At 38.7% G+C, this 288,358-nt stretch overlaps 12 protein-coding genes and 1 long non-coding RNA gene across 20 annotated transcripts; 8 read left to right on the forward strand and 5 right to left on the reverse strand.

The window, feature by feature from the left end:
- Positions 1-7,109: 7,109 nt before the first annotated feature.
- On the forward strand, positions 7,110-17,710 carry LOC134749566 (RNA polymerase II-associated protein 3). Of its 5 annotated transcripts, none has more exons than XM_063684561.1 (10): positions 7,110-7,226; positions 7,649-7,765; positions 8,812-8,931; positions 9,245-9,372; positions 10,249-10,459; positions 12,554-12,760; positions 13,380-13,568; positions 15,314-15,475; positions 16,164-16,359; positions 16,827-17,710. In XM_063684561.1, exons 3-10 carry the CDS (start codon positions 8,836-8,838, stop codon positions 16,913-16,915), a joined length of 1,278 nt encoding a protein of 425 aa, XP_063540631.1. In that variant the 5' UTR covers positions 7,110-7,226; positions 7,649-7,765; positions 8,812-8,835; the 3' UTR covers positions 16,916-17,710. The 5 variants fall into 5 exon arrangements, with proteins under 5 accessions (XP_063540631.1, XP_063540632.1, XP_063540628.1 ...); XM_063684562.1 differs by having other exon boundaries at positions 7,190-7,226; positions 7,644-7,765; XM_063684558.1 differs by lacking the exon at positions 7,110-7,226 and adding an exon at positions 7,233-7,409 and having other exon boundaries at positions 7,644-7,765; positions 16,827-17,709.
- Positions 17,711-25,775: 8,065 nt separating this feature from the next.
- LOC134749579 (focadhesin) lies at positions 25,776-51,292 on the reverse strand. Its single transcript, XM_063684578.1, has 20 exons — positions 50,912-51,292; positions 50,158-50,361; positions 49,276-49,435; positions 48,329-48,471; positions 46,151-46,302; positions 45,279-45,838; positions 43,448-43,552; positions 42,560-42,678; positions 41,667-41,870; positions 41,175-41,367; positions 37,936-38,029; positions 36,396-36,514; positions 35,856-35,942; positions 34,998-35,101; positions 32,572-32,704; positions 31,813-32,091; positions 30,887-31,086; positions 29,763-29,879; positions 28,913-29,102; positions 25,776-26,032 (listed from the first exon to the last, which is right to left on the reverse strand). Exons 1-20 carry the CDS (start codon positions 51,190-51,192, stop codon positions 25,907-25,909), a joined length of 3,570 nt encoding a protein of 1,189 aa, XP_063540648.1. The 5' UTR covers positions 51,193-51,292; the 3' UTR covers positions 25,776-25,906.
- A 218-nt stretch (positions 51,293-51,510) lies between these two features.
- Positions 51,511-52,980, forward strand: LOC134749316 (probable protein BRICK1-B). The gene is made up of 3 exons (XM_063684217.1): positions 51,511-51,740; positions 51,834-51,916; positions 52,516-52,980. The coding sequence occupies exons 1-3, from the start codon at positions 51,620-51,622 to the stop codon at positions 52,540-52,542; spliced, it is 231 nt and encodes a 76-aa protein (XP_063540287.1). The 5' UTR covers positions 51,511-51,619; the 3' UTR covers positions 52,543-52,980.
- Positions 52,667-57,800, reverse strand: LOC134749315 (3-ketoacyl-CoA thiolase, mitochondrial-like). Of its 2 annotated transcripts, XM_063684216.1 has the most exons (8): positions 57,580-57,800; positions 57,086-57,252; positions 56,731-56,862; positions 56,113-56,377; positions 55,522-55,694; positions 54,239-54,436; positions 53,762-53,913; positions 52,667-53,610 (listed from the first exon to the last, which is right to left on the reverse strand). In XM_063684216.1, the coding sequence occupies exons 1-8, from the start codon at positions 57,596-57,598 to the stop codon at positions 53,523-53,525; spliced, it is 1,194 nt and encodes a 397-aa protein (XP_063540286.1). In that variant the 5' UTR covers positions 57,599-57,800; the 3' UTR covers positions 52,667-53,522. The 2 variants fall into 2 exon arrangements, with proteins under 2 accessions (XP_063540286.1, XP_063540285.1); XM_063684215.1 differs by lacking the exon at positions 57,580-57,800 and having other exon boundaries at positions 57,086-57,413.
- A 1,111-nt stretch (positions 57,801-58,911) lies between these two features.
- LOC134749284 (3-ketoacyl-CoA thiolase, mitochondrial-like) lies at positions 58,912-64,341 on the reverse strand. The gene is made up of 8 exons (XM_063684179.1): positions 64,225-64,341; positions 62,993-63,159; positions 62,562-62,696; positions 62,075-62,339; positions 61,465-61,640; positions 60,998-61,198; positions 60,664-60,818; positions 58,912-59,166 (listed from the first exon to the last, which is right to left on the reverse strand). The coding sequence occupies exons 1-8, from the start codon at positions 64,244-64,246 to the stop codon at positions 59,085-59,087; spliced, it is 1,203 nt and encodes a 400-aa protein (XP_063540249.1). The 5' UTR covers positions 64,247-64,341; the 3' UTR covers positions 58,912-59,084.
- A 1,841-nt stretch (positions 64,342-66,182) lies between these two features.
- LOC134749583 (3-ketoacyl-CoA thiolase, mitochondrial) lies at positions 66,183-73,529 on the reverse strand. 2 transcript variants are annotated; one of them, XM_063684584.1, is made up of 8 exons: positions 73,378-73,529; positions 72,185-72,351; positions 70,820-70,951; positions 69,572-69,836; positions 68,631-68,806; positions 68,110-68,304; positions 67,604-67,758; positions 66,183-67,278 (listed from the first exon to the last, which is right to left on the reverse strand). In XM_063684584.1, the coding sequence occupies exons 1-8, from the start codon at positions 73,394-73,396 to the stop codon at positions 67,197-67,199; spliced, it is 1,191 nt and encodes a 396-aa protein (XP_063540654.1). In that variant the 5' UTR covers positions 73,397-73,529; the 3' UTR covers positions 66,183-67,196. The 2 variants fall into 2 exon arrangements, with proteins under 2 accessions (XP_063540654.1, XP_063540653.1); XM_063684583.1 differs by lacking the exon at positions 73,378-73,529 and having other exon boundaries at positions 72,185-72,373.
- A 411-nt stretch (positions 73,530-73,940) lies between these two features.
- LOC134749498 (acyl-CoA-binding domain-containing protein 6-like) lies at positions 73,941-75,835 on the forward strand. Its single transcript, XM_063684439.1, has 2 exons — positions 73,941-74,662; positions 74,997-75,835. Exons 1-2 carry the CDS (start codon positions 74,016-74,018, stop codon positions 75,754-75,756), a joined length of 1,407 nt encoding a protein of 468 aa, XP_063540509.1. The 5' UTR covers positions 73,941-74,015; the 3' UTR covers positions 75,757-75,835.
- An 88-nt stretch (positions 75,836-75,923) lies between these two features.
- Positions 75,924-95,116, reverse strand: LOC134749337 (CCR4-NOT transcription complex subunit 11). 2 transcript variants are annotated; one of them, XM_063684256.1, is made up of 10 exons: positions 94,946-95,116; positions 94,779-94,870; positions 93,364-93,587; positions 91,778-91,938; positions 90,673-90,814; positions 90,241-90,354; positions 89,651-89,839; positions 88,615-88,754; positions 87,670-87,835; positions 75,924-76,791 (listed from the first exon to the last, which is right to left on the reverse strand). In XM_063684256.1, the coding sequence occupies exons 1-10, from the start codon at positions 94,987-94,989 to the stop codon at positions 76,663-76,665; spliced, it is 1,401 nt and encodes a 466-aa protein (XP_063540326.1). In that variant the 5' UTR covers positions 94,990-95,116; the 3' UTR covers positions 75,924-76,662. The 2 variants fall into 2 exon arrangements, with proteins under 2 accessions (XP_063540326.1, XP_063540325.1); XM_063684255.1 differs by having other exon boundaries at positions 90,673-90,817; positions 94,946-95,114.
- Positions 95,117-96,688: 1,572 nt separating this feature from the next.
- Positions 96,689-107,318, forward strand: LOC134749598 (nose resistant to fluoxetine protein 6-like). The gene is made up of 12 exons (XM_063684611.1): positions 96,689-97,031; positions 97,204-97,343; positions 99,268-99,586; positions 100,108-100,210; positions 100,361-100,448; positions 100,847-101,013; positions 103,074-103,253; positions 103,422-103,601; positions 103,908-104,058; positions 104,422-104,602; positions 106,428-106,570; positions 107,024-107,318. Exons 1-12 carry the CDS (start codon positions 96,938-96,940, stop codon positions 107,186-107,188), a joined length of 1,911 nt encoding a protein of 636 aa, XP_063540681.1. The 5' UTR covers positions 96,689-96,937; the 3' UTR covers positions 107,189-107,318.
- A 487-nt stretch (positions 107,319-107,805) lies between these two features.
- Positions 107,806-153,474, forward strand: LOC134749608 (E3 ubiquitin-protein ligase Nedd-4). Its single transcript, XM_063684627.1, has 19 exons — positions 107,806-108,125; positions 114,560-114,639; positions 117,637-117,718; positions 118,927-119,135; positions 122,538-122,670; positions 125,968-126,089; positions 127,082-127,190; positions 129,696-130,415; positions 137,423-137,504; positions 140,232-140,330; positions 141,915-142,037; positions 143,791-143,915; positions 144,531-144,672; positions 145,674-145,883; positions 147,430-147,536; positions 149,211-149,344; positions 150,053-150,281; positions 150,650-150,819; positions 152,480-153,474. The coding sequence occupies exons 1-19, from the start codon at positions 107,973-107,975 to the stop codon at positions 152,580-152,582; spliced, it is 3,132 nt and encodes a 1,043-aa protein (XP_063540697.1). The 5' UTR covers positions 107,806-107,972; the 3' UTR covers positions 152,583-153,474.
- Positions 153,475-157,225: 3,751 nt separating this feature from the next.
- Positions 157,226-164,167, forward strand: LOC134749612 (uncharacterized). The gene is made up of 2 exons (XR_010128506.1): positions 157,226-161,768; positions 162,257-164,167. It is a non-coding gene; the product is annotated as an uncharacterized LOC134749612 (long non-coding RNA).
- An 8,315-nt stretch (positions 164,168-172,482) lies between these two features.
- Positions 172,483-217,581, forward strand: LOC134749609 (nose resistant to fluoxetine protein 6-like). Its single transcript, XM_063684628.1, has 12 exons — positions 172,483-172,563; positions 185,353-185,492; positions 193,062-193,395; positions 197,592-197,706; positions 198,162-198,249; positions 198,946-199,112; positions 200,916-201,101; positions 202,040-202,213; positions 202,897-203,047; positions 203,536-203,722; positions 204,547-204,689; positions 217,425-217,581. The coding sequence occupies exons 1-12, from the start codon at positions 172,500-172,502 to the stop codon at positions 217,545-217,547; spliced, it is 1,872 nt and encodes a 623-aa protein (XP_063540698.1). The 5' UTR covers positions 172,483-172,499; the 3' UTR covers positions 217,548-217,581.
- A 4,763-nt stretch (positions 217,582-222,344) lies between these two features.
- Positions 222,345-239,131, forward strand: LOC134749684 (nose resistant to fluoxetine protein 6-like). The gene is made up of 14 exons (XM_063684702.1): positions 222,345-222,436; positions 226,251-226,390; positions 228,820-229,001; positions 229,912-230,057; positions 230,732-230,846; positions 232,128-232,215; positions 232,824-232,990; positions 233,842-234,027; positions 234,526-234,702; positions 235,117-235,287; positions 235,319-235,670; positions 236,332-236,518; positions 237,753-237,895; positions 238,908-239,131. Exons 1-14 carry the CDS (start codon positions 222,373-222,375, stop codon positions 239,091-239,093), a joined length of 2,304 nt encoding a protein of 767 aa, XP_063540772.1. The 5' UTR covers positions 222,345-222,372; the 3' UTR covers positions 239,094-239,131.
- Positions 239,132-288,358: the final 49,227 nt, after the last annotated feature.

Genomic DNA, 288,358 nt, shown 5'->3' on the forward strand with positions numbered 1-288,358 from the left:
AAGTAAAGGTAAAGGTGCAAATATATACAATAAGTATATGTGTATATATAGTCCTCCTCGCCGTGTCCGACGACGGCGACTCCTCCAACCGTTTTTAATCGGGAACATGGAACGCTTGCGAAGCCAAACTTGGTTTTGACGATGCGATTGCATGGTACGCAATGGAGCTGGCCGGCTGAGCAAATATATACAATAAAGGATTTGCCACACTGGATGCGTTCTGCGGTCAGCGGTCAGGTCAAACCCGCATTATGTATGAACAACATTGACAGCAACCTTTGAAGTTGAAGTTTGACCTGGCCGCTGCCCGCAAAACGCATCCAGTGTGGCAAATCCGTACATAACATTTGATAAACAATTACGGTCCCGGTTACCTTCCCTTTGTCTGTGGCTAACAAAAGAGTGCATCATTCAATTAATCCAAAGTAAGACAAATGACAGCGAAATGTCATCTATATGGAACATCGGCCTTGGAGCCGTTTTTGCAACTAAGATCATAAAGTAATAGAAAATCACGTACAGGCTTAGACGACACCACAATTAGCCCATTTTGAGAAACAATAACCTACCTCAATGTAGTTGCATGCACTGATGTTCTGATGCCGTCAAAAAGTTTCCAAAATTGCGAAATTTTTCACATTGGCTAATCATAATGATACAAACATTGGTTGTTCATTCATTCATTCATTTAATCCATTGTTATCATGTTCATCAGTACATTGAGGTCTTACATTTTAGTCTTAGTAGGTACATGATACCCTGCTAAGGCATATATACAATATGGACATGTGTTACGAAAGCAAGCCTTCAGTGAAGTACATTAGATTCAAGACGTCACAGTTTTTAGTAAAATTCAATCCATTCATTAACAATCCAATACACTTTTTGACTAGGAAGCGAATGGTATGCAAAAAGGTAGGTATGATTTAATAAAGTTAGGCTAAACAAGTCTGCAACGATTTTGATAGGACAACCAGTGCATGTTTGACGTTTAAAATAACACTTGCACTGCGTTTCACACATCTTGGTCTACTTCTAACTGATTGGTCAATTTACTGATCTATCTCTAATATCCAAATTTTGAAAAATCTACATTTCAAACTGTAGGATTGATGCCCATGTTCCGATTATGTCTTGACTTTTAAATTATAAGTTTCATGTACCAACATTTACGTATAATTCACGCAAAAAATGCGCTGTATTCATAAATTACAATATAAAATTACCGCTTAAACTACAGTCATTACCTCAAATTATGTATAAACGGTTACGCATTACGATGGGTGTGTCGGTGTGAGTGAATAGTTTAAAATGCGATTTCAATTATCACTTAGGGTGGTAAGTATACTCTAATAAATTAACTTTTGCGCAATGTATTGCAATAATAGTGAGAATAGGCGTAGTGTAGACGAGTAAGTTAAGTACTTATGTAAATTGTCTTTATTGCAAAGTTACGAGCAGATTAAGTAGAATAGCTAGAATTAGCCACAAGCGGTTTTATCTGGTAGGTAGCTAAAGCTTTTTTTTTCACCTCACTAGCTCGAAAAAGTTAGTCTATTTTTTGCAGAGACAAAATTTCGTCATAGGAATGGTGACTCTAAAACCTCTGTAGAGTTACTTTGATCAGACTCTAATGTCCCTCCCAAGAGTCCGAACCCTCGTCGTCGTATTTTTTTGCAAAATGAAATTGTTTTTTTTTAAACTGTACTTTTCTTTCAACGGGCAACTAATACTCATCGAAACAATTCTAATAAACCCAAACACAATTAAGTTGCGCTGTTTTATCACAGAGTTCCTATAGCCTTTCCGGTCTCTATCGTCAGATCAGCTCGATGTCAAATTTCAGCTCAATCGAATAATCAGAAGTCTGGACAGCTACTGTAGCTTTCAAGATTTTATTTCAAACATACAGACAACGGGACAGATAAAATTAAATAAAAGCTTGTAAAAATGCTGTAAAGCGTGATGCTTCTTTACCAGTGGTAATGGGTTTGAACGTGGATTTATTTGGGATTTTTGGGAAGCTTCTTACGTTTTTGTATGGGTACCGATTAATTTTCAACATGACACCTAGATTTATTTCAGGTTATTTTCAGAAGATTCCGAGATTCACACCTCACCTATATTCTCAGCTGTAATATCGATGTGCCTAATGTTAATGTCACAGTAACATATTGTATGTACCTGGCCTAATGCGTGTAAGCGCGCGCCTACGCATCAACTGCAAGTGTAATATTGCCATAATTTACCTCAAGGGGTATCAGTAATAATCCTAGCACCAAACATGTCATAAGCGAGTCGAACGAATATATAGAGTTCTCTGCTCTTATTTCCTGTTCTCGATCGAGGCTGTTCATTTTATGTATGAATTATATATATGGAAGAAATGGGAGTAATTTATTTACTCATACGAAGTGGGCGCTCTTTTTGAAATGGGAAAATGGCACAGTAAAGACCGAATCGTTCGCGGAGCCAGGGAACAGCTGAAATGTTAAAATGTTCAACAACTTTGTTACTAGTGTTAAACTAATACACCAATCATCATCAAATAAAGGATTTAATACAATAGAAACAGACATAACTTGGGAAACTCCACTAGACGCCGCCATTGCGACGATGCTCATCTGTCAGTCCTTGCCGCGCTAAAGTGATGTGATGTGACCATTTCTAATACCGATTGTTGAGCTGCACTCGCGAAAGCCTCATTATCGGTTATCACTAGTGAATACGGATTTTTTTTAAATGCGCTCAGTAGAAGTCAACACGAAAAGGGCCTCTACAGTTCAATGATCAATGTAGGCACAGATCATATAGGCAGGTAAGGGATAGGTACATGGAGCCGATGATGTGCCTAATGAAATGATATCATTTCATTTCCGTCAGACGGTGACTCGCCCCCACAAGAACGGTCCCTACAGAAGCGACATCTAAGATGGCTCAAGGGTAACTTACAGCATAATTGTATTAAGGTTCTCGGGGTCACATTACACTGGTTTTCCAAAAACCCGCCTCCTTTGCAAGAAAAGCATAACGCCAGCCATATTGCTTTCCAAAGCTCGCGTGTTTTCAAATTCGGCCCATGTCAAGGTCGCTGACCTTCGAGATTCGGTTCACATGGCTCTTTTGGAAATAAATTGGCTCTAAAGAGCTACTGTGCCTAGTCAGTTAAAGGCTAGTAATTTAGGAAGTGCTTTGCTAATATTTCACGTGAACGTATAATAAAATAGATAGTACTTCGGTGATAAGTGGTGGATTCCACTCCCCCTGCGAGCTGCTATAAGGCTGTAATAAATATTAGTTAGATCGGTAATTTAATGCTTCCATAGTATTAAGTAAAAGGGTACTGCAACGTGATATCTCATAACTATAATTTTATTTTTAACCGACTTCAAAAAAGGAGTAGGTTATCAGATCGACCATATTTTTGTATGCTTTTGTTACCTCAGAACTCTGTCGTTAGGCAAAATAGTTTTGCATGCTTTAATTTGGTCCCATTTTTGTCGAAACCCTGTTCTGATGATGGGGAAAATTACACCATATTACCACAGATTATATAATACTATACTAATATTACACATAGAGACTCTCTCAAATCCTATACATTCCGATTAAGTATATGCAGTGGAAATGTTGATGAAGACCAGATCGGAACTCTGACTTCAACGACACATATTTCACGTTTGGCGATTTGTCCACTTCTTTATGTTTGTTGTTAAGTGTGTGTGAGTGGTGGTGAGTGAGTGAGTGAGTGTGTTGAGTGGTGTCTGATGATGAGTTCCATGAGGAATTGAGAGAACTCCTTACATCTTGAGGGCTTCAGATCCAAACCTTGGAACTAGAAATGTACCTATACCCGAAGCCCAAAACTGTTTAGTGATATGACTGTTAGGTGTTGTTAGGCCACTCATAACCAGGCATCGTAAACTGCGAGCGAAATCCATTGAAATGACGTACGCGTTGACTTGACAACAACCCTCTAGTCTAGTACTTCAATGGATTTCGCTCGCAGTTTACGATGCCTGCTCATAACAAAAACGTAAAATTGAAAATAAAGAAATACAATAAATCTTTTAAAAAAAAACCGACTATATAAAATATTATCCTTTATATATCCGCTAGCAACTGGTATACCTATTTGTAGTCGGTGAGATGCGCGTCCACCAGAACAGAACCAGGTGTGATGCCAATAACAGCTGGTTCTGGTGGACGCGCATCTCGGAAAGGCTGGTACTTTTTATTGCTGATCATTTCTAAAATGTTTCTAAAACAATATTGTCCATGCAACCAAATTAGTTTCAACTCCGACCTTGCCCGCGCCCCAGAATCCTCGTTCAATCAATCGCCGATGGGCACGATCACGGCGCGATGGCGAAATTAATTATAACGTAACGTTAGTTCACTAACGTCTTCGTAATTATTTCAATTAGGTGTCGCAGGGCAAGGTTGGGCCCAACGGAATTTTTACAAACCTATTAAACCTTGTTTTTATGTCCCAAATCCAAATACTACCTATAGTTTGACAAGCCGTTTCCGCCAGTAGAAAAAGGCTTTAAAAATGTAGGCGCGAAGGGTTGTCCTCCCATTAAAAATTTCTCTCATCTCTCATCTCATCTTCAGAACTGGATTTACCAAGTAAAGAATTTTGACAATAAAAGAATTTTCCAAATCGCTTCACACATAACTGAATCCCTGAGGTCACAATAACAAACAGGAAATAAAAACCGGCCAAGTGCGAGTCGGACTCGCGTTCCAAGGGTTCCGTACATTACACAATTTTAACAACGTATTTTTTATGTGAAATGTCTTTAAAAAACCAGTAGGGGTCTGATCAAAAATAAGTAATTAAGTCCGACTCACGCTTGACTGCACATTTCTAATAGGTTTTCCTGTAATCTATAGGTAAAGATCTATTTTGTGTATTTTTTCCAAAATTTTCGGAGATAAAGGGGGGGGAGGAATGGTCATTTTTGCCTATTTTCTTGAATAACTTCTAAACCGTTTATCTTAAAATTATAAAAAAATATATATTTAAGATTCTCACAATGAGCTCTTCCATTTGATATGTAACACGATATAGTTTGAAAAACTTTATTTTTTCGTTACATGTCCGTCTTTGGGTCATAGACTTACATATGTCTGCCAAATTTCAACTTAATTGGTCCAGTAGTTTCGGAGAAAATAAGCTGTGACAGACGGACAGACAGACGCACGAGTGATCCTATAAGGGTTCCGTTTTTTCCTTTTGAGGTACGGAACCCTAAAAACGGTTTAAATTAAAACCTCTTCCTTTTTTTAGGGTTCCGTACCTCAAAAGGAAAAAACGGAACCCTTATAGGATCACTCGTGCGTCTGTTTGTCTGTCTGTCTGTCCGTCCGTCTGTCTGTCTGTCTGTCCGTCTGTCACAGCCTATTTTCTCCGAAACTACTGCACCAATTAAGTTGAAATTTGGCAGACATATGTAAGTCTGTGACCCAAAGACGGACATGTAACGTAAACAAATGAATTTTAAACATGGGGGCCACTTTTGGGGGGTAAATGAGAGAATTAAAAATAAAGTTTTTCAAACTATATTGTGTCACATATCAAATGAAAGAGCTCATTGTGAGAATCTAAAATATATATTTTTTATAATTTTAAGATAAACAGTTTAGAAGTTATTTAAGAAAATAGGCAAAAAATTACCATTCCCTCCCTTTATCTCCGAAACTACTGGGTCAAAAATTTTGAAAAAAATACACAAAATAGATCTTTACCTATAGATTACAGGAAACCTATTAGAAATAAGCAGTCAAGCGTGAGTCGGACTTAATTACTTATTTTTGATCCGACCCCTACGGGTTTTTTAAAGACATTTCACATAAAAAATACGTTGTTTTAATTGTGTAATGTACGGAACCCTTGGAACGCAAGTCCGACTCGTAAAAACAGAGCTTAGGACTTAGGACAATACATCCATCGTATGATACGCTGCGCGCTGCAGCTGCAAAACGTTATCTGTAGATCTCTACATCTGGCATCTGCCAGCGTGTAGATTTCGGTACTTAGGGGAAAGTGGGGTAGAACCGGACGCTAAGGGAATAAAAAACATATTTGTAGAAAAATCTACGAACTTTACTAGTCCCTGTTTAATTTATTTAATTAACTACATATTTAATCAGTGAGGTCACTATAGTTGGTCAAACCAAATTGTCAGTAAATAAGAACAAAAAAAACTATACTCATCCTTTTCCTTTGGGTGCTAGTACTAGTGTAAGACAAAGATAGTATTATTCTCTCTGTCTGTGTTTGAAATGAGAGTCCTCTGACAAACTATATTTACATTATCACACGCGGAAAAAACAATCAACTTTTAAATCTCTATTTTGTCCGGTTTATCCCATGCCTTGTCCAATACCGGGTATACCAAATCCTATACCTGATTTTGCCCCTTACTAAAAATAGCAATGGAACTCGTCAAGTTCTTCATGTTCCCAGGTAGCCAGGTACGTCCATCATGGGCTCATAAACCGATCAAATGCGTTTTTTATTTCAAAGGTAGCTTATAAGTAATACACAAACACACCCACTTTGTCAGTAGAAAAAGACGCGAAATTCAAATTTTCTATGGGAAAGTAGGTGTGCCAGAGTATAGTTCCCGCGCTATTTATTAAGTGACGGACTTTAAATTTGTAGTTGCATTTAAAATTGCTATTTTTTCGATTAGGTACAGACTTGCATTTAAAAGTTGAAAACTTAGCGGCAAAAGTTTTCTCACAGCACAGCAAAGTTAAGTTAGTGCCTCTATCCAGTTTATTGTTTTCGGGAATTTTTTTTTCAGTGTTTAAGAACTTCAAGACTCGCACTTAGCAAATGACTGGCCGGTCTATATTTTTCCAAGTTATTAAGCCATTAACCAAAAAAAAAGTTAAAAAAAACTTTAATGGCGTTTACAAGTTTTTGAACAGATACGGCCAGTTTTTACACATATAATATAATATATCTCTTCGTAACATAATATTTGGAGATAGTAATATAAAATATCTTCAATTTGTTGGAAATTGATTAATAATATCGAAATTATATTGAAAAATATTTTGCACAGTTTTATAATTTACACTGTCAATAGTGAAAGAAAACACGTTTCCGAACGAAACCAGCGCCATGACAACGTGAAAAACTATTTTACAATTTTACATTGACAACCGATTGCTATTGATCTAACAACGCAATTTTTTTGTGATTGAAGGTAACAAAAACCCATTCCCACCCTTAGAAGTACAGAAAAAAATGGACAAAGCCTTTGAGATCCAGAAGGCCTGCCGGGATAACGTAAAAAATCTTCAAACATACCTCACAGACCTTAAGAACTGGGAGGTTGAAATGAAACGTAAAGAGGCCGCTTTAAACGGCGAATTTGAGCAGGTTCACAGTAATTTACGGTTATATTTCTCATGTAAATCACTAGCTGGTATAATTAGCTATGTATATTAGTGTCATCGTCACGGTTTTAGTACTGTAATAATAAGATATGTATTTGGTCTTATCTGCGTCGCTAGGTTTGAGAAATGGCGGTGTATTTTTCTTTATAATGTTGATTTTCTATATCTCTTCATTTCTAAGTGGTCCTCGACTGAAATTGTTAACCTATATAAACCTTTTTGAGGTCAGGACTTACCCCCAGTGAGGAGTAAGGCGAGGAAAGAAAAACCAATTGTTGAAACTAAAAAGAAGTTGGAAAAACGTATTCCCGCGTCTGACTACAAAGCTTGGGATAATTTTGATGTTGTAAGTACTTTTGTGGTTGTCTTGTATAATTTAAACATGTCTCAGATATATTCATAATGATCAGGCATTTTCTTCTTTGTTCTATGAACAAAGAGATGACATTTGTTGTTGTTGAAAGTTTTAAATTATTAAGACATAGTTATCAATAGGGGATATTACTGGAATGTTCTGCCACCATAGTGCAGCATTTGAGCATTAGCCTTTTTAGTAAACCATAGAGTAACTAATACATACTGTACCTTTAACAGGTTTTTGACAAGTTTTCAGAGATAATAAAATATGACATTGATGCATCAAGGCGGTTTGTTTACAGAGGACTTACTGGCAAACACGAGTCCGAAATTTCACTATCTGCCTCTGTATCACTTGTATATGCAAGTGACAGAGATGTTAGATAACGAAATTTCGATTTTCTTGTTTCCTGATAGACCCTCATCAGATTGTTGTAGCCACGCCCCCATGCAGAGTTTCTTGTAATATTCCCTATTGATTCTTAATAGTATTTTTCACAGTTAGCCATTTTAACTTGTATTTGACTATTTTATATGGGTGCTATAATAAAGTGTTCATCATTAATGGATGTCTCAATTAAGTCTATTCCATTCATACAAAAATAATAGTCTATGGCAGAACATGAGATTTTGTCACTAGAGAAAAGAAAGGCATTATAAAAATCAGACTAATGTTTGACCCTTTAACAGTCAAGATTTAAAAAAATACACAATTCAAGCCTCATCGCCAAAATTCTGCATAATAAATACAAAAACATGATGTTGCAAGTGGTAATTTTTGCCATACAATATCTAAAGTTGCCCTATAAAGAGTTAAGAAATGATTTACTTGTGTTGCTCATCTCTTCAATTCAAAGATGATAAGGGTGCGTTTCGACTAGAGATGCGGAGGATGCGTTGTGAGGGATGTGTGTTAAGAACCAACAGAATCACTTCAAGCGTGCAGTGATTATGGTTCTTAAAAACACATCCCTCGTAACGTATCCTCACACATCTATGGTCGAATCGCACCCTAAAGCTACATCATGCTATCAGGACAAGGCCTGCGAGGAAGTAGACATGGAGGATGTTGGCCCCACATCCCTGGACAGCAAAAAGAGCCAGCCTGCCAAGATGGACAAGCTGCGACAGGAGGCCCATCATGAGAAAGAGAGAGTGAGTATGATGGCTTTTGATGGTAACCCACCTACCTACCAGCCACGATAATCATCACGGCAATAACATATTTTTTTTTAAATAAAAAGCTTTAATATTGTCAGCAATGTCATTCTAAGTTTGTAATGTTATTATTATTATTGCGTATTAGACAGGCAGCTGATGCGCATCTAAATCATAGTTCACTTAACACGATTTCACAGTTTAGATAGTTTGTCTAGTCTATTTTTAAATTGATTCACACTTCTAGAGTTCACAACTTCAGAGGGGAGGGTTGTTTGTATATCATTTTTAATCATTTTAATTATTTCAGGGCAACAGTTTCGTAAAGATGGAGAAATGGGATGAGGCTATAGCTTGCTACAATCGCGCTATAGAACTTGTAAAGGATGATGCCATATACTACGCCAACAGAGGACTGTGCTATCTCAAAAAGGACAGGTAAATTTACCACCAATAAATACAATGTTGCAATTCATTTAAAATCAGGGTTCGCAAAAACTCTAGGGATCCCTAACCTCACAGTTTGTCACAACTTCGCCCCAGTAAAATATTAAAATAATAATTTTATCAAGAAACTGATATTTATTGATTCCCATTAAAAAGAGCTGAGCATAAACATTCTAAAATAAGCCATCTTTGCCACCTGTCCCCAACTTCCCCTTATCTTTTTCTTTATTCTTTATTTCTTTATTGAGAAACCTTTTGTTGAATAACCCTCTGTACTCTATAAGTGACTTCATGGAATTGAATTTGTAATGATATATGTAATTTTATTTATTATTCAAATGATTTATTTTATTTTAAAAATGACATTTACTTCTTTTGTGATATTTTATTTTGTTTGACATTTAATGATGATTCTAAATTGCTAAGATTGACATCAATTTTTGACATGTTTTTGTTTATACATGAATTATATGACGATCCTTATTGGGAGAGAAAATTATTTTAATTTATTTTGTATTTTTTAGTATGTAATGTTTGACGATCATGATAAGAAGATAAGCATAATTTTGACATTGATGCAAATTTATAGTGTAATTTTTATCCTGAAATAAATAAATCTAAATCTATACTAAAACTTCCATGTTCTAAATGTTTAATACGCCTATGAATCTCTTTTATATACTCGGGATCTACACTGCAACTATCTGTAACATCACGTTTATTGCGTGAGAAAGTTTGTTTACAAAAAGGGTTGATTTATCCAATTTCCTGAAATGAATAATTTTGCCTTAATTATTTTTAAGGTCCACGTTTGGACGTCTATTTGTGACATTTTAACTAAACTAGTCTAACCTCTCACCTTCACAGTCTCCACCAAGCCGAGACCGACTGCAGCACAGCAATCGGCCTCGACCCGACCTACGTGAAGGCCTACCAGCGCCGCGCCACCGCCAGAGAGCGCCTCGGATCCCTCCGGGCCGCCTCACAGGACCTTAATGAGGTCCTCAAATTGGAACCTCACAACTCGCAGGCAAAGAAGCAGAGAGATGACCTTAGGAACAGAATGGGGACTAAAGGGGTAAGTGACATTGTAATTTTTAGCCAGAAACTAGTTTAAAGTTATCAGAATGGCCAAGAGTAAGTTACATTAATGCCTGCTGCCTCAGAAGAGTGACTCAATTTTCCGAGCCGCCTTGCAGGACCTCAAAGAGGTGCTCTGGAAATTATGGGGTCACAACACAACCAGTTACGTTGCATAGATTATGGCATATGGCACTATGGTGCAGATAGATATGGTCACTTAGCAGACCCTGTCTGAAGTTGACACTCTCGCTGGAAGCTCACAAATTACTACGCAAGATATACCTTGAAAACCGCATAATCAAATCACCCAGGTAAGTGTTGTAACTATTACTACTAAACTGGAAAGACATGTACCATAATCAACTCTAAGCTAGAGCCCAGAACATAAGCGGGAGCACGCGGGAGGATGGAGCCTACAGAGGTAAGTTTCTCTGTCACCTGCCCTTTTTTTACACAGAGGAAATGCGTTACGCATACCACCCAGGCGCGGGGATGTATCCGGGATGGTTATGTGGGACTCACCACGTAAGTTCGGTATACTTACTAAAACCACCTATCTGTCGCCTCGGTGCTGTAAGGCGAGGCCATGGGAACGCCAGTGCACTCTACCATGTCACCTGCCCTAGGATATCCACGACCTACCTTAAATCACTTAGAAGTCAGTAAGATGCCTACAAAAGCAGTCTATCACTTTCATCATGTCAGCCGAAAGCAGTTTACTGAGGTGTTAGGTCTCCCTCAACACACAACAACCGTTCGCGTGCTCTTCATTTGTTCCCTGCTTTTGACGAGATCATAGGGTCACTTTATTGAGCGGTCAAGAAAGGTCAAGAACGAGATCTTTCTACCCCACTGGCCATCGGTTCTATGAGCTATGCGTCCCAAGCAACACCCATTTTTGGCCCCTACTATTTAAAACCAAATTTAGGGACTTGTAGAAATTCGTTGTGATATGAAATTCACCTTTTGTTGTTGCGGCCAGGAGGCAGCCGACGAACACGGGGCTGAGGTGAGTTTCCACTCTTAGTTTCAGGCCCACAGGCAGGCAGGCAGGCAGGTTAGTTTCAGGGGTTTCAGGATTATGAGAAACATCATCATATTAACAGACATCAACTGTTCGAAGTGAGTAAAGTGCGGGTGCCAGACTTTGACCATCATTTGTGACTTTTGTATTGCTTTAAGACAATGGGTCCCATACAGACATTTGATCCTCAAAACAAACCTGATCGACTGATACCATAAATAAAAATTTGTGGAATACCCTATTTAATTTCAGTATTATTTCGTACCTTGTCACAGTCATCAATATAAAAGTTCCTAAACCTCAAACTATTGTCACTGTGATTACGTACCAGGTACTGAAATTAATTTCCTTGGCCATACTGTAGATGACTGTACAGTTATAGCACAGAATAAATAAAAGTACTAAATAGGTACAGAAGATTCACTCTCTAACAAAACGCGTCTGTTACGACAGATATGACCGCTAGGTGGCGCAAGCGCGAGCAGGCGTCCGTTCCGTAGCGGTGCGCGGCAACTACTATTGCTAGACACCAAAATTGGTGTGGGCCGCATGTACTTGTAGCGACGCGACGAAATCGCGGAGTAAGCCGCGCCTGGTTATAGTGAATAATATTTTCCCATGGTATTTTCTCTGAAACGTTCGTATTTGTCATGTTCATGTACTGAGATTGACTGAAATAACATGAAAATACGATAGGAAACGTACATACATCTGTACAAAATATTGCAACAAATACGAGTATGACATTGAAGTAAAGCCTGACCAGGAATATATGATCACGCGCCATGTTGCGGCATTTCACTGGAACTAATTTTTTCATACTATAATGCACTGGCACCCTATACATTGAGAATAACAGCGCCCTCTTGACAATGAATATATATTTCTGGTCAGGCTTTAGATGGTGCTACACGCTAACGTTACCTCAAAACGAACGACATCTGCTGTGAAATTTGCACTACTTTACGTGCCTTGGTTGACACTACTTGATTTAATTATAATCAATACATAATAAACAAGACTCAATGCTATGAATTCACTTACCATCTGAACCTTTGATTTCAGCTTAAATCAAAGTCATCACCCAATTCCACTCCGATCAGTGAAACCAAACCCTTCCCGAAGACTGTACCGCCAAAGATCATTGAGCTTCAGGATGAGCCGGTAAAAGAAGTGAAACCACCCAGCGAGCTGGAGAGGTGGAGGGACGGAGTCGGAGAGGACATTACTGTCATCAAACCTTTCAAGAAACCGCCACATTTGAGGTCCAAGGTGAGATAATTTAACCTAGTAAGGCCCAATGTGCATTACAATATACACTTTGTTTCAATCTAATTTGAACCTTTCGAAAACTACATAACTCATTCATTTGTTTCATTGTTTTGTAAAACAAACGAAAGTCACCCTAATCTATTATACAACAAGGTTCAAATTATAAATAGGGAAACTGTGTATGGTGGGCCTTACGAGGTTAAAAGTATTTTTTGACCTTTTAGATGACCTCGGCGGGATTAATATAAGAGGTCACACTGAACAATGTTTGCTTTTGCTAAGGGACCAATCCCTACATCGCGAAGAAACGAGGTCCTATATAAAACATTGATCCCATAATAGTTTAAGACCTTCACTTGTATGTTTAAACGTTGAAAAAACCAGAGGTATGGTGCCATAGAACTTAAAACACTTCTAACCTTGAAGGGTTACAAACACATCGTCATATGTGGTAGTACGAAACCGTCTAATATAAACTTTCCTTGAAAGCGTAAAGGTTACATAGGCAGCGTACGCTGTAAGACTTAAGCGCTCTTGACGCTGTCGGGTCTACTTACGAAGATTTCTTACGAGCTTCCAAAAGGTTTAAATAGCTTGACTAACTTACTATTCCCTACAGAGAGCCCTAAAATCCATCCCAATCCACGAGATACCCCTCGGCAAGACTGAACCAGAGAGGCCTGCGACCAGACTTCAAATAGTAGAACTAGAAGACACCCTGTCCCATGGGGACTCCAACAATAACTCCGACAAGATTAAGGAGACACACGTAATAGACAACGCGGGGGATGTGAAGGCTGAAGTCAAGGTAACATATGTCTGTAGAACCAGAAGACACCCTGTCCCATGGAGACAACAACAACAACGACAACAAGACCAAGGAGACACACGTCATAGACAACGCGGGGGATGTGAAGGCTGAAGTTAAGGTAACATGTCTAGAACCAGAAGACACCCTGTCCCATGGAGACAGCAACAACAACAACAACAAGACCAAGGAGACGCACGTCATAGACAACGCGGGGGATGTGAAGGCTAAAATTAAGGTAACATATGTCTAGAACCAGAAGATACCCTGTTCCACGGAGACAGCAACAACAACGACAACAAGACCAAGGAGACGCACGTCATAGACAACGCGGGGGATGTGATGGCTGAAGTTAAGGTAACATGTCTGTAGAACCAGAAGACACCCTGTCCCATGGAGACGGCAACAAGCCCAAGGAGACGCACGTCATAGACAACAAGGAGGATGTGAAGGCTGAAGTTAAGGTAACATATGTCTGTAGAAGTAGAATACACCCTGTTCCATGGAGACAGCAGCAACAACGACAACGAGACCAAGGAGACACACGTCATATATACATTAAACAACACGAGGGATGTGAAGGCCGCTGAAGTCAAGGTGAGAAATATATCTCCAGTAACAACAACAACAGCCTGTTTCAAGATTTCCTCTTCTTTAGCGCCTTCCCTTCGAGCTCCCAAAGTTCGTTTAAAATTAATACTGAGCCAGCATATTCCTCCATTCCCAACCTCTACAATAAATAAGTAAATAACTGTTACTATACCCCGTTTTTATTTAAGATTAGAATTTTTCTAACCTCAAAAGTAGTTGTAATTAACTTTTTCTTCCGAAATGCTAAGGTTCTTATGATCTATAAGTTGTCATAGACATAGTATAGTAGTTATAGACATGAAACCGAGTGACCAGGGGTAAGAGAAAGACATATTAATGTATTGACAGGTTAATGTATGGCAGCATAATCCTTTTTCTCTTTCACTCTTAGACATTTCGGTATTTCGCCATCGCCTCCCGGTCAGTGATAAGGACTAAGCATGTCACATGGCACTATTTTCTCTTTCCTCTTATAAGAATCGCAATGAGACTACCTTTCTCTGTTAAGTGTCAGGCCCTTGATAAGTTGTATATACAGATGTCAATCACAATGAAAAAAATCAACGATGATCAAACTCTGGTCAACGTGGGACTCGAACCCACATCCTTGGATTGCCGGTCCAATTCGTTACCAATTGCGCCAGCTGACCATCCGTCAATCAACGCGAATTTAGTCATTGCAACTGTGACGAGGTTTTTATTGTGATTGACATCTGTATATACAATTTATATATTTATTTTCGTATTTCAATTCGTTTTTAAATTTGAGCTTGGCACACGATGTCACGATGATTTATAGATTGTAATAATGTGGTAACGTCCCACAATAAAATATATTAACATTTAGGTTCTTATATTGCGCTAAAATAATATATAAACGACACTATAATTCAGTGCATAGTTACTCAGATTTAAATTTGGAGGACAAAAGTTACCATTACTTTTGAGGTTATAAAATTTGTAATCTGAAAAAAAAACGGGGTGCTTAATAGTACCAAAGTACATTTTGTCTATTTTAAGTCCTTTCCTAGTAATCGTAAAGTGGGCCCCCATTTTGAATTTCTGCAATTTTGGGCCAATCGTTTTGATAACTTACAAACTCTGTAAGATAGAATGTCTTACCTTACAACAACAACACTTTGAACTTTTTACAGAACAAAGAAGTTATTAGTCCTGCATCAGAGAAGCTGCTCGTAGATCTGACGCAGAAGGAAGTCCTGAAAGAAAACATGGTGCCACCAACCAATAGTATGCAGTTCATGCAAGAGTGGAAGATGCTGAGGGGAAATGACCGCGCCAAGTCAGATTATTTGAGTGTGAGTATCTTTCTCTTAGTGTTTACTGGGTTTAAAACGTTTTTCAATAAAAGGACACGTCAAAATCGTGTAGTCTTTTTCTAATGTAAAAAAAACCGGCCAAGTGCGAGTCAGACTCGCGCACCGAGGGTTCCGTACTTATTAGTATTTGTTGTTATAGCGGCAACAGAAATTCAACTGTCGAGCTATCACGGTTCACGTGATACAGCCTGGTGACAGACAGACGGACAGAATAGGGTCCCGTTTTTACCCTTTGGGTACGGAACCCTGTTTGGTACCTTGTTTGGTAGTTATTTCTGCCAACAAAACTGTAGGTTCTGGGTTCTTCGAAAATTTATTTGTTTGTGAGGTTGCCACAAATTTTCTTTCCTGTGTTATGGCGTTTTCCATGTAAGTACAATGAACTCACAAGTAAAAACCTTATTCAGCTTTACTGTGGGACTAGGTCGGTTATCTGTATTAAAAAAAAACTTAAGGCCTTTGCCCAGCAGTGAGAAACAAGATAGGCTATTTAATCTGTATTTGTTATTTTAAAATTAAAATGTGCCATTTTCAATCAAAAGGGTACTTATTGTCGGTTGTCAATAAGGCGCTATTTCCATATAGCATTAATTTGAAATCAACCTTATCAACAAGCGATAATATGGTATCTTTTGGTTGAAAACGTCACAAATGTGTTCTCTTACAGATCATAGACCCGTCCAAGATCCCATCAATATTCGACAACGCCTTAGAGAGCCCCGTTCTCTCGGAGTTCCTTCAGCTCCTGCACGGTGACGTCACTAAGTACGCGCACCACACCGTGACGTCATACCTGCGCGGACTGAGCAGGGTCAAGAGGTTCTCGGCGCTTGCTATGTTCCTGTCCAACAAGGACAAACAAAGTGAGTAACAATAGTAGAACTTATCTCGTAACTTTAAGGTTCAAGATTGGTCAGCTAACTGTCGAAAATGCCACCGGTCTCAGACCCGTTCCGCATCTGTTAATAATTTTACGAAACCTTAAAACACTCGTGTGATTCTATTATGAAACTCGCTACCGCTCGTTTCATACAACCACACTTATGTTTTAAGGCCTCTCATTATGTATCAGTTGCATAAACTACTATTCCCATTCCGTTCCCAAAGTTTCGTTACGATTGGATAAGTTTTATAGGACGAAAATGCCGAGAACGAAACCTCGATTTCTAAGATTTTTACGCAGAATTTTTCGCTTAGCTGCTGCTGTCCTTATCGCACTAATTTTAGGAGCCGCTCCCGTCAGCGCGACGGAGATATTTACCTAAAATTCTCAAATTTGAGAAAGGGCTCAGCTGCTATTTCCTCGTAACAATATGTATTTTTGTTCTAGCGCTCAACAGTCTCCTTGAGCACTGTAAGACTGTAGAAAACTGCTCAGAAACCGACATCGCAGATCTAAAGAACAAATTCGAACTTTAAGTCAATAGACATAAGGCCTTAGGTACATTGTATCCAATTTTAGACCTCACAATAAATAACATCTTTGCTGCTAAGATGATTTTGATTACTCAAGCTATCAGATATATCGGAGCGGCCAAGGTGCTTACAAATATCTGAACACGACCCTATTTTCAAGGCGTTACAGTGCGTGTTCAGATATTTTTGAGCACCTCGGCCGCTCTGATATATCTGTTGGTGACTGTACAACGCTATACCTGTCTCTATACTCAACGCATCAAAATGCGTTGTCATTTTACTTCATAGTTTGCCATTAGATTTAATGTAAACATGAAAGTCAATTAAAATCTTGGTCAAACTGTGGAATGAACTGTCGCCCGCGGTATTTCCGGACCAATACGACTTTCAAACTTTAAAGAACGTACTCCCATCTTAAAGGCCGGCAATGCACTTCAACCCCTCTGGTGGTGCAGGTGTCCATAGGCGACGGTAATCGCTTACCATCAGACGATTCTAATGCTCGTTTGCTTCCTATATCATTAAAAAACCGCCATTTTTCATGTCCAAAAACGTCATTCACACGCCAACATCATTATTACTTACGCCAAAATGTCGAGTGTCGTTCAGAATTTAATATCTGTGGTCCTAGTCAAAGGCCTTTTAATGTGAAAAACTGATTGGGAATGTGTAATGTACACACCGGGGTTTTTTTGTGAGAAACCCTGGTGGTACAGTCTGGCAAAAAAGAGTAGAAATTAAAAAGTGGCAACACTGTAGTGCCGTCCCGTTTTTCTTACATTGAAATGAAAGGGACGACACTACAGTGTTGCCACTTTTTAATTTCTACTCTTTTTTGCCAGACTGTATGTATGTGAATAAGTCATAATTATTATTTTAATTGTACAGTCGCCATCAGATATATCGGAGCGGCCAAGGTGCTCAAAAATATCTGAACACTTGACAATAGAGGCGTGTTCAGATATTTTTGAGCACCTCGGCCGCTCCGATATATCTGATGGCGACTGTACAACACCTGAAACGATTCAATTTCTAACAGAATTTAAGCCCCATTTAGACGGTTCAAGAACTTGCATGCGATTTTCTTTACATTGCGGTGATTTTTCGATCGACTGAATTCATTGTACTCTGTAGATCTGTGTCTGTAGCTATGAATCTAGTATAACTGGATCGACCATGAGAGGTGGGGGGGAAATGACCGATCAGGATAGACTTATGTATCTTTCAGTAGGAGTAGCAGAGAAAGCGCTGTTATTGTTTGTCCTTGTGACAGTCTCACATTTCTTTTTATTCCCCACCGTAAATTTAGAATGGTTTATGGTGGGCTATAAATCTACTCGACCAATCATATTGTCGTATTGCGTATGTTCTGTCCCTCACGGGCGCACGCGTATAGCTCATCTATGCAATGCTAGGTCTATGATAGCTAGCAACGTTGGCAGCGTATCGAATATTGCATGCATGTTCTTGAACAACCTAAAATTAAATGGGGGCTTTGAGTTGCACAATGAACTTGCAATTTCTGAGTATTGATATTTTGTTTGTAATTGCCTATTCTTGTTTAAATTCTAAATCGTTTTTGATCAAATAAAGAACAAAATATTTAGCCTATGATTAATATAGGTTGTTTTGAAATTTTATATTAAAGGAAAAATTGGAAAAGTTACACTTCCGGCAGGATTTGAACCCGCAACCTCCGCAATCCGTGCGTTGCTCTTAACCAATTGAGCTACGGAAGCCTACCAAAACCTTGCAAATCTTTCCATTCCTTCCCTTATGTATACACGCCTTTGGGGCCGGAAGTGTAACTTTTTCCATTTTTTCCTTTAATATAAAATTTGGAGTATCGCTCGCAGACGTATCTGCATGTTAAAAAATTGTGTTTTGAAATTGTTGGTAGGTATCTAGATTGATTTTATTTTTTGAGGTCATAGGATATTGATAGTTCTGTCATTATCATTATTTCCCCTAGTTTTATTTCAATTGGTGCTTAAGTTTTTTTGTTTTTTGGTTGAATTAAACGGAATGATTCTTTAATAACTGTTTCATTTGAACTCCACGAAAGTGTTTTATAGTTTACAGATTACAGATTCTGAATATCAAAATAAACTGTGCCTAAGTCCGTCTGTGCAAACTCTGCAGCGACGAAGTATGTCAGTGCCACTATAAACATAATATCATAGAGTAACTTATACTAGAGCGGTACTGTCATAGTAAATTTTGTAACCCCAGTAAATTCACTGCCATCTGTCGACACACTTTAAAACTAAAAATGAAGATTTATAAAAATACGATAGAATGTATTTAAATATATGAATGTATTTTTTATTTGCATTAATTATTTTTATGATTTTGACCCATGTTCTTTCACTTATATGCGTTAAAATTGTTAAATAACAAACGAAACCGTCAACGCCATCTATTCGACTGTAGGCCAAAACTAGTAGCGCCCTCTGAACGAGAATCAAATTTTCTTGATTTTCGAGGCACGTTTTTTCCTTAGACTGTATCCATCTATTACGGAGTTATATTTATCTTTGATAATATTTTATTAGGCTTAACTTAGACTGGTAGGCTAATCTTATACCTTTAAAGGAGCAATTCTTGTATATATTTCAGGGACTCGGAATAGGCTCTAACGATTTCGATGAAATCTTCTATATGGCGGTTTTCGGGGGCGAAACATTGATCTAGCTAGGTCTTATCTCTGGGATAATGCGTATTTTTGAGTTTTATATGTTTTCCGAGCAAAGCTCGGTCTCCCATATATATATATAGCTATGTATTATGACTATTTGACAATCCAAATTGATCCTTATCATCGAGCACATAGGTACACAGTTGATCATATCAACATCCAGCGTATGAAACCTAGATAAAGCAGTCCGAAAGAGCATCAAACTTAATTCGTTGGCGATGGAGCAAAATACAAAATTAAAACAATATTATGACTGAAGAGCTATGGAGCGTAGCATACTAGGAGTAAAACAGATTGACCGAATCCGTAACTACGCTGCGCTCAGAAACGCGCATTACTGAAATTGTTGAAATGTTACTCAACTGGGCCTGCCATGTCTGCCGCATGCACCCACAGAGGTGGTATAACCACGCTGCATGCTGGTATGGTGATAACCACGGTATGGGTGCCGCAAGAGTCGAGGATCTGGTAGGTTCAGACGGAGATGGCGGGACGACCTGGACGCATTTCTCAACCACGGGCCGGAGATTGCTCAAAACCGGGACGAAGGCATAGGCTTCGTCTGTAATTTGCTGCACAAAAAAGTCTGCCAATTTTTGCGGGGGAGGGAACGTCAATATAGCCATGTCAGACAAACGTCAGTCCATACATTGTGTATGATCATTGGCCGACTATTTTCGACAGAGGGAAATGCCTGTTAATGACAACTCCGTTATATCCTTCTAGCTTATAATAATGAATGACCATTCTATAAGTAACCTACTGTGTAAAAACTGCAGATTCCATAGACAGTCTTTTTTACATGACAGTGACTTCTGTCATGTCCAGCTAATTAACGTAATAATTCTTAGATGTTCGATCAGTAAGTGTACCAAAATATAGGAATTGGCGATATTTCCCTAGATATTCAGGTAAACAAAGATGCAACAACACAAATACTTTATGAAGACATTCCTAGTGCTGGCATTATTCTCCATCAGCTACACCGTGACCAGCCTCTACGTTTTGTACTCTCAGAACAAGACCGTTCTACCCGCCTTCTTTTACGCAAAGGACTACATACCGGAGTACATTTCTTGTTCCCATCCACAAACTGGCAACTATCTAGACTTGTTTGACGCGTATCCAAAGCCTACAAACTCGATTTTCTTTCACGAAACCACTTGTGTAAACTATTTGAGATATCGTGAAGCATGCTCAATAGAATCCGCTGCTAAAGCTCACCCCGACAAACAAGTTCACGTACTATTCGTAAGTTCACTGAAAGAAAGTGACTTCAAAAGTGGCGTTGTAGCCGAACTCGCTACGTTACCGAATGTACATTTCTACAGAATGGACTTAAAAAACTATGCTCTTAACACGCCGCTTGATAATGTGTCTCTACTCCGTCTAATTTGGCTTGGCAAATGGAATAATATAAAAACAAGGGAGTTAATTAAGGTCCTGACGCTGTACAAGTTCGGTGGGATTGTTATAGACCTGAATGTGATGGTGGTGGGCAATTTGGACAAGTTGGGAGATGCGTGGGCGTCGACGGACGGCGACAGCTTTGGATCGGCGATTATTTCTATGGCTCGTGGTCTGTCAGGAATGTATTATTCGAGGCATTATTTTAGGTGAGTTTGTTTTTATAGTAGGTACATATTTCAAGGCTAGAAAGTGACCAATTAATTAGATGGACGAGTTAGCCCGATGCCAAAGGCGTTTTTAACGCTTAAAAACGCCTTCTGTTTTGTTGTTACTGAACGTTTCTTAATTTGTAAAAAGTTTTCTCGCATACAAATATCAGGGACACACCATTTTTGCATTTTTCTACTGCGTGATTATCTGATAAAATTGTTAATTATAATGTGTTAATTAAATACTTATATAATAATGTATCTAATAATGCCAGTGTAAACAAAAAAGTAAAAAAATCAACATGGTTTTTGAAAAATAATTTTTTCTTTGCTAGGGAGTCTAAAACACGAAATCAGTGTTCTAAATCGAAAAGATATGAATGGCTAATGCTCATTCGTGCCTGGTGAGGGTTTCGTAGAAACTTCTTGACGGCCATTTTGTTAACAAGGAATTAAACTGTGTGTGTGTGTGTGTTTTTCTCTTGTTTTATGTTTATTTTTGTACAATAAAGAGTTTTACTACTACTACTACTACTGTAGGACCCTAAAGCAACACATCGCGAAGGACCTCGGATTGAGTATGGAGTCACTGCTGAAGATGTCTCTACAGTCGCTATGCAACACCACTGACGTTACTGAGATGAAGCGGGAGCGGTGCAATGGTAATTATAGTACAGTCAGCTGCAGAGAAAAGAAAAGGCACCCCCCACCCCCCTTGCATACAAATTTCTGTAAATTTGTATCGACGTGGGGTACCTTTAAAAAATCGGCCTGTACATATTAAAAAACCGGACTCGCCGACTGACGGTTCCGTACAAATTTAACTTTTTTTACAAACTTATAGTTTTCAGATTTTTTCCTGTACTTGTAGTGTATGACGATATTACTTGCCAAATTTCATAGTTCTAGGTCAACGGGAAGTGACCTATAAATTTTGATTCCCTTGAGAGTATCGAAATATACGTTTTTAGCGGCATAATCGGCCGTAACTTTTTTTTACGTTAACTTATTAGAAATATGTTTTTTTTTACAGTTAAGGGGCTGTAGACCTGAGTATATGTGACATTTTCAACCAAAAGGTACCACATTGTCGCTTGCCAATAAGGTTGCTGTATGGAAATGGCGCCTTATTCACAACCGACAATAAGTACCCTTTTGATTGAAAATGGCACATATATTATGGTTTTAATTTCAACTCGATACCTCCACGCGTTCCTGAGACAAAGGGCTTGACAGACAGACGGACGGACGGACGGAAAACAAAATGATTCTATAAAGGGTTCCGTTTTTTTTTCCTTTTGCGGTACGGAACCCTAAAAACGTAACTATTAGTGACTGTGAGCTGTAGGAAACCAATGTAAAAATTAAAAATACTTCGCTATGTCATCAGTCACAGCGTACTCACAATGGTCTTAAGTTAAGTGCCATAGACCCTACAGGCGCTTAAGTCCTTTATGCCAATTTCCGCTATTTTAAATTTTTTCCAAAAAACAAAACGACAGAAAAATTGGTCACATTTGTCTATATTTTTTGCCGTTTCTATTGACCTCCACTTTACATGTATTACAATTAAATTCCAGGTTTCAACGTCTACAGTTCCGAATTCTTCAGCACCAAAACCCACAGCACCAACTTGAAACCCAACGCCACTGCAGATTACCTAGGCTACTACCTTTGGAACGAGCCCAATGATAACCACACTACCACCATTCCTAAAGACTCGTTATTTGCAAACCTGGCGAAGGAGAATTGTCCTAAGATTTACAGTAAATTCATGGATTCTGACGGGGAGGTCATTCATTTGGAGCTCACGGAAAGTTCGACATTGCTTACAAACTAGGTTTTTATTTGATAGTACATTTGTAGTAATGGCATTTAAACTAGGGCAAACTATACAGTGTGGAAAAATATTATGGGCCGTGGAGGGAAAGTACCTTAAAACCTTAAGTTAGCTCATTTTACTTAAAGGAAACATTCTTTTATTTTTTTAAAGGAACAATACTGCATTCAAAGATTTTTTTAAATTCGCTTGCCTCGTCCGGTAATCGAACCGACTAAAAATTCCAAAAAATAAACAGCCTCTGTTTTATTCTACTAGTTGATACAGTTAATCCATAAAATCGAATATTTAGACGACCGGTCTGGCCTAGTGGGTAGTGACCCTGCCTGTGAAGCCGATGGTCCTGGGTTCGAATCCCGGTAAGGGCATTTATTTGTGTGATGAGCACAGATGTTTGTTCCTGAGTCATGGGTGTTTTCTATGTATTTATGTATTTGTATATTATATATATCGTTGTCTAAGTACACCCACAACACAAGCCTTCTTGAGCTTACTGTGGGACTTAGTCAATCTGTGTAAGAATGTCCTATAATAATATTAAAAATATTAGTACTCAAGACGAACAAAATTGGAAAAAAATGAAAAATCTTTGAATGCAGTTTTGATAATTTTTCAAATTAAAAGAATGTTTCCTTTAAGTAAAATGAGCAAACTTAAGGTTTTATTTTAAGGCACTAACCCTCCAGGGCCCATAATTTTTTTCCACCCTGTATACTTTTTCAGTCTCCTGGTAGTCTTTTTAGTAATGGACCAGGGTGCCTAGCCAAGATGCCAATCGTTTGCGAATGAAACGCTAATGTCTCTCTGTTGTTGTTGTTGATGGAAGAGTGATAGAGAGAGATAACCGTTTCGTTTGCTACGGCGCAAACGTTGGCATCTTGGCTAGGCCCTCTGTACAATCAGCATCGAATAAATATTAACTGCCAAAGTGGCTGTAAATTTATTTTAGTGTATTTTTCTTTTTCGTGATAAAAAAGTGTTGAGTTGTCTTTTCTAAATATATAATGATATGAGTTGTTTATTTACGTGTTACTCAATAAATATCAAATATATATTAAGGTCAAATAGTTTTATTTACAAGAGTAGATATATTATGACAATCTTTTACAGGTATTTTTTAAATTGGACAGTAACATTTTATAAAAAAACGAATCAATAACAGTATTTGAAACGAATACAATATTATGTTCAATCGTCACTGCTTACATGTCGGCCGAAGTAGCTCTCTCTAGAACAATAAAAAACTCAATGTTACCACTAATCATTATATCATGTTGAAAATATAGAACTTATGCCACAGAATAAGTAATAGTATTATCATACAGAACGGCCACGCACCGCCCCGCCCCGATTCGAATTACCTCGCCCCGCGACAGCAGATTGAGGGCCTTTTGCCGACCGCTCAGTACAATTTTTAAGCAACTTACTCGCACAATGACGCATGCCGCGTGTACAGACGTGCCGTTCACACATAGAAACGAAAGTGATTTCTGATGTATAGCGTGTCCGCCCTGTACTTATGCCAAATATAGATATTTTTTTCAAACAATAGATACTAGAGCATGTCGCAAGCTCTTACTGGCCTTATACCAACAGATTAACGTTTATTTAGGTTAAATATCACTAGTAAAATTTTACTAACTCGGTGACATTACAAATAGTTTATTTTAGAAAAAAGAATTCTACTTCATTACTTATAAATCACATGTCCATAATATAACTATTTTTTTTTGGTTTTACATAACATTAAAATTTTCTAGGTGGAGGTTGAGCTTTGTATTTGAGATAAAGTTACAAAACTTGGCGTATTTTAACAACATCATAAGGGGGTGCCCCGGCGGAAAATAAAAAACCGGCCAAGTGCGAGTCGGACTCGCGCACCGAGGGTTCCGTACGTTTTAGTATTTGTTGTTATAGCGGCAACAGAAATACATCATCTGTGAAAATGTCAACTGTCTAGCTATCACGGTTCATGAGATACAGCCTGGTGACAGACAGACAGACGGACAGCGGAGTCTTTTAGTAATAGGGTCCCGTTTTTACCCTTTGGGTCCGGAACCCTAAAAAACGTTTTTTGAGCCAAAGAATGAGGATACTTATTAATATGCTCCGGACCCGCATTTCATATACGGCGCTCAGTTCTGTTACATTTGTACCAAATATGGTACATTAGGCACTCGCTGGCTAGGACCGCCCGCTGGCTCGCCTGCGCCAGGCCGGGGTCCGGGTTCGATCCCGGGTGTGACACATTTGTACCGAATATGGCACATTAGGCACTCACAGTCTGGTCCATATGCGGTGGAACTCTGGTGTGTGTCGTAGAGCTAGGAGCGCCCGCTGACTCGCCTGCGCTAGGCCGGGCTCCGGGTTCGATCCCGGGTGTGACACATTTGTACCGAATATGGAACATTGGGCACTCACAGTCTGGTCCATACGCGGTGGAACTCTGGTGTGCTTCGTAGAGCTAGGAGCGCCCGCTGGCTCGCCTGCGCTAGGCCGGGGTCCGGGTTCGATCCCGGGTGTGACACAATTGTACCGAATATGGCATATTGGGCACTCACAGTCTGGTCCATATGCGGTGGAACTCTGGTGTGCGTCGTAGAGCTAGGAGCGCTCGCTGGCTCGCCTGCGCTAGGCCGGGGTTCGGGTTCAATCCCGGGTGTGACACATATGTACCGAATATGGCACATTAGGCACTCATAGTCTGGTCCATATACGGTGGAACTCTGGTGTGTGTCGTAGAGCTAGGAGCGCCCGCATGCCCGCCTGCGCTAGGCCGGGGTCCGGGTTCGATCCCGGGTGTGACACATTTGTACCGAATATGGCACATTAGGCACTCACAGTCTGGTCCATATGCGGTGGAACTCTGGTGTGTGTCGTAGAGCTAGGAGCGCCCGCTGGCTCGCCTGCGCTAGGCCGGGGTCTGGGCTCGAGTCCCGGGTGTGACACAGCCATTCTAGCATCTGCAACAAAGTATTTATTAAAAAATCTCGATCTAAATCTTTTGGCATTCCTAGTAGTGTACGTTATGGTGATACTACTGTGAACTCAGGGGTTGACATTTGCAATGCGTTTTCTGATTACTTTAAAACAAGTTTTTTGGATCCTGAATCGCATAACTCTTCGAATAGTGGTACTCTCCATGTATGTGCTGATTCTATTGGTGATATAGCTAGTATTTCGGTTGATAATGATTTGGTTACTAAACTCTTACTGAGCCTCGATCCAAGTAAGTCAGCGGGTCCCGATCAAGTGCCAGCCTTGTATTATATTAACTGTGCTAAAACCCTAACCAAACCTGTTTCCTTATTGTTCCGCCGTTCGTTTGCCGAATGTACCGTTCCCGCGATCTGGAAATCGGCTTTTATTACTCCTGTTATAAAGAAAGGTCCTAAAACGGATGTGACTAATTATAGGCCCATTTCCAAATTGTGTATTATAGCTAAATTATTAGAAAAAATAGTCCACATACAGGTTTCATCTGTACTCAAAAATTCCATAGATAACTCTCAACACGGGTTTGTCCAACGTAGGTCAACTGTGTCTAATCTTGCTTTACTTAATGACTTTGTCTCAGAGGCAATGGACAATGGCCGTCAAGTGGATGTAATCTATACTGATTATAGTAAAGCTTTTGATCGAATTGATCATGATATTCTAATATCTAAGCTTTACTTAATTGGTATAAGGGGTGATCTTTAAAGATGGTTCATATCTTATATAAAAAATCGATGCCAGTCGGTGGTGATCAATAATTATATGTCAAGCTGGGTAGCTATACCAAGCGGAGTGCCCCAAGGCTCTTTATTAGGTCCACTTCTATTTAACATATTTATAAATGACATTAGTACCTGTTTCCAGTTTTCAAAATTACTTAGTTTTGCTGATGATATGAAAATTTTTGCTAAAATTGATACGCTTGCCGATACATATGCATTGCATTTCGATCTAAGCCGGCTAGATAGCTATTGTATAAGAAACAAGCTAGATTTAAACCCCTCCAAATGTTTCACTGTAACTTTTTCTCGTAAACGTGACATAATTCCTGCTTCATATTTGTTAAAAGGTGACATTCTACAGCAAGTAGAGAGCATGAGGGATTTAGGTGTTATTCATGACTCCAAGCTTATTTTCAATGACCATATTGACAGTATAGTGGGTAAAGCAGCTAAGTCACTTGGGTTTATAATGCGTAGTTCAGCTTGTTTTACTCGTCCTAAGACCCTTAAAATCCTGTATTGTGCTTATGTAAGGAGCAAGCTGGAATATGCATCTCAGATTTGGAATCCTCAATATCAAATTTATGTTGATAGGATTGAGCGACTACAAACTAAATTCATAAAATTCCTCTGCTTTAAAATGCATGTAAATTATAATTCTGCTAATTATTTTAGGCTGTGTAAAAAACATCACTTAATCCCACTTGTTAAACGCCGGGAAATTGCGGATATTTTGTATTTAATAAACATTATTAAAAGCCATGTTGATTGTCCTAGTTTACTTAGTAAAATCTCTTTCACTGTTCCATCGAGAAGGTTAAGGCACTTAAGTCCCATTAGTACTAACGAGGCTTCCACTAAATATAGAAAAAACAGTTTTTTGTGCAGGGCAGGCAAGACTTTAAATAAAGTTTTGCTTAATTTAGACTTCGATATATTCAATGATAGCATATCTGTAATAAGAAAGAAATTAATTGCATTTTATATGGGTGATACTTCTAGCGCAGGTTCGGGCTCGGCTTACTAAAGTTGTCCTTTATAGGTGTATTTGCTTTTTGTTTTTTTTTATTTATTTTTTGTTTAATCTTTAAAGTTTTGTGCAGTCAGCGGTTGAAGTGCATGGTTACTTTCTGAATGAATTCCATTCCTGTTGTGTCTATGCGGTTTTGCAGCTGGCAGTACACACTAACCTTGGCTTGTGCTGTCGGTACTTGTGTGTTGAACTGAATTTTAGTTATATTTGATTTTTGTATATTTAATTTTTATAAGTGAGAACCTGTAATTGGCTCTGTAATTCTATTGTAGCTTTAAAAATGTTTATAGCTGTTGGTTTTCCATGTATGAAATAAAAATAAAATAAAATAAATTAGTTTCACAGATAAGATATATGTATTTATTGTCAAAACTGAGTAGGTACAGTCGCCAGCAGATATATCGGAGCGGCCAAGGTGCTCAAAATTATCTGAACACGCACTCTAACGCCTTGACAATAGAGGCGTGTTCAGATATTTGTGAGCGCCTCGGCCTGATGGTGAACAACATCAAAACAATGAACTATCTACATACATAAATTATTCATTTAAATTACTAGGTATAGGCATAGAGTAACTTATACTAGAGCGGTACTGTCATAGTAAATTTTGTAACCCCAGTAAATTCACTGCCATCTGTCGACACACTTTAAAACTAAAAATAAATATTTATAAAAATACGATAAAATGTATTTAAATATGGATAAATGATTTTTTTATTTGCATTAATTATTTTTATATGATTTTGACCCATGTTCTTTCACTGGTATGCGTTAAAATTATAAATAACAAACGAAACAGTCAACGCCCTCTATACGAGTGTAGGCCAAAACTAGTGGCGCCATCTGATCGAGAATCAAATTTTCGTGATTTTCGAGGCACGTTTTTTCCTTAGACTGTATCCATCTATTACGGAGTTATATCTATCTTTGGTATAGGTATATTTAATAGTTTGGAAAATTTTGCATGTTCCAAATATGGAACATTGGGTCGTATTGACATTCATCTGTAACATGTTCCTTCTAAACAACGTAACCTAGGCAGCAAGTATATAGCTGATCAATGTTCCAAATTCGGAACATTCGGTATGTACCTGTTTAACATGGTCCCTCCAAGCAGGCCGCGCGCACAACGCGGCCACGGCAGGAGGCATTAGCTCTGTCCTGCTCGCGCGGCTCGAGGCATTGCCTGTCCCGCTCACACATGCCGCGTAACCGCTAAAGGCTGATACACTCAGGGCGAATACGTCGCAGAGATATAGTTTGGAGGATGGGTCTTCGGACCTGAAATATAAAATAAAAAAAAACCTCAACTAATCTGTATCAGGGACACAGCCGCGATGGTTTAAGTGAACCGTGTTGTGGACCGGTCTGGCCTAGTGGGTAGTGACCCTGCCCGTGAAGCCGATGGTCCTGGGTTCGAATCCCGGTAAGGGCATTTATTTGTGTGATGAACACAAATATTTAATTTTGTTCCTGAGTCATGGGTGTTTTCTATGTATATAAGTATGTATTTATCTATATAAGTATGTATATCGGGTCCTAGTATATACCCATAGTACAAACTTTGCTTAGTTTGGGGCTAGGTTGATCTGTGTAAGATGTCCCCTAATATTTTATTTTCTTTATTTATTTATTCATTTATTAAATGAGAAGACAGAAAGCCCCAAGCATCCGTAAAAGGCCTACACGCGAGGCCTAAGACCTAGCAGCGGGAGGTTGGTACTAAAATAGCTAGTATCAATATAAAGTGTTTGAAAGTATTTATACATGTATACTAGACTCTAAAATGGGCCGGGCACGTATGTCGCAGAGTTGAAAGAAGGTGGCGCAAGCGTGTCCTAGCGTGTAGGCCTCGTTCTAAACGACCAGCAGATCACAGACCTCCAACTAGATGAGAAGATGACATTAAAAATACTCTGAGGAAGAAGAGACTAGACTCACTGTGTGAAGGCGACCTGCGTCCGCGCCATGAGCTGCAGCAGCCAGTCGCGCGACTCGTCGTCCGATCGTGCCGCTTGTAGCGCCCCACACATGCAGCGCAGCGAATATTCTTGTTCACTGCAAGTTACATAAAATCATGTTCACATAGAATGGTAATGTATTATTGGAATGGTAATGGTAATGGTAATGGTAATGTATGAATTTTCTCAAATGATTTTTAGGCCTCAGACCCTAATCCGTTAAACAAAAGCTTTTGTTTCTTTTATGGAGAGGCGCCTTAGTCGCGTGCCTAGCGCGTGCCAAAGCAACCATGTCCTTAAAAAGAAACTATCGTCATATTAAGGTTCAAATTTATGTAACAGCTCATTCTGAGATAACGAGTTTGGGTAATGAAGGGTGATTGGTTGCCTGTGTGGCCTCAGAATGAGCTGTTACATAAATTTGAACCATATAAATAAGACAGTAAAATTTATTTTTAAACGAGTTTGTTTCCGTTCAGTCAGTAGCGGTAGCATTGGTAACCGCTGAACAAAAGAAACAAAGGCTTTTGTTTAACCGATTAGGGTGTGAGCCGTAAAAATCATTTGAGAAAATTCATACTATACGTTGACTTTATTGATCAGAAACTAGTTTTGGGCAATGAAAAGAGCACATATTAGGCTATCGTACATGTTTTAACACATTTATAAATGTTCATATAGCTTCTATAGCCAAGTGATATTTTTATTTCCTGAAAATAATATCGCTACCTATATGCAAAAAAAAACGATAAATGTTCACGCCAAAAAGGCTGCCGCCATTTATGTGACGTCATAGCAGTGCAGTAAAAAGACACGTTAAATGTGCAATGCACACTGTTCGCCGCTATTACTAACACTTGTTTCTGCTATAGTGACGTCACTCACGAGAAGAAATGGTGGTCGGCGTTTTCGATCACGTGACACACAGATAATAAAACTACGATTACAATTTTGAAATTGAAAATAAATCTCAAATATTTATAACAAAAAAATATTAATTCGTCTTATGGCAAAAACTAAAAACTATATAAATAACTAATATACTGTCGTAATTTAACTTTGAAAGATGAAACTCCCCTATTCTGATTCTAAGTAAAAACTCACGTGATTTCCCCTGCCTGTGCGTCAATGATCTCGTTAAGCCACACGAGCGAATTCGCGCCCTGCTCGGCGAGCCGGCCGCGAACGTTCGCCGCGCGGCGCAGCGCGCTCGCGCTCACCTCCCACCAGCTGGAGGGGGAGGTCATGCGCTCTAGATATTTGCTGGAGAGAGCGCAACATGCAGAGGCGAATGACGGCCATGCCTACGAAAAAAATAAAAAAATCGGGTAGGTTTTATTATCATGGAAATAAGCGACAATGGTTTGCGTGACAGCTGTTACAGGCCTAAAGCCGAGTTCCACGTAGGGCCTAAGGCCCGGAGCGTCAGGGAGAGGGACTTCAGAGGGCCTACCGCGAACACCAAAGTTCGCAAATTGTGGGTATCTTTCTCATTTATAAGAGTGACAGAGAAAGATGCCCGCAATTTGCGAACTTCGATGACCGGGGGAGGCCCTCTGCACGCGAGGCCGAAGGCCGAGCTGCGGTAAGTTAGTGCTTAAACACAGAATGGTTTTCAAAGACGTTTCACGTAAAAAAAGAGTGTGGAGAGAACGCTATAAAATTAGAATCTTTCAATTACTAAACGCAAAAAATACGGGCTACCGCCTTCCCCAACAACTAAACACGAAGCAAATGCGTGAAAAACTTTTTACACTTAAAATTATGCGTCTTTCCTATAGAAATCATAATAATTCTAAATTGACTAAAGCCAAATTTTCTTAATGTTTTTCCTTTTTTTTTAACTTGCTGAAAGTTTTAAAAAAATGTATCCGAATCTTACCTACATCTTTGTAATGTCCACAGAAAAGGCGCCGGTTTTACCGAACGTTTTTGACCAAACTATTAATTGATCATTTAACTTATTTCCACCATTAAATTCCTAGAAAAAATATCAAAACAAAATAATTCAAAACGTAACTTCCACTTACCACATTATCATCCTTAATAATACTATAATAATTCTCCACAAACTGCGACAACAGAGTCCTATTGGCATCATGTATCTTATCGCACTCCAAACAGGCTTTCATCCACTCCATCTGCTTAGCGAAAAGCGACTCTGTGTCGGTATTTTTAGAGTTCTTTTTGTGTAGAGAGTCCTGGTAGGCCTCGTGGAGGCAGCGCTCGAGGGGGGAACGGAGGGTGTTGGGGGGCGTGTTGCGGCATAGGATTGGGAGCAGCTCGAAAAGTTCTAGGACTTCGGATTCCTGAAAAATAGTGAGATTAGTTGGACACCTAGGTATATTCACATATAGTTTGTTAAAGGACTGTCTCATTTCAAACATAGACAGAGAGAATCACACTATTTTTGTCTTACACTAGTATTAGCACCCAAAAGAAAAGGATGAGTATAGTTTTTTTGTTCTTATTTACTGACAATTTGGTTTACCAACTATAAGCGCGAATAATTTCCTACATTGATCCTATTTTAATGGCTAATTTATTGTCTCAAGTATAGGGTGGGCCAATGATAAATGCATTTTAACGAAGAAGTCAATACGAAAAGAGAATTTATCACTGGCCCACCCTATATTAAGAAATTAGATAGATTAGATATTGAACAAGTTCAGAGTTAATGTCACATCACAAATATTGGAATATTTGGAATCAAACTCGAAAGTCACAATTTTTTTCTCAATTTTCTTTGGAACTACCCCGATTACGGAATAGTCCCCGTATAATCTTACCTCTATATGACCCTCTTCAACCTCTTTAAGATACACCTCTACAACTCTCCTACCAGAAGCCCCCACGCACCTCGCGGCAAGCCGGAGCGCCCCGGCCTTCCACGCGCGCCCTCTGGCGGACGCGCCGTGCAACCTAAACACCGTAAATAAAGTCTATCATTGACCGAGCGAAGCGAAATCCTCCGTTTCAATTTGGGCAAAATGTTTTCTTATCATAAGTCCTGATGTTCCCCTCTACAGGGGCCGATTGACTAACTTGTAATTGTAACTAATAATATCTCAGTTTCTTTCCAATGCCTTTGATTAGAAAGCGACTTTCGCTAATATTATTAGACACAAGTTGTTATGCTATCGGCCCCTGGCAGGCGTGTCTCACTGCGCGATTTCGTCGCGTCGCTACAAGTGCCTGCGGCCGCCTCAATTTTGAGGTTTTGCCATAGTAATTGCCGCACACCGCTATGGAACGCACGCCTGCACGCGCTTGCGCCTCCTTGCGCGTAGTAGTCGCGTCTTGTTAGGGAGTCAATCTTCTGTCTAATCTCTATAGTGTTAATTTTATGAATTGCAATTCATGAGCTTGTTTACTCAAAGAGTCTCAAGAATACAATACCATGGAGTGGAAAACCACAAATTAGGATAACTACCTCGTAGTAAAAGCAGATTATAACCGCCTTTAAATGTTAGTATAGATTAACGACTCTATTTTTAAAACAATAGACTACAAAATACACTAACTAAATAACTGATATTATCTTTTAAGACCATTCTAACCCCATTCAACAAGGAATAAGGTTTAAAATTCAATATACATGCAATGCACCTCACTTTTTTTAAGTTACTGGTTGGCGCCTACGAGAACAAAAGCAGATAATAGTATTGTAATAATACAATGCCATTGTTAGTACAGGTAAGTGAATGAGCCCAGTTAAAATGATTTAAACTATACTATTATATATTTTTTGCCTCTGGTCGCATTTTCAACCGATTCTCGTATAGTGACAAATTCGATAATTATATGTAGCTTTTGGAGCTGTTTTAATATACTAACGTTCACGGGAGTTCGCGAGATCTATAGCTAGTATAGCTCATAGAGCAAATAGTTTTGTTTGTAGCATTTTGTGTATGTAAAGCCAAAGTGAATATAATAGGATAGAGCGGTACTGTCATAGTAAATTTTGTAACCACAGTAAATTCACTGCCATCTATCGATACACTTTAAAACTAAAAATGAAGATTTATAAAAATACTATAAAATGTATTTAAATATGGATAAATGATTTTTTTTATTTGCATTAATTATTTTATATGATTTTGACCCATGTTCTTTAACTGATATGTGTTAAAGTTGTTAAATAACAAACGAAACCGTCAACGCCCTCTATACGAGAGTAGGCCAAAAGTAATGGCGCCCTCTAATCGAGAATCAAATTTTCGTGATTTTCGAGGCAAGTTTTTTCCTTAGACTGTATCCATCTATTACGGAGTTATATCTATCTTTGGTAAAGCGTAAACGTTTGGGTTTGGGTTCCGCAGCGCACTCTGTTGAAAGAATGATGTTGACGAAAAGTCTAAGCGGCTAACACAATGGATGAAACTGAGACCTGCTTCAAAATAACTCGATTTTCATTCAATAAATGGCGCCACGGAACACTAACCGTAAGTAAGTATAACCTCATACCGCCCAATGTACATTACGATGTACACTCTGTTTCAATAGAATTTCAACTCTCATAACATAACAAACAAAGTAGCATTTCTTTTGACTCATAAAATATTCCATCAAATGAAATTGAACCCAATTAAAAATGCAACTGAATTCAAACTTTCCTAGTCATTATTTTGTATTGTGAGCGGCACGAGGTTCTAAAATCTGCTGCGTTAGTGTCGCCATCTGGCAATGAGGGCTAACGCGTATGAATTCGCCGCTAGGGGCGCTAGTGTAGATGGTGGTCTTTTCCATAGTTCGAAATGTCAAATGTCACTTGTCACTTCAATGACTGACAGCTGTTCCTTAGTCTTATGGACCACCATCAACAGAGGCGCCAACTGGTGAGCAAAAAAACGATATAGCGTGAATATTGGAGGCACGTGAGTTTGTATAAATATTGTAGACATAGACATAGACATAATTTATTGGTAATAAGATATTACAGGTCACAATTTTTTAATTTATTTCTACACACCACCTATTTTTTTTTTTGTGAATCTCCTTATTTTATATGTGGTATTTTCTATGAAAAGGGACCTTATTGTCGATGGCGCTTACGCCATTATTAACGATGCTCCGATATAAATACAATGCCGCGCGACGCTGTGCGGAATAAGCGCCATCGACAATAAGGTCCCTTTTCATAGAAAATGCCCCATATTTAATTCGTCCGTACCATACCATGGACGCATTAAACTAAGACTATTACATTACTTACCAAGACAGTTCCAATGGAGGCAGAGGGCGCGGGTACTCCGATGATAGCACTGAGAGAATAGCCAAAAGAACTGGTTCAGGGAAATCGTATGAAGGATTTGTTGCCTGTGTGAAAAAAGAACCATGATTATCTATTATTATTTATATTTTTTGACGACTGGTCTGGCCTAGTGGGTAGTGACCTTGCCTGTGAAGCCGATAGTCCTGGGTTCGAATCCCGGTAAGGGCTATTTGTGTGATGAGCACAGATATTTGTTCCTGAGTCTTGGGTGTTTTCTATGTATTTATGTATTTGTATATTATATATATCGTTGTCTGAGTTGTTCTTGAGCTTACTGTGGGACTTAGTCAATCTGTGTAAAAACGTCCTATAATATTTATTTATTTATTTCCAAACTTAAAAATGCCATCTTGTAGAAGCCATTGGGTAAGGTAAGGTTAGATTAGTGACCCTACAAAAATTAAATTTTGAGAAAAAACGCGTTCGCTCAAATGAGAATTTCGGGATTTTAATAATCGGAATTAAAATTTTCGGAGATGAGATACGTAACCGTCGGTAGCCCATATATATTGTAAATAATAATATATAACAATAAATATAAGGGGACATCTTACACAGAACAACCTAGCCCTAAACTAAGCAAAGCTTGTACTATGGGTGCTAGGCGACGATATACACACTTATATATATAAATACATACTTATATACATAGAAAACACCCATGACTCAGGAACAAAATCTTTGTGTTATCTCACTAATAAATGTCCTTACCGGGATTTGAACCCAGGACCATCGGCTACACAGGCAGGGTCACTACCCACTAGGCCAGACCGGTCGTCAATTTTCCTTGGTGTGTACCTGTTTCCGGAAGCAGTCGAGTAGCCCACGAACGACGCTGTGCGGCGGCAGATACTCTGCGGTTGTCGGCTCAGCGCGGTTTGCCACCTGGTAATATTAAATTCAAAATTTGACAGATTATTATAAACAACTTTGGGAACAAATCAAATTATATTATTAAATATTTTGATTTGTGTTTTATAAGAAACACAAATCCGCCGCGCGTCAGCCGCGATAGCTAAAGACGCCGGTTCGTATCCGGCCTTCACCACTGGAGGGCTTCGTCACTTTTTCTTGAATATATGACATCTATTACAGTTTATAGATTATTATAAACTAAAATCCGGGCAAGTGCGAGACGGACTCGCGCTTTCGCTCTATTAAACTATCGTGAGACATATTAACTTAACTAACTTAGCGGTTTCACTCACGTATTTTTAGTCACTCGCGCGACATGTTTCGGAGAGCCTAGGTCTCCATCACTCACACACGCGTGAGTGACTAAAACTACGTGGGTATCATATCAATATAAATTTCAAAGTAATTTGAATACAAAATAACCTGATAAACGCCGCTCCGGTACCCGCGCACTTCCCGCTCGATCAGTTTGCTCGCCAACAGGACGACGCTCGGTAACGCTGCTTGATTCGTGTACTTGAACACCTCTGGCCAGATCTCACCTGCAAATTACACACGTTTTTTTATTATTATAAACTGTTCGGCGATTGGCCCTAGTCACACCTGATGGAAAGTGAAGACAGGGCCTAAGATGGAGCTCACCGCTTCAGTAACAGCCTATTCACATAAAGAGACCGAGATCATATTGATCAGGGAATACAGATGGCGGGAGCGCATTCCATTCCTTAGCCGTCCGTACCAAAAAGGAGGAGGCAAAACGTTTCGTCCGAACGAATGGAACGAGGACCACGAACGGGTGCATTCGCTGGAGTTTGCGAGAGAGGGGCTGCGATCCTCGCTCCAGGTCGTATTAGGTTCAGCAGGTATCCATTGCAGTTCAGCGGGGAAACACAGCGGGAATAATGGGGACCTTTGAGCCAGGTACGATCCAGGGCGGATTATTTTAGATTTAATTCTAATATTAATTATTGAAATTGTATATTATTTTTATGTTTTAGAATTAATTGCTATTTTTTATTTCTTAGTTTTTAGGTATTTATTATTAATGTTATTTGTACTTAAAAAACAGGAATCAAAAATATTTCATAAAATAATTTGATTAGTTCCATACATCCTCGCCGTCGAGTCGCTTGCCTATCGGTGTTCTATCGGATACATTTCGGGGAGTGCGCACAGGAACTGCACGACCTGATCCCACCTTCCCCTTTCCATCATCGGACATCCAGGCGCGGGGAGCGAATGCACCCGTTCGTGGTCCACATTCCATTCGTTCGGACGAAACGTTTTGCCTCCTCCTTTTTGGTACGGACGGCTAAGGAATGGAATGCGCTCCCGCCATCTGTATTCCCTGATCAATATGACCTCGGTCTCTTTAAAACAAGAGTGAATAGGCTGTTACTGAACCGGTGAGCTCCATCTTAGGCCCTGTCTTCACTTTCCATCAGGTGTGACTAGGGCCAATCGCCGATCAGTTTATAATATAAAAAAAAAAACAGTTGCCATGTTTAAGCATTTTAAGTCAAAAATGTCAGTTCCGAAGGAAGTAGCGCCTTCATTTTTTTTTTCTACAATTTCTTGTCGGACTATACAGGCTTTTATTAACTTGCTACCTATGTATGTATCTATGTACGGGTCAAATCTTGCAAGTTAAATTTGACCCACTCCCCGACTTCCAATGAAGCTAAAAATTTGCATACATATGTAAGTCGGGTGACAATGCAATATTATGGTACCATCGAGCTGATCTGATGATGGAGACAGGAGGTCGCCATTGGAATTGTGATAAAACAACAAAACCTAATTGTGTTTTGAGGTTTTTATTCTCTCTATGAGTATTAGTTGCCTGTGGAAAGAAAAGCAGTCAAGGATAAAAGCTTGTACCAAAAATGTTTTTTTTTTTCAAAAAAAATATTTTATGATGGATTACCTACTGTCTACTGTTGACTCATAAAAATGTGCTTACACGGTATGTAGTCCAGAACGTCTTCAGGATTTCTGGCCGCATCAGCCGGGGTCTTGCAGTAAGAGGCTGGCAGTTTCACCGTCCGTCTGTATATCTGCGAACAATATATAAACCCAGAATGAAAAACGTCACCAAAATATCTTGTAGAGACCTCGTGTACATACATGTATTCGCTTTTTGCATTACTTTGTGTATGTGGAGTGCTGGTGGTTATGAGACACATTAGTTAGGCAGGATACTTGAGAACGGCAATTTAAAAAAACCGGCCAAGTGCGAGTCGGACTCGCGCACCGAGAATTCCGTACTTTTTAGTATTTGTTGTTATAGCGGCAACAGAAATACATAATCTGTGAAAATTTCAACTCTCTAGCTATCACGGTTCATGAGATACAGCCTGGTGACAGTGTTGACAGATAGACGGACAGCGGAGTCTTAGTAATAGGGTCCCGTTTTTACCCTTTGGGTACGGAACCTTAAAAAAAACGAAGTGGAGGCCCTTATTGCACATGTAATTTTATTGGTCATAGAGATAAAGTTTTTCATAGAGATAAGGTCCATGGGGGGAAGAGCGTCCTCAAAGTAGAACCCAGTTGCGTTGGGACGACGACATCAAGAAGTCTGCGGGGAAACAGTGGCTCCAAGTCGCACAGAACCGCGACGAATGGCGCAAAAAGAAGGAGGCCTACACCCAAAGAGTAGAAAAAGGCTAAAGAGAGAGAGAGAGAGAGAGAGAGATAAACTTAATGATATGGGTAAATATTAATATAGTTGTAACGACTTTTTTACAAAAGGTGTAATATTGTAAGTACCTAAGCTAAGCTTGTAGTCCTCAAGGCGATAATGTGACGGGGCCAAACAGGCAGCACTTACAACAGTGGGTTTGTAACGTTGGACTAGAAGTCTCTATAGATATAAAGGTGTAATACTGTAAGTACAGGAATGTATTTAAGCTTGTAATCCTCAAGCCTACAGTTTGACAGGGCCATACAGGCGGCACCTACGACAGTAGGGTGGCTTTCGGCTACGAGTCGTAGTTCGCGTTATAAAGATGGTGTTTTATTGTAATGTACCTCAGGTATGCCTTTAAGCTTATATTCCTCAAGCTTGTATTGTACAGGGCCAAACAGGCAGCACTTATAACATTGGGTTGGTGGCTTTCATCTACGATTTTCCATAGTTCGCGCGTCGCCTCAGATATAAGGGCGTCGTAATGTTGTAAAAAGATGTATACATACTTCAGGTATGTCTTTAAGCTTGTAGTCCTCAAGCTTATAGTTTGACAGGGCCAGACAGGCAGCACCTACGACAGCAGGTTGGTGACTTTCGGCTACGAGTCTCCATAGTTCGCGCGCCGCCTCGGATATAAGGGTGTCGTAATGTTGTAAAAAGATGTGATACATACCTCAGGTATGTCTTTAAGCCTGTAATCCTCAAGCTTATAGTTTGACAGGGCCAGACAGGCAGCACCTACGACAGCAGGTTGGTGACTTTCGGCTACGAGTCTCCATAGTTCGCGCGCCGCCTCGGATATAAGGGTGTCGTAATGTTGTAAAAAGATGTGATACATACCTCAGGTATGTCTTTAAGCTTGTAATCCTCAAGCTTATAGTTTGACAGGGCCAGACAGGCAGCACCTACGACAGCAGGTTGGTGACTTTCGGCTACGAGTCTCCATATTTCGCGCGCCGCCTCGGATATAAGGGTGTCGTAATGTTGTAAAAAGATGTGATACATACCTCGGGTATGTCTTTAAGCTTGTAATCCTCAAGCTTATAGTTTGACAGGGCCAGACAGGCAGCACCTACGACAGCAGGTTGGTGACTTTCGGCTACGAGTCTCCATATTTCGCGTGCCGCCTCGGATATAAGGGTGTCGTAATGTTGTAAAAAGATGTGATACATACCTCGGGTATGTCTTTAAGCTTGTAATCCTCAAGCTTATAGTTTGACAGGGCCAGACAGGCAGCACCTACGACAGCAGGTTGGTGACTTTCGGCTACGAGTCTCCATATTTCGCGTGCCGCCTCGGATATAAGGGTGTCGTAATGTTGTAAAAAGATGTGATACATACCTCGGGTATGTCTTTAAGCTTGTAATCCTCAAGCTTATAGTTTGACAGGGCCAGACAGGCAGCACCTACGACAGCAGGTTGGTGACTTTCGGCTACGAGTCTCCATATTTCGCGTGCCGCCTCGGATATAAGGGTGTCGTAATGTTGTAAAAAGATGTGATACATACCTCGGGTATGTCTTTAAGCTTGTAATCCTCAAGCTTATAGTTTGACAGGGCCAGACAGGCAGCACCTACGACAGCAGGTTGGTGACTTTCGGCTACGAGTCTCCATATTTCGCGTGCCGCCTCGGATATAAGGGTGTCGTAATGTTGTAAAAAGATGTGATACATACCTCGGGTATGTCTTTAAGCTTGTAATCCTCAAGCTTATAGTTTGACAGGGCCAGATAGGCAGCACCTACGACAGCAGGTTGGTGACTTTCGGCTACGAGTCTCCATATTTCGCGCGCCGCCTCGGATATAAGGGTGTCGTAATGTTGTAAAAAGATGTGATACATACCTCAGGTATGTCTTTAAGCTTGTAATCCTCAAGCTTATAGTTTGACAGGGCCAGATAGGCAGCACCTACGACAGCAGGTTGGTGACTTTCGGCTACGAGTCTCCATATTTCGCGCGCCGCCTCGGATATAAGGGTGTCGTAATGTTGTAAAAAGATGTGATACATACCTCAGGTATGTCTTTAAGCTTGTAATCCTCAAGCTTATAGTTTGACAGGGCCAGACAGGCAGCACCTACGACAGCAGGTTGGTGACTTTCGGCTACGAGTCTCCATAGTTCGCGCGCCGCCTCGGATATGAGGGCGTCGTAATGTTGTAAAAAGATGTGATACATACCTCAGGTATGTCTTTAAGCTTGTAATCCTCAAGCTTATAGTTTGACAGGGCCAGACAGGCAGCACCTACGACAGTTGGTTGATGGCTTTCGGCTACGAGTCTCCATAGTTCGCGCGCCGCCTCGGATATAAGGGTGTCGTAATGTTGTAAAAAGATGTGATACATACCTCAGGTATGTCTTTAAGCTTGTAATCCTCAAGCTTATAGTTTGACAGGGCCAGACAGGCAGCACCTACAACAGCAGGTTGGTGACTTTCGGCTACGAGTCTCCATAGTTCGCGCGCCGCCTCGGATATAAGGGTGTCGTAATGTTGTAAAAAGATGTGATACATACCTCAGGTATGTCTTTAAGCTTGTAATCCTCAAGCTTATAGTTTGACAGGGCCAGACAGGCAGCACCTACAACAGCAGGTTGGTGACTTTCGGCTACGAGTCTCCATAGTTCGCGCGCCGCCTCGGATATGAGGGCGTCGTACTCTGGAGTGGATGCTCGGAGGCCGGGGATTTCGGATAGGAGTTCGCATAGTCTGAAATAAAATAAAATAAAATTTGGTAACCTGTCTGGGGGCATTCCACGAGAATGTCCTTTACGAAATGCATTTGCCTTGTATGGCAGCTTATTCAATAAAATCCGTGAAGCTCGAGAATATAAGTCATAAAATATTAACCGTAATATCATATTAGTCATGAATTATTAGGTATTATATTATTATAGTTTACAAATAAAAATTACAATTTAAAATAAAAATTCAATTACAACTCAATAAAATAAAAATTCAATGACAAATAAAAATTACAAAGTTTTACATATTGGCTAAGTACTCACGCGACCTGAACCTGTGTCCTTGTATCAGGTCTCAGTTTGTGTTTGAGCGCCTGCCACGCGCTAGGTGGCGCCACGGCCGCCCCTCGCCATAAAGCAGCCAGTGCTGCCAATGCTGCCGCTGCTGCTAAAGCGCTGCTTTTGTCGGTACAGCGGTTTAGAGTCGATGAGATCACGGAGACCAACTCTAAGCCGTGGGATGATGCCCTGGACAATAATATCATTTCATATAAAATGCATAAAAGTAAAAACCCCCGGAACTGGATTTAAAACCTTTCCGATATATTACTTAATGCGGTAGAGAATTTGTACTTTATTTTTTCTCCTCTCATGGCGACCCTGCCATTATTAAATGAACCTTTCCTAGCCAATCGTAAACCTTGTTGCAAAGTCACAAGGTCTATGTTGGTCCATAATCTCACATATCCGCTTGACCGCTATAGCCCTAGGACTGCTGGGAGTTTCCATTAGCAATCTTCAATAACTAATTACCCACCTGGGTGGGTAATTAGTTATTGAAGATTGGGTCTGGACCCAGAACCGAAGAGTGTGGCGAAGATTGACGAGAGCCAACCCCAAATGAAATGGGATGTGGCTAGGCAAAGAGAGAGAAACATCAATAACTAATTAAAGAGTCTAATAATTCATATTCATCCGGTAAAGATATTTATGAGAGCAAAAGTTTTTTATACCACATCTTAATTGTGAGTTCCGGTAATTGGCTCTGTATCTCTATTTAAGTTAATATATTGCCATTTCATTAGCTGTTAGATCTCCTTAAATAAATAAAACTCGATCTAGCCAAATTTTTTCTCTTCTCATGACGACCCTGACAAGACTAAACGAACCATTGTTGTTGAACCTTATTTAAAAAGACATAAGGTTTATGTTAGTACCTGATCTCGCAGATCCGCTTGACCGCTAGAGCCCTCGCTATTTCCACCTCCCACTTGAGATCGTCAGGTCTGCAGGTGGTTTCCACCAGCAGTTCCTTTAGGTACGGGAAACAGCGCGACTGAAATAGAAACAATGCTTTACATAAAATTCAAAACTAAATTGAGCTTATATCGGCTTTAAGTTTTGTTAATTAATGGAACTGCAACGCTTCGGGCAAGATACGAACTTGCAACAATCTAACCAACTAAGCTACCGAAACTTACTAAATCCGTGTGAATTTTTCCATTCATTTCTTTTTTGTTTACCTTGGGGAGGCGCATAGCTATATCTACCGTAAGAACACTCCATCCACGGCACTGGAGTCCCGAGTTATCTTACGGCCCGGCCACGACATCACGCGGCGGCGGCAGCGACAAGCGGCGGCCATATGTTGGAGCGAGACACAGCGATCGGACCTTTCGTTCCCACCTATGGTTGTCGCCGCCGCCGTCGCCGGTCGGGTAATGTCGTGGCCGGGCCGTTACCCGAAGCGTGGGATTTTCGTTTAATTAAAAAAAATGTAATGTCGCTCGCATACGTATTAGTTGGTATAAATTAGTTTTGCGATGAAAAATTTAAAATTTGTGTATTTCACTAGACTTAGTGTCGGTTGCACTAAACCGTCAGTCAGCGTTTTACCGTTCGCTAAATTTTATTGTATGGAAAGTTCTCTGCTGCTTGACGTTAATCAGTCTGTTAATTGTGGTTTGTGCAACTGGCCCTTATATTGACCGGGATATAGACCGTGATTACCTTTTGTATTATTTATGAGCTCCCGATGAAACCCCCGGTGAAACTAACCGTGAATCATTCAAAACTCTAATGTGTGTATTTGATGCTGAATTTACCTGTGTTTCAGCCAAGCTAGTGTAAAGCATGATGAGGAGCGACGTTGGCACTCCCTTGCTCGCCTTAAGCTTGTTTAGTATAGATACTATAGTTGGCACGTTTTCCTAAAAAAAAAAGTGATATTTTCTATAAAAAGGGACCTTATTGTCGATGGCGCTTACGCCATTATAAACAATGCTCCGAAATAAATACAATGCCGCGCGACGCTGTGCGGCGTAAGCGCCATCGACAATAAGGTCCGTTTCATGGAAAATGCCCTAAATGAGATCAAAGGCGCATAGGCTAGATGTAGATTTAGTGTGGGGACACCCGGCCGGAAATAGTATAGAATAGAAACACTTTATTGACAAACAAAGATGACATTTATACAAGAACATTGTTCCAACAGTTACCCGATATGGGCGTAAGCGGGCAGTCGATCGCTTGTTTCATTCATTCAGCCCAATAGGGGATATTATTGCAATGTTCTACCACCAGAGTGCAGCACTAGCCTTTTTAATAAACCATAGAGTAGCTTATACATACTGTACCTTTAACAGGTTTTTAACAAGTTTTCAGAGATAATAAAATATGACATTGATGCATCAAGCCGGTTTGTTTACAGAGGACCTACCGGGAAACGCGAATCCGAAATTTCGCTATCTGCCCCTTTATCGCTCGAATATGCAAGTGACAGAGATGTCAGATAACGAAATTTCGATTCACTTGTTTCGCGATAGACCCTTAGATTGTGGTAGTGGCGCCCCCTACGCAGAGTTTCGCGTAATATCCCTTATTCCCTAGATGGATGTACTCGTATATGTAGTATGGGAACATTGGGCCGAAAATAGGTGATGGGCTGTGCTGTCAATCGCTTGTTTCTGGCGGCATTCTATTCACCTTAAATCTTCTTGTTCTCCTGTAGAAGAGCAGGACATGGTCGGCAGGAGCTTAGCTCAGAGGATGCATTAACACCAGTTAATCACACTTACATCACAAAGGCTGTGACTTCAGGCAAACTATGCGTTCCTAGAATTAATAGCTACTACGGGGATAGAACCCTTAGGAAAAGAATACCATATTTGCTTAATAGTTTGCCCGAAGCCATGAGATGTGAAAATAGGAAGTCTAAATTTAAATCTATGTTAAAAATACACTACCTCAATATTTTGTAGTAATTGCAGTACTATAAAATTTAGCTAAGTACATATGTAACTAGAGACTGATGACCCCACAGTCAACCTCATTATTGAGTTTTGCGGGGCTATGATTATTGTATGAATACTCTGTATTTTTTATTAAATAAAAAAAATAAAAAAAATTAAAAAAAATAAAAAAACAGATAGCGCTAGATGGCGCTAAAGTGAAACTTATCTCAGTGACAGATAAATTAAGAGGAAAGGGAACAACCGCTTCTCCATACGAACATAGTCCTCATTTTCCTCTCTGGATATTAACATTTTAGAAAACATCTTTACATTTGATGTATATTAACCGATGTACGATTGTCATCTATGCTACGGCCTCAGATATGATTTATAAACCGGCCAAGCGCGAGTCGGACTCGCGCACGAAGGGTTCCGTACCATTACGAAAAATAAACAGCAAAAAAATCACGTTTGTTGTATGGCAGCCCCATTTAAATATTTTTATTATTCTGTTTTTAGTATTTGTTGTTATAGCGGCAACAGAAATACATCATCTGTGAAAATTTCAACTATCTAGCCATCACGGTTCATGAGATACAGCCTGGTGACAGACGGACAGCGGAGTCTTATTAATAGGGTCCCGTTTTTACACTTTGGGTACGGAACCCTAAAAAGGAAACCTTTTTGCCAAACTGTCTCTTACCTTCGTCTTCGCCATCAATGGCAAAGCCTTCAAACACTCCAACTTGACCCTCGGCGAAACATCATTCGCTATCTTATACAACAGCACCGGCAACAACTGCACCGAAACCTCCTTCCTACCATCCACCAACCCCACCACAATCTTCAACGCCTTTAAAACTATATCCTCATACCAATCTTGTCTATTCTCCAAAATTAATCCAAAGAAAAACGGCGATAATTCTATTTTCAAATCTTCGCCCACAGATCCGAAAGAATCAAGCCACGCGTTCATTTTTACCGCGTCATCTCTCAAGCGCTCCCAAGTCTCATGGATTTTAAAAATAATAAACAACTGGCGATCAGTATTAAGTAAATGTTGGAACGTCTGGTTCGCTCTTAAATTTGTAAGATATAGCCTAGAATCTTGTTTAGTGTTTTGGTGAGTTTCTAGAATTTTCGATGCGGTTTTTAAGGCTGAGGCGGTGAGGTGCGAAGGTAGGTGCAGCCATTGGAGGGATAATGACACGAATGTGCTTAGGGATAAGGTTGAAACTTCGTATTTGCTTATTATGTTGAGACCTGAAAAATATAATTAAATATTAAGAAATAAAATTTTATACATTCAGATATCTCTATGGTTAGAAATTCCTTCGTCACTAAACTTGTAAACTAAAAGACAAACGAGAGAGATAAATAGATAGAGAGGGAGAGCACAAGTTACAGAACTCCTAAACTCATAGAGAGAGAAAGAGAGATAAATAGATAGAGGAAGAGCACAAGTTGCAGTGCTCCTATACTCACAGAGAGAGAAAGAGAGATAAATAGATAGAGGGAGAGCACAAGTTACAGAACTCCTATACTCATAGAGAGAAAGAGAGAGACTATACTCACACAAGTTGCAGAGCGAGTGCAGGTGTAGCGCAGAACTGCGAGGCAAGTCGCGTGCTAGTAAAGTCACGGTGAGGCCGGCACATGCGCGTAGCCCCGGCGAGTCCGTTGCGAAGCTCCGCTCTATTACAGTGTAGCATGCTCGAGGGTCACGGCTAAAATAAAACTCGCGATTTTTACTCATTATTATTCACAACGACGGGACTTAATCGCGTAATAGTACATTTCGATGCTAATGCGGAAAGTATATTCGAGATATCTGCAAAAAGCTCTAGTTCGCGAAAACCAACTTTCCGCACGCTAAACAGCCACGAAAAGTAGCACTGTATTTAAATAGTTATTTACGATACAAGTGCGGAAAAGAGGAAATTTGAAACGAGTGGCGATAAATTAAAACACGACCGCAGGGAGTGTTTTAAATCGACACGAGTTGCGAATTACCTATTCGCACGTGTATCGTACAACGTTTTACAGTACATATGGCCCTTTAAACTTTCCACATATGCACGAAAAGTGCTCTTTACGCACTAGTGCGAGAAAGTAGCACCATATGTACTGTAAAATAAGTTTTAAATTTACCTCTTTACGTAACGTTAAAACTTATTTTACGCGATTAAGTCCCGTCGTTGTGAAAGTAATAAGGTAAGAAATTATTTTAAAAATACTAATAACGAGACGCAACTATTTTTTATTTATTAGGAATGCTTACTGCCTAATATGTGCCATTTTCAACCAAAAGGGTACTTATTGTCGCTTGTCAGTAAGGCGCTATTTCCATATAGCTTCAATTAGAAATCAACCTTATCAACAAGCGACAATGTGGTACCTTTTGGTTGAAAACGTCACATATACTTAAATAGGTTAATAGACTTATCTACTAAATGTAAATTACAAGCTTCCACATATATAATGCTAAATAAAATAAAAATTAAAGTCTTGAAATTGACTAAAATTTGAAAAAAAACGAAACGGTTATATGAAACGTTAAATTTGAGCGTTGTCCTTTGTATTAATAGTGTAAGTGAAGTAGTTAACAATATGTGACGTTTTCAAGTAAAACGTACCACATTGTCGCTCACCATAAGGACGTAATTTGCTAGTATCTTTATACGAATGACCTGTCAGAGCGTCCTTATGGCAAGCGACAAAGTGGTACCTTTTGCTTAAAAACGACACATATTGTCAAAATTGCTGATTTAACAGTAGTCGACAAATCTGTAAAGAACATACTTACACACATTCATATCGAGGTTCAACTACCCAATCATTGGCCCTTTAGAATACGGTCATTAGCCCCTATTTTTTATGGAAAAATGAATTAAAATAAGATTGTTGTAGCCACTCATTGTAGGAGGGTCTTTAGAATATATTATTTATTTATTGAAAAATTGGATCAGGCAACTAACAAATATATTACCCATTAGCAACCAGCTCGTTGGCGACTCTAGCTAGCAGATGCAGCAGCGCCGTCAAGTGATTATTCCGCTGCTGATAGATGGCGTTGTCAGCGACGACAGAGTACGCCGAAAACGCGCTCGCCACCAATTGTGGATTGTTGATACTTGTTCTAATTATTGACGTATGCTGTAAGTTACCCATTAGCAACCAGCTCGTTGGCGACTCTAGCTAGCAGATGCAGCAGCGCCGTCACGTGATTATTCCGCTGCTGATAGATGGCGTTGTCAGCGACAGCGGAGTACGCCGAAAACGCGCACTCTACCAATTGTGGATTGTTGATACTTGTTCTAATTATTGACGTATGCTGTAAGTTACCCATTAGCAACCAGCTCGTTGGCGACTCTAGCTAGCAGATGCAGCAGCGCCGTCACGTGATTATTCCGCTGCTGATAGATGGCGTTGTCAGCGACAGCGGAGTACGCCGAAAACGCGCACTCTACCAATTGTGGATTGTTGATACTTGTTCTAATTATTGACGTATGCTGTAAGTTACCTATTAGCAACCAGCTCGTTGGCGACTCTAGCTAGCAGGATACAGCAGCGCCATCAAGTGATTATTCCGCTGCTGATAGATGGCGTTGTCAGCGACGGCGGAGTACGCCGAAAACGCGCTCGCCACCAATTGTGGATTGTTGATACTTGTTCTAGTTATTGAGGTATGCTGTAAGACTTGTAATTTCTTTTTTTTTTTAATAAACAGTTTAAATTTTTTTTTTTACTTACCCATTAGCAACAAGCTCGTTGGCGACTCTAGCTAGTAGTGGCAGCAGCGCCATCACGTGATTATGCCGCTGCAGATAGATGGCGTTGTCAGCGACGGCGGAGTACGCTGAAAACGCGCTCTCCACCAATTTCGGATTGTTGATCTGTTGAGCATTGATAATTAATTGTAAATGAATAATGAATGGAATTAAAAAAATGACTAAGCAATAATACTTTGCATCTTCGAGTTCAACTGTAACATTGATTTCGGAAATTATTCATAAATTGTACCTGCTCCTGTTTTAACCTCGTAAGGCCCACCATACAAAGTTTCCCTATTTTTAATTTGAACTTTGTTGTATAGAAAATTAGGGTGACTTTCGTTTGTTTTAGAAAACATTGAAACAAAAGAAATGCTACTTAATTCAGTTAGTGTAAGGTTCAAAATAGATTGAAACAGAGTGTACATTGTAATGCACATTGGGCCTTACGAGGTTAAAAGCAAGGCAATTGTGTCACTAAAATAAAACTGCCTATTTGTCGACATCCCATACGAATTTTAAATTGCGCACCTTTTTCTAATGACAAAGTGGTTAGGAATTAACTTGAGGACCTACCGCGTAAAACTAAAATCTGTTTTTTTTAAGAACGCCATATGACTTTGACCCATGTTCTTTCACTGATGTGTTAAAATTAAATATCAAATGGTGTCGCCAACGACATCTACACGGGTATAGACCAAAGGTGTGGCGCCATATATTTGAGCATAACTTTTTCTTCATTTCCGAGGCACGTTTTTTCCTTAGACTACTTATCTGGCTGGCACGGCTGAGGAATGTTAGGAATGTCATGAGACAGTAGTGTCATTTTGGCGCGGCGCACACCCCCCCACTTCCTTGACCTCCGAATGCACGGAATTGGCGCGCGGACAGTAAGTACATATATCTTTGGCATAAGTAAGTACCTACCTGTTGACAACTGATACAGGCCAACAGCAAGTCATTCTGTGCCTGTGAGTTCTGCAGGCTCAGCAACAGCTGCCAGGGACGAAGTGAACACTGCCGCTGAGGATTGCAGGTCAGCCATAGGAAGACTGGCCGGAGCAGTTCCAGGCTGTTTGATGATACCCTGCAAAAGAGAATCTTATTAGACAGTTTTATTTTATTCATTGAAGTCCACATCACATGGCCCTCAGAGGACATCCACCGCTGATAATAATTTTGTTTTTCCAGTAAAAAAAAATCGAATTTAAACTGTTGTGAGACATTTAAATAATTTCACGGTTTAGACACTTGTTTTAGTCACTCGCGCGACATGCTGCCCCAACCGGCTCTCTCGGCGCGCGCGCAGCGGCAGTACGCAATACACGGTCGTCGTGAACGCTTCTCGCACTATTAGTGCTTAAGAAAGGAAACCTAGGCTCTCCGAAACATGTCGCGCGAGTGACTAAAACAAGTGTCTAAACCGTGAAATTATAAAAAAAAAATATTCCTACTTTTGAACTCTGACATACAAAACTGAACCTGCACCATCCTGCACTCAAGTGGATCAACAATCTTGTTTATTTCATCCTGTATATCCATGACCACTTATGAATCCTTGTTTTTTTTTAAACTATTCAAACACTTCGTTTCTTTTGTAGTAACTACTTCTCAGCATGCTTTATAATAGACTGCCATCTTGCTGCCGCCCTAGCCCCGGGCGTATTGGGCCATAGGGCAAACCGCCACTAGGCGGTCTTGTCGCAAAAAAGCGATCTCTTCCAGACAACCTATGGGTAGCAGGAAAGTTACAATTTTGAATGGGTAGTGCCAGAGGCTAAATGGTTAATTTTTACAAAAAAACCTTACACATAATCCGGATGTGTGCACAGCGCATGCATCTGAGTGAGCACATCATCTTCTGCATCCTTGTTCTTCTCCATAACACTGATGAATGGGTGCTGCGGGGAGCGCAGGCTGAACTGGCAGTGGTATGGCTGTCCGGGCACCAGCCGGGAGCGGAGGTCCAGGATTAGGAGGCCAGCCATTGTTGAGATTATGGCTGAGTAGTTACTGAAATGTTATGTTTGTAAGTGTCAGTGCGAGATGATAAATAAAAAAAAACCTTAAATAGTCAAACTTTTTCAGACCCTTCCAGACATCTCTTTCAAATTTCCACAATTAAAACAACTAACAAAATGAACACTAATAGACCTAATAGTAAAAAAAAACAAGTGCAGTGATATACATGCATCAGCTTTCAGCTGCTAGTGTATTAAACAATATAATAATAATTATTATAGGAATTATTATTGCCGTGTTTGCATCTATAGTTTGGCCAGGGACTGTCTCATTTGAAGCCTAGACAGAGAGAATCATACTGTCTTTGTCTTACTCTAGTACTAGCACTCAAAAGAAAGGGATGACTATAGTTTCTTTGTTCTTGTTTACTGACCAATTTGGTTTTCCAGACTACATTCTGCTATTGAGTTGGAATTTGGATGGCTGACCAGACTAATGTCTTACAAACACATTCGAAATAACATAAATAAAAAATATATAAATTGTAAATTAAAAAAATATGCATTGTAAATTTAAAAAATATGTTAAAAAAAGTGCTTACCGTGCGCTCGGAAGTAAGGTTACTACAGTGGACATCGTATGTGCAATTTCCAAAACACCGAGTTCCACAAGAGCCAACAGCCCCTGACACGCCGTCAGGCTGACCAGGCTCTGCTTTGATGAGCATTTCTCCCTCAAAAACTTTAGTTCCTCGTTCTCCAACACGAACTTTTGACGCTCCGCAGGTTTATACTTGGATTTTATCGTACTGATCAACTTGTCGATGGCGTTCACTATCAAAACACTGTTGTTAGTGTTCAGCTTGTATTCTATTTCATCCATAGTGAACAGGTAATTTGTTTAACGAGAAATTATACACGTCAAAAGTGCAAAATTTGCCGCAATTGGCCGCAATGATGAGTTTACCGGGGCCCAAAGAGCATATAATCACTACGCCGGGGCCAACAGCTGTTGATGACAATGATGACATTGACAGCTTGTTCCAGACACAAGAAATGTAATGAGAATGAAGCGGAATGATTGGTCGTTTAAACAAACGCTCAAACAGCTTAAAGAAACGTCAACTATACGTCAGCTTTATTATAACCCTACAAAACTGAGAAGAAATTATAATCTTGACTCTGTGAACCGAATTCAGATCAATATATTTATTATATTTTATTCGGTTAGTGATATTCATTTGGGTGTGTTGTATACTTTGTGATCGCGCAAATATTTTGATAAAAAAATCCTCTTTAAATAAGTTAAAATGGCTACGCCACCACGGGAAACTATTCAGAAGCAAATTCAGCAAGACTGGGCCAACAGAGAATACATTGAAGTCATTACGGGGAGCATAAAAAAGATAACAGACTTCCTCAATTCCTTCGGTAAGTGAAAGCGATATTTCTTGTTGATATAGCGAAATATGTTATTCATATGACGAGTTATTTGCTTAACAATATCTCTGTATTATTTTCCAGATATGTCTTGTAGATCACGCCTAGCTACGTTAAACGAGAAATTGACATCTTTGGAGAGGAAAATTGACTACTTGGAGGCCTGCGTAAGTTTTTATTTCATATTTTGAGTAATTCTTAAAAATGCAGTATTGTTCAATATAAAATAAACAGAAACATGATAGTGTGTTCAACCAATAGTGTTTACTAAAACAAACTCGATACAAATCTCCACAAATATGAATTGTGATGAATCACTAAAATCCCTAAAATCCAGGGCTCGGAGCCGGTTTTTTAGTAAAACCCGATATTTTTAATTATTTTTTTCTCTTTATGTAGGACTGAATCATGTATTTAGGTAACAACTTCGTATTATTAGATTGTCTCGTTAAATATTAAATAATAAATCAAAGATAATCGAAGATAGGGTGTCCATGGGCGGCGGTAATCGCTTACCATCAGGTGACCCGTCTGCTCGTTTGCCTCCTATTTCATAAAAAAAAAAAAAAAACGAAAAAGAACGTAATACCGGTACTTTTTGTTTGAAGAAAAAACCGGCTCCGAGCCTTGCTAAAAACTTTACTTACTTTTAACCTAACCTAAATCTAGTAATTCTCGTATGTCACATAAAAGTTTATGACAATTCAATTTTCCGGGCTGTATAATGAAATAAAGAAGTTTAAAAATGATTATCATTTATTTGCAGGTCACAAAAGGGGAAACATTAACATAATAGTACCTTAGGTATAATACTAATATAACCTAACTATAAACTAAATGTCACAGTGTAATTATTAGTTTAAGATATGTAGAAACTCCAAACTAAATGTTATTTTAGATAAAATGGTTTTTGTATATTTAAAAAAAAAGTGTGTAATTGGTGACAAAGTATTTGTTATACTGATCTGCCATGCTATGTGAAGCTGATTGATACATACATAGTTTGATATAGGTATGTGCATAATTTGCATAATTCAACCGTAAAAATCAAAAAAATCATGCATAACCATTAACATTTACTTGATTTTACTAAATCTTTAGTTATTATGACACTGTGACGTCTGTGACTAAATATTATAACATAAGAGCGTTTTAAAACTTGCATTTAAGTTTGCAATTATATAAATAATTTATAAATTATGTAATTAGTAATACATTTTTGTATAGCAACTGATTCTTTTATTTCAAAGATATGTATAGTTAATAATACATCGTATCTTATTCTTGATATATATTTACAATTCTGTTTTCAAAGAGATATATATGATTATATAAAAGCTTTTTTATATGCTCAGTCAAAGTATACATTATTTACTTATTTTGATAGTATTTTCACATTCCTCTTTACATTATACACATGCCATTATGTATTATGAGTATTATTTATTCTAGTCATTTACATTATTTTAGTAATCATGCATACAGTGGTATTCAGAATCAGATAAGAGTACCAGTGATTGGGAAATGTTTGCATTAAGACTCATTATATGACTGGTAACAGAACTAAAAGATTACTTACTCACATGTGTGGTAAAAAAAAACTTTCAAAAAAATTGCTCTTCTAGGAAATTCAACAAACATACAATGGTGTTATAAGTGTGCAAACCCCTTTTCACAGACATACTTTTTATAATTTTTACCATTCTAATTAGACATTAGACAATGTTAGCTAACTTTCTAATTTTGGATACCACTATATAAGTTAATACATAGTTAAGTTTTAATGTGTTCCAACATAATAGCAACTCCTTGGCCACCACCGCAACTGGAAGCCGCTATGCTCCTCTTGACTTTTTTCTGGCTGTAAAGCCAAAATAAACTATAAGGATAGGCTGTTTTTGAAAGCACTTGAAAGTGAAAGTCGCGTTGTGGGTTCAAAACTAGGGGTCATAGTATGGGTTATTATTTAATTCAGGCAAATGCCCATATAATTTGTTAGTAATACATCTTACCTTATTTGATGAGCCAAATGAACTGCCATACGAGCGCCAGTAGCTGCGGGGGCGTGGCCCACAGCTAAAGCACCCCCGTGCCGATTCAATTTGTCTTCTACGCGAAGCTCCCGCGCTGTGGCTAACGTAGCTGTGGCGAAGGTTTCGTTGATCTGTGAAAGACATAGACATATTAATTTAAAGCTTTTGTTGTTCCATGAATTCTGAACTAAGCGGAAGGTTCAAGATCTACTGTTAAAAAATCCACGGTGTTAAGTAGCTGCTCTAGGGTATCCAACCATAAGACGATAGTGGACGACCGCTATAAGGGCGCTAAGTTACCTCAAACAAGTCTACGTTGTCCACAGTCTACAGTCATCTCCATAACATTCAGTTTTCTAACGGCCGGTACTGCCCCTATCGCGTCCTTCGTGTTTGTCCCCACGCACGCCCAGCCAGCCTCCAGCTAACGGCTGGAGGTTTTGTGATCCAACCTACCTCGAACCAGTCCACATCGTCCACAGTCATCTTCATAATCTCCAGCAGTTTTCTAACGGCCGGCACTGCCCCTGTCGCGTCCCTGGGGTCTGTTCCAACACAGGCCCATCCAGCTACTCTAGCTAGCGGCAGGAGGTTTTGCTGTTTCACGGCTTCCGAGCTTGCTAGGAGTAAGGCAGCAGCACCGTCAGCTGGACTCTGAAATCAACAATTTTTTAACGTATTTGCTTATTTTTGTGCTAAAATAAAATGCATTAAGTGGGGTTATTAAGAGGCCGTAGTCGATTTTGGAGCAAAAATTTTAAATTGATAGATTTAGTCGTTGAAATTATACACGTTTTGTTACGTAATATCTAAATAACGAGTATTGGTTTCTATTAGCACGTTTTCTCATCTTGCCTTTTAATAATGAGGTCACGAGCGTGCGTCACCGGTAATATATGAAGAGAAGGGGCAGTTTTTAAAAATTCATCAAAAAACTATAGTGGTAAATTATACAAATTGATGTATAAGAATAGTTTCAGCAAATGTTGTAGATTGTTCAAGTATCCAAAATACGTTGAAATTAAGTCGATTTTCAGAGAAATTGTAACTTGTTTTGAAGTAATTTCTAGAGAAAATTGAATTCGTTTAACTTTCATTTCCTCGAACTCTAAGTCATATAACAAAAATGTAATCTGATAAAGGTCAAGTACAGAATATGTGTAATACAAATTTACCATTTTTAGCAGTCCAAACTTTACTTAATTTACAAATAAGAGCGACAAAATCAGTGCTTTACGCGCATTTACCTAAACGTCCTTCAGAAAAAAAATCATTACTAATTTAGTGAGTCTGTTTAAAAAAAATTGATCTGATAAAAGGCAAGATAAAAAGACGTGCTAATAGAAACTAATACTTGTTATTTCAATTTGGTAACAAAAGGTGTACAATTTCATCGACGAAATCTATCAATTTTACATTTGTGCGACTAAAATCGACACCGGCCTCTTAATTCTCGGCTTGGGTGATTGATACAGGAACATCCAAAAAGATTATCGGCATCATATCAGCCGATAGACACTCAAATTATCTGGATAATGGTAGGCCTCCTCTAAGGACCTCGGCGATAAACGGTCAGGAGATGCCCTTCAAACGGTTCCTTGTGGTTGGACACGGGGATCTTCAAGCCACTCAAACTACTGGCACTTGAGTATTCCAAGACCATTGAAAACAGCATTTGCGGCTTTTCTCCCTAAAGTTTGTATTAGACTAATATGAGCAAGCAATTGTTTTAAACTTACCGAGGAATTCCCTTCAGTGACAATCGAAAGTCCTGTTACAGGAGGCAGGCAACTAAGGTGCTCATCGGTGATGAAAGTCCGTGGGAGTTCATCTTTCGCCACCAATACTTCTTTTTTCTTCGTTTTGGCTTTAACACTTACTACTTCGTCGTCGAATACTTTGTTTTCATAACCTGTGGAAATATCGGATGTATTAAGGAGATTAACCATTTTGAATTCTGAATTTCCCTTTATTCTGACCGTTTTAAATCCTACGTCTATTAATACGAAAAATTTGTATTAACTCTGCTTCGTTGGTCTTGCGTTCAATTGATAAAAAAAAAACGGTTTTGCTGTTACTTGGGATACAGCCGCAGTGGGAAATTCAGTTCTGATTGAGTCCCATTGTGCACAATTTTAGTATGTTCTAACTAGGCAAGAAAATTCGTCCCTACACAAACCCTATCTAAAAGACGCCGCACATACTCGTAGGCAGCTCTATAATTCTTTTGCACTTTTTTCGTTACATTTTGATTTTGCTAGTGATCAACATCAAATCAGGAGATTCAGGAGTCCAGAATCGGGCATTATACTAAACTCACAAATAATCACCTGCCTTCCATTTCAAATGGCTCTGTAGAGCAAACTCGTCAGCCTCGTCCCTCGATACTCCACAGCTCTTAGCCACCTCTTCAGCCATCTGCTGCAGCGTCAACCCTACGTTGGAATCCAAGTACTGCTCCGTTATGTACTCTTCTAGTTTATATGATGCTCCTAAAGAAGTACCAAAGCGGATGTTCCGGACTAAGAGAGGGAGAGAGGACATGTTTTCCGTCCCTCCTGTAAGGGATAATTTTGCTGAACCTGTTAAAATATCCTGAAAAAATCCAATAATGTTACTTAATTTGAAAAATATACAGCACAAAGTATTACAACAAAATATGGTAGACCAAAAGTACATCCAGTAGATACTACAAAGATCTAGAAATAGGGAACTGCCGACCAAGTGTGATATAAACGGACGAGCGAAGCGATGTCGTTAACTAAGTCATGGCTGACAAATTTTCGTATTTCAACCGAGGTGATAGAGTTAGGCCAAGATAACTCTGCAACAATTTTGACAGCACAGACTGTGCAAGTGTTATTTATACGTCATAATTTCATAGAAGTTTGAACCTAGAATTCAATATATATCGATGCCCTCTATGTTTAGACAACAAGAGAAATTACCAAAGCACTCGTAACAATAGCTTGAAGACCAGTCCCACATGCTTTGCTGACTCCTAAAGCTGGCTTGTGTATTGGCACTCCTGAATACAGGCCACAGTACCTTGCGGTCTTTCCGCCGTCGCATTGGCTCAACTGAAAATTGGAGAAAAGAACATGAGCCAAAATAGAGTCTTTCAGGGGTGTATTTACTGGGGCCAAAAAGCGCCTATGGCCTGGGGCGGCCGAATCCATACCGTGCCATCAGTTTTGTGCGACTATGTTGCGCCAAGTCTTAAAATACGTCACTGCTTTAATGTTCTCTAATAGGCCAGAGTAGGAAAGGAATAGTATATGAAAATAAGAATATAAAACTTACAAAATTAACGTTTCCAACGACAATATTGTCGATGGCATTTGGATCGACATTGGCTGAAATAATGGCTGCCTTTGCCGCAGAAGCGAAAATGTGTGAAGCTGGCATCTCTCTAAAAGGCCCGCCATAACTACAAAATGGAGTTCTTTTCGCGCCAACTATGAATACACCTGTACGAATGAAAAGATTAATTAACATTTTACGAGTTTGATTTACATAATGTACGTAAATGTTATTGAATAGGATCACGTCTATTAATTCTATACAACATCCAAACAAGGACAACATTCCTCATACTGCCAAAAATTTACATCTATAGAAAAAGTTTATAACAAAACACAATTTTAGTAATTAACGCAGATACCTATAATGTTCATAAATATCTACGTATTCTCTTAATTCGTAATAAATAAATGTAGTTTAACTAAAGTTATGTCATCCTAATCAACCATAAAACAATAATAATTAAATCAATCTACTACGATAACAAAACATACCTTTACTTCTCAGCGCCATTTTGAATTTAGAACAAACTTATTTACGGTCGCCCGTAGCGCTGCCTTATCTTTGTCACACTAAGGTTGCTTATAATTATTGTAGTTTCAAGTTTCGCCACCCGCAAATAAAAGATTGTAGCTAGTTCGTAAACAATGTTATCTGACTGGAAAACAACGGACGATCCGGGTGGGTAGCTACGGCGAAATGATTTCTTTTATCAGTACTTACTGAGTTACTGGTTACTACGCGATAATGGCCTCATGAATATTAAATGTTTACACTTTTTATTTGCTTAGAATTTTTGGTCACACTTACGCCAAGTGAAGTAACACTTTAGGTAGGGTACCTACTTTAATACATACGTTAGTAATGTTTTTATATATTCAAGGTATCTATAATTATAATTCATCAATATGTTCGTCTTTCTTTCTATATACATCTTTAACGAGAAACTGACCTACACAGACTCACAGTTGGTTATCAATTAATTGTTAGAGCATGCTACAAGGTCATTTCTATTTATCTTGTAAAACTGTGACGTTATAACATTAGTCATATTACGAAACAAAATTAAAAAAAACTGCCAAGAGCATGACGGGGCCATGCTCAGTGTAGGGTTCCGTCCGTCAAAATAGACTTTTTGCAAAAACTCAAATTTTCTGGACCCATGGTTAAAAAGTTAGAGGGGGGGGGGGGGGGGGGGCACAATTTTTTTCTTTTATAGCGATTTTTTCCGTAAATATTACGTTTATCAAAATATGGTTTTTTAAGACCCATATTCGTTTCAAAATACCTATCCAACGACACCCCACACTATAGGATTGAAGCGAAAAAAAAATCATCCCCACTTTTAGTGTAGAGGAACCAACCCTAGAAAAAAAAACATTTACTAGTTTTTGTTTTGCAACTGTCGGCGTAACTGATTTATATATTTGTGCCAGATTTCAGCTTTCTAGCACTAACGATCACGGAGCAAAGCCGCGGACGGATAGACAGACAGACGGACATGGCGAAACTATACCTAAGGGTTCTTTTCCTAGTTGACGACGGAACCCTGAAAAGCAAAAAGGATAGAACAATCGCCGTCGGAGTGGGCATAACGATTCTTTTCAATTAGTATATTAATAAAATAAAATTAGACAACATTACAAAAATATTTTTATTAATTAACAAAATAATACATCCGAAATACTAAGTTTTTTTTTTGGTTTAGGTAGTTAAAATATGGTTCTGTTGAAAAGCCATGCATTAGCGTAATTATAAGTATGTACAGTGTTAGGAACTGATTCATTTTTTATTATATTTAATAATTGACGTACCTAATCATTTACTCTGGTGTTTTAAAAATTTGTGTGTGTATGAAAAATACTTATTATAATACGCATACGTCTACAGCTTAATTAACAATAATCAGGCGTCAAATCTGGGTTCATTATTATTATTCGTTATTGCCAATATGAAATCAATATTTACATATTAAAAAAATAATTTGATCAAAATTTTTTTAAACAGTTTCTAACAATAAAGCGATGCCCTGTCCGCCGCCGATGCAAGCCGATCCGATGCCTCTCTTAAGTCCACGGCGCCTAAAAAAAATAAAAAAATAGTTGAATAAATGTGCCTAAAAATACTCTTTTGTTATTTATCCAGTCTTACATGTTTACAGCTGTGGGAATTATTTATGTATTTAAACTTTATTGCACAAATTTACACAAAAAGGTTATTTTATCTACATATTACATTTATATTTGTGTCTATTAAAGCATTTAGTTTTAGTGTTCTTTACATATCCCGCACCAACTATGTTTCTCTGTTTGGCCTAAAGGTTGACTGGTAGAGAATGCCGTGTAGCATGAAGTCCGCCTTTTGTCACTGTATATTCTTACTGTGCAATAAAGTTTAAAATAAAATAAATAAAAAAAGAGTACAAATGGCGGACTGAACGCCTTGAGGCATTCTCTACCAGTCAACCATTGGGCTAAGCAGAGACAGTTAGTTTGGTGCAGGATTGTAAAGAGTAAATATGGAAAAGATCCAAGTCAGACTACTATGATACTATATTTACACAAATATCCATAAAAAAGTACTAATATACCTACATATATACAAATTTAATATATATATAAATAAACATACATATATTTAATAATTATGTACCTAGTGTGAGACATCACGTAGACATTTAGTCGCTAATTATGTTGCTCATAAGTTCTAGGTAGCCCTTTAATAGTTCCGAGTTCTAGTTTGTAACTTTGTAATCCATGTGTAACGTCAACTGGAGTGAATAGTGATGGCGTTGTGAATAGGGATGAAAACCGGGAATGACATTTACCGAATAATTCTTTAAAAACTACACACTTACACTAATTGTATCATGCGATTGAAAATAGTAGTAGATTTTGCATTGACGTCGCCAATTTCGCGACTACTGTGCCCGCTCTCGACTATAGGCCTTATTATTTGACGGTTGACATAATGCGTCATATAATATGAATATTTGTGACGTTTTCAACTAAAAGGTACCACATTGTCGCTTGTGGATAAGGTTGATTTCTAATTGACGCTATATGGAAATAACGCCTTACTGACAAGCGACAATAAGTACCCTTTTGGTTGAAAATGGCACATTTTAGCCTAACAATGCATAATTTTTTTATACTTTTTACGCCGTTCGTTGTCGTTTTTATTTGCCTCACCACGGCTTCGCAATCACATATTCAACGGAACGCGACCCGCGTTGTTTGTGATGCACCAAAATAGTGTTGATTAATGTTACTATTGGTATCTACGAGTAAATCAGTATGATTACTGCGCTGGATGTGCGGTGATTTTGGCACCCGTGGCACCGTCGTGGATGCTCAAGCCCCTTTTCGCCTATATTATATTTGTGTTCTGCATGAATAGGTATAGGTATATAGGTATATGTTTTTGCTTATCGACATCACAGCGTAATAATGACACTGTCTCTTTAAATCGCGCGGTGTTAAATATAGTTTGGCCGGACTGTCTCATTTCAAACATAGAATCATAATGTCTGGATAACACCGTTCATCCGCCAATGAGTTCTCTAATAAACAGATTACCTCAGTTCGTAAGCTAGATGCGCAGTGATCCTGGCGCCCGAGGCGCCGACCGGGTGCCCGAGCGCCACGGCGCCCCCGTTCACGTTCAGTTTGCTTTGGTCTATGCCCAGTTCCTTAACGCAGGCCAAGGTTTGTGCTGCGAACGCCTCGTTGATCTGTTGATGAAATAAATAATTGGTTTCTTCGTAAAAAAAGAATACCATTATTCTCCAACTTACCTCCAACATTTCAGGATATGGCAGTATCCCTGCTTTATTACTAAGAGTGCAGGTTAAATGTCTCTTGATGGGACTGTTAAAAGTTCATGTACACTGTTACTCTGATGGTAACTTACTTCAATGAGGTCAATATCCTTCAAGCTGAGTTTATTAACAGCCAGCAAGCTCTGGATAGCCGGCACAGGTCCGATGCCCATGACGCTGGGGTCCACACCAACAAAAGACCAGCCGAGCAGACGGGCTATTGGCTTTAGGCTGTGCTTCGAGACCGCTTCCTCGTTGGCTAGGATGATGGCACCAGCTCCGTCGTTCACACCCTAGTCGAAGAAATAGAGATATTTTAGGACTTTTTTATCAATTTGAATGTCAATAATTTATAGACCCTGAACGAAAAATTCACTGCTAATTGCCTATGATCAACAAAAACAGACATACCATGTGGAACAAGAAACATATGGACATGGAATACTTTTTGGGGTCGATGGATGACTCCAATCCAGTTTACCGAAGATCTTAAATGGTGATCTGTGGGCGAGGTTGCTTATTGTACTATCACAACACTTCACCATACTGAGCTTCTTACCGAGGAATTCCCAGCAGTGACCACACCCCCCTTGCGGAAGAGCACAGGTAATCTCGCCAGGTCTTCAACCGTGGTCTGCGGCCGAGGATGCTCATCAACAGACACGACCACGTCCTGTTTCTTGACCTTTACAGTCACAGGGGACATTTCTTCGTTGAACACGCCGTTGTCCAAGGCTGGAAATAAAAAAAAGTGATTGCTAAATCTGCCTAACAAAAAGTACATTTTTTAGATCTAAATCAGATATTTCTTTAATGTTGTTGGAATAAAATAGGACAAGCCTATATGAATTGAGGTCTACGAATTTCACAAGAGAAAAGAGTAACTTCCAAAGCTGCTGGGACTGTGACGCGCAAGAATTAAAATCCTTCTGTAAATAATGTACTTCTGCGAGACTTTTTACACAGTATAGATAACCACCTACTTTTGGTTTAAATTGTCTTTAAAAGCGCTATGGCCTTGGGCGGTGCAAAGTACAAATAAGTCAACCGGGAAATCCAGCCTTACTAGGCTTTTGTTTGCTATTTTTCCTCCCTCTCCTAGTCTTTAAGGCTTTTCCGGCAAACAAAACAAAAACGATCAAAATAAAGCATAAGAAAGAGATCCTCACCAGCCTTCCACCTCTGTTGCGACTGCAGCGCGAAGGCATCAACCTCACTTCGCTGAAGCTTGTACCGCTCAGCTAAATTCTCTGCCGTTTCAGGCATGGTGAAGTTACACTGCGTGTCCAACGAGCCCCTCTGTAGTGAGTCTTCGAAGTCTATGCTTTGGCCTAAGGCTGTGCCGAAGCGGACGTTGCGAACGACGAAGGGGACGGCAGACATGTTCTCTGTGCCGCCGGCAAGAGAGACCTGCGCTGCGCCTGTTATGATGTCCTGAAATTATCATGTGAAGTTAAAAACAAAAGTTGGGTGGTTTTTAAATGCAAAAAGCAATTTGCCGTGACGTGACGCGGCGTCCAGCCGCCGTCTTAAGTCCTACTCAACTGTCTTACTTTGCCGGCTTACAAAGGGAGATGAAACGCATTTGGTACTTCGACTTAATTTCATGGAGTGGATAGAGGTCCAGATGTTTCACAAGCGTCAGCGTCAGATTACCTGTGCACTGTTGATGATAGCCTGGAAGCCTGAGCCACAGAGCCTGTTAACACCGAGTGCTGGCTTCTCTTGTGGGACTCCGGACTTTAGAGCGGCGTGACGAGGCGCTAAACCGCCATCTGAAGACCCACTTAGCTGAAACAAGTTTCATTTAGTTCAATGTTAAGACCACCTTAGTTGGTCCATAAGAAGAATAATTCAATACTCTGTGATTACTCATCTCTTAGGTAAGGCTGCTCCATCCTATTAGACCGCATCGACAATTACCATTAGGTAAGAGGTGAGATATATTGTAGTCAAATGCTTTCTAATAAAAAAATATTAGACATATCAAAAATATGAATGTTTAAAACTACACTGGCTCTAACCTACACCACAGCCCCGTGAAGATTTTACTGACCACAATATTGACTGGTTATATTGCTACTTACCACATTAACTTGTCCGATGTTGACAGTGTCGACGATGGCTGGTGCGACGCCGCTCGCTTTGAAAGCGTCTTTGGCAGCAGTCGCTAGTAGATCTGATGGTTGGACATCTCGCAATTTACCGCCATAGCGGCCGAAGGGCGTGCGCTTCGCCCCTACGATGAAGATGCCTGGAAACGGTGGTGAAAATATGATGGAAATGGGAAAACCGCACTCAACGTTCGGGATGAATGCCGGATTAAGCCAGCGCAGGGCCTGTAGCAAATTCTATCACGGGGCCCATGGATTGTTTTAATTTTGTCGGACGAAGTCATACAGTACATATGTGAAACTTAATAACACCTCTCTTTTTGGTTCGGGAGTTAAAAAGAAGATTCATCATTACCAATTTATAATAATAAACACCGATTTACGAAAATATACTTAGGCACAGGTAGGTATACTTATCATCGTATTGACATTGACAACCATCTTATAGCCTATTGATGATAAAAAAGGTAGTGTACCTATATAATGCTAACTGACAATCTAAATTGGGTATTTAAACATTTAATATCTGGGAGACTTGTTCGGAAAACATAGCTAGATTCGCCCCCGAAAACCCCCATATAGCAAATTTACATTATACAATTGAAGTAGGTATGTGGTAACTCTGGATATCAAAAGTGGACACTTGACAATCCAGTTATAATGGCTATATGGCGGTTAAATAATTTAGGGCACGTTTTTTTTTCTATTTACCTACATGTACCAAAATCATTAACTCGGGATTTTAACTCAAAATTTTCAATCCTGTAATAAAAGTGATATCACATCGGACATTGACCGCGGTTGTAAATACAACATGCACGTAGTCAAGGTCAATTGACGACACCGACATCGCGGCAATGAAGTAACCACCTTAAGCCTTAGATAACAAAGTCCAAATTACAACGTCCAACTTCTTGAGATATCAAAACATTTCGTTTTCATATTTATAAGTTTTCTTGTCAACTTTTTAGCATTCTACGAAAGTACTTTTTCAAAGCGTTGGATGCCGTACCTATGTGCTACAATTATGTAGGTATCTGTCACGACTATTCATAAAAATAACAATAAAATCACTTAAAATCCCAAGTCGTGAGACTAACATAAGTATAGTATGAGTACTTAACCTCAAAAATCGTTAAAAATTGAAATAAACGAAGCAATACAGTTGTTTATTCACATTTTATTTAAAATAATTGTTAACGTACCTCTGTTGATTGCCACTGCCATTTCGTATACGTCTGTCTTCAAACCGGTCCGGGCGGACTCTGATAAATATTATAGGTCGGTAAGTATGTGGCACTGGTATTATCATTCGGTCGCAGGCAGCCATTGCGCCTGACTAGCTGACTTGTATAACAAAAACAAATACTAAAAAGTACGGAACCCTCGGTGGGTGAGTCCGACTTGCACTTGGTCGGTTTTTTAAGTATTTGTTGTTATAGCGGCAACAGAAATACATAATCTGTGAAAATTTCAACTGTCTAGCTATCACGGTTCATCAGATACAGCCTGGTGACAGACGGACAGAAAGACAGACAGCGGAGTCTTAGTAATAGGGTCCCGTTTCTACCCTTTAGTTACGGAACCCTAAAAAATTAGTTTTGTGTCTCATTTTCACATACATTTTGTATGGACTGTCACAAAACTGACCAAAATTTTTATGTAGAACAAGGGACTTTTTTTCTTTGTTTTAATTAATAGTCCTCGTGATTCTAAGTCGAAATAAACCAAGTTAAAAAAAAAAAATTAGCTGTAGGTAGCTCTACAGTAGTTAAATTAAGAAATTGTATTTTGTATAAATAAACCAGGCCATAAAAATATGTAATAAATGATATGAGCCTGACAACAGTAATGGTATAAGTTAAGCTAATCCTCCGCAGGTGACCTTTTTCTTACTCCAAAGGCGAGATAAGATAAGTATTGAAATAGTAACATGATAATTTGGTAACATTAGTCATAAAAATCATAAATAACGCTTAAGTGTTATTGATATGATGAAAACGTTTTGAGGGTTACTATCAATAGTTATTTGTGCAACAAGAGAGGAAAGTTGTTTTTTCTTGCGAGTGTTTATTTTGAGTCCCGAGAAAGCGAAAGATTCTATAATTGAATCACGAGCGAAGCGAGTGATTCTAAGGTAGAATCTTAAGCGTAGCGAGGGACTCAAAAACACGAGATGTAAAATAACTTTGCTCTCGTGTTGCACACATAATTTTTCACCTCAGTAGTGAGAACATATTAAAGGTTCAAATGTATTTCGAATTACACAGAATAAACAGAAAAAAAAAGTATTATAATATGTACCATACCATACGATACGACACGACACGACACGACACACGACACGACACGACACTATCTTCACTAAATTAAAAAGCTACATTGTTTCACTCCCTGGAGTGAGGAAAGTGCGACTTTCCTCACTCCAGGGAGTGACGAAAGTAGGCTTGTTCGAGCTGCTAAGGTGAAAATTAAATATCGCGTCTTTGGGACTACATAGACATGAATGCTAAATGTCTCTTTAGCATAACGTCTGGATCTTAGAATGTTTTCTTTCTTCTTTATCTTCAAATGTCCTTATTACTTAATAAACGCTAAATGGTCCGGTCATAATAAAGGGGATTGAAATACAACTACAATAGTATATATATTATTGTTAACCATGGGGTACTCATTTCTGGCGAGGTAGGCTGAAATGATGCCTTTCACCCGAGTTATACACTACTTTTCATTTCGAATACTAAGAAAGAAAAATGTCTAAAAAAAAATGTTATTTCTTGAGGGTACTTTCAATTAACAATTTAGGTGAAAGTATCGTTATTTATGGAATGGGGGATTGAAAATAAGAATGGAAATTGTATAACAAATCCATTTGAAACCAAATTTCAATTATCGTAAAATAATAAAAACAAAAACTCACCTGGAAAGTAAAATGCTCTAGTGCAGAAACGTATCACTTTCTGCACACTTTTTAGAACAACAATGACCCTCTTTCAGAACATGAGAAATGAAAAAGAATATTATGACTTTAAAGTAGCTGACGGATCTTTCCTAGGGGGTAACTGAACAAAAGATCCCTATGGGTCGAAGTGTATCCGCAAGGGCCCCCGAAAACCATAAGATAAGATAAGATGACCTAAAAGATGAAAGAAAACAAGGCATATAAAAATAGTTTGATTTATTAATGATGTATTAAACTTGTATATAAACTCAATAAAAATTTAATATAATATACAAATACTTCCAAATCTCGTGAAACAGCGTATTAAAAATATAGCTTAATTTACTTTATGAAAATACAAATTTTGTGATTTCAGCCAATATATATTGCATTTACTGCCGGGCTAGCACATGGTTGGCGCGAGAGTATCTCGCCGCGACATAGACTACACGTCCCCCTTTAATTTATAGAGTTAGTAGAAGACGGCTAGTCTATCTCGCGGCGAGATATTGTCGCTCCAATCATGTCCACGGCCTACAGGCATGAGGCAGTGTTAAACATAACTATTACCTACGTAATTCTTTAAAGTATAAGACAGTAAGACATAATTTCAGTATAAGTAACCAAATACAAGTAGGTAAAGGATGCACGCTTGACTGGGCCGGGGCCGGGCCGGAGCTTCGTTTTCTATGGAAAGCACCACGATATCACCGATCAGCCGTCATAGAAAATGACATGTTGGACGCCCCGGCCCGGGCACGGCCCGGTCTAGCGTGAGTCATCCTTAGTTCACGCACTCGTTGCTTTAAAGTGCACTAATTTATATCTTATCCTCGTGAGGCCCAATGCAATATAATTAGAACCTTTTATGAACCAAATAAAGAAGCATTTCTTTTGTTTCATTGGTTTATAAAACAAACTAAATTCTCCCAATTTACTATAGGTATACAATAAGGTACAAATTAAAAATATTTACACTACATATGGGGCTACTTTACGGCACTAGTGCGATAATTAGTACATTACGTAACTATGTCGAAAATAGGGGCCATATGTACTGTAAAACCTTGTACGATACACGTGCGAATACGTAATTCGCAACTCGTGTCGATTTAAAACGCTCCCTTAGGGCGTGTTTTAATTTATCGCCACTCGTTTCGAATTTCCTCTTTTCCGCACTTGTATCGTAAATAACTATTGTATGTTGGGATCAGTCTCAAGGAAACACAGTGCGGTTTAGACAGCCTCGACCAACAGCGCGATGCCCTGTCCGCCACCGATGCAGGCCGAGCCGATGCCACGCTTGAGGCCGCGGCGTCTGAAACAAAAGTTTCATAAACATTGGTGCCAAAACCCCCTTATTCATTAAAATAAATATTGAAATTATTTTAAATTAATTAATTAAATTATTTATAAAATTATAAAACTTACACATTGTACTATAACTTTACTAACACATTGTAGCTATAACGATGGTACTAACAATATTGTATGGAATTTTGAACATTCCGAAATAAATATATTTTATTCGTTCGTGTATGAATACCTAATTTCCCAATGAGGTGAAGTACTAGCACCACCCCGAAAACCTTGAAACCGATTACCACATAAACTTTAAAGAAAAAGTGACTTGTCTAACTTACTTGAGTTCATGTACTAAGTGCGCCGTGATGCGGGACCCGGAGGCTCCGAGAGGGTGTCCCAGCGCCGTGGCTCCGCCGTTCACGTTCAGCTTGGAGAGGTCCAGCTTGAGGGCCTTGGCGCAGGAGAGGGTCTGAGCGCAGAACGCCTCGTTGATCTGATAAAACGTAATTAAATATCAAAAATAAAATAAATTCTCAGTCAAAATACTACATTTTAATGCCACTGAATATTTAAAACATACATATTCAGAAACTAGCGAACCGCCCCGCCTTCGCACGGGGTATACAAAACCTTAACAAGTTATACTCTTAAACCTTCCTCAAGAATCACTCTATTGATAGGTGAAAATCGCATGGAAATCTGTTCAATAGTCTGAAGTTATAAACGGACAGACGTGGCGGGTGACTGTTTTATAAAGTGTAATGATTACTACGACGAACAGCCCAGTAATAGCTGTGCGAAGGGTTTCACAAGAATAACAAGCGTGGCGAAGGGTTCCACTTACCTCAACAAGGTCGATATCGTTAAGCGTGAGTCCCGTGACCTTGAGCAGGCTCTCAATAGCTGGTACAGGGCCGATGCCCATGATTGAGGGGTCTACGCCAACGTAGGACCAGCCCACGAGACGAGCGAGGGGCTTTAGGCCCTTTGCGGCCTCTTCACCAGCGAGCACAATGGCGCCGGCTCCGTCGCTGATACCCTAGGAAAATTAAATTTAAAACATTAGTAACAAACCGGCTAAGTTCGAGTCGGACTCGCGCACGAAGGGTTCCGAACCATTACGCAAAAACAACGGCAAAAAAATCACGTTTGTTGTTATTTGAGCCCTACTTAAATATTTCTTTTATTCCGTTTTTAGTATTTGTTGTTATAGCGGCAACAGAAATACATCTGTGAAAATTTCAGCTGTCTAGTTATCATGGTTCATGAGATACAGCCTGGTGACAGACGGACAGCAGCGAAGTCTTAGTAATAGAGTTCCGTTTTTACCCTTTGGGTACAGAACCCTAAAAAATGTCAACTTACAGAAGCAGTGCCAGCAGTAACAAGGCCCTCCTTCTTGAAGACGGGCGGCAACTTGTTCAGACCCTCGATGGTGGTCTGAGGGCGCGGGTGCTCGTCGGTGTCAATCTTGACCTCTTTACGCTTCACCGTCAGGGTCACGGGCTCGATCTCGGCCTTGAACACTCCTGCGTCGTGAGCTGATAGCAAAAAATACGGTTTACCCTTAAATGCATGTACGATGGAGCTTAGCTAGAACTGAGAAATTAAGGGGCGTCCATTAGTGGTCATCCATTAATTACATCACACGAATTTCTAGGTTTTTTGAACCCTCCCCCCCTCCTTGTCACACTTGGTCACACTTGGCAAACTCCTGTCCCCCTGGTGTGACGTCACATTTTTTCAACGAAATCGGCAAATCGAATAAAGTATTATTAATATTGTATCAAAATATTTTTGACAAAAGAAATATTAAAAATGTTATAACCCAAAACTGATTAGGAAAGAAAATTAAACGAATAAAAACGATTATCGTCCCAAAAACTTGTTATTTAACTGTACAGCGAATTAAAAAAAAAAATTTTTCGGTTACTGATGAAGTTAAAGTGACGTAACAAAGTTTGTGACTCCCCCCTCCCACGTGTCACAACATGTCACATATTCTTGACCCCCTCCGTGTGATGTAATTTATGGATTACCCCTTACGTCCTAAACTTAAAACTCACATTTCTTCCACCTCTGCTGTGACTCCAAGGCAAACTTGTCCACCTCATCCCTGGTAACCTAAAACTGCGCTCCAAGCTTTTCAGCAGTCATGCCCATGGGCAGCCCGCAGTACGAGTCCGTCAGACCAGCCCACAGTGTCTTCGAAGACGTGGGACCGGCTGAACATGATGCCGAAGTAGTTTAACCTAGACTCATCCAAAGAATCCAACATGGCACCCAACAAATTTTACTAAACTCACATTTCTTCCACCTCTGCTGTGACTCCAAGGCAAACTTGTCCACCTCATCCCTGGTCACTTTGAACTGCGCTCCAAGCTTCTCAGCAGTCATGCCCATGGGCAGTCCGCAGTACGAGTCCGTCAGACCAGCCCACAGAGTGTCTTCAAAGACGTGGGACTGGCCGAGCATGGTGCCGAAGCGGACGTTGCGGACCGCGAACGGGGCTTGTGACATGTTCTCTACGCCGCCGGCCAGAGAGATCTTGGCTGCTCCGGTCATGATGTCCTGGTAAATATATGGTATACTATATCATCATGAATACAACACAACAACAACACACAAGTTAGTATTGGTAAGATTGTGGGCCTTATCAGTCTATATTGGACTCTGCTATTGATTAAATGTAGTGACTCAGTTATATTTATAAGGTTAAAAATGATGTAATAAATTTTAACTTTTGTCATCTGTGGGTCTGACAGGAATTAGTTATAGGCCACTTTTATACTTTATCGTATCGTAACTAACTTAGCGGTTTCACTCACGTATTTTAAGTACCTTACTTAAGCAACTCAGCAAACTTCGTTGCTTAAACACGGTACTCGATTGAAAAGCTCTCTATTATATCGCGATTGTATAAAATACTATTAATCACTAAATAAAATATAGTGTTCTAGTGAGCGACAGCACTAGAACACTATATTTTGTCGGGGTTTGTAATTATTATTTGACTCTTTTCGAGTCCTATTCCAACAGGTACAAAGTTCCAAAAATATTTCATACATTATGTATTTGTATTTATTTATTGCGTATGTTTATTGTTCTTTAAATTCACGAGATTAGATTGTCTAGTAATAAACCAGTTCATATTAATCATGTTATAAATACCTCCTGATAACAGTTGGAAAGATATTATAATTATTAACGACTATATTTTTAAAAAATGACTGCAGAGTTTTGTAAATCAGTCCGTTAGTCAAACAGGGTTAGTTTGACTAACTTAGGATCGGTTGCAACAAACCGTCTGTCACCGTTAAAGCGTTCGCTAAATTATATTGTATGGGACTTTTCAGTTCTCTGCCGAGTGATGTTGATCAGTCTGTCAAGTGTGGTTGGTGCAACTGGCCCGTAGAGTCTGCACACCAAACTGTTTTGCATCGTTAAAGAGTTCGCAAAATTTTATTGTATGGAAAGTTTCATAGTAAACCGCCGCGGCGCGCCGGGTGACGTTGATCAGTCTGTCAAGTGCGGATGATGTAACTGGCACTTACCTGTGCGCTGTTCACGACGGACTGGAAGCCAGAGCCGCATAGTCTGTTGATGCCAAGTGCGGGTTTCTCCTGAGGAATACCGGCTTTAAGCGCCGCATGACGGGGAGTGTAGATGCCGTCAGTTTGAGATGCCTGGACATAATAGTTTGTGAGTTAGGTGCGGAGAATGATACAGTGCAAATGTTAGGTACTGTTTAAGTGATAGGTATATTATGAGACAACAGAGCAAAGTCAATGATGATATAAAACGCGTAGCCAATTTGAAGTGGGAATGGGCTGGTCATATAGCACGGAAGACCGATTCGTGGAGCAAAAGACTACTCGAGTGGCGACCATGGGAGGAAGAGCGTCCTCAAAGTAGACCCCAGATGCGTTGGGACGACGACATTAAGAAGACTGTGGGGAAACAGTGGCTCCAAGTCGCACAGAACCGCGACAAATAGCGCAAAATGAAGGAGGCCTACACCCAAAGAGTAGAAAAAGGCTAAAGAGAGAGAGAGAGAGATATTATGACGGCTATTAATTAATTTATTTATTTGTGCAATTTTCAACCAAAAGGGTTTCACTTATTGTCGCTTGTCAGTAAGGCGCTATTTCCATATAGCTTCAATTAGAAATCAACCTTATCGACAAGCAACAATGTGGTACCTTTTGGTTGAAATGTCACATTTATTCATAAATTTAAATCGGGCAACAAGGCCCATATGCCTCATATTACAAATACCTTTCAGACTAACATATATATCTGCATTTTATAGACTTAAAACTAAACACTATTTAGGCGACAAAACCTTAATACCAAAAATGTAATGCATAAATTTTAGGTATCTTCGTCAAACGGTCTCTGAGAAAAACGCATTTAACTGATTTGCAAGACCGAAGTGATCCCATAAGTGTTCCGTTTGTCAAAACAAAGTTTTGCACTGAACACTAAAAATTAAGGACTAGGGCACAGAATAAATAATAGTACTACCGTACAGAAAGGAAACTTCCTACAAAACCAAAGTTTGACAGCGGTGCAGGGTCGAATCATGCTATCCCTTTCTAATATATGGCACTATCCCTTTCGGCTATTTAGGGTTGTCAAAATCCAAGTCATTATCCTATCTGTGGTCGTGCACGCAAAGGGACGTCAAGTTGTGCCAACCCTAATAATTGCTCGGAGCAATGCTGTGCCGAATGGAGCCGAGTTTGCCCGAAGCGAAAAGATTCGCACTCCTGACTAGGGGGTCATCCATTATGACGAAAGTGGAGGACCCGCGCGAAATCGCCTTTTCATACAAACATAGTCCTCATTTACTTTAAATGTTCCATATTTTAAAATTCAGAAAAAAAAACAAACGTAGCTGTGGCTGACTCACTTACCGACATGACCTGTCCGACCACAACAGAGTCAACCTGCGTAGGGGCAACACCTGCCTCCTTTAATGCAGCATTGAATGCGTGTGTCTGCAGTTCAGTGGCTGACGTGTTCTTGAACACTCCTCCGAATGTGCCAAAGGCAGTGCGCTTAGCACCGACAATGAAGATACCTGTAGAGTAAGAATATTTCATCATTCTTCTAGCATATTCAATATATTAATAACGGGTCACTCACGTATTTTAAGTCGAAAAACGCTCGACATGTTTCACTTCATACCGAGGAGTGTCATAAGGAGCTCTGTCCGAGGAGCTGGTCCGTCACCGTCATTGCAAGCTCCTGATGACACTCCTCGGTATGGAGTTCGACTTAAAATACGTGAGTGACCCGTTATTAATATATTTAATATGTCTGTGTCTCATGGAAGTTTTGTTATTAAAATCATTCTTCTAGCATTGTTCATGTCCTTTGCCATGGCTCACTGCCCTGGAGTCTGCTTGGGAACCTAACATCAACACTACTTTTTATACAGAGAAAAACCTTGTTTTTCTCAGGATTAGATATGTCAGAAAGCAAAGAGTGAAGGAACATGTGTACAAATAAGCTTTGTAGGGATGCCTAGACAATTATTTCTCTTTCATTCATTTTTTCTGTAGATTGCTAAACATCTGTCTATCATTTACTTGAACTACATATATCCAAAAATAAATAATCTAAATAGAAAAAAACAATAATTACATCCCCTGCTCAGAATTTAAGTACTTCGTACGGCGATCAGACCTTGACTATCATATGAATTTAACAAGGTTTCAAACTTGGCAGCAACTAAGTATTTATTCCCATAACTGCAGCCAAGCGTGACACAGTTACGTCTACACTTATAATACAAATTAAAAACTACTTTATCCACTTATTAATAATTTAAATTGGTGTAATTAACTTTTTTCAGTACCTACTACCCAACTACGTACGTAGTATAGTCTAGCAATACTTAAAAATATTCAAAAACATGTTACCTAAACCATAGAAAAACTGAGATTAATTATATCGAACTAAAAAGTTTTAAACTTTACTTTTAATTACAAAACGAAGTAAATTAACAACTCCATGAAAGTTTGGAGTTTGACCCCGCACCGGCCAAGTAAACAAGTTAATCAATTTAAAGGTAATAGGATAAAAATACACAATAACTACTTACCTTTAGCTGCTACAGACATGGTGTTTTACACTTTTTTACGAAATTGTTCTAAAAATAAGATATTTCGATTTTAAAACAACTTTTTACAACGCAGCACTGTGCACCCCGCTGGACAACTCGGACAGGACAAGTGATTTTTTTTAGTGAGTGAATGAGTAGTGAAGTGAAGAGAGGTGAAGAGGAAGAGTATGTGAAGAAGGAATGAAATTGATAACGTCATGCTCGAATGTTCAGGATATCATTAATGACGCTGAATATTTTATAAGTTATGAAAAATGTAAATTAGAAGCTCAAATAGCTTTCTGTCGTTGTGTTGCCCTTATAAAAAAATATACATACGAACAGGTAAACTAAAATTTTTCCATGCTTGTATCTGCAAATGGTAGCATAATTTAATGGATTCCTTTTTGTACCTTTACAAATTTTTAATTTATTTATTTTATATGAACAGTGAAAAAAGTTGTTCGCTCACCTGGACATTTTTATTTTTATGTTGTTGCTGGAAAGCTCGAAAAATTATAGGTATATTAGGGAGTTTCATCTTACTTTATGTTGCAACACAAAATTTGACAGTAAAAATTTTTCGAGCCTTGCGTTATCGGAAAAAATCCTGTGTTTTCGTTGGAAATGCTTATGCAATGAGCGATGCCTGTCCTGTCAACGGCCAATTGAAGAAATTCGTATTTCGTGGCAAATCGAGCACTAACGGCGATACCCGAGGTGAATACTTGGAGATAGTAATACCGGAGCTCCTTTCCGCTGGCTACTCGTTCTACACGTGGCCATCTGCGCCGCTATTGGCTTGGTATTTGTGGACGCAGAGGCGGCATTTGCGCGGTCTAAGAGTGTTAGAGCTAGGCTGCGGAACTGGGTTGCCTGGGATATTAGCCGCCAAGTGCGGGGCCGAGGTTACGTTATCAGATAGTGTTGCACTGCCGCGATCTTTGCGGCATCTATCCGATTGTTGCGAAGCCAACGGGTTAGTTCCCGGGCGTGACGTACAGCTACTCGGGCTCGCTTGGGGCCTGTTTCTAGCCGACGTACACTCGCTCCGCCCTGTAGACCTGCTCCTAGCGTCCGATTGTTTCTACGAGCCGTCACAATTTGAAGAAGTCCTGTCCACTGTAGCTTATCTCTTGGACGGCACTGACGCTAGATTTTTGTGTGCTTACCAGGAACGCAGCACGGACTGGTCCATTGAAGCTCTGCTCAAGAAGTGGGGGCTGAAGGGTGCATTGCTCGACCTCGACTCGCTCAGTGAGAGCTCCGGCGTGGACTACAGGGCGCTGATCGGCGACAGGTCTTTGCATTTGCTCGAAGTGGTCTCTGCATAGGGTATGGCCAGCACAGCTCGCGCCGCGCGTCTCTATGTCGGCAACTTACCATGGACAATTGGCCATCGTCAGTTAAGGGAATATTTTGCTCAATTTGGGCCAGTTCAGACTGCCAGAGTCATCTTTGACCGCTCAACTGGTTTGAGCAAGGGCTACGGCTTCATTGAGTTTGCGAGCCCGTCCGGGGCCGCTGATGCCACTAACAAACAACACCACAGTTTAGAAGGCCTCACCTTAACTGTTCAAGTTCAGAATAGCCAGTAAACCTCCGTAGATAGTAATTAGAATGGCAGAAGCACTCGATTATCCTGATTCTGACTTCTCTGATGATGACCAGTCACCACTAGACATATCTTTCAATAAGGCAGCTGATCATGTCCGGAAATTAACCTCAAAGCTTGGTAACAATCAGCTTTTAGAGCTCTATGGTCTATACAAGCAGGGTATGGAAGGGGTTTGTAACACACCCAAGCCTGGTTGGCTAGACGGACGTGGCCGCAGGAAATGGGAGGCATGGAGGGCTCTTGGAGACATGCCTTCTACCGAGGCGAAGGAAAAGTACATTGGTTTAGTCCAGAAATTTGATCCGGAATGTTCAGACTTAATTGACACAAATACTAAAGAAGCTTGGGTTACAGTATCATCACTCCGATATTCTCCCGAACCTGAATTAAAAGAAAATGAACTGTCTCTGCTTGAAGCGGCTCGTGAGAACTTAGCAGAGCGTGTCACAGAGTTATTGTCACAAAACCCTGAGCTGAAGCACGAAAGAAGTGACGATGGCATGACGGCGTTACATTGGGCTGCCGACAGAGACGCCACGAAAGCTTTAGAGGCCGCTTTGAACGGAGGTTGTTTCATAGATGCTGTAGATGACGGTGGACAAACCGCCTTACATTACGCTGCATTCTGCGGGCATCTCAACTCTACTATCCTGTTGGTTGAGGCCGGAGCTACCATAGTGAAGGATAGTGAGGATTGTACTCCATTGGACTTGGCGACTGATGATGAAGTGAGGAAGGTTCTGCAAGGTGCTAAGTCTTAATGGCATTTATATTTAGTGTTGCCAGTTTTAGTTTATACAATGGGTAGTGTAATAATAATAAACTTATTATGATTATGAATTGTTCTTTTATTTCTTCACTAACCTTTCGTATGTGTGTACTGTAGTGGTCAAAATTCGTGGGTTCAAACTTTCAATGAAAAACCAGATTAATTTGTTAAGTTTTTATTCTATAAAACACTAGGTAAGAAAGCTAAGTAAATCCTCTCTGCAAAATAACTCATCAAAACCTCTGATTATCTCTCTCACTCTCACCCTCTCCGTGAGGACTCTGGTCTGTGGTCATGAAAATATGTTACAACATGTAACCATACCCTATTAGGGTATAAATACTAATAATAATTTCCGCACCCCTTCAAAATTATTAGTGGCATGACAACTTTAATAACAAATATTTTAGAAATAATTCATAAATTTCATAATCATGCCAATGTTTGGTATTTTCGGGTGCCTATTTTTGTAGGGTTCCGTACCCAAAGGGTTAAAACGGGACCCTCTTACCAAGACTCCACTGTCCGTCTGTCTGTCACCAGGGTGTATCTCATGAACCGTGATAGCTAGAGAGTTGAAATTTTCACAGATGTATTCCTGTTGCCGCTATAACAACAAATACTAAAAACAGAATAAAATAAATATTTAAGGGGGGCTCCCATACAACAAGTGATTTTTTTGCGTCTTGGTACGGAACCCTTCGTGCGCGAGTCCGACTCGCACTTGGCCGGTTTTTATGACGTATTAGAGATCGACAAGTGATGGATGGACATAAAACATTGGCATATTTTTTCGCTTTTAAGTCCCCGGCAAGCTCGGCCGAATTTCACCTTCCAGTTTAGTTCTCATTTTAACTATTCTTGAATTAAATTGTACCCTAACACCTTTGCATAAGGTCTAAGTCTCCTTGGCATCTTTATGCGCGCCGTCGCCCGAATCAAGTTGCTTTAGTAACCGGAACAGTGCTGCCGCCTCGCGGATGCGGCTGAACTCCACGCAGAATGCTTCCACTTCGATGAACAGCTCCTGACAAATGAAAGCATAATGGTAAACTCAAAAATCCATAAAATGGGTCATTTTCTATGAAAAGGGACCTTATTGTCGATGGCGCTTACGCCGTACAACGTCGCGCGGCATTGTATTTATATCGGAGCATCGTTTATAATGGCGTAAGCGCCATCGACAACAAGGTCCCTTTTTATAGGAAATACCACAAATACTAAACTAGTGGCTCTGACACTCTAAGAACAAATAGTACATTGTGCAACATGGGGCGTTAGTTAAATATTGCAAACGAGAGTATAGTTAAATCGCGACGGCTTGACGGAGCGATTTATAGACTCAAGTATGCAATATTATTACGCCCCGAGTTACACACAATGTTTTTCATCACACTTGCGATACAAAAATGAAGTATAAACACAAAAAACTGTTCATTATAATATTAGAAACTTCATAACTCCCTAGGGAAAACGCTTTTTCTATAGTTCCCGCTAAGCCTGCGTACATTTACTGAGCGAGTGTGATGAAAATTAAAACTCTTTCTATAAAAATATTTTAATTTGTGTTTTTCAATTTGATACACTACTCATCAGTGTTGGCCGTAATTGTTAATTTTAATTAACCATTGATCAATTTTATTAACCATTAGTTCCGCCATTAACCAATTGCATTAAAGTTAATTCGGATTAAAGTTAATTCGGATTAAATTTTTGAGACGTTAATGGCCATTGAAGTTAATTCGGATTAACTTTAATTCGGATTAACTTCAATGGCCATTAAAGTTTCAAAAAATTAATTAGAATTACTCTCAATTGCATTAACATCTAATAAAATTACATTCGTGATATTTTAAAATGAGACAGCAAAATGACCCTGACTGAACCCTGGCAGTAGTAGCAGTACCTACCTACTACCTAGTAGAATTCTGGTTTGGTGCAACACAGACATACGCGGTTTTGGTCATTTAAATCGTCTTGATGAGCACTTCGGAGAGCCGTACCCATGATAGAGCTGATGCTGAACCCTGGCAGTACCTAATGGATCTAAGGTTTGGTGCAACTGCAACATAGGCACACGCTGTTTTAGTCATCCGACTCGTCTTGATGAGCACTTCGGAGAGCCATACCCATGATAGAGCTGATGCTGAACCCTGGCAGTACCTAATGGATCTAAGGTTTGGTGCAACATAGGCACACGCTGTTTAAGTCATCCGACTCGTCTTGATGAGCACTTAGGAGAGCAGTACCCATGATAGAGCTGATGCTGAACCCTGGCAGTACCTAGCGGAACTAAGGTTTGGTGCAACATAGGCGCACGCTGTTTTAGTCATCCGACTCGTCTTGATGAGCACTTCGGAGAGCAGTACCCATGATAGAGCTGATGCTGAACCCTGGCAGTACCTAGTGGATCTAAGGTTTGGTGCAACATAGGCACACGCTGTTTTAGTCACCCGACTCGTCTTGATGAGCACTTAGGAGAGCAGTACCCATAATGGAGCTGATGCTGAACCCTGGCAGTACCTAGCGGAACTAAGGTTTGGTGCAACATAGGCACACGCTGTTTTAGTCATCCGACTCGTCTTGATGAGCACTTAGGAGAGCAGTACCCATGATAGAGCTGATGCTGAACCCTGGCACTACCTAGTGGATCTAAGGTTTGGTGCAACATAGGCACACGCTGTTTTAGTCACCCGACTTGTCTTGATGAGCACTTAGGAGAGCAGTACCCATAATGGAGCTGATGCTGAACCCTGGCAGTACCTAGTGGATCTAAGGTTTGGTGCAACATAGGCACACGCTGTTTTAGTCACCCGACTCGTCTTGATGAGCACTTAGGAGAGCAGTACCCATGATAGAGCTGATGATGAACCCTGGCAGTACCTAGTGGATCTAAGGTTTGGTGCAACATAGGCACACGCTGTTTTAGTCACCCGACTCGTCTTGATGAGCACTTAGGAGAGCGGTACCCATGATAGAGCTGATGCTGAACCCTGGCAGTACCTAGTGGATCTAAGGTTTGGTGCAACATAGGCACACGCTGTTTTAGTCACCCGACTCGTCTTGATGAGCACTTAGGAGAGCAGTACCCATGATAGAGCTGATGCTGAACCCTGGCACTACCTAGTGGATCTAAGGTTTGGTGCAACATAGGCACACGCTGTTTTAGTCACCCGACTCGTCTTGATGAGCACTTAGGAGAGCGGTACCCATGATAGAGCTGATGCTGAACCCTGGCAGTACCTAGTGGATCTAAGGTTTGGTGCAACATAGGCACACGCTGTTTTAGTCACCCGACTCGTCTTGATGAGCTCTTAGGAGAGCAGTACCCATAATGGAGCTGATGCTGAACCCTGGCAGTACCTAGCGGAACTAAGGTTTGGTGCAACATAGGCACACGCTGTTTTAGTCATCCGACTCGTCTTGATGAGCACTTAGGAGAGCAGTACCCATGATAGAGCTGATGCTGAACCCTGGCACTACCTAGTGGATCTAAGGTTTGGTGCAACATAGGCACACGCTGTTTAAGTCACCCGACTCGTCTTGATGAGCACTTAGGAGAGCGGTACCCATGATAGAGCTGATGCTGAACCCTGGCAGTACCTAGTGGATCTAAGGTTTGGTGCAACATAGGCACACGCTGTTTTAGTCACCCGACTCGTCTTGATGAGCACTTAGGAGAGCAGTACCCTTGATAGAGCTGATGCTGAACCCTGGCAGTACCTAGTGGATCTAAGGTTTGGTGCAACATAGGCACACGCTGTTTTAGTCATCCGACTCGTCTTGATGAGCACTTAGGAGAGCAGTACCCATAATGGAGCTGATGCTGAACCCTGGCAGTACCTAGCGGAACTAAGGTTTGGTGCAACATAGGCACACGCTGTTTTAGTCATCCGACTCGTCTTGATGAGCACTTAGGAGAGCAGTACCCATGATAGAGCTGATGCTGAACCCTGGCACTACCTAGTGGATCTAAGGTTTGGTGCAACATAGGCACACGCTGTTTTAGTCACCCGACTCGTCTTGATTAGCACTTAGGAGAGCAGTACCCATAATGGAGCTAACCCTGGCAGTACTTAGCGGAACTAAGGTTTGGTGCAACATAGGCACACGCTGTTTTAGTCACCCGACTCGTCTTGATAAGCACTTAGGAGAGCAGTACCCATAATGGAGCTGATGCTGAACCCTGGCAGTACCTAGCGGAACTAAGGTTTGGTGCAACATAGGCACACGCTGTTTTAGTCATCCGACTCGTCTTGATGAGTACTTAGGAGAGCAGTACCCATGATAGAGCTGATGCTGAACCCTGGCACTACCTAGTGGATCTAAGGTTTGGTGCGACATAGGCACACGCTGTTTTAGTCACCCGACTCGTCTTGGTGAGCACTTAGGAGAGCAATACCCATGATAGAGCTGATGCTGAACCCTGGCAGTACCTAGTTGATCTAAGGTTTGGTGCAACATAGGCACACGCTGTTTTAGTCACCCGACTCGTCTTGATGAGCACTTAGGAGAGCAGTACCCATAATGGAGCTGATGCTGAACCCTGGCAGTACCTAGCGGAACTAAGGATTGGTGCAACATAGGCACACGCTGTTTTAGTCACCCGACTCGTCTTGATTAGCACTTAGGAGAGCGGTACCCATGATAGAGCTGATGCTGAACCCTGGCAGTACCTAGTGGATCTAAGGTTTGGTGCAACATAGGCACACGCTGTTTTAGTCACCCGACTCGTCTTGATGAGCACTTAGGAGAGCAGTACCCATGATAGAGCTAATGCTGAACCCTGGCAGTACCTAGTGGATCTAAGGTTTAATGCAACATAGGCACACGCTGTTTTAGTCACCCGACTCGTCTTGATGAGCACTTAGGAGAGCAGTACCCATAATGGAGCTAACCCTGGCAGTACTTAGCGGAACTAAGGTTTGGTGCAACATAGGCACACGCTGTTTTAGTCATCCGACTCGTCTTGATGAGCACTTAGGAGAGCAGTACCCATGATAGAGCTGATGCTGAACCCTGGCACTACCTAGTGGATCTAAGGTTTGGTGCAACATAGGCACACGCTGTTTTAGTCACCCGACTCGTCTTGATGAGCACTTAGGAGAGCAGTACCCATAATGGAGCTGATGCTGAACCCTGGCAGTACCTAGCGGAACTAAGGTTTGGTGCAACATAGGCACACGCTGTTTTAGTCATCCGACTCGTCTTGATGAGCACTTAGGAGAGCAGTACCCATGATAGAGCTGATGCTGAACCCTGGCACTACCTAGTGGATCTAAGTTTTGGTGCAACATAGGCACACGCTGTTTTAGTCACCCGACTCGTCTTGATTAGCACTTAGGAGAGCAGTACCCATAATGGAGCTAACCCTGGCAGTACTTAGCGGAACTAAGGTTTGGTGCAACATAGGCACACGCTGTTTTAGTCATCCGACTCGTCTTGATGAGCACTTAGGAGAGCAGTACCCATGATAGAGCTGATGCTGAACCCTGGCACTACCTAGTGGGTCTAAGGTTTGGTGCAACATAGGCACACGCTGTTTTAGTCATCCGACTCGTCTTGATGAGCACTTAGGAGAGCAGTACCCATGATAGAGCTGATGCTGAACCCTGGCAGTACCTAGTGGATCTAAGGTTTGGTGCAACATAGGCACACGCTGTTTTAGTCACCCGACTCGTCTTGATGAGCACTTAGTAGAGCGGTACCCATGATAGAGCTGATGCTGAACCCTGGCAGTACCTAGTGGATCTAAGGTTTGGTGCAACATAGGCACGCGCTGTTTAGGTCGTCCGACTCGTCTTGATGAGCACTTAGGAGAGCAGTACCCATGATAGAGCTGATGCTGAACCCTGGCAGTACCTAGTGGATCTAAGGTTTGGTGCAACATAGGCACACGCTGTTTTAGTCACCCGACTCGTCTTGATGAGCACTTAGGAGAGCGGTACCCATGATAGAGCTGATGCTGAACCCTGGCAGTACCTAGTGGATCTAAGGTTTGGTGCAACATAGGCACACGCTGTTTTAGTCACCCGACTCGTCTTGATGAGCACTTAGGAGAGCAGTACCCATAATGGAGCTGATGCTGAACCCTGGCAGTACCTAGCGGAACTAAGGATTGGTGCAACATAGGCACACGCTGTTTTAGTCATCCGACTCGTCTTGATGAGCACTTAGGAGAGCAGTACCCATGATAGAGCTGATGCTGAACCCTGGCACTACCTAGTGGATCTAAGGTTTGGTGCAACATAGGCACACGCTGTTTTAGTCACCCGACTCGTCTTGATGAGCACTTAGAAGAGCAGTACCCATAATGGAGCTGATGCTGAACCCTGGCAGTACCTAGCGGAACTAAGGTTTGATGCAACATAGGCACACGCTGTTTTAGTCATCCGACTCGTCTTGATGAGCACTTAGGAGAGCGGTACCCATGATAGAGCTGATGCTGAACCCTGGCAATACCCAGTGGATCTAAGGTTTGGTGCAATATAGGCACGCGCTGTTTTGGGCATCCGACTCGTCTTGATGAGCACTTAGTAGAGCAGTACCCATGGTAGAGCTGATGCTGAACCCTGGCAGTACCTAGTGGATCTAAGGTTTGGTGCAACATTGGCACGCACTGTTTAGGTCGTCCGACACGTCTTGATGAGCACTTAGGAGAGCAGTACCCATGATAGAGCTGATGCTGAACCCTGGCAGTACCTAGTGGGTCTAAGGTTTGGTGCAACATAGGCACCCGCTGTTTTAGTCACCAGACTCGTCTTGATGAGCACTTAGGAGAGCGGTACCCACGATAGAGCTGATGCTGAACCCTGGCAGTACCTAGTGGATCTAAGGTTTGGTGCAACATAGGCACGCGCTGTTTTGGTCATCTGACTCGTCTTGATGAGCACTTAGGAGAGCAGTACCCATGATAGAGCTGATGCTGAACCCTGGCAGTACATAGTGGAACTAAGGTTTGGTACAACATAGGCACACGCTGTTATGGTCATCTCACTCGTTCTAATGAGCACTTGGGAGCGCAATATTTGAATATTATCTTGAGATACATAACTCATAAGATAGATAACATATACTTATGGCAGTAAGCAGTAGGTCTAGGTACTTACTAGGACTCAGGTATGGTCCAATCTATTCACGCGCTGTTTTGGTTCATCCTTTTTAATTAAGTTGATGGGAATAGTAACAAAAGTGCTGCCGAATCAATGTTTTGTAAATTTTTGTATTATTCAACACTCAGCGCCAAGCGCCCCATTTCAATAACAAAATGAACACGACTATCGGGTTCTTGGCACTGAAAGTGTTAACTGATCATGATTACCAATGTCATGGTCATGCAATATTATGTAAGATATGAAAGAATATGTTTGTATTTATGAACTGAATCGGAATCCTTACAGGGATAAATTAAAATAACATATTTATTTATCATTATTTATTTATTTAAGAAAATATATTACAAATTATATACCACTAATTATTTTATCAATTATAAAAATTAAGTCTTATTTTATACATAATGATACAGATGTAGTGCATAATTGTTTACCATCGTATTTTCGCGGAAACGCACGAACGTGTCTTGCTATTTCAGTCAGTCTCAGTACAAAAATACTGAGGTTGACAGAAGTAGCATGACAAATACGAACGTTTCCGTGAAAATACGACGACAAACACTTATGCACTACATCTGTATCATTATGTATAAAATAAGACTTAATTTTTATAATTGTTAAAATAATTAGTGGTATATAATTTGTAATACATTTTTTAAATAAATAAATAAATAATGATAAATAAATATGTTATTTTAATTTATTCCTGTAAGGATTCCGATTCAGTTCATAAATACAAACATATTCTTTCATATCTTACATAATATTGCATGACCATGACATTGGTAATCATGATCAGTTAACACTTTCAGTGCCAAGAACCCGATAATCGGGTTCATTTTGTTATTGAAATGGGGCGCTTGGCGCTGAAAGTGTTGAATAATACAAAAATTTACAAAACATTGATTAGGCAGCACTTTTGTTACTATTCCCATCAACTTAATAAAAAAAGATGAACCAAAACAGCGCGTGAATAGATTGGACCATACCTGAGTCCTAGTAAGTACCTCTAGGTACTTACTAGGACCTACTGCTTACTGCCATAAGTATATGTCATCTATCTTATGAGTATCTCAAGATAATATTCAAATATTGCGCTCCCAAGTGCTCATTAGAACGAGTGAGATGACCATAACAGCGTGTGCCTATGTTGTACCAAACCTTAGTTCCACTATGTACTGCCAGGGTTCAGCATCAGCTCTATCATGGGTACTGCTCTCCTAAGTGCTCATCAAGACGAGTCGGACGACCTAAACAGCGCGTGCCTATGTTGCACCAAACCTTAGATCCACTAGGTACTGCCAGGGTTCAGCATCAGCTCTATCATGGGTACTGCTCTCCTAAGTGCTCATCAAGACGAGTCGGATGACTAAAACAGCGTGTGCCTATGTTGCACCAAACCTTAGACCCACTAGGTACTGCCAGGGTTCAGCATCAGCTCTATCATGGGTACTGCTCTTCTAAGTGCTCATCAAGACGAGTCGGATGACCTAAACAGCGCGTGCCTATGTTGCACCAAACCTTAGATCCACTAGGTACTGCCAGGGTGCAGCATCAGCTCTATCATGGGTACCGCTCTCCTAAGTGCTCATCAAGACGAGTCAGATGACCAAAACAGCGCGTGCCTATGTTGCACCAAACCTTAGATCCACTAGGTACTGCCAGGGTTCAGCATCAGCTCTATCATGGGTACCGCTCTACTAAGTGCTCATCAAGACGAGTCGGGTGACTAAAACAGCGTGTGCCTATGTTGCACCAAACCTTAGATCCACTAGGTACTGCCAGGGTTCAGCATCAGCTCTATCATGGGTACTGCTCTCCTAAGTGCTCATCAAGACGAGTCGGACGACCTAAACAGCGCGTGCCTATGTTGCACCAAACCTTAGATCCACTAGGTACTGCCAGGGTTCAGCATCAGCTCTATCATGGGTACCGCTCTACTAAGTGCTCATCAAGACGAGTCGGGTGACTAAAACAGCGTGTGCCTATGTTGCACCAAACCTTAGATCCACTAGGTACTGCCAGGGTTCAGCATCAGCTCTATCATGGGTACTGCTCTCCTAAGTGCTCATCAAGACGAGTCGGATGACTAAAACAGCGTGTGCCTATGTTGCACCAAACCTTAGACCCACTAGGTACTGCCAGGGTTCAGCATCAGCTCTATCATGGGTACTGCTCTTCTAAGTGCTCATCAAGACGAGTCGGATGACCTAAACAGCGCGTGCCTATGTTGCACCAAACCTTAGATCCACTAGGTACTGCCAGGGTGCAGCATCAGCTCTATCATGGGTACCGCTCTCCTAAGTGCTCATCAAGACGAGTCAGATGACCAAAACAGCGCGTGCCTATGTTGCACCAAACCTTAGATCCACTAGGTACTGCCAGGGTTCAGCATCAGCTCTATCGTGGGTACCGCTCTCCTAAGTGCTCATCAAGACGAGTCGGGTGACTAAAACAGCGGGTGCCTATGTTGCACCAAACCTTAGATCCACTAGGTACTGCCAGGGTTCAGCATCAGCTCTATCATGGGTACTGCTCTCCTAAGTGCTCATCAAGACGAGTCGGACGACCTAAACAGCGCGTGCCTATGTTGCACCAAACCTTAGATCCACTAGGTACTGCCAGGGTTCAGCATCAGCTCTATCATGGGTACCGCTCTACTAAGTGCTCATCAAGACGAGTCGGGTGACTAAAACAGCGTGTGCCTATGTTGCACCAAACCTTAGATCCACTAGGTACTGCCAGGGTTCAGCATCAGCTCTATCATGGGTACTGCTCTCCTAAGTGCTCATCAAGACGAGTCGGATGACTAAAACAGCGTGTGCCTATGTTGCACCAAACCTTAGTTCCGCTAGGTACTGCCAGGGTTCAGCATCAGCTCTATCATGGGTACTGCTCTTCTAAGTGCTCATCAAGACGAGTCGGATGACCTAAACAGCGCGTGCCTATGTTGCACCAAACCTTAGATCCACTAGGTACTGCCAGGGTTCAGCATCAGCTCTATCATGGGTACCGCTCTCCTAAGTGCTCATCAAGACGAGTCAGATGACCAAAACAGCGCGTGCCTATGTTGCACCAAACCTTAGATCCACTAGGTACTGCCAGGGTTCAGCATCAGCTCTATCGTGGGTACCGCTCTCCTAAGTGCTCATCAAGACGAGTCGGGTGACTAAAACAGCGTGTGCCTATGTTGCACCAAACCTTAGATCCACTAGGTACTGCCAGGGTTCGGCATCAGCTCTATTATGGGTACTGCTCTCCTAAGTGCTCATCAAGACGAGTCGGGTGACTAAAACAGCGTGTGCCTATGTTGCACCAAACCTTAGATCCACTAGGTACTGCCAGGGTTCAGCATCAGCTCCATTATGGGTACTGCTCTCCTAAGTGCTCATCAAGACGAGTCGGGTGACTAAAACAGCGTGTGCCTATGTTGCACCAAACCTTAGATCCACTAGGTACTGCCAGGGTTCAGCATCAGCTCTATCATGGGTACCGCTCTCCTAAGTGCTCATCAAGACGAGTCGGGTGACTAAAACAGCGTGTGCCTATGTTGCACCAAACCTTAGATCCACTAGGTAGTGCCAGGGTTCAGCATCAGCTCTATCATGGGTACTGCTCTCCTAAGTGCTCATCAAGACGAGTCGGATGACTAAAACAGCGTGTGCCTATGTTGCACCAAACCTTAGTTCCGCTAGGTACTGCCAGGGTTCAGCATCAGCTCCATTATGGGTACTGCTCTCCTAAGTGCTCATCAAGACGAGTCGGGTGACTAAAACAGCGTGTGCCTATGTTGCACCAAACCTTAGATCCACTAGGTACTGCCAGGGTTCAGCATCAGCTCTATCATGGGTACTGCTCTCCTAAGTGCTCATCAAGACGAGTCGGATGACTTAAACAGCGTGTGCCTATGTTGCACCAAACCTTAGATCCATTAGGTACTGCCAGGGTTCAGCATCAGCTCTATCATGGGTATGGCTCTCCGAAGTGCTCATCAAGACGAGTCGGATGACTAAAACAGCGTGTGCCTATGTTGCAGTTGCACCAAACCTTAGATCCATTAGGTACTGCCAGGGTTCAGCATCAGCTCTATCATGGGTACGGCTCTCCGAAGTGCTCATCAAGACGATTTAAATGACCAAAACCGCGTATGTCTGTGTTGCACCAAACCAGAATTCTACTAGGTAGTAGGTAGGTACTGCTACTACTGCCAGGGTTCAGTCAGGGTCATTTTGCTGTCTCATTTTAAAATATCACGAATGTAATTTTATTAGACGTTAATGCAATTGAGAATAATTCTAATTAATTTTTTGAAACTTTAATGGCCATTGAAGTTAATCCGAATTAAAGTTAATCCGAATTAACTTCAATGGCCATTAACGTCTCAAAAATTTAATCCGAATTAACTTTAATCCGAATTAAATGGCTAATGGTTAATGGCCATTAACCTTTTTAATTGTTAATTTTTAATGGTTAATGGCATTAGCGTTCGGCCAACACTGCTACTCATGAAATAAAACTATGAAAACGGATTATATCACGTATATTGAATTTATAATATAATCCGTTTTCATAGTTTAATTTCATGAGTAACTATCGCGGTAACCGAAGACAATATCAGATACACAATTAAACTATAAATCGAAATAAATCATTTTGTGATTAATTATTTTTAATTCTGTTTGTAAATTATTGTGTACATAATATGGACTATTTGTCTGCAATAAACGATTACGTATGTGTACATATACGAAGGAAAAAATTACCAAAGCCCTCACACACGTCACACTAACCTTAACATTAATAATCTTATTCCGTATAAGCGACTGCAGGAACACGCACACCAGGCGTACCAGTCGGTTCTGCATGTACCGGTCGCGTATAGTCTCGCACGTTGATATGCAGTTGCTTATGTAGAGGTGCACGAATTCGACTGGTAAGTCTACTGATGTAGTTAACCTGTGAAATTAATAAGACATTCCTGTAACATGGTGAAATAAGTGTAATAAGCTAATAAGGATGTTAGAGTCCAAAATATCTATTTAATGAGGGCTACCGTTTTTGTGCTCACCAGTTGGCGCCACTGTAGATGTAGGTCTAGAAACAGATCTCAAAATTCTTCTATGCTTATTTTTATAGTGGTTATACACAAATGTATTTTAACGTCTAAATGTGCCATTTTTTCAATCTTTCACTTTTTTTAAACCACTAAAATTTATTGAGCTATATCTATTGTTTACCATGATTAATCAAAGATGGACAGAGATTACTTACATATTAAAAAATCAAACTGATTTAAACTTTCACGATTTTTACTCATACTTAACTTATTTTACGCGATTAAGTCCTGTCGTTGTGAGTAATAATATTAAAAACTTCCATTAAATGTAAAGACATCTCCATGTTGACCAGCACGCTGAAGTACTCGGTGATCTGGCAGCTGTTCATCAGTGACATCTAGTATCTTACCTATTAACAACTTCCATTGAATGCAGAGACATCTCCATATTAACAAGTACACTTAAATACTTGTTGATCTGGCAGCTGTTCATCGGTGACTAGTATCTTACCTATTAATAACTTCCATGGAATGTAGAGACATATCCATATTGACAAGTATACTGAAGTACTTGGTGATCTGCTGCAAGTGGATCAGCTTCTGGACGGAGATGGCCACCATGCGTTTGTGTTATATAGGCATCTGGCAACTGTTCATCGGTGACTAGCTAGTATCTCACCTATTGACAACTTCCATGGAATGCAGAGACATTTCCATGTTGACAAGTACACTGAAGTACTCTGTGATCTGCTGCGAGTGGATCAGCTTTAGTAGCACGGAGATGGCCACCATCGGGTTGTTCTCCACTAGCTCTGGTAACTGAGTATGATAAACATTTTGAATTAGGTGGGATAAGAAAGACCATTCAATCAAGGCAATTCATTTGTAAAACCTGTAATGTAACATGTGAAATGCAATAAATAAATACAATACAATACAAGGTATTGCTTTTACTTTGAAAGATAAATGGCAAAAATTATGAGAATGATTCGATATTCTGACACACAGACCACGTATTCTAAAGACATAGCATAGTCCCGATACCCCCTCTGCCACGCATACTCGATACATTTTCAAATTTCGAATCACGCCACCAATCCTACTTATACTTCAGTCGGCAGACCACATGTCTTTGAACGACGCTATTTAGAGTTTAATGTTGTTCGTTTGTAAATATTTAATGAGTATAGAAGTAAGCCTAGTATCCATGTGACAAAGCAGTGAGCTAAAGCATATAGGTCGTGGAACATTTTCGGGTAATACATCATACAGTATAAAAAATCGACTTTAATTAGTTTAGTGTTTAAACTTCGCCCAGCAACGCTCCTAGCTGTCACGTAATCTGGATGACGTAACGATGTGATAAACAAACTGCTGTCAGTGCCAGAGGACCACCGTTTGACAACTTGACTGTGCGTGTTTCTCACACCGTGACGTCACGCGCTCCGATTTGCGTTAGCAGTCACGTGATGCTGGCATTATTTTAATTATTTTTAATTAATTACACTTACTAAATACGATTTTCGGTTTTCCAATATTCCCTACTATGGTATAAACATAGCATTTTATATATTCGCTATTCATGTCAACATCCCTATTGCTCTATACGAGTTCTTTAGAAATAGGTGTTCTGTGTTCTGACCTTTCATAATACCGATCCAATATGAATTTCGGTACTACGACTGCCAAAGACGTCAACTGTATGTCGGTCTCACCTGGTAAGGCGTGACTCCTATCTCATAAACGACATTAGGTTCGTGGTCCAGTAAAGCCAGAAGCCGCTGCTGCTGAGACACACTGAGCGCGCCGCGGAGCGCCATTTGGGTCAGCTGTTTGGCTTCGGAGACGGGGCTTTCTTTGCCGTCTTCTTTCTTATCTTCCGGCTTTTCTTTCTTCTCTTCTATCTATAAAAATATTACAATAATATTACTAATAGGGAATATTACGCGAAACTCTGCGTAGGTGGCGCCACTACCACAATCTGAGGGGTCTATCGCGAAACAAGAAAATCGAAATTTCGTTATCTAACATCTCTGTCACATGCATATTCGAGCGATAAAGGGGCAGATAGCGAAATTTCAGATTCGCGTTCCCCGTTGCCCACTAAAGTTCATTACTAATGCCCGTTGAGTCCAGAAAATTCCAGATTCTTTGGGCCGTAATGTTAAATATATAAGAATAATGACGTCGCTGACGTCATAATGACGTATAGATGCTGTTAGCGTTCGTGTCTTTGTCTTTATTAAAGTTTATGGATTGGCGTGTTGGCGATGGTAAAATACACACCATATTTCTGTGTACAGACCTTAGGCTTCGGCTGCTCCTTGGCCTTAGCGGGTCGCAGGCCTATCAGCCCGTCTTGGGCAGTGTCGAACATAGGTATGTGTGCGCCGCGGTTTACCAGGTTCTTCCATACTACCTGAATAAAGAAAACAGAAAATTAATTCTGGTATTACTTAAACATTTAAAATAAAATTATCAAGCTATAAAAATATTGTTTATGCTCGCTACATTATTTTAATTACAGAGGTAATAAGTAAGACTCGTTTCAATAATAGAGGTAATAAGAAGAGCTAAAATAACGGAATTTTTAGCACAGTTTCAATTATAGAGGTCTTAGTTGCGATGTGATCAATTACAGAGGCAAAATTAAGAAAAGCACTAAAATATAAATTGCATTTATAGAGTTTCCAAAAAGCGGAATTATTAATATATGTCTATCTACCTAAACCCATACCTCATCTGAGAAGGGTATCTCGTCTAACAGGAAAGCAGGCGGCGGGATGGGTCCCCTGGCCTGCAGGGTTCCGTGGAGGGGAAGATATTCCGTCGCCATTAGAGCTTCAATCAGCTCCTTCATTGCTATCCGGTTTGGAGGGCTTCTGCAACAAAACCAGCAAATGGTTTAAAAAACTCACCCGACTGTGATATTTTTGGGGTCCTTTTGTTTGACATAATTATTGAAAGTCATAATGTAATGATTTTCAAATTATCATTAGTCATACTTCTGAAACCGTTATCTTTTCAGGATTTTTCTCAGTTTATCCTACAGATAGGTTAGGTTAGGTTTGTTTTATGGCAATCCTGAAAAGTTACGCGTTTCTGAGAAAAACCAAATTATGACTAACGAAAATGTGAACATCCCACCACATACCATCGGATGTCGTGAGTGTTGTGTGTAGGCGAAGTGACAACCCTAGCGAAGAAGTTAATAATCTAGATCAAGTGCGGGTAGTTCGCAAAACCCGCGCGGCAAGAAGATGTTGATACAATTCCTCGCCAGTCTGCCTGTGACCACGAACGTAACGTCACGTTCGAAACGTCAGGCCATAAATAAACGTAAGTTTTTACGCGATTAAGTCCCGTGTTAGTTTTAAAATTATGTGAAAATCGTGATTGTTTAAATCGATATATTGTGATATTTATCGTAAAAAACCAGCCAAGTGTGAGTCGGACTCGCTCACCGAGGGTTCCGTTCAAATTTCGCTTTTTTTTACAAATTTATAGTTCCAAAATATTTAGATCACTACGGTTTCACTCACTAGTATTTTTAGTCGCTTTTGGCGAGCGACGAGGCGGGCGGCGCGGGCAGTGCACGGAGTACAGCCGCCGCGGACACTCGTGCCTGAGGAAGGACTCCCGACGAGTCCGAAACATGTCGATTTTGGAAATATGTCTCACAATAGTTTAATTTCGATTAAATTTATAGTTTTCAGATTTTTCTCTGTACTTGTAGTGTAAGACAGGGCAACGGGAAGTACCCTATAAATTTTGATTCCCTTGGGAGTGTCGAAATATACGTTTTTTGTTTCGCGGACGATTGGGTAAAGTTAGAAACTTACCCGTCTGACAGCGGAACGAGGGCGGGAGCGGATGCCCTTGCCGTAGAACTGATATCCGCTAACCGTTCCGCCACAAGCGACTGAAGCGGCGACAGGTCGAACTCAAGGTCCTTGGCGTTTACTTCTGTCATTATTACTTGCTTTGCTGTCTTCTTCATAACCTGACGTGAAAAGTAAATTTTCAACCTATAGAGGTTACAGATACAATTGGCACCATTATACGGAAGGATACAAAGATTCATCTATCTATACTAAAAAATATTTGTTTGCTGTTATACAATACAAGAGGCTAGTGAAAGTAGACCCCAGATGCGCTGGGACGACGACATTAAGAAGACTGTGGGGAAACAGTGGCTCCAAGTCGCACAGAACCGCGACGAATGGCGCAAAATGAAGGAGGCCTACACCCAAAGGGTAGAAAAAGGCTAAAGAGAGAGAGAGAGAGTGAAATGAGAAGACTGGCTATTATTATAAATTATTTTTAATATTCTCAAAGAGTTCACAAAAGAGTGCACAAAGCTAAATGCAAAAGTATTTTACAGCACATATGGTGCTACTTTCTCGCACTAGTGCGTAAAAGAGCACTTTTCGTGCATATGTCGAAAGTTTAAAGGGCCATATGTACTGTAAAACGTTGAACGATACACGTGCGAATAGGTAATTCGCAACTCGTGTCGATTTAAAACACTCCCTGCGATCGTGTTTTAATTTATCGCCACTCGTTTCGAATTTCCTCTTTTCCGCACTTGTATCGTAAATAACTAAAATAGCGCCACCTACAACTATGATGAAGCACACGGGGCATGCAGCGTATGCGGCGGGGTATGGAGGTTGTCAGTCTTTTATTCACTATCCTCTGACAATACAGAACTAATATTATAAAACACGTTAAAAGTGCACAATGCACACAACACAGACCTTCGTAAATGTGTCAGTGTCGAAGTGGACACAATACGTTTACGACACAGTGTGCCGAGCACGGATATGCAAATAATGTGTAACTTTGAACACTTAAGCGGTAAATAACAACTTTGATCAATGTGTGAACAACTGAGTACATAATACCTTTGACTGTGTGAGATACTTAGAATCTATTAAAAATCAAACTCGACGACCGGTCTGGCCTAGTGGGTAGTAACCCTGCCTATGAAGCCGATGGTTCTGGGTTTGAATCCTGGTAAGGGCATTTATTTGTGTGATGAGCACAGATATTTTTTGTTCCTGATTAATGGATGTTTTCTATGTATTTTAGTATCTGTATATTACATATATCGTTGTCTGAGTACCCACAAGCCTTTTTGGTCAATTTGTATAAGAATGTCTTTATAATATTTATTTATCTATTTAAGCAAAGCCATTTTTAGGGTTCCGTACCCAAAGAGTAAAAACGGGACCCTATTACTAAGACTCCACAGTCCGTCTGTCCGTCGACAAAAAATTGAAGTTTAGCACACAATTTTTTTTAGGAATGTAACATTTTGATAATAAAAGAAGGCAAAACATATTTCTTTAATTATTATTTTTTATATTGAGCCCACCCAAAAGGACCTTCATTTTACGCTAGAGGTACAGTTCAATTCACTTACATCTCTGACATTACCGCTAGTGAACCCATGCAGTTGTCCAATAAAGAGCCTCTCCTGCGGACTGAGTGGTGTCAGGCCAGGCTTCGACTCCAGCAAATGCACGAACAGTGGGCTGAACGGGCTGTCCACTTTGTATATATCATGGAGCAGGGCTAGCGCGACCACACGCTGGCCGGGGAGGGACAGGTCCCCGCCAGTGATGAGGGATGATAGAAGGAGACATACTGAAAAAAAATGCGTTTTAAACATGCCAAGGAAGAGGTAATGGGCCTGTCTATGTGTTTGTGGATACAAATGAGTATCACCAATTGATTCTCCAAAGGTCATATAATCCAGCCCTAGAAAATGAAGTAGGAGGGTGAAAGGCCTGGCTCAGACTCTTGTGCCAAAAAGATCAATATCCTCTGTAGGGTGAATTTCCTCAACATCAATGGCATTTAAAAAAAACTGGACAAGTGCAATTCGGGGTCACCCACCGAGGGTTCCGTACTTTCGAGTATTTGTTGTTATAGCGGCAACAGAAATACATCATCTGTGAAAATTTCAACTGTTATGTTATCCCGGTTCATGTGATACAGCCTGGTGAAAGACAGACGGACAGTGGAGTCTTAGTAATAGTGTCCCGCTTTTATCCTTTGGGTACGGAACCCTAAAAAACTAAGATTTGGTTACACCAAACTGTCTGTCACCATTAAGATGTTCCCTAAATTGTATCGTATGGAAAGATTCAAAGTTCACTGCTAAGTGACATAGCTCAGTCCGTCAACGTCATAGAACATTCTTTTGAGGTATGGCTTATGTATTTTACAAGGTTTTATTTAACTTGCAATGTACATAGGTACGTAGGTAAGTAAGTATGTATGTAGTTATGTAACTATGTTTGTACGGGTCAAAATTTGCAAGTTAAATTTGACTGAAAACTGAAAATTTGCACGCATATGTAAGTTGGGTGACAATGCAATATTATGGTACCATCAAGCTGATCTGATGATGGAGACAGGATTTGGCCATAGGAACTCTGTGATAAAACAACGCAACCTAATTGTGTTTGGGGTTTTTAGAATTGTCTCAATGAGTATTAGTTGCATGTGGAAAGAAAAGTACAGTCAATAAAAGCTTGTACCAAAAATAAAAAAACTAGTGTCCCGGTCAAGGTCCCTATAGTTATGGTTATGGCAATCCCTAGTATAGCAAAAACTTTGAATATGCTTAAAGCATTAAGTAATTGTAAATGTAGCATACTTTTTTTTTATACTACGTCAGTGGCAATCAAGCATACGGCCCGCCTGATGGTAAGCAGTTACCGTAGCCTATAGACGCCTGCAACACCGGAGATATTACACGCACGTTGCCGACCCTTTAAAAACCTGTACACTACTTTTTTGAAGACCCCCATACTGTAGCCCCTTACTTACAATTAAAATGCTCGGTTTTTGGGAACCGCTTTTGTACTTGAGCACATATTGAGTCCAAGCTCTGTTGATCCACTGTTTGTTCCGAAAATAAACTGTAACGGGAAAATAAATCGTCAAAAATACGAATGTTTTACTATTTTTACCAGGTTAGAAAATTTTCTACTCACTCCAAAATGTATTTGCTATTCTCATTTATTAGCTGCTGCGTCATTATTATAGCCTTAATATTATACTAAAACGAAATGACTAAAACTATTTATTATCTAGTTATAGTAACAATCTTAAAAATCTGTGACAACTGACAATAAACATTTCTACCGTGCAACAGAATTATAGTGGTTTAAACTTAAAGAATGGTTACGCTTCTTACCAAAATATTACGATAACTTAATTGTTTAATATTAAACTCATGCACAACTAGATAAGGTTGGTTATAGCTTAGACGTAAACAGGAAAACTGTTTCTATTGAGTTATTTTCGCTTGCTTAAAACAAATGTCAATATGACAAGAGGTAAGGAGCAAGGATGACATCGACTAAACTACCATAGTGATGCGCTAAGTCTCGATTATATACCTTAAAATTCGAATGATTTTAAAAATAAAAGTTTTCCGTTATTACAAATATTAATTTTGATAAAAAAAACATATAGTTTGTCAAAGGACTGTATTATTTCAAACATAGACAGAGAGAATCATACTATCTTTATCTTACACTAGTACTAGCATCCGAAAGAAAAGGATGAGTATAGTTTTTCTTGTTCTTATTTACTGCCAATTTGGTTTGACCAACTATACTTTGTAAGGTAAAGTAAAAAAAATAGGTTTTAATAACAAATATTTTATTTAATATGCTAAGGGTCTAATTGAACTAAAATAGCTGCTTATGAGGCTACTGTAGATAATAGACAAGCGTTGTTTTTTAAATAGCAAAAATGTTTGTTGAAATAAACCATTCGATATGTGACATTTAAAGCTTTCGCGTTTTGAACACATATTAAATCACATTTACAATCGGTTGTGTCGAAACGTGGGTAAATAAAGGTAACCAAATAAATTCGCGATAGACCCGATTGTAAATGTGATTTAATATGCATTTAACCAAAACTGTGTCATCCTACAAAATATCAAAAACCGTCACAATAGGCTACCTTGAACGGGGCTATTAGTAATTATACCTTTGCAGCGCTTTGTACGTCTTTTTCAGTTTTTATTAAGAAGGGAAAACTACTTTCGATATCTCAAAGACGGATTAACCGATCATTCGCTATAGTTTTTGCACTTAAGGAACCGAATTGTTTATTGCAGAATGTGCAGTAAATAATTTCCAAAAACAAGTCACGCTTATTGACTCTCGCTCGACTTGAGATTTCTTTACAGGATACATTATACTCATACTTCATAGAAATATAACTTTTCTTTCGGTAGGTATAATCAAGTTTTTTTTTAGTATGCTGTATACATTATTAACAGCACTGCAGGCCTCGGAACTGGTATTCAAATACCTATTAATATCGTTCCAAAACCGTTATATTTATTCCTTAATTAAAAACCGGGTTATTGATGGAACGCGAACTAAAAAGTAACGTTCTCTCACCTAATCGGTTAGAAGAGGGAACGGAATTTTATGATTCCCGGGGAACGATAAATACCGGTTACTCTCGGCTTACAGAGACTTCCGGTTAAATTCATTGTCGTACGTGAAAGAGACAGCAATACTTCCTCGTTCTATCTCGCCTCGATTTTTTCAATTTTACTGGTTAGTTTCGTCCCACAAAAACGGAAGGTGAATGAATTTGGAATAAACCGGTATCTGAATAGAACTGATCTTTAACCGGTAACCGCAAACGGAAACGAAATCCTTTACGTTCGCGGGTGAATGAACAAACCGGTTTCCGAGCCCTGCAGCACTGAAAGATTAAGATAGTTAAATAACTAGTCTCTTGACAAATCCTTGACAATTTTGCTAAAACTGATTATTATGGCTATCATGAGGGTTGACTCAGTATTGTGCCGGTGTCCATGTTTACTTGCTAATCGCCGGCGCGGGCGCCGAACGCCTTAGCTTGCTCAAGGATCATAAGTTGAAATTATGTGCTAAAAATATATATAAAGAAATTAAAATCAATCCGTAAATATCTTACTATATAAGACTAAGATCATGGAAATTGGAAATATAATACTATTGTGTGTCTTGGTGTTATGTGCGTGTACTCCAAAAAGTTCGTGTTTAAATTTATCATATAAAATTTCTGGTAAGTTTAATTTAATTTAAGGATAAATTTACATCAATTTTATAATATACAATCAATCAATACAGGTTACGAAAGAAACATAGGCAAATTATTTTAAATAATTTGTTTGTCATGTAATACTTGTAATAGTAATAATTTATAGTTACTTAATATTATTTATATTTATTTTTAGATGAAGATTATTATAAATTACCAGAACTCTTCGCCTTAGAAAACTATGAAAAATGCTTGTCTCAAAAAGATACAGTTTATTGTGTGGGTACTTTTGAATTACAAGCATCACAACCTTCACAAGTCTTCGACAAATTAAAGGTACTTGTCTGTTTTTTTAACTGACTTCAATTTTACAGAAGGAGGAGGTTCTGTATTAGTTTTGTGTACAAATGTTCACCGATCACTCCGAGACCCGTGGTCGGATTTGAATCTTTTTTAGTTCGAAAGGAACTACACATTAATCTGGTGCTGTTCTGATGAACCATCATCAGCTTGCTCATGGATCCCAATCCACTAACGGGACCCCTCAAATTATAAAGGCACATGTACGGGGATTTGAGTGTTTCCATAAGGAACTCCAGTATTTTCCTTCGAAAACCACCAATTTAATGAAGTGGACCTGATGATGATTATTGTTTTGATGATTATGGTGATGATTTATTTAAATGTAGGATGTTCAGCGATTACTCCGTGAACTGATTTGAGCAATTCTTTTTCGTTTGAAAGGAACTACCTGCAAGGTGGTCCCACATTAATCTAGTGCTGTTCTGATGATGGGATCCAATCTTTAAAGGCACATGTATGGTGATTTGGGTGTTTTCTTAAGCAACTCAAGCATTCCCTTTAAATACCAATTTGATGGAGTGGACGTGATGATGATGATTGTTTTGATCAAACTTAAAAGGAAAAAAAGGAACCCTTAATTATAAGTATCACTCGCGATGGTGCGTCTGTCTGTCTGTCTGTCTGTCTGTCGGTCTGTCACAGCCTATTTTCTCAGAAACTACTGGACCAATTAAGTTGAAATTTAGTACATATATGTAAGTGTGACCCAAAGATGGACATGTAACGTAAACAAATGAATTTTAAACATGGGGGCCACTTTTAAATGGGGGTAAATGAGAAAATCAAAAAATACAGTTTTTCAAACTATATCGTGTTACATATCAAGTGAAAGAGCTTATTGTATGTCAAATATTTTTTTATAATTTTAGGATAAACCGTGGAAATTATTCAAGTCAAGGATGACTCACGTTAGACCGGGCCGTGACCGGGCCGTAGCTTCCGGCGCTTACTTTTCTATGACATGACAGGTGATCACGTGATGGTTCCCATAGAAAACGAAGCGCCGGAAGCTCCGGCCCGGTCACGGCCCGGTCTAACGTGAGTCAACCTTCATACGCTTTTAACAATGCCTTATAACTAAAAATGGAAAAAATAAAAACGTTTTACATACAAAAAAAAAGAAAACCGACTTCAAAAAGGATAACATAAAATATTATCTGTTTTTAAATATATGCGTTACCAACTAATATGTTTGAAATAGGTGCCAAGCCTAATAGTAACAATACCGGCCAAAAATAATCAGCTTATGTCTATAAATCACATTACAATCGTACTAATATTATAATCGTGAAAGAAAATTTGTCTGTCTCTTTGTCACCTTTTCACGGCTCAACAACAACCGATTTACGTGAAAAGGTAAAAAGTTAAAGCCACTATAGATGGATGTTTTATATTTTGAAACCAAGTCCTCTGGATAAGGGGCGGAAAATAACTCATTCCCAATCCCATACTTGCGTGCTATGGACAGTTCGAAAATTAGTAATAAATATTGCTCTTTAAAGAACACGACGGCAAACGCATTGGATTTATACTAATGAACCGACAAACATGGTACAGAACTACAGACTGCGTCAAGGTGGTTCGACACTTTCGACAGTGTGTTCTTAGGTACCTACAGAAACTATGTTCATTGCCGTAGCGTAACGCAATCATCGTACTAAAATGGTATGCTTCAAAATTTTGCGTGGCACCGACTTCAAACATATCAGTTGGTAACAATCGGTAACGTGTTATATATATTTTGAAGTCAGTTTTCTTTTTTTGTAAAAAGTTTTTATTTTTGATTTGTGTTGTATTTTCTCCGTATTATTTTGTGTGCTCTGTAGAATTAATGTATTCCTAAAATTACACAAAATATGCATTTAAAATACAGAATAGAAATACGTTTTGTTTTCAGAAACTCACAGAAGATACTATTATAAACTTTAATCATACAAAAATATATAGAGGCATTTGTTTAGGTAGCATCGGAAAATGTGCTATTAATAAAACAGTACCGTTAGAAAAATCCTTTGAAGATTGCATCGACCAGGAGATAAGAAAAGACTTCAGTCTTCGTGCTCATTTATCAGAATTTGATTATTGCAAACATCGAGAGGACAAAAGAAAATTCGATACGTTAGACCGAATCTTTATATTGTATATTTGTATAATAGTACTCTTAAACTTCATTGGCACAACTTATGACGTGTGTCACAAGGATGGAAGGTCAACAGGTGAGTGCATTGAGTTATAAGTGCATTATAAATGTAGGTAATTAGAAAAACCATAAGTTCAAAGATTAAGTTCAGTGACAATAATTGTAGGTCACAGAGGTAAACATCAGTAATTGATTGTTTATTAATTGAGATGTTATCCAAGATCCGGATTAGAGGCTAAGGGTAAAACGAATAAAAAATATGGCAAACAATTTTTTTCTAATACCCTTAAATTTTCTGTTCTCACTTAGTCTCTCTCTCACAAACAACACCCTCTGTAGTTAACAAATCAGTTAGATCAGCTACTTTTTATTAAATAGGCACTTAGTTAGAATGGAAAAAAAACTGACGGAACAATATAGGTATATCCATGTGCTTTTGTTAAGAAAAAAATATTCTAAAATGATTAAGAGCGCAAAAACATGGTTGTTCTCATTTTTTCCGTCAATTTTGATTTCATAACCGCAGCGTAATATTTAATTTATTTATAAGAACCAACCCTAATTTACTTATTTATTTAATTTATTATCTTGTTACAGGGAATTCGTGGATTATGGCGTTTTCTCTACGCAATAATTGGAGAAAGCTAACAGATAATGTAGGAACATCGGGACAGACTTTTCAGTGCTTTCACGGCATGAGGTACCTACATACCTATTAATAACTAGTAGTTACGTTACATATCTTCAATGCTTGATATTCAACAGCAAAATTTTAATATAAAATTAACTTTTGAACAGAAAACGTTTCATAAAACAATTTTGAATCGGTTTAAAAAAATTTTTTTTTCAGGGCTATATTAACAGTATTAGTACACTTTGCACATACAATACTGGCGCTTATTATGGGTTTTATCCCAAATCCAAGATACGTGGAATTGGTAAGTCTTCATTATGCTCGCGTTATTCCTTAATTAATCAATCTAAAACTCTAACCCGTAATTTTATTAAATTTTGACGTAAGGTATCAAGGCTAAGGCCCATTTGGCAAATAGCCATATTGGATTCACGTAACGAAGTTAGTAAAATCTACATATAAGGTAACCTACTTTTATTGTTCTTGAGTGTTATTTGGCTACTAAACACCTTAGCAACTTCGATCATGTAAGGTTTAAATTTACGACATATTATGTTTACAATAGTCTGCTTGTTTAATTTAAAACTAAAATACATCTCATCATTTTATAGTGTAAAATGATTTATGCCATTATAACAAACAAACAATTTTTATTTTATTTATTATTATTATTTTATAACATTAAAATTGATCTACTTTCAGGTACGTGACCGACCTGAGTTTCTAATATTATTCAATGGCACTGTTGTTATTCAAACCTTTATTGTAATCACCAGCTTTTTAAGAACGATGAAAACGTTTTGGCTAGCTGATAACGGAAAACTAAGCTACAGCAGTGTCTTGGAGGCTGTTATCGAAAGGTATATTAGGTGGGTAAAGTAATATTATTATTATTACTTTTTACTTTTCTTTATCTTTTTAGAGCATTTATTTTTCATCTTTTTAGGGCAAAAACTAATTCCTAAAATAATTTTAACAATTACACTTGATTTACTCTAAGAACAAATTAAATTATTTTTCCCCTCACTAGCTCGGAAAGTTGTCTTTTATCCTTTAAAACAAGCGGGGAAAATCGCATTTTATCCACTAGTGGGGAAAGTAATTTGACCTTGGATGGAGCATGTTTAAGTAGCTTGACAGATAACAAAACGTAAAACGCTCATAATAATGATTCGTTTGATATTAATTATCATTAAACAAATGGTTTGAGAATCTAATAAAAAAAAACCAAATTTAGCTTTATTTAATGATTTTATGTCATAAACCTTAAAGTTCCAAAAGAAACGTTTGTTTTTTAATAATGATGTAAATATAATTCTATACGCACAAGTTGAGTCGATGCAATTTCAAAACGCATCATTGACATTTCATACGTCAGAAATGTCAACATTGTCAACAAAATTTTTACTTAAAAACTTCTCAGGTAAAAATACAGAATTTCCAGTTTTTTGTTATAATATCGTAAAAAAATGAGCGATTTCAGTGATGAAGATGATCTAACGCCTGTGGATGTTGCACTTTCCTCGCTATAGTGAGGTGAAAAGTTTTGTGTTACACACGGGTGCAAATGTATTTTACTGCTCGTGTTTCAATTCCACACTCGCGGGTAAAATACAACTTTGCACCCTTGTATAACAAATAACTATTCTATGAAAATATTCTAATTTGTGGTTTTCAAGTAGACACACTACTATTTAAACTATAAACTGAAATAAATATCATATATGAAGGAAAAAATGACCAAAGCCTCCAGTGTCCAGAGCTGGAATCGAACCAGCGTACCCCGTTTACCGGACAGGTGCCTGAACCGCTCGGCTATCCGGCCACGGTGGGATGGGTCGAAATTTCCAAGTATATGACAATTCCCGAAGGCTTGTGGCGCCCCCTGGCCATCTCTAAGGTAGAACAGTATGGTTCGACCTTCTAACTGAATCAACTCAGGTGATTACGGGCTAGCGAATTGATGGTGATTCAGTTAGAAGGTCGAACCATACTGTTCTACCTTAGAGATGGCCAGGGGGCGCCACAAGCCTTCGGGAATTGTCATATACTTGGAAATTTCGACCCATGCCACCGTGGCCGGATAGCCGAGCGGTTCAGGCACCTGTCCGGTAAACGGGGTACGCTGGTTCGATTCCAGCTCTGGACACTGGAGGCTTTGGTCATTTTTTCCTTCGTATATGATATTTATTTCAGTTTATAGTTTAAATAGTAGTGTGTCTACTTGAAAACCACAAATTAGAATATTTTCATAGAAAATAATTTAATTTGTTCTTAGAGTATTAATGGCAGCGCCATCTCTCTTCGCTAGCCCGTAATCACCTGAGTTGATTCAGTTAGAAGGTCGAACCATACTGTTCTACCTTAGAGATGGCCAGGGGGCGCCACAAGCCTTCGGGAATTGTCATATACTTGGAAATTTCGACCCATGCCACCGTGGCCGGATAGCCGAGCGGTTCAGGCACCTGTCCGGTAAACGGGGTACGCTGGTTCGATTCCAGCTCTGGAAACTGGAGGCTTTGGTCATTTTTTCCTTCGTATATGATATTTATTTCAGTTTACACTTGATTTGTTAAAATGCTTATTGATTATTGCAATTGCCCTCCTCGAACAATGGTAAATTTAAGAAAATAAATACCTATTCAGTGACTTACCTATAGATTTGGATTCTAATTTTATTTCTGTTACTGAAAAAAAAATACAATATGTATGGAAACAAATTAAGACAGGTTTTGATTAATATAGATATTTTTTTGGAAACTTAAACGGCAACATGGGTTCAATTTAGCTAACTTAGCGGTTTCACACGTATTTTTAGTCACTCGCTAAGTTAGCTAAGTTAGTATATCGCACGATAGTTTAAATTCGATTATGGGTTCAATTATTTGAATGATTGCTAATATTAATATATTTTATGATTGATTTCCAGAATAAGCCCTTCCTTCATTACCGCGGTTGGTCTATCAGCGACGCTTGTGCCCCACTTAAGTGATGGCCCACTCTGGAAGAAGCATGTAGAAGGTGAAGCAGAGATTTGCCGTACCACTTTTTGGCGTCAATTGTTCCTTGTGCAGAATCTCTATCCACCCAGCTGCCATCCTCAGGCATGGTAAATGGATTGCAGGGGGAAGATCATTTCATTAAGCTACATACAACCATTACATATAACCATACACAACCATACGTAAATACGTATACCATTACATACTACGTATTACATTACGTATTACGTATAACCATTACATATTATTTAGTTTTAATTATTATTCTTCAACAGGTATTTAGCAGTGGATTTTCAAATATATCTTTTAACGACTGTAATTACCATATATATGGTCAGAAGAAAAGATGAAATTCCGAAAATTTTGATGCGTCTACTTATGACATCATTAGCTTTATTATTTTTTATAATTTATTTCCTGGAACTGAAGCCAAGTTTACAAATAATGAAACCAGAGTAAGTAAATACTATGTGTAAATATTTAAGTACCTAAGTAAATAATAATGCCTTCTTAAGTTTAGCTCGTTTGTATTTGTACGTACCTACTTACTTTTAATGGAGATAGAAGAAGTACCTATGTAAGACATGTCGATATGTCTATGGCTTCTGGTACTTTAATTGAAACATTTTATGTCAAACAGGCCACAAAGCGTAAAGTTTAACTCTATCAGTTTTGGTTCCTCAGAATAAGTGCAAAAAGGAAGCAGGTTTATATAATCATTTAGGATATAAAAGTCTCATCAACCAACCTTCTATTTCTAGAAACCTTCTGAATTCCTTCAAGTTCGAAAAGTCTTTTCACCTGCTTTATCAGTCTTTGTGGGGCAACTTACCTTCGGCTATCGTTGGTATACTGACTGCATGTATTTACATGCATGTTAAATCTTCAAAATTGGATCTGAAAAGCAATAAGGTAGGTTTACTACTAAAGGATGACTCACGCTAGACCGGGCCGGGGCCGGGCCGGAGCTTCCGGCGCTTCGTTTTCTATGTGCACTACGTGATCACTGATCAGCCGTCAGCCAGCTCGGCCCGGGCCCGGCCCGGTCTAGCGTAAGTCATCCTTAAGTTGGCAACCATTTTGTTTCGTGTATTAAACAAGTTTTCAGTCGATGTTTAATTTACTACTTCTTAAAATCAGTACCCAATAGAAAGAGTTCGCCATTTCTGATTTATTTTATTTATATTTTGCATTAAAAGAAAACGTTTTTTTTTCTATACCCGTTTGCCCTCTGTTTTGGTCAATAAACACTAACGCCCTCTGTTTATTTTTCAGTTATTCGTCTACGCATTTAAACTGTCAATACCTACAGCTTTTGCATACGCTTTCTTGGGTCTTTTTTTGACGTTTTCTATGACATCACATTTGACCGTGTCGGTTTACGCTACCATGGATAAGCCGACGTATGCTGTCATCATGGCAATCTTTATTTTAGGATGCATCTTTAAGATTGACGGTATAGTATAAAACACGTATAAATTAAATCCTATACCTATTCCTGTACTTAATCTTTTTTAGTTTTGCTCTGGTAAGCTTAGTTTCAATATTGACCGTTTCTTTTGTCCCCTGAATCCGAAATGCCTTAGTATACTGTAATGTAATTTGTCTTAATATTTTCTCTTAATATGCTCCTATCACTTCTCATACCTATTCTTGTTTTAGTACTTATAGGCAAATGATTTGACTACTGACAGAATATGAAGTACTTATATATTACCAAGAAACATACACTAACATAATGGAATACATTAACCTAAAAAAATCTCTAAAAAATTGCAAAATTTGTGATCATATCAGGAGTATCACGACTAACAAGTTCTTAATTGTATCTAGAGTCGAGACTTTACATGACTCGGATTTGTATTTAATAGTGTGTTACGTTACCACTGTTTTAGTAGGCTAGACACGTGCGTAATGCTCACGCAGGTTACATGCCAAAATGGGCTCTGGCCGAGGTTTAGAAAAGGTTAAAATACAGTTCAAGACGCTGTTCATTTAAGATTTGATCTGATACGTAATAGTATAACTTTGGCGCCATTCATTTAATACGTAGGACGATTTTTGGCAGTTTTTGATCACTCCCTCCCTTGTGTAAGAAAAAATAAGACCCCCTCGCCCTGTTTAATATTTATTACGTAAGAATCTAAGGTAATTCTATTTTTTGTTTTTTGTTTCATTTTAAAGTTTTTCTTCGTCATTCATTACATACGATTCTGATCTGTCCAGGGGCGCAATACCCACTCAGAAAGTGGATCTGCCACTGGAATATCTCTGAAACAATGAGTTTTCAAAGTATTACCCTTACTTCGCGCATTTTTGTGATCTAACGCAAGAACTATCTAAACCTCCTCCCACCCCCTTGTACAAAAAATAAGTCATGGTCGAACCCCCTCCCCCTAAATCGTCTTACGTAATAAATGAATGGCACCTTTATGCATAATCATTTTTTATTCAATAACGCATGACTAAATCATTTTTTTTTTCTTTTTGCCAAATTCTGCAGGGCTTATAATTATATCCCTTTTGGGATATAAACCTAATTTACAACGCATTCAGCCAGCTATATTTTTTTAGTTTCCTATTTCGAAATGCAATTTTAAATTCCCCGTTTTGTTAAATATCACAGAATATCAGAAATAAATAAATAGAGTACAGTACAGTCAGTACTATCCTTATTCATAAAACTTTACGGGCCTGATTTAATTAAATTATGTTTTATCCCTTTCTTACAAATACATAAGTAAAAATGACAGATAAAGACAAAAGATTCATAGCTAATTCATGCCAGTATTGCGTTTATGAATAATGCCATAAGTATTTACAACTTTCTGGCTATATATATAAAGTTTTTGCACAACTTTGGGAACAAATCAAATTATTTTATTTAAAAACATTGATTTGTGTTTTTTAAGTACCTAGTCACACTACTGTATATAAATTATAAACTTAAATAGATGTCATATATTAAAGAAAAATCCGGCCCTCACATGACATCTATTTCAATTTAACAGTTTGATTTGATTTCTATTCTACCACACATGAGTAGTTAATAAATATAGACAGAAAGGTATGCATTACCTAAACATTAAATAGGTAATACATATTATAATACACAATAGAGGTTAAGTAGGCTATTACTGAACCGGCGAGCTCCATCTTAGGCCCTGTCTTCACGTTCCATCAGGTGTGACTAGGGCCAATCGCCGATCAGTTTATAATAATTTAAAAAAAAACATATACGGGAGACGAAGTGAGAAAAATGTATATATTTTCATTTTCAGATATATGCCGCAGCGTTATAGAATGGTCAGGATGGGTAGTATTAAGTCGACTATCTCTTTCTGCTCTTCTAATGCATCTTATAGTAAATATGGTCTTGGTAGCAAACAGACTGTATCCTCTTAATGCATCTGTAGCAAATGTAGTAAGTATTTACATTGAGATATTCCTGTGTAAATACAAAGAAAAAATGAAGATGTTTTGTGAAATAAAAAATGAATTAAATACAGTTGCCATCTGATATATCAGAGCGGCCGAAGTTCATGCATGCACTTTAACGTCTTGATAATAGAGGCTTTGTGCAGATATTTATGAACACCTTGGCCTGTCCAATATATCTGATGTTGACTGTACAACGTTAGTATTAAACTATTATACCAACGAATTTAAACTGTTGTGAGACATACTAACATTAAATAATTTTACGGTCGCATGTCGCGCGAGTTACTAAAAACAAATCGTAAAATTATTAAATATTACCCCACCGTAAAAAATGAGTAAAATTGAAATTTATTAACTTATTTATTTCTAATTTCATTTAAAAAAAAGTTATTCTATAAATTGTATTATATGTACAATTTTTATATATTTTTTCCAGATGGCGGACGGAATTAGCGTGTCAGTCCTAACCTTCTTATTTTCTGTGCCGTTATGTCTGATGGTAGAATACCCATTCATACATATATATAAAAAGGCTACGGAACAAAATAAATCTCCAGCCGTAGTCGTAGCCAATAGCAGCAGTAAAACAAAAGACAATTAAATTGATGACGAACTCTTAAAACGACATGGGGTAATTATATGGCCAGGGAACACATTGTTAAAAATTGGATACTTAATTTATTCTTTTGTATTGAGTTATGGAGTATTTTTATTAAAATACATTAATACTTTGTTTTATTTTATTTAAAAAAAACACAATGTTCTCTGTACACGTTGGCACGTTGGCTTATGTTTTTAATTACAGGAATATTTATTTTACTAAAATAAGGTAGGTATTAGATTAGGTATCAGGTATCCCATTGAAAAACTGTAAATGCATTCCTGATGATACAGAAAAGATTTTATCTTATTTCATCTTAATCTACCCAATGTATATAAATGAGGATAGTGCACCGTTACAAATACAGATAACAATTTTCTGCTGTAATGGGCCTCACCTAGTCACCAAAAAAATCTTTTCTTTTCATCTTCAATCACCTATAACACGTAAACAATTGCTGCAATATGTGTACATCGCTTATCAAGGGAGAATATAATCTTTTGTTAAAAAAATAGAGTTCAAAATTGATTAAAAAGTATGGTACGTAGAATACAGTTTTATCACTGCAATGCTAATTGTAAACGCTGACTTCTTTTATCGCGCCCATTTCTTGCCCTGATAAGATATGAGCAGTCATATGGCTCACTACGTCCTTAGTGTCTTACTTGCTATTTATTATAGGAAATCCATTGTTTTAATTGAAAATAGTTTTCCTAGTGCTTTAAAGTAATGGTGCAGTGCTTCGGTGTGAGTTTGTGGGATGTATTAAAATTTGATATGCAAAATGAGTGATATGGCTGGAGTTATGCATGCTGCAAGGTTCATGGAGATGGCTGCGAGTGGGGAGGCACCCCGCAGCCGCTCCTCATCCTGGTCCTCATGGCGACGGCCTAGCCGGCTGCCTTCGCCGGAACCACGGTTATCCTTGCAGTATCAGGTAGCGTAAACTTAAGTAGTTGACTTGCTTGAGCCATTAATGTCAGTGAAACGGTAAACATATAATAAATACATAATTATATAGTAGCCTATAATCCATTAGATGACTACTTGAGCGACAGTTTTCTTTAATATTTTCAACTAAGTGCTCAGATAAATAATTGGCATGACTTGTTGCTACTTGCTACTGATTGTGTGAAGACATATCCGTTTTAATCATAATTAATACACTGATCACAACAATTGTCAACCGTGATTGACATTTACTTGATAGCGAACAGACCTAAAGTTAATATGTATTATAATAATAATAAAAATTTAGCCTAAATACGTCCCACTGCTGGGCACAGGCCTATAGTCCCCACGCTAGGCCAAAGCGGGTTGGGGACTTCACATACACCTTCGAATTTCTTCGCAGATGTATGCAGAAACAAAAACAAAGTTTAGGTGGTTTCAATTCGTAGTATAAATCAAAAGTAATTACTGCTAAATTAAAGCCTATTTGACGCGACATTGATGTCACTCTAAGTACGTAGTGATTAACCGTGACGTTGTACGAGTGCGGAATATTCATAGTCTAATTAATTACCCACCAAGATTATCTAGTGTGGAGATATAATGTCTTGCCCATACAACCTTTAGCTATGCAAATAATTTTCCCGAAAATAAAAACTCTAAATTGAAAATTGTGTCACGTTATCTAATGGCCTGATTTATGATTATGAATATTTAAGAATTAGTTGCTAACGTGAATAATATTTAAACTATTTATTTAAAACTTCATGTGACCTAACGCAAAGAATATATTAGGTACCAGGACCAGCCTAACTTAGAGACAAGAAAAGGTGGAAAATATTCATTTTGAACCATTTGAAAAACTGTGTTTTTGAAATATCAACCTATTTATTGATTTAAAAGATAATTATTGTATAGCAAGTTGCATACATAGGTACTTCGCTCACTCCTAGGTGTTACAAGTTACAAGTCTGTGGCAGTGCAGTGTTGGCCGGACCATCTAACAATTAAAGATTGAAATAAAACAGTTTGAATTCCGCTAGGCACTGCCAGGGTAGTTTATTTAACTTCCGCTCTTAAAACTTAAAACGAAGTTAAGAAAATACAATAAGCATATCTTTGTCCACTGGATTCTTGATCCACTGGATTGTCAATTGAAAACTGGTAATGGTAATAATAGTAAAAATAAATAAAATACTTAACTTAATTTTCTATATCATAATAAGTCGCTTACAAACACCATATCAAAACATAAACAAATTTAACAAAAAAAAATGAAATCTTAATAAAGAAACTTCAGTCTTCAGACAAAGTTACAAGAGCGCCATCTAGTGAATTTTTGGTGTATCACATATTCTTTATACAGAAACGCACTCAAATCAGTTTATTTGTTTGGAAGCCAAGATTCAAGTCATACGGAATCTATTTGCTTTGCGGTATAGCTTTTTTTATATGTATATATAGACATCACTAAAACTGGATTATGTTTTATCATAATCGAAAATTTTCGTTTAACGGAACGTTATGCGTAAAAAAAAATACAGTGACAAAATATTCTGTCATTCGGTTGTCAGAAAGAGTGAATAATTTTCTCAATTTTTTAGTTTTTTGTTTGTATTTTTACATGATTCTGTTGGGAATTATTGCAGTTTTGATGTTTAGATCTTAGATTTGATAATTGATAACTAATTTCATATGTTATTAACGTGTGAACTGAGTTGTGAGGAGTTGCCGATCAAACGACGTGTCATAAAACAGATTGCTTCCAACCTTATGACTTACAAGGAATGTGGACTATTTCTCATTTCGTTTGAAAATTAGTTTATTTTCACATGGGTGATGGCTTGGCAGTCGGACACGCGTGTAAGTAGCATATAAAAGTATTCCCTCGAAAAATCAAAACGGTAAACATGATGACTCAAATTTTGTGACCAATTTACTTGTTGTAAACACGTTTCTTCGATCAATCGCTATTTCTGCGTTTACAAAATATATTTGTAACATATGAAAATATAGTTTAACAGTACGTTATCGTAAATAACTATGTTTTTATGAAAATCAGCTGGGAAATTTTCTATTTCAGCTGTTTTGATCTTTTAAGTGTATGTAGGTGTAGGCGGTAGGTAGATAAGCCATTTAATAGGATTTAACTTTGGCATTTTTGCTACAGAATCGCTGCTCTATATATATTTAAGGCAGGTCACACAATTACTTCAGATCTTTAAGTATTAGAGCACAGTAAATAATATATATTTTATTATTTACTAACAAAGGAGTGACCTTGGTGAATTCATGTTATCATTGGATTTGCAAGAAACCGACATGATTTGTGTTTAAACAACTGTGAACTTGAAGGCTAAAATAGCTGTTGTTAATATTTGAAAAATAAAAGCTCTACATTTGAACAAACAGTAATGTTTCTATATCCTAGACATTAAATTGATAGTAAGATATGTCAAACTCCATAAATTTTGCTATCTAAAGCAAAGGGGGTGCCGACACTTAGAATTTTTTTCATCGGAGTGATGTTATTATGACACCTATTTTTTATTATGTTATCGTAGAGAATACGCTAAAATAAGCATGTTTTGTTGGAAAAACTTTTCTCTAAAATCAATAATGGCCGAGATATTTGACCCGCAAGTTGAAACCACTACTTGACAAATTAAAATCAATCATTTGGAACAGTAAATTTAAATAACAGAGACAAGATAGGTGCGACGACGAGCGAAGCGAGGAGGAGTGTGTTAGGTTGACCGCCATGATCGCGATCAAACAGAGCTGTTATTGTACCTACTAAAAAAATTCTAAGACTTTTTTTTTGCACCCCCTTTGCTTTAGGCCAACCGAATAGTAAGTAAGTAAGTAAATATTCTTTATTGCACCAAAATTATACATTTTACATACATGTAAAACTACAAAGAAATATTTAAAGAAAAAATAGAACCAGGTAACAACAGGCGGTCTTATCGCTAAAAAGCGATCTCTTCCAGACAACCTTTGGGTAGCAGGAAATGTAGAACTCATACAAAAGTCAACAGGTAGTGCAAAGAGAAATAGTGTTGTTGTATTGTAATAAAATAAATAAATAAATAGTGTTGTTATATCATACAAGTCTTACAAACAAATGTGACATGTTCAACCAAAAGCTACATTGCCGCTTGTCGATAAGGTTGATTTCTATATGGAAATAGCGCCTTACTGACAAGCGGCAATAAGTACCCTATTGGTTGAAAATGGCACAAATATCTTTAAACTGTTGATTATTTCACAGGAATCTAATGACTAGAAAATTGTGGTATTTTCTATAAAAAGGGACCTTATTTTAATAACAAAACTTCCGTGAGACACAGACATATTAAATATATTAATAACGGATCACTCACGTGTTTTAAGGGACCTTATTGTCGATGGCGCTTACGCCATTATAAACGATGCTCCAATATAAATACAATGCCGCGCGACGCTGTGCGGCGTAAGCGCCATCGACAATAAGGTCCCTTTTCATAGAAAATGCCCCAATTAGAGTCTGTCAAGCCATTTCCGTCAGTAAAAAGTGGCAAATTTAAAAAATGTAGGCGCAAAGGATAATCATCACATAGAAAATTTGAATTTCATTCCTTTTTCTACTGACAAACTTGTTTTACCGGCTATAATAATAATATAGGTACTATGTAATACTATATAATAATAATAATATAGGTAATATAGGTATAGGTAGGTACGCAGGTAATATAGGTACTGTTTGTACCTAATAACTTGATCACTATTATTAGTAAATCACTATTATTAATTATTTATTATTGACGTGTAAATTGGTTTTATAAATAAATTATTATTATTATGATTATGTGACGTTTTTAATCAAAAGGTACCACATTGTCGCTTACCATCATCATCTTCCTCGCGTTATCCCGGCATTTTGCCACGGCTCATGGGAGCCTGGGGTCCGCTTGACAACTAATCCTAAAAATTGACGTAGGCACTAGTTTTTACGAAAGCGATTGCCATCTGACCTTCCAACCCAGAGGGGGAAACTAGGCCTTGTTAGGATTAGTCCGGTTTCCTCACGATGTTTTCCTTCACCGAAAAGCGACTGGTATAAATATCAAATGATATTTCGTACATAAGTTCCGAAAAACTCATTGGTACGAGCCGGGGGTTTGAACCAGTGACCTCCGGATTGAAAGTCGCACTCTCTTACCGCTAGGCCACCAGCGCTGCACATTGTCGCTTACCATGAGGACGAAAATTGCTTGTACCTTTAAACGAAATACCTGTCAGAGCGTCCTTATGGCAAGCAACAACGTGGTACCTTTTGCTTGAAAACATAGGATATAGTAAATTAATAAAACATAAAATTTTAGAATATATACTAACACAAGCTAAAAGGAATAGCTTCCTACAGATAAATTTTAATATTTCACAGTGGTTGTAAATCAAATTTTCGTAAATATAGAGAAAAATCATGACCAATCATGATTTTGCACTATTTTATAATCAACAAAAACTGATTATTTATTTATTTTGTTTTAAAATTTAATTCAGGCAACAAGGCTCATATTACATATACCTTATAGACTAACATATATGTAAATTTCATAATCTTAAAAACTAAACACTATTTTGGCGATAGAACGGTGTGGCTCCGTTGAATCGGATTCGGCAGTTTGCCCTGGAACCTCCGAAACACGACACCCTTCGGCCATAAGGAGCCATTGGATTACAAGGAGTTCATTGTGACAGCATAATGTCTGTTTCTCACACTAACAAATTGTTTTTGACGTTATATATTATATAAAGAAAGAAAAAAAAACCGGCCAAGTGCGAGTCGGACTCGCGCACCGAGGGTTCCGTACTTTTTAGTATTTGTTGTTATAGCGGCAACAGAAATACATCATCTGTGAAAATTTCAACTGTCTAGCTATCACGGTTCATTAGATACAGCCTGGTGACAGATGGACAGACGGACAGCGGAGTCTTAGTAATAGGGTCCCGTTTTTACCCTTTGGGTACGGAACCCTAAAAATATATAAAGGGTTAAGGGGAAAGGGGAAATGTAAAGGGTTCAAAACGTCGGGATGTATTATAAATTCAATATACGCGATATAATCAGTTTTATTTCATGAGTACCCCTTACTAGCCGCCCCTTTCTCAAGTTTCTCAGCATTGATCTTGCTTGCTGCCGCCCTAGGCCTGGGCTTACTTGACCTTAGGGCAACTCCGCCACTGGATGTTAACCCTTCATCAGGCAAACTACCGCAGGGGGAATGTCTATTTGAAATGTATTCACACTTTTCCACATTGTTGTTTGGAGTCATAAAAAATAAAGAACCCTCGTACCTACATGACAAGCTTAACTTCTCGCAGCGCGCCATAAGACACGCATCACGACTCACTTTTCCTCCACACCGCACGGTTGCCTTCCTTGGCAGCTTTCGTTTCGCTGCCACCAAGTGTTGGAATGATTTGCCACCACCAGTACGTAATTCGAAAACCGTGTCCACCTTTAAAATTCACTTCCGTAAATTCATACTGGCTAAGCAAAAATGCAACACTTAGGCAACCGTGCACACTCAGTCACTCACACACAAATCGCATAGACACTTACATACATACATACACACGAACATTCATAAGACTTAGGTATAGGCTAATTTTAATTAAGTAATTTGATTGTTATTTGTATTTAAGCTTTCCCTTATTTATTTTTTTACATTGTGTTTACTAGTCCATCTACTGGGCCTTACTGAAAATCAGCGTCGCGGAGTGTGCCATGTTGGCTCACACCGTGACACCAAGCTGAGTAAGGACCATTTAGCGCAACCTCATTCTGTTTAATTATTTCTAGTTTTAGTCTTGTTATGTTGTGCTAATAAATGCTTTTTCTTTCTTCTTTCTTTCTTTCTTTCTATTTGATTGACACAAAGTTAAAATTCAAACACCTAAAAACAATGTTCGGAATGGATAAAGAGTAGGGATGTAACGGGTGTGGTTTTATCGCAACCGAAAGCGGAACCAGATGTTTTAAATCCATACTAATATTATAAATGCGAAAGTCTGTCTGTGTGTTCCCTCTTCACGCTTAATCCGCTGAATCGATTTAGATGAAATTTGGCATAGAGATAGGTTGAGTCCCTGAGAAGGACATAGGATAGTTTTTATCCCGAAAATCATCCCTTAAGAAAGTAAAAAGCGCGGTGGAATTGAGATAATTAATGAAGTGCCTGCTAATTTGTGTGCATAATATGCTCAAGTTGAATGATTGCTATGAGAATTTTTCCAGGCGCTATACTTACTTTAGCTGCTGTTACTAAGTCCACGCAGACGAAGTCGCGGGCAAAAGCTAGTTATGTATATACCCTGTTCGTAATTTCTTAGATATGTAAATGTGTATCGATTGTTACGTCAACGTTTCAGACTGATGAAAACAGCTTCTTGCTTCGCTTGCGGATCATAGGAGCGTATTCATTAGCCAAGAAGGACATCTTCGGTGCCAGGTGAGCTTTTAATTATATATCACTCAGTTATCATAAGAAACGAGCAATGCGACGAAATATTCAGACGTAAATTGAGAAACCTTTTGTTGGAAACCCTCTGTACTCAGTAAATGAGTTCATGGAAATGACATTTTGGTTCAGAAATTGTTTTATTATTATTGTTTCTATATTGACATTGTATTCTTTATCATAAAGACGATCCTTATTGGGAGATAATACTATTTCATTGTTTTTTATATTTTTTATATTATTGTGTGTTGACGATTCTTATTGGGAAATATTATTTGTATTATTTTATACCTATTCTATTAATATGACTCTGTAACCACTGTTCCCATTTGGGATTAATTGATTTTTTTATTTCTTCTTCTTCTTCCTAGCGTTATCCCGGCATTTTGCCATGGCTCATGGGAGCCTGTATGGGGTCCGCTTGACAACTTATCCTAAGAATTGACGTAGGCACTAGTTTTTACGAAAGCGACTGCCATCTGACCACATCTGATACAGTATGGGGTTCTTCAAAAAAGGAGTGTACAGGTTTTTAAAGGGTCGGCAACGCGCGTGTAATATCTCTGGTGTTGCAGGCGTTCATAGGCTACGGTAACTGCTTACCATCAGGCGGGCCGTATGCTTGATTGCCACCGACGTGGTATAAAAAAAAAAAAAAAACCTTCCAACCCAGAGGGGGAACTAGGCCTTGTTAGGATTAGTCCGGTTTCCTCACGATGTTTTCCTTCACCGAAAAGCACCTGGTAAATATCAAATGATATTTCGTACATAAGTTCCGAAAAAACTCATTGGTACGTGCCGAGGTTTGAACCCGCGACCTCCGGATTGAAAGTCGCACGCTCTTACCGCTAGGCCACCAGCGCTTCTTTGTTTACTCTGACTCTTTTACTCTGACTTTTTTATTTATTGTTTCTATTTTTATTGTTCTTGTGTGTTGTGTTTTTATTGTTTAGTGTAAGTTTTGACATTGTAAATTTACTTATATTTTGGATTTGTAAGTATTTATCTGCTTACTCTTATTGTAATTGTGTTGACAATCCTTATTGGAGCTATAATTTTATTTTCATTAGTATTGTTATTATTTTCATTTTTATTTTGAGGATCATGATAGAAATTCTTATATTTTTGACATTAATGCAAACTTATAATGTAATTTTCTTTCATGAAATAAATCATCTAATCTAATCTATTTACGAAAAACTATAATAAGGGACCTTTAATAAGGTAGTTATTAGTTTTCACGGGCCTTTCCCATTGATATACACCTACAGGATGTAACGTCTTGTATTGTATTGTATTGTATTGTAGTTCGGGCGATTTTCCGCAACTCGACGACTGGCGCCTATTTTGCGTGACATGGGGGTGGGCTAGTCCTGCCAGCCCAGCTCCTCGAGGAAACCTATCAAACCTTTGATGTTGAGTAGGACCTCGGGGAGGTCTCTCGGGGATCCGAGATGTTTTGCCCTGTATGGGGCCACTCCGCTGCACTCCAGCACCACGTGAGAGGCTGTTTCTTCTGTCTCCATGCATCCTCTGCATAGGGGACTGTCTGTGACACCTGTTATAAAAAGATGTTTGTTAAATAGTCCATGACCTGTTATGACACTGGTCACCATGCTCAGTCGGGTCTTTCCTAATTGAAGGAGCACCCTTGTGAGCTTTCCGCTGATGCCAGGCATGGCTTGTTTGGCCTGTCTGCATCCAGTCTGGTTTAGCCAATGTTCTGTGTGATTTGAACGTCTTTCCACCGAGGTGTAGATGAGAGATGAACAGACATAAGAGGAGACGTACAGGAATCAACTAGTAGTAGAATATATTAGAAAAGAGTAGAATCCAGCTGAGAGGAGAAGTAAACCAATACACACTACATACTACATAATACTTTTTGAAAGAATCAAGTAGCATAAGTTTGGCTAGTAGGTACTTCTTCTTTCGTCTTCTTTGGGCTTTGTGTCTTAGTGAATCAGTGTATCAGTGAATGTCAACCGGAGGAAAAGGCTTAAAACATTATTATTTATCTCTAAGAACGATGATAACTCATAATGTGACTCACAACTGCATTACAATGCTCGGCGAAGCGTTCACGGGGCTACCCCTATAATCAAGTGTTTTGGTGTTGTAGGCACTCGCTTGCTATCTGAGCGAATAAGGTGCTCATAAATATCTGTACACGCCGCTATAGCCAAGGCGTTACAGAGCGTGTTCAGATATTTTTGAGCACCACGGCCGATATATCTGATGGCGAGTGTACCTACGCAGCCTATATTTCCAAAAATCTTTAGTGGAAGACGATAAACTGCTATAATTTTTGTACGCCTCCGAAAGTCGTGACCTGTCACCCTGTCGCCTACATTGCATTAGATATTGCGTATGTACCCAGTCTGCTCTGATTGAGCATATGACGCATGCCCAAATTTAGCTTGATTGGAACTCTCGACCACCCGATACAGTACCGTTTAATATGAGATGGTTTCCCGCGTAATACGCAATTCAAAACTAGTCCTTGTAATTTGTTTTCACTCTCTTTTTAGGGTTCCGTACCCAAAGGGTAAAAACGGGACCCTATTACTAAAACTCCGCTGTCCGTCTGTCTGTCACCAGGCTGTATCTCATGAACCGTGATAGCTAGACAGTTGAAATTTTCACAGATGATGTATTTCTGTTGCCGCTATAACAACAAATACTAAAAAAGTACGGAACCCCCGGTGCGCGAGTCCGACTCGCACTTGGCCGGTTTTTATTACGATTAACCCGCTTACGGCATGGTCTCTCAATATCTGATGGCCACTGTACCTATATGTATAGTGGACTGAAAATGGAGTTGAAAGTTTTTGACGACGTTTTCAATCAAAAGGTACCGCATTGTCGCTAGTCGATAAGGTTGATTTCAAATTGAAGCTATATGGAAATAGCGCCTTATTGACAACAGACAATAAGTACCCTTTTGGTTGAGAATGGCACATATTTTGATTGTCTGTTTGTTCGCAGCGACCCGTATGTTCGCGTGGAGCTACAGAAGGTGGACGGTGACGTCACCATAGAGACGTTTCTCACAAAGACCAAGAAAAAGGTACGTTTATCTTCAAATAACAAGTATTATTAATGTTATGATTTTCTATATAATATTTATAATCACTACATACTATAAATCAAAGTCGCTTTCCGCTGTCTGTCTGTCCCTATGTATGCTTAGATCTTTAAAACTACGCAACGGATTTTGATGCGGTTTTCACCTATCTTCTTCTTCCTAGCCTTATATCCCATTTACTTGGGGTCGGCTCTCCTTATACGGCGTCGCCAGGAGCGTCTGTCCTGGGTCGTCTCTGGTGGTAATCTTTTTTCTTTAAGGTTCTTTCTTTTTTTGCGGTTTTCACCTATCAATAGAGTAATTCTTGAGGAAGGTTTTAATTAGTGTATAATTTGTAAAGGTTTTGTGTTACCCGTGCGAAGCCGGGGCGGGTCGCTAGTTATTTATATTTGATAGAGCTGGTCTGATGATGGAGCCGTTTTTTAGGGTTCCGTACTCAAAGGGTAAAAACGGGACCCTATTACTAAGACTCCGCTGTTTGTCTGTCTGTCTGTCCGTCTGTTACCAGGCTGTATCTCACGAACCGTGATAGCTAGACAGTTGAAATTTTCACAGATGATGTATTTCTGTTGCCGCTATAACAACAAATACTAAAAACAGAATAAAATAAATATTTAAGTGGGGCTCCCATACAACAAACGTGATTTTTTTGGCCGTTTTTTTGCGTAATGGATCGGTACTTCGCGGTACCCTTCGTGCGCGAGCCCGACTCACACTTTGCCGGTTTCTATGATTCTGGAACATTTGCAGCCGATTTTTTTACTAGTTTTGATCTACTTTTCCACACATATTTATTTAATTTTTTAGGGTTCCGTACCCAAAGGGTAAAAACGGGACCCTATTACTAAGACTCCGCTGTCCGTCTGTGCGTCTGTCCGTCTGTCTGTCACCAGGCTGTATCTCATGAACCGTGATAGCTAGACAGTTGAAATTTTCACAGATGATGTATTTCTTTTGCCGCTATATCAACAAATACAAAAAAGTACGGAACCCTCGGTGCGCGAGTCCGACTCGCACTTGGCCGGTTTTTTTTTACTTTACTTCCACAGTCACCGAACCCGTTGTCTAAACAGCAATGCATAAATCGTGTGACGCAAATGCCTGTGATGATGATGATCTACTTTCACTTATCTGTAAGTTTAATTTCGCCTTCACGATCTTACCCTGGTCACTCCAATCTCAAATTCCAGACACTAAATCCAGTATGGAACCAAGAATTCGTGTTCCGCGTGAAGCCCGAAGAGCACAAGCTCCTTATCCAGGTGTTCGACGAGAACCGTCTGACCCGCGACGACTTCCTCGGCATGGTGGAGGTGCCGCTGGCTGGCGCGCCGGCGGAGACGGCCGCCGCGCCCAGGCCGCCCCCGGTCAAGTACGCGCTCCGACCGCGCAGGTCCGTGTAAGTATATGTGGCATGGCTATTTTTTTTAATTTTTTTTTGGTGAGATTATTCAGACAACCACCACCCTCTGTCAAATAAGCACTGCCCGGTCAATGAGGGCTACCGCGTTTAATTTCAAAATATTTAGATTAGTACGGTTTCACTCACTATTATTTTTAGTCGCTTTTGGCGACATGTTTCGGATTCTTCGGGAATCCTTACTCAGGCAGGCGTTTAATTTTGCCGCTAGGCGCGCTAGTGTAGATGGAGGTCTTCCTAGGCTGGCGTCCACTAGACTCACCGAGGCGAATCGAATCGAATCGCAATAATTCGCCTCCTATATTTTCTAATGCAACTGCGTCCATTGACGGGCGCGCCGCGGCTCTTCGTCAAAAGCGACTAAAAATAATAGTGAGTGAAACCGTAGTGATCTAAATATTTTGAAATATGTCTCACGATGGTTTAATTTCGATTAGTGGTTTTATTTTTGTGATTTAATTTTTTTAAGTTGTTTGTTGCACTTTACCAGAGCTTTTATATACATTATTCAAATAGGTACCTAGCTACTTACTGAACTGTGGTAGTTTTGTGTGTGTTATATTTTAAAATGTGTTATATGTGCGTTAGTAAAACTGCCCTAAATGTTCTTAAGAGTCCCCGGCAAGATCGTCCGAATTTCACCTTCCCATACAAACGCATTTGCGTTCTCATTTTAAAACTACGCGTTGGATTGTAATGAAACTTTGCACATACAATGACATGAGGTCTATCTAAGTCTGTAATTAGTTTATATAGCTCCAGTTTATAAAACAAACGAAATAGAGCAAAAACTAGTTTTGTATGTAAAACTTAAATTCGCTGTATTTTTTTTAACTATGGTATCTGAATATTTGAAGCTACATAAACTAATTACAGGACTAGATATACCTTATCTTATTGTAAGTACAAAGTTTCAGAGCAATCTAGCCAGTCGTTTTATAATGAGAGCGTAACTAACTACGTTTGTATGGAGAACCAAGCTTGCCGGGACTTGGATGTATTGTTGTTGTTGTCAATGTGTATATCAATGTTTTTACCTTAAGGCGGTTCCCTGAGCCAGAAGGCGAAAAATCTCCTTATATGATCATGTTTTTCTAAGAGGCGTTGTTATTCGTAGACGTGGAAAAAATATATGTAGTTCTTGACTATATTATCTTTAACAACATAGCTTCCGATACACGAATTATTTATTATTTATTTATTTATTTAAACTTTATTGCACAAATTTACACAAAAAGAGTACAAATGGTGGACGTAACGCCTTGAGGCATTCTCTGAGGTCTTATTATGACACTTCGCTCGATACAATTAATTCCCAAAGTAACCTCTAACTCGGACTTTTAATCCTACTTTACTCGGTAATTTATTATGTGACACTATAAACAAAAAAATAAGAAAAAACAATCTTAACTTAAATAGTAATTTCATAGCTTTCGAATTTCGATATTGTAAGGTAACGTTTTTAAAATAAATAAAAATCGACAAAATTCGATCAAAATTGACACTCGGCGCGCATGATCTTTCCCGTTCTTTCTTGCGAAATGTGACAGTGACAGCGGCAAACCGATGGAACGGCCTTAATCAATAGTCATGGTAAGGATTAACCTAATCTGGTAAACTGTGGAAAAATAATAATAATTCAGTTACTATACGTCCCACTGCTGGGCACAGGCATCCTCTCATGCCAGAGAGCTTGGTCATAGTTCCCACGCTCGTCCAATGCAGCTTGGGGACTTCACATACCTTTAAATTTCTTCGTGGATATACGCAGGTTTCCTAATAAAGTTTTTCCTTAACCGAAAAGCCAGTGGTAAATATCTAATATGATATTCCGTACGTAAGTTTCGATAAACTCATTGGTACGAGCCAGGATTTGAACCCGGTGACCTCCGGACTGAAAGGCTCGGCCACCACCGCTTTTTATATACATACATACATACATATAATCACGCCTATTTCTCGGAGGGGTAGGCAGAGGCCACGGATTTCCACTTGCTACGATCCTGACATACCTCTTTCGCTTCCTTCACTTTCATAACATTCCTCATACACGCTCGCCGGTTTAGGGTGGTCTTGACCTGGCCTTTCTTCAGGATTTCCCCTATCTGATCAGAGAAAGTCCGCCGAGGTCTGCCCCTTCCAACTCCCGTTTCTACCTCTCCCTTATACACTCTCTTTGTTAGCCTTCTTTCATTCATTCTTTCCACGTGTCCAAACCATTTCAACATACCTTTCTCAATTTTTGTCACTACATCTTCGTTCAATCCACACTTTTCCCTTATGACACTTTTACCTATCACCGGAAATTAAAACACTTTTTTTATTACAAATATATTGAACGTACGTTTGGTGACGTGAAGCTGCTGATAAAGATCATAACGGAACTCGTTTTTAGGGTTCCGTACCTAAAGGGTAAAAACGGGACCCTATTACTAAGACTCCGCTGTCTGTCTTTCCGTCTGTCACCAGGCTGTATCTCATGAACCGTGATAGCTAGACAGTTGAAATTTTCACAGATGATGTATTTCTGTTGCCGCTATAACAACAAATACTAAAAACAGATTCAAATAAATATTTAAGTTGGGCTCCCATACTAGAAACGTGATTTTTTTGCCGTTTTTTGCGTAATGGTACGGAATTGTTCGTGCGCGAGTCCGACTCGCACTTGGCCGGTTTTTTTTATTACAAATACATATATTGAACATACTTGTAATGACGTGAAACTGGTGATGAAGATCAGAACGGAACTCGTCAACGAATTCACGTTTGACGGTTCTTTGTCTTTGTTAAGATTGTTAGGTAATAGTAAAAGTAATTGTGGTAATGAATAGCATGAATGATCATTTACAGAACTTTATATTTTGTGAATTGCGTTTTTTCAAAGATTTTTCTCGTTACAAATAATTAGCCTCATGCATGAAGTTTATATTTGAACGAAATATGTTTTATTCGGATGTTTTTTACCGTTATATCATGTTACAAATGCATTTCCGTTTTTAAATTACCATTTAATTACTTAAAATTATAAATAAAAAGTACAAAAATTTGCCCGCGAAAAGCTAGTGAGCGAAACGCTCGAAACGCCACGTGACGTCACGCGTTCGACAGATTAGTGTCACGTTTTAGTGAAACGTCAGTTGGGCCGCCCAACGTGTGACGTCATCACGCTCTGTCGAATTCGCGCCAAAAATTATGAGCGTTTCAACCGCTCAAAAATTTTCAACATTTTAAATATTTTTTTAATAAAATAATGTTAAGGTTTACAAAGGTATTTTTATCATTTCCGGTGTTCCAACGATATAAATTATGAATCCAAAAATAAAAATAAATTCATGCATGGAGCTAATTATATGTATATAACCAATGTATTATTGTCCACAGTGCCCGTTCCAGAGTCCGTGGCCACATAGAAGTGTACATGGCGATCGTTGGACACGGCTCAGAGACAGAGGAGCCTCGACCGGACGACTGGGAAATGGTCGAGCCAAGCCCACAAGTCGGCAATGTGCAGCCGGTTAGTGCCATTTTGAATCTTATATCGTCGCTATAGGGTTGTGTTGACTGCGCTGTTAATGGTAAAAATTTGCACACAATATGAACGGCTATTGCCAATGTGGACTTTAAATCCGTGTAGTAAGGTTCAGAGTATATTGTGTTAGGACACGGTACAGAGACAAGCTACAACCGTACGACTGGGAAATGGTCGAGCCCAGCCCACAAGTCGGCAATGTGCAGCCGGTTAGTGCCATTTTGAATCTTATATCGTCGCTATAGGGTTGTGTTGACTGCACTGTTAATGGTAAAAATTTGCACTCAATATGAACGGCTATTGCCAATGTGGACTTTAAATCCGTGTAGTAAGGTGCATATTGCATTAGGATACGGTACAGAGAGAGGAGCCTCGCTCAGACGACTGGAAAATGGTCGAGCCAAGTCCGCAAGTCGGCAATGTGCACAGCCGGTTAGTGCCATTTTGGACCTTATATCTTCGGTATAAAATTTATGTTGACTGCAATTTCGACTTCTCGAAGACTTCTGACCACAGAAATAAATATACCATAGGTGACGCAAATGCATCTACTTCGCGTGTCCGAACCCCGACCAAGCGTCGAGGTTAACCGTCGCTCTTTACAGTCCACGCGCGTCAGTTGTTGCAGCCGGACGTCCGTAAAAACTTAAAAAATGCTTCGTTGCATGATAATTTACTGCAATAGCCCAAAAATTGCGAGCACCCAAAGGCAAGAACATATTTCCTATCACAGATAAGTAATTTTAAAGTTATATTATGCGTAAATTTTGTATGAAAAAGTCGGCACGCTTGGTTTCAATACAACTCGTGGTATTTGCGTCATCATATTAAATCTGTGCTTCTGACTATGACTAGAGTGTGGAGTTTGTGGTAAGATTCAATATAGGTACATGACCCGGTTCGTTCGGCAACATACAGCCGGCCAGTACCAACGTAGACCTTGAGTTCTTGTAATAAGGTTCACTATACACTACACACGACACTGAGATATGGAACCCAACTCGAAGGTGAACATGCAAGAGGTCAGTACGATTTTGGATCTTAAGTCATCGTATAAGACTTCAGTTGACTGTAAAACATTTAAGACAAAAACGTACTCACTCTAATTTTATAAACTTGCTCTACTAATTGGTTTCCCAAAGTTAATTTAATTTGTGATTATGTGAATTTACGGTTAAATACAGACAAACTGTTTTCAACTTCTGTCTCCTAAATATTACTATTTTGTAATAACATTACATGCATGGTACTAACAATAAGTTATTGTATTTTAAAATAATAGTAGTTCTCAAAACAGGCCAAGTGCGAGTTGGACTCGCGCACGAAGGGTTCCGTACCATTTCGCAAAAAAATGTCTATCAAGTACTTCTCGAGACCTTAATCTAATAAATAGCATAAACTCTTTGAATTTGTGTTCTTCCATCGAAGAAATTTTAACATACAATTATTACGCAGTAAAGCTAAATTTTAATAAAAGTGTGTAAGAATACGTCCATTTTTCGTGCTAAATAACTGATTACGGCTTTAAAAGTAGCCTGTAAAGTTAAATTTAACTTATTTTATACATTCTCATTCATTCAGCACTTAAGTGTTGCTACGAAACATTGTAATTAAGATTTGTAAGACTACCTACAGTAACATCTTGTGCAGAAAATTAACTTATGCTTGGAAAATAAGATTGTGTCAGATATTTTTTCGCGCTCCGGCGTGCAAGATCTATTGCATTTAAGTGGATAGTGGATGACCACGTCTATATAAACGTAGTCCCCATTTTCCTTTCCAAATATTGACAATATGAAAAAAAAAATTACAAAATTTTATATGCCCCTTCGTTTGTATTATTTTGTTTGATTATTGTATTGTATGAGTGAATAATTAATAGCTGTGGTTAATACATCAAATTGTGTAAAATGTTAATATCGACAAAGGAAAACGAGGCCTACGTTTGTATGGAGAATTGGTCATTCACTTTCTTAATACTCCATTATAGTTGTCGTAATTCTGGCAACAGATGATGATCCCATCATCCACGGGCGAGCCCTGGGAGCTGGTCCAATGGCCTGAAGACCTGACAGGGGATGACGATTTCGTTGTATGTTTACATTTTTTTCATACGGGACCTAGCTATGTCCACATTATGCGCTTTTGTTTAACTTTATATGGGGCATTTTCTATGAAAAGGGACCTTATTGTTGATGGCGCTTTCGCCGCACAGCGTCGCGCGGCATTGTATTTATATCGGAGCATCGTTAATAATGGCGTAAGCGCCATCGCCAATAAGGTCCCTTTTTATAGAAAATACCACATATATATTTTAACTTGGTCTATTGTCTATTCCATATGTGGATCTTAAAAGAATATAAACAATAAATCATGTGTATCGATCATTTCGCCAATTACACAATTTATGGAATTATGTCACAGAGTATCATAGTTTTAAGTTTTGAGATCCATTTGGATACTAAATTAATGCATTTAACTGTTGCATGTAAAAGCCACATGGAAGAAACTTACCATATTAGTTGTTGATGCTATATCGGATGTCCCTGTTAAATGAAATAATGCACAGTGTGGACCTAGCTTAATGCTTATGGTGGCTGACTCTTCTCATGCATAATGTATGAAAGCAATAGCTATTTTATTACTTACTTACTGGTTAATTGGCTTGTTGAGAGTGTGGCTGCACCATCGCAATATTGTTGAGTTTGACGCGACCGTTTATGCTAGCGACTACGTAAACTCACTCGCATGCATCTCGCTCGTACTGGCATGACTGAGAGCCAGAGCGAGTGAGCTTATTCAATAGCTAGAAAATACAGACGCGAAAAACTCATGAGGGTACTATCGATTGCCTGCGAGGTATTGTGGTGAAACTGGTAACTTGTGCTTTAGTTTTTCTTGAACTAATATAACAAAACTAATCTGACATGCTAAGTGGGCTGGAATGTTTAATTTTATTACTTATTAATAATTGGACGTTTGTCTGTGTTTGACTGCATATTTCATAGCTGAAGGTATTCATAATTTTCTACGTACAACATACAAAATTGAGGTTTTAATCATTTTCTGCATCCAAATACAGCTTGACTAAGTCATAGGTCCAGTGCGTAGCGGGTCCATGCATAATGACTCAAATAAAATAAGAATAAAAACACCTACCGACAAAAAACGAATATTCACTGCTCTTTAAGCTTCTTAATGAAGGAGGACAGTCTATCAGCGATTTTGTTGAAAATACTATACGTTATCGATCTATATCAATTTTCTTTATATTTGTTTTAGGTGGTGGGAGGAGACCCGCTGCCGCCGGGCTGGGAGGAACGTCAGGACGCTAACGGACGCACGTACTACGTAAACCATGTCGCTCGGTCCACTCAGTGGGAGCGTCCTAGTGTGGGCTTTACGTAAGTATCTGTTGTTTCCCCTGGGGATGGGGTGATTAGTTGACAGCAAGCTAGGAGACATAGTGCGAACAGACGCACAGTTCGTGTGAACCATATTGCCCGATCCATTTGCGAGTGAAAACGTCACAAAAGACGTTTCTACAATACGCACTTAGTGTGCCTGATGTTATTGCATCAAGTTGAATCTTACGACTCTTTTATCAAATCGGGCGTAGCGTAGCAGATGTGTGGGCTACGGTACCCCTCGACTAGTACTGATGGTTGCCTCTTCTAGAATGCCGGCCCGCACATGCTTTCCGTCTGACAGTGACCGCCAGTTCTAAATTCAATTAAACCTATTGCCAGTCACCGTTTGTCGATTAAGAAGACTGTAAATGTGGCAAACCTTTACAGGACGTTCCACGACCGATGCGCGCACTGGTATTTAGTTGAGATCCTCGATTCCCCCAAGAACGTGGATTTCGGAGCCAAATTTGGATCGTTCTGTGATTATCCAGATCCAGATAGTTTTAACGAAATCCTGGTCACGGCACCAAATTGTAATACGTCATCATTCGCTTGCCCTTGTCCCATTCACTTGGGGTCGGCGCAGCATGTCTTTTTCTTCCATACATCTCTGTCACCCGTCATCTCATCATTCACTTGCGTTAGTTTCATATCATCTTTCACACAGTCCATCCACCTTTTCCTCGGTTTTCCTCTCCTCGTACTTCCCTCCACATTCATTAATACCTTTCTCGTCATAATAGGTGCAATATTAGATTTTGGAGATTTGCCTTGATTACAAGCCGGATCCATCGGAGGCAATGGTATGAAACACTTTGAGAATATTACGATTATAAATTCTTGAGGGTTAAAAATCTATAAATATAGGTTGTTGACCCCATTGTTGTCTAGTAAATCATGCCATTAATGTATGTTTGTGTTATGTGCAATAACATAAACATAAATAAAATGTTAAATAAACATAAATAAAACCTTTTTTACTACAGGCGTAACATGAGCACAGAATCGCAGAACGAGCGCATGGAAAACGCAGCTACGGAGTTCCAGCGGCGCTTCCATATCTCGCACGACGACGCAAGCACGCAGCGAGCGCAGGTACGCTATGTTAACGGAATAGGGTTCAATTTGGCCTGGGTTCACACTCTGTGATCTTTATATTGGATGCGGTCGATGCGGATTCGCTGGCGCTCTGGCGTGCGAGCGAGACATCGTTATACTCAATTACACATGCATAGCTCTCTCGCTTACACTGTGTGGATCCGCATCAGTGTGATACTGATAATAGAGTTCTAGTGAGTTATAGAGAGGCCTCAGAAATCGCTGGACGTTTGATGTATGTTTTTTACTGGCCTTACTGCGATAGAATAGTAAAGTGTACGGTATCTTTTGAGGTAATGTATCCCTGTATGTGGGTGCAAACCAAACTGTTTTTCCATTACAGCTTCTCTGAGTTGCATGAGGACATTATTAGTCTCATATCAAAATTCATAATATCGTATTACAGTTTTTATACTCTATCTAAATGTTGTTTTATCTCTAAAGTATGTTTAAAGTTAGAACAAATATATAATTTGAAAACATTTTATCTATACACGGTGGCTGATAAATAAGTGCATTCCCGTTGCCAGGGAGGTTTTGGGATTATACTAAGCAAGTTTTGCTATGGGACCAACCACGGAATCGCTAAAAGAAATTTGGCTGTTTCATACATTTTGGCTGGTCCATTTTCTATGGGAGGGTAAATTTTTTTTCGTGATTTGGTGGTTGGTCCCATAGTAAAAGTTGCTCAGTATAATCCCAAACCCTCGCTGGGAACGGGAATGCACTTATTTTTTAGCCACTCTGTATACGCTTAGAACATTCTTGCATTGCCTTTCCTTCGACTTGGTCATTTATTTATTATTTATGGGCTTTTGCGATTCATGAAAAGAAGGAAACTTTTATTATTCGTTCGTTTGTTCTTCGTTTACGATTGTTTCATTGTTATATGTTATTGAAATTCGTATTTCATTATATATCATTATTAAATAATTTCCAAGGGAACTTAATCGCCGTGTTTATTCTTTCATTCAATAAACCTTGGTTGATAACTCCTTCTAATTTTTATTTTCGCATGGGTGGACCATAAAGCTGGATTTTACAACCGGTTAAAAAAAAAATACAACGGAAAAACGCTATAGCATTTGTTAATATGTGTGTTTGGGAAAAACCTAAAAAAAAGTTGTTTGAATAATTTATCGAAACATTAGTATTTGGGCAACGTTCCTGTATTTCCGTTTCCCCTCATCTTAAGGCTGCCGACATGCTTATTGAAGGGAACCTTAAATTAAAAAAAGAAGAACACAGCGTATAAGACACCTGACATAGCTTGAAAATTGACTAGATAATTATTGCTTCAAAACGGTTAATAACAACTCTTAAAAAAAAAAAGGATTAATTCATCTTTATATTATTTAAAATTGTAAAATATTGCGTGTCATGCCCCGCTTTTCGCTGTAGAATTTTGACTCTTATTGTTGTATGAATTCAGTCTATTTCAGTATGATCGGATACCTATGCATGAATGTTTTATGTAGTATACAAAATACATTTAAATATCCATAGTGCATGATTCTCGATATGTTTTAGGGGTAAAATCAGCATGTTAGTAACATTTAAGACACTTTTCTTTTCTAAATTTTTTTTTATTCATTAATAGGACATTACAGGAATGGAGAAGATTATCTGAAGACGAAAAAAGTATTTCATATGTTTTTGGCAGTTCAAATAGTAATTTTAATTAAAAGCTACATAATATTTAAGTTGTATCAGTCACATTTGGTAATATTTATGATGCTACTGGGGTTTACCATAATCTATAGTTAATTTGTTTTAATTATATGCATATTATTAATTCCCATCTCATGTTACCTATTTAACACTATGACTCGTTTTGTCTGACGTTTAAACTTGCCTTATTAATATTTACTTATGTATTTTGTTTATCTAAATTGTAATAAATAATCATATTTTATGTGTAATATAAAAAAGATTATAAAAAATATATGTTGCTAAAGAGTTAAAAATATTTAGACGTTAGACAAAACGAAAGAGCTGACATTATACTAATTCAGCAGCATGGGCTTTCGCGCTCAGACTAACTACAGCTTAATCTGGTGAAAACTGATCTCAACCTAAACAAGAACAAAAAACATTGTGTTGTCCTCACTTATCATAGACAATTTACGTTAAAATGGACTTAATGCGCAATACAATTAAGCTCATTTTCCTTTTACGTTTTTATTGTAGCTTGGCATAGTACTAGTTATGTCAGTATGATTTAAAACTTACACGTAAATTTGTACTGAAATGACAGCAGTCACGGCTACAATGGAAATGTAAGTCGTTCAAACTGAAAAAATAGTATTTACCCTAACGGTCATATTACTTATTAAAAGTAAATACGGTTGGTTTCCTACGAATATTTTTCTGTGATACTATGTAGAGTTGATTTTATTTGAGATGAATTTATAATAACTATGAATTTAAAATATAAACTTCTCCAAGACGAACCATTAAACATTCATCTCAAATGATTTCAACTTTAAGTTTTTTCAACAGGATAGCAATAGGAGCGACGAGAACTCTACAGATGTGACGCCATTTTCATCCCCCGTGCGTTCCCTAGACCGGGATTCGAACCCCGAAGTGCCTCAATCTAGCTTAAGTAATACCTGTGATAGTAATTTAAGGGAGGAAGATGATGTAGTATGCGCGAACGAAGTTAGACAAAGAGATGTAGACAACGAACATGTTGCTCAAGACTGTGATACGATCTCTAGTCAAAACGACCAATCAGAGAACGCTGAAGCGAACCAATTAGAAAACGTGGAAGCGAGCCAATCGGAGAATGCGGAAGCGAACCAATCCGAGAATGCGGAAGCGAACCAATCAGAGAACGCTGAAGGGAACCAATTAGATGTTGATAATGGCGAAGCTAGTGGAAGAAGTGTAACACCTGACCAATCAGAAGCGAAACCTGATACAGAAAATGAAGAAACTGCTGAAAATGTAGAGAACGCCGAAGGCGAAAGAGCGAATACAGAGATGGACGAAAGAGACTCAAATGTAGAAGCTACCGCTACAAGCGTAGAAGAAACCGAAAACGCCGAAGTAGAAACAAGGAGAGTGGATGAAAGAGACGCAGATAGCATAGAAATAGAGATAGAAGAGGCACTAACGTTTGATGAGAATCACTTCAGTACGCCGACTGGGGGCACCACGCCAGAGAGAGGGGCGTCGCGGCGACGAATGACCAGCAGTTCTATGGATGATTCTGAGGTAAGAAAATGTGTGGGTACATAGGTTTATGTAGGGGCTAAAAAGTTTGAAGGCGTGGTAAATACATGTTATTTTTTTGATTAGCTATGCAGAAGTGAATATGTAGGTCATATTGATAAATTTTTACTACAGGGTCTATCCCGAAATCGCAAAAAAAATATCTGCTGTTCGGTAGATACCATCGACAGATGATTCACCGAAATTTTGGGATTTCGTTGTTGGTCATTGCAATTGTTGCTCAATATGGCTTACAAATTAGTGTCTCAGAGTATGGCTACTCAAGTACACATAAAATAACTAGGATATTTAAGAGTCGAAGGAATTCGTGTATGACGTCGTAAATGTATGTAGGTATTACCCGAGTGCTTCCGTAAAAATAAATAAAGACTGCATAAAAAAACTTTATGTTGTTAGTGGCTAAGAACCCCTAGAAACAAAATATGAAGAAAAATTTTTTTTAACGTAGGCAGTGTTCTATTAAATCTATATACATGAAATTAACATACTTTTTGGAATTAACTGCACGATGTAAATACGTAAAGGGGCCTACTGATCACCAACCCGCGGGACGATATCGGCCTGTCATTTGTTCGGAACTGTCCAATTTTTGTTCTATCTGACAGGCTGATATCTCACGGCGGACTAATAATTAGTGGGTCCCTTTAAGTTTGGTTTTCGAAACTAAAATCTAACCATGATATTATTTTGGGGATTTCTCAGCAATTCCATGGATGCATAGACAAAAAATACTAAAGACACGTAAAATAATGTAATTTTTTTTATCTATGCCATGATTCCATGAAATTAAATTGCATTGACTGCACGATGTGAATACATTATGGCTTTATGAGTTGGGTTCCGAACTTAAAATATAACCATGGTATCATTAAAGTAATTTTTAGGTAATTTTTCAGTTCCAAATGCAAATTCCGCGGAGCCACTTGATAATACGCCATTTTTACCCGAGTGCCAAAGAAGTGTTATGCTTTGGCTTAGAAAATACATTCATAACTGCTTGCAAGCAAGATCAGCCCAGCTTTGCGAACCATTGGCTGATGTTCACGCCTGAATTTAAAAGCGAATTTCAAATTTTGACAAATTATACATATACACATAGGGCAAATTACGCAATGATTGGCCCTCGTAGGAAACTCACTGCTGTTATTTAAAAAAAGGTTTAAAGGGCCAATCATTGGAGGAGGGCCGTCATTAGTATATATGTATTAGAATTACACTACACAATTTTTGGGTAGAGTAAGGTGATTGGCTGTTTCAGCTGTAAAATTGTTGTATACTATATTTCGAATTAATACCTTTATTCACAAATTTGCTAAACACCTCAAGTTCAGTTATAAGTATAGTCCGTTTTTTTCAGAAAGTTTTATAACCTCAAAAGTAGTGATAACTTTTTTCCTTCATAATTAGATCTGAGTAACTATGCACTGAATTATAGTATCATTAACGTATTATTTACATATGTTTACATATTACTGCAATATTAGATATCATAGGAACCCTAGCATTTCGGAAGAAAAAGTTAATTACCACTAGTTTTGAGGTTAGAAAAATTATAATCTGAAGCGAGCATTCTTTCACCTTGCTTTATCTCGCTAATACTAATTATTTGCAAGGAATGCAAACAGTGCCTTAAGTTGATTTTTAAATTAACATGACCTTACCAAAATAATACTCATTACATAAATACGTATAATTATTTAAGGATACGCCATATCAAGCTTACACGATGTATTCCTGTCCCCGCCGCACGTAACCGAGGCGGATACAGTCCCCCACGGTCACATACCATTTGTCCCCGTCCCACGTATTAAGACGGGTATTGATGGGAATACACCACATGAAAGCAGTGTTGCTACAAAACAAACTTTTTGGTATAGTCTCTTATTCGATCAAGAGAGGGCGTTGTACCCAATCTTACGTCATACATATGCGTCATGTCTCGTCCTTTGTTGGGATTTCGGGAAAATTGTCTATGAGGAGTCGTGAGGTACAACAAGCTAATGTGATGTCCAATAATATTTGCATAAAGAAACAACGAATTCATCCATACTTTTAACATTCTGTTAGGGGCCGGTGTCATGGCCGCTTGTTTTTTTTACAGAAATATTCTGCAGCTTGTATTATAAGTTAGGTACCATCGCCCACACTGTTAAAGGGGCCCACTGACTATCAGTCCGCCGGACGATATTCGCCTGTATGTTGAAAAAAAAAAATGAAATTGAAAGTTTATTAATAACAATCGTTACAGGTCTGTTTAGTGTACATGAATGGTGTGTGTGTTGTTCGGAAATGACAAATTTTTGTTCTAACTGACAGGCCGATATCGTCCGGCGGACTGATAGTCAGTGGGCCCCTTAAGAGTCCATCAACGTGCTCACTAGCGCCACTGCTAAATAATTGTGATTATTTAAATTTAACGATAGATATTTAAAATGGGGGCCGCTACTCTATTTAAGTACCTTTTGAATACAATCAAACTAGTTTTTATGTTGCTGGATTCGTCGATCTATGAACTAGGTTAAAAGATATTTATTCTCATAAAAGACATACAAGTCACTTACACTAGAACAGAGTTATAAGTAAAAGTAATCCTTATTTACGGTAGCATAAAAATCGCTCTAGAGGTACATGTGCGGTTTAATTAGACAATTATATATGGTATAGCGTTACTCAAAACAAGTCAAACTCAAAACAAAAACGGCCGTTTTAACTTCGGACGCATAGATTGACAAATCCAGCAACGTAAAAATTATTATAATGTATTCAAAAAGTACTTAAATACAAAATACAGTACGTAGCGGCCCCCATTTTAAATCTCTATCGTAATCTCAATGAGGGCTAACGCGTATGAATTCGCCGCTAGGGGCGCTAGTGTAGATGGTGGTATTTTCCATAGTTCGAAATGTCAAATGTCACTTGTCACTTCAATGACTGACAGCTGTTCTTTAGTCTTTTGGACCACCATCAACAGAGGCGCCAACTGGTGAGCAAAAAAAACGATAGCCCTCATTATTTAGCAGTGGCGCTAGTGAGCACGTCGATGGGCTCTTAACATTCCATCGGTAAACCTTATTACAAAAGGCATAAGGTTTAAGTGTGGACAGTTAAGAGTGTTGCTGTTTATAAAAAAAAAAACTTTATTTCAGAACATTCAAAATAGTTATACTTACAAGTTTTTTGAAACTGGCCTCTGATATTGCGACTTACTTGGGCCATTTTATTACACACTAGACTTTATTTGTTTTCAACCAAAAGGTACCATATTGTCGCTTGTCGATAAGGTTGATTTCAAATTAAAGCTATATGGAAATAGCGCCTTATTGACAACCGACAATAAGTACGCTTTTGATTGAGAATGGATTTTTTTTTTAAATTTGGGAGTTCTTATGTTAATATTACTCAACCACGAGCTCTTTCGAGCCTAGTAGAAGAAAAAAAGTTTACCAAGATTTTAAATTCCATTCCATTACCATTTTTCATAGATGTCGTATGACGGTAACGCAATGGAGTTAATAAAAAATGTATGGAAATTCTGGAACACTTTTTCTCCTATTAGGATCGATAGAGCTCGTGATTTTGAGCAGAAATAACATTAAAATTTCCAAATCTAAAAAAGTCATCTTATGTCAGTTTTAAACTAGTAAAATAAATTGTAAAAAATAATTTTCGTTTTCTCTTTAAGCAGTGCTTTTTGTTACTAATATTGTAAAAAAATGCTTGTTAGCCCAAATTATTTATAATTTTAAATTAAAGGGAAAGTAGTTAAAGCTATTTCTTCGCGCTAGTGAGTTGAAGCAGCGCTTTGGTTCAGTTGGTTAAAGCGATTGCCTGCCATTTAAATCCTATCTGAAAAATGTATAATATTCCCTTATTTTAAAATTATATTATCCTTAGTAGACGTTTCTGCTTTTAGCTTATTACAGACGCTGCCAGCTAGGGAATGCAAACCGGTTATTTGTATGAAATTTCGGTAAATAACCGTCTATTAACCGGATTTTTCATACAATTAAAAACCGGTTTCATTCCCTAGTTGGCAGACATGTCGAGTATCTCACTCATGTATGAAAACGCCTTTACTGTCAAAGCTTTAGTTGGGCCATTCTACTTTTCGTCATACATAATTTTTTGTCACTTTATCGTAAAATGCATATTTTAGAATACTTGGCCATTATTTTAATTCTTTGTTTTAGGATGGAGAAAGAGGCTTAATTAAGCTATCGATCCGGATAGCTTTGTTCAATAAATAACTACTGTAAATATTCTTAATCACATTAATACACTGTCCTTGATTGTCTCCCGGTATAAGGCATTTACCACTGCGTTACTATCTTTTTACATTAATCAATATTAATATATGAATTTTGGTCAACAAATTCCTACGATTTTAAAGTTCGGGTACAATTTGGGAATACAATTTTTATACACAAATTTAATATCTATCATACTTTTTTATGGCAATAGATTATAGCTTAATGGTCATGAAAAATTAGAATGACCCAATTATGATATTTTTGAGATATGTGCAATGGCGACTACAAAAGAGTATATATAAATTCTGTGCAAAAATATGTAGACGGCGATTTTTAACTGGCGAATTTAAGGTAGGTCTTCTATATAAAGTGTCACATGTTTTTCAAGCTTGCCATATCACTGTAAACTTTCATTGCTTTTTGCTTGCGCATACTGCTTGCTTGTAGTTATTTGTATGTGGCTTGTATTGTTATGTATAGCTTGTATATATTATGTTCCTCGTACTTAACTTCATTTCAGTAGTACAAAATATAGTTTGTGGAGAAGATAGGTTAGGTTCTTGAGGTAACTTTAGATGCCAGAAAATCGAACTAAATACTTAGGAGGTAATTTGCTTCTCCCAATTTTCTATATCTGGGTGAATCAACTTAAAATACTTAATTTCGTGTCCCTGTCCCTAGACTGCCTAGCAAAGAAAAATCGATTTTTCAAAAACCAGGTTGATTTTTTTACTTTTTTGTTTACACGAGCATTATTTTATCCATAAGTATTCATTTAACACATTAAAATTAGCAACTTGATCAGATAAAAGTTACATTTTGTACGGTAACGCAGCAGAAAAATACAAAAATGGCGTGACCCTGATTTTTGTATGCAAATCTTTTTTCTGCTGCGTTACCGTACAAAATGTAACTTATCTGATCAAATTGTTAATTTTAATGTGTTTATTAAATAAGTATCTCATAATGCCCGTGTAAACAAAAAAGTAAAAAATCAACATGGTATTTGAAATATCGACTTTTCCTTGCTGGGAGTCTAAAACACGAAATCAGTGGTCAAAACTATTAATCTTTAAAACGTAATATTGTCTTCGGTTACCGCGATAGTTACTCATGAAATAAAACTATGAAAACTATGAAATTTATAATACATCCCGATGTTTCGAACCCTTACCACCACCAACGCTGTAAACGGTTCGAAACGTCGGGATGTATTATAAATTCAATATACGCGATATAATCCGTTTTCATAGTTTTATTTCTTAAAAAACGTAATATTATCATCGTCTCTAAATTCGTCATGCTAGGCAGTGATGTTAGGATCAATTTTGTAATGCTAGTGGTTGTTTTTATTATGTCTATTGTGACGTTGATATAGATTAGTTCAGTGTTTTAGTTTTTTCTTGTACCTAAATATCGTACTGCTAAAAAGTATTCTACACTAATGGCGTTATTTGTAAGTTTGTCAAATCTAACAAACCGTTGATATATTAAATCACATTTAAAATCGGGTCTATCGCGAATTCATTTTGTTACCTTTATTTACCGACGTTTCGACCAGTGAAACCTATGTCGAAACGTCGGTAAATAAAGGTAACAAAATGAATTCGCGATAGACCCGATTTTAAATGTGATAAAGTGTTCAAAACGCGAAAGTTTTAAATGTTATATAAACCGTTGATAATCGCTTGTCCTATCCGTCATTTTGACATTTCGTTTTGTTAGAAAGAGACAAAGGTTTGTAAGAGGTTGCTAAGTTTTATGAATAAGGGGGTAAAGAAAGGAAACAAACATTCAAAATGTTAATAAGGATGCAACAAATGTGACGTTTTCACCCAAAAGGTACCACATTGTCGCTTGTTGATAAGGTTGATTTCTAATTGAAGCTATATGGAAATAGCGCCTTACTGACAAGCGACAATAAGTACCCTTTTGGTTGAAAATGGCACAAATCCTGAAAATACTAAATGTTGTGTGTAGTGGCGTAACTATATCAACTAAGGCCTTGCAACAACGAGGAGCAATGGGGGTCTACGCTCTCGGCCTCTTGGTAATATTGGAGCTCCTCTACAAGGTGTTAACGAGGAAACCGAAAGATTTTAACCACGCTTTTCTGACGCCAAAAGAAGGAAAAAATGTAATATTTAGGTCAAATTCGCAAAAAACTTTTTTTTTTTTTTTTTCGATTTTTCGGATGTATTTTTACTTTTTTACATAAAAAGTAAATATTATTGGTAAACTTGTCACTTAAAATGGACTTTTACTTTTTTTTCTTCGTAAAACGTAGTTTTTGCAAAGTTTTATTTGTCACTTTTTGACATCTATCGGTTACTTAGACTAAGTCCCACAGTGGCAACATCGACATCAAAAATGCGTTTTGCACTATGTAACAATAAAAACTTGTTTTTTTTTTAAAAATTGGTATTAACTTTGAAACTAGGCAAGTTACAGAAAAGTTTAAAGGACATTTTAGTCTTTAAATATGATCAGGAATACGCTGTTAAAATTATTCGGTATCCTCATGTTACACCGTGTATATAGCGCCGAGCGGGTTCCCGGCACTCGACGTGTTAACAGGACTGCAACCATAGAATAAAGAACTGCAACCGTCCTTAGTGGAGTGGGAATAATCACGTATCGTATAATGCCACCTTAACTCGCCCAAAAGCATCCTTTGTAAATTATGCCTTATGGCACAGTATGAGAGTTGATGTTAGCCTGACGCTTAGTTTTCCACAGGACGAAACTGATAACCAGTCGACGGACAGTTCGAGGAGTACCGCCAGCAGTCAACAGAGCCAGAATATACCCAATAGTGATGGTAAGACAAATTGAAATTAAAACTAAACTCTTTTTAAAATAAATTATTAAAGTTACCAAAAAAAAAAGAAAAGTGTTTATTATAGTTGGTCAAGCAAATCTTGTCAGTTAATAGGAACGAAAAAAAATATACTCATCCTTTTCTTTTGGGTGCTAGTAATAGTGTAAGACAAAGATAGTATGATTCTCTCTGTCTATGTTTGAAATGAGACAGTCATTTGACAAACTATATATGTCTTTCTCACGGAGTAGGATGGAGATGGCAAGTGGGCGTTCCCGTCTATCCGACAGTTAGTAGCGACCGACTCACTTTATGCACAGACTATGCTCAGTTGTTGTGTAAACTTCATGCTCGAATGACATTCACGTAGTACGTACGCTCGTCTAACAAAAATTGATAATTAAATTTAAAATGCCGTATTGTGCAGTATTAAGCTGCAGAAATCACAGCGGTTTAAAAAATCTTTCACGTGGAGGTATTTCCTATCACCGGTGGTTATTTATTTAAATATAATCCAATAAATACGAAAAATCTGTTTATTTTGCATTATTTAGGAATGTTCGTTAAGTAAATCTATATTTTATCAGTTAGAACTTAGAGTTCACAATCCTTTGTCACTATTCTTTACGTTTATCTGGAATATTCGCTATCCTAAATGTCAAATAACTTCGCTACTCAGATGCTGCGCAATGTCGATATTTATATCGATAAAGTTAAAGTTACGATATTTCAAGTTTGATGTTTGGTTCTGTGATAAATTATTATTTTAGACACGTTTCTAATTATTATTTGGGATAATCAATGTCTTAGTAAATATGGCAGCTCTGGTCATCAAGCACTAAGTTAAGTCGGGGTCATTTCATGGTAACCTTTCAAACCTTCGTATTCCTTTACATACGTTTTTGTTTTTTACACCCATCATATTTTCATCGTTAATATAATTAGACTAGGTACTTAATGCACTTATGCGTACAATGCATGCAATGTGCCATGAATAAACGTTTTATATTTTCTATTTCTTTATTATTAATTATTGTAGGTTACCACAAGATGCCGATATTAAAAATAAATGGGTCAATGCTACTGGGCAAGAAAATTAGTTTCCGCAAAAATATAGCACCATTTGCTAGGAGCATTTCTTAGAGAAAGATTTCTGGGGATAAAATTGCCATACATCTCATCTAGCGTCCACACGCCTAAAACTTAGTTACTAATTTAGTAATTATTAGTGACATTCGGGCTCACTTAATTAATAAAAAGTGTTCCGTACCACGCAAACTAGCGTGAAATATTGGAATTTTGCCGCCCCCCTTCCTGATTTGATAGGTCACAATCTTACAATCAAATCAAGTGGGATCGATGAGCCAGTTTCATGTATGCTTTCACACCATACAATTAATTTGACAATTTAATCAGGTTGTCCCGTCTAGATTGGCCTTAAATGCTGCTACAAGTAAATATATTGTTAAAGACGAATACTTACCTATGTAAGTAATTGCAGATTTGTTATCACAAAATAACAGCAATACCGAGTTAATAGACCTTTAAAGAACTATGATTTTATCTGTTTGACTTTAAGATATATTTAATGTTCACATTAACAACCTAGTTGGTCAATTAATAAGAAACAAATTTCTAGTTAGATATTTGTTGTACTGTACTACATATTATTTTTCATACAATCACGATTATCACTACCTATATTATAATCATAAATAAAGTATCATCTAAATGTGTTAAAACATACGGTAATGAAATATCAATACCTAACTGAACACACAAATATCGATAAAACACTCCGATTACACTGTCCCCTCCCTATATCGTCGAATGGAAAGAAGTTCCAACGGTTAGCTACTCGCAGGCGTGTAGAGGTCTCGAAAACACCAGTGTAACGTGATCGTGAGATCCGTAACAAACCATGCGTAATTAGACCTTACTTATACTGGTTTTTTAGCCCTTTTCGCCTGTAATAAGTAAGTGATTTTAAAATTATATAAAATAACGCCATCTGGTGTTGAGTAGTTGTATTAGGTGAACGTTGAGCGAGCTTTTGTGAGATGAATGAGATAATGAAAGAGTCGTATGTCATATAGCTTTGACATTATAATTTAAACCGTCACTCATGTAGCCTACAGTTGATATTCGTTCGAAAAATGTCCACCGGTAATAACTTTTTGGTATGGAAAGTTGCTACGAATCAGAGCAATTTTGTAAGTGTGTGACGTATTTTAACGTGGCTATGAATGTGTGAGTTTAGCGACACTGGTTTTCATACTAAATAGGAGTCATTTCACATCCACTAGTTTATTAATTCGTGGTCTTTCTCTTAATTCTTTATCAGAAATTATTTAAATTGATTTTAAATGTTGCCATGTATTTTAGTTAGTTTCATTTGTGACGTCACCATTAACAATCTATTTGCATTTTTAGGGTTCCGTACCAAAAGTGTAAAAACTGGACCCTATTACTAAGACTCCGCAGTCCGTCTGTCCATCCGTCCGTCTGCCTGTCACCAGGCTGTATCTCATGAACCGTGATGACAGATGACAGATGATGTATTTCTGTTGCCGCTATAACAACAAATACTAAAAAGTACAGAACCCTCGGTGGGCGAGTCCGACTCGCACTTGTCCGGTTTTTTAAACCAAAATTGTTAGTCCTGCGGTGTCCCGTCTAGGCTATAATTATGGAACTTCAAGGGTTTAAGCTAACACTCCTGTCCAGGTTTACCACAAGGCTGGAGTATGCAGCGAGCGCCCAATGGCAGGATATTCTTCATCGATCACAACCAGAAGACCACCACATGGATAGACCCCAGAACAGGTACCCCTACCTCTTCTGTATGAGTGACATTGTTTTTGTATGAGTGTCAGAGAATAAAAGGTCAATGTGAGGAAGTACGTCTATAGTGAAAAATCATTTTATAAAGCTTTAAGAGCCCATCACTGTGCACACTAGCGCCACTGCTAAATAATTGTGATTATTTAAATTTAACGATAAATATTTAAAAAAGGAGGCCGCTACGTACTTTATTTTGTATTTAAGTACCCTTTGAATACATCAAACTAGTTTTTATGTTGCTGGATTCGTCGATCTATGAACTCAAAACAAAAACGGCCGTTTTAACTGGACGTATAGATTGACGAATCTAGCAACGTTAAAACTATTAAAATCCCATGCCATAGCCATGTCAGATTAACTTCAGTCCATACATTGTGTATGACCATTGGCCGACTATTTTCGACAGAGGGGAACGCCTGTTAATGGCTACTCCGTTTGGTTATATCCTCCTAGTTTTATCTAGTTGAAAACGTATGGATACAGGTAAACAAGAAAAACAATTCCCCGTTTCAGAAAACCACTTATCCCTGCATTGCTCTTAACCTCGTAAGGCCCAATGTGCATTACAATGTACACTCCGTTTCAATCTAATTTGAACCTTACATTAACTTAATTAAATAGTATTTCTTTTGTTTCAATGTTTTCTAAAACAAACTAAAGTCACCCTAATCTTCTATACAACAAGGTTTAAATTAAAAATAGAGAAACTTTGTTAGGTGGGCCTTACGAGGTTAAAGGTCTCGGATGAGAGTGGTATAGGGTTTTAATTGGTAAATACATTTTGTAAAACTACTAGGTAAAATCTATAACCGAGTCTCTGAAGGCATAAAAACTGCGAATAGCTACAATTCTTTCGTACTCAAACTTAAAAAATACCAAGTCTGTGCTGCCTTTTACTCGTTAAACGAATTCTTCTGATAGGAATAGAATGTCACATGAGTCCTGCATATTTAAATCATTATAATATTATATATAATAAACATTTGGTTAATAATGTGTACCGAATTTATAATAATGCATTGTAATTTTAATAATTTAATGTATGTGAATAATAATGTAATTTAGAATAGCTTTGTAAATTACTATGACGTGTCAAATTTTAATTTTATTAAGAACTGTAATAGATGTCATATATTAAAGAAAAAGTGACGAAGCCCTCCAGTGGTGAAGGCCGGATTCGAACCGGCGTCTTTAGCTATCGCGGCTAACGCCATGAACCCCTAGGCCACCTCGCCACGGCGGTGCCCGTCCGAATTTCTCGACTATATGCCATCTTAATAAGACTAGGCGTCTTTGACCAGCTCTAAAGGCAAGCAGTGCGCGCTTGCACCTCCTAAACGAACTCCTTACGGATTTACGTTGTAGCAAGAGAGACTGGTGCTGCCATCTATGAACAAGTTGCTTTTTCTTTTTCTTTAATATATTACATCTATTACAGTTTTTAATTTATATATAGTAGTGTGACTACTTAAAAAAAACACATCAAAATATTTAATAAAATAATTTGATTTGTTCCCAAACTTGTTTAATTTTATTAATAAATGATTGTATTGTATTGTATTGTAGGGTGCGCATCTCATCTACCAGCGGTAGCGGCGGTGGGAGCGGAGGCGGACGAGTTAGGCGCCCTTCCCGAAGGTTGGGAGGAGCGCGTTCATACCGATGGACGGATCTTCTTCATCGACCACAGTAAGTAATTCTTAGTTGAGGAGTGTCTTTCCAAAAGGGCTTATTTTTCTATGAAATCCATACAAAAATAAACCCTTTTACCCTAAAAACTGTAATAGATGTCATATGTCATAGAAAAAGTGACGACGCCCTCCAGTGGTGAAGGCCGGATTCAAACCGAAATATTTAATAAAATAATTTGATTTGTTCCCAAACTTGTTCCTTTTACCCTACTTAAAGGGTTTATTTTTGTATGGATTTCATAGAGAAATAGGCCCTTTTGAAAATACACTCCTTAGTTATTGTGACGTAAATGTACCGCGTGCACTCTTTTAACTCCATTTCGAGATCAGTGTTTGCTGTCTCATTCTGAAACGGCAGCTCTCAACCAGCCTAGACGGCAGTCACCCAACCTACGAAACTGTAGGTCCTGAGTTAGAACCATAAGCGCATTTACTTGTGTGAGGAACAGTAGGCTTAACAAACCCGTCTCTTTCTAATCAATACACATGTAAAAAGGCGGGATAACGCAAGGAAGATGGTAATAGATAGATAGATAGATAGATTTTTATTCGGTATTAATCATACATTGTCAATTACATAATAAAGTCCCCCCTCCCCCCGGGTAGAGTTCGGTTGCACTGTAGTTGCTCTCCGCGTATTTATTCAATATTTCGGCAAAATGTCGACGAAAGTGCTTGAAAACCTGATACGCGAGTTGCAAAAGACCGTAACATCACTCGTGAGTAAAGTGAACACACTCGAAGTAAAAGTAACTGAGCAAAATTGCATTTTATTCGACCGGGTAACGAATATTTGTCAGTTGTGTAAGAACAATGACAGCGGTTCAAAAGTAAACTGCCAATCACCATCGACTACGTCTGCACCGCCAACGCAACCCGCGCCAGCACTAGCGCCTGCGCATGCGCAGACTGTTAAATCCCAACGACCCCCGCGCCTAGCGAAGACAAGTGCAGCCGCAAGCATAAGTAAGCTCTCGAGTGGGACAAAGAAAGGAAACGTCACTCCGATCCAACGAGAGGTTCCGAAGCATGACGAATCGCCTGATGTTCGGGACTCCGATATTAGCCGAAATGTAACACCGGTTGTGGCCATAAAAACAGCGCTTACGCCGCTAATAAACGACTCGCCGCTCGGCAACAATTCTATTTTGAGCAATGACAAGGACTTGCTGCAACAAACAGAGGATGATCATGCTAATATGGATGTGGGTGACCAGCAATGGAGAAAACACACTAATAAAAAGAACAAGAAACGGAAGTCTATAGTAGTGGGAACCTACAATAGTTATAAAAAGACGGGTAGTACAAATAAAAAAAGTCTACCTCGTGCGTGAAATATGAAATGATCTTTATAATCTAAGTATACGGGTGAAATTTTAACCACCGTTCATACGTAGTGACTTTATAGATCATACTGAACAACTTTCATTATGGGACCAATGACGAAATCGTGAAAAAAAATTTGGCTGTTTCATACATTCCGGCTGATGTGATGCCGCTGATTTCTATGTGACAGGCAAAAAAATTTTTCGCGATTTAGGCATTGGTCCTATAATGAAAGTTGTTCAGTATGACCTATAAAGTCATAGAGTATGAACGGTGGTTAAAATTTCACCCTTATTTATAATGTAATTTAATTATATAATAAATGTATTATGTAAGTGCTTTGTATCTTGCATATTATGATGGAAAAAAAAATACAAATAAGGGCAAAGATACGTACATTTTTTAATTATGCATTTCTGACACAGATACGCGAACGACGCAGTGGGAGGACCCCAGATTGTCCAACCCTCAGATCGCGGGACCCGCCGTGCCTTACTCCAGGGACTATAAGCGCAAATACGAGTACCTGAAAAGTCAATTACGCAAACCGGTACGTCATTCTCTTTATTGTACATAACTATTAAATTAAAAAAAAAAAAACCTACGCTATATGCCAAAAAAATCCACAAAAATGCCTTACATTATTTTGGGAAAAGAGTGGATACTCTTCAAACTGCTGGATCGATATAAACTTTATATAACACTTTAAACTCTCGCGTTTTGTACAGTCGCCATCAGATATATCGGAGCGGCCGAGGTGCTCACAAATCTGAACACGCATCTATTGTCATGGCGCTAGGTGCGTGTCCAGATATTTTTGAGTCCCTCGGCCGCTCCGATATATCTGATGGCGACTGTACCTAGACATAGTTAATGTTATTACCGGGTCTAACGCGATTAAATTTCATTATTTTACCTTTTTTTTCGACGTTTCAGCTAGGTTGCACTAGCTGGGGTCACGGAAGACTGACGTCCCAGCAAAATGTCAATTGAGATTTTGGTAAACATTCTAAACTACCCGACATTAGTTTATATAAATGTTCGGAGTAAACAAATGTATCTACCCGTTTCTATTTGAAGTTTATTGTCCACGGCACGACACGCAACACTAACAATAAATCAAATCGCGTTAGACCCGGTAATGACATTATATTTTGTATTACAGAGCAACGTCCCCAACAAGTTCGAGATCAAGGTCCGGAGAAACTCCATCCTGGAGGACTCGTACCGCATCATCAGCTCCGTGAGCAGACTCGACCTGCTGAAGACCAAGCTCTGGGTCGAGTTCGAGTCTGAAGTCGGCCTGGGTAAGTCCACCAGGATAATTATTCCCGATTGCATTTATATTTCTCAATAGTAGATTGTTAACCAAGGGATGAAAGGCACTCATACCTGGCGAGGTATTTTGGCGCTCAAACGCAGTGAAAGCGCCAATAATCCGAGGCTGAAATGATGCCTTTCACCCGAATTAAAAACTCTACTTTCATTTCGAATACGAGGAAAATAAAATGCTTTTTTTTAAAACATGACATTAGTTTTACAGTATTTCTTGAGGGTACTTTCAATTAACAATTTAGGCAAAAGTATCGTTATTTATGGAATGGGGAGTCAAATATCAGAATGGAAATTGTATGACAAATCCATTTAAACTCAAAATTTAATTGCTTATCGTACAAAAATAAACATACTTCGAACGTAAAATGTTCTAGTGCAGACACGTATCATTTTCAGCACACCTTTTAGAACCACAATGACCCTCTTTCAGAGCATGACAAATGAAAAATACAATTTAGCACTATGAATTGAGGGAAATCCTTAAAAATCTGGTGTATTGGACTGCTCATGAAGACCAGAATGGAACTCCATAACGACAGTTATCTCAGAAGTAATTTTGGTGTTAACAATCGTGAGATGTATGCATCCCAGCGTGTTTTACTTTCCGCTTCAAAAGGATTTTCAGTAAGAGTAATCCAAAAGATACATTTTTGTAATAAAAAGTGGATTGAACTGGATTGAAGTGTATTATGCATTTTTGCGCACATTTGCCTGTTTTAAATTTTAAATCACTACATAGTATAAAACAAAGTCGCTTTCTGCTGTCTGAATGGATGTCCGTCCCTATGTATGCTTAGATCTTTAAAACTACGTAACGGATTTTAATGCGGTGTTTTTAAATAGATAAGAGTTATTCAAGAGGAAGGTTTATATGTATAATACATCAGCATTGCACCCGTGCGAAGCCGGGGCGGGTCGCTAGTTTAATATACAGCGTTAGATTATCAAGTCATCAAGACCTTTTTTTCCCCAGATTACGGCGGCTTAGCCCGCGAATGGTTCTTTCTCCTCTCAAAAGAGATGTTCAACCCCTACTACGGCCTCTTCGAATACTCCGCCATGGACAACTACACCCTCCAAATAAACCCCAACAGTGGGGTGTGCAACGAGGAACACCTCAACTACTTCAAGTTTATAGGGAGAGTGGCTGGCATGGCGGTGTATCACGGGAAACTGCTAGACGGTGAGAAATTAACCCTATTCCAATATGACAAAGTTCAGAATACTTTGCCATTAAACTACACCCTTCAAATATACCCGAACAGTGGGGTATGCAGCGAAGAACACCTCAACTACTTCAAGTTTATAGGGAGAGTGGCTGGCATGGCGGTGTATCACGGGAAACTGCTAGACGGTGAGATATGAACCCTATTCCTTTATATTAATGCTCAAAATACTTCGCCATGCATACTACGCCCGTCAAATAAACCCCAACAGCGGGGTGTGCAACGAGGAACACCTCAACTACTTCAAGTTTATAGGGAGAGTGGCTGGCATGGCAGTGTATCATGGGAAACTGCTAGACGGTGAGAAATGAACCCTATTCCATTATGATAAAGCTCAGAATACTTTGCCATTAAACTACACCCTTCAAATATACCCCAACAGTGGGGTGTGCAACGAGGAACACCTCAACTACTTCAAGTTTATAGGGAGAGTGGCTGGCATGGCGGTGTATCACGGGAAACTGCTAGACGGTGAGAAATAAACCCTATTCCATTATGACAAAGCTCAGAATACTTTGCCATTAAACTACATGCTTCAAATAAACCCCAACAGTGGGGTGTGCAACGAGGAACACCTCAACTACTTCAAGTTTATAGGGAGAGTCGCTGGCAATTGGCATGGCGGTGTATCATGAAAAACTAAACTTATAAGAAGCAGGGACACGACAATGACATGACGTCGTACCACGCGCCGATTCCGCCTAAACAATTCCCGTGAACAGGGAATAGAAGGTGCCACACCTGTTCTACTCTTGAATATTAAACTGTGCAAAATTATTAGTTATTTATTAATCATTAACGAGTGGCAACTTTTGCTTTCATATCTGTGTAAGTATCAGTCTGGTATTAGGGCGTTTTTATCAATAAATATTGAACTCTTGCCCTGGACGAGTCCTCTTTGGTCGGGCATAGCTGGGCGTTTTCTAAAATAAATATTGAAAACCTGATACTTTCAAATCTGGACATTCTTGGGTTCATTCTACTCAGAATCAACAGCATCCTCCATCCTGCCATTAAAAAAACATGTCCCAAAATGTCCATTCTATTACGTCACGTTTAGTTTTATTTTATTTTTTAATTTGTATGTGCGTGACGTAGTGGAATGCACAATTTTCATACAAATTTTTGGGACATTTTTTTAATCGTCAGGATTGAATATGCTAGTGATTCTGAGTTGAATGAACCCAAAAACACCAGGAACTGTAAAAATCAGGTTTTTAATATTTATCCTCGTAAGGCCCACCATACAAAGTTTCCCTATTTTTAATTTGAACCTTGTTGTATAGAAGATTAGGGTGACTTTTTTGTTTTAAAAAACATTGAAACAAAAGAATAGAATAGAATAGAACATTTTTATTCAACATCACATGAAAAGAAATGCTACATAATTCAGTTAGTGTAAGGTTCAAATTAGATTGAAACAGAGTGTACATTGTAATGCACATTGGGCCTTACGAGGTTATTTTAGAAAACGACCATTAATGAATATATGTCTGTGTGCAGCGTTCTTCATCCGTCCGTTCTACAAGATGATGGTGGGCAAGACCATCGAGCTGCAAGACATGGAGTCCGTGGACCTCGAGTATTACAACTCGCTCATGTGGATCAAGGTGGGTGTCTGTTATCTATATATATAAACGTAAAAGTCCTGACTGACTGACTGACTCACTTAAATCAACGCCCAGCCCAAACCGTTGGACCTAGAGAGCTGAATTTTTCACAATAGGTAGTTTTTATAACGTTAGTATCCACTAAGAAGGGGTTTTTCAAAATTCATCCCCTAAGGGGATGAAATGAGGGTCTAAAGTTTGTATGGGGTTCAAGTTTTGTTTTAAGCTATAAATTCGAACCTTGGGTAAAAGATATATTATTAAAAAACAAGAAAACTCCTTTCAGCGTTTTTGCAAAGTCATCCCCTAAGGTTGGTTGATTGGTAGGAGCATAGAGTAACATATACTAGAGCGGTACTGTCATAGTAAATTTTGTAACCCCAGTAAATTCACTGCCATCTGTCGACACACTTTAAAACTAAAAATAAAGATTTATAAAAATACGATAAAATTTATTTAAATATAGATAAATGACTTCCAAGTTAAGAAAGATTAGATGGCTTCCAAGCCATAATCCGGAAACGAACAGCTTCCATTATGCGCCGAGTGCGTGGGAGCTCCAACAGCATCCTGAGTCTGGTGGCAGACAGGCTAGATTGTCCGATAGCTGGACACTGGCATAGTCTGCATGTTAATATTTAAACTTAATTTTAGCGTTGACATTTAAATTTATTTTTGACTGCGCATAATGAATTACTATTAATTTTTAATCTTAATTTTAGTATTATTATTATTATTATTTTTTAATCAGAATTTAATTAATCTATTATTATTAGTACCAGTATCCATTGTTATGATCAATCTATTAAATTTAAATGTCAAGATTTATTTATTATTCATTTTAACATAATTTTAATTTTATAATTTTATTTTAATTCTTATTATAATTGCAACTGTTATCTTATTGTGTTATGCTTATTATGTATATGGACCAATGTTGTCTGCAATAAATGATAAATAAAAAATAAAATAAAAATAATAAATGTTTTTTTTTTTTTGCAATAATTATTTTTATGATTTTGACCCATGTTCTTTCACTGATATGCGTTTAAATTGTTAAATAACAAACGAAACCGTCAACGCCATCTATACGACAGTAGGCCAAAACTAGTAGCGCCCTCGGATCGAGAATTAAATTTTCTTGATTTTCGAGGCATGTTTTTTCCTTAGACTGTATCCATCTATTACGGAGTTATATCTATCTTTGGTAGGAGAAAAAGGGGTTGAAAGTTTGTATAGAGATCAAAAATTTTATCAAATGCGGGACTTAAAACTTTGTATCATGGTCATGCTGGTCCATGTCGACGGCGGGCGTCCCTGGCCCCTCTTTTTCTCCGGCAGGTTCAGAGCTTTTTTGGCAACGTACTCTTCACCCCTTCGTATCATCTTCGCATCACTCATATTTTCATATACAACTGCGAAAATAGTGTTTCAGTTTAGTTACTGTTCGATCTCTTTAACATTTCCTTACACGGCGGGAAGAAGTTGATGAGATATTTTATTGAAGAAATTTGAACTTAAAATAGAATTACATAAGGTTAAAATTTCTTCAATTTTTTCCCGCGACATCAATTTCCCGCCGTGTACGGATTTATCTCATAATACAAACTGACCTTGCTGTAGGATTTATTATATTTGTGTAAAAATATACTGATTGTAATATTTATTTTTTAGGAAAACGACCCATCAGAATTGTACCTAACGTTCTCCGTGGACGAGGAACAGTTTGGAAAGACTATCCAACGCGAACTGAAGCCAGGGGGCGCCAACATCTCCATCGACAACGATAATAAGGATGAGTACATCAAGTTAGTATCATATACCGGGTGGGGCCTATTTTTTTAGCCTATTAGAGTCGCACTGCTGGGCGAAGGCCTCTCCCCTGATTCTCCATAACTCCCGATTTTGTGCTTCCTCCGGCCAGTGATAAAGGAAGGTGTTAAAACCGTCTCGCCATCTTCTCCTGGGCCTACCCCCGCCCACGCTTCTTACCTGGCCTCTTCTTTTCTTGGGGCCTGTGATACGAGCAAATAATTAAAATATAGATTTACCATCGCCCACACTAACTGTACAGTCGCCATCAGATATATCGGAGCGGCCGAGGTGGTCACAATATCTGAACACGCACTCTAACGCCCTGACAATAGAGGCGTGTTCAGATATTTGTGAGCACCTTGGGCGCTACGATATATCTGATGGCGACTGTACATCGGTGGACATTATGCCTTTTGTACTAAGGTTCACCGATGTACAGTTAGGAGTTTCGCTGTTTGTACTCCTCAAACGGTGACAATTTTGATTAATAACTTTCAAAAATTATAAAAAGAGGATGGATGTAAGTCATGTGACGAGAAAAGTATTACGAGTGAATCTGGAGGGAGACACGAGAGGAAAACCGAGTAAAAAATCGGCCAAGTGCAAGTCGGACTCGCGCACCGAGGGTTCCGTACATTACACAATTTAAACAATGTATTTTTTATGTGAAACGTGAGTGAAAGGTAAATTACGGTTTACAGATTGGTGATCGAATGGCGCTTCGTGAGTCGCGTCCAAGAGCAAATGTACGCGTTTCTCGACGGCCTCGGGGGTCTCGTGCCCCTCCCGCTGCTCAAGATCTTCGACGAGCACGAGCTGGAGCTGCTGCTGTGCGGCATCCAGCACATCGACGTGCGCGACTGGCGCGCCAACACCCTGTATAAGGGCGACTACCACGCCAACCATCTCGTCGTCCAGTGGTTCTGGAGGGTGAGTCATATGTTAGGACTTCTTGCAGGACATCTACAACGACCGGTCGTAACACACTAGCAGCGGGGAACACTCGGGGTCGCAGAAAGAGAAAGAGAGGGATAAGACATACACACCAACAGCGGAGAGAAATAGAGGGAGATATAGATAGACAGAGAGAGACACACTTATACTTTAACAATTTACACATACCGTGACAGAGATAACATTACTACTACCACGTTTGTATGGAGAAGCAGCCGTCCCCTTTCCTCTTAACAGTCCAGTGCGCGACATCTACTTCTCATCTATAAAACTCAAGGCACTGTTTTCAACTCTTCTGCTAATATTTTTATTTTATTTTATTAATTAAGTGTATATTGTTACAGGTGGTTCTATCTTTCTCCAACGAAATGCGTTCCCGACTACTACAATTCGTGACGGGTACCTCCCGAGTACCCATGAACGGCTTCAAAGAACTATACGGGTCCAACGGACCCCAGCTCTTCACTATAGAGAAGTGGGGAGCGCCTGATAACTATCCCCGAGCTCATACATGGTAAGATACTTACTTGTTGAAAGTCACCTTGTATATCATACAGGGTGTATGACGAGCGAAAGATGCCCTACGGTCCCAACAGATAATAATACTTACTTGTTGAACGTCACCTTGTATATCATGCAGGGTGTATGACGAGCGAAAGATGCCCTACGGTCCCAACAGATAATAATACTTACTTGTTGAACGTCACCTTGTATATCATGCAGGGTGTATGACGAGCGAAAGATGCCCTACGGTCCCAACAGATAATAATACTTACTTGTTGAAAGTCACCTTGTATATCATACAGGGTGTATGACGAGCGAAAGATGCCCTACGGTCCCAACAGATAATAATACTTACTTGTTGAAAGTCACCTTGTATATCATACAGGGTGTATGACGAGCGAAAGATGCCCTACGGTCCCAACAGATAATAATACTTACTTGTTGAAAGTCACCTTGTATATCATACAGGGTGTATGACGAGCGAAAGATGCCCTACGGTCCCAACGGCCTCCGAAATGTCAAAACTGAAATTGAACTTTAAGCAGATGCACGTAGGTCTATGTTGCCCTGTGGTCTTTGACCGATTATTCCGTCTTTGGCGTTGGACCTGCGGTGTCGATATAACCGTCTTTGGCGTCCAAAAGGTTAAACTTTTCTTTCATCGGCACCTTTTCTTATGTCATACAGGGTGTCTATGGACGAGCGAAAGATGCCCTACGGTCGTAACGGCCTCCAACTTTTCACCTTTTATTTACGTTTACAACACTTAACCTTGCACTCGTTCACGAACACCTTGTATATAATGCAGGACTTGAACGGCCCGAAAAATTGAGTACTTAGAAAAATAAAAACTTCAGTTTTTTTTTATAATACTTGAAAATCTTCCTCAGAAATTCTTGTTATAGAAAATTGATATCCTTTATACAATTTTATCAAAATAAAAATAATCTACAACAATAAAATGCTGATAATTATTGAGGGGCAATTTAAGAATAAAACAAATTTTTTAACATGCAGATACGTCTGCGAGCGATACTCAAAATTTTATATTAAAGGAAAAAAATGGAAAAAGTTACGCTTCCGGCAGGACTTGAACCCGCAACCTCCGCAATCCGTGCGTTGCTTTTAACCAAAGATAGATATAACTCCGTAATAGATGGATACAGTCTAAAGAAAAGGCGTGCCTCGAAAATCAAGAAAATTTGATTCTCGTTCAGAGGGCGCTACTAGCTTTGGCCAACTGTCGTATAGATGGCGTTGACGGTTTCGTTTGTTATTTAACAATTTTAACGCATATCAGTGAAAGAACATGGGTCAAAATCATAAAAATAATTAATGCAAATAAAAAAAAAACATTTATCTATATTTAAATACATTTTATCGTATTTTTATAAATATTTATTTTTAGTTTTAAAGTGTGTCGACAGATGGCAGTGAATTTACTGGGGTTACAAAATTTACTATGACAGTACCGCTCTAGTACTCTATGCTTTTAACCAATTGAGCTACGGAAGCCTACCAAGAACCTTGCCTTGAATTTAAGAATATTTTGAATCTTGAATTTTGCTTGAACTACGCATAGACGCACCAAAATATCTTTCAGGTTATCATTATAATTCGCCGTAGATCTATTATCAAACTGATACTTACTTACACCGTTCTTTCTCCAGTTTCAATCGCATCGACCTGCCCCCGTACGAGAGCTACCAGCAACTGCGCGAGAAGCTCGTCAAGGCCATCGAAGGTTCCCAAGGCTTTGCCGGCGTCGATTAAACCCCCAACATAAAGGCACTTCTGAATGGCAGACCAAGACTGTCATATGTCGGCAATGAAAGGCACTATTCGGTATTTAAGTTCAAACAAAATATCAATTAAGTGAGGGCTCGCAGGATTTTGCTGGTGTTGACTAAACCCCACAACATAACGGCACTTTTGAAAAGCTGAACACGACTGTGACATGTAAGGACACTATTCGGTATTTAAGTTCAAACAAAGTATCAATTAACTGAGTATGACTGCCATATTTTCTGGAGGATATCTATTAATTTCATTTCATTTCATTTATTCCTTAAAACAAAGCCATGCAATGCATAGGCATGGAAGGCCTATCCCGGTATAGGTTCAAATAAAACTCAAAGCTGGCAGGGCTTTGCCGATGTCGATTAAATCCAACATAACGGCACTTTTGAAATTCAGAACACGACTGTCACGTCACCTCTAAAGGGAGTATTGGGTATTTAAGTTCAAACAAAGTATCAATTAACTGAGTGCGACTGCCATATTTTCTGGAGGATATCTATTAATGGAAGGCCTATCCCGGTATAGGTTTAAATAAAACTCAAAGCTGGCAGGGCTTTGCCGATGTCGATTAAATCCAACATAACGGCACTTTTGAAATTCAGAACACGACTGTCACGTCACCTCTAAAGGGACTATTGGGTATTTAAGTTCAAACAAAGTATCAATTAACTGAGTGTGACTGCCATATTTTCTGGAGGATATCTACTAATGGAAGGACTGTCCCGGTATAGGTTAAAATAAAATTGAAAACATTAATAACTCAGGGCTGGCAGGGCTTTTCCGGTGTCGATTAAACCCCACAATATAACAGCACTCCTGAAAGGCAGAACCCTACTGACATGAAGGCACTGGTCTCTATTTTCCAAGAAAACATTAAATTAAAATATACAATTTAGGGCTCGCAAGGTCTGACACATGAGGGTACCTAAAGTGTAGTTCAATAAAAATGGCATATAATGTAAACGATTCCACAAATAAATAAACAAATCAACTTATCTATACCATTGTCTATCGCAATAAAGTATTTAAGTCATTCTTTCAAACACATTTACCTTTAATACTTCTTAATCTCGCACTTTTTATCTACTTACAGCTTATATTATACTGTAAGTAGCAAGCCTTGTTACCTTTACGTAATAACAATTTCGTGTTCCGCCATACAACGAAATGTAATGTAAAGCGACTTGAGGTGGCTATAGATTTATTTATTTATTTGTGGAACATATTTTTTGGAAAGGCTATAGTCCTGCCATACCACAATGGAACCCTTGGTACATTGGATATTTCATTCAACGTATACTACCTGCGTCAACGATTTTGTCTGCGCAGATAATGTTAAATACTTTTCTCAAAAATGGACGGCAAAGTCGACGTTGCCGGTTAAAAAGTAGGTCGCGAAGTGCGTTGTTTATGGTCAGTCAAAAAATTAAAAAGTTAAAAACATTGCAGTCTCGATTTCGGGACTGCAATGTTGCATACAAATTCCATTATTTGTCGAGTTCCAAACTTTTTAAAAGTTGAAGTGGCCATATCAAATGCAGGCATAGGTCCATTAAACAGCCAAACAGATGATCAGTACTTATAATTATAATGTTGGTACCGCGACTATTTAGGTGTCTCAAATAGGTTGGCGTATTTTTAGCAGAAAAATACACTTCTATTTTTAATTAAAAAAATAAAACGGCGGCAAAGCGATTTGCTTATTACTTTTTTCTGTGAAAATATAGTATACATAAGAACGTTGCTTCTGTAAAATATTTCTATTATATTTGTATTTATTGCGCCATTTTTGAGAAAAGCACTATATATGACTCGGCTGGAAGGCTACTTGCTGGCTTCGGATTCAATTAAACGGACTCCCAAGGTCGTCCGTTTAAAACGAATCCTCAGCCAGCAAGTAGCTACTTCCGAGCCTCGACAATAATGTACTATTGTCAGTATCTAATAAACGAAACTGTTTTATATATTTAGATTCTCACGCAATAATGTAGACGATTTGACTGATTTCCTAATGTAACATACAGTTGAGTACTTGACTAAATGACGTTGTTAGGTTATGGGGAAACTGCGATCCTGTTGGAAAGTCCTCTAACCCTTACGATATACTTATATTCAAAAGTTGGCATTGGTATCTCAATGGCGCTTGCCCCAACTGAATTTATAGCCATTTAAGTGCCATCACATATTTCTAAAGACAGCGATGTAAGAAACATTAACTTTGCCCCTTTGGGGCCTTTGGGCACCTGTACGATCGCCGACGAGAGTGACTAGCGATCGACAATTTCTCGCTCAATAAATGTATTGGTAATTAGATACATTGATCGTTGATCGCTGACTTACATTTAAAAAAAAACCCGCTGACTGTTTTTCGCTAATCACCGGTGGTGGGACTGTTGCCTTACCATAAGGACTATGACTTGTACAAAGTATGAACGTAAATGTCGATTCAAAAAAAGCTGGCACGAATTGAATGAACGAAACTTTCATTGTATTATTGACACCTCGTAGACAGCATGGCAATCGCTAACGCTCCGTAGCGAATGAAAAGCAACTGTCACTGTCACACTAATGTAAAAGAGTTATAGAGAGACACAAAGCGATTCGATGGCGAAGCGATAGCCATTGTCACCTTGGCTAGGCCACCTGTATCGGTATACAGCATAGACATAGTATATACAAGTAGTTATAGACGCGCCTCCGAACGACCGGGGGTAAGAGTAAGAATATTCATATATTTGTGCAGCATACGATTTTTTCTCTTTCACTCTTATAAATTTCGGTATTTCGCCATCGCCTCCTACCTATGATGCCACCCGGTCGGTCATAAGGACAAAGCATGGCACTATTATCTCTTTCCTCTTATAGGAATCGCAATAAGACTATCTTTCTCTATCAAAGAGTATAAGGCCCTTGTTATACAGAGCCACCATTTTATTGTTAAATGTGATACACACATAGATATTTTCATTCACTCATTCATTCCATTCGTGCCATCTCTCGTGAATTGACCTGTACCTACCTTTACATTAAATGTACAAAAATACGGTTTTTAAATTAAGTTTCTGATATGTAAATTACGGTAGTAAATAAATAGAGTCACAATAAACCGTCGCTTAAAAGCCACTCCCATACAATCAACATCCTAAAAATAAAATAGAGCGAGTTATACAGTGTGGAAAAAAATTATGGGCCCTGGAGGGAAAGTATATTCAAAACTTAAGTTAGCTCGTTTTACTTAAAGGAAACATTCTTTTTTTTAAAGAAACAAAACTTAATTCAGATTTTTTTTAATTTGTTTGTCTCGCCCGAGAATCGAACCGACTTAAAATTCCAAAAAAATAAACGTCATATTTTATTACTAGTCGATACAGTTAATGTTAATGATAACATTTCTCCAAGAAACATTAGGTCTTACACTCGTCTGTCGTACAAAATATCCATAAAATCGAATATTTAGAAGACAAGCAAAAAAAAAACTACAAATGCAGTTTTGTTTCTTTTTTTAAATAAAAGATTGTTTCCTTTAAGTAAAATGAGCTAACTTATGGTTTTAAGGCACTTTCCCCCCAGGCACCATTATTTTTTCCAACCAACCAGCAAAAAAAATATCTACGAATGCAGTTTTGTTTCTTTTTAAAAATAAAATATTGTTTCTTTTAAGTAAAATGAGCTAACTTATGGTTTTAAGGCACTTTCCCCCCAGGCACCATTATTTTTTTCCAACCTATATATGTAAAACTCGCACTCGCTCTGTTTTCTTTGCATTACAATTTCTTGCAACGAAAACTAATAGACATACATAGATAATGTTACTTGAATGATGATAAAGTTTCATGTAGACTTATATTGACCGGGATATAGACCGTGATTACCTTTTGATTACGTTGGTAACGTTGAAAGTGAACGCAGCCGACGCGCAAGAATGAGGGTAGACAGAGCGCTGTCTACACAACTTTGACACCCACCCGCTAACTTCAGTCACCCGTGAACATGATGCATGTAACTGCGTCGAAATATCAGGAGCTCACAAATAATACAAAAGGTAATCACGGTCTATATCCCGGTCAATATAAGTCTAGTGAAACTAACCGTGAATCATTCAAAACTCAAGTTTCATGTGTTTAGATTGTATGGCGGCGGCTAGGTCCTTGTGACTTAAGAGAAATAACATTTAATGTGACACTCTGACATATACTTGTTACTTAGTAAAAAACCAACTAAGAAAAATAGTGGGACGGCGTGTTATAAGTCTGTCTCACTTTAACATTAACAGTTTAAGCGAGGTCATTGACATATTAAATATATTAAACCGTTTAATATATATAAAACTCATATAAAACTATATAAAACACACTCACAAAAATATATTAAACTCACGTTTATAAAGTGATTGCTCGACATGTTTCGCTCCATAACGAGGAACATTTTCAGAGAGCGCTCGCGTTGGTGGCCCGACGCAGACGATTTATAAACGTGAGTGACCCGGATTAATACAGGGTGATATATTAACTTTATAGGTCATACTGAACAACTTTTATTATGGGACCAAAGCCGAAATCGCAAAAAAAAATTTGGCTGTTTCATACATTCCGGATTCCGGCTGATGTGAGGCTGATTTCTACGGGACAGCCAAAAAAAAATTCGCGATTTCGGCATTGGTCCCATAATAAAAGTTGTTCAGTATGAGCTATAAAGTCACTACGCAGAGTATGAACGGTGGTTAAAATTTCACCCTGTATATTTAATATGATTGACATCAATACTTCGTACTAATAACAAATTACTCTAAGCATCGGACCTCCCGCTCTTATACGGGCCTTGATATGAGTGCACATAGCCAGCTAGATAGCATTATAACTAAAGTGTTTTAATTCAAGTTTTATTAAATGTTATACCCCATCGTTTTACTATAGGAAAAGATACATTTATTGAGAAAGATGTGTAAAATCTAAGACAATTTCGTGCTTCGAATTTCACATGTAAACGGGATGGCGCTGTACAGCTGCATACATTTTCCGCTAACTCTGATTGTTAAAATTGACGTTTGACAATTCAGCGACCACAGAAATTATGACGCACTACAGCGCCATCTGTTTTGGTGGTCAAACTAAGAGGCACGTGTTTTTCTTAGACTTTACCTCTCTATTACAATCAATTATCTTTGCTATAGGTTTAAAATAGAGAATCTATATTGCTTTTGACAGATATTTGGGTCAAAACAGCGTCCCAGATAGCATTTATACGTCATTATGACGTCAGCGACGTCTTTATGACTTCATGTTGACGTCATTATTACGTCATTATGACATCGCTGACGACACTTTGCTACCTGGGGTAGTATAAAAGTACTGATGTGCCGACAAACTTTCCAAAACTTGGAAAACTTTCACATGGTACAATTCGAGAAAATTCTGCATGGGAAGTGGAACTTTCACTTCTAAAATGAAAATTTCCTTTAGTTTTAATTTTTATGGAAACTTTCCGAAACTTGCACTTTTGTTATGAAATAGTTTCGCCTAGGTGATGGATCGCAATACTGCCTTAAAAAAAAAAAACATTTATTTCAGGTCTTACATACCCATATTTTAACACATTACAAAAAGAAAAATAGAAAATAAAAAATGAAAAATATAAAATAACATTAATAAAAATTCAAAATTAAAATTATACAATATTAACCCTATCATTATTAACCTACAAACATGCTTTTTATATATATGTGTATATGTATATATATATGTTTGTTAATTTGTCTAGTTCCCTTAGGGCAATAATGAGAAAATATTTAATTTTGTTAAGATGACTGATATATATCTGATCGATTGATACCATTCATGAAAATTTGTCATTAAGCCTATTCTTAATATACGGTTGACAAGATAGTAGTAGTTTTCTAGTTTTGAGCTAATCTAGTTTTCAATTTTTCCACTTTCTCACTTTTACTACACACTTTTTAGTCTTCAAATAAATTATAGTCAAGCCTTATAAAATTTAGAAATTCTCACGGCTTAGAACACACTGTTATTAATTTCTTGCGGTTTTGAACCGCAAAAAGTGTAGCGTACGGCATGCGCGCGCATAACGTAATATACGCGCACGCACTTGTAAAACTGAAACCGCAAGACATTAGACTGAAACCGCAAGAAATTAGACTGTAACCGCAAGGAATTAGACTGTAACCGCAAGGAATTAGACTGTAATCGCAAGGAATTAGACTGAAACCGCAAGGAATTAATCGCAGGGCGTGTTGCGCCTAACCGTCCTTGTTAAGGGGTAAATCTAAAGTATTTACTGTCAATTTTGCTAGAACTTCTAATCCAAGAGAAATGTACTTAAATATGTCACTTTGGAGATGTTATTTTGCCGTCCAAAATATGTATGAATTGTATTGACCAGTAGTGTCAGCTTGATGTTTTCAAAAGTAAGGAAATGGACATGGAATCTTACTTATCAATCTTCCTTCATTTATTTTTTCTTCCCTTTCTCAATCTGGCTCCTAGCCTATTCAGTAGTGACCCTTACTACGGAGCAGGTGGTCCCGGGTTCGAATCCTGGTAAGGGTATTTATTTATGTCTTTATCACAGATATTTGTGACGTTTACAATAAAAAGGTACCGCATTGTCGCTTGTCGATAAGGTTGGTTTTAAATTGAAGCTATATGGAAATAGCGCCTTATTGACAACCAACAATAAGTACCTTTATGGATGAAAATGGCACATTTGTTCCTGAGTTATGGATGTTTTCTATGCATTTGAGTATTTTTGATATTCTTTATTAATAAAAAGTACATAAAATACGCAAACAAGGAAGAAGATAAAATTAATAACTTAAAACTATACCTCAAAACCTAAGTAACCAAACTTAATTGTACCAGTCCTTGGCACCTATTTCTGTAGGAATGTCACTTAAAAGATTGAAGGTGCCAACCATTGGCATGTATAAATTTAATGTAATGGGTTGATACCTAAATAAAAAACATTTTTTTTCGCACTTAAACTATCGTGAGACATGTTTCAAAATATTTATCAGTACGGTTTTTACTCACTATTATTTTTAGTCGCTTTAGTCCGCGGACACTCGTGCCTGAGGATGGATTCCCAAAGAATCCGAAACATGTCGCCAAAAGCGACTAAAAATAATAGTGAGTAAAAACCGTACTGATAAATATTTTGAAACATTTTTTTTTATTGGTGGAGTGCCGATAATAGGCCAGTTTAATTTATGTTTCATCGCTGTGTTTCTTAGATCCAAACAGTCCTAAGCAATATGATTCGAGGCTTTATTTACGACAATCTTATGGCACATCCTCTAAAATAAGAAATGAGTAGTGAAGTGCAAATTGAGGAAAGTTCGCAAAAATTCGGAAGTTTCCGAATATTTCTGGAAAGTTTCTATTTTGAGTGAAATTTTGGAGTTTGGTGGAAAATTCCATAATTTTTTGTCAACTTTTCATCGGCACATCAATAGAAATGACACATTTGTGACGTTATCAACCAAAAGGTACCACATTGTCGCTTGTTGATAAGGTTGATTTATAATCGAAGCTATATGGAAATAGCGCCTTACTGGCAAGCGACATTAAAGTACCCTTTTGGTTGAAAATGGCACATTTTAAAGTTACGACATAAGTTTTCGCGGAGAACTTTGTCGCTTTAAATTTGTTTAAATAATTCCATTGCCTTGATATAGCATGTAATTGTAACATAAGTTAGATAAGGTACTATATTCTTGACTTGTCATTTAAATATTATTATTACATATTTTGCGTCCTCTTTAGATTTGAGATCGTTTATGCTTTTTAGATATATATGAATATATTTTCATATTAAATAAAAAAAAAAAAACAATGTACATATTCTGTATAAGGTGTAAAAAATTGCTTTAAATTTTATTTAGGTTCCCGTTTTTGATTTTTCCGTGAAATGGACGAAATTATGTAAAAAAAAACTAGTATAGTGAGCAATTATTTACACCCTGTATAATAATTAATTTACTAAGTCAATAAGATAATTATGTTTATTATATCGATGAATACTTAATTATTATTATAATTATTTTAATGCTTGTGGATCATTTACAAGTATTTTGTTATGGATATGTCAGGATAAAGCAAAGATTCACTGATTACATAAGATGTGTATTCTAAGACAAATTTGCGCTTAGAATTTGACAGCCAATGAAGATGGCGCTGTAACGCACACATGTAATTCTGGTTGTCAAAGTACCTGTAGACTTTAGATAATACAGTGACCATGCAATACACCGCCATCTAATTTAGCTGTCAAACTGTGGGGGCACGATTTTCCTTAGATCGTACATCTGTAGAGATTAGAGTCAAGTCTGCTTTATGGGCATTTTCACTTAAAAGTGTACCATTTACTTTTTTTTCGAAAAACCATCAACTTTTGGGTTATTTAGACTCAGTATCACGAGTACTTTTGAATGAGACAAAGAAAAAAAGTGTCCCCAGTTTTCCATACAAGTTTTGGGTGTCAGTTTTGTAACGGTCCATACAAAATGTATGTGAAAATGCGTTACAAAACTGACATTTTTTGGGACATATTTTTTTTCTTTTGAAATCGATAGGCCACGGTGATTCTAAGTAGAAATAACCCAAAAATTGATGGATTTTCGAAAAATGTCCTTTTGAGTGAAAATGCCCCAATAGGGTTTTATCATACTAATCTATCATTGTCCGGTCGAACATGCAAAATACACTCAAAACAACAATAAAAATGGTCACTTTGTAACAAATTTGTACACAGTGACCCATTTTCATTGTCCCTTAAGTGTAGGACGACGTTTCATTCGACTTGTGGTCTATACTGAGATTTTATACGACTTAGGGCCACCACACACTAGCGTCTCCCTAGCGTTGGCGCCTAGTCAACTCTATGGCTGCTGCTCGACGCAACGTTGGCGCAACTGCGCAGCGACGCCGTTTTCCAAAGCGCTGACTAGACGCCACGCTCAAAAGACGCTAGTGTGTGGTAGGCCTTAAAGCAACTTATGTATATTTTGCTCACGTATCACGCCCTTAAAACTATAGTGCACTGAATTGAATTTCCGTTGTCAATTTATTATCTCAATGTTTTTTCAAATATTTTCTTTCAATCTGTTTAATTACTTCAAGTATTTCACGCACGTGTGATGTAATAGTACATTATGATACAACTGTGCTAAGTTGGTCATTACACACGAGGCGATATTGTGCGCGCGAGCTGTAAGCGAGCGCGCAATAAGAAAGCCGATGTGTGTAATGACCAATGCACACGCGTTTCATACGACGTTTTTCAACACACTTGCGAGAAAAAAAAGAAACTCATATTAATCAAATTTTAATAGTTAAAACAGTTAGTATTGTGTGTTGCATCTGTCATACTGCCGCCCGCCCCTCGCCCCGGCCGGGCTGTGCACCGCGCAGGCGCGAGGAGCGCGCCGGTGCCCGCCAGTCTGACCAATTAAAGAAAGCTCCCTTTCCATGCATATTATTAGCAATCAGTTGCCTTCTTAACTCAGTCGAATAATATAATGCAAAACCACGAGTGGAATAATACACTGAAAGAGCACGCGTGTTTAATATCTAGGATTATGAGCCAAAAATCGGTGGAATAAAAACGTCGTTTTGAGCAAGTGTGTTGAAAAGAAACATAATGATGGGTAAAGTAAAGAATAAAATTAGCATCATTTAGTTGGACTGTGGACGTTTTCTTAACCCATTTATCGCTAATCACGACACGTTCTTTTGCCTCTGCATTTTCGCTACATACCAGGAAATCCGTGTTATCGGCTACGACGTAGCGTTACGACCGTAGCCCAGCGGTGAATGTGTTAATAAAACGTACAACGTCGATCGATCAATTTTTAACCGCTATGTCGACTTTACAGTGTTTCGATTGGTTATTGACGTGTTATTAAGTATTTATTATAATTGAATCAAGTCACGTGAAATATAAAAGGGTTAGCGGTCCTAGCCTAGATGACAATCGTTTGTCGACAAACGCCAATCGAAAAGCCTACCGCGAAGCACGTTTGACGTGTTGCCTCTCTGTCGCACTTGTAAATTCGTATGATAATAATACATACATACATACATACATATAATCACGCCTATTTCCCGGAGGGGTAGGCAGAGACCACGGATTTCCACTTGCTACGATCCTGACATACCTCTTTCGCTTCCTTCACTTTCATAACATTCCTCACGCTCGCCGGTTTAGGGTGCTCTTGACCTGGCATTTCTTCAGGATTTCCCCGATCTGATCAGAGAAAGTCCGCCGAGGTCTGCCCCTTTCAACTCCCGTTTCTACCTGATAATAAATTAATAATAATAATTCATAATTTATTGCTTATTATCATGTGGTACAAAACAGATGTTACATTAGGGTACGTTCACACATGAACCCTGTTAGGGCACAGCAAGTATTTCTTAAAACTAATAACTAGGTACATAAATTAAAATTAACGCATTTTCATCAAGGCATAAGATTAAAAGCTAATACTTATTATTTTATACTTATTTTATTATATTAATAACTTATTATTTTATTATATTTTTTTTATTTTATTAAAATCAATTAGGTACTTATTTGGGTACTATTTCAATAGGTACATATAAGTTTTGATTTATTTTTATGTAAGTGTGACAGGGAGGCAACACGTCGAACGTGGTTCGCGGTAGGCCCTCAGAACCCCTAGTGTAAATTTCATTCGATACGCGTGACGGACGTAAGCGTATCCGTTAACTTTCATTCTGTATGGGATTTCGAACAGCGCGCCAAGCGGAACGTTCTGGAAACTCAAATTCCCATACAAAATGAGACAACGCAACCGCGTACGTCACGTCACGCGATCGAATTAAATTTTCACTAGGTCGGTCACGTGATCATTTCCATAAATTATTTATTTTAAGTGTCAATTTGCGTTTTCTCCAAACGCTTGTCACTTGTCTAGGCCCCCAGGCGTAGGCGCCTGTTTACCACGCTGACAATTGGCACTTGACACTGACAATTTTCTGTTCATTTCTGCGCCGAAGTAAGCATGGGGATTTATGTTTGAACTTCAAAGTGGTGAAGTCTCTTTGTAACTGGTTATATTCGATATACCCTCAGATTGTGGTAGTGGCGCCCTGGCGCCCCCTATGCAGAGTTTCGCGTAATATTCTCTATTAACGACGGTCAATATTTAATTGTTGGACCAGCCATGTACGGGGAATTGTCATTGTTAGTGACAATTGTCAAAATGTGACGTTTTCAACTAAAAGGTACCACATTGTCGGTTGTCGATAAGGTTGATTTCAAATTGAAGTTTTAAGGAAATAGCGCCGTATTGACAAGCGACAATAAGTATCCTTTTGATTGAAAACTGCACAAATATTGAAACAGGGGCCATGTCAGTGCACTGAGCATACTATTTAAGTTCGGCAATAGTTATGGAAAGCAATGAACAATGAATGAGGTTGCTGTTATTATAATGTTTTTATCTTATTATCAATATTATCCTGTAAATAGTATAAAAACGATTGAAAAATTCATGCAAATAAAAAGTTATCAATTAATTTGTGCTGTTCTTTTTTCGCACCTTTTTAAACATGCGTTCCTAATTGTTGGTATTACTGGCATACTAGACACAAACCACCTACTTTGTAATGTTGGTAGTGTAAGATCCGAACGACTTTATATCACAACAAACTTCGGCGTATCTCGTTTGAAAAGCCCATGTTACTCCCAACCACCAACCGAGATGACTGATTAATTGATTATTATTTCTCCCAAGTTTTTATAGATCAAAAACAAACTTATCGTAATAAACCTACATTCATATCATACACTTTTAAAACTGTTGGCTATGTTCGAAATTCATGTGTGGGGGAAGCAACGGCCGGAATACGGATTTTCGTTATAACTTCGTTATGTTTCGAAGGTTGGCTGAAGAAGATTATGGAAACGGAGAAAACCTGTGCCCTGTTTATCAATAGCTTGTAGCCTGTAATACAAGTGGAAGTCCCTTTCTAACAAAAGCGGTGAAAAAGTGAGTTCCGCTTGTGTTACAAGCTACAAGCTTTTGATAAACAGGGCACTGGTCTAACTGTTTACATGTGTATTATTTTGTATTACTATGTTCTAAGGGTATGATCTGAGGGACTTTTTAAGCCATATAAGGTTTACATTTTTTTTAACTTTAGGAACTATAATTTGGACAGGCCTATCGAGCTTGATTTGAGACTATTTCACCGACTCCTCGGTACGATTTAAAGAAACAAAAGGTTAATATGCTGCCAAAACATGTTACCTAAGTGTCCTCTTCATGATTGCTCAATTGAGCATCCACAGAATAAATGTGGTGAATTGTTATTTTTACATAAAAACGACTTACGCAACATTTAGGATTCCCGTCAATTTCTGACGCAAGTGGAATGAGGGAGACAGCTAAAAGAATCTACCAAAATCCAAAGCCTAACGGACATTCATGGCGTTGAACCATGGCTAGAGCAGGTCGATAGAAACGCTCCATGATAGTTATATTGGATACCAAAGTCGGAGTTGTCGTAAATAACATGCCATATTCTCTAAAAGGCCACCATGCACGGATCCAAAACGTTTTTTTAAACTAATAGAAATGATTACACTATGCCGATGTTTCGCTTTACGAATCATGTGTAATTGCGGTTTACATAGTACGATTTTTTTTGTGTAATATCGTCGCTGGCAAACCTGAAATTTTCTTGTAGTACTTGCCCACGATCGTTATTGTTACTAGGGAGGATTGGGTAAATTTTGTCCAAACCATATGCCTTACGTCAAGCTCCCAGGACGAAATGTATACCTAATTAAACACACGTGTAATTTTTGAATAAATATATAATACCAAAAAACAAAAGGGCTGTAAAGTTGTACCCATAATTAACGATACGGTCGTTACTCGTCAGCCACTCAAAACAGGCAACAGTCCTGTGATAGTTACATTGCAACACTCTTGGGAGTGTCGAATAAGGCGGTTCACAGACCAACACCCAACACCGCAATCTGCTGCGTTGTGCGAAGCGATATCAGTTAGTTACGCGCCGATGCAATCACAGAACAGGGCCTAGCCAAGATGCCAATCGTTTGCGAACGAAACGGTATCTCTCTATCACTCTTCCATATTAGTGCGACAGGGAGACATGTTTCGTTCGCTACGACGTAACCGATGAGCATGTTGGCTAGGCACCCATAGCGTGTTTTTAGGGTTCCGTACCCAAAGGGTAAACATGGGACCTTATTACTAAGACTCCGCTGTCCGTCTGTCTGTCTGTCACCAGGCTGAATCTCATGAACCGTGATAGCTAGACAGTTGAAATTTTCACAGATGATGTATTTCTGTTGCCGCTATAACAACAAATACTAAAAAGTACGGAACCCTCGGTGCGCGAGTCCGACTCGCACTTGGCCGGTTTTTTTTCCGTTCACCGCCGCCAGTCGAGATGTCAGTGTGTGAATCGCCTAAACGTGTTCTTAGACCTACATACCCAAAAAGAGCGTCTGACTGCCTCAAGGTCAAGGCGAAGGGGAAAGTTGTATGAGGGCACTTTTACTTGTCAATGTCGCAGTTTAAAGTGTATTTTTCTGAAGCAAGATCTTTTCGAGGAAATCGATTTTTTTAATAGTCGGGCTAAGTGACTCGTGTGTTCGCCCTAAACGACAGTAGTAGATTTCGAATATATGAGGAAAATAAAAGACTGTATTTTAAAAACATGACTACTTAAGGATAATCTTTTAAAGTAGGTATTTCTTGAGCCACTTTAAATTAACATTTTAGGTAAAAGTATCGTTATTCATGGAATGAGGAGTTAAATATCAGCTTGGGCCGAGATTTTCGAAGGTGGCGTTTAGCGTCAAGATCTTCGAGGAACCAATTACATCAGTGCAAGCGAGATGGACAGCGATCGAGTTTATATGCAGTCGCTAACGTAAACGTCAAGTGTCTCGTGGTACGCCTACTGCTCTGTTTATCACCGGCGATGACTTTTAAGATTTAATGACGGCCTTTCTGATTTCCCCCTTTGAATGCCGCTGGTAAGTGTATCTTTTCCTGCTTCGTAAAGTTCATAGCACGGTTCATAGTCATTAATTCGATGATATACATTTAACAGGATATGTAGTGTAATGCGGAGTCCAGAGAATATATGTCAGTTTAAATGTTAAGAACATATTAATAACGTCTACAGCAGGGATGTAACGGATGTGGTTTTAACGGAACCGAAAGCGGAACCAGATGTTTTAAATTTAGTTTATCGGAACCAGAAACGGAATCGGAACCGGAACCAGAATCGGAGCCTGAGTCAGTACTGTCAGTAGGGAAACATTACACAACACAACACATAGGAATAGGTATTTTTAATTCAATAACACGAATAAAACAAAATAACTAATTAGTGCAGCACGTGGCAAGCGGTGAGATGAGCGAATGACAGGTGACCTGTTTGTTTTTGATCTACGCCGCCCCTGTCCCGCCGCCGCGCTAAGCTTTGACATCCAATAAAACCAATCGGAAGTTCCGACTTAACGGAACGAGAACGGGAGCTCCGTAGTGTCCCTAGTCTACAGTAAGGTAATTGTGGGTAAGACCGACATATAAAATGTTTGGTTGGGAAGACCGTCATGATGTCTCTTGATGAGCAAGAAATCTCTTATTTGTATACGTACGTCGCTCTGACACAGTCAGAACGGAAGCGCTTCGCTCCTGTTCTACCGACCTTCTGTGAGTGGAGTGTGTGTACAAACGCAAGAGCTAGAAGCGACAACATAAGAGACGGGTCTTATCTGATAGACGGTGTTCACCACATGTCATAGGGACAGTCATTCGACGCGAGAGGTATAGGGACCGTGCACGTTGGAGGGTCTGCCATCTTGTGGCCTAAATCAGAAACTTAAACTTTATATTGACATTTCACGCAAATTAAAATAAAAACAACGAAAAGTGTATTAATTTACGATCAGAATAATTATACAGAACCAAATCGATTTTATCTAATTATGCATAAAATTATATGTTTTTTGTTGTGTAGGCTGCATCCATCACTATGCATTTAAGTGATCTAAGGGTTAACTATGTAGTACAAACAGCGGGTTATAATTCTTTTGTTACAATTGCAATTGTTTTTATAATTGTAAACGGAGACAACGTGACATTCCGCAAGGTACTGTCCGCGCACCAATTCCCTGCATTTGGAGGTCGAGGAAGTGGGGGGGTGTGCGCCGCGCCCGTACGTACAAAATGACACCTCCACTCTGTCATGACGCCCAACATTCCTAACATTCCTCAGCCGTGCACGGAATTCGCGCGCGGACAGTAAGGTGGGCAACTGCAAACTCACTCACTCAGACACTGTCTGTTAGTGCTTGAAAATGGAGACCTAGGCTCTCCGAAACATGTCGCGCGAGTGACTAAAAATACGTGAGTGAAACCGCTAAGTTATCTATTAAGTTAGTATGTCTCACATGGTCTCACGATAGTTTAAATTCGATAACTGCAAACTGAGTCTACTGACAAAATGGGATTGTTGTTTTTGTTCGTCCTAGGGCACCCCGGAGGTGCATAGGTGCAGTTGAAATGTTCACAGATGATGTTTTTCTGTTGCCGCTATAACAACAAATCCTAAAAACATAATAAAATAAATATTTAAGTAAGGCTCCCATACAACAAACGTGATTATTTTGCCGTTCTTCGCGTAATGGTACGGAACCCTTCGTGCGCGAGTTCGACTCGCACTTGGCCGGTTTCTTCCTATTTGTAGTATCGCTCGCAGACGTTTCTGCTTGATAAAAAATAAAAATTACTATCAGTCTCTACTTTTTACTTATCTTTGACTAGTATGCGCATGTCAAGATGCGATGCCAATTGCTGGAGATATTATCTGTACACTGAATTAGGTGTTGCAATTAAAATAATGACTACCTATTTGTTTCAGTTTTTTAGAAATACTGCCTCTTTACTATAGCTCCATTTTAAATTGGAATAGATTATTTTTGTAGCAGTAGCCTTAAAATCCCATCTCACCCCCCTTTTAGCCCTTCTCTCCCCATACATAACCCAACTCTCCGCGCGAACCCTACTCACCCCATTTTACGATATAGTGATGATGCAAGGAATCGAATGTAACCATTATTTTGCTCCTTTTTGGAAGCTTCTAGATTTTGTTATAAAATTTAACATGTGTCATCATTCTTAAGAAGTTGGTCACAAAAAACTTATTGGCAGTCTGTATGTAAATGTAATTGATATTTTATGCCATGCTGCCTCGAAGAGTTACTCACCTAACCGTACGCGAAAAAAGAAATCTGTAATTGGCTAACGAACATGTGAGCAAGGCCCACAGGGAGGCCCAGAAGTTTAGCAAAGTGCGACAATAGGGCAACACTTCGGAGCGGCTGTGAGGTTGTCGAGGGATGAGTCTGCGGTAGCCAGATCCCGGTAGTCCGTTCAGCAGGCCGCCGGCGTTATGACATTTTACACTTCCAACCTGGAGCATAGCTCCCGCTCTTGCGACCACTCTGGCCGGTCAGTTAAATGGGGTTGGCCGGTCGAAATAATTAGCAGATGGCGCCAGCATAGCTTGCCCTGTCAATCCCTAGAATTGTATCAAATTTTTGTTTTTTTAATGCCCTGGATGCCAGCCCTTAAAGCCAAATCTCATAGAAAAACCGGCCAAGGCTAGTATTTGTTGTTATAGCGGCAACAGAAATACATCATCTGTGAAAATTTCAACTGTCTAGCTAGCTATAACGGTTCATGAGATAAAGCCTAGTGACAGACAGACAGACGGACAGACGGACGGACAGATGGACAGCGGAGTCTTAGTAATAGGGTCCCGTTTTTACCCTTTGGGTAAGGAAACCTAAAAAGGGACAAGCTATGATGGCGCCATCTCTGCAAACCTTTGACAGTTGCCAACCCCATTGGTTCCTACTATTGAACTTTTTATGAGATAATTGATTAATAATGAGTATTTATCGTTTCCATTAAACGAATATTTCCCCTCATTATTCTTTATTTATTTTCCCATATAACAATACTATGGCTATAGCTATAGCTACCAAATGGATGCCAGAAGAGGGGCGCGGACCCGGCAGGCCCAGACGGAGATGGCGGGACGACCTTGACACCTTTCTCAACAACTGGCCGGAGGAGGTACTATATCGGGAGTCGTGGAAGACAAGGGGAGAGGCTGCTGGGCAAAGAGCAGTGGAACACCATAATAGGCTAGTAAAAAAAAAAACAATACTATTAGTTGCCATTAATTAAGTGCTTAGCGCAAAAAAGTGTGATAAGTCATCTTGTATGACTGGTTGTAATTTCCCCATAACTACAAACAATAGTATTCAGCTCTAAGTGCTAACGGCAACAAACTTACGAGGAAAGGAGATGATCGCTTCTCCACACTAAATGTAGTCCCCATTTTCCTCTCTGGATATTGACATTACGGAAAATATTTTGATGTAGGTATAATTAACCATAGCTATGTCCCTGCTGCGTTGGATTTTTTATTCAATTTTTGGTTATTATAAGAATAAGGAGCGAAAAACAAATTCCATACACATTATAAACGCTCCTAATTCTTGTAATATACAAAAATTCGAAAAAAAACCACTCGTTTTAACTGACTGATCTCGAACGTTAAAGGGCCCACTGACTATCAGTCCGTCGGACGATATCGGCCTGCCAGTTGTTCGGAACTGTCAAATTTTTGTTCTAACTGACAGGCCTCTGGGTCCCTAAGTGTTAGTACAGTATATTGTGCCGACTGCTCTAAAATTCGCTTTAAATTTCGCCGTGTATTCCAAGTTGAATGTAAAAACTTCACTTCCCTTCGCTCGCTCGTTCGATTATTATATTGTGTATTGTATTGTGTATATTGTTTATTTATTTAAGTAATCCGCTGTCTATGGTAACTGTATAATTCTATATGTCCCTGATTCTCACGTTACAAGCTAACTCTATGTTGGAGTCGGCGAAAAAAAATCAGTGTAAAAATATATTAATTATTTTGCTAAATATATAATTTTTACCTTTTTAGGGATCCGTAATTTCGCTATGTCCGTCTGTCTGTCCGTCCGAGGCTCTGCTTTGTGATCGTTAGTACTAGTAAAATGTAATTTGGCATGGATATACCTACGTGTGTAAGTCAACTATGCCGACAAAGTGGTAGTCTGTGCGGAATAAGAAGAGTTGTCTCAGACTCTACATAATACTTGACCCTGCATGATCTTGGCCGTTTTTTAGGGTTCCGTACCCAAAGGGTAAAAACGGGAACCTATTACTAAGACTCCGTCTGTCCGTCTGTCTGTCACGAGGGTGTATCTCATGAACCGTGATAGCTAGGCAGTTGAAATTTTCACAGATGTATTTCTGTTGCCTCTATAACAACAAATACTAAAAAGTACGGAGCTCTCGGTGGGCGAGTCCGATTCGCACTTGGCCGGTTTATTTTAATTTTATTACAAATTTCCCCATATAAACAATGAGTGCATTTCCTTTGACTCGAACTTGGCGCGAGAATAAGATTATCTGCGTAGGATTTGCTTATTGATGCCCAGAGGCAACTGAGCGTTATAAACGCGCGTTTTTTAGAGCGTTTTAAAACAGTCTTGTTTGTGGAAGGGTGATAAAAATTAATGATTGATAAAAATTTATTCGTCAATTAGGTAATATTGATATATCATTTTCGTGAAATATAAAAACAAGTGTAAAATATAAAAACAAATGCAGTAGCTGCACGGTTGATTCGATTTATGAAAATAAGAAAATCATATTTGAATTAAAAAAATCAAGTTTATTTTTTAGAATAGAAAAGAATAGAATTTCTTTATTTGCCAGAACACGTATGGTACAAGATGACAACAGAAAAGGTTTTACATGTATCAGTATTCAGTCGAGGACACGACATGCAATAATTGACAATTTGATAATTTTAACATAAAATAAAAGTACAATATATAAAATATTACGACAGAAACGAAAACAGTGGGTAAATTTTTCTGTTAAAAAAACTAATAATATAAACTAACTCTTTCTATTATTGCACTATCTAACTACTTACTGTTATTGTTTGACTTAATGTAATTGTTTTTATTTATTATTTATAATAAGCATGTTGACATAGTGTAAGCGCATTTGGAGAAATAACAATGAAACGATCAATAGAGTCTTAGAGGATATAACCAAATGAAGACGCCTTGTCTGTAATTTTCTGTATAAAACAATCTGCCGATTTTTGCGGGGGAGGGGCGCGTCAAATGTTTACGTAACGTAAAAATAGCCATGTCAGATAAACGTCAGTCCACACAATGTGTATGACCATAGGTTTCGCCAGAGAATAGAGTAGCAGAAAATCAATATTAGCACAGACTATGATATTTATTAGGCAAAAGAAATGTATGTATGCAGCCAAACGCAAGAAGAATGCGCGTGAGTGCGGCATTACCATCAGGCGGACCGTATGCTTGTTTGCCACCGACGTGGTAAGTAAACAGAAATACAGGAATACAGACTTTATAAAAATATATTTAAAAAACTCGAAACTCGAATCGGGAATCAGACTCCGCCGGCGATGGTGGAATGAACTGGATTCCTAGGAGGAGTGGCCAAACACAACACTGGATAGAGATTAGCGGAGAAATGGGGGAGGCCTTTGCCCAGCAGTGGGACACGACAGGCTCCAAATAAAATAAAAATACAAGACAACTGAAATAAAAGCACTTGCAAAAACGCAGTGCGTGACTGAGGCTGCACAACTAGATCATAATGCAAGGATATCGCGCGCGTCGCTCACTGCGCGCGCTACCCTTGTCCGCGACACATATGAATATATGATACGCGCCGTTGCACTTTAAAAAAAAAAATTTTTGAAAATGTGGAAATTGGTGCTGGTGAGCTTGGTTGGACAGTGCGCGGGTGTGATTTACAATTTAAATGGTGAGTTTTGAATTTTTTTTTTAATAAAGAAATGTTGAAGGCTGTAATAGATTATCTAATATTTCATAGATGCGATATTTGTAATTGTATTTTATAATATTTTTTTGCGAACTAACCTTATATGGATTTTATAGTGGTCCGAAATAATAGTTATTTGTTCAACAAGTTGTTTTTTGTTGCGCGTGTTTATTATTTTGAGTCCCGAGAAAGCGAAAGATTCCATAATTGAATCACGAGCGAAGCGAGTGATTCTAAGTTAGAATCTTGAGCGTAGCGAGGGACTCAAAAACACGAGATGAAAAATAACTTTGCTCTCGTGTTGCACACATAATTTTTCACCTCAGTAGTGAAAACATATTACAGGTTTAAATGTATTTCCAATTACACAGAACAATACACAAAACACAGAAAAAAAATGTAATAAAAGTATGAAGTGGCAGTACATGGCCTTCACTAAATTAAAAAGCTACTTTGTTTCACTCCCTGGAGTGAGGAAAGTCGCACTTTCCTTTGTTCGAGCTGCTGAGGTGAAAATGTTTTTTATTTTATTTACCGCATTCATACTTCGACTTTACAACAAGCTGAAGCGTTGATATTTGTATACGAAACTGCCTCTCATATGCATAGGCTAAGTACGTACGGTATCGCAATATCTTAGCGGGGAAATGCTGCCAGCTTCCTCGGCAGCGGTACCATGCCAAACGAGTCTAACCTTTTTTTAGATGTATTATTAAAATACAAAATATCGAAATATCGGGAACTCATAAACAAATACAAAAGGTAATCACGGTCTATATCCCGGTCAATATAAGTCTAGTGAAACTAACCGCATAGAGTAACTTATACTAGAGCGGTACTGTCATAGTAAATTTTGTAACCCCAGTAAATTCACTGCCATCTGTCGACACACTTTAAAACTAAAAATGAAGATTTATAAAAATACGATAAAATGTATTTAAATATGGATTTTTTAAATTTGCATTAATTATTTTTATGATTTTGACCCATGTTCTTTCACTGATATACGTTAAAATAGTTAAATAACAAACGAAACCGTCAACGCCATCTATACGACAGTAGGCCAAAGCTAGTAGCGCCCTCTGAACGAGAATCAAATTTTCTTGATTTTCGAGGCACGTTTTTTCCTTAGACTGTATCCATCTATTACGGAGTTATATCTTTGCTAACCGTGAATCATTCAAAACTCTAATTGTATTATTATAGTTTTATTTAGTATTCCTTTTTAGTTTTAATTAAGTTTTATTTCATATATTATCTTAAATAATAATTAAATGAGAATTATTATTTTTCCAACTAGATTAAAAAAATACATATTTAGGGTTCCGTACCTCAAAAGGAAAAAACGGAACCCTTATAGGATCACCCGTGCGTCTGTCCGGCTGTCACAGTCTTTTTTGTCCGAAACTACTGGACCAATTAAGTTGAAATTTGGTACACATAATATGTAAGTTTGTGGCCCAAAGATGGACATGTAACGTAAACAAATGACTTTTAAATATGGGAGCCACTTTTGGGAGGTAAATGAGAAAATTAAAAAATAAAGTTCTTAAAATGAATATATATATAATATATATATATATATATATACCAAAAAATTACCACCCCCCCCTTTTTTTCTCCGAAACTACTGGGTCTAAAATTCTGACAAAAAAATACACAACAACAACATAGTTCTTTACCTATAGATGACAGGAAAACCTATTAGAAATGTGTAGTCAAGCGTGAACCGGACTTAATTACTTACTTTTTGATCCGACTCCTACGGGTTTTTCAAAGACATTTCGCTCACGTTTCACATAATGTACGGAACCCTTGTAACTAAACGCTCCGGCTGCGAATGAGCTCCCATGCTGAAGTTTTGCCAATAAACTACAGTATGGGGTATTTCAAAAAAAGGAGTACACACTTATACAGGTATTTAAAGAGAACACGTCCATTAGCTCTGTAACCGCTTTCCAGCAGGCGGGCTGTATCTTCGAAATACAGAAAAATACGATTTAATCTTAAATCTAATATGTGTATTATAGTCAAAGAAGAGCAAAAATACCGGTCCCATAAACAACAGTCATGTTGTGGTCATGTCATGTTTGCAAAACGACAAGCGATAAAATAAAACGACGTATGTGCCATAATATCTCGTTGGATCATGCGTCATTTTGATTCGCGGGCGGGCGGTAATCCCAAGGCGTGTTGTGAGTAAGACATAATAACTGGAATAATTAAGTCTGATTCTTGCGTTTACGCAGAAAATACCATAGCATATTTATTTCTTTTTTGCGGATGTCCGTATGTAAACTGCACAAACTAGGCCCAGTCAAAAAATTAAATTTCGTACCTTGTCACAGTGACAAACAATATGAAAGTAGCTAGAGACCTCATATGTACTATTGTCACTGTGACAAGGTACGAAATGGGTCGGAAATAAAATTCTTTGAACAAAAACGAATAGAATAAGGGCCAGTTGCACATGGTTGCACCAACCACACTTGACAGACTGATCAACGCCACTCAGCATTGAACTATGAAACTTCCTATACATTAAAATTTAGAGAACGCTTTGACGGTGACAGGCGGTTTTGTGCAACCGACTCTAAATGTACGTGACTATTTCCATACATTTAAATTTCGATAGGCATTTTCGAAAACTTTCCAAAATTGCGAAATTAGGTAAGATTCCGGGATTTTCTCACATTTTTCATTGGGAATTGAAATTTTCCGTTTCCAAAATGAGTTTTCTTTGTTTCCAAAATGAACTTTTTGGAAACATTTCGAGACTCGCACATCTGTAGTACAATCACGGACTTTAATTGTTACCCATTTAGGGTCTCCCCAGATATATCGACGCGGAATCGGCAACAGCCGATAGAAAAAAAGCTTTATGTCTGCGCAATAATAGCGAAAAAGTGATCATTCGGCTCGGCTCGCATCGGCCGACGCCTGCCGACGCGTCGACGGCTTTTTCGCTCTTATTGCGCAGATATAAAGGTTTTTCCTATCGGGTTTTGCCGGTTCCGCGTCGATATATCTGGGGAGACCCTTAGGGTTTCTCAACAGATGTTCGTGATTATTTTGAGCAAGTCCCGATAGTTTTTTGTTTTTTTTTTCAAAATGGTGGAGCCACGGTTCTACACTCTACAGCTCAGAGCCACTACTAGAATAATTAGATGTAATTAATTGTTAAGTGTAGTGTAACATTGCGTTGCAACCATCTGAATTGGAACGCGGCATCGAACCTCGTTTAATAGAGGACACTTAAAGGAAGTTATTCACTAATTAGTGTTCCGTACCCAAAGGGTAAAAACGGGACCCTAAGACTCCCGCTGTGTGTCTGTGTGTCCGTCTGTCACCAGCCTGTATCTCATGAACCGTGATAGCTAGAAAGTTGAAATTTTCACAGATGATGTATTTCTGTTGCCGCTTAACAACAGAATAAAATAAATATTTAAGCAGGCTCCCATACAACAAACGTGATATTTTTGCCGTTTTTTGGGTAATGATATGATATGATATGATATTTATTTATGATATGATATTTATTTATTTCATAATATTACATTACATTATAAATTATTATGTCAATATAGATATAAGAGTATTTGCCTGCCTGTTAACCTTTTCGACGCCGTGTCAAACACAAAAGCTGCCGCAGGTCACCCGAAGTGTCAAAACTGAAATTGAACTTTATGCATACGTACGTAGGTCTATATTGCTCTTTGCCGTTGCCGTTGGACCTACGGTGCGGATATATCCGTCATTGGCGTTCAAAAGGTTAGTTTACAAAATAGAGCTTTATCTCTACTGTCAGAGTCCAAACTATTTGCCACACTATTTTAAGAGATATTTCTTTCTTTTATTAAGTTATTTGAGAATTTTAGAGACTGACTCGTAATATTATAATATATCTAGAATCATGCATTAACTTGTTAAAAGAAGCAAAACAGGATGATTTTAGCATTGGGGTTCTAAAATGTTAAAAAGCATCCAATAAAGTAATATCGATGTTGGTTAATATTTATTTAATAATAAATAAATATTCAGCGCTCGAAGTCGCCAGCAACATGCTGAGGTGAGACCATTTCGTGGCACTTTTTCTTTTATTTATGTTTCTCTGTTCTGTATAACTGTTCTGTATCCTATCCTATCCTATCCTATCCTATCCTATCCTATCCTATCCTATCCTATCCTATCCTATCCTATCCTATCCTATCCTATCCTATCCTATCCTATCCTATCCTATCCTATCCTATCCTATCCTATCCTATCCTATCCTATCCTATCCTATCCTATCCTATCCTATCCTATCCTATCCTATCCTATCCTATCCTATCCTATCCTATCCTATCCTATCCTATCCTATCCTATCCTATCCTATCCTATCCTATCCTATCCTATCCTATCCTATCCTATCCTATCCTATCCTATCCTATCCTATCCTATCCTATCCTATCCTATCCTATCCTATCCTATCCTATCCTATCCTATCCTATCCTATCCTATCCTATCCTATCCTATCCTATCCTATCCTATCCTATCCTATCCTATCCTATCCTATCCTATCCTATCCTATCCTATCCTATCCTATCCTATCCTATCCTATTCTATTCTATTCTATTCTATTAACCCTTTTATTGGAAATGCACCTTACAACATATATAATTTTACACCCCCTTTTGTATGTTTTTTCATAAAGCATTTTTTTTTATTTGTCAAGTAAAGGGTTAAAGGATATTCTTACACAAATTAAATCGTAACTGATAGTATTATTATGATCAAGTTAATGACAGAAAATAAAAATCTTATGGAAATTAATCGTCATCATCATCATATAAACAAACGCTTAAACGCTTTTTGAATAAACGTCTTTTATTTATTATTATTACTCGTATTATTATATTAGCCTTTTATCGCCCACTGCTGAGTACTATAGGTAAGGCCTTATCCTGGTCCTGAGCCAATCTCATTCAGAACTTTCAGAAGTGACCCGCAGTCATCCGAATGTCGTCCACCCAACGAGCCAACGGACGCCAGGCACTCCTTTCGTCTGAAAGCGGCTACCTTTCCGTTAACATTTTGGCCCACCTGCCATCACTCTGCTTCGCAACATGTCCCGCCCAGCTCCATTTAAGTTTGGTAATGACGTATCCGACGTTTTGCGCCTTGGTGCGGCGTCGGATCTCGACATTCCTCACGTAAATTAAATTAAAATAAAACACAAAATCCCTCAGTTTTATTAGTTTAGTTTTATCCTAGTAAGTATGTAAATAAACCATTTTATTCATTACGTAGGTACCTAGACTTTTTAAGTATGTTTTATACTATCTGGTTTATGCTTATCTAAGTTCTTGCTTGTTTGTTTTGGTCAAATCTTGGAAACAAGATCTATATCAGTTCCCGGTTTAGGTTAGCCTACCTTTTGAAATCTTTTAAAAATATGTTTTAGCAGGATGTGTCAGAACAAATAAGGATGTAGGTAAGCCATAAAAAAATGTATGAAACCTTTGCAGTTGTGCAACATTGCGGGAGACGTGAGTCGGGTATTTAGCACTGTTTAAACTACTATAAAACATTGAACGAGACCGTGGGAAATATGGGCCATTTTCTATGAAAAGAACCTTATTGTCGATGGCGCTTACGACGCACAGCGTCACGCGGCATTGTATTTATTTCTGAGCATCGTTTATAATGGCGTAAGCGCCATCAACAATAAGGTCCCTTTTTATAGAAAATACCACATATATTTGCTCTTGCCCTTGTTGACCTTTTGGACAACGCTGATGGTTTGAACCTGGGCGAGGACCTTTCATTAAAGCCGGATCGTCTAAGCCATTTTGTTGAGGCGCAATATGTGTAATCAATAGGTTAGTTGACACATGTTGAACTTTATAATTAAATATGGTATAGGCAGGGCCGGATCTAGGGTAGAGCGAGTGGAGCGGCCGCTCTAGGCGCCGGATGGAAAGGGGGGCGCCAAATTGGCAAATGAGAAAAAAAGGGTAAGCGCCAAAACCCCATTTCGTTCTACTCTGATCAAGGACTCGGGCCGGCACTGGGTATAGGTGTTAGGTATTCCGCATAATTAGTTCAGATCGTACCTGACGATTTTCACGTCAGCAATGCATAAAAATAAAAATACAAATCTACGATTAAAATAAAGGCGAAATAAATTACACACATTCGGATTTAAAATTCACTAGCGACCCGCCCCGGCTTCGCACGGGTAGTTCAACAAATTTACACAAAACCTTTACAAATTATACATATAAACCTTCCTCTTGAATCACTATCTATTAAACCGCATCAAAATCCGTTGCGTAGTTTTAAAGATATAAGCATACACAGGGGATAGATGGACGGACAGACAGCGGAAAGCGACTTTGTTTTATACTATCTAGTGATAGTGAAAAAACTCAATTTCCTCTTGAATAAACTGTTTGCTGTGCCCTACAGGGTGTCATGTTGTACACAATTCTATGTAATAGGTTAAGATACAGTGTGATATGGAGTAAATAATTACGATTAGGATAGTTTTTCAGTGAACTGTTTGGAAACGCTTTTGAACCCATAGAGATCCAGCAGGGAACACGTTCGAGAACCTAGGGGGGTCTCTATTGTTTGACATAATTATAGAAAGTCATAATGTAGTTGGTCATATTATCATTGGTCTTAATTTGGTTTTTCTCAGAAACACGTAACTTTTCAGGATTGCCATAAAACCTAACCTAACCTAACCTATCTATAGGATAACCTGAGGAAAATCCTGAAAAGTTAACGGCTTCAGAATTATGACTAATGATACTATGACAATCATTACATTATGACTTTCAATAATTAAGTCAAACGAAGGGACCCCGAACTTAGTATAATACTATTACTTATTCTGTGCTAGTATGTACCTAAGATATCGTAGCGGGCAAGGGGCAAGGGTAAAGTATGCTACATAGTTAATTATGAAATGACTTCGTACTGTAATAACCATAAAGCAAGGATCAAGTTTATGGTAATAATAAAATTGAATGAGCATGTAAAACTGTTACAGTCAGCCTTTTTATGTTGTTTATAGTCATATTATCGTACAATTGTTTTTATTCACGGCCCTGTAGGTTGTAATTTGTAGTTGTGGGTCATTTTTAATAAATCATGTAAAAATAAAGACGTTTTTATTATTTGGAAAACCGGATTTTGCGAAAATTAAATCAGACATTACTAGCATCATAAACATTTTAAATTAAAAACCGGCCAAGTGCGAGTCGGACTCGCCCACCGAGGGTTCCGTACTTTTTAGTATTTGTTGTTATAGCGGCAACAGAAATACATCATCTGTGAAAATTTCAACTGTCTAGTTATCACGGTTCATGAGATACAGCCTGGTGACAGACGGACAGACGGACAGCGGAGTCTTAGTAATAGGGTCCCGCTTTACCCTTTGGGTACGGAACCCTAAAAATGGTAACAAATTGTTTATATATATATATACGTATAAAATATTGCTTGTTTACGTTTACTGTGCCGAAGCTGTGTGTGCCATTGTGTCTGACATGGGCACGCGCCGTAGCACGCGCACAGACTCAATGGCACACAATGGCCGACCGCTCGAATAAAAGAAACAATGGCTTTTGTTTAACAGATTACCGTCTTAGGCGTAAAAATTATTTGAGAAGATGCAAACTATAATTGATTTTGTCCAGTGATAGTTTGTCGGCACTAATAAAGAGTTCAACACCTTCCAATATTCAAGGAAGCAACAATCATCAATTATTAAATACCATTGAATTCACAGGAAACGAAAAACGACAAAACTGACCTATTTAAATTACACAAAACGATAACAACTCATTTTAATCCAATATCCAAGCTGCCAAAGCTGAAAATATATTAAATTGATCTTTGACTTGCAACTCTTTGTTTTTGGGCGTAAAAAAATTACATCTTGTTCTGACATTTTAATTTATAACATCTCGAATTGACCACAATTCACTTAGCGATGCAGCGAATGATAATTTGTTTTCACGTCTTGCTAATTGTTAATCGTTGTCCCAAAATGGTGAGCAAATAATAAGCATCACAGTTTCAACACTTTATCGGACGCGGCGATGGCCGGATGCGATTTATGGCACAAGTTTTTTGACATACTGTATACTATGGATGGTATAGAAAGGATGCCAATCTCTTATGGCAAAATTGTTGCAAAAGTGACCGCTTTCAGCTTTAAATAATAGTTCCTAATCTCTCCGGTGGCGCTAGTTAGGCTCTGGGACCATATAATGATATAAGGCAACAAATAACCCGACCAAATTACGTAGGTTGTTTTTGGTAGTATTTCGGTGTATGGTGGCGCCGCCTAATTACTGTTTTTTGATGGACACTTTTCATACATAGAGATTTGGCTCCTTTATATAGTCTCCATGCTGACTGTGAAGATATGCTACGCACACATGTAAGAAGTTGTGTATGGGCATAATTGTCAACGTTGCTTTGAACTTAGAATTATCTCTGTACTTTTATTAGCTTGCATGTGTGCTATTTATTTCTCATTTTAATCTTCTTAAATGGGGTTGGCCCATAGTATAGTAGTTATAGAAATAAAACCGAGCGACCAGGGGTAAGAGAAAGACATATTCATGTATTGACAGGTTAATTTATGGCATCATAATTCTTTTTCTCTTTCAGTCTTATAAATTTCGGTATTTCGCCATCGCCTCCTCCTATGCTGCCATAACCCGACCATGAAAAAAAACTCGGTCAGTGATAAGGACAAAGCATGGCACTATTTTCTCTTTCCTCTTATAGGAATCGCAATAAGACTATCTTTCTCTATCAAAGAGTGGGTTGGGTTGGGTTGAAGTATTTTACAGATGGGCCAGCATAGGTTTTACTTGTCAATCCTACGAATAGTGACAAATTCTTGTTTTTTTTATTAATTTTATACTACGTCGGTGGCAAACAAGCATACGGCCCGCCTGATGTTAAGCAGCCGCCGTAGCCTATGCACGCCTGCAACTCCAGAGGAGTTACATGCGCGTTGCCGACCCTAACACTTCGCACCCTCGTTGAGCTCTGGCAACCTTACTCACCGGCAGGAACACAACACTATGAGTAGGGTCTAGTGATATTAGGGAGATTTACTTTTTAAATTTTATGTATGACCTTTAAGCCCTTTAAGCCAAATCTCATAAAACAAAAATAGAGACAGGTACATATAGTTTGACAAGCCATTTCCGTCAGTAGGTACAGAAAGGCAGTTAAATAAAAAAAAATGTAAGCGCGAAGGTTTGTCCTCCCAAAGAAAATTTGAATTTCGCGCCTTTTTCTACTGACAATGTGGGTTTCCCAGATTATAAAACCTATGCTGGCGCCATATATAAGAACCTTTGACAGTTGCCACCTCATTCCGCAATCTATAAGGTAAAAAACCTATGTTTTTTAAAATAATCTATGACATTCAATATATAGAAAGTTCCGTTACTTAGATACTGGCTTGATAACCATCTGGTAACTCACTGCGTTGACTATTAGTCAAATCAGTTTCTTTTTTCGAACTGTCAAAACGATTTTGCTACTATTGAATTTATTATGGATGGTATAGAAAGGATGCCAATCTCTTATGGCAGAATTGTTGCAAAAGTGACCGCTTTCAGCTTTAAGGCGGTTCCTTGAGCCAGAAGGCGAAAAATCTCCTTATATGATCATGTTTTTCTAAGAGGCGTTGATATTCGTAGACGTAGAAAAAATATATGTAGTTTTTGACTATATTATCTTTAACAACATAGCTTCCGATTCACGAATTATGACACTTCGCTCGATACAATTAATTCACAAAGTCACCTCTAACTCGGACTTTTAATCCTACTTTACTCGGTTATTTATTATGTGATACTATAAACAAAAAAAGAAGAAAAAACAATCTTAACATAAATAGTAATTTCATAGCTTTAGAATTTCGATATTGTAAGGTAACGTTTTTAAAATAAATAAAAACCGACAAAATTCGATCAAAATTGACACTTGGCGCGTATATTCTTTCCCGTTCTTTCTTGCGAAATGTGACAAAGACAGCGGCAAACCGATGGAACAGCCTTAAGTAATAGTTCCTAATCTCTCCGGTGGCGCTAGTTAGGCTCTGGGACATGAGTATAACATGAACCATATAAGGCAACAAATAACCCGACCAAATTACGTAGGTTGTTTTTGGTAGTATTTCGGTGTATGGTGGCGCCGCCTAATTACTGTTTTTGATGTACACTTTTAATACATAGAGATTTGGCTCCTTTATGTAGTCTCCATGGAATTTATATTAAACACTAGCATGTGACGTCACAATCAAATTACCTACTCTTTATAGTTTTATACGGGTTTTAAAATAAAAATTCTTTCTAAAAATAACTGCTGTCTACGTTTCTATATTAATCATCTGGTGCTTTATTTCTTGCATGGTGTAAAATAATTTATTTTAAATACAGTCATGTACCCTGTTGCCAACCCATTGCGAAATTTATAGGGTAAAAGCCAATCTTTTTTTTAATGATCTATGACATTCAATGTATAGAAAGTTCCGTTACTTAGATTAGCTGATAACTCACTGCGTTAACCGTTGATACCGTTTATATTTGAAACACAATATTACTAATAAAGGACATTGCCTTAAAAGTGAATTAATAATAAGGACAATTTTTAGGATACCCAAAGGGTAAAAACGGGACCCATATTACTAAGACTCCGCTGTCCGTCTGTTTGTCATCAGGCTGTATCTCATGAACCGTGATAATTAGACAGTTAAAATTTTCACAGATGGTATATTTCTGTTGCCGCTACAACAAATACTAAAAAGTACGGAACCCTCGGTGGACGAGTCAGACTCGCACTTGTCCGGTTTTCTTTAACACTTGAGCCAAAAATGGTGATGACCATTTACAAGTAGGTATGTCACAAGTTTTTTGGCAGAACGTAGTTTAATTGGCATTAACTTTGACACCCTCATTACTTCAAAGCGAAACTGCGGAATTTGCGTTTTTTCTGCTGTTGGCCTTTTTGATAAATTTGGGAGAATTTAGTCTTTACATAGTTACAATATTGTGACCACATGGCCACTGTTTTAAACTTTTTAAATTCAGGGTGGCAAAAAATTAAGTGCAATCCCGTTGTCAGGGAGGTTTTGGGATTATACTGAGCAACTTTTAATATGTGACCAACCACGAAATCGCGAAAAAAAAAAAAATCCTCCCATAGAAAATGGACCCGCCAAAATGTATGAAACAGCCAATTTTTTTTCGCGTTTTCGGTGTTGGTCCGATAGTAAAAGTTGCTCAGTTAATCCCAAAACCTCCCTGGCAACGGGAATGCACTTATTTTTTAGCCATCGTGTATAGCGAATGTCTAAATTAGATAAATTAATGCCTTGTTAGTTTTCGTATGTGATACGATATACAATTTCAAGCTAACGTAGTCAAACCAATTATTTAACAAGCAGACACGTCTGCGAGCGATATTCCAAATTTTATATTAAAGGAAAAAATGGAAAAAGTTACGCTTCCGGCAGGACTTGAACCCGCAACCTCCGCAATCCGTGCGTAGCTCTTGACCAATTGAGATACGGTTGGTAGGCTTCCGTAGTTCCATATATTCGTTAAGCTCAATTGGTTAAGGAGTATAGTATTATATAATCTGTGGTTAAGGTTATGCATAACCCGAAGTTTAGACCAAAAATGAATCCTGGGCAAGCATGGGTACATATTGTAAATACTCCGTTACCCAATAGTTTTTATGATGTGTAACAATCGTGAAAATTTACGAAACTAATGTACAGATAACTAATTTAATTTCCGACCTATTTCGTACCTTGTCACAGTGACAATCAATATGAAAGTCGCTAGAGACCTCATCTATAGGGAGCGTGCATAAACTGTAGGGGGCAGCACAGGAGACGTCAGATTTTTGGCGCGAGGCGTAAATGTGTAGTTTATGCTTCCAAAGTAGCCCACAAGATGGCAGCACTTGCTTTGACGTGAAGTGTCAATGTACCTATACATGTGATGTACATGTTTATGGTTCCGATTCAGGCCACAAGATGGCAGACCCTCCAACGCGCACGGTCCCTGTTGTCATTGTAACAAAGTACAAAATGGGTACGAAATTTAATTCTTCGACTGTGCACGCTTAAAATGTCGAGTCAAAACCTGTTTTTTCTCAGTAAAGAACCAGATAACGGAAACTAAATCGAATCAAAGGTAATTGATGTAATTGCAGTGCATTCATCGATTATTTATAGTTTATGCGTCGACTGGCCGACCTTTTGACGTTTCACTGCACTGCCCGAGCGCGAAGGACGTATCTTGCACCATCCCAGTAGCCCGGGATAAACCGTTAACCCAGTGTCAAATTGTTGGTTAACCCCGGATTAGTGGGGTGATGCAAGTGGCGCTTGTGGAAATTACACAATAGGTCGTATCAATGTTCTGAACTTAAGAGTCCGGCAAGCTCGGCCGAATTTCACCTTCCCATACAAACGGAGTTCCGTTCTCATTTTATAAAACAAACGAAATAGAGCGAAAACGAGTGTTGTATAAAAAACTTAAATTCGCTGGATTTTTTAACTATGGTATCTGAAGCTACATAAATTACAGTAATTACAGGCATATATATACCTTATCCTTCTACTATCCTTACAGTATGTAAGAACTAAGTTTCAGAGCAATCTAGCTAGTCGTTTTGAAACGTTTGTATGGAGAACCGAGCCTGCCGGAGACCCTTAAATAATTTTCTTTATGTTTCCAGAAAGCGACTACAACCGAATGCCAGCTTTATACGCGTTGGATCCATTCGATGCATGCCTTTTGGAGCCGGGCGGGACGTACTGCTTGGTCGATGCTGATCTACATTCTGGGGGGAAATCAGATCTCATGAGGATGATACGGGTTAGTGTTTAGTTTAGTTTAGTTTACCTAAAGTATATCATTACAACCGAATTCCAGCTTATACGCATTGGATCGGATGTACGGGATGGGGACTTTGACTATAGCCCAAGCCCTCTCGCGCATGAAAGGAGTCCTGAGCATAGTTATATAGCATAGTTAAGGGGTTATGTAGGCTGAATTAATTTCGTTGTAAAGGAGTACCATTGACGAGGTCCACGCCACGCAGATAAAGATACGGGGAATAGCAGTTTTTTTTGTTAAATACGACCTAGGCTAACGACATTCGTAGTCCTTTGTGGCATGCCGCATGGCTGCCATAAGACAAGTAGAAATATCATGCTTCCTAGAATTATGGCGAGTAATTACGGCCTAGGTAATTACGTCTAGCCCGGCAAGACAGAAACGGTATTAATGCTTTAACGGACTAGATTTAAAAAAATACACAATAAAAAAAAACGTGCATAAGAAAATAATACAAAAAAGTGATTTTATAGTGTGTAATATAATACATATCTAAGTGTGCCCCTATTAGCTAGCTATGGTTAAGCGTTATTAAATTTTTAAGGACTGTCAAATTGAAAATGCCCTTGAAATTAGTTTGTTTTTATTTTGTTACTTTGACATTTGTTTGTACATACAAATTTGAGTTTATAAAAACAAGAAGTAAGTACCTACAAAATTTCATAAATCTTTTAAATTAAATTTATAACCACGAAAATCAAAAGAATACTCGTAACTATCGATTTCCGATATACATTTTTTCCTGCGAGATACTGACGGCTTTCTTGAAACGTAGTAGTTTTGCAGATTTACTCTTTTATTTGCAATCATGACCAAGATTTTGTGGCAAAAATGACAATTAATTAGGGACTAAATGTAATGCAATTTAAATAATTTTTTTGTTGAGATTTTATTGTTATTTTAATTTTTTGAACATGTAGTAAAAAAAATATGGTAATTTACTTGTAATCCATTTGTTTTTCATTATTAAAATGTTGACTATGTATTTTTAATATTAAGGGACTTCATTAATTATTCAAATACTATAAAATTCATCAATACCCAACTATTAAATAATCCCAACTATTAATAAATCTTCTCGAGGCAGAGGTGTCGGGTTAGAGTCGGCGTAGCTTTATTTGACGTTCATAAGCGCATTGTACTTGAATAATAAACTTTCTTTATCTTATCTTAAAAAAATACCTACTTCCAAGTGTTTATGCATAATTTGTGATTTATCTTGTATAAATTAAGTTTTTATTTTTATATAATACTTTAAGCTATATGTATCATCTAGTATTAGCACAATGTCAAAACTTCAGCGTAGGAAGATGTTAATTAAAAATTGGAATTGTCTCAACTGACTCCACAAGACAGGCCTAGCCTAGTGTGGAGATCATAGGTTAATTAAACAATGTATAATTTTTGGTAAATAAACTATTTTTATTTATTTATTTATTTAAAATTGATTTTAAATTAATTCGCTTAAATAGAGTTTATAAACCTTTTATTTTGAACGCCACGCCTATTTTTAAATATAAATGAAAACTGACATAATATTTACATTACGGAACTCTAAATATAACATAATTGCTTCCTTCCTGATAAATGGAACATTTTCCTTAATAAAAGATAATAAATAACCTTCAGAATGCGCGTAAAATGAACTAGGTAAATGAAATTAGCACTGCCTTGTCTTACTGCTTATTTAGTAAATTGCAAAGAACCACCCAATGTACATAGGGTTCCGTACCTTCATACGGTACCGTTACCTGTAATAGTGTGTTACAACGAAGGCTGCAAAAATATCTGACACGATCTTATTTGTAGTGCCATAAGAGCGTTGCACATGAGCGTTGCAGAGCGTCCCTTAACCCCGGATATGTCCTTAAACTACGTCCAAAAGAGAGGTATGGGCACTGTGAATGACATCTCGCTTTGTGTGGTAGGGCACAGGACAGCGGATGTCATTCCAGATCTAGAGCAGAGCCCAACTGGGGAAGTACCTCCACCTTACAGAAAACCGCAGCCAAATAACACTAGACCCTACTCATAGTGATGTGTTCCTGCCGGTGAGTAAGGTTGCCAGAGCTCAACGAGGGAGAGGAGTGTTATGGTCGGCAACGCGCGTGTAATATCTCCGGTGTTGCAGGCGTCCATAGGCTACGGTAACTGCTTACCATCAGGCGGGCCGTATGCTTGATTGCCACCGACGTGGTATAAAAAAAAACATAATTATTTTTGCGGCCTTGGGCGAGTAACATATTATTGCAGGTGACTACAATTTTTTTTTATTTACTTACATTACATACTATGTTACTAACAATAGTTTGATAAGTCTTGTTGTAATAACTAACAATCTTATGGATATTTATGTCTCAATTAAATTAAATTGATTGATTGATTGAAAAAGCCATTTATACCTAATTACATTACATAGGTACATTTATAAGTCCCATACAGTCGAAGAGTATATTAATGATAAAGATGCATGGCCTTCTATAAGTAAATGAATGAATTATGAAATGTATTTGTATTGGTAGTAAATTTTAATTGTTGAATTTTGTATTTTGTAAGCTGATATTTATTTTTTAATTTAGTTGTAATGTACTTTTGACGATTTAAAAGAGATTCTAAATTTCCTACTTGATTAAATGAAATTCTATTCTATTCTATTCTAAATATACAGGATGGCAAAAAAATAAGTGCATTCCCATTGCCAGGGAGGTTTTGGGATTATACTGAGCAACTTTTACTATGGGACCAACTCCGAAATCGCGAAAAAAAATTTGGCTGTTTCATACATTTTGGCTGGCCCATTTTCTATGGGAGGGTAATTTTTTTTTGCGATTTCGTGGTTGGTCCCATAGTAAAAGTTGCTCAGATAATGTCAAAACCTCTCTGGCAATGGGAATGCACTTATTTTTAGCCACCCTGTATAAATTAATATTATTGGGAAAAGGCCAATCAAGGACATTTAGCATCTAATTTAAGATTTAATTTCGTTAATCGCATAAAAAAACTCTTTAGCATTAAGTAGTAGTTTAGACTTAGACCAAGAAAAGTCTGCAACGATTTGGATATCACACGCAGTACAAGTGTTATTTATACGTCATAATTTCATAGAAGTTTGACGTTTGAAATAACACTTGCACTGCGTGTGCTATCAAAATCTTTGCAGACTTTTATTGGTCTAACTGTAAGTATGCTTAACTTACCTAATACATATACAACGCGACATCGTAAACCTTAAACGGGATGCACGAAGGATAATATTACACTCTAACCGTGACCCTCTGTGGACATTTTTCGCGGTCAAAGGATTAAGGCCCAATAAATTCGTGTTCTTCTCTCACTCTCTGAGCGTTAGCGAGCGTGCCCGGCAGCGCGGATATCATGTTTTTTTTTATTTAATTTTTTTGTATGTTTAGGCGCAGCGTGGTTAGAACAAGGTGGATTGATGACCTGGTAAAGGTCGCAGTAGCACAGATTATATAATACTATACTAGGCTGTAGTGTATTCATAAATATGTATGGTGTGAGTAGGTTATTAAAAATAATAAATCAGTCTATACCTAGCTGTCTTTGTCTTTACTTCAGTCGCGGGAGTCCGCAAGATGCGTAAATAATAAATTGAAAAGAAGTGAAATTAAATCAAACAAAATACAATAAAATAAATACTAATTTCACTAAAGTTTAAAAATTTTAAATGTCTAATATTTAGGCATTCATTAATAAAGATGTATAATTTGATAAAATGTCACTTCATACAATATTCGCTATTTCATGATGATGATGATGATGTACAGTCAGATGCAGAGAAAAGTAACCCCCCCTGCATACAAAGTTCTGTAAATTAGTATGGACGTGGGGTACCTTTTTTCTGCAGCTGACTGTACGTTTAAACATAGAGTAACTTATACTAGAGCGGTACTGTCATAGTAAATTTTGTAACCCCAGTAAATTCACTGCCATCTGTCGACACACTTTGAAACTAAAAATAAATATTTATAAAAATACGATTAAATGTATTTAAATATGGATAAATGATTTTTTATTTGCATTAATTATTTTTATATGATTTTGACCCATGTTCTTTCACTGGTATGCGTTAAAATTATAAATAACAAACGAAACAGTCAACGCCCTCTATACGAGTGTAGGCCAAAACTAGTGGCGCCATCTGAACGAGAATCAAATTTTCTTGATTTTCGAGGCACGTTTTTTCCTTAGACTGTATCCATCTATTACGGAGTTATATCTATCTTTGGTTTAAATAAAAGAAGTAATCGATACGTTCCCTCAAACATAATATTGATGATTTTTAGAAGCAATTTTCATATTATTAGCTTTTGTTCATAATTTGTTACAATTTTTAAAGTGCATTTTTAGACCTATGTTATTGATTTATATCCATCGAGCTAAAATCAAAAACTCAGGATTCGAATCGATACAGTCCGTCTAGAATGGCCTTAAGATTGCTAATTAAATTTAATTGGCAGCCGTATTGTGATCCAAACAAGACTGTGACCGTGGTGCCGAAGCGCTCACAAACTAATTCGGCAGCTCCCTAAAAGAGGAGGTCACCGGGGACCTCACAGAATAAGTAATAGTATTATCATATAGAACGACCACGCACCGCCCCGCCCCGACTCGAATGACCTCGCCCCGCGACAGCAGATTGACGGCCGTTTGCCGACCGCTCAGTACTGTTTTTATGCAACTTACTCACACAATGACGCATTGATGATAGCGTGTCCGCCCTGTGCCCAATATCGGCAAATATGGATCGGCATAGCCATCAAACATCCTGTCTCTATCACTCTTCCATATTAGGAGCATTCAATAAAAACGATTTTTTTTTTACAATATCCATTATTTAAGCAATGCCTAATAGTAGCTGAAAGTATTGGCGTAATTATGAGTACGAGTCGCTTACGTAATTTGTATGTAGCGCCTATTCCCATCTGTCCCCTATTCACATAATATATACCTATTACATTTATCGTCGTTTAGTAGTTTTAGTACCCATATATAACACAAGCTTTATTGAACTGACTGTGGGACTATTTCGATTTGTGTAAGGTTGACCTTATAATGTTTCTTATTTATTTATTGCAACAAACAAATAAATGTTTTTTCCCCTCACTAGCTCGGAAAGTTGTCTTTTATCCTTTAAAACAAGCGGGTAAAAACGCATTTTATCCACTAGTGGGGAAAGTAATTTGACCTTGGATGGAACGTGTTTAAGTAGCTTGACAGATAACAAAACGTAAAATGCTCATAATAATGGTTCGTTCGATATTAATTATCATTAAATAAATGGTTTGAGAATCTAATAAAAAATACAAGATTTAGCTTTATTTAATGATTTTAAGTCATACTCATTACTCATTACTCATATATTTATTGCATCCATGGTAGGCATGGTGGCATGGTGGTAAGTCATAAACCTTAAAATTCCATAAGAAACGTTTGTTTTTTTAATAATGATGTTAAATATAATCTGAACGCACAAGTTAAGTCGATGCAATTTCAAAACGCATCATTGAAATTTCATACGTCAGAAATGTCAACATTGACAACAAAATTTTTACTTAAAAACTTCTCACGTAAAAATACAGAATTTCCAGAATTTTTTCGCTATAGTGAGGTGAAAAGTTTTGTGTTACACACGGGTGCAAATGTATTTTACTTCTCGTTTGTTAAAACACTCGCTACGCTCAGAATTCTATTTTAGAACCACGCTTCGCTCGTGGTTCAACTATAGAAACCTTTCGCTTGCTCGTGTTTCAATTCCACACTCGCGGGTAAAATACAACTTGGCACCCTTGTATAACAAATCTAACCAAATTGGTTAAATGCCATTATACCAGATAAAACATGTATTGAATACATGTCGTGTATAATTGACATAAATAGATCTTCTTTAATTACTGTAATTGCTATAACATCGTTCTGGAAAAGCCACAAGTGGACGTGGGTGATTCCAAACAATAACGCTGACATGCGACAAAGAGCTCGCGTGCGTGAAACTTGCAATACTTTTAAAAGTGGAACATATACCGGGTATTTCCTGTAACAGGAGCATTAAATTAAACTGAAGTCTGTACACGTCAAACTGACCAACATTTGTTCAGCAACTTTAAAAAATAACGTGTGTTGATTTTCATTACACTTTAAAGTTTATTCTAAGACGCAATGTATTGCAAAATTTGTTATGTTTAAAGGGGGACAAGCAACGTCAAACACACAAATGGCAGCGTACATTGAAAATAATATTTAATTAGTATGAAAAAGGTATAATATAAAAATTTCATAATTTTAAAAAGTAGCGAACAAATGTTGGTCAGTTTGAGGCGTACAGCCTCCAGTTTAATTTATTGCTCATGAACACCGTGAAACACCGTGTATATGTTAAAACCATACATATTAGCTACTAGCTTCTGCCCGCAAGTTTATCGGCGTGGGAAGATGATGATGATTATGATTTATGATTGACAAAAAATATCCTGTCTTTCCTCGGGCCTCAAACTATGTCCATCTCCATACCAAATTTCATCTAAATTAGTCCAGCGGTTTAAGCGTGCAGAGGTAACAGACAGACTGACAGACACGAGTTACATTCGCATTTATAATACTATATATACTTAAGTAGGGATGTGCAAAGTGCATGGTAGGGGAAATGCAAGCAACGAAAAACGGATGGCAAAAATTACAAGTTTCATGGAACGATAGGTTAATACTATTTGACAGCTGTCAAATGGCAGATATCGAATGTGTCCTATAGCCGCTGGGCGGCACCACAGTCGGACATAGAACTATTTTATAGGATACATTTTATTGATTATAAACGTGATGTTATGCCCGGTCTGGCCTAGTGGGTAGTGACCCTGCCTGTGAAGCCGATGGTCCTGGGTTCGAATCCCGGTAAGGCCACTTATTTGTGCGATTAACACAAATATTTTGTTCCTGAGTCATGGGTGTTTTCTATTCTGTTTATATTAATATAAGTTATCAGTACCATGTTTCAAATATGCTTTTAAAATAAAGAAGAAGAGAATTGAGCTATTATTTTGTTATTTAAATTGTTGTACTTTAACAAAATTATATTTTTAAAAACAAAACAATCAAGGAACTACATAGGTATAATAAATAGTAGTTAACAGTGTAAATAGCAGCTGTCATGTATCTGTAGGCGTTTGAATCGTTTGAATTGAATTTATTGACTGCCCATAAATTACTATAACTAGTAAATAAATATCTACTACGTAAAAAATTTAATTACTATGCATGTTTCATTCATGCTACGTATAAGAAGGAACATTTACACAATTATTACAATGTTCGGTCAAATCTTGCAAGCAAAATTAGATCCGGCTCCCATTATTCTATTGAGCTGGAACTTTACTACATATGTAAGTTGGGTGACAACGCAATATAATGTTAGTATTAGTTGCCTGTTGAAAGAAAGAACAGTCAGCGATAAAAGCTTGTATAAAAATGAAAATTTTGTCAATAAACTTATTTGGTATAGAAAGTTAAAATCTGAATTGCTTTTTTTTTCAGGGTTATTCAGAGCACACAATAAAACACTTCAATCACACACAGATACACAGAGGACTATGTGTTACAAAGACGTGTAAAGATTTTATTCACAATAGAAGGCTAAATGAAACAGCGGACCTAGAAGTGATCCTTGAGGCATGCCTGAATAGTTCAATATGGAGGGATTACAAATTACACGCCACAGTGAATAAAATACAGTATTGTAACCGGGAAGGCGATGATAAAGAGCTGGATACGAGTGACTATGTGGTAGCAGCGGTGTATCTACTGTTGATTGTGTGCAACGTTGCTGGAAGCCTGTACGATGTCTACTTATGCGAAATAGATGGCAAAGGTAAATGTTTATTTATTTTTAAGTTGTTAAAAACTAGTGGCTCTGTGAGCTGAAGACCTCGCAAACCCGCCATTTGAAACAAATTGCAAAATTGAATTGACAAAAAATCTACTATTTAATCATCGAACCTGCTCACAAATTTTAACGAGAATCCGTTGAGAATTGCGACCTACAGAGGAGAACATCCGGACATACGAAAGTAGTTTTGCTCAAGTTGAAACGGAGACCTTCGCTAGCGCTCGGTCAGTTACAGTCTGTCATACACAGTTAATAAGTTAAAGCTAAAGTTGGCTATAAAGCTTTAAATGTCGCTTATGAAATGCCGTCTCATATACCTAATACTTCAGAAAATTCTGAGAAAGTGTATTTGATCTGGTATCATTTCATGAGCATTCTGGAGCTTTGCGCATTTGATTGCTGCGATTAAAGGCAAACGCATTTCGTAAGCGACATTCTTGTGGAATGCTACAAATGCGGTTAAGTTTTCAGTCAGAAAGTTTACAGACAATTCAAAACCTAAATCTGTTGGTAGATTCGTTCAGATTGTCGTGATTACGACATTGATATTGTAAACTGACCTACCACGAAGTTTAGCGCCTAAATAAAAGATTAGTACAACAGTCACGTTGAGGCAGTTATACAGTTGGCAGCAGATACGAGGAGAAAGTTACATAACCTTAACTCTCAAGTTGACAAAGAGTCAAAAGTTTATTGGGGCCTATGTACCGTAAATGGGGTGAGTAGGGTTCGCGGGGAGAGTTGGGTTACGAATGGGAAGAGAAGGTATGCAAGGGGGGTGAGATGGGATTTGAAGGCTACTGCTACAAAAATAATGTATTACAATTTAAAATCGAAATCGAAATTTAAAATACTCATAATAATAATAAAACGATCCAACAATCTTCCAAAATCACCTTTGTATGAAAACCCATCTCACCCCAATTACGAGGGACTACGGGGTGAGGTGGGATTTCTTGTTTATCGTCAAAGCTATGAAATGGAACTACCCAAAATAAAATAAAAACTAAAATACAAACGTCCGGAACACTTATAATATACACCGTTCAGTTTGCATACATAAAAACAAAATGTTACCGAGGTTTGAATGTCAGTTTTGTTCCTATTTCCTACTCACCCCATTTTATGGTACTACGTTTAGGACGCGGGCCGTCATGGAGGTTATTGCATTCATATAGGCACAGAATTTGAAAGAGCTAAAAGCTAAAAGGTTCGAAAAATATATTATCTGATTCGTATCAAAAAATATTGAATTCAACAAAATTTGCTATTTAAAATAAATAAATATTATAGGACATCTTACATCTTACACAATTCGACCTAGTCCCGCAGTGAGCTCGATAAGCTTAGATAATTATAAGTACATAGAAAACGTTCATAACTCAGGAAAAAATATCTGTGATAAACACACAACTTTTGGACCCGGGTATGTCCTTAAACTACGTCCAAAAGAGAGGTATGGGCACTGTGAATGACATCTCGCTTTGTGTGGTAGGGCACAGGACAGCGGATGTTATTCCAGATCTAGAGCAGAGCCCAACTGGGGAGGTACCTCCACCTTACAGAAAACCGCAGCCAAATAACACTAGACCCTACTAATAGTGTTGTGTTCCTGCCGGTGAGTAAGGTTGCCAGAGCTCGAGGGAGAGGAGTGTTAGGGTCGGCAACGCGCATGTTACTCCTCCGGAGTTGCAGGCGTACATAGGCTATGGAGACTGCTTAACATCAGGCGGGTTGTATGCTTGTTTGCCACCGACGTAGTATAAAAAAAACCAAGTAAATGCTCTTACCAGGGTCACGAGTCACGACCGAGTAGGCTTTATATCTATCTAATTATCTTTGTCTACCCCTAATTAAAGTAAACGAAATTAATAACTAGCTTAAATATAAAATAGGCCCTTGAGGCATTGTACTAAGGGTGCTGGCGGCATTTCCCCGCTGTATCGCAATGCTGATACGTTGTGCGAGAAAGCCGCCAGCTCTTCGGTCACCAGTTACGTCAACCAGACGCTTCGCGATTTCTGCAAACAACTTATGCGCGCTGGGACCCCATGGACCTAGAGTTTTAACTCCAAATGGAACGAAATGATACTCTCTACCGAGGCTCTTATATTTATTACGTTTTAAAATTTCGGCGCTTTCCGCCGCTCCGCCCGCTTTTACATTGGTCCGTTGGAGGTGGGACGGTGCCAGTGTGTCTACGCAGGTAGCATCCCACACCAACATCCGTCCCAAGCTCCAAGGAACCAAGGACATCCCATATATTTTACGTAGTACCACTGTATATATCTTGTATGTAAATAAATGTTTATTAAAGTACCTATAGGAATATTCAAACGAGATACATATAACAATGATTATGTTACTTAAAAGTTAGATGACAGCCACGTACCGTAGGTACCTGACATTAAATCGGTGTGTAATTGTGTATGTACTTATCGTAATTATATTCTCATATTATTAGTATTTCTTTTATGACTGTAATTTTCTGACCCCCGGTAAACAATGGAGTAAGGTCAGCTATGGCAATTGAAACTATGGGGCAAAAGGCTAGATAACACATGTTGAATTTTATAACAAAATCTAGTAAAATACACAGCAAATGAGCAATTTATCATATTGTGGATATTAAAATAATATATGGAAATGATAAAGAAATACAGGATCTAAAAGTTTCAGTTTAAAGTATTTTTGAACTCCCAAAAAGGAATAAAGTAAAGATACCATTCGATTTCTTGCATTTTATCCAAAAAAAAAAAGTTTATAGCAACTATATCACCGAATATGTCATCGAAAAAAATCGCAATTTTACTTATTTTCCATACACTCAAGACTCAGTGACCTTGACGTCACGTTCACTTATTGTTTTGTTAGGAGCGTTTCGCGAGTGAAGTACGACTGTCGGACTTTGACTTTCATTTCTGACTTTTGTATTGCTTTAATGCAATGGGTCCCATATAGACATTTGATCCCAAAACCGAACCTGATCGATTAATCTTCTTCTTTAAATTAAATTAAATTAAATTAAATTAAATTCTTTATTCAACGACCAACTAGGATCAATCAGTGTTAGTAATGCTTATGGGTAATCTTATACTACGGTTAGTAACAGCAAAATTAATTATATTATTATCAATTCCGTATTACATATTTATTTACATATTTAAATATTTATAAGTTCCTGCGCACATGAATGAGGCAGCAGTTGTTCAAATAAACACCGTCAACCCTGTCTGCAATCATGGTCAGGATGCTGTTGGAGCTAGCCCGGACTCTGCGCACCAGGGAGGTTGCTCTCTTGCGCATAGTGGTGTAGAGGCAGTCTACCCACGCCTCCCTCCGCGCGTCTTTGTCCGTCCCTGCTCCCGTTATCTGGGGTCGGGTCTCCTCACATTTTTGCGGCAGGCCCGTCGGTCCTGGATTGGCAATTGGGTTTTCTTGAAGTCTCTCTCTATGTTAGACCACCAGGTCAATGGCGGGCGGCCGATACCTTTCTTACGTTCTGGTAAGTTTAGAGCGATTTTTACCACATGTTGAATTTTATAACAAAATCTAGCAAAATACACAGCAAATGAGCAATTTATCATATTGTGGATATTAAAATAATATATGGAAATGATAAAGAAATACAGGATCTAAAAGTTTCCAAAATTTAAAGTATTTTTTAACTCCCAAAAAGGAATAAAGTAAAGATACCATTCGATTCCTTGCATTTTATCCAAAAAAAGATTTTATAGCAACTATATCACCGAATATGTCACCGAAAAAATCGCAATTTTACTTATTTTCCATACACTCAAGACTCAGTGACCTTGACGTCACGTTCACTTATTGTTTTGTTAGGAGCGTTTCTCGAGTGAAGTACGACTGTCGGACTTTGACTATCATTTCTGACTTTTGTATTGCTTTAATGCAATGGGTCCCATATAGACATTTGATCCCAAAACCGAACCTGATCGATTAATACCATTAATAAAAGAATTGTCATCTAGCCTAATGTAACTTAGGTCAATACGGATAGTGCGGCATAGGGATAAAATTTATCCCACATTTAGCCACATTTAATGTGGCTGACCTTTACACTCCTTTTTACTCGTTTCTTCCAAGATCATACATTTGCTACTTGCTACTCGCGTTTATTGATAACGCCATTAATGGATACATTCTGGTGTTTCCAGGAAATCCTTTTCTGCTCGCGTTCTCAATACGTCGCAACTGGCGGAAACTGACAGCGCCGGCAGGCGTTGGGCCGGACCCGAGGCTCAACCGCCTCAAACTCTTCAATGGCTTGAGGTTAGTAACCTGCTCCTGCAGCATTACTTGAAATTGTCTACCGTTGTCCCGTACAAACACGAATTTTCTGAAGATTTGCTGGTATAAGTTTCTTTTTCCATGACAAGGTGTTTCTTTTGCGCTATGACGTGGGATTCTTCAAGAAGCGGGTATTTAGCGTTCTCAAAGGTCGGCAACGCTTAAGTGGTTCCATGATGTTACTTATGTCCATGGGCGACGATGACCGCTTCCCATCAGGCGGCTCCTATGCTCGTTTGCTGAATATCGCATAAATGTAGGTAGGTACAAAAGATTCTTACACTTAAGAGGGCGCCGACCGTCCAGTGGAGCCGCCCAGTCCAGTGACATTATGGAAAATATTTTTACACAATTTGATACATTAACACACATACATACACTTTAATAGCTTATGCCCCTGACCAGTTTGTAAATTTGGTTTATTTTTATTTTTTCAGAACCATGACGATGGTCTGCGTGTTTTTCTCACACAGCGTGTTAATCATGTCGTATTCCTACGTGGACAACCCAATTTACATTGAAAAGGTAATTTGGGGCATTTTCTATGAAAAGGGACCTTATTGTCGATGGCGCTTACGCCGCACAGCGTCGCGCGGCATTATATTTATTTCGGAGCATCGTTTATAATGGCGTAAGCGCCATCGACAATAAGGTCCATTTTTGTAGACAATACCACATTTACTGATAGAATCTTATCGCAAAGAAATATTTACTGTGGTAAATAAATTGTGTTGCTATTAGTTGTATAGTACTTATCTGTAAGTAACAGAGAGTCAGCTCTCTATAGGTCTCTACTGGTCCGGATATAAATCCGATTCGAAAATGCCGGACTATAATGTTAAGGTTACATTCGGTTTCTGACTGCACCAGCGTTAGGTAGGTACTGTTGCAACGTGGTCATACGTGGTTGCCGTATAAATGTAACATTTCTTGATGTATGTATTCAAAAATCAAAAATAATATTTGTATAATTACAATGTGGCTATATGGATTAAGGCTAATTTTTATAGTTTGGCAAGCCATTTCCATTTCAATAAGGCGGCAAATTTAAAAATGTAAGCTCCAGGCTCCAGGGGTCGGTATTCCATACAAAATTTGATATTCGCGCCTTTTTGCCTGACATAATTGGTTTGCCAGCCTATACGTGCGAAATTAGTCGTTTCGTCAGGATCGATCGGCTGTATCGTGTAAACATTTTTTAATGTTTATTTTGTTTTACAGTCGTACGAAGACCCATTCAAACAGATCCTCTTCAATGGCAGCCTCGTCACCCACACATTCTTCGTGATGTCCAGCTTCCTACTAGCCTACAATCTTCAGATCCATAGCGAACGGGACTCCTTGACTTGGTGTCAGTGGCCCAAGGGTGTGTTACTGCGATGGTTAAGGTACTCATACTCATTTATTCATAATATTCCTAAAATATTACATGTCAAACATCAGAATATATTATTATTATCATCACATAATTGATAATGAAAACAAATTATGTCTAGAATTAAAATTACAATGAATTCATTCATTCATGTTCATTAAATTAAAAATACATTATAAATAACTATGTCAACATTAAAATATCATGTCATGATAGTAGTTAGTACATAGGTCGGGTATGTCGAATAGGATGGGCATGTGTGGGCATTACAGTATAAAAAGTTTTATCAATTAGGCATTTTTTAAGTTTGTTAATAAACTGTATGGTATGAAGACTGGATCTTGATCAATGGAAACCTCATCACCGACACGTTCTTCGTGATGTGCAATTTCCTTCTGGCCTACAATCTTCAGACTCCTTGACTTGGAGCCAGTGGCCCAAGGGTATGTTACTGCGATGGTTAAGGTATGAAGACTGGATCTTGTTCAATGGAAACCTCGTCACCCACACGTTCTTCGTGATGTGCAATTTCCTACTGGCTTACAATCTTCAGATCCACACCGAACGGCACTCCTTGTCTTGGAGCCAGGTGCTAGATTCAAACAGATCTTGTCCAATAACAACCCTTCCTCTTGCCCTTCAATCTAGAGTTCCACTTCGAAAGCCACTGGGTGTCCTGAAGCCAGTGGCTCAAGGCCGTATTATTAAAGTGGTTGAGGACCTAAAACAGGTCATGGCCTATAACAGCCATGTTCCTGCTGGCCTACAATCTTCAGATACACATATCTAATCGAACCGATCGAACGCTTGGAGCCAGTGGCCCAAGGGAGTTCTGCTGCGGTGGCTGAGGTATGAGGACCCATTCAAACTGATTCACTCCAACGGCAGCCTAGTTACTTGCCTTTGGCATATCTTACCTAATGATAGCTTAGCCATGTCAATCCTTGTGGACATTATTTATATTGGAAAATAACAATAATTATCATCGTTAAAAAAAACACCTAAAAAGGCCACCAACAAGCACATTAAACAAGGGACGATGTCAACAGTGTCAACACAGTTAAATACTTGTGTATCTACATCTACTTAGGGTTGGCAATGTTCTTGTAACTAAACTGGAATTGCAAGCGTCCGTAAGCTGCGGTGACCGCTTATTGTCACTGAGGCTGTACGCGTGTACGCTTCACAGTGATGGCAAATGAAAGAAAAATTTTTTTTCAAAGTGAAGGTTAATTAGTGTCGAGGTTAAGTTGTTTATGTCGTTACGTACATATAGGTAGTAACGTATATTTACATAATATTAGTTGTCGAAGTTGGAAAATGCTGTTCTTTTACAAAATTACTTGCTATCTACTCAAGTTGTATCTTAAACATATAAGAAATTCAAATATTTGGACATTTGAGTATGTTTTAAAAGGAGAAAAAATAAAGATTTGCTAAGGTTCCTGAATAAAGGGTTTTACCCTTACCCGAATTATGATTTAATATATGTTACAAAGAGCGAAAGTCTTAAATATTAGGTATATTATTACTTTGAACATATATACCTATTATATAGTTAGTGCATAGAATTCTCAATATTGTCGGGAAAGCTAGATTTGGCAAAATAAAAATATAATCGTGGTACAAGATCGCCCTATTATTGCTCCGATAAAATATTAGACATAACGTATCGCCTAACCATTTTTACTTTTTTTACGTTTGGTGCATGACCATTCTTTATAAAATAATACACATTCAGTATCTTCCTCAATATTTGTCATTACATCTTTGTGAATTCCATACTTTTAGTAATAACACCGTCAAACTCTTCCAGATTAACTCCTACATACGCACTAGTGCTGGCCACGATTTCCACATGGATGCGTCGATTGGGCAGCGGACCATTGTGGGGGCTGGTGGTCGGTGCGGAGGCCGAGGCCTGTCGACAGTACTGGTGGGCACACGTGCTGTATATCAACAACTACGTGTATGAGGATGCGCATTGCGCTCCGCAAGCTTGGTAAGTTCAAAGTTCAGCACTAGCTTCTTCTTCCTCGCGTTATCCCGGCTTTATGCCACGGCTCATGGGAGCCTGAGGTGAGCTTGGCAACTAATCCTGAGAATTGGCGTAGACTACGAAAGCGGCTGCCATCTGACCTTCCAACCCAGAGGGAAAACTAGGCCTTATAGGGATTGTCCCGTTTCCTTCACCGAAAAGCTACTGGTAAATATCAAATGATATTTTTTACATAAGTTCAGAAAAACTTATTGGTACGAGCCGGGGTTTGAACTTGCGACCTCCGGATTGAAGTCGCATGCTCTTACCGCTAAGCCACCAGCGCTAGCTTATACCTTTATAAGACCTTGTCTTACAAAAGGGATTAAGGCTGACCTAGCTGGACCACGTGAAGCGCTTTCACTCAATGCAAACTATGTATGCCACTTGGGTCTAAACAAGGCCTATTGCATGCTTTTTGCTACACTAGAAAACCTTTGGTTTGGTTGGCCTGTATTAGCATTACTTAAACAATGCTATTGAGACACTATACTCCTAAGGTGCTAAGTAGGAAATGATCTCAGGACTGAATTTGTATGGCGAGAACCGGGAATTCTCGGTTCTGGGACTGATTTTGTATAGAAAAACAGTGCTGTAGTCAAAGTCCTTGCATCCAGCGGACTTATAATACTAGCTTCAGTGGGTAACATCAAACCTAATCTACCCATAACTTGCTTCCTCAGGACTTTCTTCTACTTGGATCATGTATTGAGTAGAGATCTCAATACTCTCAATAAGCTAGCTTTGATCTGCAATGTTGGAACAAATTGTCGCAGCAGATCGGTCATCTGTTGGTTCGAATAAATTAAAACTCTCACGGGCTTATCACGAACTACAATGTGTTCTTAATTCCGACTATGAAGAAGATTCTTATCAGTTCCAAAAGTTTCATTCTTGTCCAGGTATTTGGCAGCGGACACGCAGCTATTCTGCCTAGGCCTTTTCGTCTGTGTGGTGTTCCGAAGCGCACCGCGACGCGCAGCAGCGCTCATCTTCATGCTGCTGCTCTCAATGTTGATTACTGCAGCCCATACCTATTGGCAGGGTCTTGATGCTGTTGTCATTCAGTCGCCTGAGTAAGTTGCAATTTATTGAATTCTGAAGCTCTTCGTGGTGCGTCGCAGCGCTGGTCCCATGCTGCTGCTCTCACTGCTGATTACGGCTGCACACATCTACTGGCAGGATCTTGACGCTGTTATCATACAGTCGCCTGAGTAAGTAGCTATAACATGAATAACAGGATGGTCTTAGTTCTACATAACTTATTAAGATGCCTGTTAGTTGAGGCACTAGGCGGGGTAATAATTCGCACTTTTCGCAAACTAAAAAAATCATAACATTTAAAACCTTCGCGCTTTGAACACATATTAAATCACATTTATAATCGGGTAACGACTATCGCGAATTTATTTTCTTACCTTTATTTACCGACGTTTAAACACAGGTCAGCTACGTCAGTCAGTCGTCAGTTAGCCACGACCATGACTAGTGAAACCTGTGAAATAGTTACAAATATTTTCCTAGGCCGATCCAGAAAGAAGACATTGTTTTTTAAAGTCCATCGTCCAATTTCAATTAATTTTTTTGAAATCTGTAATGGGAGCAGAGCATTTTGATATTTAGGTTACCTTTAAATGTATCTTTTAGGGATTCACGATTTCGCGTTAATTGGTATCAAATTTCAATCAGTTAATTAGAATTCAATACCTCCTACACGTTCTGGGATAAGGACGATTAATGTATTGACAATTTTTTTTAGAAAATACCGCAATCTCTACGCAACCGACGACACCTTCCGCCTGCTCTATATCCGAGGCCACACGAATTTGTCTACATACACGTTGGGGCTGGCTGGAGGTTTCCTGACGTACTACTGGCAGCAGGAGGGGAAGGACATGAGCAGATTTAAGGTACTTTGACCAAACGCATACGCCTAAACAGCCATAAACTCATGCAATAGTTTACCTTATTCTTGCGCCACAAATTCCAAATTCAAACTGGCTGGTTAGTATTAGTACAGGTATTTTACATACAATGTGCATAGTATATGTCTAAAAGGGCCCACCCATTACCAGTCCGCCGGACGATATCGGCCTGTTAGTTAGAACAAAAAATTTACAGTTCCGAACAACTGACAGGCCGATGTCGTCCGGCGGACTGGTAATGGGTGGACCCTTGACGCATATGATCGCCTTTTAGTTTGTGAGCGGATCAAAGTTTCAGAAGGTTTAAGTAAAGTTACGTTATAGATTCGTTCTTCGTCCACTTCTTTCACTGGCAGATAATGAAGAATTAATTCAGACCCGAATATTTCTAATGCTTATCAATTCTGTGCGACTCACTGAAAATCTGTTTTTTTCGGTATGACTTCCTATCTTGATCAGTTTTTTTCTTACAGAAATACAGATGGATCGTGTGGCTGTTGTTCCCCTTAGCTGTGGGTGTGATTCTGTCTGGAGGGCTGTTCTATCCAGACGGTCCTCGAGCGGCGGCGCCGCTCCGAGTGTTGTACGCGGCGCTGTACAAACCTGTGTTTCAGACGTGCGTGGTGCTGTTTATCATTAGTTGCGTCTTTAAGCTAGAAGGTGAGTTGGTTTTAAAGTAAAATAAAGCTTAAAATATGTACTATTTAGACATCAAGTTGCATATGAATATTCCTGCTCACTCTACGGTCACCAAACTAGAGATGCTGGAAACATTTTTTCTCAACATTGTCTAAGCGGCCATGATAACTTTAGCCTAACCACTACAATGGTGAAATATCACCAGATATTTCTATTATATTAATGGCGTTATTAATAAACACAATACAAGCCTGAATTAGCTATGAATCGTTTGCCTTTATCTGTCATTTTGGTATTTGTAAGAAAGGGATAAAAAATAATTTAACTAATTCGGGCCCGTAAAGTTTTATGATTAGGGGGGTTAGTATATATGTGCTTCAAATCTTGTAACTAAAATTTGTACCACTTCCCGGTGTCCGCTTCAGATGAAATTTGGAGTACTACCGTAATTCCGATGACATTGCAATAATACCTATGCTAACATGGAGCTGATCCGATGATGCAGTCGGTAGGTAACCAAAGGAACTCCTCGATAGAAAAACACAAACAATCGAGTGTAGGCTCATTAGAAAGGTCTCGAGAAGTACTTGATAGACATGCAAATGAGAAGAAGTAGTCAGCAATAAAAGTGTGTCACAAAAATAATTTTTGACATTAACTTGTTCAATATAGGGTTACTGTTACATAGTAATGGCCACTCTTAACAATAAGGCTTCAATGGGCTTGTTTCTTTCTGATTTGTTAGGAGTGGCCAATTCCTATGTAGTTGCCATAACTATAGTATTCACCCTATGTCTAAGTGACAGTGACATGGGAGTTATCCAGTTCACAATTTATTTCCGCAGGAGTGTATCGCGGCATAGTGGAGTGGCGCGGCTGGGCGTGGAGCGGCCGCGCCTCATACGGAGCTTTCTTGCTACATACCTTGTTCCAACGTGGTCTCATCGGTGGCGTCACTGCCCCCGTGCATATGACAGATTACTATGTGGTACGTACAATCGTCGTATTTTGATCGGTCCGTGTACTGTTTCGGTTGATTTAATCACTAATCAGTGAGTTTCGGGTAAGCGAGTGATGTGTGTCACTCCGCGATATCGTCGCGTCGCTACAAGTACCTGCGGCCGCCTCAATTTTGAGGTTTTGAAATTAGTTAGTCTGTATTTTCTATGACACGAATTTCATATGGTTCGGACAATGAAAATTAAGGTATCTATAAAATCTAAAGTATAATATGTAGCCTAATAAAACTTGGTATATTATTGTCTTCGGTTACCGCGTTACTCATGAAATAAAACTATGAAAACGGATTATATCGCGTATGTATATTGAACCGTCGGGTTGTGGAAACGTCGGGATGTATTATAAATTATAATCCGTCTTGACGTCTTCATAGTTTTATTCCAAAACTTGGTATTTTTGATAAGTCTACTAACTACATGAATAAATTTCAGCTCACTATCATTATTCAAGCCGAAACTACAAGGGTTCGAAAATACGACGAAACGTGCCGAGAAAAGATAAGGCACTGCCTTTTGCCCTTTGTCTCGTCATGGCGGGGGCACGACCTTGACCTCAGATATATGTACCTACACAATACCAATGAATGCCACACTGTCAAACATAATCTGCAAAACTAGTTTAGATGTGGTAATATTGTCATACCAATGATTTTAAAATTGGCAGTCCAGTGATAACATTATCATAATTTACTTAACCCTTAAATGCATGATTTTTTCTTTTTGCCTGAAATTAATATATGTCTTACATAATTGTTTACTGATTCTAGGAAAAATAAAAATATAAATTAAAACATCGATTTTCACTGCTTAACCAGTATTAGAATTTACATAGGGTAAATAATAATTTATGTAAATTTATACAATTATTGGTAAAAGATATAAAAAATCTTACTACCATTAGAAATTTATACTATTTGTAATATACCTATAATAAAGATTTTAAATATAAATAATTACAAACCCCGAAAAAACCGCCTAAATTACATATTAAAAATCATTAAATTTTCCCAATTTTCCGCCATTTCGTGTTAAAAGAAATGTATTTTTTTTAAACTTAAATACTGCGCAAATTTCAATAAAACGACGGAAAGTGTATTAATTTACGATCAAAATAATATACAGGACCAAATAAATTTTACCTAATTATGCATAAAATTATATGTTTTTTGTTGTGTACATACGTACATCACTATGCATTTAAGGGTTAAGAGTCCCTGGCAAGCTCAGTTCTCCACACAAACGTAGTTACGCTCTCATTTTTAAACGACTAGCTAGATGGCTCTGAAACTTTGTACTTACAATAGGATAAGGTATATCTAGGTCACCAAGAAGCCAATTTGCCGATAGATGGAGATGTAAATAATTATGCTTAGTTTACTTCTGATCAAAAGTCTTTCGTGTTTATAGTAACACTAGCGACCCGCCCCGGCTTCGGACGGGTGACGTGTAGTCTGTGGTTAAACTCACATATGACCGGTTTTTATTAATGCACATAGTATCTTACTTTCCTTGTATTCGAAATGAAAAATTTGGGTGTTTAACTCGGGTGAAAGGCATCATTTCAGTCTCGGACTAATGGCCAAACTACCTTGTCAGAAATGCGTGCCTTTCATCCCTTTTGGTTAACAATCTACATACTATTGCCGCCTTGCTAAACAAGTCTATTTTATAATCTATGATTTTCAAATAAAAAATATTTGAATAGGTATATTTAGAAAAGCTAACTCAATTTTTTTTTAATACTACGTCGGTGGCAAACAAGCATACGGCCCGCCTGATGTTAAGCAGTCTCCATAGCCTATGCACGCCTGCAACTCCAGAGGAGTTACATGCGCGTTGCCGACCCTAACACTCCTCTCCCTCGTTGAGCTCTGGCAACCTTACTCACCGGCAGGAACACAACGCTTCAACACTACAACAACGTACAACACTATTAGTAGGGTCTAGTGTTATTTGGCTGCGGTTTTCTGTAAGGTGGAGGTACCTCCCCAGTTGGGCTCTGCTCTAGATCTGGAATGACATCCGCTGTCCTGTGCCCTACCACACAAAGCGAGATGTCATTCGCAGTGCCCATACCTCTCTTTTGGACATAGTTTAAGGACATACCCGGGTCCGGACGTAGTTTATGGACATACCCGGGTCCAAATGGCATTTTCTAAGACATAGTGTGGTAAATATCGTCATTAATGTCAAAAATCTATGGAAAATATTATGTTTACAATGACACACACTTTGTTTGTCAAAGTCTGGAGGTGGCTAAAGACGGATTCTATATTGAAAACATGTTTATTTGTTTTTGCTTAAATTTGTTTATCGCCGAGTCCGGTCATCGCGAACAAGTTATAGTCAAGACAAAACAAATTATAGCCAGCATGAAATTAATGTAGTATGACATCTTTGGGTATGGTGCTTTACGCACACTAGCGTCCTCTCCCCTACCGCTGACCTGACGCAACCCCCCCTTTTAGCATGAAATATGTCCCGGTTGACGGTTTTTTTTTTAATTTTTGAGAAAAGTATAACTGATACTTTTCTCCCATATCGTATACTTTCCCCAAAAAATAAAAAAAATTGTCAACCGGGGCATATTTCATGTTGAAGGGGGAGGGGGGGGGGGGGGTTGCGTCAGGTCAGGGGTAGGGGAGAGGACGCTAGTGTGCGTAAAAGCACCATATATATCGTATCACACTACATTCATTTCAAGCTGGCTTTTTGTTTTTCAAAAAACACAATTTGACCCAATCAGCATGCCGACGAGATAACGTTTAAAGTTGTAGGTTACCTCCAATGTTTGATTTAGATTTAGAGATTTTTATATTATTTCTACTCAAAATCCTTTTTTTAATCTGTGTAGTTACGTTTTAAGTGCAACTTTCAATGACTGAAACAAAATGTACTTTACCGAAAATATTTGATAATTGGAAAACACGTTTGCTCTCGTATTCGGATCGAAACTTTTCAAATATTCTCTTCCTGACGGTGGACCTGCTTTTTCTTTGTCATCAAAACACATGATGAGACATGTTGAATCCATAGGATGTTTTGGAGTGTTGAACATTTGTTTGCAAGTCCCTTGCCTTTTGGAAGAAAGAAAGAAAGAAGAAAGAAAGAAAATACATTTATTTAACAACATAATTTGAAGAAACATTTTACTATTCTATAAAATACACACAATACAAACTAATAGATGCTAAACAAGATCCCCACAGCATACTGCCACGGCAAGCCATGGCTTTTAAGTGGGTAAGTAGGTACCTGACTTAAAACTAAGCTACAACTAAACGAGTGACAACACACGCCTTTCTAGGGAATTGTCTAGGAAGAGATTTATCTTTAGCTGCTTTTGTAATTAAAGCGTTACAAATGTTTATTACAATAATACAGATGAACCGAATAATTCAGCAGAGTATTCGGTTCGGTATGATCTGAACCGCACATTAGACCGAAGCGTCGAATATTCTTCGTATTCGATAAACGCCATATTCGGCCTCTCTACTTAAATGTTATGGTTATGTCATGACATTTGAAAGCTTCCATTCTTGTCTGACCATCCGACGTTTAATCTCATAAGGTATTTTTTACACCACATGCTCGACAAAGCCGGATTATATATCATATAAACCTCACCGATAGCAAGACATCCCTTGGCTTTAGCCGGGTTATAATGTTGTATGGAATTTCATTATTACCCGCCGGTCAATAACGTAATTTTCACTTTTCATAATCCTTATTGCTATGACGATAAAATCTAATTTCGTTAAGCAAAATGTGTTGCACCCGCCTGCGGCCAGGTAATTAGCGGTCGTGGCCAACTCGATTTTCGAAAACCGAAGCCGCGACCTACTAGATTCGCACGATCTTCATTTGTTAAATCAAGTAGGCAACGCCGGCCGCCGGCGGGAGGCTAAGCCTGTTTTTTATTGTCTCGCATAAGGTGAGAAAAGCAGAGTATATGTATACCTCGGGAATAAAACTGTTTTGTCTTGGGCGCTGGAATCCCTCACTGCACTCAGGACTCAGTCTTAATTCCCTCGCTTCGCTCGGGAATTAACTAATAACTGGGCGTCCTTCGTTACGTTCAGGATTCAATGTCGCGCCCGTGACATAAATCCCCTTGGTGTACAATCTACTATTACAAAATGCGGATTTTTTACAATTTGCCGTTTGTAAATGGCAGATACTTACAAAATGCCTGCGAAATTATAGAACCTATTGTAATTGGACGTGAACCTTTCTATTATTAAACTTTCACGCGTGTATTTATTGTTTGTATATGTACATATAATAGTGAAGATATAATATTAACAGTTAGTATAGATGTGGATCAAAAATAATGTCAATTATAATTTATCTGCTTTGTCTGAAAACTGTCTGATAAACCATAAGAATATAACGTAAATATTCAAATATGAACAAAATTCCTGAAATACAGTATCCATAAATCAAAATCATGAACCCAAATTTCATCCCTTTCATAGATTGGGGCTTTCTTCCTCGCGCGTGAATCTTGTATTTAAGTCGTTCCGAAAAATAGAGTCTACTGGTGAACCAGTCGATCAAACCTGCAGACCGGACTCTTCCGAGCAGTTTACTGAAGGCTGCCGGCAGAGATGACCCTCGCCGAAGATACATAGTTTGCAGAAGTGTTCCCAATGGATTCCTTATAGTGTGGATCTTCGACTCACCGTTCTCATCGGCAAACTTCCAAACGAAACTCTTGTAGTGAATATCGGTTGTTATAGTGTACAAACGCTGATCAGCATTTATCATAACCTTCATCATACAGTCTGAAGTATTATTACAGGTTGTTTTAACATTCTTTAATTTAATAACGGGATTTTTTAGTAAGTGAGCATGAAAGGCGGGGCTGATGACCACTTGGTAGTTTGAGATGACTTCCTTGGCGTCGTTCGGCTGATCTCCTCGGATGGGATGCGTCGTAGCGCTCAGCAAGCTTGCTTGAATAACGTATGATATCATAAACACGTACATAAGTATATTAAGCAGCACCATTCTATAGGGTATTCCTGATTTAGCTTTCTGCTTTTGACTAATGTTACCCAAAAAATAACCCCAAACGATGAGGATATCCCGACTTGTATCTCTCACCTGTCCTTTAAATATTCCCATGACCATAACTGTGACACAACTAATGCAGAAAATTACAAAAATAGCCCATAAAGCTCCTATTCCGAACTGCTTGAGGACTCCAGGCCACTTGCGAAGCAGTTTTGCTCGAGCAATTACTACTTCGTAGTGATTAACCATGTAAGGTTCTATGAAATCTAAGTTTGACATTTGATTATAAGTTAGTAAGTAACCACCTACAGCGCCTTGCACGTGATGTGTTTCTATCTCGTGCAACATGCCAGTGTGTGTAAAGTTATCCAGACTTGCTCCAAAATTTTCATGCTTTCCAAAATGTACTAGTTCGACTGTGATACCTCCATAGTCACGAATTAATCTTAACAAATAATTCTCAATAGCGTCCTCTTTAAAAAAAGACATGAAAGGCCAAAAGTTGTGCGACACAAATTTAACACGGCAGCCTCGGAGTGTAGTTTTCTTCTCATGTGTAAATATTTCGCCGATGTTGATATTGTGAATCGCGGAACAACGGTTCCGCGGTTTTAACAACTTTATTACGGGTCGGTCACATTCGTCGTATTGATCCCCAAATGAATAAACCAATACATTTCGATCCTCGGAGTAAGCAACAAGAGCAACGTTGTAAATATGATTATGTAAGAGAAAATCTGATATATCTTGAAGATAGTTCATGTATTCGATGGTTATTATAAACTTCGCTCGTGGATTCCAAAAAGTGTCTCGTCTGAGTAAGTCCAGTCCCTGAGCAAAGGCGAAGTAATCCTTGCAGCGGATGACGTAGACCTGGTTGAACATCGTATTGTTCGGCCAGTAGAAAGTTCTGGAGACGAACCTTGCTGGCCGCGGCAGGGCGTGTAGCGCCTCAGCGAGCTGTGCATCTACGTTGATCAAAGTAACATCGGTTACATTCCCGAGTTCAATTCCCCGTATCAACATGGTAACACATTTGTGCAGCTCTATCGTGTCATTTTCTTCATAAATTTGCCCAGAACCATGGCACAATTTCACCAGGACAAGGAATACATAATGCAGAAGAAACTTTTCCATTATTATGCTAAAAACTTTTCCTTCCTTCGTATTTGTTTGATTTATTCTCTTGTCTTTGAATACATGAACTGAAATGGCTTCGTGGTATCTTGGCGCCATTTAATCGAACCCGGAAGGAAGGACATTAATCAATCACCACCGTACCTTTTAACGGAAGCATGCATTCATAAGCGAGAAATAAATGAAATGCAATTAAGTGTCATTTCATTTGTAACAATATTAATCCTGTCTATTCAAAAGTAAATAGACATTTAATGGACCTCTCTACCTAGTCTACCTATTAATCTTTACTAATACTATAAATGTTTTCCGAGGTTTTCCCGAGGGGCTACAGTATGGGGTTCTTCAAAAAAGGAGTGTACAGGTTTTTAAAGGGTCGGCAACGCGCGTGTAATATCTCCGGTGTTGCAGGCGTCCATAGGCCAACTGCTTACCATCAGGCGGGCCGTATGCTTGATTGCCACCGACGTGGTATTAAAAAAAATATGTAAAAGTAATTCAAAACTGATTATGATGATGATTCCGTAAAATTGTGTCTTTTGAAAAACAAATTATAGCCAGCTTGAAATGAATGTAGTGTTGATACCTTTGGGTATGGTGCTTTACGCACACTAGTGCCCCACCCCCTCCCTCTGACCCAACCCACCCTTTTAGCATGAAATATGTCCCGGTTGACATTTTTTTAATTTTTTGGATAAAATAAAACTATGAAAACGGATTATATCGCGTATATTGAATTTATAATACATCCCGACGTTTCGAACTCTTTACAGCGTTCGTGGTCAACGGGTGACTGAGGAAAAATTACAAAATGCAAAAATACCCACATACTAAAATAATGAACAATCATAGACTACAAACTTTAAGGCTGGTTGTACATGCAAAATCGGTTCATAAGGCTAGTTATACACTATAATTATTTTTCAAGTAAAGATATATATATATACGCGATAAAAAAAAACTATGCCGGCTCCAACCCTACACCACGGACCCGAGAAGATTTAATTCCCTCCTAAATTGTAGGAGGGTATCCCAATATGGGACCGGCAACAAACTCGGCGGGACACATCTTTTCAAAACATCAGAATGTCCAGCATCATCCAACACTAAGTAGTGTAGTAGTTAGTTATCGGCATAGTTTTTTATCGCGTATATATATATATCTTTACTTGAAAAATAATTATAGTGTATAACTAGCCTTATGAACCGATTTTGCATGTACAACCAGCCTTAAAGTTTGTAGTCTATGATTGTTCATTATTTTAGTATGTGGGTATTTTTGCATTTTGTAATTTTTCCTCAGTCACCCGTTGACCACGAACGCTGTAAAGAGTTCGAAACGTCGGGATGTATTATAAATTCAATATACGCGATATAATCCGTTTTCATAGTTTTATTTCATGAGTAACTATCGCGGTAACCGAAGACAATATTTTTTGGATAAAGTTTAAAATGTAGGAAAAAAGTGTCAATGAAAGAAATAATCCTTATTAAATTATCAACAAAAAAGGTCATATTCATTTTTTTGATATGATGCACCATATTCATGCCATAGCTAGATGAACTACGACAAAATTTAACCGTTAATTTAGTTGGTTCTCCCCATACGATTTCTGTCAGTATTATCACGTAGACCACGTAGTACGTACTATATTATATTGGACTTCAACAAATTAATACATGAATATGGTGAATCTTACCAAAAAGTTGTATATAACCTTTTTTGTTTAAAATTTAATAAGGATTATTTCTTACCTTTACATTTTTTCCTTACTCTAATACTTTTCTCAAAAATTAAAAAAACCGGGACATATTTCATGCTAAAAGGGGGATTGCGTCAGGGTTAGGGGAGGGGTACGCTAGTGTGCGTAAAGCACCATACCCAAAAAGGTATCATACTACGTTCATTTAATGCTGGCGATAATTTGTTTGTCTTCCCCATACATTAGAACATAATTTGACCGAATCATCGGTCTATCTGTCTGTATTTGCGTCGACCAGTGCCCATAGAGTTGATAAGACGCCTAAGCCTGCGACAAAAATGGTACCTTTTAATTGAGAACGTCGCAATATTATGATGACATGGAGCTGATCTGATGATAGTGATGATGGAGACAGGAGGTAGCCTATCGGCGAGGGGGACTCTGTGATAAAACAACACAAACTAATTATGTTTGGGGTTATTAGAATTGACTCGATGAGTATTAGTTGTCTGTGGATTGTGGAAAGAAAAGTACAGTCAGCGATAAAAGCTTGTACCAAAATTAAATTTTTGCCAAAAACAATTATTATTTAATATATAAAGTAAGTCAAAGTCAAAGTCAAGTCAAAAGTCAAAAGCACTTATAAATTGTCAAGTTTTAAATATTACCATAAATTTTAGTGTGATATTACCTTAATCTAAATATCAGAGCAATTTATTGATGCAGTTATTATTATTCTTAAAAACATTGAATTATTATAGATATGTCAAACTTAATAATAAGAATTTCACAAAAGGATCGTCAAACACCAAAATTGTATAAAAAAATACTAGTCTAGAAACTTTCTAGAATAAAAATCTAAATGTCAAAAAATACGGATAATATAGGTTATTCATTGAATTATCAATTTCATCATTATTAACATAATAATAAATATATATATATATTTTTTTTTTTTTTTTTTTTTTTTTTTAAGTAATTACAAATTTATTTACATACAAGATATATACAGTGCTACTACGTAAACGAAATTAATAACTAGCTTAAATCTAAAATAGGCCCTTGAGGCATTGTACCAAGGATGCTGGCGGCATTTCCCCGCTGTATCGCAATGCTGATACGTTGTGCGAGAAAGCCGCCAGCTCTTCGGTCACCAGTTACGTCAACCAGACGCTTCGCGATTTCTGCAAACAACTTATGTGCGCTGGGACCCCATGGACCTAGAGTTTCAACTCCAAATGGAACGAAATGATACTCTCTACTGAGGCTCTTATATTTATTACGTTTTAAAATTTCGGCGCTTTCCGCCGCTCCGCCCGCTTTTACATTAGTCCGTTGGAGGTGGGACGGTGCCAGTGTGTCTACGCAGGTAGCATCCCACACCAACATCCGTCCCAAGCTCCAAGGAACCAAGGACATCCCATCGGGCCTCTTGCCATCATCTCTGATAATACCAGTCGGCTCAAGAAGAGCGGGTACATTGATGGTGGCAAGAGACCGACGGATTATGTCATTAAGCGACGCATGTCTTGAAAAACGGCCGGCACTTTTTTGACAAGATAATCCATGGTGTCCCAGTCGGTCCACGTCCGTGCCACAAGAGCATATGTGTGGCGTACACACCGAAACCCCGAGTCGCAAACCAGTCGCCAGTCTAAGGGAGGCCGGATCCAAGAAAGTACCAGTATTAGGCGAAGGATGGGCATGTAGCCAGTAACCCGCTTCCCGGGCTCCGACCGCCAAAAGCCTCGCGCGGTCTGGACCTGTACAGTTGTTTAGGAGAATATTGTAAGTTAAATCACAGTAAACATTATCCCAACTCCTTTGTGAATTTGGGTTGTCTGGAAATTGTTTTCCCGGGCAAGCAATTTTAAAAGCATTTTTGGCGTCCCCAAAGCCCGCAATCTCACAGTTTGTGGGCAAAGCCCTTAAAATATTTCCTATGAGACCAGACGTGCTATGAGTGGACGCCAAAAAGGCTGGGGAAGCCACACTGGAAATTTTGCGAATCCCTAAACCTCCAAACCGAATAGGGAGGGACGCTTGAGACCAGGAAGGCTCACTTAGCTGAATGTTTAGAATCGTCTCTAAACTAATTTTGATCAAATCATCTAAAGGCGACAATAAATTTTGATGTTTCCAAAAAGGACAGCAGCGGAGCACATATGTAAATTTAGGGACAAAAAGACAAAATTTAAGAATCACAAGAGCATAATGAGGGCTAATTTCGAGTAAGCGATTCGTGTGACTTTTGAATTTAGTTATAGAGTTAGAAATATAACCGGGAAAAGATTCTTCGAATATAGGAGATCCCAGGAGGCAAAGAGAATACTTGTCTACTGATTTGATATCAGGAGCCAGATCGTCAAATTTGGGTTGTAAGTCTGCCAAAGAACAAGAAGATTTTTGAATAAAGAGTTCACATTTGCCGAAATTCAGTTCTAAACCAATATTTTCGAAACTACTCTTAATAAAAGACAAATCAGAGAGCACAGTATTCACGTCGCCTCCTAGGGTTCCGTCATCTAAATACCAGACATTGAATTTTGATTTTAAATTTTTAATAATTGGATTTATAGCCAAACTAAAAATTGCTGGCCCGAGAGGGTCACCCTGCTGACAGCCAACCTCAGAAGATAATTCATGTGACTTGTACATTAATTTAGATGAGTTTGAATAGCAAAAGAAAAGGTAATTGTATAGCTCTGGAATTTTGTCCTTTACTTCTGTCAGCAAAGTGTCCCTACTAACCGAATTAAAAGCATTTTTAACGTCAATTTTGACTACAATTTCGCAATCATTGAGTGAAAGGTAGGTCCTTAGGGCATGGACGGCTGCCTCGCATCCACCTTTCGTGCCGAAACCTAGCTGTATTGGTTCAAAAAGGGACTGCAATTTTGATCTAACGTGTCTAACCGCAATTTTTGATGCCAGACGTCGTAAAGTAGACCCCACAGCAATGGGTCTCACCCCTCCGTCCTTTTTGGTTAGGGCGATCAGGTTTGCACCGTATAGAATAGGGAGGATTTCAGTGTTAATTTTGCCTGAAAACATAAAATTTACTAATTTAGTAAGGGAACTGATAAGCTGCACACCTGCGTCGCCCACGGAATGAGAAATTAGATCCTTCAAATGTTGGGGCGAGATCCCATCCAGGCCGGCCGCCGAACCGTTTTTGAAAGAAAATATGGCGTCAATAACGTCTTTGTCTTCGATTTGGAGGCAGGCCCGGTCAGATGTAGGTGGGGCAAACAAGTGTGGTACTGAAGGAGCTGGGGGATGTTTAGAACGTAAAGCCGAGAGGGTATCAGGAGTATCTGGCGATAGCACGTCATTTGTGAAAAGAAGACGAGCGGCACCTTTAAGATCGCCGTCGCTAATTTTACTTTCAATTAATTTAGTTCTATTGAAAGTGGATGAGGCGCACCCAGAAGGTCGAGAAATGTGTGGAATTGTATTCGAAACGCAATTGTTTTTGATTTTTTGTGTTAAAGAAATTGTCTTATCCTTTTTGGCATGAAGGGTTTTGAATGAAAAAAGGAAAAGATTATGCCAATCATCAATTTGATTATTTACCACACATTTTATAATTAGGCCTGAAAGGTGATTAGCGACTGTGATCCTGGCGCCGCGCGGAACTCTTTTAACAACGGGCACATTATTTTTAAGTTCGCTAAGGTATGAATGGAAAGGGATGGAATTTGGTTGGTCTGAAAGGGGGGTGGTCAAAAAGGGTGGGTCTAAATTTAAAACGGCATCATTTTGGCTGATACATAGACGGTGTTTTTTGGAAATATGAATATTGAGGCCTCTCTGCGTTTTAAAAGAGTTGTCGCATTGTACACAATTAAAATTAAAATTAAATTTTAAAATTAAATAATTAATTATTTACAATCACAATCCCACGGTGTTTCATCATTCATGTAGTCTTGTGTGCTATAGGCTTTAGAGATAAGTTTACGTTTTACATATTTTTTAAATTTATTAACAGATAATTCAGTGATGATATTTGGAAGTTTATTATAAAATCTTACACAACTACCCATGAATGATTTTTTAATGCAATCGTTAGCGAATATGTCAGTGTCAAACTCGTTGTAAGACTAATAGGGCCAGGTTCGGCAGCCGACGTCACACGTTACCATTACTTGCTTTTACGCGCACCACGACACGGGGTCATTGCTACTCTGTTTTACATAATATCACGTTTTAGCGGGCCGAATATCACCTTTCCATACAAACGAAATTCCGTTCCTATTTTAAAACTACGTGTTGGATTGTACTAAAACTTTGTACATGCAATGATATGAGGTATATCTAGGTCTGACATTAGTTTATATAGCTATAGTATAAAAAACAATCGAAATAGATGTTAGATTTTAAATGTATAAAGTGTCAAATGTTATAATTGTTGCTTTACTTTTGCCTTAATTGAAAAAAAAAAATAGAGCTTAAACAAGTTTTGTATGACAAACTTAAATTCGCTGTATTTTTTTCACTATGGTATCTGAAGCTACATAAACTAATTTCAGACCTAGATATACCTTATCCTATTGTAAGTACAAATTTTCAGAGCAATCTAGATAGTCGTTTTAAAATGAGAGCGTTACTAAGTTTGAATGGAGAACCGAGCTTGCCGGGGACTCTTAACCTGAAACGGAGACCTTACTTCGCTCGATCAATAAATGTGTTAATAATCTATATATCTAACTGTATGACTGTTCACCAACTCAATCTATCGGTTGACTGGTAGGAAATGTTTTCTGGCATTAGTTCCGCCATTTGTACTTTCGTGTACATATTGTGCAGGTTGACATAAACAAAAAAAAATCTTATTTGTTTCAGTTGATGGTACTGAGCGCAAGCATTTTCCTGTCGTTCCTTGGAGCTGGAATCTTCTGGGTGTGTGTGGAAGCTCCTATCGCAGCCGTCACTAAGGCTGCACTGACCCCCAATAGGAAAGCTTAAAAACTAAACACCATTTAAGCATTTAGCTCTAAATGCTAGCATCTTCCTGACGTTCTTTGGACCTGGAATCTTTTGGGTGTGTGTGGAGACTCCTGTCGCAGCCGTCACCAAGGCTGCCCTGACCCCCGACAGGAAATCTTAAAAACTAAACACCATATTATAAGCGTTAAGCTCTGAGCGCTAGCATCTTCCTGACGATCTTTGGAGCCGGAATTCTCTAGGTTTGTGTGGAGGCTACTGTCGCAGCCGTCACCAAGGATGCCCTGACCCCCGATAAGAAAGCTTAAAAACTAAACACCGTATTATTAGCGTTTAGCTCTGAGCGCTAGCATCTTCCTGACGATCTTTGGAGCCGGAATTCTCTAGGTGTGTGTGGAGGCTACTGTCGCAGCCGTCACCAAGGATGCCCTGACCCCCGATAAGAAAGCTTAAAAACTAAACACCGTATTATTAGCGTTTAGCTCTGAGCGCTAGCATCTTCCTGACGTTCTTTGGAGCTGGAATCTTCTGGGTGTGTGTGGAGGCTCCTATCGCAGCCGTCACCAAGGCTGCCCTGACCCCCGATAGGAAATCTTAAAAACTAAACACCGTATTATTAGCGTTTAGCTCTGAGCGCTAGCATCTTCCTGACGTTCTTTGGAGCTGGAATCTTCTGGGTGTGTGTGGAAGCTCCTATCGTAGCCGTCACCAAGGCTGCACTGACCCCCAATAGGAAAGCTTAAAAACTAAACACCGTATTATAAGCGTTTAGCTCTGAGCGCTAGCATCTTCCTGACGTTCTTTGGAGCTGGAATGTTCTGGGTGTGTGTGCAGGCCCCAGTCGCCGCCGTCACCAAGGCTGCCCCTGATAGGAAAGCTTAAAAACTAAACACCGTATTATAAGCATTTAGCTCTGAATGCTAGCATCTTCCTGACGTTCTTTGGACCTGGAATCTTCTGGGTGTGTGTGGAGGCTCCTGTCGCAGCCGTCACCAAGGCTGCACTGACCCCCGATAGAAAGCTTAAAAACTAAACACCATATTATAAGCGTTAAGCTCTGAGCGCTAGCATCTTCCTGACGTTCTTTGGAGCTGGAATCTTCTGAGTGTGTGTGGAAGCTCCTATCGCAGCCGTCACCAAGGCTGCACTGACCCCCGATAGGAAAGCTTAGACTGCAAAAACGGACTTGGCCGATGGATTAGTGGTTCATTTGTTTTTTTAGGGACCACCAACTGTGACGTTTTCAAGTAAAAGGTACCACATTGTCGCTTACCGTAGATGTAAAGACGTTGTGACGTAACATGCTCCAGTCTGACAGGGGCTGTTGTGAAAATGTTAGTGATTTATTAAACATTAATTCAATAGGGTAGTTGACAATTTTTTTTAATGGTAACTGTCGATCAGGTTTGTTTTGACTATCAAATGTCTGTATGGGAGCATTGTATGTATGTATGTATGTAAACACTTTATTGCACATAAGACAGGTTAAGATATACAATTAAACAAAAAGTATACAATGTACAAAGGCGAACTTATCCCTGTAAGGGATCTCTTCCAGTCAACCTTTGAGCAACTGAGAGTAGACAATTAACAATGACAGACAAACGAACAGGAAAGTGAAATTATGGTTCAAGTATTACACAAGTAAATATTTAAAAACCTATAGCCTATATTATAATATAAATACACATATAATACATATTAATATAAATACATACATATAAATAAATATACATAACCAATATTAAATAAAATTACTCAGTACTCAACCAGAACACAGGTCATTGGAGAGTCATAGCTTATGCAATTTACTCTTGAGTGATGCTACCGACTGGGACTGTCTAAGGGATAACGGCAACTTGTTCCACAACTGCACAGCGCGCACTGTGAAGGACTTGGAGTATGAGTGTTGTCTTAAAGCAATACAAAACTCACAAATGAATGGCAACACATCGTGACGTCACAGAGTCACTTTGCTTTGAAGCCGTTTCGATGCGTAAAACAAGGAAATTGCGATTTTGTCGGTGAAATATTGCGTTTATGTACCTATATATTGTTGTTGTACAATATTTTTTTAAATAAAATGTAAATAATCGAATGGCCCTGACCCCCTGATGTAATATTTTTCCTATTTGAAAGTTAAAATTTTTTTTTCGAAACAGGTATTTTTTTATAAATCCCATTAAGTATATTTTTTAAGTTTCCAAATTATTGTGATAAATTGCTCATTTTCTATCTATTTAACTAGATTTAGTTATAGAATTCAAAATGTGTCAACAACTACCCTATTGTTATCGAAATCGATACGATGCAATTTCTAAATCATAATAACAAATGTGACTCCTTGAAGTACGGTCATTCTAACGTTACTACTTGGTTACTACAAATTTACTCCCATCAAACCGAGGTGGGGCTGATGTCACCTGGTTTTGTTGCTCAATATAGACTTAGGTTTAATTTTATGATGTACCTGTTTTTCTCGTTTGGAAAATTTGGGTTGATTAAATTATTGTTGTATAACGTACCAAGTATTGAAAATTTTTGTAAATATTACAATTTAGTATGAGAGTAGGTACTGAGGGGTATTTTAAATAAAATCAGTATAAAAGTATAATATTTGTAATCTCCTATTTGATACATTATAGTATAGATCTCGCAATTTAAGGTGAATTAAATGGAACGAATGATGAATGAATGGGATTTTAATCTCATAAAATATCAGTAATAACAGTGATTAGTTTGTAAGATTACGTAGTAAATAAAATAATTTTTGGATAATGAATGAATGAATAATTGAGCAAAATGGCTTAAAACGGTGATTTTTAGTATAGTTAACTAATAAAAACAAGTATATATCAAAACGTTTTTCATTGAATATAATTAAACCCTTATATACCTCTTTTTAGGGTTCCGTAGTTATAGTTTCCACATGTCCGTCTGTCTGTCCGTCCGCGGAAAAAAAAAGACTAAAAAGATTGTGTCCAAACCATGGATCGAAAATTAATGGAAAATATCTTGAAAGTAAAACTTAGTAAATACTTCGAAATTAAACTATCTTGAGACATATTTCAAAATATTTAGATCAGTACGGTTTCAACAAACCCGAACCCGAAACGTGTCGAATCCCGACGAATCCGAAACATGTCGCCAAAAGCGACTAAAAATAATAGTGAGTGAAGCCGTACTGATCTAAATATTTAGTAAATATACTTTCAATGAAAACTATAGCGAACATGACCGGCCATTTTAAAACTTCGCGCTCGATCGGTCAAATACTTTATAATTTAGGTATATATTATTACGACTTAATACCTACCAAACTTACAGTAAATTTTTGCCCTGGACCTTGCGCCTTGGACCCTATTACTAAGACTCCGCTGTCTGTCTGTTTGTCTGTCTGTCTGTCGGTCTGTCTGTCCGCCTGTCACCAGGCTGTATCTTATGAACTGTTGCCGCTATAACAACAAATACTAAAAACAGAATAAAATAAATATTTAAGTATTTATTATTTAATCCCATACAACAAACGTGATTTTTTTGCCGTTTTTGCGTAATGGTACGGAACCCTTAGTGCGTGAGTCCGACTCGTACTTGGCCGGTTTTTTGTATATCAACCACAGCTATGCCCCTACGTTTAATTTGTTTTCGAATTATTATTAAAATAGGAGCATTTAATTTTTTTTATGAAATCTGTTTTTCGCTCCTTCCTTCAATAATAAAAAAATCAAACTTCCCCTACTACGTACTTATTGAAATAAAATTTTACAGCATTACAGCTAAGGGCGCCAATGCGCTGTAAAACTAAGTAATTAAAGCTATATGTAATAAAACTATACGATAAATATGACAATAATTAATAAGCTACCTATATTGATTCACAAAAACGTAAAAAATCTTTAAAAAGTTTATAATTTTTGTCAGCAAACAAGTCTCAGTCAGGTGCAAAATATAAAAAATCGTAAATTATGTAATAGTTATTTGTTATACAAGGGTGCAAAGTTGTATTTTAACACACGAGAAGTAAAATACATTTGCACCCGTGTGTAACACAAAACTTTTCCCCTCACTATAGCGAGGAAAGTGGAACATCCACAGGCGTTAGATCATCTTGATCAACTGGAATCACTCATTTTTTTACGATATTATAACAAAAAACTGGAAATTCTGTACTTTTACGTGAGAAGTTATTAAGTAAAATTTTCGTAGTCAATGTTGACATTTCTGACGTATGAAATGTATTTCTGACGTATGAAATGTCAATGATGCGTTTTGAAATTGCATCGACTTAACTTGTGCGTTCAGAATTATATTTAACATAATTATTAAAAAACAAACGTTTATTATGGAATTTTAAGGTTTATGACTTAAAATCATTAAATAAGGCTAAATCTGGTAGTTTTTATTAGATTCTCAAACCATTTATTTAATGATAATTAATATCGAACGAACCATTATTATGAGAGTTTTACGTGTTGTTATCTGTCAAGCTACTTAAACACGCTCCATCCAAGGTCAAATTACTTTCCCCACTAGTGGATAAAATGCGTTTTTCCCCGCTTGTTTTAAAGGATAAAAGACGGCTTTCCGAGCTAGTGAGGGGAAAAAATATTTTCCATAATGTTAATATCCAGAGAGGAAAATGGGGATTACTTTTGTTTGGAGAAGTGGCCCTCCCCTTTCCCCTTAACAGTCTATTTTACCTCGTCTCTATATATTATACAACCAAACCTGCCCTGCTCGGTTACAACATACAGGTTACGCCCCGCCTCACAACATTTTCGTTAATTTCAAGTGTGACGCCAACGGTGACTGTTGTTTGAGTTTTTTTGTTAGTGAAAAATACAAAATGAAGTTTTTACTGCTGATGTTCCTTGTTCATCAGTCTTCGGGCGTTATTTATCATTTAAATTGTGAGTTTATTTAGTTATCATTGAATTTTTAGTTTTTTAGTGTTCCGTGCAAAACTTTGTTTTGACAAACGGAACACTTATGGGATCACTTCGGTCTTGCAAATCAGTTAAATGCGTTTTTCTCAGAGACCGTTTGACATAGATACCTAAAATTTGAAACAGTTATTTTACATTGTAAACAAACGTATGGGTCGCATGGGAAATATTGCAAAAAAATGGAATATTCTGTGATTTTTATATTGTGTGGTCCAGACATTTCTTTGCGATATATGTTCACTGTAATATATACAGGGTGGCTAAATAATAAGAGCATTCCCGTTGCCAGGGAGGTTTTGGGATTTTATAAATGATGATTTTTTTTCTTCTAGTTTTTTTCAGCCGACAATATTGGCCATTGCAGTACCTACGTTTATATGCGAAATTCGACTTCGACTACTAAGTCGGAGAAACAATATGCAATCTTCAATATTTTTGACAATTTGAGATTTCAAAATCATTACGTACAAGTAAATTTCGCCAGACATCGAGGCACTCAAATTTGCATCTTATTACTTTGCCACTATTGTGGATAAAATGTCACTTTCGCATCAGTTTTTAAAGAATAACGAGAGCCTGTACGAGCTGGTGTGGTGAAAAAAATAATTATGCAATTAGATAAGATTAGATTAGATGATTTATTTCATGAAAAACAATTACATAATAAGTTTGCATTAATGTCAAAAATATAAGAATTTTTATCATGATCGTTAACATAAAAATGAAAATAATAACAATACTAATAAAATAAAATTATAGCTCCAATAAGGGTTATCAAAACAATTACAATAAGAGTAAGTAGATAAATACTTACAAATCCATAATATACGTAAATTTACAATGTCAAAACTTACACTAAATAATAAAAACACAACACACAAGAACAAGTATATGGTGGTGGAGTTTTGCGAGCTGGAGTGGTAAAAAAACATTATGTGATTGTATGGTGGTGGAGTTTTGTAGACGTAAAATTATGACATCTATTTCAGTTTATTTATTAATGTGTGATTATAACTATTGACTATTTAAAACAACACGATTCAAAATATATACAAAAATAATTTGATTGAAAAAAAAAATGACGAAGCCCGTTGCGGGTTGCGGATATTATCATTGGTATTTTTGGGACGAAGCATGTTGCTGATTTGCATTTGTAGCCACCCGACGAAGCCTGCGTTGCGGATTTTTTACATGTAACTTATTTTTTAAGATTTTCTCAAATTCTGTATAATTATATTAAAACTTCAATATATTTGATTTACAACCTAGATATAGGTATTATTATAATTTTTTATACTACGTCGGTGGCAAACAAGCATACGGCCCGCCTGATGGTAAGCAGTCTCCATGTCCTATAGACGCCTGCAACTCCAGAGGTGTTACACGCGCGTTGCCGACCCTAACACTCCGCACCCTCGTTGAGCTCTGGCAACCTCACCGGCAGGAACACAACACTATGGTCTAGTGTTATTTGGCTGCGGTTTTCTGTAAGGTGGAGGTACTTCCCCAGTTGGGCTCTGCTCTAGATCTGTAATGACATCCGCTGTGCTGTGCCCTACCACACAAAGCGAGATGACATTCACAGTGCCCGTACCTCTCTTTTGGACGTAGTTTAAGGACATAATCGGGGCCGAGTGCGGATCCGGGGTATTATATCAAATCTATGTAAATGTTCCGTTTTTCCAAAGATAGATATAACTCCGTAATAGATGGATACAGTCTAAGGAAAAAACGTGCCTCGAAAATCACGAAAATTTGATTCTCGATCAGATGGCGCCACTAGTTTTGGCCTACACTCGTATAGAGGGCGTTGACTGTTTCGTTTGTTATTTATAATTTTAACGCATACCAGTGAAAGAAGATGGGTCAAAATCATATAAAAATAATTAATGCAAATAAAAAAATCATTTATCCATATTTAAATACATTTTATCGTATTTTTATAAATATTTATTTTTAGTTTTAAAGTGTGTCGACAGATGGCAGTGAATTTACTGGGGTTACAAAATTTACTATGACAGTACCGCTTTAGTATAAGTTACTCTATGGTTTTTCAAAACAAAGTTTTACATGCAACACTAAAAATTTGCTTTTCGAAGCAATAAAATGTATAAACAGGTATATTTACATGTTTTGCAAAATATTGACCTTGAATAATTTTGCAATATCCAAGAACTCGTTTCAAGTTGCAAATGTTACAACTCAAAACCGAACAGGATTTTATTTTGATATTCAAATATCCGCTCTCCGTGTTCAAGGTTCTGCGTCAGAGATTTCATAATTCTACGGTTTTTAGAACTTTAATTTCATATGTAAAGCCTGACTAGAAATATATGATCAATGTCAAGAGGGCGCTGTTATTCTCATGCATAGAGTGACAGTTCAGTATAGTATGAAAAAATTAGTTCCAGTGAAATTCCGCAACATGGCGCGTGATCATATATTCCTGTGGGCTTAGCACGGTAGCATTTTTATCGAATAATACGTGATAATTACTAGATACGAGAACAATACGAGATCTAATAGATACGTTATAGTTTCGTTACTAGTTATCTTTTGCAGTTCGATTCGAGAAACCAATTGTCATTTCACGCTACAATTATTGTGACGTTTTTGATATCCATTAGATATCCATGAGATATCCATTGGATATCTAAGTAATATCTTAAGCAAATCTTAAAGAGATCTTTCAAGAGGACATTCGGAATCGCGGAAATGTCAAATTTCACATGAATTTCTTAAATATTTCTGAATCAGAACCACCACCTACCACCAACCACCACAACCACCACCAATCTAACCACTTTTGAAACGTACACAATGTCAAAATGGAAAAGTAATGTCTTCAACTTCAAATCTCTCGGTTTCGTGTCTGTTTCATATCTAGTTGATATCTAGATCATTGTTCGAATTGGCCCGTAAGAGTCCGCAGCAAGCTCGGTTCTCCATACAAACGTAGAAAGTTTATGCTCTCATTTTAAAACGACTAAGATTGCTCTGAAACTTTGTATACCTACTTACAATAGGATTAGGTATATCTAGTCCTGTAATCAATTTATGTAGCTTCAGATACCATAGTTAAAAAAACACAGCGAATTTAAGTTTTCCATACAAAACTTGTTTTTGCTCTATTTCGTTTGTTTTATTACAGACTATATATATACATTTTAAACTGTAATAGATGTCATATATTAAAAAAAAGTGACGAAGCCCACCAGTGGTGAAGGTCGGATTCGAACCGGCATCTAGCTATCGCGGCTAACGCCATGAGCCCCTAGGCCACCTCGCTACGGCGGTACCGTCCCAATTTCTCGACTATATGCCATCTTTGTAAGACTAGGCGTCTTTGACCAACTCTAAGGGTAAGCAGTGCGCGCCTGCACCTCCTATACGAATTCCTTCGTTCGAATCCGGCCTTCACCACTGGAGGGCTTCGTCACCTTTTTAGGCTTCCGTACCCAAAGGGTAAAAATGGGACCCTATTACTAAGACTCCGCTGTCCGTCTGTCCGTCTGTCTGTCACCAGGCTGTATCTCATGAACCGTGATACCTAGAGAGTTGAAATTTTCACAGATGATGTATTGCCTGTTGCCGCTATAACAACAAATACTAAAAACAGAATAAAATTAATATTTAAGTGGGGCTCCCATACAACAAACGTGATTTTTTTGCCGTTTTTGTGTGTAGTGGTACGGAACCCTTCGTGCGCGAGTCCGGCTCGCACTTGGCCGGTTTTCTTTAATATATGACATGTGTTACAGTTTATCACATTTTTCAGTTACGGAGTACGTCAAAATGCCGGAGCTATATCACATGGATGACTATGACACGTGCATTGTGGAGCCGGGGGGGACTTACTGCCTTTTCGACGCCGATATCTACTCGAAAGACAACTCCGAACTAATGCAAATGATAAAGGTAAGTTCCTAAAGAAAAAGTTACTGATTTGAAAAGAGAGTGGAAAAACCGTGCCCTCTAGTTTGACATTAGGTGCCTATTTTATTATATATGTACTTGACAATCCTGACATTTATTCACACAAAATAATAAAAATATGCACACTACATTAAAAAAAATACAGAAATTGAGAAAATCTTAAAAAATAATCTAGTTACAAGTAAAAAATCCGCAACGCAGGTTTCGTCTGGTGGCTACAAATGCAAATCAGCAACATGCTTCGTCCCAAAAATAGCAATGATGATATCCGCAACAGGCCTCGTCAGTTTTTTTTGTTTAAATAAAATAACCGTCACGAATCGTACCTGGCTCAAATGTCCCCATTACGCTGGCAGCGTTACCGCGCTGAATGGCCAACGAGATCTGTTGGACCAGGTACGATCCGGACCGAGGGTCGCACCCCCTGTCCCTCCAATGACACCTGACACTGATAAATTATCAGTGATAATTTTCTGTACATTTCTGGGTCGGTCAATCACATTGAACTATTATTACTAAGGTATAGAATTGGCACAGAGAACCAGTATTTTGTGCTATTGTAGCCGTTTTGGCATCAAACCATGGAAGCGGAGCGTGAATCTCGCGACCTTAACGCGTAAGCGCCATGAATCTTACCATTAATTAATTTTACGACGTTTTGGTCGCGTGGCACAGGTTGTGAATTGTGATTGCGACAATTTCATTATTTGGCAAGTCGTCTCTATATTAGTAATAATAAACTCACTCACGTGTTGGGCCAGTAATGTACGGTGAACTGTCGGTGAGTATTGTCAGCATGGTGACACTTGGTGAAACGGGCCTGCTATGAACTGTCGGTGAGTATTGTCAGCATGGTGACACTTGGTGGAACGGGCCTGCTATCAAATTCGAATCAGGAATTTGTCTTTTATGGCGTTATTCATATGACCAGAAATATATGAACATTGTCAAGAGGGCGCTGTTATTCTCATGTATAGAGTGACAGTTCAGTATAGTATGAAAAAATTAGTTCCAGTGAGATTCCGCAACATGGCGCGTGATCATATATTCCTGGTCAGGCTTTACACGCTTGAGGAATTAGCTATGAATCGTTTCTGTCTGTCATTTTGACTTATATGTATTTGTGAGAAACGGATAAAACTTAATTTAACTCAAAGTTTTATGAATGAGTCTACTCATTTTATCCAAAATAATATGCTGAGAAAAAGTGAGGCTACGCTACTAATAACGCCATCTGTTTCTTTGAGCGTGAAAGACACTTCTTTTGCCTTCTTAAGGGCACACATTCTAACTCAAACAAGTTTAGTAAGTGCCTTCTCACCTCACAACACAAGTTATAGTACTCAAGTGGTGGGAGAGATGGCGCTGTAATTAATATACATTCATTATTCAAATTTTAACATAGTTACCTCTACAAACAAGTTATTATAGCGGTTTCGAATGTATAATTGCTTAGCGACTCTACAAATGAGATAATGATATGATCAATACCTACATATGTAAATTGCGTAAATATCCAAAATATGACATTGATTCCAGCGAGTCACCCTAATAAAAGTTTTAAATTACAATAATTATTATAACAGAATAAATAAGTAATTACTTATTAATTCTGTTCATAATTATTGTGAATACAATTTTAATATTTTAGAATTACATAACAGTAGTATGACTTGTATGATATGTCAAAACTTATGGACACCGACTTATAAAGCAACTTTTATTTAACTACCCTCGCACTATTTAACATGCCCCCGTAAGACTACTAGGGCTAAGATGGTCGCCTTTTTATCATGTCACGTTCTAACAAATATAAAAGTGCGAAAGTGACGCATGACATGAAAGGTGATAAAAATGCGACCATGATTTCCGTTACCTGTTAATTCTTTGATTAATAAAGCCCTACGCAAACCGGCGGCGGAGCTCTGTGCAGATCACATATATATGTATATTTTTTTCTTAGGCTATTCCAAGCTATTCGAAATAGATAGGTAACGTAGTGAGGATTGCCTCACGGCGCCCCTGTTTACTGTCAACGGCGCACGAGGGCGCCGCGGCGCAATAGGAACCCCTGCATTAAGGTATAAATTTGAATGCTCTGAGACTAACCTCGCAGCATCACGGAGGATTTTTACTCCGCGGCATCGAGGAGAAGGTTAGAGGATACCGCGGCGGTAGGCGCTAGTGCTCCCACAGTTCCCACACGCGCTGGCGGGGGCTCGCGGTATCGCGGAAGATTTTCCCTCGTTAGTGTGCGCTGCGCGTAGGAAATACTCCTCAATGATCTGCGCTGCACTCCGCCAGTTTGAATAGAATAGTTTTTATTCGTAAACACACAGACAAATAGATATACATAAAAAATAGCATGCTGCTGGCGACTATTTTTTTTTTTCACGTACCTAATTTTCTAGGAATACACAGCCTATGACGTCAAGCATTATAACCATACAGTAGTCCATCGAGCGTTGTGCGTACAGAAAACTTGTAAAGAATTCATGCAGAACAGGAGTTTAGAAAATGAGGAGGATCTAAATGCCGTCCTTGAGGAGTGCGTGGACGCTGAGCTGTGGAAAGGATACAAGCTTAATGCCAGGTAATATTTATTTCTATAACTCCGTACAAAACATTGCTCACTGCAACGCTATCAACTACAACGCTATCTGGCACGGACGGTGTGCGGGGTGTGCGAGGTGTGCGAGGTGTGATTTTTCCGCTGATATAATAAGTAGTCATTTTTTTTATACTACGTCAAGTACGTCAGTGGCAAACAAGCATACGGCCCGCCTGATGTAAAGCAGTCTCCGTAGCCTATGTACGCCTGCAACTCCAGAGGAGTTACATGCGCGTTGCCGACCCTAACACTCCGGTAGGAACACAACACGTACGTACGTAGGGTCTAGTGTTGTTTAGAGATACTTCCCCAGTTGGGCTCTAGATCTAGAATTCCACGGGTTAGCGGTTTAGGTATAAGTATTTTGAAATTGTGATTCTAATTGCAGCCCCATAAGTCAAAAAAATCAAGACATGGAACCGCTTAATGGTGACTTTAAGACCAATTTTTGCAATTATTTTCTATCGAACCTATTTCGTTCAATCATGTAGCGAGTACGGCCACGGCCTTTGAAATAATAATGAAATTCATGAATATTTTGTTTTAGTAAAACACATAGTTTTTCTTAAAAAACTGCTTAAATAACATCAATTTCAAGGACATTGGGTGTCGACAGCCCCTTAATAATACCACCGACCACCATAAGGTACCGTACGTGAAACGTCATATGATTATATGATCGCAATGTGTAGCATGAAAATGAGATTATGATTTTTTTTTTTTTTTTTTTTTTTTTCGACCAAAACTGTAATAAATCCATTTATTTAAGAGTAAAACTAAAAGTAACTAAGAATAACAACTTATAAATAAATAAAAAAATTAAAAAACAAAACTACTCTTAATTAAAAAACATCTAAATAAGGCCCCCGATTGGTTTCATATCTTTTTTCAGGTTATCCGAAATAACATACTGCAAAAAACACGGCGAAAAGAGTTCCCTCAGCATTGGAGACTACGTGGTCGGAGGTGTCTATCTGATATTGATCATTTTGAACGCGGCTGGGACATCATACGACATCCTAAAGGGCGAGAAAACAGGTAGACATTACTTACTCCTCAATACGTCACTCTTCCTATCATTTGTCCCGGCTTTTTGCCACGGCTCGCCGCTCGCCAGGGGAAATGAGGTTTTGTTGGGAAGGCCTGGTTTCGGATTTTTCTTCACCGAATTGCAATTTTGTATGGGAAATCAATAACCGCTGAACAGATTTAGTATAGTCGAAATTTGGTATGTGGATGGAAAAGTGGATGGAAAAGGGCGTTAGGGGAAAGAAGGGGTTGAAATTTGTATGGGGAATCAGTAAAAAGTAGATTATATAGAAGATGCCCCCAGATACTGGAGTTGCAGGCGTAGATAGGCTACGGAGACTGCTTAACATCAGGCGGGCCGTATGCTTGTTTGCCACCGACGTAGTAGTACTTGAGGATTTTTAATAGTGAATTACCCTCCAACCCTTTAAATTAGGAGATGGAAGATTGTCATAAGCAACTTACAAAAATAAGTTAAATCCCACCCAAAACATTTTCATGTAAAACGTTGCCAAGACGAAACCATAAGGCTCGCACTATTAAAAAGTTATCAGATCTCTTGTAGAGCCAAAAGCTTCTATAACTCTGAAAGCCTTCCTAAACTCTACACCCTAGCCAACATATGTGGCTTGGCCGTTTCGCTACCGTCACATGGACGTAAACCTACGTTTGTTGGTTTCCAGGGAACCCGTACTTAATGGCGTTTTCCATGCGCAAAAACTGGCGTAAGCTGGTGGCGCCCAGCGGACAGGGCCCCGAGCCCAGGCTCAACAGGCTCAAGCTTTTCAACGGCCTGAGGTAAGCATTCAATCATCTCCATACACTACGCTCTCTGAGGAGGTTGTGCATACAATCCGAGTATCACAGATAACCGGTTTACTGATGTTTCGGCGAAAATTACTTGACAAACTTTCAGTACCCAAACTATTTATCCCATATTTTTAGTTGGGCGAAATTTCATTTCGCAAATTTACATAATCCCAACCTAGTACGTCATTTTCATTTCGCAAGTATGGGGTATGGTAAATGAAATGGTTGCGAAGTAAGGTTATGCCAACGATTGGTATGCCAAATGAAACTTTGGCGAAAAGTTGGTTGACAAGTGAAATTAAAGGAAGTACACCCAGATAATCATGGAGCGCGCCGTGCTCGGCATCAAGCTTCAAATCGAGTGAGGAATGTCGAGATGCGACACCGCACTAAGGTGCAGCGCGTGGGATACGTTATTACCAAACTAAAATGGAGTTGGGCGGGACATATTGCCAGGCAGTGATGGCAGGTGGACCAAAATGTTAACAGAATGGTGGTCGCTTCCGGATGAAACGAGCGTTTAGCCACCGGCGCCGCGCCGTTGGCTGGTTGGATGGACGACATTCGGTAGATTGCGGGTCACTTTTAAAAGAAAGAATTATACAAATTTATTTATTTAACATCGTAATTTGTACAAGCATTTATTTTGACAATACTTTATATGCTAAACATGATGGCTCAGCATATATTCAGCACTAAGCAGCAGTTTTACATGAGATTAACTCAGTACCGGGACAAATAGCTTACTAGAAAGAAGCCTACGCTGAGCAGTTAATGATAAAGGGCTGATATGATCATACACGTATTACATATAATAATGAGAGCAACAGCTTGACAGCTATTTTGCTATAATATCTCAGTAACGGTAGGCTGGAATTACTCTTAATCGCGGGGCAAACACTGATCAACGACTAAAAGTATAAGGAATTGTTTTTTGAACGCTTTCAGGGTGTATTTCTGTTAAGATGCCAACCACTTCACAAAATTCTTAAGCTTGCATTGAAAAATCAACTCCCTATTTCTCAAAGATTGATGATCAATGTTAGCCCGCGGTGCAAGGTAAGTCCAGTTTACGGTATCTTTGTTACTGGATCTAGGTATCTTGCAGCTGTTCATCAGTGGAGGTCAGGCCACTAGTAGGATGCAGAGTTTAGAGTTCTAGGTTTGATATACTTGTAGTATTAAGAGGATCATGTATTATCCGAGTCGTGATTTCGAGTCTTATGTCTCCCATTTTGATTGTTATGAATGTACTTATTCTGTCGACAGGGCGCTGACGATGATTTGCGTGTTTTTCTCCCACACGGCTCTGGTACTTGCATACACCTACCTCGAGAATCCTTATTACATCGAAACGGTATGTTAATGTAATTAATCACAACAATTATAATAAACTTCATTTTATTTTTCTTTTCATAATTCTGATCACTCATTTCCTCTCGCTTTCTACAATCCTGCACTAACTACACGTTTCTGTTTGACCCAATGGTTGACTGGTATTTGTACAATTTTATATCGTGCGATAAAGTTTAAATAAATAAATAAATAAAATAAAATCACTGTCACGCTTTTATTGCTTGTCAAAAATACAATCTCATGGACGGATAGAGTAACCAATGAGCGACCAGTGTGCTGCAGAGAGTGCGAAAGAGAAGAGACATTTTAGAGACTATTAAGATTCGGAAACTGCAGTACTTCGGTCATGTATTACGAAATGACAAAATATACCCCTCCTCCAGCTGATAATACAGGGGAAAATCCAAGGAAAACGAAAACCTGGAAAAAGACGTACCTCGTGGCTCAAAAACCTCAGGTGCTGGTTCAAGATGAGCACCAGGTCGCTGTTTCGAGCTGCAGCGTCAAAAGTAAAAATAGCCTTAATGATAGCCAACCTCCGGCAGGAGACGACACTATAAGAAGAAGAAGAAAAATACAAATGACTTACGGTATTATGTCCTGTTTCAGTCATACGATGATCCTTCAAAATACATCCTGTTCAACGGCAACCTGGTGACGTACACGTTCTTCGTGATGTCCGGGTTCCTGCTGGCGTTCAACTTTGAGCTGCACGCTGAGAAGCACCGAATCAGTCTGTGGGACTGGCCTAAGGGCATGCTGATGCGGTGGCTGAGGTAAAAATTAAATGTCAGGCCCGATGGGGTGTCCTTGGTTCCTTGGAGCTTGGGACGGATATTAGTGTGGGATTAGACACACTGGACCGTCCCACCTCCAACGGACTAATATAAAAGCGGGCGAAGCGGCGGAAAGCGCCGAAATTTTAAAACGTAATAAATATAAGAGCTTCGGTAGAGAGTACCATTTTGTTCCATTTGGAGTTGAAACTCTAGGTCCCAGTGCGCACAAGTTGTTTGCAGAAATCGCGATGAGTGTGGTTGACATAACTGGTGACCGAAGAGCTGGCGGCTTCCTCGCACGTATCAGCATTGCGACCAGCATCCTTGGTACAATGCCTCAAGGGCCTATTTAAGATTTAAGCTAGTTATTAATTTCGTCTATTTTCAGACAAGTAAGATATATTTCGAATCGTAAGATAGTAAGCAATTACTTACCTATGGACACTTGAAACACCAGAGGGTTGCGTTGCCGGCCTTTAAGATGGTAGTACGCTATTTTCTTGAAGGTTTGAAGGTTAGGACAGTTTAGCTGTGCGAGGCAGGAAGTTTCTGGAGAAACGTACTTTTGAGGACTGCTAACCATCTAAGACTTAGATTCCATTTTCTCCACTTAGATTCTAAATGATGAAAATGGAAATTTTGACGTGTAGAGCAATGGCGTATAGAAGCGGTAGGGATTAGTCCGAACAATTCCTCTAAGCACTATCCATTATACATCGGATAGAAAATACAAAACTAGGCTATATCTCTACGCTGCGCCAAGGAATCAAGTCGATCTGTAATAAACGGACTGATCTTACTCACCTATGCAAAACTTATTCGTAGCTCAGTCCCAACTTGACTTTCAGATTGACTCCAATCTATGCCCTGGTCATGTTCACCGTAATGACCCTGATGCGGCACCTGGGTGACGGGCCCCTGTGGCCCCACGTGGTAACCAGCGAAGCCGTCGCCTGCAACCAGTACTGGTGGGCGCACTTACTCTACATCAACAATTACATCTTCGACGATTCGCATTGCTTCCCGCAGAGCTGGTGAGTTACCTTTTTTAAGATTGTAATAAATGGGAGAGGCATGGGCAGGCGGTTATATTTGGTCAATTAGCCTTTTTCCTGATATCAGGGTTGGCCACACGAACTAAAATGGCCTCATAGTAAAAGTCGCAACGTGAACAGACATGAAAAAAATAGTGCCCTTACCAAGTTAGCAGTGTCACTATGTCACTAGGACTAAGCTAAGAAGCTGTTGAAGTTACTTCTTTTTTCACTTATATATAGTCCATTCTGCATTCTCCATTGGGTGAACGGTGAACATCTTGATTGTCGTGAGAATCTTGTTTATTATTTTTCGGTGATAAAAATGATTCTTTCTGCCTAATATTCTCTTGTATAGGGTTGCCATATGGAAGAATTAAATGTCCTGATAAAAATCCTGACATCACCCTAAAAATCCGGACATATCCGGACGTATGGCAACCCTACTCCTGTACCAATGTTGGCCAAACTGTAATAAAATTGACGACGTGATTGCAGGTATCTGGCAGCGGACACGCAACTCTTCGGTCTGGGGCTGCTCGTGTGCATCCTGTTCCGGAAGCCGCGTGCGCAGATTATCGCGCTGACTGTCATGCTGATCGTGGCGCTGGCCATCCCTGCCGCGCATCTGTACTTCCAGCAGAACTTGGGGGCTGTGGTGCATCTATCTCCTGAGTAAGGTTTTTTATCTGTTTCGCTGGCCTTTCCCTTTTAATTTGAACACTTTTTAGAGTTAGACCAAGAAAAGTCTGCAACAATTTTGATCGCATACGCAGTGCAAGTGTAATTTATACGTCATTCCATAGAACTGTATGTCAGGTCAAATTTTGCAAGCTTATTTAAACCCACTTTCTATTAAATATATTAAATATATACCGCCCACCCACCCACTTCCTATTATTCGAATTAGCTGAAACTTCACATACGGGAGACTCGAACTCGTGACTTTGGATCACTAGCCCATCGTTCTGCCATCTAAGCTACCGAGCCTTCTCTGATGACAACGAATATTCTGAATATCCGTTGTCATTCGCTAATTCGAAATATTTCCACCATCAAACTGTCCTTTACAAAACAGTCACTTTGCAGAACATACCGCTCCCTCTTCCGGTTCAACGACACATTTCGCATCATCTTTGTGGCCGGGCACACGAACATGTCCACGTACTCGCTGGGCATCGCTGGCGGCCTGCTCACCTACCACTTGCTCAAGAACGAGAAGAGCGTCTCTCAGAAGCTGCAGGTTAGTTGGACAACACTGTCCACAGAAAACATACACACACACACACAGAACGTACCGCTCCCTCTTCCGGTTCAACGACACATTCCGCATCATCTTTGTGGTCGGGCACACGAACATGTCTACGTACGCGCTGGGCATCGCTGGCGGCCTGCTCACCTACCACTTGCTCAAGAACGAGAAGAGCGTCTCTCAGAAGCTGCAGGTTAGTTGGACAACACTGTCCACAGAAAACATACACACACACAGAACGTACCGCTCCCTCTTCCGGTTCAACGACACATTCCGCATCATCTTTGTGGTCGGGCACACGAACATGTCTACGTACGCGCTGGGCATCGCTGGCGGCCTGCTCACCTACCACTTGCTCAAGAACGAGAAGAGCGTCTCTCAGAAGCTGCAGGTTAGTTGGACAACTTTGTCTACAGAAAACATACACACACACAGAACATGCCGGTCCCTCTTCCGGTTCAACGACACATTCCGCATCATCTTTATGGGCGGGCACACGAACATGTCCACGGGCCACGTACGCGCTGGGCACTGGGCATCGCGGGTGGCCTGCTCGCCTACCACTTGTTTAACAACGAAAAGAGCGTGTCTCAAAAGCTGCAGGTTAGTCGGCTTTTGAATCCTAATCAGTCCGGTAAACTGTCTTTTCCTAGAAGGATATAACCAAACGGAGTAGCCATTAACAGGCGTTCTCTGTCGAAAATGGTCATACACAATGTATGGACTGACGTTTATCTGACATGGCTATTTTGACGTTACGCATACATTTGACGTTCCCCTCCCCCGCAAAAATCGGGAGACTTTTGTACAGAAAATTACAGACGTGGCGTCTCCGTTTGGTTATATCCTCCTAAGACTTTTCAGTGGACAAAACTGTCCGCAAGAAGACACATGCACACAGAAACACATGTTGAAGTACGTATTCGGCATCGCCGGCGGACTCGCCCACAAAAAAGAATTTGCAGTATCGCTTGCAGGCGTATCTGATTGTTAAAAAAGTAGTTGTCGTACATTTTTCTTGCCCCTTTCTCTGAATCTTTTACTCCTTTCAGAAATACCCATGGATCATGTGGATGACGTTCCCAGTCGGCGTTGGCACCATCTTGTCCGGTGGTATCTTCTACATGGACGGCTACGAACCCTCGACCCTCTTAAAGATCATCTACGGCGCCACCCACAAGCCCCTGTTCCAGTGTATTATCATCTTTATTATCATTGCCTGCATCTTTAAGGTTGAAAGTAAGTATTTAAACTACATTATCTTATACCTTTAAACGAGCAATTCTTATATATATATTTCGGGGATCTCGGAAACGGCTCTAACGATCTTGATGAAATTTGCTATATGGGGGTTTTCAGGGGCGAAATATCGATCTAGCTCGGTCTTATCTCTGGGAAAACGCGCATTTTTGAGTGATTATATGTTTTCCGAGCAAAGCTCTGTCTTCCAGATATTATTTCTTAACTAGCGACTGTAGACTTATATTGTACTGATACAGATACAGTTAGCAATGTGCCATCCATAGAAAATTTTAAAACATTGCAGTTCCCATAAAATGTTCTTGGCATTTTTTTCTGCACGTTTATTGCCAAAACTTCTGTTCTGTGTGTTCGGAACTGTCAACTTTTGTTTAAACTAGACAACCTGATATCGTCCGGCGGACTGGTAATCAGTGGGCCACTTTAGTTTCCATTTCTATAACACTTGAAATAGACGATGAGTGATGTTAATGTCAGGGTATATCAATACAGAATGACAGACCATTTGAACATGCGCCTGACATCAAAACAATATTGGAACTATATCAGGTAGCTGTCCTTTGTGCGGGCGTCTCGCACGAATCACAGCTCATTGATATGATTCCAATATGATTTTAATACCGTTTTTGAAGTAAAACTTCTTTAGGCGCGACTAAAAAGTGTCACGTTGTGGACAGATCTCCATGGTAACGTTACGGCCACTTTGTGGACACATCTCCATGGTAACGTTTATGTTTACATATTTTTCATCAATGTTTTCTGATGACGTTATCACCCAAACCGACTTTACAGACCATTTTTTTTCTAACGGAAGTAACGCTCAGTAGTGACACACGCACAATAGGACACACAAAGTGCCAACATAACGATAAACGTCATCTTAAAAGAAGTTTTACTTCAAACGCGATTCGCGCGTATAGATTACACGCACACACTTTTATAACTGACTTCAAAAAAGGAGGTTATGGCCTGTGACGGCTGTGACTCTTGGAATTTCAGTGTTGCGACAGTGAGCTACCAAAGGTACATCATCTGTGAAAATTTCAACTGTCTAGCTATCACGGTTCATGAGATACAGCCTGGTGACAGACAGACGTACAGCGGAGTCTTAGTAATAGGGTCCCGTTATTACCCTTTGGGAACGGAACCCCAAAAAACAGTATGATATTAACTTAGCTGGAACACATTTTTAATAACTTGATACTTGTTCCAGCCGTGTACCGCGGCATACTGGAGTGGCGCGGCTTCACGTGGATGGGACGTGCGTCGTACGCCGGTTTCCTAATGCACTCGTTGTTCCAGCGCGGTCTGGTCGGCTCGCAGAGACTGCCTTCCTACATGTCAGACTACAACATCGTACGTACTTCATTGACTATATAGTCTACCCTATCTTGGCCGATTTTGACCATGGTGACTGGATTCGGCGCGGCCGTGGATGGGCCGCGCGTCGTAAAGGATGACTCACGTTAGACCGGGCCGTGTCCGGGCCGGAGCTTCCGGCGCTTCGTTTTCTATGGAAAGCATCACGTGATCACCTGTCATGTCATAGAAAAGTAAGCGCCGGAAGCTCCGGCCCGGACACGGCTCGGTCTAACGTGACGAGTCATCCTTAAGCCGGCTTCCTATTACACTCACTGTTTCAGTTCCGATCGGCTCGGCTTCTTATATAACATGTCCGACAACTAAATAGTACGTACTTCACTGACTAGTGCGTAAAGTGTGCTTACTTTGCTCCCCACTAAGGGTCGGTTGCACCAAACTGTTTGTCATCGTTAAAGAGTTCGCTAAATTTTAATGTATGGAAAGTTTCATAGTAAACCGCCGCGGCGCGCCGGGTGACGTTGATCAGTCTGTCAAGTGTGAATGGTGCAACTGGCACTAAGTAATTGTGCTCTTATTGTCTTATGTTAAATTGTGTCTGCCGGGGTCTCTCCCAGAAGTCGTCGGCAACATCAAGTGTCTGCTAGGCTTCCTGGAAGAGTTGGGTTGGCAAGAGTAGTGCCGTAAACCCATCACGCAAAATAGGCGCAATATATTATGACGTCGAGTTGCGGAAACCAAGCCCGCGAAAACCTATAACCTATATTAAATTATGTATTACATGTGAATAGAGTAACAAAACACACAAATAAGATTGCTAGAAACCATTTTATCATTCTCTATAACAAAATTTGCCAAAATTTATTCTTGAAAACCGACAAACTGTGTGCGAAAAATCTTTTTGAAGCGATTCATTATACATATACTCGTATATTACAAGTGCGCCTGAAAGAATTTTTTGCATAGGTACTTTGTGGCAGAGAATGAAGTAGAAGGAAGGCTTAGAACGTGAATGTTTTAATCTGAAGATCAATGTTTTTCTCAACAGATGGTGCTCCTAGCCGCCACTATATTCCTGGCGTTTGCCTCAGGCGCGCTGCTTTGGGTGACGGTGGAGTCCCCCCTGGCCACAGTCACTAAGACCATGCTGTCCCCGCCCAGAAAGAACAGGCCACTCAGACAGGAAGCTGAGACGGAAGATGCGAAGGGAAAAGATTTTACAACCAAAGTATAGATTTAAGTTAGATGTAGTTGGAGATGCCCACCGCGCATAAACGCTAGTAAAGGTCCGGGTCTAAGGGCCCGGATTACCGCGAAGACCGAAATTCTCAAATTGCGGGCATCTTTCTCTTTTTCCATCTTCATCTTTCTATCGAAAGCATCACACGATCACTGAGGTTTGGAAGTGGCTGTCTATAGAAAACGGAGTGTCGGACTCCTCGGCTCGGACCCGGACCGTTTTAGCGTGTCGTTTGAATATGGAATTCGAAGCGTGAAAACTTTTTTAATGACTGTTACGGCTGATATAGTTTTGAATTTCATGCGTGGTGGGGCAGTATAGAACTCAGCATTTAGGTACATTTACAGTACAGTGGTCGCCATGGCCGAAATCGGCCGGAAGGATCATCATCATCATCAGTACATTACTTAAGAGGCCGGGATATAAGGGATTGCCAGCGAAGATGTTCACGCCGAAGCATTTATAATATTATAATAATACCTAAAACCAGAATTTTATAACCTAAGAGTTCAAGATACTTGGCATCTCTAGGCCTGGCGTAGTGTCTCTCGACGCCCTGCTGGTGCCGGCGGGTGGACCTGTGCGTAAAGAGCGCGGGCACCAGCAGTGGCAGTGTCACCCGCGCCGCGCGCGCTGGCGTGCTGCAAGCACAAAACGTGGGACGCGGGGCTAGGACAAAAACTATATTTACAGTACATATGGTGCTTGGTGCTACTTTCTCGCACTAGTGCGTAAAATAGCACTTTTCGTGCATATGTCGAAAGTATAAACGGTAAAACGTTGTACGATACACGTGCGAATAGGTAATTCGCAACTCGTGTCGATTTAAAACACTCCCTGCGGTCGTGTTTTAATTTATCGCCACTCGTTTCGAGTTTCCTCTTTTCCGCACTTGTATCGTAAATAACTATTCCGCACATGTTTAAGAAACGAGATTTTCCTGCCGATCGTATTGTAGGAATTTCCGATTCTATTTATGTAAGTAAGTTTCTGAATGTTCTAGAAACCTACCTTATTTATGTTTTGTTTAAATGAGTGAAACTTTTCATAGGCAAAATATATTGTTGTTGCAACTTTTTTTTGTAAAAAACAGTCAATTTCTATACAAAGTGAGCAGTTTTTCTTGCTGTTGAATGTTGATTTGTTCAGTATACGAAAAATTTCGTTATGTTTTGGAATAAGGGATAAAATTAGAATAAGATACTATAGTATACAGAAGGTAAATAAATATTTATAAAAAGTACATTTTTTATTTCTGTTGTTTAGTTAGGGCCATTTGCACCAATCCTGGGTCAGCCGCTAACTCGGAGTTAACCGTTAACCAAGGGTTAAATTGTACTGGGACTTCGGGTTTAGCCGGTTAATCCCGAGTCAATGGCTATCCCTGGATAGGGCCACTTACCACTTAGGGCCACTTGCACCATTCACTAACCTGGGGTTAACCGGTTAAAACTGGAGTTATCATGGTTACCGGTACAATTTGACACCGAGTTAACCGTTTAAAAGGTTAACCCCGGGTTAGTGGGATGGTGCAAGTGGCGCTAAGAAATGTTAACATATCCATTATTTACCTAACGTGTTGTAAAACGGCGAAATAAATAAAAACTGGATATATTTACAATACTCAATATGAAAATATAACGAGAAAAATCCAAAGTAACTACATTCGCGAGTACTCAAATATTTCTATCCTACAATGTTGAACTATTTACAAAACAAAAAAAAATATCCAATAATGCTCCAGCATTTTATACAAAACTTTAATCTTGAAATCCTGATATTTTTAGGGTTCCGTACCTCGAAAGGAAAAAACGGAACCCTTATAAGATCACTTTGTTGTCCGTCCGTCTATCCGTCCGTCCGTCTGACTGTCTGTCAACACCCTTACTTTTTCTAAGGAACGCGTGGAGGTATCAAGCTGGAATTTCTATCAAATACTCAGGTCTACTGTCCCTTGGAGCTGTGAAGAAATCAAACTTCTAAGCCAACGCAATCAAAAGATACAACCGTTTATGCCGCTAATTTCCGCAAATTTTCGACACTCGCAAGGGAATCAAAACCTACAAGGTACTTCCCGTGAACTCAGAATCTTGAAATTTCGTATGAAGCAACGTCTTATAGCACAGATAAAGGAAAAATTGCGAAAACCATAAATTTTTAGGTACATCATATAATAAAAATATTATTTTGTACGGAACCCCCGGTGCGCGAGTCCGACTCGCACTTGGCCGGTTTTTATGTTTCGCAAAAGGTTCATGACGCCTGACCTTCATAGCGTAAATATGGGTTAATGATAGGATCTGCCCTCCGCAGCCCTTTACCTCTCACTCCTCTCAGGACTCGAGAACATTTGGTCCGGAATTAAAAGGGTTTCTTAATTGTTGTATGTAATTAAATCTCTGACCGTACTGATGACAAGGAAAACATAATATTAAAGACGCGTTCTAATGAGGTTATAATACAGTACCGGTCAATAATATATCACCTTTGTGTTTTTTGTATGAGCATGTATATTTATCAGTACGGTTTTTACTCACTATTATTTTTAGTCGCTTTTGGCGACATGTTTCGGATTCTTTGGGAATCCATCCTCAGGCACGAGTGTCCGCGGCAGTTGTACGTCGTGCACTGCCCGCGCCGCCCGCCTCGTCGCTCGTTGCGCACGCGCTGATACGATAGTTTAAGTGCGAGCATGTATATTACATAGAGTAAACAATATAGGTGTTTGTAGATTGCCTATTTTACTAGTAATTTTATACTAATATATGATGAATACTGCAATGAAATAATGTGAATTACAATAGGAGACCCAGCATATTACTAAAAAAGCTCTAATAAAAAATAAAATAAAAAAATTTAGTTACATCATATAATAAAAATATTATTTTGTACGGAATCCCCGGTGCGCGAGTCCGACTCGCACTTGGCCGGTTTTTATGTTTCGCAAAAGGTTCATGACGCCTGACCTTCATAGCGTAGATATGGGTTAATGATAGGATCTGCCCTCCGCAGCCCTTTACCTCTCACTCCTCTCAGGACTCGAGAACATTTGGTCCGGAATTAAAAGGGTTTCTTAATTGTTGTATGTAATTAAATCTCTGACCGTACTGATGACAAGGAAAACATAATATTAAAGACGCGTTCTAATGAGGTTATAATACAGTACCGGTCAATAATATATCACCTTTGTGTTTTTTGTATGAGCATGTATATTTATCAGTACGGTTTTTACTCACTATTATTTTTAGTCGCTTTTGGCGACATGTTTCGGATTCTTTGGGAATCCATCCTCAGGCACGAGTGTCCGCGGCAGTTGTACGTCGTGCACTGCCCGCGCCGCCCGCCTCGTCGGTCGTTGCGCACGCGCTGATACGATAGTTTAAGTGCGAGCATGTTTTTTTTTTTTTTTTTTTTTTATTATAAACTGATCGGCGATTGGCCCTAGTCACACCTGATGGAAAGTGAAGACAGGGCCTAAGATGGAGCTCAACGGTTCAGTAACAGCCTATTCACTCTTGTTTTAAAGAGACCGAGGTCATATTGATCAGGGAATACAGATGGCGGGAGCGCATTCCATTCCTTAGCCGTCCGTACCAAAAAGGAGGAGGCAAAACGTTTCGTCCGAACGAATGGAATGTGGACCACGAACGGGTGCATACGCTCCCCGCGCCTGGATGTCCGATGATGGAAAGGGGAAGGTGGGATCAGGTCGTGCAGTTCCTGTGCGCACTCCCCGAAATGTATCCGATAGAACACCGATAGGCAAGCGACTCGACGGCGATGCTCAAGGCTCTGTATCCTTGACTTGACCGATGGATCATCACCAAAGAGTCTATGAGCCCGGCGCTCTACCGAGTCCAGGGCCGCCAGCTGATATTTGGCAGAACCGTCCCATAGGTGGGAGCAGTATTCCATGCACGAGCGTACCTGTGCTTGGTATGTATATTACATAGAGTAAACAATATAGGTGTTTGTAGATTGCCTATTTTACTAGTAATTTTATACTAATATATGATGAATACTGCAATGAAATACTGTGAATTACAATAGGAGACCCAGCATATTACTAAAAAAGCTCTAATAAAAAATAAAATAAAATCCTATGAAAAAGGATGCCAGAAGAAGAGGGGCGCGGACCCGGCAGGCCCAGACGGAGATGGCGGGACGACCTGGACACCTTTCTCAACAACTGGCCGGAGGAGGCACTATATCGGGAGTCGTGGAGGAGCAGTGGGACACCATAATAGGCTAGTAAAAAAAATATGAAAAAACCATTACACGACACTAATTTTTCTCATCGCTCGCACAAAGGACTACATACCTCTACCTAAAGTAGTAAGGTGGAAATCACTTACAAATATATAATAAAGTTCTACTACAAAAAATGGAGGTGATATTATTGGCCGGCACTGTATTTTGAACCAAAAATTTTTTTTTGTATCAAATATGCACGAATGTTTTTTTAAACATGGTAAAGAACTTGACTTGACTTGACTTGCTTGGATTAAGGTGACATTCGGATTGAGACTGCACCAGCTTTACTGCAGCAGCACTATTGCAGCGCGACATTGCTGCCGACTGCATTACTGCCGCAAATATCAAAAATCCGGGCGGGGCGGCACCATCGTGTTTGACATTTGCAGCAGTAATGTAGTCGACAGCAGTAATGCTGGTGCAGTCTGAATTCGAACGTCTTTGTCTGTTAACTACCTCTTCACGCTTAACCCGCTACACCGAATTTGCCATGAATCTAGTATAACTGGATCGGTCATGAGTGGTGGGGGAAAATGACCGAACGGGATAGTCTTATGTATCTTTCAGTAGGAGTAGCAGAGAAAGCGCTATTATTGTTTGTCCTTGTCATAGTTTCACTTTTCCACCGCTGCCACAACCGAGGTTGTGGCAAACAAATAAGTACGTGACATGTCATGTTTGTTCGTTGCTTGTTTAATTATCGTTGTTTTGTATGAAATTGTGCTTTCTCTTATGAAATATAGTGATGGATAGCGTTTTGAATGCTTGAACTTTGATAATATACTGGTGAATTGTTCTGTAATCGGCTGTAATAGCCGCTCTGAGCATAAATATGAGATCATAACCTTTCACACGTAAGTACGGTATTTTACACCTTCCTCTTAACGCAATATGTGAGAATAACATCGTAAAATTACGTTACACTCAAAGCAATGTAGAATCATAAAAATATCACAATTATTTACGCAAATTAACAAAACATTATTTGTAAAATTATCCGCCCAAATTACGTAGGTAGGTAGGAGTCTGAGGTCAGCCATTTTTAACTTCGTCTTAATTTAGCTGCATAACAATCATGTTAGGGATACCAGATGAAAATATCATATATTTATGGGTAATTTTGACCTCGAAGTTTTTTCGTACTTCTAATTCCAAAAAATAAATAAACAAATGTTGTGAAGATTAAATGTGGTGTACATTAATTGGTGTGATTGCGATTTGTGATTTCTTTAAATTAAAACCCATAATACATTTTATTTACTAAACATGTTTAGTTTTGTACCACCTGCGCGAATTATAGGAGGTATTTCATTGTTCATACGCCTAAAAAGAGCGGCCCATTGACATTTTATTTAACATTTTTTTAATACCGTCAAACAAGCTAACTTTGCCTCCAGGGTAATCGCCCCAACGTGATATCAAATATTGGGGTAATTTTTACCAATATGGTATCCCCACGTTTATGACGTCATCTATGTCTATCCCTTACGGGCGCACGCGTATAGCTGGTCTATGTAATGCTAGGTCTATGGAATTTGCATATTCATATACAAATAAATCATTCATTCATTCAATCATTGATTTATTCATTCATTCATTTATTCATTCATTCATTCATTCAATCATTCGTTTATTCATTCATTCATTCACCGATTATGATGAAATTTGGTATATTGTGTTATGGCAAGCAATTTATTTATTTACAGTACATATGGTGCTACTTTCTCGCACTAGTGCGTCAAATAGCACTTTTCGTGCAGATGTCGAAAGTTTAAAGGGCCATATGTACTGTAAAACGTTGTACGATACACGTGCGAATAGGTAATTCGCAACTCGTGTCGACTTAAAACACTCCCTGCGGTCGTGTTTTAATTTATCGCCACTCGTTTCGAATTTCCTTTTTTCCGCACTTGTATCGTAAATAACTATTATTTACTGTTGCTCCATAAACTGAAAGAGTGTTGAGTGTTGCTCCATAGAAAACATTGAGTGATTCGCTGAAATGTGATGAGACTGCAAATTTTTTTTGCATGTTAGGGGTTGACTAGTAAAAGTTGTTCATTATAAACTACATTCCTACATATTCAACCCTTAGAATATGGTCAGACAACAAAAGTCACTCTGTATATACCTGAAAAACAATACCCCCTCTTCTCCGTTTGTCGACAATTATAGGAAGTTTTAATAAAGATGTTAGTGAACAGTGAAGCGCTATTAAGCAACATAGTAATGATGATATCAGTAGCTTAACCTCATAATAAGTAGGGTAAAATGGGGTAAATATAAGACACGGGTAAAAATAACACTCAAACTACTACTTTTAAACACTCAAAAACTTATTCTACTTCAATACAATAAAATACAAATGAAAGAATGAGTGAAAGAAGGCTAACAAAGAGAGTGTATAAGGGAGAGGTAGAAACGGGAGTTGGAAGGGGCAGACCTCGGCGGACTTTCTCTGATCAGATCGGGGAAATCCTGAAGAAAGGCCAGGTCAAGAGCACACTAAACCGGCGAGCGTGTATGAGGAATGTTATGAAAGTGAAGGAAGCGAAAGAGGTATGTCAGGATCGTAGCAAGTGGAAATCCGTGGTCTCTGCCTACCCCTCCGGGAAATAGGCGTGATGTATGTATGTATGTACAATACAAATACTCTTTATTGCACATTTCAATAAAATAAAACAATACAAAAAGAAAACAGAAACACAAACAGAGGTAAACAACAGGCGGTCTTATCGCTAATAAGCGATCTCTTTCAGACAACCTTTGGGTAGCGGAAATTAATAAATTTACTTATGTCAGTAGGTGTTGCTAATGCAATTAAAGAAACCTTACTCTAAATACACAGAAAACAGACACATTACCATGCAAATAAAAATAAACAAAATAAAAACCCACACATATATAAATACAAACACATATAACAGTGCCAGCCATAGAGAGAGAGAGAGTAATCAGATAATAGTATCAAGGAAGAGATAAGAAATGGAGTTTAAGTAGTCTCTTGAAAGAGTTAGGAGACTGAGCGCACCTTAACTCAAGAGGCAGGTAATTCTAAAGTCGAACAGCTAGAAAAGTATAGGAATCTATTTCTATTCTATATCCATACTAATATTATAAATGCGAAAGTCTGTCTGTCTGTCTGTGTGTTACCTCTTCACGCTTAAACCGCTAAACCAATTTAGTTTAATTTTGGCGTAGAGATAGTTAGAGTCCCGGGGATGGACATATTATAGTTTTTATCCCGAAAATCATCCCTTAAGAGGGTGAAAAGCGGGGTGGAGTCATGGTGGAATTGAGATAATTAATGAGTTGCCTAATAATTTTTGTGCATTTTATGCTCAAATTGAATGATTGCTGTAAGATTTTCTCCAGGCGCTATTCTTACTCTAGCTGGGGTTACTAAGTCCACACAGACGAAGTCGCGGGCAAAAGCTAGTAATCTAATAATTAGGATCAAGGTAGGCACATTTTACGGTACTGTTCTTCCTTTGACTGCGAAATCGAATAAAAGCATTCCAGGAAATTAATTAACGTGAACGGTGCGTGCTGGCATCTTTCTGCGCCTTGTAAAGAAACATCCTGTATAAAAAGGGCTTATCTTACGTAAATATATTAGTAATTATGCCCCTTCTTTATCAGGGAGGCTTGGGTATTGAGAATAGATGAGGTTTATTGAGCCTGCATGTCCTCATAACGTGATTGGTCGAACATAATACCCACCCAAGACATCTGTATATGCAACACTTATAACATTAATATACGTATAATACGTATATGTATCGGTATATAGCTGAAATAATAGACAGTAATTGCGGCGAGAGGATAACATTGTTTAATTCATGTAGCAGTATCAACCTGGATTCATTGAATAATACAGTACATTGTGCAACGTGGGGGGTAAGTAAAATACTGTACGAAAATCTATATAATTATTAAAAACTCGAGTAACAATATTCGTACCCCCGTTTAAAATAATCCTACCTTAAGGGTGGGAAAACGGGGGTGATTTAATAGGGGTGAGTAGATTATAACCACAAAGAATTATAAAATAAAAACTTTTTAACAAAAAAATTAAAACGCCGAAAAAACTGAAAAGCAAAAAATTATAAACTTTCTTTATTTAACCTTAATAACTAAAGTTCTTAAACTAATGTAAGTATAGCTAAGTAATTTTGAGTCGGCGCCAAACAAGCAAATTAGTTATTTACGTAAAGCGTGATGCGCGGCGGCGGCGGCGGCGGCGCGGCGCGACACGGCCCTTCGCCGGATAATAAATAACTTGATTGTTTGGCGCCGACTCAAAATTACTGAGGTATACTTACATTAGTTTAAGAACTTTAGTTCTTAAGGCTAAAATAAAAAAAAGGTTTATTATTTTTTGCTTATCAGTTTTTCGGCGGTTTAATTTTTTTTTGTTAAAAAGTTTTTCAAACACAGTGATGACGCATCATCACCATCAGTTATCCGCGACCACGACCAGAGTGACCGTCGAAACGTCAGAAATAAAGGTAACAAAATAAATTAGCGATCGACCCGATATTAGGCGGTTATTACATTGCCCGCATTTCACTTTAAAAAGGACTTTACACTTAAATTCTTCATAACAGTTCAGGTAGTACCCTAGAATACTTTCTACAGATCGTGGGTAGAAAAATCCGTGAAACCATTGAAATCAAAAAACATAGAAATTTCAATCGAGACGAAGGTTTTAAGATCTCATCCACATGGAACCCAGTCATTAGTAAGTGTAAGCGAAAACAAATATCGAAAGTTGAAAAATCGAATATTGTGAGTGTTGTGTGTCGACCCGGTGACATCCCTAGTGCGCAAAGCGTTCAAGTTAATAAACAAGACCAAGTGCGGGTAGTTCGAAAAACTCGCGCGCCTAGATGTTGATGTCAACTTTAGCCAGTCTTCTCCGAGACCACGGGGACAACGCCGTCCTCGAAACGTCGGAGGTAAATTACTTATTTTACGTAATAAAGTCCCGTCGTTGTGAATAATAATGAGTTCAGGTAGTCTTTCATAAAATCAAATATGCCAAAATCCCCATTTCCCGTCCGTCCTTTCTCGTTAAATTAAATAGGTGCATTAAATAATAACGTTTTACCGTCCTAAACAAATAGAAAACAGCGATACTATCGCTATAACATAGAGTAACTTGTACTAGAGCGGTACTGTCATAGCTAGTATAGTATTATATAATCTGTGGTCATAGTAAATTTTGTAACCCCAGTAAATTCACTGCCATCTGTCGACACACTTTAAAACTAAAAATAAATAATTATAAAAATACAATAAAATGTATTTAAATATGGATAAATTACTTTTTTTATTTGCATTAATTATTTTTATGATTTTGACCCATGTTCTTTCACTGATATGCGTTAAAATTGTTAAATAACAAACGAAACCGTCAACGCCATCTATACGACAGTAGGCCAAAGCTAGTAGCGCCCTCTGAACGAGAATCAAATTTTCTTGATTTTTTTTCTTTTCGAGGCACGTTTTTTCCTTAGAAAAATTATTATTATCCATCTATTACGGAGTTATATCTATCTTTGGCTATAATCAGGCCACAACTCGCATAGGATAGGTTTTCGCAAACAACACAACGATATCCCTTTACAGGATTTATTTGGACATACTTTTCGCTTATTATTTGCTTTTTTGGCAAAGAGCAGCATTCTATCTTTCCTTTAATAACAGGGTTGTAGTCTAGGAGCCAGCTTAATTATCATGTAAAACCCGTCGATATTTAATAAAACAATCTAGTAATTTTTCTAAACTATTTTGATAGATGGATGGGTTTTTATGGTTTAGGTGATTTTCGAAATTAAACTATCGCGAGACATATTTCAAAATATTTAGATCAGTACGTATCACTCACTATTATTTTTAGTCGCTTTTAGCGACTCCGTGCACGGACTACAGCCGCCGCGGACACCCGTGCCTGAGGAAGGATTCCCGACGAATCCGAAACATGTCGCCAAGAGCGACTAAAAATAATAGTGAGTGAAAAAGGGTACTTATTGTCGCTTGTCAGTAAGGCGCTATTTCCATATAGCTTCAATTAGAAATCAACCTTATCGACAAGCGACAATGTGGTACCTTTTGGTTGAAAACGTCACATTTTAAGGTGATTTTATTAGAATGTATAAAAGGTTTAAGCTAGATATCGTACAATAAGTGCAAATATTATTTAGGCTCACCGAATATAATTTTTCTGAAGAAGAAGAAGAATGGAGAAGGTACCTTCTGTCTATCCCTTCCTTTTTCAAGTTTATTCCTCTCCTTCAAATGTTTCTTACAATGGCTCCCTTGTCCTTTCCCAGGTAGGCGCGCAGCAGGGGGATCCACTAGGCCCTCTGGTCTTCAGCCTTGTTATACAGAAAGCAATACACACACATATACATATAGTTACATAGTATGGTTCTAAGTCAATGTTACGTTAAAGGTAATGACGAAAATGACGCATTAAGAGGAAATACGATTATTATAATTTATCTATTTTATGTTCGTCAGCTGATCAGGTGTGATCAGCTGTGTGGCCCCAATACAAAGCGTGATGGGCACCTTTGCATCTGAGAGGGCGCGGGACGAGTTGTTTAAATAAGTTATGGCTTTGTTTAGTTTATAGTTAATTTTAATGTTTTTTTTTTGTGTATTGTTTGTAAGTACAATCGAAGGCAAAAATATCGATCCAGACAAATGGCTCAAAAATATGTGAACACGACTTTATTGTCCAAGGTGTAAGAGCGTACACATATTTTTGAAACTGGGAATATTTATGCCCTTGACTGTACCTTACCTATACGAGTATTGTATTGTATTCAAATTGATTCAAATAATGAAATGAGGTTTTGTATTTTTCAGATTATATGTAATGTGATGTTTCTTTGAACATTACTTTACGTAATGATAAAAACTTTTGAAATAAAACTATGAAAACGGATTATATCGCGTATATTGAATTCAAATTGGGTGTCACCCGTTGACCACGAACGCTGTAAAGAGTTCGAAACGTCGGGATGTATTATAAATTCAATATACGCGATATAATCCGTTTTCATAGTTTTATTTCATGAGTAACTATCGCGGTAACCGAAGACGATAAAAACTTTGTTTAAAGTTCCAGCGGAGGTTTTCTGAGACTCTGTTGCTTTTATGTACAGATTTACGTCAAGTGAGAGTACGTTAAATATCAAATACACAAGACTCATAACATTTAATTATTATGCTAAAAGCCTTAGAGTAGAATAATTCTATTTAATCGCGGGTTTATTTAATCGGGCGTTTGTGCTAAAAATCGTGTCCCAAACGATAGGTCAGCTCTCGGCCTACATCTTATTACCGACCGCCCATCCTAATTGATTTTCTCCCCACCGTAGAGATGTGTGCGAGAGTATATAACGTTGTATATTAGTAGCAACACACTTAACCATTGTACACCTTAACTCCTTGTGATAAGGTTCAGGAATGAATTGAATTAATCATCATATTATACCACTTTGACGTCTTGACATGTTTACACATTTGTAGCTCCGATAATTATCTGATGGTGTCTGTACAGTCATTGTCAGTATCAGAAGTAGCGGATGAAACAACGCCCCAAGAGTATCTGCCATCCTGAAATTCTTTTCCAAATATATATCTACAGTTCGCATTCTAAAGTATCTCAATGCAATACAAATACTGTTTACTGCCCACCTCAATAAAGGAAAACAATACTGAAAGAAAACAACAACATAACTAGCGGTAAACATCAAGCTATCTTATCGCTAAAAACCGGCCAAGTGCGAGTCGGACTCGCGATCCAAGGGTTCCGTACATTACACAAAATAAACAATGTATTTTTTATGTGAAATGCCTTGAAAAAACCCGTAGGGTAAAAACTAAGTAATTAAGTCCGACTTACGCTTCACTGCACATTTCTAAAAGGTTTTCCTGTCATCTATAGGTAAAGGCCTATTTTGTGTATTTTTTTTCAAAATTTTAGAGACAGTAGTTTCGGAGATAAAGTTATGGTCATTTTTTGCCTATTTTCTTGAATAACTTCTAAACTGTTTATCCTAAAGTTATAAAAAAATATATATTTGAGATTCTCACAATAAGCTCTTATATTTGATATGTAACACAGTATAGTTTGAATAACTTTATTTTTTAATTTTCTCATTTACACCCCAAAAGTGGTCCCCATGTTTAAAATTCATTTCTCCATGTCCGTCTTTGGGTCACAAACTTACATATGTATACCAAATTTCAACTTAATTGGTCCAGTAGTTTTGGAGAAAACCGGCTGTGACAGACGGACAGACAGACAGACAGACAGACAGACAGACAGACAGACGCGCGAGTGATCCTATAAGGGTTCCTTTCGAGGTACGGAACCCTAAAAAGGAAATTAAAAAAGCGGAAATTATTCAATTGCACTATTTTATATAACTAGCTCTCTCACAATTTCTCTACCCCAAAGCAATCTGTCGAACAAATCGTATTGTTCACTACAAAATAATTATTATTTACCTCTGTTGTTTATCAATTCTCATACCGTTTCCCATTTCTACATAATCGCCAGAAAAGACCCTAGTTTGCACAAAAAACGTACAGGAAAAGGGTTATTTTCTACCCGAGTCAGTTGAGCATAGTTGAGGAGAACGACGGATGTAATTTTTGCTGAGATTTCGTAATGGGCACTATTAAACTTTAGAAAAAAAGGCGAACATAACCTTCTTCATATTTTAAATGCATGTGAGTAAAATGTCACAGACTCGAGTTAAAAAAAACCTCCTTTATTCTTTTATTATAATATAACTTTGACGACCGGTCTGGCCTAGTGGGTAGTGACCCTGCCTGCGAAGCCGATGGTCCTGAGTTCGAATCCCGGTAAGGGCATTTATTTGTGTGATGAACACTAATAATTGTTCCTGAGTCATGGTTGTTTTCTATGTATATAAGTATGTATTTCTATCTATATAAGTATGTATATAGTCACCTAGCACTCATTAGTACAAGCTTTGCTTAGTTTGGGTCTAGGTTTATCTGTGTTAAGATGTCCCCTAATAATTTAATTTAAATTTAACTCGTACCCTTCACCCTACACAGTGTAGGTACTTATTAATAAATCAGGTCAAAAGAGGTTTCTTTTTAAAACAAAAACATATTAAAGCACCATTTGTGACACAGCATCGATGGGTCCGAGGGTAACAACGGATCCAAAATGTACAAAATCATCCCTTTTAAAATAAAAAACGTCAAAGTCGGAAAAGTCAAGACTGCGATGGCAATTATGACGGAAACAAAAGAATATTTTCCTTAACCAAGCTTATTAGGGTATTCGTCGTAACGACAAAACATTTTTTAATAAATCTTGCCTTATTTATTGAAACGAAAAGGAGGTCATGAGATATTCCGTAAGACATCGAGTTACAGCGGGCCCGTACCTCTACCATCAGCTGCCAGAGTAAATTTCACTTACTTTAAGTGAATAAACGCGCCGTACGTCACGTTTTTACGTTTCTTTACGTACTGTGCCTAACTTCATTCCACTCCAAACTATGCTGTCCCTTTCTAAGTGTGCTAGAAAACAGAGCAAGAATTATATCGGAGAATTCTACAGCGCCTCTTAGTAGTCACCTAAATAACTAGCACGTTAGGGGCGAATATTAGACTGCTGAGCTACCGCAAAACACGAAAATCGAAATTTCGTTATCTGCCTCTCTATCGCTCAAATATTATTATGCAAAAGTGATAGAGAGGCAGATAATGCAATTTCGAACTTCGTGTTTCGCGGTCAGCTGCAGCTCACACACTTGTCCCGGGGCTGGTAACGGTGTGGTCATAGGAACTGTGATAAAACAACGCAACCCAATTGTGTTTGGGTTCGTTAGAATTGTGACGATGTTGCCTGTTGAAAAAAAAAAGTTTGAATAACCAATAAAAATGAAAATTTTATAGTTAAAAATGAAAATTTTCAAAAACCAAGTAAACTCGAGTAAGCTGCGACTTTCTCTACTCGCCTCACCTGTCTGTTTATTCGCTGAGAAAATGAAAACGTCCACAGCGAAACTTTGCTAATTAATAATGCATTGTGCTCTAATGACACTTTAATGAATACCGATAGTAAACTTCGGAGTTCGGTGAAACGATAATTATTTGTGCTGATTTATGGTCTTTATTTATTTGTTTTATTGCTATTAATTTAATTTCTGTTTCAGTGATTATGCGATATTATTTATTGGTGTTATCGTTGTATTTGTTCTGTGGTTTATTAACAATATGTAGCTTTTAATAGTTATCATTTGATTGTGAACGCGTTAGTAGCCTAGCAGTTGGGGCACCGTACGACTTTCAATCCGGCTCGTACCAATGAGTTTTTCGGAATGTGCGTTACGTTATATTTGATATTTACCAGTCGCTTTTCGGTGAAGGAAAACATCGCGAGGAAACCGAACTAATCTCAATAATGCCTAGTTTCTTCTCTGGATTGGAAGGTCAGATGGCAGTCTCGTAAAAACTATAGGGACTATCGGAGCATCGTTTATAATGGCGTAAGCGCCATCGACAATAAGGTCCCTTTTTATAGAAAATACCACATATAACGTTGTATACTAATAGCAACACACTTAACCATTGTACACCTTAACTCCTTGTGATAAGGTTCAGGAATGAATTGAATTAATCATCATATTATACCACTTTGACGTCTTGACATGTTTACACATTTGTAGCTCCGATAATTATCTGATGGTGTCTGTACAGTCACTGTCAGTATCAGAAGTGGCGGATGAAAGAACGCCCCAAGAGTATTGGTCAAGCGTAAAATAAAATATGGTGTGCTGCAAGGAAGCGTTCTTGGCCCTTTGTTGTTTTAACTTTATATCAATGACCTTCCACGAAACGTCAAATATCCCATCATCCTTTTCGCTGATGACAGTACCTTTATAATAGAATGTAGGAAAATTTATCACTATGAATCCGAAATTAATAATACAATTGTTGACATAGTTAAATGGCTTAATGTAAATAATTTATTGTTAAATCTAGATAAGACTAAAATTATCCATTTCTACTAACGTAAAATACCTCCTCCAAATTTGCTGCAAATATGAAGGTCAATGGTCATGAGAATTTTCTCATGAAAGTTTCCAGAAAATGGGGAAATTTTGAGAATGTTCCGTAACGTGAACATTCAAAATATTTATCAGTACGGTTTTTACTCACTATTATTTTTAGTCGCTTTTGGCGACATGTTTCGGATTCTTTGGGAATCCATCCTCAGGCACGAGTGTCCGCGGCGGTTGTTCGTCGTGAACATTGATTGAACGTCCTAAAAACGCGGAAGTAATTCGGAAACAATAGCAACCCAACTCATCAAGCATATTGACATTGATACCTGTGATGACGAAATAAATAAGTAAATTGAATTCAATTGAATTGACATCGCCTACTCCAGTCGCAATCCGAATGCAACCTTTAACTTAAATACCACTAAGTACTATGTTATACATATTCGTGTAATAGTTATTCTTTTATATTTCAGACAACCTATCGAAATTTTAATAAAACCCGAGCTCAACATACTATACATTCCGACTTTGCACATAAACTGTGGACGGAGCAAATAGAGAAAAACCCCGTTAAATAAAAACGTTTTCGATACAATCCTATTCTAAAACCCGATCTCCCTGGCGCAAAAAGTTGATAGCTTTTCAAATGCTCGGACTTCTATGTTGGTGTTTTCTGTGAGATTTCCTTTTTTTAATCACATTGCAACTATTCCTATTGGTTTTTGTAGTGTATAGTGTAAGCGATCAGGAAGAAGAGTGAGGCGAGAGATGGGTAGTGAGTAAACACTCTCGTCACGGGTAAATACAGAGTAAATAGTATTTACTAAATACTCACCCCTTATTCGTAAATCTACTAAAGTTGACAAGCCGCTAATAATAGTTTGTCCCTTTCCGACGTATTGGTATGATGGAAAGGGAAAAACGATTATTAGCGGCTTGTCAACTTTTGTACACATTTATGAATAAGGGGGTATGTATTTCCTCAGTCCGTCGGCCGGCTGCATGAAACCCACCTGATAAAAAAATGGAAAATACCTACGCTGTGATGGTAGCTGACTTTTAGTAGCTTCAACTGCTCTTGGTCGGTCGCGGCTTAACTAAGCAAATTTTGCGCAAATGTCAAAAAAGTGGTACAAAAATTCATCAAAAATCTCATCGTGAAATGAAACTAGTATGGTAGGCTGCCTTTGAGGACAATAAAAATAAGTGGTCGGCCAAATCCTATGTTCGCAGGTCCACCGAATTTGTGACAGCTACAATTTACCTCATCGAAAAATATCATATATTTCAAATTATAGCAAATAAATTTATTAGTATTACCTATACATATTTTCTTAGTCATGTCTACAAAGAGTTAATTTCAAGACTGAATTCGACATTGAGACATTTTATATACTACTCAGTATCAATAAATACGCACTTCAATAAATATGTATATTGGAAATTCTTTTATGCTCCCCTTCGTATACCTATTTACTTACAAAAAAGCGTTAGCTTACTCTGACTGATATTTCTTGAGTAAAAATTTCAATTTATTGATATAACATAAGAGTTCATGTTGTGAAAAACAATATTTATGTACCTTTCATATTTCTCAAAGCCTGCCACGCGCTAGTTAGTTTAGCTTTAAGTATATAAGAAACCAATAATAACATTCTTTAGAAATTTTTGTATTAACGGAAAAACAACCCCTCTTACAACCCCTCTGGTGTTGCGGGTGTCCATGGGCGGCGGTAATCGCTTACCATCAGGGGATCTTTCGGAAAGACTCGAACTTGTGAGCTTTCGGAGCATAGGTCGGATCGCTACTATATAATATGCCGTTTTCAACATTTTTTTGCAACATGTAACTATTACATCATAATTCTGGTGCCCCATAGGAACTTACAAGAACTTAGGATTGTTCCCATAATCACTACATAATTATGCATACTTTGACATCCGCACTTAATTTCGTCATAAAACAGTTCTTACCCGCTTTAGGCGGGGTACCCGCTTAAAGCTCCCCTCCCCTATGTGTGAGTGTTATATTCAAAAGATGTTTTTCGATTACTTGTTGGTATCCAATTGAGTTAAAATTTAGCATGTAAGTAATTTATGATATTATTGAGCTGATAATAATGGAGTTCGCATTTAGGACAGTATTAAAGTTGACTGCTTCGTTAGGAACCTAAATTTATTGAGGGGCACGTGACCAGGTCGCAATCTATGCGCTGTTACAGGTTGTTACAGTCTCTGAACACGCACTCTAACGCCTTGACAGTACATGCGTGTTCAGATATTTGTGAGCACCTTGGCCGCTCCGATATATCTGATGGCGACTCGACTGTACCTAGTATAATAGGGACTAGTAGGGATGGATACATTCTGCCGAGAACTTTTACCAGCCATCGCACAGTTGGCGAAGCTGAAGTTTTAACTTCGACGTTTGCATCTGTGGCGGGATTTAAAAATATAGGCCAAACTTATACTTTTGCGAGTTGGATTTTAAAAGTCTTTATTCATAAAACTTTAAAAGACAGACAGAAGAAAAAATGACTAAGCCCTCCAGAAGCAGTCGGAAGCAGTGGCCGTAAGGGTTTCGTATAGGACAGCGGTTTCTATTAACCTGGGGGTAAAACCGGTATTTTACGGGGGTAATAAGCTCAATTAAAGATAACAAAGAAGACCTATAAGAACGAAAATTTATGATTATTGGGAGAAGGGGTAAAAACTGGTTCCCTAGGTAGTCATAGGGGTGACACGGTTGAAAAGGTTAGAAATCACTAGTATAGGAGGTGCGGAGGCGAAGTGAGTGTTGTGTGCAATCGGACATATTTATGACAAGACAACAATGAGGGTAGATCCGTCCTCGCAACGGTGACATCGCCGCCACCGCCACCCGTCACGAGCAATCAATAGGGAGATAGATTTTTTTCACAATTCATAAGTCCCGCGACTTCCGGTTCGAGCGCCATCTTGATAGTTAGCATCCTGATTAATTACTTTGTTTTTTTGCTTATTAATATTGTTTAAAGTGTAATATCGATAGCTTATTATACAGTAAACTAATGTGGTAGTGTGCAGTGAATGGAGAATTAATTTTGAAGCGCGTTTAACCACCATCTTGGAGTCAACGGCCGGTAGTCCACGTGCTTCTTGTAAAGACTAGCTATCGATTTACAAGAGCTAACAAATCACCGTACACTGTCTTGTACAACCGTACAATTTTTGTCGTTTGTAAACCTCTCAATACCTTGATACTGGCGAAATAGTCCCACTGGGCTGAAGCCATAATTTTAAAAGAAGAAGAAGATAAGTCCCGCGGGAACAATATAGGCCTATGCTCTTCAGTACACCTGCATGAAATATGATCTTTTTCGAGCAAGTGTGATGAAAAAATAATTTTAATATTTACGAGACTCTCACGTGAGTTTTATAACTATAATAAAAAATTGGTAGCTCTAAATGTGCTTAAAAATGTTAAAATAATTTCTGTTTTTGCAGTTACCTATTTTTGGCTCGTGTAAAACATTTCCGAACCCAAAACCTCGGGGTCCATACCCAATACCACATAAAGAATACTCTCAGCTAGGTGCAAATAGTAAAAAATCCGACAAGCGCGAGTCGGGCTCGCCCACCGAGGGTTCAGTACTTTTTAGTATTTGTTGTAATAGCGGCAACAGAAATACATCATCTATTAAATCACATTTAGAAACGGGTCTATCGCGAATTTATTTTGTTACCTTTATTTACCGACGTTTCGACACAGGTTTCACTGGTCGTGGTCGCGGCTAACTGACGTCCCGGCAAAATGTCAAAACAGAGATTTGTGTGACTACCCCACGAAAAGTGCATTTAAAGTTCGAGGTAGACATCACATTTTCAAACCACCCACTACACATAAAAGTTAATTATTGTCAATAGTCCGACACACAACACTCACAACATCCGCGCACACATCCGAAGATAGATCCCTTGGCTTTAACTTCTGGATCACTGGTCCCCAAGTTGCCGATAAGTTAAAACCATCTTCCCTATTAAAATTTCTGGGGTGCTTCTTGATTTCAAATAAAGGTAACAAAATAAATTCGCGATAGACCCGTTTCTAAATGTGATTTAATATGTGTTTAAACCGCGAAAGTTTTAAATGTTATAATACATCATCTGTCAAATTTTTTACCGTCTAGCTATCACGGTTCATGAGCTTGGTGACAGGCGGACAGACGGCAATGGAGTCTTAGTAATAGGGTCCCGTTTTTACGTGGTTTTTACCCTTTGGGTACGGAACCCCAATAAAGGTTGCTATCTCACTACGCTTGTCGACGAAAACTAATTGCCACCTGGACCAATTTCAGCTTAGTAAACAAGACACCTTCCGGAATAACTAACGAGGTTGCCTAGTTTCCCTTTTTACTCGTCCAGAAATAATTATAAAAGAAACTAGGCAAAGGAAACTTTTGCTAGAACCGGAAATCTGAAACGCATTTTTAATTGGACAAATTTTGCACTTTTGGAACCTCGCACTTAAACTATCGTGAGACATATTTCAAAATATTTATCAGTACGGTTTTACGGTTATGTTAAACATGTCGCCAAAAGCGACTAAAAATAATAGTGAGTAAAAACCGTACTGATAAATATTTTTTGGAACCTTTTTATTCTTCTATATGTTCATTCTGCCTTCCGGTCCCACACATTTTTTTCCTAACTGTTCTCCGTCGCTTCTCGACCTTACCTTTGTCTCTTCTGTAGATCATGTTGCAAGGTATGACCAATTCTCTGCGGACGCCTTTTCATATCATCATCTGCTCTTTTTGTCTTATAAAATCCGTCCCCATAAGGCCAAACCTAAAATACTCTTTCAGCGCAATTTTAGTCGGATGTGTGTTGAAAAACTTCGTGAGGATGCCTCGAAGTTCGACTGGAGTGGGGTGTTGGAGGCTGCTTCAGTAGATGAGAAGGTATCGCTCTTTAACTCTGCTCTAACTCATCTCTACGATGTTCACGCCCCTATACGCCCGGTAAAAATTAAGCACCTTCCTGCTCCCTGGCTTACTGAGGACATTAGGTTACTAATAGCAAAAAAGAATTTGGCTAAATCTAGATTCAGGGGATACCCTACAGACAAAAATAAGGCTAAGTACCATGCTTTACGGAATCGTTGCAGTACAATGTGCCGAGATGCTCAGAGGCGACACATTCACAATTCCGTAGAAAATGGGAACCCCGCCAAAGTTTGGAAGTTCTTAAAGTCACTTGGAGTTGGGAAGCAACCTCAAAACTCAATCAGTGATAGCGTTGACCTCGACCAGCTTAACCTGCATTTTTCTTCTTCTGCCACTTTTTCTGGGTCAGTTAAGTTGGACACCCTTAACTTTCTTTCAAATATCCCAACTCCTGACTATCCCCCTTTCTCTCTTGCTCAATTTACTGACAGTGACGTTAAGAAGAACGTAATAGCCATCTCGTCTAATGCCGTTGGAGTCGATAATCTGAGCCGAAACATGATCCTTCCCCTCATTGACCTCATAGCTCCTATTATCACCTGTATCCTCAATAGCTCCATTTCTTCTAATGTTTTCCCGTCGCTTTGGAAAGATGCCGACGTCATTCCTTTGCCTAAAAAATCCAGTCCCTCCGCCTTCTCAGACTACCGTCCTATTTCCATTCTTCCTTTCCTCTCTAAAGTTCTAGAGCGTCTAGTACATCAGCAACTTACTTCTTTTTTGAACAGACACGCGCTCATGAACCCATACCAATCCGGATTCCGTACAGGCCACAGCACAACTACTGCTCTTGTAAAAATTACTGACGATATCCGGGCCGGTATGGATAATCGTAAGATCACGATATTATCGCTTCTGGATTTCAGTAATGCTTTCAACACGGTTGACTTCGACATCTTGTTAGGCATATTGCGTTCACTTAATGTATCTCCTGCGGTAGTTGACTGGTTTCACAGTTACTTAGTAGGGCGTCGGCAGCGTATAAAGGCGGATTCCTATCGATCTTCGTGGTGCAACACGCTTGCTGGTGTCCCACAGGGCGGCGTGTTGTCTCCTCTTCTTTTTTCTATCTTCATAAACTCTATCACTTCCAATATTTTGTCCTCCTACCACCTTTACGCTGACGACCTTCAAATCTACTCTCAGGGCTCTGTTACCGATCTATCACAGACTATCTGCGCCATGAACACTGACTTGGAGAGTATTTTAAATTGGAGTAAACGTTACGGTCTCAAGGTTAACCCTACTAAAACTCAGGTTATAGTCATAGGTAGCTCAAAGCTCACTGCCCGGATTGATTTAGGTTCTCTACCTGCCATTGTGTTTGACGGTATTCAGATTCCCTACTCTCTCCAGGTAAAGAATCTCGGTGTCATGATGGACCAGAGTCTCTCTTGGGTACCTCAGGTGAATGAGGTTAGCAGGAAAATGTTTGCTGCAACTGCATCACTCCGCAGACTCCGTAATTTCTTGCCTTACGCCACTAAGATTGCGCTAGCTCAATCCCTCTTATTGCCCATATTAGATTATGCCGACATTTGCTATCTGGACCTTACGGAGGACCAGCTGAATAAGCTCGAGCGCCTCCAGAATCTCGGTATAAGGTTTATATTTGGTCTGCGCAAATTTGACCATGTGTCACAGTTCCGTTCTCAGCTCAAGTGGCTTCCTATTCGTCTTCGCCGTGACTCTCATGTTCTCGCCCTTCTCTATGGCATTCTCTTTAGCCCCGCTACACCACCTTATCTCAAAGAGCGTTTCAAGTATCTCTCTTCTATCAGATGTTCTCAGACTCATATTCTTGCTTCTCCCTCATCTACTTCTAAATTTTATAATAGCTCTTTTACCTTCCGGGCTGTTCGGCTGTGGAATGCTTTACCAGTAGAATTAAGATTAGCTAAATCTCTCCCCATATTCAAAAATCAGCTAAAACTATACTTTCTATCTCTGCCTTAAGTTGCCATTTTATATATTGTATATATGCTTGTATAAATATATATGTATTGTATATTTATTTGTGTGTTAGGTTTCGTTTTAATACTTATATGTATAAGTAGTAATTGTAGTATGTGTGTTTGTGTTTAATAGTCTCCATATTTAGCTCTTTGCACTACCTGTTGACTTTTGTATGAGTTCTACATTTCCTGCTACCCAAAGGTTGTCTGGAAGAGATCGCTTTTTAGCGATAAGACCGCCTGTTGTTACCTGGTTCTATTTTTTCTTTAAATATTTCTTTGTAGTTTTACATGTATGTAAAATGTATAATTTTGGTGCAATAAAGAATATTTACTTACTTACTTACTTACTTACTTACTTACTTTGGCGAGGTATTTTGATCAACTATATTTCATCAATATTTCATAACTTGCAAGGAGAAATTTAATTAAATTTAAATGTGATGGCTCCACGTGTAGCTCCAGATGAGCCAGCGTGTAGAGAGGGTAGTGGTGTCGGATGGCTTATGGCCCGGCGGGATGGCGATGGGATGGCCTCGGTGTCGGTTTTTCGTCCGCACAACAGAGGTAGTGGGCCAGCGATGGTGCGTACATCTACACGTGGCCCATTCCATAGTGCGTGCTCTCAACCATCGCATGGCCATCTCGCTGGTCCAGCGCTGGGCCATTATGTAGAGGAGCCCTAATCATCGCATGGCCATCTCGCTGGTCCAGCGCTGGGCCATTATTTAGAGAAGCCATGAAGTCTTTAGTGAGTCTTTACGAGTAAGTGTTACGTTATTATTATTATTTTTATTCAGAGCCCACTGTGTCCCACTGCTGGGCAAAGGCCTCCCCCCTCTTTTTCCACTCGTCTCTGTTTAATGCTATATCTTGGCAGCCTCTCAAGAAGGAGTCCAAGTTATCCCGCCATCGCCGACGAGGTCTGCCTGATCCCCGGTTAGACTCGTGGGGCTCCTACTCCGTGGTTAAGGCGGTTCCCTGAGCCAGAAAGCGAAAAATCTCCTTATACGATCATGTTTTTCTAAGAGGCGTTGATATTCGTAGACGTGGAAAAAATATATGTAGTTCTTGACTATATTATCTTTAATAACATAGCGTCCGATACACGAATTATGACACTTCGCTCGATACTAATAATTCCCAAAGTAATCTCTAACTCGGACTTTTAATCAAACTTTACTCGGTTATTTATTATGTGACACTATAAACAAAAAAAAAGAAAAAACAATCTTAACTTAAATAGTAATTTCATAGCTTTCGAATTTCGATATTGTAAGGTAACGTTTTTAAAATAAATAAAAATCGACAATATTCGATCAAAATTGACACTTGGCGTGCATGCTCTTTCCTGTTCTTTATTGCGAAATGTGACAGTGACAGCGCTGCGGCAAACCGATGGAACGGCCTTAACTTGGCCCACAAGTCGTCCGGCATTCAGCAGACATGACCAGCCCAGTCCCATTTCAACTTGGCCGCTTTCCGAGCTACGTCTATTATTTGAGTCTTAGAGCGCAGCGTGGTGTTTCGGACTCGATCCCCTAATTTTACACCTAATATGCTGCGCTCCATAGCTCTCTGGCAAAGTGTTACGTACCTACCCTTTATTTAACATTTTAATGTTTCCTTCACTTGCTGCGGTTAATGCTCGTCCCGACCGACAAAACACTTACAAAATATAGACCTGTAATATTGCTGCCAGCGGCACAGCACACAGATCCCTAACAGCAGTAAGAAAGTTGTTCAACATTTTAATACTCCCTACACTTGTGGTAACGGCTCGGCCCGACCGACACAACACTTAAAATATAGACCTGTAATATTGCTGCCAGCGGCACAGCACACAGCTTCCTAACAGTAAAAAAGTGTTGCTTAGGAAATTTGAATTGGATGTGTTTTATCTTCATTAAGAGTCACCTGAATCTGCCATCTACCATCCAATCGAAATCGTCTCTCTATGGCTGATGTATGTATATGTATTTATATTTTGTTTATTTTTATTTGCATGGCAATGTGTCTGTTTTCTGTTTTTAGAAATAGGTTTCTTTAATTCATTTGCAACACCTACTAACATATGTAAATTTATTAATTTCCGCTAACCAAGGGTTGAGGGAAGAGATCGCTTTTTAGTGATAAGACTGCCTGTTGTTTACCTCTGCTTGTGTATCTGTTTTCTTTTATTGAGGTGAGCAATTAGGGTTGCCACCTTTTTTCTATACACATATAGTATTTTTGTCAAAATATTGAAAAAATATAGTATTTACTGGGAAATTGGAAAAAAAATAAGACGCCGATTTGAGACGAATTAAAAATCCTAGTCGCATACGATGCGATATCGGTGACATTTGTATACCCCATTCTTGAGTGATGAAAATATAGTATTTTTTGTACTATATTGTTTTTGTATAATATATAGTACAAGTGATTAAAATATAGTACGATACTATATCTTATAGTATGGGAGGCAACCCTATGTGCAATAAATGTTCTTTGTTCGCCCATGCTGCCGGTTGTCAATGTCACTGTGCGAGCGTGACAGTTATATAATAACGCGAGTGCAATAGAGACGTCAACAGGCGGGTCAATGTACGAAAATCTATATGGAACGCGTCTCTTTAGAAATAAAATTGTCGGTAGAAACCACGTAGAAACTTATTTAAGCGTACTGATTTGAGTATGTTACTTATATCCAGAGCTCCGCGAGTACATTTGCGGGATGCACCGCATTTTTGCGGCTTACTCTTATGCTACCCAACTGTATTTCCATTTGTAAACCGAATTTAATCCGCTTAAGTACGAATTACGTCTTTTGTACGACGTACGTGGAAAATGTTGCGGTACTCAGTAATGGGGAGTATAGACATAGTTTATTTTTGGAAAATAGGTACAGATATTAAAACGACATGAAATTTGGCGTTATATTTATAAATGGTAAAATGGTTTATATTTATTTTATATTTAGTAAGCCGTATTTATGGTAAATACGGCTTTATTACCCTAACCCTGATCCCGTAACAAGCATAAAATCGATCCTTCAACCCTCGTCGTCATTTTATAGCCAATAAAAATAAGACTTTAAAAGTTAACCTAATAAAGTATCTACAAAGACTTAGTAAATATTCAAAACATAGACATAGTATATACAAGTAGTTATAGACGCGCCACTGAGCGACCGGGGGTAAGAGAATGAATATTCATATAAAATTTGGGCATCATAGGATTTTTTCTCTTTCACTCTTATAAATTTCGGTATTTCGCCATCGCCTCCTACCTATGATGCTACCCGGTCGGTGATAAGGACAAAGCATGGCACTATTTACTCTTTCCTCTTATAGGAATCGCAATAAGTCTATCTTTCTCTATCAAAGAGTGTCAGGCCCTTGATTCAAGAAGAACAACCTTTGTTTTAAAAACTTTTTAATAGACAGAGTCTTCTATAACCTAAAAGAATTTTATAACTGTATAAACCTAAATGTATATTAAAATTTAGTTTAAGATTACTTAGTTTAAGATAAAATAAATTGTATGCCCGAAAAGGGTTAAACTGTTGATACAAAAATGTACCTAGCTATACTTCTTGTACCTACACAGTTTGCACAATAAATGTTTCTGATTTCTGATTTCTTATACACCGCGTTCCTCGCGAGCCTTTTTATTGTTTTATACATATAAAATCTGTCACCTGCTGATTTTATGAGTTCTAAACGAAAAATTCTACTTTCCTGGAGACATCGGTGGCTCGTGGCATTTAGGTAGCACTAGTAATGAGACATCTCACATATAACCTTAACCGTGACATATATCAACTTTTGAAAATTACATAATGAGGGCTATCGTTTTTTTGCTCACCAGTTGGCGCCTCTGTTGATGGTGGTCCAAAAGACTATGGATGGTATAGAAAGGATGCCAATCTCTTATGGCAGAATTGTTGCAAAAGTAACCGCTTTCAGCTTTAAATAATAGTTCCTAATCTCTCCGGTGGCGCTAGTTAGGCTCTGGGACATGAGTATAACATGAACCATATAAGGCAACAAATAACCCGACCAAATTACGTGGGTTGTTTTTGGTAGTATTTCGGTGTATGGTGGCGCCGCCTAATTACTGTATTTTGATGGACACTTTTCATACATAGAGATTTGGCTCCTTTATATAGTCTCCATGAAAAAGACTAAAGAACAGCTGTCAGTCATTGAAGTGACAAGTGACATTTGACATTTCGAACTATGGAATAGACCACCATCTACACTAGCGCCCCTAGCGGCGAATTCATACGCGTTAGCCCTCATTGACAAAAAACGTTTCTGACAGATAATATTACCGAATAAATTACACTCAAATTTCATGAAACATCTACGCTACTTCTGACGTCAAGTTGATTTTCACAGATAGAAGACGTAGAATAACTTGTAACAATTTAGAACAGATATTAATTGTATATCACGAATGTCATATATTAAGTGATTGAAAATATTTATACTAATTGGTTTCCTTTGTTCGACTTGTAGTACCTTACTCACTTACTTGTAAAAACACTGTTACATCACTAAGCTGTCAGTAACGTCAAAAGCTACTTAAATGCCACCAGCCGCCGATTCTTAGGTAAGCACAAAAGTATGGATGGTATAGAAATGATGCCAATCTCTTATGGCAGAATTGTTGCAATAGTGACCGCTTTCAGATTTAAATAATAGTTCCTAATCTCTCCGGTCCGCTAGTTAGGCTCTGGGACATGAGTATAACATGAACCATATAAGGCAACAAATAACCCGACCAAATTACGTAGGTTGTTTTTGGTAGTATTTCGGTGTATGGTGGCGCCGTCTAATTACTGTTTTTTGATGGACACTTTTCATACATAGAGATTTGGCTCCTTTATATAGTCTCCACCATTTTTAAAATGCGCAGAACACCTACTCTCGTATCTAAAGTAGGTACTTTAGGTACTTTGAAAATGCCAAGACTTCAAACTACCCTGTATTCTATGAAACTGATATATGACTATAATACGAGCACAACACAATAAAGCCTCACAATAAGTCACAAATGCCGCCTGTACCCTTACCATGATACCAATTTGAACTTGCAAATGTATGTCGATTTCATTTTGTTTTGACATCATTCACGTTCGGAGTAGGGGCAGAGGAGTAGTGGATTAGTAGTCCGTCTTACGCTGCGTTTTACGTAAGCGAACAACTCGCGAACGCAAAGCGAAGCGGCGCGGCGCGGCGGACCCACCCACGGCGTCCGCGTTCGCAACGAAATCGCCCACGTAGGGCACTTCTACAGGTATCAAAGGATTGATATATCCCGCGCCGCATCGCTTCGCTCCGCGTTCGCGTGTTGTTCGCCTACGTAGTACGCTGCGTTAGCAATGTGCAAGTTGCAGGACATTCTAAAATTTCTGGAAAATTTCATGATAAAATTCTCATACAAGTTCCCACTTAGATTTTTTTATAGGTTTTATTTTATGTGATTTTACCGTTCTGTCGCAATGCATGAAATGCCAAATTGCAGCTTTGTAGCACTAATTGTCACGAAGCAAAGACTCGGACGAACAAGACATGGCGAAACTATAAGGGTTTCTAGGTGACTACGAAACCCTAAAAAGGTTTAGAAAAATTACCGAGAACATTTCATGGGAATTTTGAAATTTTTGAAAATTCTCCTTTGTACGTTGCTAGCCGGATCGAAAAGCAGTTAAATGGCGGTCCACCATTCACGGGTCGATGCGAAAACCAGTTGTCGGCCAGCAGTGGTTAATGAGGAGTTGACGTATTTAGAGGCGAAATTGAACGCTTTTAAGTATAGTTACGCTCTTCTAGCGCCTGAAAGTAGGTAGCGAGTTGGACAAGGATAACATATAGCAGGAAAAATAATAACACTTGGGTGACTTCGATTGTTTTACGTATGCCGTTGAGGTAGTATGTGAGGGTGGTATTTCATCTGTCCAATATCTTTGTCCAATGTCATTGCGTCTCACTCTCTTATTAAGCAAAATGTGAGACAAAATACACATTCGACAAAAAAATAGACAGGTATAAGCATTGGTATTGGATTACCACTGGTAAGGGTTGTTCATAAATTCTCGATGCATGAAAATGTTTCATGAAAAGTGCAGCGGTTTTCCATGACACAAAGGAACTTCGGAACCTCTGATTTATGCGCGTTTAATATATAACAGCGTTCGCCATATTGTGTCTTGAATGGAAGTTTAGTGGAGGTTTGAAATAGCACAGGTTGGTATAGAGACTATAGAGCATGGTTAACTATTATACCTAGGTAAAAAACCGGCCAAGTGCGAGTCGGACTCGCGCACGAAGGGTTTCGTACCATTACGGAAAAAAACAGCAAAAAAAATCACGTTTGTTGTATGGGAGCCCCATTTTAATATTTATATTATTCTGTTTTTAGTATTTGTTGTTATAGCGGCAACAGAAATACATCATTTGTGAAAATTTCAACTGTCTAGCTATCACGGTTCATGAGATACAGCCTGGTGACAGACAGACGACCAGGCGGACAGCGGAGTCTTAGTAATAGGGTTCCGTTTTTACCATTTGGGTACGGAACCCTAAAAACGAAGGTTACCTACCTAAAACCAGCGGTTGTAGCATGGTCGCATTTTTATCGCCTATTACCATGCTTGTCATGTTCTAACAAGTATGTACGTATGATCAATATACATCAAGAAAAAAAACTATGAAAACGGATTATATCGCGTATAATATTCATTATACGCGATATAATCCGTTTTCATAGTTTTTTTAATCCCGACGTTTCGAACCCTTTACAGCGTTCGTGGTCAACGGGTGACGGGTGACGGGTCACCCGTTGACCACGAACGCTGTAAAGGGTTCGAAACGTCGGGATGGATTATAAATTCAATATACGCGATATAATCCGTTTTCATAGTTTTATTTCATGAGTAACTATCGCGGTAACCGAAGTCAATATACATCAAATTGTGTAAACTTACTTTGTCTAATGTTTATATCCAGAGAGGAAAATGGGGACTACGTTAATATGGAGAAGCGGTCGTCCCCTTTCCTCTTAATCCTCAAACAGTTTCATTCTAAGTAATTTGAATGGTATCATAAGCCATCAATTTACCGCCAGTAGCGTGAAATGGATTAACTAATTGATAATCCATTTCTCTAAGACAGTAGGTAATTCTGTTTTTGTTTATATAGAGTAACGCACTCGTAACGCAGCGTACTACGTAGGCGAACAACACACGAACGCGAAGCGAAACGATGCGGCGCGGGGTGAATCAATCCTTTGATACCTATAGATAATATATATGTATGTATGTGTATTAGATAGCAAATAATATATATAGCTACTTACATAATTATAAAACCCAATATACGTATATTAAATACGTACATAAAAATAAAAAATACCAGTAATGCATGTTTTTTTAATTAAGCTTTTTTAATTGAATTAAGTAAACTTTATATTATAAGAAAATTGTTTATCCAAAATCCGATCGCTCTCTAAAAATTGTGTCACATATATTGTAACTAGCCCTAGCACAGGCCCCGGTCTTTTTGGGCTGTTACTGCACACTATGTCTTTAAATGCTGGCTTATATTAAAATGTATAATTAGAAATAGTGAAAAGTTTGTTGTATATATTTAATGAATAAATAATATAAAAATAAAATATAGAAGTGTCCTACGTGGACGATGTCGTTGCGAACGCGAACGCTGTGGGTCCGCCGCCGCCGCGCCGCCGCGGCGCTTCGCTTCGCGTTCGCGAGTTGTTCGCTTACGTAAGACGCTGCGTTACATGAAATATTATTTCGTATAACATTAAAACATTTAAATGAGACGTTTTTAACCAACAGGTACCACATTGTCGCTTGTCGATAAGGTTGATTTCGAATTGAAGCTATATGGAAATACCGCCTTATTGACAACCGACAATAAGTACCCTTTTGGTTGAAAATAGCACCAATATTGATGATATACTTAGATGATTTAATAGTTTGATGTTCAAATTGAACACCGCTACAGTTTCAATTTGTTGAAATTCTAATTTTTTTTTATGATATTACCTTTACCCTCACCATGACTACGTCAACTAAAACGTAGTGCATCTCGCTTGCACCAATGTCAGTACGAGGGGGAAGCATTGTCAGTTAGTTCACGCAGTCGCTAGCTAATATGTCAGTGTCAAACTCGTGGTAAGTATTAACAATTACAATTTGTTGAAATTCTAATATTTTTATGATACTACCTTTACCTTCACCATGACTACGTCAATTGAAACGTAGTGCATCTCGCTTGCACCAATGTCAGAACGAGGGGGAAGCATTGTCAGTTAGTTCACGCAGTCGCTAGCTAATATGTCAGTGTCAAACTCGTGGTAAGTATTAACAATTACAATTTGTTGAAATTCTAATATTTTTATGATACTACCTTTACCTTCACCATGACTACGTCAACTGAAACGTAGTGCATCTCGCTTGCACCAATATCAGTACGAGTGGAAAGCATTGTCAGTTAGTTTACGCAGTCGCTAGCTAATATGTCAGTGTCAAACTCGTGGTAAGTATACTTTACACGATTCGCAGTGCATTTCGCTCGCATCAATCAGTGCTCGCTCTCGCGCTCAAGCCACGTCAAAATCTAAATCTGTACGTGACACGAGTACAAGTTCTGCTTGTATAAGCAGAGCTTGTACTCGTACATATACATATGTACATATGTACTTCGTTTTTGTAGCATTAGAAAAAGGGTAAACAATCTTGACGTCTTTTTATTGAAAAATGATAAAAAATAGTAGGTAACTATTACTTATGACACCATATAAATGTAAATGATGATATAGGCTGTATATAGGCTATATAATCGTTACATAATTTATAATTCGACCAAGATTTGTAATATTATTCTATACTTACGACTAAATCTAAACATCCCTATGTTTGCACCAGGAGGAAATGAACGTCATTATCTCCCAAACAACCCGGTAGCAAAGTGATGTCAGCGACGTCGTATTTATTCGTATTTATTCGTATTATAATGACGTAATTATGGCGTCATAATGACGTCGCTGACGTCATAATGACGTGTAAATGCTGTTAGGGAAGCATATATTTTCCCACGGAACTCTATCACGTCCAGTTTTAATAAAGATTTCCCCCAATGTACCCGATCCCGCGCGTTCTATTTCGGAACGCTCCCCTGTTTACCCGCTTAATTGCTGAGGTCTTTTGAAACGGTAAAAACAATTCGAAAAATCGCTTTTAAGAGCTTAACGTTTAGTGCATTCTTTCAGCGTCTTTGTAATTGGGTGTCATGTTCATGTGAGCCTATGTGTAATGTAAAGGGAGAGATACGCCTATCAGGGAAGGAATTAAAGATGGATTATCAGCACTGCCGTATTTCTTTTCTTTCAGGTTAGCTACGCGAGAAATTATATGACTACCTAGATGGATGTCTCTTGCGGAATGGCGATCCGCACACCCGTTCCAGTTGACAGGGAGCGCGGATTCTAAATTTAAATGCGTGTCTGCTGCCAGACACTGATCAAAAAGGCTGTAAAGGTTACAAACAGTAAACACTTTTAGGGCGTCCGCTAGCTGGTGCGTGTGCACGGAGCGGGTGCTATTATAGGTAAAATCTGTCGCACTCGACCGCGCCTGTTAGCGTTGCTCATACTATTTTTCGTTAAGCTGCGTCTTACGTAAGCCAACAACTCGCGAACGGGAAGCAAAGCGGCGCGGCGGGTCCACGGCGTTCGCGTTCGCAACAAGATCGCCCACGTAGGACACTTCTAAAGGTATCGCTTCGCTTCGCATTCGCGTGTTGTTCGCCTACGTAGTACGCTGCGTTAACCCGCCCACCCGCTTCGTGCAACCGCGCCAGGTAGCGGACGCCCTTAGAGTTTAAACATATTCGCTTTTTAATTATTTTTTGCCTGGCAAGTTAAATGATTTTGCCAAGCAATTTTTCAAGTTTATTTTAGTTACAATAGCACTCGGAAAATAACTCCTAACGATACGGAAACATATATTTTTATTTGCCCGTGCAGTTTGCAACATCTAATTGGCAATTAAAATGTAATTAAAGCATTTTTTAAAGCAGGAAACTGTATCGGCTATTCGTTTAGATTCTGAAAAGCCTTAAGAACCTGGATGACGATGGTGGTTAAGTCGTTTGTGCCAAAAAGTATTCGGACGCGTATTTTATGAGAATTTATTTTCTGCAGATGGCTCATCGATACCCTAGTTCACAGTCGTACTAATTACCCACCAAAAGCACCCACGAGAAAGTCTGATGCTGAGAAGAGGGTGGTTGGCGGCAACATGCAGTGCGTGACCCATATGGTTATGACCGCACACTGTGGAGACGGAGCATACATGGTCCCGATCCTCAGTAATAAGGGACCCAGGAAGAAGAAGAAGAAGAAGAAGAAAACATACAGAATTAAAATTCTTTGGGTATTTCTGCCTAGTGCCTGTCCATCAAATCTTCATCGTTATGATATACGAGTAGTACAGGCCTAATCGAACATTGCTTATATTGCTGCGTCTTACGTGAGCGAACAACTCGCGAACACGAAGCGAAGCGGCGGGCCCACGGCGTTCGCGTTCACAACGAGATCGTCCACGTAGGACACTTCTATAGGTATCAAAGGATTGCAAAGCATCGCTTCGCTTCGCGTTCGCATGTTGTTCGCCTACGTAGTACGCTGCGTAAGATGTCACAGCGAAACGATACCGATCTTTCAGTGTCAAGTGACGTTTTTGATTGAAGAAATGTCACTTTTGACACTGACAGATCAGTATCGTAACGCTGTGACATCTTATAAACATTGTTAGAATTGGGCCGATAGTAAGTAGGGTAGGGAACCTCTTCTTCCCCCACGGCTGTCAGTTCCACGACCGCCTGCCCGGCTCACTGTCACTTAAAACCTATGATTCTCAGGACGAGTAATTATCTTAAATTAAGAGAAAAGGTTCTCCATACAAACGCAGTCCCAATTTTCCTCTCTGGTTATTGACATTATGGGAAATATTTAAAAAATGTAATGTTTATTAACTTTTGCTGTGCCCCTTCGTTACTTTTGTTAAATTTTTAGGGTTCCGTACCCAAAGGGTAAAAACGGGACCCTCTTACTAATACTCCACTGTTTGTCTGTCCGTCTGTCCGTTTGTTGTCACCAGGCTGTATTCCATGAACCGTGATAGCTAGACAGTTGAAATTTTCACACATGATGTATTTCTGTTGCCACTATAACAACAAATACTAAAAACAGAATAAATTAAATATTTAAGTGGCGCGTCACGTTTTTTGTATGGGAGATTTCCATACACATAAAAATGTGAAAAAAAAGCTCCTAACTTATAATAATTACAAAATCGAAAAAAAAAAAGATCAAACGAACGGGCATAGCTATGGTCAATGTACAATGTACATTGATTCTCACCTGATGGTCTCATCGGAAGATCAGCGCTAGAAGTCGCCAGCAGCATGCTGAGATGGGGGCATTTCGTGACACTTTATTTTCACTATGTTCTTTTAATGTATGTCTATTGTCTGTGTTTTTACGAATAAAAACTATTCTATTCTATTCTATTATATTAATGAAGCGATGCAAGAAGTTTAAATAACCTTAAGATACCATGCAGCACAGCGACAGCGCTTCACTATCAGGCAATATCAAATTCCTACTTCATTATGAAACTGGAACACTTTATGAAATAACTCCGTAGAAGCACCTGGACACTAAAACCAATTAGTTTCATCGTCGCACCCTTCAAAGGCAGTACAGCTCCCCTCAGTTAAACACGCAAAATGGAGCTATCAGAGATCAGAGGACGTGGACGCCTACGGAGCACTAACCGAATTAAAAATATTACGAATATTCAGCTTACATAACATCTATTGCATAACACAATTAACCTTCGCAAAATGGCCGTTCATGAAGATAAACTTCACACTATTCCGCTTCGGAATAATGCTTACTTACAACCAGTCATCGTAAACTGCGAGCGAAATTCATTTAAATGACGTATGACAACCAGTTAGACGTATGAAAACCCTAGTACTTTAATGGATTTCTCTCGCAGTTTACGATGCCTGCTTACAACATATGTTACCACTTTTGCAGTGAGCTGCTCAAAGTAAACGGAGCCGATTTTTGAATTTCGAGCGCTCGATTTCGTCACTCTAAAGTCTGTGGAAAACGGCGAATTGATAATTTTGAAATACGAGCAATATATATTTGGGAATCTAGTGATATTCACCACTCGTTTTCAATTCTATTAGTAGAATTTAAATGCCTAGTAGTGAAGATATATTGAAGGGAAAATCGAGCTTTAGAAATTCAAAAATCGGCCCCCTGACCATAAAAGTGATGGATACCGTAAGCGTCACAGTCGGATACGCATATTACTTAATCGATCTATATTTCGTATTTAAATACGGTGGTGAATCATTTACAGAATATATTGAAAACGAAATCAACAAGTATTTATTTATTTATTTATTTATTTAATCTTTATTGCACAAAAGAAAACCTTACAGTACAAAAGGCGGACTTAATGCCATAAGGCATTCTCTACCAGTCAACCTTAAGGCTAGGTATTTCGAGATGATAATTATATCACCGAGAGATTCGGAGAAAAGTGAAGCATTCTATTATAGTGTTTTTCGTCTTGTAGCAAAACAAGGCTTCTGACTACGCCGCATGGTGTTCTTGTTTCAAATGGCAATATCCTACATCGTTTTAGAGCTTAATTCTCACTCGATGCTCGTCGAATGATTGAAGACCATAGTAGAAGCACTTAAGGATTATTTTTGCTTGAATAAAGACTTGCTGTGGTGTATAAAAGTCGTTAAGAAGTCGTAAGTACTCATTAGAAGGAAGCGAAGATAGTTCTGGTCAAGATAAGGGAAGCAAGAGAAGTGGCGAGATTGGGCAGTTTACTGCAACATTTTACATAAAAATGTTTTTGGTGGGATTTCACTTCTTTATGTAAGTTGCTTATGACAAACTTCCATCCCCTAATTTAAAGGGATGGGGGTAATTTACTATTAAAAATCCTGAAATACGTATCTGGAGACTTGTCATCCTTTACACAATCTGTTTTTACTGATTCCCCATACAAACTTCAACCCCCTTTTTCCCCCTAACGCTTTTTTCCCCCAAAATCACCTCATCAATCATGTAAGGGGGTGGCTTACATGATTGATAGGGTGATTTTGGGGTTGAAAACTATTCTACTATGTATCCTTCCCCATAACAAAAACTAGCTACATACCAAATTTCAACTAAATCAGTTCATCGGTTATTAATTGCCCATACAAAATTCCACCCCCCTTTTCACCCTCTTAGGGTCAAAAAATTTCAAGTTTTTGAATTTTTCTGTTGTTTGTGTACTAAGACCTACATACATACTTTCATATGTATTCGTTCGTTTTTGATAGCAAAATGGCGGATGATTGAGAAAAAACGTCTATGGCTCCCGCAAATTGTGACAGGTTCTAATTTGTAGACATGGAGACTATATAAAGGAGCCAAATCTCTATGTATGAAAAGTGTCCATCAAAAAACAGTAATGTGGCGGCGCCACCATACACCGAAATACTACCAAAAACAACCTACGTAATTTGGTCGGGTTATTTGTTGCCTTATATGGTTCATGTTATGCTCATGTACCAGAGCCTAACTAGCGCCACCGGAGAGATTGGGAACTATTATTTACAGCTGAAAGCTGGTCACTTTTGCAATAGTTCTGCGATAAGAGATTGTCGTCCTTTCTATACCGTCCATGGTTGTAGGTGAAGAGCATTCGTGATATTTTTCTTACCCCCATCCCCCTCTAAAATGCGTCTATGATAAAAATAAAATGAGACATTTTCCTTGTTGACATTACCTTTTATCTGTGCGACATTGTAAAAAGGCTGTCAGCCACGTTCATACTTATAATTGGGGAATGTTTCCTTTGTCTAACATTACCCCTCTGTCACAGAATAAGTAATAGAACTACTGTACAGAAAGGACACTTCCTACAAACCCGAAGTTTGACAGCGATTCAGGGTCGAATCATGCTGTCCCTTTCTAATGTATGGCACTATCCCTTTCGGCTATTTAGGGTTGTCAAATTCAAGTCATTATCTTATCTGTGGTCGTGCACGCAAAGGGACGACAAGTTGTGCCAACTATAATAATTGCTCGGAGCAATGCTGAGCCGAGATAAACCAAGTTTGCTCGAAAGGGGGGAGTGTCCCCAGTTATTCCCATTGGTACTATGATGTCTGATACAACTTGGCCCACTAGGTCAATATGTCGTTAAATGGTAATAAATTTAGAGATATTGCTTATAAATATTGCTACGTATCATAATACCTTTAGAAAACACCATAATTAACGTGACTAATTAAATAAATAATAAATATAATTATAGGACATTATTACACTTATTAACTAAGTACCGCGGTAAGCTCAAGAAGGCTTGTGTTGTGGGTACTCAGACAACGATATATAAATATACAAATACATATAGAAAACATCCATGACTCAGGAACAAATATCTGTGCTTATCACTTTATCACACAAATAAATGCCCTAATCGGGATTCGAACCCAGGACCATCGGCTTCATATATAGGCAGGGTCACTTACCCACTAGGCCAGACCGGTCGTCATTATCCTTACGTATTGTTAACAAAGTATTCTATGAAAAGATGGAAAAGCTTTGATCCCAAACAGGCCCACACATTCTCGCACATTTCCCAATTAATTATTTCGGTCATGATTTGCTCTAGCCCAAGGGCCTGACACTCTTTGATAGAGAAAGATGGTCTTATTGCGATTCCTATAAGAGGAAAGAGAAAATAGTGCCATGCTTTGTCCTTATCACCGACCGGGTTTTTTTTTCATGGTCGGGTTATGGCAGCATAGGTAGGAGGCGATGGCGAAATTTATAAGAATGAAAGAGAAAAAGGATTATGCTGCCATACATTAACCTGTCAATACATGAATATGTCTTTCTCTTACCCTGGTCGCTCGGTTTCATGACTATAACCTATAACTACTATACTATGTCTATGCTCTAGCCTCTAGCTTGCCTAGGCTGGTTCATGTAACCAAGCCCTGACTGACTGCGTCCGCCCGCACTAAAGGGGCCCACTGATTATCAGTCCGCCGGACGATATCGGCCTGTCAGTTAAAACAAAAAATTTACAGTTCCGAACAACTGACAGGCCGATGTCGTCCGGCCGACTGGTAATCAGTGGGCCCCTTTACTGGCGCGGAGTCGGTGCCCCAACTTACTTAAGTTGGGTACTTACCAACGACGCCATACTAATTGTATAAAAACGTGGATACTTAAGTTAGGGCACTGTACCTTTTAATACAAAAAATGTTTTTTTTGTTTGCCTGATGTTTTGACACGACCTTGACAATCTAAACACAATGATTGGTTCCCGCGCGCGCACGTCGTAAAGTCGTGACATTACTGTTATTAGGCATTTGGCTGGCGCTTATTGGTGCGCATGAGATGCACCGTGAGCCGTGTCAAGATCACGTACCATATCGTAATAATATCAAAACCGGAACACTAAATCAGAATAGGCACCCGTCATTACAACAAATGGCTCCTCTACACGATGGCCCAGCGGGTCTCTATTGTTTGACATAATTATTGAAAGTCATAATGTAATGATTGTCATATTATCATTAGTCATAATTTGGTTTTTCTCAGAAACGCGTAACTTTTCAGGATTGCCATATATAAAACAAACCTAACCTAACCTATCTATTGAAGAACCCGAGGAAAATCCTTAAAAGTTAACGGTTTCGGAATTATGACTAATGATAATATGGCAATCATTACATTATGACTTCAATAATTATGTCAAGCAAAGGGACCCCTGGCCCAGCGTGATGGTTGAAACGCAACTACTTGATATAGTTCTGGAATCCGGGTCACGTGTAGATGCGTGCTGCCATCCATCGCCTTTTGATATGCGGACGAAAAACCGACACCGTAGCCATCCCATCGCCATCTCGCCGCGCCATAAGCCATCCGACACTACTGGCCCATCTTAGTGGACCAGTATGATGGCCCATCGTGTAGAGGATCCATTAGGAAAAATTGTCCCCCGCAATAAATATCAACGTCCAATTTTCTATTCGCGCGTCAAAAACTTTATCTGAATTTCATTCACACCTGTCATCCTTGCTTAAAAGATTACAATCAATTGAAACGTCTTCGAACGTAACATGATTGATGATTCTGGAAATTCATTTCACCGTCTGTTCGAAAATTGAATTACTTGAATGGGAATATTAACGGTTTTGTCGATTGTTTTTTTTTTGAATAGGTCAAGGGCCTGACACTCTTTGATAGAGAAAGATAGTCTTATTGCGATACCTATAAGAGGAAAGAGAAAATAGTGCCATGCTTTGTCTTTATCACCGACCAGGCATTTTTTCATGGTCGGGTTATGGCATCATAGCAAGGAGGCGATGGCGAAATACCGAAATTTATAAGTGAAAGAGAAAAAGGATTATGCTGTCATACATGAAACTGTCAATACATGAATATGTCTTTCTCTTACCCCTGGTCGTTCGGTTTCATGTCTATAACTACTAGTATATACTATGTCTATGAGTACCTATGGAGTAAAGTGCTTTCGCCAGCAGTGAAACTGCCATTATACTAGTATAACACACATCTGGGACTGGACCGATAAACCCGCCGGCAAACTTCATCAAAACTGCATTAGTGCGATCATATATAACATATGAATACAGTATATATATGCTTTTGCACAGGGATACGGTGAACATTCCACAGATACAGGGTTGTTGACACTTGTTGAATTTTATAACTAAATCTAGTCAAATAGGTAGGTCCAAAAAAAATTTAACTTCTAAATAGGAAAAAAATAAAAGTACTATTCGATTCCTTACATTTTATAAAAAAATATTGCGTTTATGTATATTCTACGGCAACATTGGCAACAATATACATAAACGCAATATTTCACCGACAAAATCGCAATTTCCTTGTTTTTCATACATTGAAACGGCTTCTTTTTATACTACGTCGGTGGCAAACAAGCATACGGCCCGCCTGATGTTAAACAGTCTCCGTAGCCTATGTACGCCTGCAACTCCAGAGGAGTTACATACGCGTTGCCGACCCTAACACTCCTCTCCCGCGTTGAGCTCGTATATAGGACACTTCTATAGGTATCAAAGGATTGATTCACCCCGCGCCGCATCGCTTCGCTTCGCGTTCGCGTGTTGTTCGCCTACGTAGTACACTGTGTTAGGGGATTCGTATGCTGCTTATAAATACAAAGACATTGCTTTTCAACAGGTTTTTAATAACCAACATTAGTTTTACAGTAGTTTTTTGGCTCACCCTAGAACGCGCATGTGGCCCTTAGGGTCACTTGCACCATCCCACTAACCCGGGGTTAACTGGTTAAACCGTTAACCCAGTATCAAATTGTACACTAGTACAATTTGACATGGTTATCAAACCATGGTGACTCCAGTATGGATATGATGGTTGTTCTTGTCTACGTGGCAGCGTGATAAAACTGTGTCCGCCACTTTCTATCCCGCGGTGTTAAAAAGTGACAGTTATTTTATCACGTGGATAAAACCATCCATAATACGCATAATGCTGGGTTTGTCTCTTAAATTACTAATTCCTAAATTATGGTTACACGCAAATAACTACGGCATCGACAAAAGCGTCGTTTCTGTCATGTCACAAACCGCAAATATTACAATCCGCACGCCTTTCTCCATCTCTATCGCTCTCGCTTTATTCGACAGGGACGTACACAGTTTTCAAATTTCAACGTTCACAGTCCAGTACCCTTACCATGAGTTTTCTGCAGCCGTAAACGCTAGCGACTACTTCAAGTAAAACGCATCGCTTGCATCAATTTCAGTGCGAGGGAGATGCATTGTAAGTTAGTTTACGCAGTCGTTAGCGAATATGGCCGTGTCAAAATAGTGGTAAGGTGCACGGCTACCACGGGTTGGCATTTGATATTTACGTTGAACTCGATCACATTCCCTCTCTATCGCGCCAATACAGTGCGAACGAGATTGACTGCGATTGAGTTTACGCAGTCGCTAATGTACCTAAACGTCAAGTAACAGTTTTGAATGATTCACGGTTAGTCTCTTCTCAAATGACTTTTTCGTCTAAGACGGCAATCTGTTAAACAAAAGCCATTGTTCCTTTTATGCGAGCTGTCGCCCATTGTGTACCATTGAGTCTGAGCGCGTGCTACGGCGCGTGCCACTGTCAGAGACAATAGTACACAATGGGCGACCGCTCGCACAAAAGGAACAATGGCTTTTGTTTAACAAATAGCTGTCTTAGACGAAAAAGTCATTTGAGAAGATGCAGACTATAGTTTCACTAGACTTACCACCCATCCGCTATCTTCAGTTACCCAACAAGATGCATGTAACTGCGTCGAAATATCGGGAGCTCGAAAACCGTAGAAGGTAATCAAGGTCCATATCCCGGTCGATAAGTCTGGTAAGGGTTCATCCATTAATTACGTCACACGAATTTCGATTTTTGACCCCTCCCCCCCAACTTGTCACATTTGGTCACATTTGGCAAACCCTTCCCCTCCTGCTTTGCTCCTGCCTTTGTTGACAATGAAATATTAAATAAAAGTAAAAATAATAATTTTATAACCCAACACAGATTAGAAAAGAAAATTAAACGATTAAAAACGACTACCGTTCCAAAAACTTGTTATTTTACTGAACAGCGAATAAAATAATTGAAATAAGTTAAAGTGATGTCACAAAAATTGTGACTCCCCCCTCCCCCTTGTCACAAAATGTCACATTTTCTTGACCCCCTCCCCCCCTAAACGTGTGATGTAATTAATGGATGACCCCTAAACGTCTAGTGCCAACTCGTGGTAAGGATACTGGTCCGTGCGGGGTTCATCAAAACTGCATTAGTGCGGGATCGCTCGTAATTACCATGAGTCATGACGCTGCGATATCGCTGTCTGCTCATTAATACAGCGATGTTAACGTCATCGGTTATTCCCTGATTGATAATTAAATTCCACACGAGTATAGGGAAATTTTAACTATAAAACTCCCTTTAAGGCCCAGTAAGTTCGTGTTCTTCTCACTGAGCGTAATGGCCCGGCCACGACATCGCGCGGTGGCGGCAGCGGCGAGCGGCGGTCATAGGTGAGAACGAAGGGTCCGATCGCTGTGTCTCGCTCCAACTTATGGCCGCCGCTCGCCGCTGCCGCCGCCGCGCGATGTCGTGGCCGGGCCGTAAGCGTGAGCGAAATGGAAGCGCGTGCCCGGGAGTTTTTTGAACGTTAAAAAAAAAAAGTAAATACGTTCCCTCAAACATGATATTGTCGATTTTTAGAAGCAATAACCATATTTTTAGTTTTTGTGCATAATTTGTTAAAAAAACATAGTGCATTTTTAACCTAGGGTGATCTCATCTAATTGATGAATTGGGTGATAAAATCGAAATTTGAATAAAAGTCCATGTTATTATCAATCAATGTCTACTTTTATTAGGATCTGCAGACAGTCCTACTATTGGCATAATCAGTCATTTAAATCTTTATTATAACAAATATACAATCATATCAAATAAGTATCACTCATAATGTACTTTTATGTATGCGGCCTAACATTGCTAATTTGGTGACAATAACCTCAAGCACTAGACTATAACCAAATTACACAAGCTTTAATTTTTTTATCACATAATTAGGAATACCTAATTAAATTTATTGTTAAAAATAATAACTGATATACCAAAAATAATATCCTTTTTAAACACACTTGCTCAAAACGACGTTTTTATTCCACCGATTTTTGGCTCATACCTAATACTAGATATTTTACACCCACACGTCACAGTTACATTTAAATGCTAAGTAAGTACTAGTGGGTACTACAAGTAGAGATGCAACGGATATCGTCACTATCCGGATGCCGGATAGTTGCGTAGTATTCGGCCGGATACCGGATAGTAATTAAGCACGATATTTATGAGTAACATATGCACTAAACACTCGAAACATCTTATAAATAACGAAACAAAGTTAATTAACTAAGCATTCGTGTTATTGTATATAAACTACCTATTCGTATGTGTTGTACTGTGTAATGTGTACCTACTGACAATACTGCCTCAGGCTCCGATTCTGGTTTCGGTTCCGTTTTCGGTTCCGATTCCGTTTCTGGTTCCGATAAAATAAATTTAAAACATTTGGTTCCGCTTTTAGTTCCGATAAAACCACATCCGTTACATCCCTTGTATGAATGGTAAGACGCAGCGTAAATTTTATTCGATTGCGTGAAGTGACGTACGCGTATGCATTAAGTCTCATTTTGTATGGGATTTTGAACAGCGCGCGATGAAAAGAGGGACGTTTTCGAAACTAAAAATCCCACATCATTATGACTTAGCATGTACGTACGTCATCCCATACACATCGTACGTCACGTCACGCTATCGAATGAAATATACACTAGGGGTACAGAATCTCACAAAACTTCTCCAAATGACACAAAACGTCAATAACCGTTACAAAGTAACCATTCGGGTTAAAGTTTAAACAAAATGTGCTACACATTCAAACAATAGAGACGTTGAAATGTAAGTAAACACGAAAATGGAGTTTAACACGTGGAGATAAGAGCTCTATTATGTGTGAGTGCTGAAAAAACTTGGCAACGTTTAGAGTACAACGCTTAACATGTGGTTTAAGTTGAATCGGAAAGCGGAATGTAGCCGTCGTAGCCGAGATACAAATTAAATAAATAAATATATAAATACATACATACATAAATACATACATATAATCACGCCTATTTCCCGGAGGGGTAGGCAGAGACCACGGATTTCCACTTGCTACGATCCTGACATACCTCTTTCGCTTCCTTCACTTTCATAACATTCCTCATACACGCTCGCCGGTTTAGGGTGCTCTTGACCTGGCCTTTCTTCAGGATTTCCCCGATCTGATCAGAGAAAGTCCGCCGAGGTCTGCACCTTCCAACTCCCGTTTCTACCTCTCCCTTATACACTCTCTTTGTTAGCCTTCTTTCACTCATTCTACAACCACACAAAATAAATAAACACACATTATTACACAAATTAACTACGTCCCATGGTAAGCTCAATAAAGCTTGTGATGTGGGTATTAAGACAACGATATATATAATATATAAATACTTAAATACATAGAAAACACCCATGACCCAGGAACAAATATTAGTATTCATTACTGAATAAATGCCCTTACCAGGATTTGAACCCAGGACCTTTGGCTTCACAGGCCGGGTCACTATTACCCACTAGGCCAAACAGGACGTCAAATTGATCTTTTTATAGCACATCGATGGCAAACAAGTATACCGCCCGCCTAAAGTTAAACGTGTCGAAGCTTATGGGCGTTTCAACTCTAGTCGAGTTACACGCGCGTTGCCGACCCTACGAACTTACAAGAATCCATTCTTGCACTGGAAAACTCGCCATCAGGAACACAACACTGAGTAAGTCGCAATGTTATTATGCCTGTGGTCTTCTGTATGGCGGCGATATTTCTCCAGTTGGGCTGCTCCAGATTCAAGCGAGTAGAAGTAGAATAGAATAGAAAAATGGTCTATAATCAGACAAATGGTGCAGGTTATCCCCTCAAAACTAAAACTACATTCAAAAAGTCCTAAGTAACTCACTGGCAATAAAAATATTCAAGGAACGAAATAGATAACACCAAGTCCGATAATGAATTCTTTAAAAAACTAAAAGATGAAAGCTTATTATACATTAAATGATTTTTATCACGACCAATAATTGCAATTAATAAAATACCTATACAATACATAATACTTATATATAGCCACGGTTGTGTATATATTTAACATAGGTAAGTCAGGAGCGAATAAATCGAAAACAATCGCTTAAAACGTTTAAACAAATCGCCTCCGCTCTAGACTAATACCACAGTGTTGAGTGTACGAGCGCGCTCTCACAATCCATTACCCGCGACACTGTCCCGGAACGATTGCGAGACGCATCAGGGAATTATCTGACTTCATGCTTTGCCTCGCCTTGTTATGCCTTTGTTCATTACTATGTAGAACGTTATAGATTATCATTTGTAAGCATCATTTGTCAGGCACAGGTCGAGCGCTACGTCGTAGATCTGCGATGTCAGCATGGTTGCATTTTTATCACCTGTCACTATGCCTGTCACTCGCACTTGGCATGGTGACAGGCGATAAAAATGCTGCCGTGCTAAGCCCGCTGGGATGACTGGAACCGTGATAGGCACGCGCAGCGGATGTGCGTTTATCGTTAGGAGTAAACGCTGATTAGTAAGTTAGGCCAGGAAGAGCAGGGTTTCTTCAAGATGGCGGGAGAAATAAGCTCTAGAAAGTAACAGTTTTCGGCGAAAAACGGCATCTAGAGCCTTAAAAAAAATCTTGACGACATCGTTAGCTTAAAACATTTTCCATTTTAACGGTAACTGCAAATAACACAGATAAGACCTAGGGGATTGCTGAGAAATAAGATTTTTCTACGCATTTAGGAGATTATATGCCTATTCGACGGTACACTGAAATCGGAATGACATCCAACTGATGTCATTCAGTTACTGTGCATTTCGCTCGTACTAGTCGTACTTGTCCGTACATGTAATAGCACGGACGAGACGCACGGTAATTAAATAACATGAATCAAATATCATTCGGATGTCAACTAGGCAACTAGTGCACATTCGAATTCGCCTGCCAGGTGTTTGGAATGTTCACATAAATCTTCTATTAAGACCAAACTTTATGTAATCGAATAACCGTTTTTTTTAGTATTTAATCACATAAAAAAAAAACTGTTTATTTCATAAGAGGTTAGGTATACAAACGTTCGTCTTAACTCAGTTACAATCTCTATATTTTGAGATTATTTTAACTAAGCTTAGCCTTAATTATATGTGTTATTCGTTTTAGTTAGTTAGTGCTTACTAGATACCGCTGGAGAGACGAAGTGCAAAAAGATCTAAGCGAACTCGGCGCCGTCGACTGGACAGAAACGGCTTTGGACAGAGAAGCATGGCCGTATTTGGTGTCGGAGAAGATCCACTTCGGGTCGCTGCGCTACTGCAGTAAGTAAGTAACACTGAGGACGCGTCAGTTTGTGGATTGATATGTCGCCCCGTCCCCATCAAATTGCGATGTCATCGCATTCAGCCCAATGCAATCAACACGGACTGAGGATCTACCGCGAACATCAAACAACGACATTTCGTCTCTATGTATGTCCGAGACAGAGAGGCAGATAAAGTTTCGATGCTCGTGGTAGACCATTCCCGGCTCCAATCTGTTTAAACATTGTATCCGTGTCAATCAAGGATTCAGTATAAAATGGAATTAAAGTTACGCCTCAATTTTGTCCGGGACGCTTATGTCCGACGGACAATCGGCAGACATCTTACTTTTTACAGCCCAACATTTCATTTTTATCCCGAGAGGCCTTCAGCTTGGGGTGTGGCGCACAAACAATAATGTAAGTTTGTAACAGTATGATGTTACTGTCAGATGTTCAACTAAAGAAGAATAGAATAGTGAGGAATGGTCTTACACATACAATGTACTAAAAGTTATACAATTGTTTAGTGTTTATAAAAATATAGAAGGTATTCATTGATGAACTAGAAGATATTACGACAATTTTAGAATAAAAAACCTTAAATTAACGAGTAAAACTATTTTTTAAGTAGGTAAGCTAGTAATCCTGTTAATGTATTTTTTTTAAGTTCGTATCATATGAAAATATTGCTGTCCTGAAAAGGACATTGTCTTTTATAATTAGCAGGCAAAATTAAATGAAATTAAAATTGAATGAAATTGATACCAAAGACATTGAATGAATTATTGAAATGCCTAAATTAAATACTACATTTTAAATGATCGTTACTTCGAAATTAAACTTTCGCAAAACTTTAAATTATTTAGATCACAACGGTTACACCTTACTCCTTATCTGTTACTTCTTAAGGGGCCCACTAATTACCAGTCCGCTGGACGATATCAGCGTTTCAGTTACAACAATAAGTTGACATTTCCGAACAACTGACAGGCCAGAAACTGCATGAGGACTGGTAATCAGTGGGCCCCTTTATTCTAATTCTTGGAAAATATATGTATCAAGACTGAAGTGTTTACAAATTGTATCAAGTTATTTTCTCCCTGTTTATCCATTATAATCATGAAACTACAGGAGGCAACAATCTAATATTTTTATATGAAATTATAAATACAGTTTGATATAATAAGCAAAGTACTATCTAAAAGTCTATCTGAAAAATATTTTTTTAATACCTAATCGAATTTAAACTATCGTTAGACATACTATTAACATTAAACTAATCTACGGTTTAATTCGCATATCATGTGAGTGACTAAAAACATGTGAGAGACATGGTTTACCGTTAAATTAGCTAAATGTTTTTATACCTACTTCAAGAAATGTTGAATCTGTTATCTTCATTTCCGCTTCCGCTTCCGCTTGTGGCTCGACGCGCTCAATAATTCCAGATCTCGGAATGTGCGTAATGTGAGTCGTTCCTTAAATTGGATTGATGTAATTCCCCCCTTATATCCCCTATTTTTTGTCCGGATATCGTAGGGCCGTTCAATATGATAGATGTTTTTTCTTTTAAACGCAATAAATGTCATGTACAAAGGAAAAAAACCGGACAAGTGCGAGTCGGACTCGCCCACCGAGTTACGGTGTCTGTCACCAGGCTGTATCTCATTAACCGTGATAGACATATAGTTGAAATTTTCACAGATGATGTATTTCTGTTGCCGCTATAACAACAACTACTATTAAAAGTTAAATTTGTGCGGAACCCTCGGTGGGCGAGTCCAACTCGCACTTGTACGGTTTTATTTATTTTCAACACACTTGCTCAAAACGATGTTTTTATTCCACCGATTTTTGGCTCATAATCCTAGATATTAAACACGCGTGCTCTTTCAGTGTATTATTCCACTCGTGTTTTTTCATTATATTATCCGACTGAGTTAAGATGGTAACTGATTGCTAATAATATGCATGGAAAGGGAGCCTTCTTTAATTGGTCAGACTGGCGGGCACCGGCGCGCCCGACCGCCTGCGCGACCCTCGGTGCGCGAGTCCGACTCGCACTTGGCCGATTTTTTTAAAACATGACAGTATTAATTTTTATAGTATTTCTTGAGCGTATTCTCAATTAACAATTTAGGCAAAAGTATCGTTATTTATGGAATGGGGTGTTAAAAAATAGAATGGAAATTGTATAACAAATCCATTTAAACCTAAATTTCAATTGCTTATCGTAAACAATTAAAATAAAATCGTATTTGAAACGTAAAATTCTCTAGTGCAGAAACGTATTATTCTCTGCACACATTTTAGAACAACAATTTCCCTCTTTCAGATTAATTCCCTGTTTACCGCCCGCATCAAACTGCCTGCAATCAAACAATTAATTAACCGTTTATTGTCATTAAAATATACATTAAATTCAGGCAAATATCGTGTTCATTTCATACGGACATGAGGTTTAATCGGAAATGTTTTTGATCGCTCAAATCAAGTGTAAATCTCCATGTTATTATTTTAATTTATAATTGTTTTGTTGTATAAGGAGATAAACGGTGATTATTACTAATGGTAAAAAGTGCTTTTATTGAACACGATCGAAAGGAGAATACAATAATTGAATAACTAAATAAAAGGTAACGCAGCCAACAGAGAGGTAACGCGGCCAGCAGAGAGGTAACGCGGCCAGCAGAGAGGTAACGCGGCCAGCGTCATAGGATGGGTTCTCCAACTTCTTCAACTTCTTGAACTTTAAATCCTCCAACTATTTTAAATTCCTCAACTTTGAGGTGAAAGTGGAAGTGAAGTGAAGATACAAAATTAGGTAATAATAATAAAAGAAAATAATTATACAAAAGGGATTATAAGACCTTTCGTTACAAATAAAGAATGTTCGCACTTTTGACTAATTGTGACGTTTTCAATCAAAAGGTAACACATTGTCGCTTACCATGAGGACGAGTTCGTGGTCCACATTCCATTCGTTCGGACGAAACGTTTTGCCTCCTCCTTTTTGGTACGGACGGCTAAGGAATGGAATGCGCTCCCGCCATCTGTATTCCCTGATGAATATGACCTCGGTCTCTTTAAAAAAAGAGTGAATAGGCTGTTACTGAACCGGTGAGCTCCATCTTAGGCCCTGTCTTCACTTTCCATCAGGTGTGACTAGGGCCAATCGCCGATCAGATTATAATAATAAAAAAAAAATTGCTTGTATCTTTATACTAAAAACCAGTCAGAGCATCCTTATGGAAATCTTTTGCTTGAAAACGACACAATTAGTCATCCCTGTTGGGGGTAAGCTGAGAAGAAGGGTGTAATAAAAAGCAGATTTGTTAAAAAATTAAGATACCCAAATTACTAATTCCACGCAGACGAAGTCGCGGGCAAAATCTAGTAGTTCTAGAATTATTTATTAATTTCTAATAATTTGAGCGACACGATTCTTATTTGCCATACGATTAAATATTTAAACCACGCTTGGCGATTTGATCTTAGTTTTTCTGTTATGGGTTCAACTTTAAGGCTTCCTCTTATATATTTATTTATTTTTTATTTTATTCTCATCACGCCACACATCCATCTGGCCCTGGCCACAGTGGCGGATTTACCCACTTTAAGCCCAGTATTAGGCCCGGGCCTTGAGCGGACAGATATCAGGGGCCGCAGTATATAATTATGATGGGTACTACAAGAAGAGATGCAACGGATATCGTCACTATCCGGATGCCGGATAGTTGCGTAGTATTCGGCCGGATACCGGATAGTAATTAAGCACGATATTTATGAGTAACATATTCACTAAACACTCGAAACATCTTATAAATAACGAAACAAAGTTA

The sequence above is a fragment of the Cydia strobilella genome, chromosome 18 (genome assembly GCF_947568885.1).
Source record: "Cydia strobilella chromosome 18, ilCydStro3.1, whole genome shotgun sequence".
Taxonomy (NCBI): domain Eukaryota; kingdom Metazoa; phylum Arthropoda; class Insecta; order Lepidoptera; family Tortricidae; genus Cydia; species Cydia strobilella.

What these genes read in the sequence shown, in the direction of transcription:
- LOC134749609 (XM_063684628.1), top strand. Translation starts at nt 172,500, where the DNA reads ATGTGGAAATTGGTGCTGGTGAGCTTGGTTGGACAGTGCGCGGGTGTG. An exon ending in ATCTCATGAGGATGATACGG is followed by an intron (nt 185,493 to 193,061) that starts GTTAGTGTTTAG and finishes TTTTTTTTTCAG; the next exon opens with GGTTATTCAGAGCACACAAT. An exon ending in ACCCAATTTACATTGAAAAG is followed by an intron (nt 198,250 to 198,945) that starts GTAATTTGGGGC and finishes TTTGTTTTACAG; the next exon opens with TCGTACGAAGACCCATTCAA.
- LOC134749337 (XM_063684255.1), bottom strand. Translation starts at nt 94,989, where the DNA reads ATGACGCAGCAGCTAATAAATGAGAATAGCAAATACATTTTGGA. An exon ending in AATAGCAAATACATTTTGGA is followed by an intron (nt 94,871 to 94,945) that starts GTGAGTAGAAAA and finishes TTCCCGTTACAG; the next exon opens with TTTATTTTCGGAACAAACAG. An exon ending in ATAAGATTATTAATGTTAAG is followed by an intron (nt 76,792 to 87,669) that starts GTTAGTGTGACG and finishes TTCATTTGTCAG; the next exon opens with GAGCTGTTCATCGAAGTGGA.
- LOC134749315 (XM_063684215.1), bottom strand. Translation starts at nt 57,370, where the DNA reads ATGTTGTCCTTGTTTGGATGTTGTATAGAATTAATAGACGTGATCCTA. An exon ending in CTATTGTTACGAGTGCTTTG is followed by an intron (nt 56,378 to 56,730) that starts GTAATTTCTCTT and finishes GGATTTTTTCAG; the next exon opens with GATATTTTAACAGGTTCAGC. An exon ending in TCACTGAAGGGAATTCCTCG is followed by an intron (nt 54,437 to 55,521) that starts GTAAGTTTAAAA and finishes TGTTGATTTCAG; the next exon opens with AGTCCAGCTGACGGTGCTGC.
- LOC134749608 (XM_063684627.1), top strand. Translation starts at nt 107,973, where the DNA reads ATGAGTGATATGGCTGGAGTTATGCATGCTGCAAGGTTCATGGAGATG. An exon ending in AAGGACATCTTCGGTGCCAG is followed by an intron (nt 114,640 to 117,636) that starts GTGAGCTTTTAA and finishes GTTTGTTCGCAG; the next exon opens with CGACCCGTATGTTCGCGTGG. An exon ending in AAAGTCAATTACGCAAACCG is followed by an intron (nt 143,916 to 144,530) that starts GTACGTCATTCT and finishes TTTGTATTACAG; the next exon opens with AGCAACGTCCCCAACAAGTT.
- LOC134749284 (XM_063684179.1), bottom strand. Translation starts at nt 64,246, where the DNA reads ATGGCAGTGGCAATCAACAGAG. An exon ending in ACATCGGACAAGTTAATGTG is followed by an intron (nt 62,697 to 62,992) that starts GTAAGTAGCAAT and finishes AACTTGTTTCAG; the next exon opens with CTAAGTGGGTCTTCAGATGG. An exon ending in CTATCATCAACAGTGCACAG is followed by an intron (nt 62,340 to 62,561) that starts GTAATCTGACGC and finishes TGATAATTTCAG; the next exon opens with GACATCATAACAGGCGCAGC.
- LOC134749598 (XM_063684611.1), top strand. Translation starts at nt 96,938, where the DNA reads ATGGAAATTGGAAATATAATACTATTGTGTGTCTTGGTGTTATGTGCG. An exon ending in AAGTCTTCGACAAATTAAAG is followed by an intron (nt 97,344 to 99,267) that starts GTACTTGTCTGT and finishes TTTTGTTTTCAG; the next exon opens with AAACTCACAGAAGATACTAT. An exon ending in AGCTGCCATCCTCAGGCATG is followed by an intron (nt 103,254 to 103,421) that starts GTAAATGGATTG and finishes ATTCTTCAACAG; the next exon opens with GTATTTAGCAGTGGATTTTC.
- LOC134749566 (XM_063684558.1), top strand. Translation starts at nt 7,268, where the DNA reads ATGGACAAAGCCTTTGAGATCCAGAAGGCCTGCCGGGATAACGTAAAA. An exon ending in ACAGAATGGGGACTAAAGGG is followed by an intron (nt 10,460 to 12,553) that starts GTAAGTGACATT and finishes CTTTGATTTCAG; the next exon opens with CTTAAATCAAAGTCATCACC. An exon ending in CCAAGTCAGATTATTTGAGT is followed by an intron (nt 15,476 to 16,163) that starts GTGAGTATCTTT and finishes GTTCTCTTACAG; the next exon opens with ATCATAGACCCGTCCAAGAT.
- LOC134749583 (XM_063684583.1), bottom strand. Translation starts at nt 72,373, where the DNA reads ATGAAATATTCTTACTCTACAGGTATCTTCATTGTCGGTGCTAAGCGC. An exon ending in TTACTGCTGGCACTGCTTCT is followed by an intron (nt 68,305 to 68,630) that starts GTAAGTTGACAT and finishes TAATTTTCCTAG; the next exon opens with GGTATCAGCGACGGAGCCGG. An exon ending in CACTTAGTACATGAACTCAA is followed by an intron (nt 67,279 to 67,603) that starts GTAAGTTAGACA and finishes CTTTTGTTTCAG; the next exon opens with ACGCCGCGGCCTCAAGCGTG.
- LOC134749316 (XM_063684217.1), top strand. Translation starts at nt 51,620, where the DNA reads ATGGCTACGCCACCACGGGAAACTATTCAGAAGCAAATTCAGCAAGAC. An exon ending in AGACTTCCTCAATTCCTTCG is followed by an intron (nt 51,741 to 51,833) that starts GTAAGTGAAAGC and finishes ATTATTTTCCAG; the next exon opens with ATATGTCTTGTAGATCACGC. An exon ending in TTGACTACTTGGAGGCCTGC is followed by an intron (nt 51,917 to 52,515) that starts GTAAGTTTTTAT and finishes ATTTATTTGCAG; the next exon opens with GTCACAAAAGGGGAAACATT.
- LOC134749684 (XM_063684702.1), top strand. Translation starts at nt 222,373, where the DNA reads ATGAAGTTTTTACTGCTGATGTTCCTTGTTCATCAGTCTTCGGGCGTT. An exon ending in GGATACAAGCTTAATGCCAG is followed by an intron (nt 229,002 to 229,911) that starts GTAATATTTATT and finishes ATCTTTTTTCAG; the next exon opens with GTTATCCGAAATAACATACT. An exon ending in CCTAAAGGGCGAGAAAACAG is followed by an intron (nt 230,058 to 230,731) that starts GTAGACATTACT and finishes GTTGGTTTCCAG; the next exon opens with GGAACCCGTACTTAATGGCG.
- LOC134749498 (XM_063684439.1), top strand. Translation starts at nt 74,016, where the DNA reads ATGAGCGATGCCTGTCCTGTCAACGGCCAATTGAAGAAATTCGTATTT. An exon ending in TCCGGCGTGGACTACAGGGC is followed by an intron (nt 74,663 to 74,996) that starts GCTGATCGGCGA and finishes GATAGTAATTAG; the next exon opens with AATGGCAGAAGCACTCGATT.
- LOC134749579 (XM_063684578.1), bottom strand. Translation starts at nt 51,192, where the DNA reads ATGGATGAAATAGAATACAAGCTGAACACTAACAACAGTGTTTTGATA. An exon ending in AAGCGGATCTGCGAGATCAG is followed by an intron (nt 41,871 to 42,559) that starts GTACTAACATAA and finishes ATTATTGTCCAG; the next exon opens with GGCATCATCCCACGGCTTAG. An exon ending in GCACAGGCAGGGGAAATCAC is followed by an intron (nt 29,880 to 30,886) that starts GTGAGTTTTTAC and finishes TGTAACTTGCAG; the next exon opens with TGAACAAGAATATTCGCTGC.